This window comes from Eulemur rufifrons, chromosome 19 (genome assembly GCF_041146395.1).
Source record: "Eulemur rufifrons isolate Redbay chromosome 19, OSU_ERuf_1, whole genome shotgun sequence".
In the NCBI taxonomy this organism is placed as follows: Eukaryota; Metazoa; Chordata; class Mammalia; order Primates; family Lemuridae; genus Eulemur; species Eulemur rufifrons.
The window spans coordinates 72,690,193-72,978,550 of NC_091001.1; the positions used below are offsets into that span (position 1 = coordinate 72,690,193).

The 288,358-nt window shown below is 37.9% G+C and overlaps 5 protein-coding genes, 1 non-coding gene and 3 pseudogenes across 11 annotated transcripts; 5 read left to right on the forward strand and 4 right to left on the reverse strand.

The window, feature by feature from the left end:
- Positions 1-337: 337 nt before the first annotated feature.
- Positions 338-438, forward strand: LOC138400410 (U6 spliceosomal RNA; annotated as a pseudogene).
- Positions 439-16,516: 16,078 nt separating this feature from the next.
- LOC138399781 (tubulin alpha-1B chain pseudogene) lies at positions 16,517-17,733 on the reverse strand (annotated as a pseudogene).
- Positions 17,734-23,751: 6,018 nt separating this feature from the next.
- On the forward strand, positions 23,752-147,041 carry CCDC88A (coiled-coil domain containing 88A). Its single transcript, XM_069494280.1, has 33 exons — positions 23,752-24,196; positions 24,289-24,389; positions 52,697-52,805; positions 58,570-58,639; positions 60,593-60,651; positions 70,136-70,219; positions 71,718-71,858; positions 77,285-77,457; positions 84,204-84,285; positions 85,925-86,083; positions 87,605-87,751; positions 88,327-88,471; positions 94,751-94,935; positions 98,463-98,600; positions 100,149-101,219; positions 102,591-102,718; positions 106,107-106,248; positions 112,070-112,234; positions 116,858-117,019; positions 117,912-118,189; positions 118,417-118,560; positions 126,395-126,581; positions 128,811-128,956; positions 132,934-133,026; positions 133,161-133,375; positions 136,709-136,792; positions 137,795-137,995; positions 138,577-138,648; positions 139,613-139,693; positions 141,791-142,059; positions 142,248-142,707; positions 146,353-146,453; positions 146,978-147,041. The coding sequence occupies exons 1-32, from the start codon at positions 24,134-24,136 to the stop codon at positions 146,415-146,417; spliced, it is 5,619 nt and encodes a 1,872-aa protein (XP_069350381.1). The 5' UTR covers positions 23,752-24,133; the 3' UTR covers positions 146,418-146,453; positions 146,978-147,041.
- LOC138400340 (U4 spliceosomal RNA) lies at positions 86,868-87,012 on the forward strand. The gene has a single exon (XR_011236242.1). It is a non-coding gene; the product is annotated as a U4 spliceosomal RNA (small nuclear RNA).
- LOC138400349 (U4 spliceosomal RNA) lies at positions 124,821-124,980 on the reverse strand (annotated as a pseudogene).
- Positions 147,042-152,506: 5,465 nt separating the features above from the next.
- Positions 152,507-154,693, reverse strand: LOC138399485 (putative prolyl-tRNA synthetase associated domain-containing protein 1). The gene is made up of 2 exons (XM_069493877.1): positions 154,535-154,693; positions 152,507-152,941 (listed from the first exon to the last, which is right to left on the reverse strand). The coding sequence occupies exons 1-2, from the start codon at positions 154,616-154,618 to the stop codon at positions 152,507-152,509; spliced, it is 519 nt and encodes a 172-aa protein (XP_069349978.1). The 5' UTR covers positions 154,619-154,693.
- Positions 154,694-160,366: 5,673 nt separating this feature from the next.
- MTIF2 (mitochondrial translational initiation factor 2) lies at positions 160,367-181,614 on the forward strand. 5 transcript variants are annotated; one of them, XM_069494145.1, is made up of 16 exons: positions 160,367-160,443; positions 160,865-160,953; positions 161,937-162,010; positions 164,051-164,276; positions 164,644-164,755; positions 165,471-165,642; positions 166,419-166,579; positions 167,521-167,697; positions 170,326-170,465; positions 172,874-172,998; positions 174,481-174,685; positions 175,058-175,310; positions 175,653-175,793; positions 177,642-177,806; positions 180,678-180,818; positions 181,422-181,614. In XM_069494145.1, exons 4-16 carry the CDS (start codon positions 164,058-164,060, stop codon positions 181,592-181,594), a joined length of 2,184 nt encoding a protein of 727 aa, XP_069350246.1. In that variant the 5' UTR covers positions 160,367-160,443; positions 160,865-160,953; positions 161,937-162,010; positions 164,051-164,057; the 3' UTR covers positions 181,595-181,614. The 5 variants fall into 5 exon arrangements, with proteins under 5 accessions (XP_069350246.1, XP_069350241.1, XP_069350242.1 ...); XM_069494140.1 differs by having other exon boundaries at positions 160,397-160,454; positions 160,790-160,953; positions 161,937-162,048; XM_069494141.1 differs by having other exon boundaries at positions 160,397-160,454; positions 160,790-160,953.
- Positions 181,615-182,492: 878 nt separating this feature from the next.
- Positions 182,493-184,885, reverse strand: RPS27A (ribosomal protein S27a). Its single transcript, XM_069494278.1, has 5 exons — positions 184,744-184,885; positions 184,239-184,293; positions 183,707-183,792; positions 183,228-183,359; positions 182,493-182,676 (listed from the first exon to the last, which is right to left on the reverse strand). The coding sequence occupies exons 1-5, from the start codon at positions 184,789-184,791 to the stop codon at positions 182,527-182,529; spliced, it is 471 nt and encodes a 156-aa protein (XP_069350379.1). The 5' UTR covers positions 184,792-184,885; the 3' UTR covers positions 182,493-182,526.
- Positions 184,886-190,067: 5,182 nt separating this feature from the next.
- CLHC1 (clathrin heavy chain linker domain containing 1) lies at positions 190,068-217,177 on the forward strand. Of its 2 annotated transcripts, XM_069494718.1 has the most exons (11): positions 190,068-190,244; positions 194,467-194,654; positions 199,583-199,713; positions 201,269-201,470; positions 201,587-201,699; positions 202,084-202,174; positions 203,873-203,979; positions 207,712-207,886; positions 210,285-210,487; positions 215,439-215,618; positions 216,981-217,177. In XM_069494718.1, the coding sequence occupies exons 1-11, from the start codon at positions 190,068-190,070 to the stop codon at positions 217,175-217,177; spliced, it is 1,764 nt and encodes a 587-aa protein (XP_069350819.1). The 2 variants fall into 2 exon arrangements, with proteins under 2 accessions (XP_069350819.1, XP_069350820.1); XM_069494719.1 differs by lacking the exons at positions 201,587-201,699; positions 202,084-202,174.
- The last annotated feature ends 71,181 nt before the right edge of the window (positions 217,178-288,358 follow it).

Sequence of the window (288,358 nt, forward strand, 5' to 3'; positions counted from 1 at the left end):
ACTCAAGGACATGGGAAGCTCGTCTCATTCTCTCTTTCTTTTTTTCTGGCCTTTTGCTTTCTGAGTATGTCTTCCTCACAGGTCTATTTCTGCTAGGAAGGCATGCAAGCCCCTCTAGCTCACTTCCTTCTAGCTCTATGACCTCAGAGCAAAGGGCCTGCCCACCTCCACCCCAGGACATGCTGGGGAAGGACTTGGATTATCTTAATTTGTTTCACCTGCTCTAGTAATAATCCCTGGGTAATCCTTATAGCCAGGAAGTTGGGGTACACTCTAAGTCTGGGTTACTTGCCTTATGCTTTGTGGGTCTGGGAGGACTGTTATCAGAAGGAGTAGGTTGCTTTAGCAGCACATAATACGAAAATTGGAACAATACAGAGATTAGTGTGGTCTCTGCAGAAGGAAGACATGCAAATTGGAGAAGCATTCCATATTATTATTATTTTTTTTTTTTTGAGACAGGGTCTTGCTCTTTTGCCCCAGCTGGAGTGCAGTGGTATCATCATAGCTCACCGCAGCCTCAAACTCCTGGGCTCAAGCGATTCTCCTGCCTCAGCCTCCACAGTAGCTGGACCTACAGGTACACACTACTGCGCCGAGCTAATTTTGTAATTTTTTGTAGAGGTGGGGTCTCCCTGTTGACCAGGCTGTTCTCAAACTCCTGGCCTTGGCCTCCCAAAGTGCTAAAATTACAGACGTGAGCCACCATGCCTGGCCGCATTCCATACATTTTATCTGAAGTGGTCTTAGCACACACAAAAATGTAACTATGTGAGGTGATGGTTAATTAGCTTGATTGTGGTGATTATTCCACAATGTGTACATATATCAAAACATCAAGTTGTACACCTTAAATATATACAATTTTTATTTGTCAATTATACCTCAATAAAGCAGAAAGAGAAGGAGAAAGAAGAAAACTGTAGTTGCCACAGCCTCTCTCACCCTTTGTGTTTTCCTTGCTATGCCTTTCCATATGTGGGATCTTTGGCTTGTTTATGTTAAATTGGATGTTATGAAAAATGAGAAATATTAAAGCTTTCTATGTGTTAAGATTTTGTAGCACATAAACTTGATCTATTTCATATTTTTCAGTCAATGGAACCACGTAGAACAGCTGGCATAAGCGCTTTCTGGGGTTTTTTCCTCAAGTGATACCACTGACATGGAAATCTGAAGGTTTTATAAGCAGATGTAGGCTAACATTGATTCAAAAAAAGGCACCAATATGCTATAGAAGTGAATATTACAACCAAAATAAATTACCTTAATTAGTACAATGAGTTGAATCTGGGACTAGGTAAAACAGCTGGTTTACACATTTAATCACCATCTATAGGTAAGAAGCTCAGAGATTTTCCAGGTGAATGATGCCCCTGATAAATATATCTCTGTCTTGTGGACAGTAAAATGATTCAACAAATGCCATATGTAGTATTTAGCTCTGGAGGAGACCTATGGCCTAGTTGGAACATATCCTAGTTGCTGTGCCTACTGGAGGGTAGAATGAATGAACAGATTGCTGGTAATAGCTCACTCCACATAGTGTCTGTCAGATATAAAGTGCCAGGTCAAGTACTGACCACATGCAATGTGGACACCATGATTCTTCCACTTCTTGCAGTTACTAAAAAGCTTTAAAGAGGAACAAGGAGACCAAGTTGCAAGAACACTATCAGACAACAATAAATTATGGTATGATAGCTGACCATTATATTATGATGATTAGTTGATAGTGGCATTTATTTAAAAATGCACAAATGATATAAGTTGCAATTTTAAGTGTTCATACCAGAAACACTTTGATGCAATTGTTAGCAATTTTCTGGAATGAAATTCTATTATTGAATATATTCTGAAGAGGAGTGCCATTGTAGCAAAAAAATATATTACTATTCTTACATGAAAGATAGTGGCCTTGTGTAGGTGGATAAGACCCAAATAAAGGTGGAACAGTGTGTGATATAGTCAAAGTTTCACTGTGGCCTAGGTGATTGCTGAGAATTGTACTCAGAGTACTGAAAATAAATACTGTTGGGTACATGTGAGTGATATATTAGTACCTTGCTACTCGAAGTATCGTATGTGGGCCAGCAGAATCAGCATCACCTGGGAGCTTGTTAAAAATGCAAATTATTTGGCCCTACCCTAGACCTACTGAATCAGAAATCCTGGGAGCTGGACCAGAAATCTGGGTTCTACAAGCCCTCCAAGTGTTTCCCAGTGCATGCTACAGTTTGAGAGGCACCACCCTAACTAGTTACAAGAACTGTCCTAATGGCTTATGGAATTGCCCAAGCAATAGAACCTGAGGATGTAGAAGTGTGCGATGTATGGGTTTCTCTTGCAGCAACAAACCAACTTAGTAGGCCTCCACTGTTGCAGTGACTTCTTTCACCGAATTGTCAAACCTACACATTAGCTGGCTTGAAGCAGTCTCATCATATTAGCTGGGTTGAAACAGTCTCATTTTCCTCATCAGTTTTTTTTCAGTCATCAACAGGAACCTCTCAAGTTTTACTTCTAAAGTTTTGTACTCTTATATTTAAGCAATATCACATGAAATACACAATACTAAGGCATATCTTTTGTTTGTTTGCTTGTCTTAGGGACAGGATCTCGCTCTGTCACTCAAGCTGGAGGTCAGTGGCATGAACATAGCTCACTGCAATCTTGAATGCCTGGGCTCAAGTGATCCTCCTGCCTCAGCCTCCTTAGTAGCTGGTACTACCAGTACATGCCACCATGCCCAGCTAATTTTTAAAAACTGTTTTGTAGAGACAGGGTCTTGCTCTGTTGTTGCCCAGGCTGGTCTCAAACTCCTGGGCTCAAGCAATCCTCCTGCCTAGGCCTCCCAAAGTGCCAGGATTATAGGTGTGACCCATCACACCCAGTCTTACTAAGGCATTTCTGCTCTATAACATACTCTCCTTTAAAAATTCATTTTTCTTTTGACTATTTTTTCACAGGATTGGAAGGCTTGAATTTACTTATGTCACTTAGTAGGGTGAGTTCCTTTCAGCATGTGAGACAGTCAAAGCTGCATAATTGATTCTTTATTATTTATATATTAATTAAAAATTAAGTTGTAGGAAGGTAGTTTTTGAACCAGTTATCAATCAGCATCAACAAATATTTATTAAGTGTATATTATCATCAATGTCTTGTTCTAGGAGTAGTAGAATATATATAAAGTGATCTAAAAGATGATTATCATTTAGCATCTCGTTGAGGAGAAAATATAATCTTGAAAAATTAGATGACAGTAACAGATAATAAAACAAGAAATATTCCTAAGCATCATATGATTAATTACAAAATAAGTGAAAAATTCAGTGAAAATGAGGAGATAACAGGATTGAATAGGTGTGGGAAGATTTCACTCAAGGTTCCTTCACTGAGTAACTATTTAGGAAGTACCTGCTATAGGAAGGGCCCTGTGCAGGTGCTGGAGAGAATGTGGAACTTCAGCAGGAACATAACAAGCAAAGGTATGGTATGAGAAGTTTACACAGCAGGTCTGGTTATTACTCTTTCCTTTCATGTCTCCAAGGAAACCTGGACCCATGATTGATCATTGGCCAACTACCGGGGTATGTGGCCCTTGGAAGGTTCTTTATGTTAATATTGATGATTTTGTTGTACACACCTGGAGCAATGAGCCATGCCTCACCAGCTTGTCAGAATAAATGCTTTGTACATACATCAAGATTGATGATGTGTGCCTGGTTTCATTGTTAGTGTTCCGAGTTTCAGTTGCTGTGGATGGTTATGTAACAGAATGTGCCTACATGACCAGACCTCCATAAAAAAATAGAAAAATTAGCCAGTCATGGTGGTATGCACGTATAGGCCCAGCTACTTGGGAGGCAGAAACAGGAGGTTGGCTTGAGCCCAGGAATTTGAGGCTGCAGTGAGCTATGATCACACCACTGCACACCAGCCTGGGTGACAGAGCAAGACCCTATTTCTATTATAAAAAAAAAAGAAAAGGATACACATAGTGGTCAAGAACATGAATTCTGGAGTCAGACTGCTTAGTTCCAAATCTTGGTCCTAGCATCTAATAAATAGCCACATTAACACTCAATACCTCCCTATTTCCTTCTATGAAATGCAGATAAAATGTTACCTACCTCTAGCTACTGGAATATCAGAGGCAATTAATGTAGCTGGTGCCCAGATCTTGTTTCCTAAATGCAATTTTCAAAAAAAAGAAAGAAAGAAAAGAAAAGATACAATGAAAGAGAAAGAAACCAGGGATCCTTGAAGAAATGGCTGGTTCCAGGTCCAAGGCTGGAACATCTTGTAATGCCAAAAAGTAAGCGGTAAGCACTCAAATAATGACGGGGGCATGTTGAAAGAACACAGGAGCCAACTTGAAGGGGGTCCCCCCAAAATCTGGGACAATATAAACAACAAAATAAATAATGATGGTACTAGACTATAACCCACAGATTACAAGGAATAATTTTATTCCATAGATTATATGGAACAAAACAAATATCCTTAAGTCCACAGTGATAAAAAAATGAATACATAAATAATTGGGGGAGTAGGAAAAGTTCTTTCTTATAGCATAATTCCAAGTAATAAATGATGAAGAAGTGATGGAAATAGAAAAATCGCCATTTGCCAGATATCACAGTAAATATTGTTTCAGGCAAGAATCATTAATGGATGGTATAATTGGTATAAAATATGGAGAAATGGGATTTTTTTACCTAGTGTCAAAGTATCTCCCCAGAAGACACTTATTAGACAGCAAAGAGAAAACTAATGTTACAGTACAGAAACCTGGCAAATACCACCTTAAATCAAGTGATCCAAGTTAATATCACCAATCATGAGGCTAAAATATATAACCTGATTTTAATCGTGAAGAAACATCAGATAAATTTAAAATAAGGGACATCCTACAAAATTATTGGCGCATTCTTTCAGAAGGTCATGAAAGACAAAGATTAAGAAACAATCTCAGATTCAAGAGACTAAGGAGACAAGATAAATAAATGCATTGTAGATTTTGGATAGCATCCTGGTCCAGAAAAAGGACCACATATTGGGACAATTGACAAAATTTAAATATGATCCATAGGTTAGTGGTATTTATTGGTGTTATTTTCTCATTTGATCGTTTTACCGTGGTTATATAAGATTAAGCATTTGGGGAAGTTAGGCGAAGAGTATACAGGAATTCTTTTTACTATTTTCGCAACTCCTTTGTAAGTATGAAATTATTGCATAATGAAAAATTAAAAAATATGTTTATTCCTGTACAGAAAAGTCTTTCTAGACTCTTTTAGTATTTGAATTATCAATAGACATATATTTGTATATATATAGGGCTTTTTGTTGTTTTGTTTTATAGAAATGGGATTGTATTATGCATGGCTCTTTTTATTTTTTTACACTCAACAATCTTATTAGCTTCTTTTTGGGTGTTCACTTGTCTCACAGTGACCTAGCTTGCTTCCTCTTCCTTCAAGATGGTCCCCAGACAACCATATCTCTACTACAGAACTTCATTCCTGGGTCACAGATAATCAGACCGTGTGAGGACATCTGACCCAAATTGGGTCTATCAGATTCTTTCTACCAGGAATTTGAAATTGGGGCCATAATATTCTTATTCAGACTGAGCTACTCTCCTGAGTGAAAGAAATTTAAAAACTTCAAAGCTAGGGTACAGTTGTAACTTGATGTGTGAACTGAATGGCAGAGACAGTTGTTAGGCAGAGAGATGAGAGAAAATTAAACAGCGATTTTTTTTAATGTTATACCACCCTTGCATAATTACAATAAATTCCTCTTATGATATATTTCCTTTTTGTATGTTGCCTGATTAGATTTGTTAGTATTCTATAATTTTTAATATGTTGCTAGATTTGATCTGTTGAGAATTTTTGCATCTATGTTCACAGGAGAGATTGGCCTATAATTTTCGTTTATTGTAATGTCCTTTTCAGATTTTGAAAATCAAGGTTATATTAAATTCACATAAAGAGAAAATGTTTCTTCTTTTTTGTTACTTTGAAAAAGTATGTTGTAGGCCGGGCATGGTGGCTGTAATCCTAGCACTCTGGGAGGCCTAGGTGGGAGGATCGCTCAAGGTCAGGAGTTCAAGACCAGCCTGAGCAAGAGCGAGACCCCATCTCTACTAAAAATAGAAAAATAGCCAGGCATCATGGAGAACACCTGTAGTACCAGCTATCTGAGAGGCTGAGGCAGGAGGATCGCTTGAGCCCAGGAGTTTGAGGTTGCTGTAAGCTAGGCCGACACCATGACATTCTACTCAGGGCAACACAGTGAGATTGTCTCAAAAGAAAAAAAAAAAAGAAAAGAAAAATATGTTATATTAATTTCCTATTGCTACTGTAACAAATTACCACAAATTTAATAGCTTGAAATGTCACAAATAGGGGGCGTGGGGGGCAAGGGCATATACGTAACCTAAACTTTTGTACCCCCACAATATGCTAAAATAATAATTAAAAAAGTCACAAATGTATTATCTTATAGTTCTGGAAATGAGAAGTCCAAAATGGGTTAGCAGGCTACATTCCTTCTGGAGGTTCTAGGAAAGAATCTGTTTCCCTGTCTTTTCCACCTTCTAGAAGCTGTTTGCATTCCCATGCTCATGATCCCTTCCTCCATTTTCAAAGCCAGCAGTGTAGCATCTTTAAATTTCTCTTACTCTGACAAACACATCTGTCTCTCTTTTATAAGGGACCTTGTGATTGCATTGGGCCTACTAGATATTCTATAATAGAATACTCTTCCCATCTTAAGATCTTTAACTTAATTACATCTGCAAAGTCCTTTTCACCTTGGAAGGTAACATATTCACAGTTTCCAGGGATTGGGAGACGTACATATTTGGGGTACCATTATTCTTTCTACAACATATGTGTAACCTTGGTGTTATTTCTTCCTTAAATGCTTGGAAGAACTTACCAGTGAAGCCATCTGGGACTGAGGTTTTCTTTGCGGGAAGGTTTATAATAATCAATTTAATTTCTTTAGTACATAATAGACTTCAGATTTTCTATTTCTTCTGTTAGCTTTGCTAAGTTGCATTGGAATGTGTCCAATTCAAACAAATTGGAGGTTGGTTTGTTCATAAGACTCTGGGGGTTGTTCATAATAGACTCTTATTCCACCCTCTCCTCATGTCTGTACAATCTGTTGTGATGTTTTCCTTTTCATTCCTAATATTGATAAATTTTAATTTTGTTAATTTTCTGTGTTATACTTCTGTTTTGTATCTCACTGATTTCTCTTTTTTGTTACTCATTCCCTTCTACATTCCTCAGGTTTTATTTGGGGTTTTATTTTTAGCTTCTTGAAATGGAAACTTAAATCATTGTTTTTCAGCTTTTCTTATTTTCTAATGTATACATTTAAAACTATAAATATCCTTCTAGACACAAAATTTGCTTCTACAAATTTTGTTGAGATAGTAATTTTAAAAAATGTTTTCCCCTACATGATCTTTCATATTCTGATTTTTAAAAATATAGCAAACATGTATTATTCATTATGACAGAGGCCACCACCCAAAATCCATTTATTTCTTCTGTTATGATAATAGGAGTATAGCTGGAGACATGGCAGGACTAATAATCCTATGGGATATAAGTTCTCTCCTGTGCAATTTGAACAGAAGTTAGTGTGCCATCGCTCTTTATCCTGGGTACAGGGACAAAACCCATGGGGAAGACAGATTCTGAGAAAGGAAGGAGCCTGTAGCGCTGAATTGCCTATGGAGAAACGGTGCCAAATAGAGCCTTGACTGTTCCATGAATTAGAAATAAATGTATGCTACGCTAAGCCATTACATTTTGGTGGACTATTTTTTGCCATAGCTTAATGTACCCAAATTTACACACTTGCAAACAAAAAAATCCCATGAAATACTATTTTTAAATGTCCATGACATTTGCTTCAGTAAATTCACTTCCAAGAATTTATTCTATGAAAATAAGCAATGATGAGAGTATTGAGCTACACAGATATTTATTCTAGTACTGTTTGTAATGGAAAAAAATGTAGGAAACAATCTATATGGCCAATTATATAGGATTTTACTTAAAAATTGGTTCCCATGTAATTCAAATTATATTTTAAAAGCTTAGTTAGTGACATGTGTATATGGTCCTGGTATATTGTTAAGTGGGAAAAAAGAGTAATATACATACATTGTCTATGAAATGATCACAAGTTAGCCAGTTAGCTAAGTTGTGAATGCACAGGAAAAGTTCTTGAAGGAAATTAAAAGTGCTACTCCAGTGAACACAAGAATGATAGGAAAGTGAAACAGACTTATTGCTGATATGGAGAAAGTTTTAGTGGTCTGGATACAAGATCAAACCAGCCACAACATTCCCTTAAGCCAAAACCTAATCCAGAGCAAGGCCCTAACTCTTCAATTCTCTGAAATCTAAGAGAGGTGAGGAAGCTGCAGAAGAAAAGTTGGAAGCTAGCAGGGATTGGTTCATGAGGTTTAAGAAAAGAAGCTTTCTCTATAACACAAAAGGCAAGGTGAAGCAGCAAGTGTTAATGTAGAAGCTGCAGCAAGTTATCCAGAAGATAACTAATATCCTGAGATAATTGTTGAGGGTGGCCACACTAAACTACAGATTCTCAACGTAGATGAGACAACCTTCTATTGAAAGAAAACACCATCTAGGACTTTCATTGCTGGAGAGAAGTCAATACCTAGCTTGAAAGGACAGGCTGACTGTCTTGTTAGGGGCTATCTAATGCAGCTGGTGACTTGAAGTTGAAGCCAATGTTCATTTGCCATTCTGAAAATCCTAGAACCCTTAAGAATTATGTTAAATCTACTCTGCCTTTTTTCTATAAATGGATCAACAAAGCCCACATGACAGCATATCTGTTTACAGCATGGTTTACTGAATATTTTAAGCCCACTGTAGGGATCTCCTCAAAAAAAAAAAACAAAAAAACAGAGTTCTTTCAAAATATTGCTGTTCATTGACAATGTACTGGATCTGATGGAGATGTACAAAGAGATTGATACTGTTTTCACACCTGCTAACACGACATTCGTTGAGCAGCCTATGGATCTAGGAGTAACTTCAACTTTAAAGTCTTTTTTTTTTTTTTTTTTTTAAGAAATACATTTTGTAAGGCTATAGCTGCTGTGGGTAATCCTTTCTTGGATGGATTTGGGCAAAATAAGCTGAAAATCTTCTGGAAAGGATTAACTATTCTAGATGCCATTAAGAACATTCGTGATTCATGGGAGGAGGTTAAAATATTAACATTAAGAATTTGGAAGAAGTTGATTCCAACCCTCATGGATGGCTTTGAGGGGTTTAAGACTTCAGTGGAGAAACTAACTGCAGATGTGGTGGAAATAGCAAGAGAACTAGAATTAGAAGTGGAGCCTGAAGATGTGACTGAATTGCTGCAATCTTGTGATAAAATTTTAACAGATGAGGAGTTGCTACGTGTGGATAAGCAAAACGAGTGATTTCTTGAGATGGAATCTATTCCTGGTGAAGATGCTGTGACCATTGTTGAAATGACAACAAAGGATTTAGAATATTCCGTAAACTTAATTAACTAAGCAGTGGCAGAGTTTGAGAGTATTGACTCCAATTACGAAAGAAATTCTACTGTAGGCAAAATGCTGTCAAACAGTATCGCATGCTACAGAGAAATGTTTTCTAAAAGGAAGAGTCAATTGATGTGGCAAACTTCACTGTTATCTTATTTTAAGGAATTGCCACAGCCACCCCAGCCTTCAGCAACCACCACCCTGATCAGTCAGCTGCCATCAACATTGAGGCAAGAGCCTCCACCAGCAAAAAGATTACATCTCAATGAAGGTTCAGATGATTGTTAGCATTTTTTAGCAATAAGATCTTTTTAATTAAGGTACTCACACTTAATAGACTTCAGTATGCTGTAAACATAACTTTATATGCACTGGAAACAAAAAAAATTGTGTAATTCACTTTATTGCAATATTCACTTTATTGCAGTGATCTGGAACCAAACCTGCAATATCTCTGAGGTATGCCTGTATATAAAATCATGATGCCTTAATTTGTTTGCTTAAGATACACATGTGTGGGTATCCTAAGCTGATAAATGAAGACATGATTATTTATATTACTAGAGGTTAAGAGAGGGTTACAAAGAGGTCTCTGTGCCAGAACATACTCATTTCCCTCTTTGAACTCCTGTGGTTGTTACTGTCTACACTAGCCCCTTGCTACTCAAAGCTGGTCTCTGAGGTATCCCTGTAACTGTAACATAATGCTGGTATATTTTTTGTTTTTTTATGAGGCATTTGGCTAACTTAGGCTGGCATGTGTTTTTATGTTACCAAATATAACAAATATTATTTCAGGGAAATTGAAATACCATCAGCAAATGAAATGTGAAATAATGCCCTTGACAGTAATTTCTTTTCCTTTCTGCCAATAGATGGCAACGTGAACAAGTTGCTGGATTGATGGCAGTGTTCACAACCTCCTGTCTCAACTAAAGTTCAAAAAAGTCGGTATTAAATTTTGGACAAACAAAAGCAGTACAAGTTGAAACCATAAAACTTGAGCAGGAGGGACTCTTGTCTGGTTTCTCTGCCTGCAGTCTCACCTCTTTCCAATGCCTCTACTACAGTGCTGCTAGAATTTCTTTTTCTAAAAGAGAAATCTGATACCATTCCCCTGATTTAAAAAAAAAAAAAAAAAAAAGGCTTCAATTGTACCCTATTGCCCATAGAATAAAAGTCAAGTTCTTTAGTGTGATATTTGGGTTTCTTCTCAATATAACTTCAACTTTCATTTCTCACCATTGTCCACCTTTGGAAACTTCTTCAGCCCCGTAAAGCTACTCATGGCTCCCCAAACACCCTATACTCTTCTATACCTGATGCTTTGCTTCTGTTCTTCTTCCTGAGATGCCCTGTACTTCCTCATTGAACACCTATTTTTCATTCAAGGCCTGCCTCAATAATTATTTTTCTGTGAAGCCCTTCATTACTTTCCATTAAAACTGAATCTTGTTTCTCCCTCAAATAGCATATATCCTGCATTGCACTGTTTTAGAATAATGAGTTTGTTTTCCTTAGCAGACTCTAAGGTCCCTGAGGGTTCATGTGTCACAAGGAAATATCTTACTCATCTTCATATGTCCACTGCCTGGCATGTAGCAAATACTCAAAATGTGTGTTCATTGAACGAACAAAGAAAAGGAACTAAACAGGAAGTTCTCATATTGGACAAAACACTTGGCATAAAATTTTAGACTGACATTGCAGCTGAGACATGAGAATGGTGTTTCTTACAAGTTCGGGGAGCATTAGATGTTATTGAAAGATTATTTTTGAAATATATAGAAGTTTTTTGGTTAATTTCTTTACTGCCTCTTAGCAGCCAGGTTTTTTTAGTATTAGTTAAGACAGAGGTCCCTTAGTGCAGAAATACAGAGGCATTATGTTACCTACAGTTCAGAGAAATCCCAGTAGCTCCAGGTCACTTCATTTCTAAGCCAAGTGGAATTCTACTTTCCTGCTTCTCTGGAGGCAAGGGATGATCTACAATCTGTGTGTACGTGGCATACTCAATAACCAGTAACAGTCTCATGTATGCCTGTATGCTGAGATTAGCATTCAAGAGTACAATGAGGGGAGAGGGAAACATTCCTTTTATGATCCTACCTCAGACTGGAGCACCGCTGTGTGTTTAAAAACACATAACGTATAAACCAGTAAGTAGCCACAGATGATGTTTTGTAGAGGTGATCATTGCAATTCCATCTGCCAGGTTTTGCAGTTGGATGAAAAAAAAAAAACTAAATTAGTTCAGCAGGATTTGCTATTCACAAAATCACATTGATTTTTGCCAACTTTTTGTAATGTGATATGTGCTTGCTAATTGAGTAAGAGAAAAATGCTTTCACATTGCAGTGCAGGAAAAATATGGCCTTTGTCCTTATGACCTTTGTTGAAAAAAAAATATATATATATATTCAAGAATCAGTTAGGGACATAGTAAACAAGGAAGAAAATAAACAAGATTGAGACAGCTGGGTAACTAATTTAGAATTACCAAATCTCAAAAACTGTAGCCACCATAATATAATTATTATACTACTGCCACGTCTTAAACTAGAAAGAAGGAGGGGTTGAGATCCAAAGCTAAGAGTAGGCTGCCTTCTGGAATCAAAATAGACCCAGTCTAGCGCTTGGAAGCCTGTCTACTAGTAAATTTCCACGAAAGTTGTGTGTGAATTTCTGAAGGGTAAAAATTACAAATAAATATTTTCTTCCTAATTTAGAACCAAAATCTTCACAAGATTAATGTATTGCAAAATATAGGCAATATATCTGGTGATTAGAAAAAATAAATAAATTTGTTGGGAGGTATTATCTGCTAATACTGTTTCAGTCAGTACCATAGCTGTCTACTGTGTTGATTTCATAATTATTTTGGAAAAGGCTCACCAAATTTTATCAAATATAAGTGAAGGGCATAAACTCTTATTTGTTATCCATTTTGCTTTTGTTAAACAAAATGACGAGTGAGTTCAAACGGGTATACATTCTAAATAAATGTTTATTGAATGGGTTTTAGTGAACATTGGTTTTTGTGTAGAGCTTCTAGTTTCAGTTTCTACTGTGAATGGGGGACACAGGTAAGCGAATCATAGGTAACTTGTGTCCCACAATCACTCTCACCTTATTTTGTTATTTTCTTTTAAAATAATGTCTTTTAATAAATTACATTTCCTGCTACTTAGAAATCAAGTTCTTTTTTAATGTCAAGCTATTCCACAGGAAAAAAATCAAATTCTTTAAATGAAGCTATGAAGAATTAATTATTTCTTTCTTTTTTTTTTTTTTTTTTTTTTTATTTGAGACAGAGTCTCACTCTGTTGCCCAGGCTAGAGTGAGTGCCGTGGCTTCAGCCTAGCTCACAGCAACCTCAAACTCCTGAGCTCAAGCGATCCTCCTGTCTCAGCCTCCCGAGTAGCTGGGACTACAGGCATGCACCACCATGCCCGGCTATTTTTTTTCTATATATATTTTTAGCTGTCCATATAATTTCTTTCTATTTTTAGTAGAGATGGGGTCTCGCTCTTGCTCAGGCTGGTCTCGAACTCCTGAGCTCAAATGATCCGCCCACCTCGGCCTCCCAGAGTGCTAGGATTACAGGCGTGAGCCACCGCGCCCGGCCAAGAATTAATTATTTCAACAAATTAATTCATTCAGCTAATATAGAGCATATACTATTTGCAAGATACTGCAAGGCACTAATACCATATATTTGTCAGTAAAAAAAATATTGGTTAATACCTTCCATTAACAGATTATAGATGTGCCGCAAAGTTTATGGCAGGTTGTTAACATCCTTGTCAGCTCCGTCTGTTTCTTTATGACATGCTACCAAAAATTTAAGCTTCTGTTAATTTGAACATAATTGCCATCTTTTCTGGCTACCAGAAAATCTATAGAATTGGTTCTAGGTGTTATCTGCACTTTTCACATGCAGTTGTGTGCTACAGAGTCTTCTTTTGGGGCCTCTGGTCCACTGTCATGCTCTGTTCTTCTCTGTGCCCGGAGGTAGACTGCATCATTTGGGGTCTCTTGTTCTCCACTTTCAGTGGGGTCCAGCCAGTGGGGAGGCACTGGCCCAAAATATAAGTGAGGAGGGCAGAGAGATTGGGATATTTATTTGCTTTCTTTTGCATCATGATTATGGTGATGTCTCCATCCTCTGTGGACATAGCTCCTGTCTAGTGGCTTCTCTTCCAAGATTCCAGGTCTTTCAGAGTTCAGGCAACACCCCTCTTCTTGCCCCTTCAGGCCTAGGGGTGAGAACAGCTCCTTGCTATTGCTCCTCCCCAAGTCCTTCACCACCCCATGTTGGTTCACTTAACTCCCCACACTTCTCTAAATCATTTCACCATTTAAAATGGTAACATAATGAGAGACTGAAAGCAATTTGAAGTATATCTGATATACTAGAATAATGAAATTCAGCTTCCTAGCAACTTGTAGACCACTTCCACAATTGCAGAAGAGAACTATACCATATAGTTGGATGGTTTATTTAATTGTTTGTAAAGTTAATTAATTCACTGGGGGAAAAAGTCAATCTCATTTTTTGTTTTGTTTGGATCCAATGCGTTCAACTAGTTTAGAGGTCAACTATGGCCTAGGGCGCCAAACCTGTTCTACAATCTCTTCTTGTAGATAGAGTTTTACTACAACACAGTCACACCTATTTCCTTACATACAGTCTATGGCTGTTTCATGCTCAATGGCAGAGTTGAGTAGTTGCAACAGAGACCTCACAGACCACAGAACCTAAAATATTTATTATCTGGCCTTTTACAGAAAAAGTTTGCCAATTTCTGAACTAATTGATTGGATGACATACAGTATTTGCAGTTTTATTTCTTTTGTCTTCATTTAGATACAATCTTCTTTGTGTTTTGCATGCTTAACATACTTATCTTACACATAAGTAGTTCAATAAATATTGATTAATAAAGTGAGAATATACTGTCACATTTAGAAATCATAACCTCAGTTTTATGCTAAACCCAGAGAATATATTTTTATTCTTTTGTAATATTTATTAGTCACATTTCACATATGATTATGGGAATTTGGGGTCTGATGTTTAAAAATTGTTAACCTGCGTTACACACTTAACGCATGATAAATATTATTAGTAAAACTGCATTTAATTCAAACTGAGAGACATGTTCAACCTTTGATCATTGCCATATTTTCTGGTGGTCTTTTAAGAGTGGTACAATTCTTTTAAATATGATAAAACAAATACAGCAATATATTAACCTCTGAGCAGTAGAATTATATGTTGTTCTAAGTTTCTTCTTTATGTGTTGTTGATGTTTTTCCAAATATGACAATGACATATATTGTTTTTATAATGAAAAAATAAAATAATTTAAAAAACATTGTTAGCTTAATGTAACTGAGTATTTTCTATTGTTATTTTAGCATGAGAAACCAATGGTAGATCTTTAGTTTATGAAATTTATGGAATAAAATTGAGTCTGAGGACTCTTCTCAAGCTAATACTTTAAGAAAATAATTAATTGGCACATAATGATTGAAAATTAAGAAATAAAAACATTTAATTTTAAATTTTTAAATAAGTTTCATGTAAATTTTAACTTTTCAACAGCAAAACATCAAATACATAGTCATGTATCAGTATATACATTTTTATATATTTCCCTACTACCATTCAACAGAAGGAAATAATGTCTTCAGATAATGTTTGTAATGTTTATTATGACTGTAATATTTGTCATCTGTAATTTGTATTTTTTAATATTGAAGCAGATCTACATTTTTTTCCTATGATTAGATGCTTTTAATTGTTTTATCTCACACATTTTCAGTAGCATAAAAGTACCAATGGGTCTTTATGTAGAAATCTTCTTGCTTATTTATCTTAAAGAGGGGAATGCTGTGTGACAAATTCAAGTCATGCCCTGAAGATGGTATTGTTATACTCAAGAATACCCAGTTTATATCTCTTTTATTAGAAGATCTTAAGCTTTTGTGTCATGCTGTATAGTTTATCAGTTATACTTCTGTAATCTTCACCATGAGGCGGGTGCCTACCACATGGGATGTGATCTATTTTATTAATGATCCATCATCTGTTCTGTCATAGTCTAGGTTCTGTTTCAACTGGGTATTGCCAATGTCTGTCTGTAGGATATAAATGGGTAAATAGTGGAGGTTGGGAATAGGCTTACAATCAGAATAGGAGAGTTATTTTTTCACCTTCTAAAAGTCTGTTTTACCAGGAGTTGGAGACCAGCCTAAGCAACAGTGAGACACCATCTCTACCAAAAATAGAAAAAATTAGCCAGGCGTGGTGGTGCATGCCTGTAGTCCCAGCTACTCAGAAGGTTGAGCCCAGGAGTTTGAGGTTGCAGTTAGCTAGGATGATGCCACTGTACTCTAGCTGGAGCAACAGAGCCAGACTGTGCCTCCAAAAAAAAAAAAATGGAAACTGAAAGTAAGCAAAACAGTACATGAAGAGACACTTTAGGCCTATCACAAATCCATAGATTTTACTCATATTAGGAAAGCTCACCAGGTCTTCACTCAGAGGTTAATTCTTTCAAACAGTTTTAACAATCTGTGTATTCCTAGCACACAGAAAATTAGAAGCAGTAAATTTTAATGAAGACTACAGATAGGTAGAGATATTGTTAGCCACAAAAGAAGATAGGAAAACTATTTAAAGTAAAATAAAACTCAAAACTTGTTTGTCTGAAGCCTGTGAGAACACCCTTGCACTTTTTTTTTTAAAGCCTTTACTTTAAGACATGATGGAAAAAGTCCTACAGATACACATGGAAAAGTGAGACATGATTCCCACTGTGAAAACAATCTAACCAGAAAGCTTTAATACCTGTCAGCTAATGTTAAAGCTAAAATTCTGGGAGTATGACATACTACAGGGCAGAAAGGAATGGATAATTAGTATTCCTCTCCTTCCTCACCCTCTCTTTCAACAGAATCCACACCAGCCTTTTCATAATCCTTCTCAAGGGCAGCCATGTTCTCATGGGCCTCAGAAAACTCTCCTTCCTCCATCCGCCCACCCACGGACCAGTGAACAAAGGCATGCTTGGCATAAATCAGGTCAAACTTGTGGTCCAGATGAGCCCAGGCCTCGGCAATGGCTGTGGTGTTACTCAGCGTGCACACAGCTTTCTCTACCTTGGCCGGGTCACCACCAGTGGGAGGCTGGTAATTGATGCCAACCTTGAAGCCAGTGGGACACCAATCCACAAACTGGATGCTGCGTTTGGTCTTGATGGTGGTTATGGTAGCATTGACATCTTTCAGAACCACATCACCATGGTATGACAGGCAGCAAGTCATGTATTTACCATGGCGAGGGTCACATTTCACCATCTGGTTGGCTGGCTCAAAGCAAGCATTGGTGATCTCTGCTACAGGAAGCTGTTCACGGTAGGCTTTCTCAGCAGAGATCACAGGGGCATATGTGGTCAGAGGGAAGTGGATGTGGGGATAGGGCACCAGGTTGGTCTGGAATTCTGTCAGGTCAACATTCAGGGCTCCATCAAATCTGAGGGAAGCAGTGATGGAGGATATAATCTGACTAAAAAGGCAGTTCAGGTTAGTGTAGATCAGGCGCTCAATATCGAGGTTTCTTTGACAGATATCATAGATGGCCTCCTCATTGTCTACCATGAAGGCACAATCAGAGTGTTCCAAGGTGGTGTGGGTGGTGAGGATGGAGTTGTAGGGCTCAACTACAGCTGTGGAAAAATCAAGAAGCCCTGAAGAGCTGTACTCTGGTCAGCCAGCTTGTGAATTCAGTCCAAGACAAGGTCAACGATCTCCTTGCCAATGGTGTAGTGACCACAGGCATAGTTATTGGCAGCATCTTCCTTGCCTGTGATGAGCTGCTCAGGGTGGAAGAGCTGGTGGTAGGTACCAGTGCGACCTTTGTCAATGACTGTGGGTTCTCGGTCTATAAACACTGCCCTGGGCACAGGCTTGCCAGTACCCAACTCACTGAATAAGGTGTTGAAGGAATCATCTCCTCCAATCATCTCCAATGGTCTTGTCACTTGGCATTTGGCCATCAGGCAGTAGAGCTCCCAGCAGGCATTACCAGTCTGGACACCAGCCTGGCCAACATGGATGGAGATGCACTCATGCATGGTGGCTACAGGTTAGGAAGCAAAGGCGAAAGGAGCAGACACGGCATCCTGGTTACCGTCCTTGACAAGCTAAGAGTCAAGGTAAGTTACGCACTCCCTTGCTCTTTTTAAAGCCTCTGAATTTACGACTATATTAAAAGTACAACACAATTAATTAGATCAATTGTGATGATGTCATTTCTTTAAGAAAAGGTCAATTTATGTTCAGAATATGCTGTTATATGTATTTAAATATATTTAAAAATGCAACAGGCTGGGCGCAGTGGCTCATGCCTATAATCCCAGCATTCTGGGAGGCCAAGGGGGTAGGATTGGTTGAGGTCAGGAGTATGAGACCAGCCTGAGCAAGAGCAAGACCCTGTCTCTACTAAAAATAGAAACATTATCCTGGCATGATGGTGCATGCCTGTAGTCCCAGCTACTTGGGAGGCTGAGGCAGGAGGATCACTTGAGCCCAGGAGTTTGAGATTGCAGTGAGCTATGATGACATCACTTCACTCTAGCCTGGGCAACAGAGACCCTGTCTCACAAAAACAAAAACAAAAACAAAATGATGTTACTTCAGTGACCACACTCATGATAAGAAAGCTATTTAAAAATAAATAAATAAAAATATAACACATTTTTAGAAAATTTCCATCAAAATGATAAAAAATGAAACACTGGGTGTTGAGAAGGATAAATGTCATTATATGCTGATTGAGAAATAAAAGATTATATGATGTTTAGTATTCTTCTAAGCTTTTCTCTGAAAAAATTTTTTTTAATTTTAATTTTTTTGAGACAGCCTGAAATGTAGGGATACAAAGATGAATAAAATGATGTCACTCAGGAGAAGAGATTATAGGCAAATACATGCCTTTCAAAGCTAGTTGCAGAAATAAAGGGGAGATTTGATACTCGGCAGGGACCAAAGTGGAAGTGGTCAACTCATCCCGAGGTGGCGGAATGCTTCCTAGAGAAGTAATATTAATACTTGAATCCTGGGGGATGAGTGAGAGTTGGCTTGGCTAGGAAGCAGGAAAGACCATTCTGGATAGGGATGGTATCATGTGTATTTCACAGGCACGTGGAATATTATGGTAAATCTGAGATAGTTCACTTTGTGTTGAACACAGCAATAGGGCATTTGAGAAAAATATTTGATAGTGGCTTGAAAGGAGGACCCCTCTCCGTTCCCTGTCAGGTCTTTCCAACTTTCCTTTTCTCTCCAGTTGAGATACAGGACAGATCAACAAGTCCATTGGTCTAAGCAGATGTCCAGTAATGTGCCCATTTTACAACTGAGGAAACTGATGCTCAGTGAAGTTAATTAACCTGCCCAATTTCCTCTCTCTCTTATTTCTCTTAAAACTGAGCTGGATAATTAAAACATATGCCTTCTATATTCTTAGGTGATTTAAAAATCTTATTTATTAGATCAAGAATGATCTTACTCATTAGATCAATAGGGCCCTTTTGAAATGTCTGTGAGATTGGATTTATTGGTGACATTAAAAAATCTTTATGAGGCAATGATGCCATTCTTTCTTTTTTCTTTTTTTTTTTAAGACAGGCATAGAAACTGAGTTTTTTTTAATTCAATTTTATTTTATTTCAGAGTATTACAGGGGTACAAACATTTTGGTTACATAAATTGCTTTTAGACAGTATGAGTCAAAGTTATAATTGTGTCCATCACCCAGATAGTGTGCATTGTACCTGTTAGGTGTGAATTTACTCATCCCCTCCTCCCCCCTCCAACCTGTTGATTTCTGATGAATTTTATTTCCATATGTGCAAATAAGTGTTGTTTGATTAGGTCCAATTTAATGGTGAGTACCTGTGGTGTTTGTTTTTCCATTCTTATGATACTTCGCTTAGAAGAATGGGCTCCAGTTCCGTTCAGGTTGTTACAAAAGGTATTAATTCACCATTTTTTTATGGCTGAGTATACTCCATAGTATACATATACCACATTTCGTTAATCTACTCATGTATTGATGGGCATTTGGATTGTAGCCACATCTTTGCAATTGTGAATTGTCCTGCTATAAACATTCGAGTGCAGCTGTCTTTTTGTGAGGTTTTTTTTTTTTTTTTTTTTTTTTTAAAGCTTTATTGAGGCCAAGTGTGGTGGCTCACACCTGTAATCCTAGCACTTTGGGAGACTGAGGTGGGAAGAACTCTTGGTCATGAGTTCTAGACCAGCCTGAGCAACATAGTGAGACTCTGTTTCTATAATAAAATAGAACAATTATCTGGGTGTAGTCTTGGTTACTCAGGAAACTGAGACAGGAGGATCTCTTGAGCCCAGGAGTTTGAGGTTGCAGTGAGCTATGATCTCGCCACTGCCCTCATACCTCGGCAACAAAGTGAGGCCCTATCTCCAAAAAAAAAAAAAGAGCTTTATTAAGATATAAATTCACATTCCATACCATTCAGCCATTTAAGGTGTACAATTCAAAGGCTTTTAGGATATTCACAGAGTTGTGCATCTATCACCACAATCATTTTAGAATATTTTCATTTTCTTAAAATATGAAGGCTTCACCCCCATTTCCCAGCCTTAGGCAACCACTAATCTACTTTTTGTCTCTATAGATCTCTTTCTTCTGGACTTTTCACATAAATGGAATCATACAATATGGTGTCCTTTGTGATTAACTTTCACTTATCATATGCTTTCAAGGTTCATCTATGTTGTATCATGTGTCAGTACTTCATAATATCTTATTGCCAAATGATATTCCATTGTATGGCTATATACCACATTTTATTTATTCATCATCAGTCCATGGACATTGGGTTTTTTCCACTTTTTGGCTACTATAAACAATGGTGCCATTCTGCTGCTGTACTGGGTTATTTTTTATTGTACTGGCTTATGAATGTGATTAGTTTTGCAAATCTGTACTTAAAAAATATTTGTCACCAAGATGCTTGATTCTAGGTGAGTCTATCATCTCCTACAGTGTAGATCAAGACAGACATGGGTAGAGGTAGATATGGGTGCCTTTGGTATATGGGTAATATTATGTATGTGTAACCTGGAGAGGAGAGCCTCAATGATGATAGCAGGGGAAAATCATTCTCTAGTGATTTCTAAATGGGACCATGATCCATTCCAACTACATAGTTTTGAATAAGAAGAGAGCTGAGGAAAGAACTTATACCCTAGCCAGCTGGGTATGATTTTTCCGAAGTCTTTTCCTGCTGGATTTAACATTCTAAGAAAGGATGCAATCAGGACAAATAAATGACTACAAAGTACAATACAAAAGTACTTTGAAGAAATCTTGAGAAATCTCTTCCTCAGTGAAAGGAGGACAGGAAACTTTTCGATTTAATCTTGCAGGACATTGCAATTCAAAGACCATTAAACTGTGTATAACGTACAATCCCTCTTTAGCCAGACAGAGAAGTTTCCTGATTGTACTCTTGAGATATTATAAAGTGTTTTTAAGGCTGCTGTTAAACTAAAGAATTGTGAATTGGTAGGTTTTCAAATAAGTTCCTCCAGACCTCAGTCTGGTCTAAAGTTTCCTGTTTTTACAATTAACTCCTCATGTTTCTTTGTTGAATATGTGTGTGTGTATGTGTATGTGTGTGTGTATGTGTATGTGTATGTGTAAAACCTAAAGATAGACCAGGAAGCATCTGGGACCATCTGGCTCTAAAGGGGAATCCAGATTTCTGTGAGGGCGGAGTACTAAATGTAAATTGGATAAACAATGCTATCTTAATGTACGACTCCTGTGATAACCCGTCAGTCAGCACTGCAAAATGCCCTTAACCTGCCATACTTGGTGTTAATACTTTATGGGTTTTTCATCTGTGAATGTAGCAGGTTGGTCTGTTTTAGGACAAACCCAAGAATAGGCATAAATACTTCCATGTTGTTTTGTCAACCTTCTAAGGGATTACAAAGACAAGTGGACACGTAAGGCATTGTGCTGCTCCTAAAAGCAATGCTTTCTTCTTGGTACCCATTCTCCTTTGTCTGCATTTCATTCACCAAATAAAGGATTGCAGTTAACAAAGAGTCATCAAGAGCAGAAGGAAAAGATTGTTAGCTACCAGGATGACTAAAGGCTGTGTACTGGCTTGTATACAGGGGAATGCAAGGTTCTACTCTGTATGTCATCTAGCGAAGTGCCACAAGAATGTATCCTAATTTTACTTAAGGTGATTTTAGAAAGGCATTTATTTCTCTACTTTCCAAACCAAAATCCTTTTTCCTGTAACTGAAGTAAAGTAGGAGAGGTTACATCTCAAATTTTTCCTAAAGATTCTTCATTTAGAGGGAATAATCATAAAAACATCAATAACGTTTCTAGAACACCTACTGTAAACTGTCAGTTTAACCTTATTATTATCCCTGCTTTACATGTGAAAAAACTGAAGCACAGAGAGGCTCAGTAACTTGCCTAGGCTCACACAGCTGGTAAGAATTGGAACCAAGCAGGAAGACTCCAGAGCCAGGGCTCCCAACTACCTAATTAAGAAATTGTGCTGTTTTTTAATTCAGTGTTATAACAAAAACATTTTTACTGCTAATTTAAAATATATAAGTACTCAAAGTAGGTGTTTATGCAAATGTAAACAGCACATTGTAAAATCATAATACCATATTTTCTCAAAAAAAGATTGCATTTTACATGCCCATTTTATCGCGGGAACAAGGTCTTGATTTTTCCTTTGAAATGAGGAGGAGTAACATTTGATTTTGTTAGGGAACTGTTAAAATTATTTTGAGGTTCCAGTCGTGCATAGCATAGAGATTTATGACAAATATGTAATCTGTTTATTTGTCACCCAACTTGGATAACTTCCAAATGTTTCCTCTTTGTAGCTCTTGATTTTGTTTGGATTGTTTTCAATGGCCAAATAGTCAAAAAACAATGTCTGAATCACGTTCGCTCCAGTCAGGGAATATCAACATGTTGAAAGACAGCTTTGGTTATTTAGAATCCCACTATATGTCACTTGCGACTCTGAAGAACATTCATGCTTTAGTGGACTGGATTTAAAAAAAAAAAAAAGAAGGAGGAGGAGAAGGAGAAGAAGAAAAAAAATCAAGTTGTGGCTCAAGTCTCTCTGCCATTTGCTGCAGTGAGTTTTCCTATTCCATTTTGCTGGGGAGAAAGCATGCTTAACAGATCAAATCAAACTGTCCGAAAAAGGCTGTCTGCATCCCTCATGTTTAAACGAGAAGGATTTCGTTCCCCTTCCTTCACACATCAAAGAAGGCACTCCGGGAGGAAATAAACCATAATTAGGCCTGAGCGAGCAGACAGACCCCCTTCCTCTGCCCTCCCCATCCCCGCCCCCCAGGCCCTGGCAACCGTCCTGGGCGCGAGAGAGGAGCGGGTCACCGCAGCAGCTGCAGCGAGCGCGCGTTCACGGTCGCGCCCGCCGCCAGGATCTGGGCGGCGGCGGGGCTAGCCCAGGGGCGCGCTCGCTCGGGAGCGCGCTCATGCAGCGGTTTTCTTCTCCTACAATCCAGAGGCAGGGGCGCGGGAGGGGCGGGGAGCCGGCGGAAGGATATCGGCGCGGAGGGAGCAGCGCGCTCCCTTTGACGGCGGGCTGGCGGCGCCGGTGGGCGGTGAGCGGTGGGGTGTGATGCGGCACTGCGGTTCTGAGGCCGTTACTCCGGCTCCTCCAGATAGGGCGGAGGAGGAGGCTGGAGCTCGTCGGTGACTTTTGTGCCAGGGCTTCCCAGAGGCGCGCTGAAAAGGCTGGCGGAGCTCAAGAAGCTGGGGGGTTAGGGACACACATTCAGGCCCCCACCCCCTGGGAGGGGAAGGGGGCTGGAGCAAGACTTGGGGGCTGCGGAGGGATGGTGCCTCGTCGGGGGACAGGGGCGATCCCTGCCTGTCGGTGGTGAGGGGCTGCGGGCAGGGGAGGCTCCGCGGGTCGTAGGGGCTCCATGCCCATTGGTGGGTGGAACGTGTAGAGCGGAACGCAAGGTCGAGCCTGGCGGCCCCTCGGAATCCTAAACGTGGTATCTAACGTGGTGTTTCATTTAGTCCACGTTGGGATTAATTCATTGGGGGCAGTTTCTCTGGTCTGGCTCCTCCAGGAGCTGGGCAACCTTGACGGGCTTTTTGTCTTGTGCTCCAGCCCCTTTTCCCTTCCTCCTCCAGATGCCTTTTCTCTGCCACTCCTCTCCCGGTACAGACATTTCCAGTGAAGGCTGCCGCTCGTGGTGGCCGTCGAAGCCACTTCTCGGGATTTTGGCTGGTTTCCCTCTGGGGTGTTTTTTGAGGAGAGAGAGTTTTCCCCTCCTCCACGATGGGTTTTTCCTCCCTTGCCAAAATAGACTTTCATTGATTTCTACTTACTTCTTCAGCGTTTAGTGACCAATTCCCTAGGCGTATTTTTGTGGTAGTTCCTTTTTTCAAACATAGTCTGTAAAATGGAGAACGAGGTTTTTACTCCCCTTCTGGAGCAGTTCATGACCAGCCCCTTGGTCACTTGGGTAAGTGGGTGTCCTTTATTGTATATTTTGCTGCATTATTTGTGGCTGCAGAGATGGAGGTGGGCGTTCATGTGATGATTCTTCTGTTCTAGGTTAAAACGTTTGGACCTCTGGCTGCAGGAAATGGGACCAACCTGGATGAATATGTGGCTTTGGTGGATGGGGTATTCTTGAACCAGGTCATGCTCCAAATGTAAGTTCTGTCTTTTCTAGGTAACTTGTTTTCTTTTAAAAATAGCATGCGGTGAACTTTGAGACATTACGTTTTAAGCCCCTAATTTGGTTTTTTGGCTAGAAAAATTCAGGTGGCTTAAGAATTGGATCTTGAAAGGAATGCCCAGCCCATATATCACAGCCCAGTAATTTTACCTGTTAAAATCGTGGAACTTTAATTTTTCATTCTGCCAACTATGTATTGTCACTTATTGTCTACAGTGCTAAAATCCAAACCACATTGTGTCTTCTTTGATAATTTGGTAAAATAAGAGAGAATGACAAATCTGGTTTCCTAAGAGGGGAAAAAAGACTTGTCTGTGAAGTTACCTGCATTTGATGCAGAATTTTTTTTTTTATTAACCTTTGTATCTGAAAATAAATGGCTCAAATTTTGAAACATTTCAGGAGAGTATTTCAAACAACAGTTCTGATTGGTGAGGACTCTTGCTGTAGCAAGTAATTTAAATGCCTATAATAACTGAAGTCTAATTAGTTGATCTATTGTATCAATTATTAGATTGCTTAATGTTGTAGGCATCATTTTAAGGTATTCATAGAAGTTTTAAAATGCAAGTAAGTGAAGTCTTGGTGACAGCTAGGTGATTTAGTAGGCAAATCTTTGTCTTTTATGTTTATAATACTGGGTTTGTATTAAGTTGGAAAGTATGTTTTTGAGATGGGAATTGAATATTAAAGGCATATTGGTAGCTGGATTAGTAAAAAACTCCATTTTTATCATTACAGGTATTACAGCATGCTTGTATTCTAAGTACTTATATTAAAGTTATCAAACTGAATATTTCAGTGGTGCTTAATATAATGTGTATTTAGCCTTATTTCTCTTGAATAGACTCTGATTGCAAAAGTGGTTTGGAACTTTTGATTTGAAGACCTTCTTATCTTTTATATATGTGGGAAATTAGTACATTATTCATAAGTAGTTGTTACTAGAGAATAAGTCTATTCTGCTCTGATAATCTTACATATAAAATATCATTTTTGTATTTTATTGGAAATTATTTTTCTCTGTAAAAGAGGGTAGAAGTCGATCCTTAAATAACTATTCTAGTGTTAACTTCTCTGTATGCTCAAAGACATCTGTAGTCTCTATGCTCAAAGAGATTTGTGTGCTGTTTTTCATGTGTGTGTTGATCCTACAGGGAAATATTATTATACTACTGTACATTTTTAAACTGTTTTATTTGCATAGGCACCCAAAGAAATGTATGTTATTTAAATGCATATATATTTTTTCCTTAAGAAAGAGAAAAAAGAGTGTAGACATTAATTTTTCCAGGGTTAGTAAATGTATTTTTGACAGCTGTACCATGGAATTGTTTTTTATCTTTGAAATATCCCACTATTTCCTAAGCAAAAAGGTACAATAATTAAACTGATTTCTATTTTAGGGAACGCACATGACAGGAAGTGTAGCCATTAGAGTAGATACTCAGAACTTGTTCTCTTATATCTTTTCAGCTGCTTGTTTTTAGACAGAAAATTTTGAATTTCTGTGCTAAAAAATAGGTGTATTCACAAAAATAGGAAAATATATTACTTTAGTTTTCTACTTTAATGGTTTTTACTTGAATGATTATTTTTCCAAAAAAATTTAGATTTTTTTTGGAGTTCTAAGTAGTTCGTTGAGGTGCTAAAAACACGTTAGTTTGTTTCCACTTTGAATATGGTTTTATATTTAAAATATATATAAAAACATATTTTGAAAATGATGGTGTTTCAAAATAGTGGTTGCCAGGTTGTTGTTTTTTTGGGGGAGGACTTACTCCTTTCTAAACCTCAAGTCTGCTTCTGTATTTTCAGTTCCACCTCCCAGTTTCTTTAGAAGTTTTTTCAGTGTCCCAATTCTGTTCTGAATGACCTATATAAATTAAAGGGAAAAAAGAAATATGTCTTTGCCTTTTTTTAAAAATAATTTGCCAAAATAAGATCAACACAAATTTATTTTAATAAATTATCTGATAGAGCAACAGAATGTACATTGTTTTAAAAGTTATATTTTGCTAATTTTGAAATCATTAGGATTTATTTTAAGTGCTTTACTCAGGTTAATGTGTGATTTAGTGTACTCTATTAAAGTGTCAGTTGTAACTCTGTACCCAGTAAGTTAACCTAAAGGTTAGCCTTAGTCTAAATTCTAGATTACATTTAGTTATAGAATTTGTGAGCAAGAACCCTTTGAAACTGTTTATATATTTTTCTTCATGTTTCTTGTGCTTGGAGTTTCATGAGCTTCTTGCATCTGTGGGTTTATAATTGTTACCCAATTTGGAAAATTTTCAGCCATTATTTCTACAAATGTGCATGTATGTATATGTATTTGTCTTCTTTCCTCCTTTTGGAAGTCCAATCGCATGTATGTTAGGCTGCTTGACATCTGAAAACTTTCTGATGTTCAAATCAATTTTTTTCGTCTTTTTCTTTGTTTCATTTTGGATAGTCTATTTCGATGTCTCCAAATTCATTAATCTTTTGTTCTGTACTGTTTAATCTGCTCTTAATCCTATCCAGCACATTTTTCATTTCAGACATTATAGATTTATCTCTGGAAATTGTCTTTTATATCTTCCGTGTCTGTATTTTTCATGCTCTGTCTTTTCTGTAGATTCCTGGACATATACAATACAGTTATGATTGGCTTAATATTCATATCTACTAATTCTATCTGTGTCATTTTTGGGTTGATTTTGAGTGATTGATATTTCTCCCCATTAGTAGATTGTGTTTTCTTGCTTCTGAATTCCTGGTAAATTTTTATTTGATGCCAGACATTTGAAATTTTACCTTGTTGGCTGCTGGATATTTTTGTATTCCATCAAATACAAAAATCTTGAGCTTTGCTCTGGGATGCATTAAGTTACTTGAAAACTGTTTGATCTTTTGGGGACTTGGTTTTAAGTTCTGTTAGACAGTACCACTTTGTCTCAATATTGAGGCAAAACCCTTCTTTCTGAATACTCTGCCTGGTGAGAACAGGAGCTCTTTGGTGTTTCCTCTAATCCTTTTTGGTGGTTCTTTTCATTGTTTTTGGGTAGTTTCCTCACACTGTGAACTGATGAATACTCAGCTGAAGACTTGAAGGATACCCGCTGCAGATCTTTCTGTGTAGCTCTCTCCTCTCAGGTACTCTGCTCTGTGTACTTTAGCCACCTTGCTGTCTTCAGACGCAGTTCTGTCTCCTTAACTTCAGGAGACCACTGTGCTCCGCCTGGGTTCCCCCCTCCCTGTTCTGTGGCTTGGAAGCTTTTTCAAGGCAGTAAGCTGGAACAGTTGTTGGACTCATGCTTGTTTCCCATCTATCAGGGATTCATTGTCCTTTGTTGCCTGATGTCCCAGTGTCTTGCAAAATGTTTTATATTTTGTCTTTTTCTCCCCCCTCCATTGTTTCAGTCAGGAGGGTAATTTGGTCTCTGTTATTCTATCTTGGCTGGCAGTGGAAATCTGTTTATATACTTTCTTTGTTGTTTTAGAGATGGAGGCCTCACTATGTTGCCCAGGCTGAAGTGCAGTGGCTGTTCACAGGTGTGATCATAGTGTGCTGCAGCCTCAAACACTTGGCCTCAAGTGATCCTTCTACCTCTGCCTCCAGAGCAGCTGGGCCAGTGGGCACTTGCCACTGCACCTGGCTGTTTGTATACTTGTAATTACATTTTTTGCTCTGTTAGTTTAATATTACTGCTTTTAGATATGACATAGACTTTTCTTACAGAAGCCTTATTATAGAATTTTTTCACCCGAAGTGTTTCTTAAGAATAAGGAAATTGATTAATTTAGTAACTCTGGTGTTGCCTTTTTGAACCCAAACTCCTTGAAAGTGAAGAGTTGACTTCGCGACACTGTTTACTGACTGATTCTGCCTTATAATTTTGGACTCTGTTCACTGACTTGAGATTCACTGTATGCATACATGAACCGTGGATTTCATTGAGTAGTTCCTTGAATCAAAGAGTCTCTGTAAGAACTTGTAACATGGCATCAGTCATCTTTAACTGATGGGAAGAGGGAAGCTATTTAGAGATCTAGAATGATGGGCTAACTCGTCTGCATGCTGCAGGGCATTTTCCTACTTCAACAGAATGAAATATTTTTCTTCCTTGTTAGTTATCAGGCTTGGGGTTTTGTGGCAGTGAAGTAGAAATAATTATTTTCCTGTTTGACATGTCATTCAGTTCTGTAGCCCATTTTGAATATTCCTACAATTCTTTAAGGAATTTATGACATTGTAGTTAATTTCATAATCATAAAATTTTAAAGTGTGCTATTCATATTACCTAAACAGTTGAAAATATGGATATGTTAGGGTTTTAAGTACTGAGAAAATTTTAATAATATCAGAACAATATTTAGAATTATTCTCTAGGATTCAGTCGCATTAGATAGCTATAGAAATCTATACTTGGGACACTTGATAATTATGAAATACTTGTTACAGCTTTTCTTCTCCTTTTAGAATCTTGAGTTTGAAGGGACTTCAAAAGTCATCTGTGAAAATCCTTTTTAATTAAAGTCCTAACACATGATCATCCAACTTTTGCTTAAGTATTTCTTAAGAATCAGCTTCAAAAAGTGTACCTAAAGAAGCCATTTATTTTATAGAGGCAGTTAACTGAGAAATGTCCCTTTGTCCTGTCAACGCTTAAGATTTCAAAAATAGCTTGTGTTAATGTTATGACTATAATAACCCTAAAATGAGGCCTGGTACGGTTGCTCACGCCTATAATACTAGCACTCTGGGAGGCCAAGGTGGGAGATTGCTTGAGCTTGGGAGTTTGAGACCAGCCTGAGCAAGAGTGAGACCCCATCTCTACCAAATATAGAAAAATTAGCCAGGTGTCCTGGGGTGTGCCTGTAATCCCAGCTACTTGGGAGGCTGAGGCAGGAGGATTGCTTGAGCCCAGGAGTTTGAGATTGCAGTGAGCTACGATGACACCATTGCACTCTACCTAAAGTGACAGAGCAAGACTGTCTCAAAAAACAAACAAACCAAAAAACCCCTAAAATGATATAAAATATATAGGCTTTCTTGCTAAGTACGGCATTGACTCTTTTGATAGATTACTCTCAACTTTTCTCCCTGGGCCTCACAATATCTGTTGAATTTTGTTTGTGTTGCTTCTTTAAAAACACACTCTTTATGTAGTCAGCATTGCTATCTTATTACCAGTTCTGTGATACACCTCCTATATTTTTCAGGTATGTCCCAACTCTTTGATTAATGCAATAGCCCCTGATGGGTCTTCTTACCTTTGGGCTTGTCCCCCTTCAGGTTTTCTTTCCATCTATGATCATATGAAACTTTCTGATGTAGTGTGGATGTTTGTCCCCTCCCGCTCTCATGTTGAAATTTGATCCCTGGTGTTGGAGGTGGGACCTGGCTAGAGGTGCTTACAGGGAGGTGCTTGGGTGGAGGGAACAGATCCCACATGAATGGCTTGCTGACCTCCCCAAGGTAATGAGTGCCTACTCTGTTTGTCTCTGTGAAAGCTAGTTGTTTAAAAGAGCCTGGCACCTCTTCCTTTCTTTCTTGCTCCCTTTCTCACCATGTGACATACCTGCTCCCCCTTTCAGCATGAGTGTAAGCTTCCTGAGGCCCTCACCAGAAACAGATGCTGGCACCATGCTTATTGGGCAAAATGGACTAAGATATTTGGAAATCACAGTTTTTATCATGTCACTCCTCTCTTTAAAATGGTTCAATAGCTTTCTATTGCCTTCAGGGTAAACACATTGCTTACATATCCACACTCCTTTGTGATCTGACTGCTGCCAGCTTCTCTAGTTTAACTAAACTAGTGAAGATTGAGCAAATTTGTAGTTCCCAAGACAGGCTACGTTCTCATGTCTCTGTGCCTTTCCATACACTCTTCCCTTCCCTAGAATACTTTTCCACCTCCTCACGGTTGCTTTCTTTAACTGACTCCTACTTACCTTCATTCCTCCTCTGCCATTACCTGGCTCATCCTAGGATACATAGTCCTTCTTTTGCTTCTACAGGACCCTGTATATACTTTGATGATAGCCTTTATCTCACTTTATTGCAGTTCTTGGTTTGCTTGACTCTACTGATTAGCCTGTGAGTTTCCTGAAGCTAGGGACTGTATCTTTTATCTCTTTATTCCTAACACAGTGCTTGACATACAGTGGGTTCTTGATATATTTTTGTTGAATGAAGGAATAGTAAGGAGGTATGTAGTAAAGTGGAATGAATTTGGGCTTTGAGTCAGACAGACTTGAGTTAGCTGTGCTATTTATTAGTGCTACTTACTAGCTACCATCTCCAAATCTCAGTGTGTATATTTATAAGATGGGAGATAATGTTTCCTGGTTAAGGTGGAAGGATTAGACATAATCTCTACTAAGGCAGGGACAGATGTGTCTATTTTCTGTTCTGTTAACCACTATGTCCCCACTGCTGGTTGCTGTCATTGTCCTGTGCTATACCATACCTACTTATTTGTGGTTCCTCAAATAAGTCATGATTGTTCACAGCTTAGTTTTGTATGATCTCTGTTGGTGTCAACTCTGTATAGCTGTTTGATCTTTTAGCAAGTTACTTCTCAGTTTCTTTATAAACTGGGGATAGAAAGAATCACAGTTATTATGAGAATCAAATAGAATAATTTATGCACAGTGCTTAGCATATAGTAAATACTCAATACATATTAGCTCTTAATATCTTTATTGTTGTATTTCTATAATTATAATCATTTCCCCAGGACTGTCCTTCTCCCTTTGTTTGCCTAGCAAATGTCTGTTCATCTTTTAACACGCTGTGAAGGCCTCTGGTGGAGTTAATTGCTTTCTTTCCTATGATCCTGTGGTACCTTTACCAAAGTAGCTGCCGCTCTAGATTCTGAGCATTTAGAGGCTAGATGTTCTGTCTTACATATTACCAGCACCTAGCATAGTACCTAGCATGTATCACCAGCACCTAGCATAGGAGTTGGCATGTCATAACTTTTCAGTAAATGTTGAAGGAATGAAGATATTGTAAAATCTGATTAATTTTCAAAAATTTTGAGAACACCCTCCATTTATTTATTCATTTATTTTCTTTAGAGACAGGGTCATTCTCTTGCCTAGGCTGGAGTACAGTAGTGCTATCCCAGCTCACTGCAGCCTTGATTAAACGATCCTCCCACCTCAGCTTCCTGAGTAGCTAGGATTACAGGCTTGCACCACCATGCCTGGCTGATTTTTCGAAGTTTTTTTTTTTTTAAAAGCAGGGTCTGGCTATATTGTTCAGGTTTGTCTTGTCTTGAATTCCTGACGTCAAGTGATCCTTCCACCTCGGCCTCCCAAAGTACTGGGAATATAGGCATGAGCCACTGCACCTGGCCCCAGCCACCGTGGCCGGCCTTCACTCTAATTTTAATACTGTGAAATTTAGTTTGTTTTACTTTTTAGTTTGTCTTCTATTTCTCCTTTTCTTTTGTTCTCTCTTTCCCCTTATTTTAATCGTCTTTACTGGATATTTTTCCTACGTACCTATGTTACATCTCCCCTGCAGTGAGGTGGTAAGAACATGTCCATGGTTTTGTATAGTATTAGTACAGTATTTTTTATACCATATAGTATATAATATATAGTAATACATAGCATGTATATAGTATGCAATATAGTATATACAATACTATATTAATATACATCATCAGGAAAGTTGCTTCTCGTAACTTTCCTGATGACGTCCAACATATTGAGATTTTTGTCTACAGCTTCACATTGGACTGATGCCTTCAAGAGCAGTCCATGATTGCCTGATTCTCAGTATGACTCATATTTAAACTATAGAAATGATGAGAGCCTAGAGAAGAACAGGTGAACTAGTTGTTACAGATGAAAGTATTTTTAAAATTTTTTGGAAATTTTCTCTTAATATGAGTTAATTTTTTTTTTTAATATGAAGGGGTAGGAGGTTGTGAGGAGGGGTGTTCAGTTACCTTGTTTGTTTTTATTGAGACAGAGTCTCACTCTGCCGCCTTGAGTAGAGTACAGTGATGTCATTGTAGCTCACTGCAGCCTCCAGCTCCTGGGCTCTAAGTGCTCCTTCTGCCTCAGCCTCCCAAGTAGGTAGGACTACAAGTGCCACCGCAATGCCGGGCTGGGGTTTTTTTTTTTTTCCTTTCTTTTTGGTAAAGACAGGGTCTCACTCTTGCTCAGGCTGGTCTTGAACTTCTGAGCTCGAAAAGTCCTCCTGCCTTGGCCTCCCAGAGTGCTAGGATTATAGGCGTGAGCCACCACACCCGGCCTTAATATAGGTTAGTTGTGGGAAACTAGTTCTCACAGGATAGATGGAAAGGAAGACCAATTCTTAACTATACTCTTTCAGAAAGACACCAATTGACTTTCTTTTAGGATCCGTGAAGCAGTTAGGCATAAAGTTATAATATTTAGAAATAATATTTGAGATTTTAGTTGATATTGAGACATCTGTCTAATTTGTAAACTAGTTCTTTTAGTTATTTTTCTTTTTTTTCCCTTTTTATGACCCCCTCTAACATGGTATAAACTAGCTGTTTTTAAATCCAGTATGGTATAGAGACAAAAAGCATGGGCTTGAGATATATAAGTTTAAATCCTGGATTAGTCATTTAATGTTATAAGTCACGAGTTATTGAAATTGGAAAATAATCTTAAATGTCCTCTTAATTCCTGATTTTATTCCTATCCTCTCTTAGCCCTATTTTACTAATTTAATAATAAAACTAGATTGATAAAACCTCATTAGCTTTACTCTGAGTGAGAGACAGGAGGTCTTCCTCTTCCTAACATTTGTGGTACCTAGGGCAAGCATTCATTTAATATAATAGGCCTTAATATTTAAAGGTTATAAACTAGGCTAGCAAATCATTAAACATGTTCTAGTCTTTTTATCCTGAAAAATATACCTTTGTAATAACTTGAAAGGTTCAAATTTAGAATTTATGGATAAATAATGACAGCAACCAGCACTAGGTGTATAGTGGTCAACAAAACAGAAAATAGTCACAGTTTCACAGCAGAATGTGATGGAGCCCAACCTCCTCCCTCCATCCCTGGCTCTTTCTGGCTTGACAAAGAGGTTTATACGTATGCCTGTGAACACCCTGCATTGCGTGCCACAAGTCCAAGCTCTTGTACTTCCTTCCTCAAACAACTGTTCCTTGCCCCAAGAGTGTACATATCTGTGGCATAGTCCATCCTAAGGACAGACCTGGGAAGAGGCCTGTGCAGACCCTGAAATTGGGTGAGAAGTGTTTGGGCAAGAAGTTTCAGAGTTCCAGGTACCTGGAGTGTCATCTAGAAGCGGGGAGGTGTATAGGCACATCCCCTTGTTTACATAGACCTCCCTTCCTGTGGAAGCGTGTGGCCCGAGGAGGGCCAGAGTGGAACTCAGAGCAGAGGCCTCTCTTTACAGGATATAAATACAGTACTCAGAGAGAGGGATGAAGGGATGGTTCATCAAAGACCAATTCATACAGTGAATAGTTTGAGTGTTTACTATATAACAGTTTGTCTGCCAGGTGCTAGAGATATGATTCTTTGTCCACTAGTAATGGAGAGGAGCATTTAAGCAAATTGCAATGTGGTATCTGTGCTATGATGTGGAATTACGTTCTTGATACTGTTTTGGCACAAAGAGGTTAGTGATGATTTACATGGAGGAAAGGCTTCTTGGAGGAGGTAACATTTGAGCTGGACACGAAAAAGTTTACTAGGAGTAATTGGAGTGAACAAGAATCATAAACAGCGAAGGAGTGGAAGGAAGGATATTTTAAGCAAAGAAAACAGTAAGAAAAGAGACATGAAGATGTGAATAATAGTGGAGGAATCAGGACATTTGAGGAAAGTAGAAAAATTTTGCAAGGCTGCTGGAAGGAAATCACAAAAGGAGTCAGTTAAAGATGAATACAAGTATTGTTATACAGGACTGATGGCTTATTTGAGATTTGGAAACCACACATTTGTAGTGAAGCCAGTCCACAAGGTTGAGTAACCAGGAATGCTTAGCTGCTCAGAAACTGACAAAAATATCTGTAGAATTTATTTAGAATTGGAGATTCTGAATAAGTAGATATGGGATGGGAGAAAAAACATACTAGAGATTCTTAGCAGAATAGTTGAAATGAATAGTGTATGAGCATTAAAGAAAGAAGAAAACTAATATCATCAGGAGGCAGCTGATAGACTAGAGGTTGTAATAAGAATGAAGGAAGATGAGGTTTAGAAAGAAGTAAAGGAGTGAGAGAGGATAGAAAGGAGGATGAGGTCAGAGGGGACTTTCAGAATTTGAGATTTTGGATGCTGCAATTCTGAATGGTGATTAGGATCAAGGTTACACCATACTAATAGGTGAGTAAAAGAATAGAGTGAATATAACTAAAGTTGAGAAGGAACTTCATTCCTTACTCTTTTTTTTTTGTTTTTATTTTTGGATACAGAGTCTCGCTCTGTTGCCCAGGCTAGAATGCTGTGGCATTAGCCTAGCTCACAGCAACCTCAAACTCCTGGGCTTACACAATCCTCTTGCCTCAGCCTCCCAAGTAGCTGGGAATACAGGCGTGCACCACCATGCCCGGCTAATTTTTTTTCTATATATTTTTAGTTATCCAGCTAATTTCTTCCTATTTTTTTAGTAGAGACAGAGCCTCGCTCTGGCTCAGGCATTCCTTACTCTTTATAAAGCTATAAATAAATAGCAATAAATAGCTTAATTTCGATAGTCTTAAAATTAAGAAATAATGTAATGGGAAAGGAATAAAACTGGTAATTTTTTCTATTAACATAATCCTTATATTAAAATAAAATTTTGTTAAATATCTCAGTAGTTCTTCAGGAAAAAATTTAAAATGGTGTATTCTTTTTTTTTTTTTCAAGACACAGTCTCACTCTGTCCTCAGGCTAGAATGAAACAGCGTCATCATAGCTCACTGCAGCCTCAAATTCTTGGGCTCAAGCGAGCTTATCCTGCTGCCTCAGCCTCTCTAGTAGCTGGGACTATATAGGTGTGTGCGACCACACCTGGCTGATTTTTCTACTTTTTGTAGAGACAGGGTCTTGCTCTTGCTCATGCTGGTCTCGAAATTCTGACCTCAAGCAATCCTCCCTCCTTGGCCTCCCAAAGTGCTAGGATTACAGCCATGAGCTACTGTACCTGGCCTAAATGGTGTATTCTTAATGTGACTTACTTTCTTAGTGAAGGCTAGGAAGAAAAAAGTGAACTTCACATTGTCATTGACAGCATTACTATCTCCTTTCCCTGGGTGGTAAACCACCATGAAAGATGGTTTAGTTTTAGGTGTTGGGTCTTAGTTCTTGATTAAGAGCTGGCTTACAGAAGTTATGGAGAAAGACCAATGGAGACAATACCACAATCCATTTTTACTAAGACTGATTGAAAAAAGGTGAACTACAGTAAAATCCCAGTTAACTTGAAGTTCAGGGAAAATGGGGTATTGAGTGTTCCCAATATTTGAAGGTTAACTTAATTTTTTTAACTCTTTTTTAAAATCTTTGCAAATGAATTAGATTGTATTTTCACCTTTGTAAATAGCATATACATGTAATGTTTCAGAATCTTGTAGTATCTCATTTTTTTTAAAACTTAAGTATTTGTATTGTGGAAACAACCCAAATGCCCATCAATACATGATTGGATTAGTAAGCTGTGGTATATGTATACCATGGAATATTACTCAGCTATAAGGAATGATGAAGATACGACATCTCTATGGTTCTCCTGGAGAGAGTTGGAACCCATTATATTAAGTGAAGTATCCCAAGAATGGAAAAACAAGCATCACATGTACTCACCAGAAAATTGGTTTCCCTGATCATCACCTAAATACAAATCTGGGAACGACACCAATTGGACATCAGACTGAGGTGGGGGGTGGGGGAGGGGATGGGGGTATGCCTACACAATGAGTGCATTGCGCACCGTTTGGGGAGTGGTAACACTTGAAGGTGCTGACTCGGGAAAGGGGGGGTGGGGAAAAAAATATGAAACTGTTGTTTTTAACTTGCATTGTTCACTTAATAATTTATCATGAATATTTCCCATATTATTTCATATCATTGTACAAGAAATAATGTATACATTATGAGGACATACTGTATCTAACAAGATATACTGTTAGACTCTTTGATTCTGTAAAATTAAATTGTTATCAATGATAAAAAAAAAAGTATTTGTATTAAGTACAGTATTGAATGGACATACTGACCAAGGCAAATCTATAGTGAATGATGCCAAGCATGTATTTGAAAACCAATCTCTGGTATTAGCTTGCTTTTTTTTTTTTCTTTTCTTTCTTTAATTTGTATGTATTTCATATGTTTCTTTTGAGAGAGAGAGTGTGTGTGTGTGTTAATATTAGTGGGAGTGGATTAGGGAGCCCTGATGTTTAGAAGTTAGGTTTGACCTAACTATAGTCAGGGAAACCTGACTATATGTGGAGGAAGTTAGAGTTGATTCAAACTTGGAAGGGTGATTGGACCTATTGATGAGGAGAGGAGGGTATTTTAGGGTAGAGAAGGTGCTTGAGGAAAAAGGAGTGTATATATGATTTGGGAGATGGTGAGGAAACTAGCCTTAGTAGAGGATCCAAGTTGGGGAATAGTTGAATACAGTATTCTGAAATCTTAAGTCATTTATTCCTTCATCTTTTAAAAATTAATAACCCATTTTGTTAAATTGGAAGTCCCCAAACAGTTTCTTTTTCTTGGGCCGTTTGTAGAACATGCGTTTCTTTCCTTTTTGTCTGTCTTTAGCAGTGCTTTTGTAATAGGTACCTATTATTTTGCCTTTAATTGGTGGGCTTATAATGGAGTTAGTGTCGATACTTTTGGAGTACTTTTCTGGTACACTGAAAAAGACAAATTAAAACAATATTGTGGCAATCTTATTCTACTCTTACTTAATAGGAATTCATATTCTTAGAGTTGTTCCTACATGAGAATTTTTTTTTTAATATTGGAGAAATTGATGATGAAAAAAGATGTTCTTATTAAATTTAAAAACTTCTTACTTGAGGTAAGTTTCTATGACTATATATTTTAGTTCATTAGTTAGAAGAGACTGTACTTTGGAAAATATTTTTTAAAGTTTGCCCTCATTTTAGGGGGCCGCCTTCTCCAAAATGAAAGTGATACCTGCTACCTGTAATTAATCAAGTGAACTATTTAAATTACCCTAGGTGGGGAGTTCAGGTTAAGAATCCTTACTCTGTTGAATTAATATTAATAGTATGGGAGTGAAAGCCATAGGAGTGAAATCTGTCACTGATCAAGGGAAATACGTAACTATGTATTAGTTCACTTTGGAATTTCTTGAGTGTCTAGGATTGACTAGATCTAGAGCAAATACTGTCCTAGAATACTGATTGAAGCACATTAAAACTGGCTGGGCACAGTGTCTCATGCCTGTAATCCTAGCACTCTGGGAGGCCGAGGTGGGAGGATCACTCAAGGTCAGGAGTTCGAGACCAGCCTGAGCAAGAGCGAGACCCCGTCTCCACTAAAAATAGAAATAAATTAGCTGGACAACTACAAATATATAGAAAAAAATTAGCCAGGCATGGTGGCACATGCCTGTACTCCCAGCTACTCAGGAGGCTGAGGCAGGATTGCTTAAGCCCAGGAGTTTGAGGTTGCTGTGAGCTAGGCTGACACCACTCTAGCCCGGGCAACAGGGCGAGACTCTGTCTCCAAAAACAACAACAACAACAACAAAAACACACATTAAAACCAACTTCTGTGAACCCATCTTAAAGTTTAAGGACAATGGGTAAATGTTCCATCACAGATGAGTGCTGTCCATTGATTCTATAGACAGTCTTCTTTTATTTGAGTCACTTGTCATGGGGTTGGCCACCATATAAATAAATGTTCTATTTCTTTATGAAGGTGCTGATTAGCATAATATTAAGCCCCCAGATCTTTATACCAAAACAAGAACTGGTTTACCTAATACAGTATTTGTCAAAGTGTGATCAACAGAACCCTGCCACCCTAGAGACTCTTTCAAGGTTGTCTGTCAAATCAGAATTATTTTCATAATAATACTAAGATGTCATTTGCCTTTTTTGCCTGTGTTGCAAAAACAATGCCAGTGCCAAAGCAAAGGTGGGTAAAACTGCTGGCACCTTCGCATGAATCAAGGAGTTGTACCAAATTGTACTAGGAGTCATTGTATTTTTCACACTATGCACTTGCAGTAAAAATAAATAATTCCAGTTTCACTTAAAAATGTCCTTGATGAAACAGTAAAAGTTGCTTTATTGAGTCTTGACCTTTGAGTACATGTCTTTTTAAAATTCTGTGGGACAAAGTGGGAAGTATGCATAAAATATTTGTTGCATAATGAAGTGTGATGATTATCTCAAGGAAAAGTACTCATGATTTTTTGAGTTGCAAGCTGAACAAGTTCCTATTTTATGGAACACCATTGTTACTTGAAAGAATGACAGATAAACTGTGTTTGTTCAGGCTTGAGTATTGGGCAGATATTTTCTCAAAAATAAATGAAGCTAATCTATCACTTCAGGGAAAACAACTTAACTATATTTATCATCAGTGATAAAATTTGAATTATAGAAAACATGAACTTGGCAGTTTCTCAATATTTAAAGACTTTTCTGATGAGATTGGAGGTGATATTAATGTGGGGTTTTTTTATATTGAATAATAAAATGTGCCAACATTTGGAAGATTTCTATAACTCAGAGAACCAATATTTTCAAAATGACCACTGCATGATGTTAAATTATGCATATGTAATTAAAATATCTACTCAACATGCCAGATAAACCAATGGATTTTAATGTGAAACAAAGTAAGGAAAGTTTATTGATAATTCCTCATTGTAGTGAACCTTTAAGAAATACGTTTTACTGAATTTTGATGGTATCAAAGAAAAATATTGATAATTATATGAAAAGGCTCTTAAAAAACTCAAATCAGCAAGAAAAAAACAACCCCATTAAAAAGTGGGCAAAAGACATGAACAGTTTTTCAAAAGAAAATAGACAAAGGGCCAAGAAATGTATGAAAAAATGTTCAACATCACTAATCATCAGGGAAATGCAAACTAAAACCACAATGAGATATCACCTTACTCCTATTAGAATGGATTTTATTAAAAATTCCAAAAATAATAGATGCTGGCACAGATGCAGAGAGAAAAGAATGCTTATACACTGTTGGTGGGACTGCAAATTAGTACAACCCCTACGAAAAACAGTCTTGAGATTTCTCAAAGAACTAAAAGTAGACATACATTTGATCCAGCAATCCTACTACTGGGTATCTACCCAAAGGAAAAGAAGCCATTTTATCAAAAAGACACCTGTACTCGAATTTTTGTTGCAGCACAGTTCACAATGGCAAAGATCTGAAATCAACCCACGTGCCCATCAGTTCATGAGTGGATTAACAAAATATGGTGTGTGTTTACCACAGAGTACTACTCAGCCTTAAGAAAGGACGAATTAATGCCTTTTGCAGCAATTTGGAAGGATTGGAGACCCTTATTCTAAGCGAAGTATCTCAAGAATGGAAAAACAAACACCACATGTACTCTCTGGTAAATTGGAACTAACTGATAGGCACACATGTTCACAGAGGGAAGTAAAAGTCATTGAAAATCAGGCCGGGGGGGGGGGGGGAGCGGGGGAGGGAGGGCGCTGGGGAGGAGCAAAAACCCACCGAAGAGGTACAGTGAACACTATTCTGGTGATGGGCACATTTATAGCCTTGACTCAAGCCGTGTGAGAAAAACATTTGTACCTCCTTAATATTTTGAAATAATTTTTAAAAAGGGGGGGCTTGGAGACCTCAGGCTTGAATTCCAGAAATGACACTGGGTCTGTCTTCAGAGACGTGTGCTTCCTTTCCTTGCTGCTTTCAAGAGTCCTGGTTTGCTGCCCTTTTCCAGCACGGAAAGGTCTTGGAGTCACAGCCTGCCTTCCTCTCAACCTGCAGGAGTTATGCGATAACCCAAGTCTTCTCCTCTGGAGAACTGGAAAAACCTTCCACTCTTTCATATTCAACGTTTATACTCCTGGGTTAGTGCATTTTACTGCACTTGAATAATGTATATAACCTTCAAACTACAGATGAAAATAATGTACACTGGCAGATCTATTTGGTCATCCAATGTAAAGTTTCCCCGGGCTGTGAAAATCAGGTGTATATGTGGTTTATTTTGTTTGAATAGGTTGTAGTTTGTTTCTGAAACTTAGCTTTTTTAAAAACCTGAGCTTCATCTTCCATCACATTTATATAGGTATAAGTTTAATAAAAACTGTGGTAGTATAAATAAATATTTTCTTAAAACAGTATATTTTCTCAAAATTTATGTTTTCTTTGATGAAATTTCTGTTGTATTTGACAAAAAAGAGTTTCTGGAATAAATTATGTCTGATCTTTAAAAAAAAAAAAAACTCTTCCTTTTTCTAATTGCATATTTGTGTGAAGTCAGATTTTCTTCTTATACTTTAAGCAAAACAATGTATCACAACATACTGAATGCAGAAGCCGGTTTAAGAATCCAACTGTATTCTATTAAGCCAAACACTAAAGAGATTTACAAAGATATAAAAGAATGTCACTCCCCACTAACATTTTTTTCTGTTTTGGAAAAGGTAGTTATTTATCATGAAAATGCTCTTTATGTTAATCTATCAGTTATTTTTAGGTGAATTAATAAATATTTTTTAAAAGTATCCATTTTAATGTAGTAAATATAGATATAATCCACATAAACAAAAGCTCTTGGGGAGGGGTCCACAATCATTTTTAAGAGTAAAAAGTGGTTCTTAAACCAAAAAAGTAGAAAACTGCTAGTTTAATATTTGAAGGGCTGATGTTGGCTCATTTTAAGAAATAAAGGGTAGGTCTTCAGCCTTTTATTTGGTTTAGATAAAACTGAAGTATAATACCGGATTTTGATTTTTGTGTCCATTTGCAATTTTTAAATTAAAGCATTACTTCTGTTGATATCATGAATATCATGATGCACTGCTGGCTTAATCTTGGACTAACTAGAAATTATCACAGATATTTCAGCTTTTGAAGAGGCAACTTAATGTGGCTAGAATTATGAGAATAAAAACAAGGGGGCTGTGTCTGTCATCTCTCCCTATGTGTTAATTATACGTCACATATCTCTTTAAGAATGACTGTTCAGTCATTGTAAAGATCGAATTAGTTAATATATGTGAAAATATTCTGTAGCTATATAATACATATTATAATAATATAATATTAATGTAATATGTGTATAATATATGTATAATATCACTATATGTAATATATTAATATTAGGTTGTATTGTTGGCTGTCATGCACAGTGGTTGAGTTTGTTAGAAGGGGAGAAATTAAGTTGAAGGGATACTTTTTATTTTTTTTGAGAAGTTTATTTAACATCAAGCAAGTGGAGACTTTGCTTAACACTATAGACATTTCAACACTTGAGTTACAAAAAGGATACCACATTATTTGCACTTTTAATTGGCTTCCCTTTTAATGCATGTTGTCAAGAGGAAAAAAAAACTAGCATATGGCTGAAAGATAAAATAACTAAACTCTTTGGAATTCTTTAAAATGAAAGGTGAAGCTTAAGTTATAAAAGAATAGATTAATATATTTAGTAAAATCAAAGTTATTTTTTTCCTTTTGGTGATTCTGTTTTTTGGGATACTTTTTCTTTTTTTTTAAAAAAAGACACTCATTTCCCTGATTATACTCAAGGCTAAAAGACGTTAATTATTTTTCATAAGGCAAATATTCTGGTTTATGCAAATTTAAAGCTAGGTACATAAATTAGTTAGTTATTGCAAATGTTCATGCAAATGTTATGTAGTTATATTTACCACATAAAATTTCTCAAAAATTTTAAAAACCTCCATACAAGTATAGTTTTAAATTACAACGGCATGATCAAAAATAGGAACACATGTAGCAAAAGCACTGATAGTGCTTAACCACCATCAGTTAGGCATCAACACAGAACAGATGGTCCAGGAAGACACACAACAGGTTTGCAGTCTGGGTAGAAAAGCATAAAGCCATTAAAACTATCAGATTTCTGTTTCTTGTAGATATTAGTCAATGAATAAGTAAAGACATAATCCTTGGTTGTAGAAGGACCAAATCTTAGAGTATTAGTGTTGCAAAATTGCTAACTGTAACTTCATTTTTTCCCCTAATTTAAAAGTTTTTATATATAGTGGTAGATAATACTATTCCCTGTTTATTATTGTAATTGAAATTAATGCAGCTCGTCATAAGTAGGTCATTTATAAATGTGAAATTGCTTGAGGCCCTGTTTTACTGCCATGTTGCCTTTAACTTCTGGTTGGACAGATTTGAGCTATATTGCTAGGTTATTTGCCACTAAAGCATTTTTCATCTTATGAAAGGAGATGGTTAATTTGAGATTGTGTTGTCTTGGAAATAGCTATGTATGATTAGAAAGGTACTTACATTTCACATGTATATCATTCAATAGTCCATCTTTTATTTTAGAAAAAGGTCTTTCCAAAGATATATTCTTTTAAAAAAGTGGTATGCTTTCAAAAAGAGCCTAATGAAAACTTATTTATTATGATTGTCTATTCCAAATGAATGTTTGTTTAGCATTTTAAGTATTAAACAAAAGTGAAAGGCAGAATATTTAGAAGATTTAATACTACCTTTTAGAGAATTGTGGAGTCATACTATACCCAGTTTGTCTAAACGACTGTATTGTGATTTTCGTTATATTTAAAAAAAAAAAATCTTAAAATACACACAGGAATGGGAGTGTTTTCTGTCTTTATATTGGATGCATTCTTTTTACAGAAGAAATTTGTAATATTCTTTTATTTTCTTATGGTTTATTGTTAGTCTCACAAATGTCTTATGATTCTGAATCCCTAGCATTGAATTCTACATATATGTTGTCATTAAATGTGTTTCAGCTAAGTAACAATCTGACATAATTAATATTTTCCCCTATAAATAAATAAAACAGGCTTCATAAAGCAACAGATTTTTGTGGATGTCTTTTAAAATCTCTTTAAAAAATGTTTTACAGGGTTAGAAGGATTAGTTAATACCAAAAGATTCGTAGTGAAAAACAGCAATCCTCTGCTCTCTCTCTCTCCTCACATCTCAGTTCAGTTCTCCAGAGTAAAAACTCTTTAAACTTTTTTTTTTTAAGCAATGTCTTCTGTTATTTAACCTCATATATAGTGATAATATGCCTACTCTGGTATTTCTTGATTTATCCCTTTTAGACATTCTCTACTGACTTCCTGATAGTGGTAGATGAGATTTTATCTTTTTTATGCCCCTATTTGTTTTTCTTCTTCCATATCCTTCTAATATAGTTACCACAAGTTTAGTTAAATTGGTAATCAATATTTACATTATTACAACTATATAGAGTTTACTGCAAAGCCAGGTATTATTTTTCCTGAATTTACTAATTGTCTTGGTTTGCATACTTTTCTGTACATTTTCCCTTAAGTAGTCAACTGTTTTTTATAAGGGTAGAGCTTAGGACTTTTCTGGCAGTTTCACCTGAGGGCGGTCCCTTTCACATAAAGAGATTATATTCTTGGGATGAAAGAGCCTGTTTTCTATGATCCTAACATATGTCAGTGTGACCCTTACTCAAATTAGGCATGCATCAAATTGGAAACCTGATCCTTGTAATTGAAAGTTTATTGCTCTCTAGATCCATGCCTAGAGTGCTTATTGGTTATCCTGGCCTGCAAATATAGAAAGTTTATGATAATAGACTATGATATAATATCTAATGATTATATTAATAAAGAAATTGGAACCTTTCAGTTCTGTTTGCATACTAAAATAGCTCAAATAGGTACACGATAGATTAGAAACTGAAACTGGAGGCTTGGAGTGCCTAGGTATTTAGCCTGTTCAATGAAAGCACTCCTCTATTCTGTTGGCTTTCCTAATGAGTCTACTAGAGCATAGAAATCCCCTCAAATCCCATGTACTCATTTCAAAGATTTGTAGGCACTAAGAAGCATAGATTTATAAAGGATGTAGAAAATTTTCATTCCCCTCTCTAAGATTTCTGTTGAATGTGAGACTAATTTTAGGCGTTGAAGTACTTTTCTCTCAATTTTTTGAAATACTTTCTCTAGATTATTTAAATTGTGCTTTTCCTTTTTCCTCAGATTTCTAAAATAATTTCATCTTATGTTGTTTGTATATAAAAACTAAACATTTCCCTCTGTGTATACGCAGAATTGTCTTATTGTTAAAAGCAGTCTTTCTCAAAGGCTAAAAATATAAAACATACTAATAATTTTTTATGAAAAATTCTGAAAAGATTTTGAGCAAACCAAAATTCTAAATTCTGAAAACTTGCTGCTACTTAGAGGAGCTTTATACAAAAGAGACTATAGAACTTCCTGACAAATGAATAAATTTTGAGATATCATTGGGAATGTTGGACATAAAATTAAAAAAATAAACTTTAAAACTTTATTTGAAAAAAACTTCTTTAAAGAAAACAGAAAAATTTCGCAGAACTCTGTGTCAGGGACAAAGATAGTATTTACTTTATAAACTTTGTTAAAGGGAACATGAAATCACCACATCTTTATTAGAGTATTATGCATTCCAAAGTAAAATCCAAATGATATGTTGTCATGTAGTGATTGTCTTGCACTATAAATATATATAGTTTTTTTAGTTTATGTACAGTTTCAGTAGTGATATTGAATCTTTTAAAAATACTTATTGTCAGATTTAAGTACTCAGGTTTATAATAATATATCACTGTAATGAACTGGGGGAGACAAGGAAATGAATCATCTTTAGTTTGATTACTCACTGTGAAAACAATTGGGAATATGCTCAAACAATTCAATAAAACAGTGGTATATTGTACACATGGGTTTTATAGATAACATTGCTGAAACGTTTTCTTTTATTAGCCTTTTCTTTGTTTTCCTGAGTGATCCTATAAGAGAAAACACTAAAAGAGAGTAAAGGAAAAGAGCTTTAGGAATCTAGGCAAATTTCTAGTTTGGACTTCGATTTTCTGATTTGTGGTGAAACCTGGTATCTCTACAGTATTTTCTAGGTCTAAATGTGGTCAGTGTATGCATAGGAGGCAGTCATGGGTGAGAGGTATGTAAGGGGCCTCAAATATAGAATAAAGAAAATAGAAATAAGAAGATAGAAGGAGGCCAGAGAGGAAAGATATTTATTCAGTGTCTGTGATTGTAAATGACTGATGTAACTGTAGGTATGCCTAACATTTTTGTTGCTAGGGTTGTTTCTACAATGTTCTCCCAATTACAAGTACACTTTTCTCCACAATGATGGCTTGACTAAACCAAGTTTTTATATATTAAATACTATGGCCAGTATAGTAAGTACTCCGTGATTATTTCTTTAACTTACTAGAAAGTACCAGCATTGATTACATGAAACAAGGTTTTCCCTTCCGTTCTCTGGGTTTTTAACCTTGACTTCTTGACTGTGCTTGCCGTTGTCTTTGTCTGCCGTGACACATGATCTGACTTCTGCAATAGATTCTCCTTGTTTTTGTAAGTAACTAGTTCTGGTTGATGCTTTTACTTGAGTGACTCGCTTTTCCATTTAAACTCTCTTGCCTGGGGCTGTTCTGATTTTATTGTTATCTTGCACTAAGTATAAATCAGTCACAGGTCAGATTTAACCTGCTTTACTAATATTCTCCCTTGTTCTGCAGATCTCAAATTATAATTTAGGACTCTGTTATGGGAGTGTGGGGGTTGGAGGGACAAAAAAAATAAAAGTAAAATAAGGACTCTTACTCAACTTGAGACATACATCTTAGTGGGTAGTACCTATTCCGGGTGAGTCAGGGACTCTTGTCCTACCAGACTTCAAGATATACAGGACTATAGCAGCTAAGGTGGTGCTGTTGACATAGAAATATACACATAGGCCAGTGAAACATACAGGAGAGCACAGAAACAAGCCAGGCCTATGCATAAATAGGTACTTTGAATGGTGAAAGTCTTATCAATTAGAGAAATGTGAGATTACAATGAATTGTATAAATTGTTCATCTGGAAAAAAATACCTGTTTCATTTATAAAATTAAATTCCAGATGGACTAAAGACCTGAATTTCTGTTTACAACTCACTCTTTTAAATTATTACAATATTATAATATGTATTATAATATGTACATCATCTAGGGAAAGCTTTCTTAAAACAGAAAGTGGGCTCACACCTGTAATCCTAGCACTTTGGGAGGCAGAGGCAGAAGGATCACTTGAGGTTAGGAGTTCAAGACTGGACTGAGCAAGAGCAAGACCCTGTCTCTACAAAAAATAGAAAAATTAGCCAGGCATGGTGCCATGTACCCATAGTCCCACCTACTTGGGAGGCTGAGGCAGGAGGATCACTTTGAGCCCTGGAGTTGGAGACTGCAGTGAGCTATGATGATGACACTGCACTTTAGCTTGCAAAACATAATGAGGCCCTGTCTCAAAAACAAACAAATGAACAAATAAAACACAGGAAGCAAAAAAATTTAAAAGGAAACAAATAAATAATAGGAAACAAACTGGAAAAAAATATCAACAAGAATTTGTAGCCTAAAAATCATATAACTAATTAATAAGAAAAACCTAACATCTCAGTAGAAAAATAGGTAAAGTTCAAGGCAAATGAATATAGACAGTTGATAGAAGAGGAAATTAAAATGGTCAATAAACTGGAGAGAGTCTCATGATTACTGTTGTTATCAGGGAGTTCTCAGTTACAACAGAGAAATACAATTATTTGATACCAGTAACAATGTAAGTGTTAAAGGGATGTGAGAAAATGGGCTGTTGATGGGAGTGTAAATTTGTGCAGCCATTGTGAAGATCTGTTTGGCAGTGTTTATTAAAAATGAAAATGTATGTACGTTATGTTCTAGCAATTCTTTTCTTCAGAAAAAATAAATATGATATTTGTGCAGGGAAACACAAAGATGTCCATTGCAGTATTATGTGTAATAGTGAAATTTAAGAACAGTCTAAATATCTATCAGCAAGTAGGTGAGTAGAAAACAAGTAGCACACTTGATAGCAATTAAAAGCAATGAATTGGATCTATATGAATTAATATGGATAGATCTCAAGAAATGTGATGAGTGAAAAAGCATGTAAAACTTTATACTATTTATGCATATTATAAGCAGATATTTTCTGTAGACACTGTATATGGAAGAGAAGAGGGCATTATGTAGGAAGAAGGTGGTGGTAAAGGGAAATTTTGGTTTTATCTGTAATTATTTTAAAAGGAAAGCATATTCAAATATTACTGAAATAATTAATTTTTAAGTTCAAAGGGAAAAGTACTAGAAGGAAACATGGTAAAATGTTAACAGTGGTTAATTATGGGTGATAATATAGGTGATTGTTACTTCATTGTACATTTCTGTGTGGTATTTTGCTATTTTTTTGTTTGTTTGTTTTTAAGCTAAGAAATGCTCTTTTCTCTTTCCTTTTCCTTCCCCTCTGTTTCCTGAATAGTTTGTCCTTTTAAACCCATAGAGTAGTGCAGAACAAAGTAGGCTTTTGTGCCGAGCGGAGGTGGGGCATGGACCAGAGTGGGATATTGGAGGATGTCCACATGGAGCTGTACAGCACAGGGTGTTGGAGCCCAAGCGGGGTGAAGAGAGGGTGACATGCAAAAGGGGAGTGTACCATGACTAGTCTGCGGCATTAGCCTCCGCTGGTGTGCAGACCATCCATTTATAGGGTATTGAAGCCTGACTGGATGGAGGGCATCCATAAGGAGAGGCAGCCTGGTGTGGGTTGTGGAAATCCAAATTGGTTTAGAAGAGCATCCAGGTGGATAGGCCCAGTGTGGGGGATCAGAGCCCAGGATATTCATGTGGGGATGTGCGGTGGTCAGATAAAGAGTATCAGAACCTGAGCTAGGTTAAGGGAATGTCATGAATGAGGGGCTCCCCAGTGTACAAAGTCAGGGCATGAGTGGGGTGAGGAGGGTATCTTGGACAGGGATGGCCTGGTGTGGGGTGTCAGAGATGAAAGAGGAGGGCTTCCACATGGAGCGAAAGATTGGTTAGGGTGTAACAGTGATATTAAATTGGTTACACATAGGTGATTGATCAAATAAATATATTAGAGGTAATAGGAGCAAGGTTTCTCAATGTCAGAGAAAAGAGTTACAGATTCAGAAGGGAAGAAAACGAACATGAATACTGTGGTTAGATTGGAATTAGAAGTATTGATGTGAATTCATAGTTTCAATAGGATATATAAATACTTCCCTAGATACTCACTAAAAGGGCCTGGGAACACCAACACCTCAATAACAGCACACCTGTGGTCTTGATCTTGGCTTCAAAATACCATTCTCTACTAAAATGGAAAAAATGGCTTATTCAGGGTTGGAGTAAGGAAAGTAAAAGATGAGCCTGGAACATTTTTTTTCAGAAAGCAAGAAAATACTTAAAGAATTACAGGTCAGATCAAAAGGACACGAAACCAGCTTGAGGGAGCTCCCAGTGGCCATGTCTAGGACACATCGAATATCAAAATAATTATAAAAATAGATTATAACCCATTGAATATAATTGGGAAGCATGAGTCCATACTAATATAAGTAGATAAATAAATAAATTGAAGACTTGATGAAGAACAAATTATTAACATAGTTTCAAAGTACCTCCTCACAAAATAATAATTACAAAAGGGAATTAGCAACTATCATGGCAAACACTGGCAGATACCACTTAATTCAAGTGATAAAAGCAAATATCATCAGTAATGGTACAGATTGCAACCACATACTATCTCTTAGGATGCAATGAGAAGAACACAGCATCTCTTCTGTGTATTTCCTATCAAAGATGCATAACCTGAACCTAATTATGAGTGAGACACAGTCTAATCAGACAAACCTAATCAAAAGGCATTCTATGAAATAAATGTCCTATAGCCTTCTAAAGTGTCTTCTAGTTCATGTGCTTCAAGGAAAGACTAGGAAACTGTTCCAGGCTGAAAGAGACTAAAAAGTGCATTTCAGACTACTGAATGCCAAGTGTGATTCTGAACTATGTAATAACAGTAATGTATCATCGTTAATTTCCTGATTTTAGTAGTAATATGTGTTTGTAGAAAGTGAACACTAAAATATTCGGGATTATTGGGTATCAGGTCAGCAATTCTCAAGTGTTTCAGAAAAAGACTACTGTTGATGCAACATTTCTGTAAGTTTAATATTGCCCCATTTGTTCATTCATTTCAACTTTTCTCTCTTTTTCTCTCCCTGCCCCCCTGCTTCTTTGGATTTTTATTATTGTGTCTTAAGGTTCACTAATCTTTTGCTACACAGTTTCTAATCTGCTGTTAAGCTCATGCAGTGAGTTTTTCATTTCAGACATTGTATTTTGTAGCTTTGGAAGTTTCATTTGGGTTTTTTTTTTTTTTAATAGTTTCCATTTCTCTCCACTTAATGTTCATGTTTTTCTTTAAATCCTTTAGTATGTTTATAATAGCTGTTTTAAAGCCCTTGTCTGCTATTTCCATGATCTCTTTCATTTCTGGGTCTGTTTCTATTGACTGTTTCCATTTTCCTTCTTGGTTATGGATCACATTTTTCTGATCTTTTGTATGTCCGTTAGTTTTTTTATTGTATGCTGGCCATTGTAATTATTACATTTTGGAGTGTTTGGATCTTGTCCTTTAAAGAGTGAAGAATTTTGTTTTGGTAGATTGTCAAGTTACTTGGAATCAGCTTGATCCTTTCAAGGCTTGTGTTTAAGTGTTGTTAGGGAGATTCTTTTTTTTTTTTTTTTTTGAGACAGAGTCTCACTCTGTTGCCCAGGCTAGAGTGAGTGCCGTGGCGTCAGCCTAGCTCACAGCAACCTCAAACTCCTGAGCTCAAGCGATCCTCCTGTCTCAGCCTCCCGAGTAGCTGGGACTACAGGCATGCGCCACCATGCCCGGCTAATTTTTTCTATATATATTTTTAGCTGTCCATATAATTTCTTTCTATTTTTAGTAGAGGTGGGGTCTCGCTCTTGCTCAGGCTGGTCTCGAACTCCTGAGCTCAAACGATCCGCCCACCTCGGCCTCCCAGAGTGCTAGGATTACAGGCGTGAGCCACCGCGCCCGGCCATAGGGAGATTCTTGAATAGCTCTTTGCTCAACTGCTAATTTAGTCCTGTTTCTAACACTTGACTCTCCTGAGGCTTCTTCTGAATGCTCTGGATGTTCATTGAGGTCTCTTCTTCACTCTGGCTAGTCAGAAGTCAAATTTCTCTCTGCACCTTGTGAGCTTTAAGAATTGTTTAACTTATAGCTTTCCTGTATTGTTCTCTGCTTAGCCTTGTGAAGTTTTAGGGTCTATATGCACAACTCAGTATTTAGCCAAAATCTTCCAGGCAGATTTTGGAGTTCTTTGTTAGTGTAGCTCCTTTCTCTCTGCTATTCCTCTGGCAGTGTCAGTCAATTCATTGTCCTTGAACTGAACTCCTGCTTTGTTTGCTAAAGTTCATTGAGACTTGGGCTCCCCTCTCCCCTATACTTCATTCTGGATAACGTCTCACTAGAGAGAGCCTAGTTAGGGATTATAGCCTTGCATTACCTGCCGTCTAAAGTCTGAAAACAATTTTTTTATGTTTTATCTAGTTTTCTAGTTCTTTATGGCAAGAGGGCAATTTTGCCCACCTTCTTCCTTCTTGTAATAGCTAGCTATTCCCTCCTATTTTAGCTAGTTTGGTTGTATTATTTTCTCACCTAGTACATTGAGCAATCTAGATGGTTGAACTCATCCAAGGTCAGATACTGGCAGTGTGGGTGTGGTCAGAGGACAAAAGGATCAAGAAGTTGGGAGTGCTGGGAAGGGAATGGTTGAAGTAAAGAGTGGTTCTCGGTGTGGTCTGAGGATCCTTTTGGAGCTCCATAGTATCTTGCCACTGCTGACTACATGTGTGAGGCTGAAATTTCTTCATAAACTTGAACCAAAATAATAAAAACATTAGATCAAATGCAGAAGCAAAGATGAGAATTAGTCTGTTTTTTAAAAATTAAACTAGACATTAAAGAGATTTGTTACAAAAATAGTAAAACAGTACCACCCACGCTTCTTACTAAATTTTTTTGTTTGGCACTTGATAGCATGTAATGAGTTTGTTATTTTTTAAGTGAGTTAAATAAATAAATAAATAACTTTGAAATTTTCTGTCTTAATTGCTAATATTGAACAATATAGGCCACAAAACCTAAAATTGTGTGGAGTCATCAGTTAAGATTATGTAGGGATCTCAAGACCTAAAAGTTTGAGAATTGCTGAAATAAAGCACCCTAGAGTCTACACAGTCTAGGGAAGGATCTTAAGGCAATGGACTGCATAAAAAGGGGGCATATTAAGGAATGAGAGATCTATTCAGTTAATATTTTCTATTGGATAGGTGTCAATTTCTTGACTTCTCTGCATCCTTGTGTGGAGGGAGATGGTGCCTGTATCTAAATTCTGTAATCACAGGGTAATACTCTGTCCCAGCAACTGCTTAGGTTTCTGCTTTTTCTGATATTTTGGACTCAGCTGTTGCACAGGGTATCCTGATTTACATCTGCCATTGCACTTGGCAGCGTCTTTCTCCAGCCTGGCCTCTTTGCCCTAATGAGGAACTAGCCTATACCTGCTTGTGTTCTGGCCTCAACTTAACCTTCTGTTCTGGTGCAACCACTTTTATTTGATTTTCCCATTCTTAACCATGGCTTGACTATTTTTCTTTCGTTTTTGCTACTGCAGAATCATTCAGCCATTGCTTTCGTTGAATCTATAGAGTTTACCCACGATAAAAGTATTAACCTGTGTCATCCACTTTTTTCTTTAATTTCTCTGGGACATTGCCTGCTCACATATAATCCCCATTACCAACTGAGGAAAAATAACATTTATTGGTTACTAGCCCTATTTTAAATGGATTTATTTTGGGTGATGGAACTATATATTCAAAGGAAATAACAGGTTATTCATCCTAGGAATGTAAAGTGGTAAAATGAGAATGAAGGGCAACATTTGATTTAGATTTCAAATTTATTTTGCTACTGCTTTAGGAATATCAGATGCATTTATATTAATTAGAAATCATTTGTCCCTTTAGATCGTCTCTATTAATGATAAATACACAATTTATTTAAATGAAAAAATGTATTATATGATTAGTTTTAGTCATCCATAGGTTTTTAGTTGTGTTTCAATGTAATTTTACTTTAAATTTTTTTAATTTTTTTGCAGTAATCCTAAAACGGAGAGTCAGAGAGTAAATAAAAAAGTAAACAATGATGCTTCACTGAGAATTCATAATCTATCCATTTTGGTGAAACAGATAAAATTTTATTACCAGGTAAGTGATCTTTTTTTAATTTGATATTTTAATAACTACTTACATTTTTGTGTAACTTGTATCAATCATCTAACAAATATGAAATAGTATATGCCAGGTCCCGGTCTATTTGCTGGAGATAGAGTAGTAAATAAAATATCTCTTATGAATATTAAAGATATAAGCAAGCACATCATAATTATCTGATATTACAAATGATTACTGTATTTTACCTGTTTTTAAAAACAATTGCCAGTTTCTTGAGAATTTGCGTAGTGTAATAGTTTGTTGTTAGCCTACTTGAGTTATGCCTTTGAAAAGTATACTTTTATTGCCTTTTTAAAAAAACCCAAGTTGGATGCATATTTCAATTTTTATTTTATTTATTTATTTATTTATTTATTTTTTGAGACAGAGTCTCGCTTTGTTGCCCAGGCTAGAGTGAGTGCCATGGCATCAGCCTAGCTCATAGCAACCTCCAACTCCTGGGCTCAAGCAATCCTCCTGCCTCAGCCTCCCAAGTAGCTGGGACTACCGGCATGCACCACCATGCCTGGCTAATTTTTTCTATGTATATTTTTAGTTGGCCAGATAATTTCTTTCTATTTTTAGTAGAGACGGAGTCTCGCTCTTGCTCGGGCCAGTCTCGAACTCCTGAGCTCGAGCGATCCACCTGCCTTGGCCTTCCAGCGTACTGGGATTGCAGGCGTGAGCCACCGCGCCCGGCCTCATATTTCAGTTTTTAAACATGAACATTCTTAAGGCTATCAGTGTACCTCTAAGAATTGCTGTAGCTATACTGCACAAATTTTGGTATGATATATTTTTAAATACGTTTATTTCTATGCACTTTCTAATTTCTACTATGATTTATTTCTTAGTTATTCAGAAGTATGCTATTAAATTTCCAAACATAATTTTGAAGTAATATTTTTTGGTTTTCATTTTTGGTCAAAGAATGTGGTTTATATAATACTGATACTTTGATATTTGTTAATAATTACTTAGCTTGGCCTAACACATTGTTAGTTTTCATTAAAGTTCCATGTACACTTGAAAAAGATATGTATTCTCCAATTATTTGGGTGCAGAGTTAGAGCAGTCTTGTTTGTTAATTGTACTGTTCAAATCTTTTGCAGCTTTATTAATTTGTCTCTTGAGCTGTCAGTTATTGAGAAAGATGAGTTGAAATATCCCATTATGATAATGGATTTATCAGATGTTCCTTTATACACTTTGAAGCTATGGATGTAAATAAATTTAGAATTGTTAAATCTTTCTGAAGAATTTGATCATTTATCAGCAATTGTTTATACATTTTTTTCTTTGCACTGGTTTAATATTTTTTCACTATTTCTGTTTTCTTGGAGGCCACTGTCAAAATTATGCTTTTCATATTTAATGTAGTAAAGGCTGAAATTAATCAGCATCTTTACTGTTTTATGGAATAGTACTATGACCTGAGAATGCTTTTAATTTTTTCCAATGTATTTTAGAATTCTTTGAACCCATATTTAGTATAAAGAAATGTGCAGTTTTAGTAACAGCACATTTGCTCAATGTGGTTATTTAGGAAATGGAAATGAAGTCTGACCTTTGCCAGAAATGTTAAGCTTCTTACTGTGAAGAAAGAATTATTGATAATTTATAGGAAGAAGGAGAGCCTAGTTTAAATTATCTTTGTATAGTAACTAAATAATATTTAATCTGGTTTATAGTTGAAATAGTCCTTCTTATGATACATTAGCACCATGAACTTTAATTCACAGAAACTTGTAACATACAGTCATACATAGATAGCCTAATGATGAGGTTACATTCTGAGAAATGCATCAGTAGGTGATTTCGTCATTTGAACATCGTAAGAGTGTACTTACACAAACCTAGATGATGTAGCCTATCACACACCTAGGCTATATGGTATAGCCTATTGCTTCTAGGCTACAAACCTGTACAGCGTGTTACTGTACTGAATACTATAGGCAGTGTAACACAATGGTAAGTATTTGTGTATCTAAACATATTTAAACGTAGAAAAGATACAGTAAAAATATTATAATCTTTTGTGACAACTGTTGTATATGCAGTTCGTCATTGAGTGTAATGTCATTACTGTAGTGCATGACTATGTATCAATAAAAAAGAGTTTTAGTTGGTGATCTAAAGTAAACAATATGGTTAATTACCATTTTTTAATAGAAAAGTTACACAAAGCCAACTAAAGGTACATAGTGGTAATGAAATTCCTTGTAATACCTTTTAGGGCACCTCTGCTTATTATTTTCCTGTTAACATATTTTCTACTAGTTCTTTCTTTTTTCTTTTTCTAGTGATTATACTTCTCCAAATCTTTCTGGACTATCTTCATGCCAGAAGAGAATTTCCACATATTCTGTGAACCTTTGCTTTAATGGCCTTAAAAACACTTAAATTGTCTATATTTGAATATTTGACATATCTTTAAAAAATATCAGTATTCTCCTCATCTCCATCTCTCATTTTGTGCTTTATTTTTACCCTTAGCAATTACCAGCAAAAACATTTATTTATTGTCTTTCTCCTCCTCCTAAAATATAAATTCAATGAGAGCAAGGATTTTTGTTTGTTTATTGCTGTATTTCCAGTGTCTAAACTAGAACAATGTCTGAGAGATAACAGATCCTCAATAAATATTTGTAGAATGAATGACCCAATTTTCTCAAAATTTTTTCGTATTTCATTTGTATTGCTAAAATTCTTTCTTTCTCCTGCGTTTTTATTTTTTTATTTTTTTTTATTTATTTATTTATTTTTTTTTTGTTGAGACAGAGTCTCACTTTATTGCCCAGGCTAGAGTGAGTGCCGTGGCGTCAGCTTAGCTCACAGCAACCTCAGACTCCTCGGCTTAAGCGATCCTACTGCCTCAGCCTCCCGAGTAGCTGGGACTACAGGCATGCGCCACTATGCCCGGCTAATTTTTTCTATATAGATTTTTAGTTGTCCATATAATGTCTTTCTATTTTTAGTAGAGACGGGGTCTCGCTCAGGCTGGTCTCGAACTCCTGACCTTGAGCAATCCACCCGCCTCGGCCTCCCAGAGTGCTAGGATTACAGGCGTGAACCACCGCGCCCGGCCCTCCTGCGTTTTTAAAATAGGTTTCTTATGGCTTGAGTAAGAAACTGGTGTCTTTACTAGTTCGTGTACATATATGATCACACTTGACCTATCAATTAATCTGTTACTCCTACTTAGTAAAGTTATATTTATCTTGGGCTCATTTATATATTCTTTTTCCATTTCCTTAATACCTTAATCATGAGTATCTGTAGAGCTAGGTGAAGTCTGGGGCATCTGTGGATGATATAATAAAGCATTAACAATAGTATATGAGCCTCTGCTCTTTTTTATGTCTTGTATATTTTTAAGTATTACTTGTAAGATTGGAATAGGGAAATAAAAGGAATTTTCACAAAAATATAGGTAGAATCCTCAGAAGAACCCATAGGGGAACTATATAGAGATTTTAGAATAATTTGCTTTTTAAAGATTTGTATAATTTTTAGCTGCATTATTACGTAATATTAGTACTTTCATTTATAACTTAAAATTAATACTTGATAATAAAGTAAATTTTTCCCATTAACTCTAACGTTTAATAGCCATCATCATTTTTTAAATTTTATACTTTTTTTTTACTTCCTACTCTCCCCCAAAAAAGGCACACATATAGTAAGTTATGGAGCTGAAATTTAAGCCTGGGGTATTCTGACTCCACTCTACCAGAGTACACTCTACTGGGCGTTAGAGTCTATTAGACTAGAGTAAGTTTTTAGATGACATGGAGGTAAGTTTGAGTTTAGCAATTTGCATCATCCAAATATAATCAAACATCATAGTGTAAAGGTCAAGTTGTTGATGTTACCATATGGTGAAAGGGTGTATGAGATTGCTTTCATCTTTATGGGAAAACTGAGTTAATAAGAGAGCATGGGGAAACAGATTAGGTAGGACGTGTAGAACTAGCTGAGGAAGAGGGTGCAGGAAAAAGGTAGTGGATCACATTGAAGATTACTATCCACTTGTACAGTTTTGCTTACAACATGTACCAACAAATGATGCAAATGAGTTTTATCTTTTATCTGTGAAGTTTTTAAATTGAGATAAAGCTTATTTCTAATAATTGAGAGTATCTGTTAACATTTAAAACTGCTTTTTATGAAGGTGAATGTCAAAGGTTTTTTTGTTCTGACTTAGGTTATTGCCACGAAGTAGATACAGATAAAACAGTGGTTATTTTTTAATACATCTCTCTTATTTATGATTTCTTTTAAATATCTACAATGATAGTCCTCATAATTTTGCTTCAAGGCAAAGAAACTAAAAATTAGAATGAATTAGAAATTTATTCCTGTAAATCCATTTAGCTGTTACATATATAGCTATAGCAATTCTCTCTTGAAATAACTTTCTTTTAACTGGAAAATTTAGTAAATACCCAAACTCAATTACCATTCCTTACAGTAAGTGATTTTAGCAATTTTGACACATATTCTTAATATCCTTAATTCTATTTATCTAACATGATACACATATTGAGTATGGACTTTAAATGCATTCATATTTTTCGCAAGAGTTTTTTCTTTTAAAGGCTAAGAAATACAATGCTGAGGAAAATTTTTTTGAAACTCTATAATATATATCTATAGGGAATTATAGATAAAAGATTATTTCTAATTAGCATTTGGTGTCATGCCACCCACTGACCATGGGCAAATGCTTTAGTGGATCCAGAATTACACATCTTTCAAAAGCAGTACAAGTTAACTTTTTATAGTATTTTTCATGGTTATTTGCTTCCTCATTATAGTATTAAGTTAAATAAAGGATTCAAAAAGACTTGAATTCTTTTCAAAAACTTATTCCTTAGTAATGAGTTATATCTGAACATGTAGTCAAAGCCAATTTGTAAGGAGACTATCATAGTTATTTCTATAATCTTGGAAAGATTCAGTAGTATCACATGGCACCATCAGTGTTGTAGTCTTAATTCATCCCAGACCCTTTGCATATCATCAGTGTCAGTGGGTTATGATGGCAGACATGATGTGTTCCTTCATTTCTTCAAGGAAAAGGCGAAGTTGCACACTTGATGTATTACCTAAAATGAATAACTTGAAAGCATTCAATTCTTTCTGAATGATCTTGTACTGTCAGCATATACATTTATTCTTGTCACTAAAGTTTAACAGAAGTCAAAGGAAGTTAAACATCTGTTGTACATACAGGAGAGGAATAATATACTGAGAAAGAACCCACTTTCATGAAATGATTTATAAGATAGGATTTTTAATAAAGTAATTAGCTTTCTTTTTTAAATTTTTGTTTTTTGCTTTATCCATGTTGAGGAAGCTTTCTTAATTTTTAATATCAGTTGACATTTTTAGTACCCTCAGAGAAATAACAAAAAGATACACATGCTCAATCTTTTATTGAGGAATGTTGCTTAACTTTTTCTCACCTAAAACCTCAGATTTCCAAATGATAAAACATTAGACCAATTGAGTTGTACACTTTTATTTTGTAGACTTTTGATATATTAACTTAAATCTATCTGGTATTATTATTTTAGTTGTTTAAGTCATTAATTTAAAGTTAGAAACAATTTAAGCCCTTATATATCTTTCATTTTTTTTAGTTGTAGTATAGCATGCCAGCAGAAAAGTGTACAAATCATAAGTTATAGTTTGATGAGTAATTACCTAGTCAGCATTACCCTTATAACAATTATTGGATATCTTTTCATAGGAGACTTTGCAGCAATTGATCATGATGTCACTGCCAAATGTCTTAATCATTGGCAAAAATCCCTTCTCTGGTAAGTATTAAAATTAACATAATGTGATAAAATGTCTTATCTTTGTGCAGTACCATAGTGCTTACCAAGAACTTGCTTGTTTATATTAACTCACTAGGTTTTTCACAACTCTGTAGAAGTTGGAAGCGATGTTCCATTTTATAGAGAGAAAACAAGCTTAAATATTTATAAGTTGTGGGTGAAAACAGACATAAATTTTACATTAAGTCCAGTGTTTTTCCTACTATATCAAACTGATACTTTTCTGAGATGATTTTTAGTGTCTCATTATAAACAAGTAAAGTAGATGATGGTAGTTATAAGTTTGAAGAAATATAACCTTAGAAAAAATACAATTTTGAAATAATTTTCAGGTTTCTATTTATATATCTACTATCTACCATTGCCAGAGTTGTTTGAATCTTAGCTTTTACTGATACGTTTTAATTTATGCTAAACTACTTCTGATCTTTTAAATTATTTTCTTCAAAATTTTCTGCCCTTTATTGCATTTTAAGTGTGATATTTCAGAGTTTTAATTTTTAAACAGTTGGGGAAATTAGCAGCTACCTACTAGTTTCAACAGTGGACTTATCCTTACAGCCATATGTTAACCAAATTAAATATATCTTCTCAGTCAAAACAAACAAAAATAAAACCAAAATCAAAACTAAAATCAAACAACTAGTTTTATAAAGGAAACTAATAATTAAAATGGGTGAATTAGGAGTTTGGATAGTCTTTAGAGATACCCTGGAATGTTTGATTATACAGATAAAAAAATGAAAAAAATTTTGCATGGAGGATGGAATTATTTTCAGTTCTACATGTAGTTAGTAAGTACCTACCAAGTTAGGGACCAGGAATATAAAGAGATGGTCCATGTTCTAGAGAATCTTGTGGTTTGGTAAGAGATGCACAGATTACTAGGAAATTATTCATTAGTAATAATTAGTATGAAACAGAGCTGTACAGAATGTTAAGCCATATAAAATATTGAGCAATTATTCTTAAAATTAACATATTAGTGAAGTTTGGGGACCATTGGTGATTGGCTCAGGAAAGACTACACAGAGATGTTAAGAGCTGTGCCTAGGATTGTGATTAATAAGTAGTTCTCTAGGGAATGAGGAGATAGGAGAAGAAAAGACAGGCATAGAGAATAGCAGAAGTGAAGTCAGAGGAGTGTGTATGTATGTATATTTGGGAAGAATGGTGATTAACATGGCTCAGTATAGCTAGAAAGTAGGCTGTTTCTAGGAGGAAATGTCTGAAAAGATTTGGACTTTTTCATAGACAGGCTTGCCTGATGCTGAAAATCTGGCCCAAAGAAGTAATTTTTTTTTTTTTTTTACCAGCTGAATATTTTAAGAAAATCTTAATTGAATGCTGTTAGGGAATATTCTCTTCAGTTCTGTTACAGATCGTTAACTTCTATCTAGCTTGTTATGTACATTTATTTTAACAACCTCACGGTAACACATTTAAGATTCTGATTCTCATGAACTTACACAGTGGAAAACCATTTAAATTTTATAGGTAAAGGAATCATAAGATCTGTATTTTAGTAAGAAAACACTAATAGGCCTAAGAGGAGCCAGACCTATTAGGAGCCATTTTGGCTGCCTTTGTGGCATGCCCCTGTATCAGCATAATTTGGTAGGTTCTTGATTTGGCAAGCTGGTGTAGTATAAGCATTTATGGAAAAGGAATGGATTCATAGTTAGCATTCTTATTGCACAGAGCCTTGAAGCCTATTTATGTATCCTGCAGCCCTTCAAAATTGCAGTTCTTGCCCACTTCTTCTTCTGTTACCATGTCGTACACACAGAGCTTTTTAAAATTCTCCACTGTATTTGCTTATAGACTAAATCAAATTATTGTGAACATTACCTCTAGAAGTGATTCTTCCAATATAAGAAAAAGAATTGAAATAGAATAAAAAGTTGTGCTTAGTAATTGTTTTTATTTCAGAACAAGGCACAGAAGAAGTTAAAAAGCTGCTTTTACTTTTACTGGGTTGTGCAGTTCAAGTAAGTTAAAATATTTCTTCATATTTTCATTTTAACAACCTCTTTTGTTTTTTTCAGATTCTAGTTCTGAAAGACTTAAGGCTGGACCATTGGTTTTTGAAATTTGTGTTAGACAATTTTAAATAACTGTATAACCTCCTAAGGAGATTATCTTGAAGATTATCTTGAGATTACCTTTTCTGTTTCAAACTTTGGATATATTATAGTTATATCATTTCTAATTTTTAATTATTCTTATTCTGAGGCTTCTAATGACCCCAGGTTTTTCATGTTGCCTCAGAAGTACCCTTAAAAACTCCTCCCAAAATATCCTTATGATTTATGTTTGCATATGTGTTATGTTTTAGAAGAAGGGAAGGGGGATTAACACTAAAAAAACCCTGCCTCCTTTTTAATGTTGTATGTTTTAATGTTATATGTACACCGTGGAATACTAGTCAGCCATAAAAAGAGGAATTAATAATACCTTGGCAACAATCTGGATGGAACTGCAGACCATTCTCCTAAGTGAAGTATCGTAAGAATGGAAAAAAAAAACACCACATGTACTCACTATTAAATAGGAACTAACCAATGAGCACACAAGTGCACAGAGGGAAGTAAAACTCAGTGGAAAGAAACAGGGCTGGGGGAGGGAGGGGAAGAAACCAACCTAATGGGCACTGTCCAAGACTATCTGGGTGACAGGCACACCTATAGCAGCACTCAAAACATTACAAAAATAAGTCATGTAACCTAAAACATTTGTACTCCCTTAATATTCTGAAATTAAAAAAAAAAAAAAAAAAGGCAGGGCTAGGCATAGTGTGGCTCACGCCTATAATCCCAGCACTTTGGGAGGTCAAGGCAGGGAATTGCTTGAGGCCAGGAGTTCAAGACCAGCCTGGCCAACGTAGCAACATAGGACAACATAGCAAGCCCGTCTCTACAAAAAAATTTAAAAAATTAGCCAGTGTGGTGGTGTGCACTTGTAGTAGTCCCAGCTACCTGGGACGCTGAGGCAAGAGGATTGCTTGAGCCCAGGAGTTCCAGGTTATAGTGAGCTATGATCATGCCACTACACTCTAGTCTGGGCGACAGAGCGAGACTCTGTCTCTGAAAAAAAAGGGGGGTGAGGTAGAATTTATGAAAAATGTTGTAGGAGTGTGGGTTATTATTATATTGCTCTTTGATCAATGACTATAATTAGTAATAATAGGAGCTATGATTTATTAAATGCTTACTTTGTGTCAGATATTATACCTTATGTAGGTTTTCTCATAATATCTTTTTTCAGGTAAGGAGATTGGTGTTTAGATAGGGTGATAGTTAAGTTATTTTCCAAATTAGGGACTTGGGAAAGTCAAAGAAGGTGCTGTTAATAATTATAGTGGAACTGCATGTATAAACTGGGATAGTCCCAGGCAAACCAGGATGGTCACTCTAAATGTAGGTCATATTGCTACTAGAGCAAAGAACTGAAATTCAACTCTGGTTTTTTTATTTTTTTATTTTTGTTTTTTATTTTTTAAGACTAGTCAAGTGCAGTAGTGAGAAGGGGGCAAAGAGTAGGGCAAGGATTTCCATCTGTAACTGACTGAGCAATCAGTTGAGATAACTCAGTACCTTCCGACCAACTTCAACTATGGTTTGAGTTCAAAACCTATTGTATACTATGTTGATTTTTCATTGAATCAACCATTGTTCCAATGAGTGATTACAATGCTGCTTTTTTTTAATTTTATTTTATTTTATTTTTTTTGAGACAGAGTCTCGCTCTGTTGCCCGGGCTAGAGTGCCGTGGCATCAGCCCAGCTCAGAGCAACCTCAAACTCCTGGGTTCAAGCTATCCTTCTGCCTCAGCCTCCCGCGTAGCTGGGACTACAGGCATGTGCCACCATGCCCAGCTAATTTTTTTCTCTATATATTTTTAGCTGTCCAAATCATTTCTTTCTATGTTTTAGTAGAGATGGGGTCTTGGTCTTGCTCAGGCTGGTCTCGAACTGACCTCGAGTAATCCTCCCGCCTCCGCCTCCCAGAGTGCTAGGATTACAGGCGTGAGCCACTGCGCCTGGCCTACAATGCTGCTTTAAACTGTCTGTCTTCTTTGTGAAAGTTTATTTGTAAACAAATAAATAATGTGACCACTGGTAATTTTTTGCATATATATATATCAGAAATTATATATCCAAGAGAGCATTGGCTTTTAGAGCGGACTGCTTGGGAGCTATATTCTTAAACAAAGTATGTTATTACTGTTTCATGCTATATAATGTGCAGGTGTTTACTTCACAGTTGATTAAATATTAAGTTAAATATGGTGTTTATAGTCATTCCTGTTCTAATTTGGTCATCAGATCCTGAGTTAGAAACAGATCCTTAATTATTTACAGACTTTATGTACTGTATTTGCTTTTAAAAATACCCTTTGTTGGTGAGTGTTACGTGTATTTAGATAACATAGTGACAGTATAAATTTGGTTGTTACTGCTGGTTATTTCTTAGTTGTTATTGCTGGTTACTAAAATTGACAGTGGGAATGGAGCAGAACCAAGGACCTTTTTTTAATGAGCAGTTTAGGGAAAAGCCTCAAGATACTAAAGAACCGATCATTAGTTAATATTATCTGTAAGAAGAATAAAAAAGACTAAAAAATCTGAGCCACTTATCCCCACCTATTTTCTTTTTTTTCTTTTTTTAAATTTTTTTTGGAGACAAGAGTCTTGATCTGTCGCCCTGAGTAGAGTGCAGTGGTGCCATTGTAGCTCATTGCAAGCTCAAACTCCTGGGCTAGAGGAATCCTCTTGCCTCAGCCTCCCGAGTAGCTGGGACTATAGGCCCGCGCCACAATGCCCAGCTAATTTTTCTATATTTAGTAGAGATGGGGTCTCGCTCTTGCTCAGGCTGGTCTCAAACTCCTGAGCTCAAGCAGTCCTCCTGCCTTGGCCTCCCAGAATGTTAGGATTACAGGCGTGAGCCACCGCACCCGGCCTCCCCACCTATTTTCTATAACTTACATAATAGTATTCCCATATGCTAGAAAATGGATGTCCTGAAACAATGTTCTTTTTTCTAACTAAAGCTTTAATAGGTTAACCAACTGCTACTTTTCTAGTTCTGCCGATGGGTGTTTCCTAAAGAAATTTAGCAAGAATATTTTATACTTGGATGACTGTTGATGTTCATGTTTTAAAACAACTTACAACATTTTACTTTACTAGTGAAATAAAGCAGAGCTATGAAATGGACTTTTTTTTTTTTTTTTTAAGAGATAGGGTCTCCCTCTGTCACCCAGGCTAGAGTTTAGTGTCTCAATCACAGTTCACTGCAGCCTTGAACTCCTGGGCTCAAGTAGTCCTCCCACCTCAGCCTCAGCCTTCACCTCCCGAGTAGCTAGGACTACAGGCTCATCTCACCACACATGGCTAATTTTAAAATTTTTTGTAGAGATGGGGTCTCACTATGTTGCCCAGGCTGGTCTTAAACTCCTGGCCTCAGGCGATCCTCCTGCCTCACAAAGCCATGGGATTATAGGCATGAGCCACCACAAAATTTTTCCTAAAACTATTTAATGAAGCATTGCTCAGAAATCAACTATCATCAGATATGTACAGTCCTTCTTATTGATACACAGAACTAAATGCTGCATAAAGCAAAATGATGTATAAATAGTCCTGGCCTTGTAAGGAGCCTACCTTCTAAAATAGTTTATATTAATATCTGTAATTTTGGCATGTAATTAAAACAAGGTTTTTCTATCATGTTAAATATTCTTAATTTTTCCTATGGACATATTAGCTTGTTATATTTACCTGTACTTTAGATTCATATAATCTGGAAAAGGTTTGTAAGGTAGATATTTCAAATGGTTATTAGAAAAGGGAGGGAAAATGTTTGGGTAGACTAACGTGTAAGAGAAGGTACAGAATGGGAAAATTATGTAAGAAGATAATTACATAAATATGCATGGGTATGACATTATAAAGTAACCTGGAAAATAAAGATGGTTTTGAGATGTTTAGAGAGAACAGGGCATTGTGGAGGTAAGCTTTAAGGTTGGGTTCTTTAACTGTATCATTTATTTTAACTTGAGAATAGTTCAAAGAGCCAATAAACAAAATATATTATTAATGTTAGAGAGTGACTTTAGGAAACTGTGGCTAGAGCCAGTGAAGAATAATCTATAATATTTATACTATATTTGGAGGATGTCTAGAATCCAAAGTAGTATAACACCTGTTATATTAATAGATGGATTTGGATTTGGAGGACTGGATTTGGATCCTGGACATCCTCCAAACATAGTATTATAGATTACTGTATACACCTTCACTATAGCACCTGTTATATTGTAAGCATTAAAAAAAAATAAGGTCATCAATACTTTTAAAACACAGAATGAACCAATATTTTTTAGATCAGATTTTAGAAAAAAGATACGAAGCTCAAGGAATTTAAATTTTAGAGGCAGCCCAAGCACTAACAGTACAAGGTGATAATAACCGTAATGCAAAACACATTGATGTGAATAGAGGTATTAATATTTTCTTAAGTCTGTTTGAAGTATTAGAGAAGGCCTCTGATGAGGTAATATTTTGAAGTGAGAGCAAAGATGTTGGGAAAACAACGTACTCAGGGAACATCAAGTATAGCTGGAATGTATTAATAACATGGGGAAGAATGGCAAGAGATTTTAGACTGGAGAGTTTACATGGATTGGGTTATGAAGGACTGGATTTGCTACTTGAAGATAAGGTTTAGAATTCATCTTTGGGTGCATTTTGGAGACACTAGTGGTAATAAATCATATGCATAACAATCAAAATCTCCTTTTGGCCTTCAGCTGTGACTATATAAACAATTAGAAATCTTTATTGATACTAATGTGCTTCAGAACAAGAAACCAAGGTGTATCATCAATTCTAGGAGCTATTAATTTCATCACAACAATTATTAGCATAAAACTTCAGCCAACATATATTGTTGGAACACTTTTTAGAATGTCCTTTCTTATAGAATATGTGTTCATCTAGTAGTTGAACAGGTTAAAATTCTAGTATAATATAAAAGTGGCACAAATGTTTTCCCATATCTGGGTCAATTTTATCTGTTATAACTGTAGGTAGAAATAGCAAGATAAAGCTTGCTGATATGATATTACTGTTCAGGAATTCAGGGTGCCACAGGTTACAAAAGATATATTTATAAAAAGAAATTTTAGAAAAGCAAGCATTAGGAAATAGAAAAAATTTTTCCTCTTTTGAAGAAAGAATTACAAAATTCTTAAGAGGAAGCAGCATTCAAAAACAGTAATGTTAACTGCTATCCAAAGATTTTATCTCACAGAATAAATTAGAATTAAGACTTTTTAATCCTTGATCATACATAAATAAAGGCAATAGAAATAACTTTGAATATGAAGAAAACCGTCTAAGGCCAGGATTTGGGCATTTTTATTATTGGCTGGGTAACCCAGTCAAGTTCTTCTAGATTCTTTTTAGGATTTTCACAGATGTATGGCGCTTCATTATAGCCCTGAGATGTGAGATTCCCAAGCAAAGTCATTCTGAACAGAAGGAAAAAATTTTTGCAGTGTTTGTTGTTTGGAAATTTCTTTGTTCTAAGACCATGTAAAATTCACCCTTTTTCAGCAAAACTTATGTTTTATATCAGTGCTGGCTATTTCGTATCCAGAAATATTACTTATTTTGGACTTTGGTCAGGTTGGGTAGTGTTTACAGTAACTGAGTGTCAAGTGTGGTTGGAATTAAAATTTTGACCTTTATTTGTACACTCAGAAGCCATTCTAATGTTAGTATTTGACTCTGAAAACCAGTTTTGAACTTGGTCAGTTTGAGGGCTATGGTCTATTGTTTACCTATCAGTGATCCGTAAAGCATCTTAAAAATTAGTGTTTTAGAACTTTAATTATCATATTACTTTTTTAGGAAATAAAATAATTTCTAGCTGAGACATTTCTTTTTCTGAGACTGTATAAAAATAGCAAATGTGGCATGGTGACTTGTGCCTGCAGTACCAGCTACTCCAGAGGCTGAGGCAGGAGGAGCACTTGAGGTCAAGAGTTCAAGACCAACCTGGGCAACATAGTGAGAACCTCATCTCTTAAAAAATTAAAAAAAAATAGGGAATTTCTTTTGCTATTACAGATATTGTTTTGATTTTAAATTTTATTTTTAAATTGTAAAATACACATAATATGAATTTTACCATTTTAACCATTTTTAAGTATACAGTTTAGTGGTATTCACATCGTTTTACATTCACATTGTTGTATAACCGGTATTGCCTTCCATCTCCAGAACTTTTCTTGTCTTTTAAAACTAAAACTCGGCCGGGCACGGTGGCTCACACCTGTAATCCTAGCACTCTGGGAGGCCGAGGCAGGTGGATCGCTCGAGGTCAGGAGTTCAAGACCAGCCTGAACAAAAGCGAGACCCCGTCTCTACTAAAAATAGAAAGAAATTATCTGGCCAACTAAAATATATATATAGAAAAAATTAGCTGGGCATGGTGGTGCATGCTGGTAGTCCCAGCTACTTGGGAGGCTGAGGCAGTAGGATCGCTTGAGCCCAGGAGTTTGAGGTTGCTGTGAGCTAGGCTGATGCCACGGCACTCACTCTAGCCCAGGCAACAGAGTGAGACTCTGTCTCAAAAAAAAAAAAAACAAAACAACTAAAACTCTATGCCCTTTAAATAATAAATCCCCATCTGCTTTGCCACTGGCCCTTAGCAATCACCATATTACTTTCTGCCTCTGTGAATTTGATTACGCTAGGTACCTCATGTATTAATAAATGGAATTGTACAGTATTTGTCCTTTTGACTGGCGTATTTCACTTAGCATGTCTTCAGCGTTCATCCATGTTATAGTGTGTCAGAATTTCCTTCCTTATTAAGGCTGAATAATAGTCCGTGGTGTGTATATACACCACATTTTGTTTACAAATATTTGTTTGAGTCCCTGCTTTCAATTCTTTTGGGCATCTACTCAGAAGTGGAATTGCTGGACCATATATGGTAATTGTACTTTTAATTTTTTTAGTAATTGCCATACTGTTTTCCATAGTGGCTATAGCATTTTACATTCTCATTAACAATACACAAAGGTTTCAGTTTTGCCATATCCGGTTTGCACCAACATTTGTTATTTTCTGGGTTTTTTGGATAATCTTCTAAAGAGAGAATTTTAATTTTTCTATTTTTATTTCTTTTATATGGCTTATTTTGGTCTTTGGTAGAACTGTGATTTGTTAAGAACTATGATGTGATTACTTTTCTTATTCTTAATTAAAATGCTATAAGGTGTTTCTTATTTTATTATTTTTTTGTTCGATAGCTTGTTCTGGGTGCCCTTTCCTTTTTAGTATAGTTTTTCCACATAAACCTATCTTCTTTTTTCAAGATGAGAGAGCACTGAAAGTACTAGGTGAAAATACGAGGAATTTGAGGAATAATGTATTAAGAGCTTAAACTCTTAAACTCTTTCTTATGCTCTGGAGCTAAGTTGTTACAATAGCCCCCTGGCCACCCGTGGCTATTTGGATTAAAATTAATTACAATTAAATAAAATTAAAATTTCAATTTCTTGGTTGCATTAGCTACATTTCAAGTACTCAGGAGACACATGTAGCTAGTGATTACTGTATTATCCAGTGCTGATATGGAACATTTGGTCTGATTATTCAACTTTAGAGTTTGAATCTTTTTCTGTCTTTTTCCTCTTGACAGTCTTTTTCTTTTCTATCCTCTAAGATCCTGTGGAATTAATTCATCATTCTTTAAGAAAGCCTATTTATAAAACATTTTCAGAATTCTTAAAACTCTTAGAGTTTAAAATAAGATGAGAATTAGTAGAAACTCTGTGCAATTTAAGGGTAAAGGAAAAATTCTCATTGATTTATATTGAGACTATGCTCATGGGTGAGCTCCTAAATATAGTTTTAAATAAAGAAACAGTTCTGGGGCTTAGAAGAGGGAAGTTTAGTTTAAACTGAAAGCAGAGAAAGATATGGCAGTTAAATTGGGGGACTCTTTGGTGAGTCATAATCATTGCCTTTTATAATAACTGCCATTTTATATTCTGATTGACTCAGAAACTATGTATAGGTCAACAATTTTAAAGGCACTAAAAAATTGAGGTTACTATACCTGAAAAGTCAGTTATTTTATGTATGCTATTTTATGTATGCTACAAATGTACAACTAATAGTAATTCTTAATTGTTCTCACAAGGCCTGTCAAATACTATTTGCTAGACAAATTTTTATTTTTAAACCTACTAATTTTTATCCCATCCACCCAAAACTCTGACTTCGTAATCACAACTAGGAAGTGTACATTCCGGGTAATTTAGTTTTAGCCATATAATCATAATAATTTTGTTTTTTACAAGATATAGAACTTTCTGCACTGATGATAGTGTGCTTAGTTAAATTGTATGGCAATAGAAATAGAGTGTTACAATACTCTATAAATATATAGAGTATAAATCAGAGCCTTGTAAGTTTCATGATCAAAGAACCAGTTTTTCCTTTTGTGAATATATTGTCTTCACTAGTATTTCAGTGATTGGCCCAGGAGATGGATCTAAGTTAGACAAGGCAGTGCTTTCTATTTTGTATGCACTTCTCATTTAGTAGCTACAACAATACAGTTATACTAGCATTTGGATTTGCAACATACAAGATGTAGATAGAGGCAGAGATTAAGGTGCATGTTAAACTGTTGATACTGACTGGAAGGAAAAAAGATTAGGTTCACATTTAAATAATTTTAATTTACATAAAGCTTTTTAAAAAAGTTACACAATAAAGAATTGCTGCCTTTATTCTATTTGGTTACATGTGTACTTGTATATACCTTCTTAAATTTTACCCCTGGTAAATTTTTGTTATGTTAGGAACAAGTCAGATATTTATTGTATTACCCTATAAATGTTGATCCGGGCTACAAAAGTGGGTTTCTTTTATTAAGATTGATGGGATGAAGATGTGAGAATGAATTGTAAGCTTGAAATAAAAATTGCTTAAAAATTTTTTTTCCAAGAAGAAAGGCTGTGTTGTTTGGTGATAGCCAGGGACTGACTGAGCATTTTGGCTGTATTCCGAATTCTGCCACTGACTCACTGTGTTTTTTGGCAAGTAACTTATCCTCCCTGAAACAAGTTCTTGATTCTTTACTTCTCTGTTTGTAAAGTTAGCATAATAATATTGTACTGACCTCAGATGGGTTGTGTAATGGTTTCCCACTGTAGAACTTTCCAGCATAAAAATAGTATAGATTTTCATTGCTTTGCTTTTTAAAATATGTATTTCTAAATTGCTATCTGTTTATTAGGTAAGCATATTGGACAATTTAAATGCAAAACAAAACCCTTACTGTACTGTTCAAAACATAGGTAAGCCTGATGAAGTTTAGTTGTATGTAACATATTAAGGACTATACCCTACAAAGTATGAATGCTTATTTTATTCATTTATTTTAGTGTCAGAAAAAAGAAGAATTCATTGAAAGAATTCAAGGTTTAGATTTTGATACAAAAGCAGCAGTTGCCGCACATATTCAAGAGGTAATGACCTGTATATAATTTTTATGTTCTGTTTATGAAACTGTGGTATGTTTATTTGTATATATCCGAAAATACTTAAAGTCATAAGGTTAAGCAAGAACAAATCAAGATGAAATACAAATACATCCTGCTTTTATACAAATTATCTTCTCTTTAGAGATAGTTCTTTAAATGAATCATCTTATACATGGCACAGTGCTAACTACAAATGTACTGTTGCCTTTATCTATAGGGACATAGGCAGAAAGTGTTATTTGAGGAATGAAGTATATATGTCTTTGTTAGACAGACAGAATGAATAGTTTAGTGAATGGAAATAGCTGAAAGTGGAACGCTGCTTGTAATTTAAAGCAATAATGAGGGAAGATGATAGGCTTAGTCATTCTAGTGATTTTCTTTTGAATGAATGGACATAGTATAATTTTTATTGAAGATAGTACTTGAATTATCAACACAATGATTTGTAGCAATCATATAAAACTTAAATCTAGGGTATATTGTGTAGTGTCAAATAATTGAAGTTAATAAAATTTGTTAAGATTGACTTTAAAAGCTGCTATTTCTGCTTCTATCCTTGGGTTTTTAGTCTCATAACGACTTTTTAGAATTACAATATATTGAATTTTACATGTTGATAAGAAAAGGGAAAGGAGAAAATTTTTAAATAGTGAAAATTTATAGTACTTAAAATATTCTTTATTTAGATGACTTTGTGTTCCACAGATTATCTTTTCGCTTAGTTAACATTCATAGAGCCCAGATTTCTTGTAACATAATTGTCAACAGTAAGCATATTTGTACTTTACAAGATATAGTTTTATTGGTAGTCTCCCTTTATACATGTTTGTTTGTGCTAGCTATGTGGTTTTATTTAATTTTGAATAAATGCTAAGTATTCCAAGTTACTGAATTTGCCATCATCCTTGAAAGTTAATTTTTGCTATTTGTTGTAAAAGTTAAAGCAACATATCAAAATCACAGCGAGAAATAGAAAATAACCAATAAATATTCACTTATATAACTTTTCCATTCTTGTAATATAATGAGAATCCTTTCTCCTAAGATTCACAACAGTGTGATCTTCAGAATCTATGAAGACTTAGCTATTCCAAATATAAAAGTGCAATAATATGTACCCTACAAGATTAAAAACCTCTTGCTTTTGAATTCAAGTAAAATAAATTAAAAGTCTTACCTAAAGAAAAGTTAATTGATTTTGTTAAAAAAGTTGTCAGATGTATCAATTTAATTTCCCTTAGGAATGCCTTGAATTAATTTTTTGTTGCTGTTGACTAGAAAATGAATGTTAAATTAATTTAAAGATTATATTTAATAATTTTTAGTTACAATGTTTTATCATTAATTTCAAATATTCTTTTGATATATTGGCTTTTCATATTTTTATTGTATGAGTTACATAATATTTTAGCTAATACTGTACTATAATGAAATAGATTTTTCAATATTAGCCTTTTTTTTTGTTGTTGCTTTTCTAAAGGTAACCCATAATCAGGAAAATGTGTTTGATCTGCAGTGGATGGAAGTGACTGATATGTCTCAGGAGGACATAGAACCGCTCTTGAAAAATATGGCATTGCATCTAAAAAGACTTATAGATGAGAGAGATGAACATTCAGAGGTTTGTAAATTTCTTTCAGTATATTGTGAAAATTTGCTTTCCAAAAAAGAAAATAGTAGCCTTAGAAGTTTTTCAGAATTAACACTCTGTTTCTTAGGGACAGGTAATAAGGCACTATGTCTTTTTTGTTGTGAAACACACTTAAACCAGAAGGATGTATAAGAACCCTAAATTGCTAGTAAATGAATTGCAATTAAGTTTTCTTTTCTCCTTTCATTTTAAATTAGTATTATTTTGATTTTGCTTCTGTGTGTTTTTCAAGTCACCCTCACATCTCTGGCAACAATACAGAAGTGTGAAACTGAAAATATGGTTGATGTAAGTGGAAAAATCATTGCCTTGAAGCATAAGAATTTGCTTAGGGTTAACTTCTTAGTTTTATTGCCACATTTTGAAGTTGGAAAAATAAATATTAATAAAAGGAGAATAACAGGTGTTCTGAATAAAATGTCTCACAAAAGATCTCAAATTTTTGTAGTTAGTATGATGAAGTGTGAGTTTAAAAAGAATTATTATAAGTTCCTTGAAGATAGAACTTTGCTTTTTAAAGAGAGTAAAATTGCACCACATTTTCTGTCTGCACTCTGTGAAAGCAGTTTATAATTTTAGGGAAGTCTAGACTGTAGTGCATGTGGTGGTGAGTAATATTTTCTTAATAGCAGAGCAAAGTACTCTGACATTCAGGAGAACGTATAACTTTTATCATTTGTTCCATTTACATGCGAGAGACAGTTTTGAGTTCATTTATAGAGAATTTGTATGATTACTCCTGAGACCAATAAAAGACTACATAGAGAAAATTCCTAAAGATTTTTTTTTTTTTTTCCCCCAGAACAAAGCTTTCACATCTCTATGAGGGTATTCAGTTTGGATGAGAATTTTCGATTTTTCTTCAGGCATTAAAAGAGAAGGAAATATAAGAAATAAATAAGAGTGGCTGTGGTGGCTCACACCTGTAATCCCAGCACTCTGGGAGGCCAGGGCAGGAGGATTGCTGGAGGCCAGAATTTCGAGACCAGCCTAAGCAACATAATGAGACCCCTGTCTCTACAAAACAAAACAAAACAAAAAATTAGCTGAGCTCAGTGGCATGCACCCATAGTCCTAGCTAGTCAGGAGGATCACTTGAGCCTAGGAGTTTGAGCCTACAGTGAGCTATGATCACACCACTGCTCTCCAGTCTAAGTATCCAAGCAAGAGCCTGTCTCTTAAAAATAAATAAATAAATAAATAAACAAACCTTTTTAGAGGAACAATTTGTTTTTAAAAAGTGAGGGCAGTGAGACCAAAGACAGGAAAGAGTAAATTGAAAAACATCCCTACTATGTATAAAACTTATCCTGAGATACTTAGATCATTCCATTTCAGTCTAATTTTGAACCATATGCTGTGTCGTCTTTTTGTTTTAGTGTCTTTTTACTGCTTTATTCATTTTCTAGAACATTCCTCTGTATTTGAAGTTATTCAGGTATTACAATAAGGTATCCTCTAGTTTCTGAGAAATTACTTCTAAAAATCTGTACTTTGGTTTTATATGACTGATGGGCATGTATAAAATGTTTGCTCTCATTTAAATGAAGTGATTAATATGGAGTGAACAAAATATCTGTCATTACATGACTCTGACAAAACTAAAAGGAATATGAAACACTGTATAGATTGATTGTTCGAAAAACCTCTATATTAATTCTGCCTGATTAAGTAGTTTTGTTAAATTTTTTTTTAAACAAGGAATAAAAAAAGTGGTCATATTCTCCTGTATCAGATATTTGGGAAACAAGTTGTTAGCTGGTTTAAATCCAATTCTCTGGAGAAGTTTTTTTCCCCAATTTGCGTCACCAGTAGATGCATTAGAAAGGTCATTAAAAATAATGACCAGATATTAGACAAATGTAAAGATAGTATATAAATCTAATGATTTTGTATCATTCAGTTGGATTGAAACGAGATTTTCCCTTTAACTTTTTTTCTATTTTGATTGATCTTTTGTTATTTTTCACTTCAGTATAAATATATTTCTCTTTACTTTTTTATTCTTAGTGCTATAGAACAGTGACTTCAGTCCTCTCCTTTTACTAAAAGCCAAATAGTAGGTTTTAATGAGTTTAAGATCTCTTCATTAACACTGTTTATTCTGTGGCAGACTTTGTGCTGTAAGTTTAGCACTTACTGTCTTATTAAACTACACAATAACCCCATTTTAGAAAGGAAGATACTCGAGCTCAGAAAAGTTAAGTAACTTGACAGATCTGTCTTAACTCCACTGCTTGTGTTCCTAACCATTATATTTTAATACCTTTGCCTAAATCCATGATTGTGCTGAGTACATCTCTAATTCCTTTCCTTAATAATTTTTATAAGTAGAATTAATAAGTCATCTAGTAGGTCATCTGATTTTTTTTCTTAGCATTGATGTATCTTTTTATGTTCATTCCTTAATATATATTAAGAAACACCTGTTTGGAAGATTTTATGCTAGAATACTTGGGAGCAACAAACTGACACAGTGTTTCAAAAAAGATCATTACAGGCTAGTAAAGAAGTTATTTTAATAAAATAATTAACTGTAGTAAAATTTTTAAAGTGATAAGTACCAAAAATGATATATCTTTAAATACTATAGGAATTTAAAGAAGGAAGATTTACTTGTAACTTCTAGTTGGAAGGATCCGGGAAGGCTTATGAAATTAGAGTTCTGCTTTAATAACATTTCCTGTCAGATTATTCTGAAAATGTACGAAAGCCTTTTCCGTACGGTACCGTACGGTAACTCAAGAAGTTACCACCATTAGAAAAAAGTCACAATGTCTAAATAATCCTTAATGGAAAATACCTCTGGACACTTACACTGGGTTTTGTTCTCCCTCCTTCCCTTCTTTCCTTCCCTCCCTCTTCTGTGTTCTTTTCATTGGCATCTGGAAGCTCTTGATATCTCCATTTCATCACCTACTGAGTTCAAATGTAGTATCTGTCTTCTGTAGTTTTCTTCTGTTCTCCATTTTGTGAATTGCTTAGTTGAGTGTTTTCGAGCACCTCTTTCTGCACTGAACTTTACTAGATAAGAGATCAAGAGATACAAAGAAGGTATGAGAAAGACTATATCTCGTTTATTAAGAAAAACTGCATTATTTGTAAGTGAAAAAATATGAGTTAGCGTATAATTAAGTGCTCATTTGTTTGTGCATGGAACAAATATTTATTAAATACTCACTATCTACCAGGTTCTATAGTGTCAATAGACATACAAAGAACGCTTCAAAAAGTGGCAAGAGAGAACATGGTTTTATTTTTCCTAGATGGAAGAAAATTGTATATCTTTGAAGGACAAGGAGAAAAAAGCCAGTAGAAAGAAAGAAATTGAAAATGTTTAAGTCAGGAATGTAGGTTGGGAGCAAAAAAAAAAAAAATGCATAATAGGGAGGAGTTAATCCCAGGTGGTTTTCTTCTTTGGCAAATTGGAGGAGAGGTTATTTGTTGGAAGTAAATGATGGCTGTTTGCAATTGGCTTAAGTAGAGAAAAGGGAATATATTTACAACAGTCATCATGGAGAAATTTGCCAGGAAATCAGCAAGATTTCGGTAAAAGAATAGATGGGTAGTAGAGATTAATTGAAAATGGATGGCAAAGTCTGTAGTGGGGCTGTGTGACTTTTGTTTTTCTTTTGGAGCTTTATCATCTTGGAGCAGGAATAGAGAAAACTGATGGTAGGTAAGGAAGATAACATAGTGTTATAGTCAAACTTGAATTTGAATTCATGGTATCCCTATCATTGCTTGTGTGACTTTGGTTAAGTCATTTAATCAATAATAGCCTCGGTTTCCTCATGTCACAAATAAACATAATTCCTTTATTTCCACTTATGGTACTGAATTAGATCTTGGAAAGTCCCCTAGCTAGGAGTTGAATAAAAAAATTCCTCTTTTCCCCAAAGAGTGAGCCATCATCAGACAACAGTCTGGTAGTAGTAAATTCAAAAGTAAGGGTGACATTTAAGAGTCTAATTGTAGTTCCAGGCTGAGTGGGAACTCTAGAGTTGCTAGGAATAATCTGTTTGGCTGAGCAAAAGGGGGGAGGAGTTGAGGTTAAGGCGTAGGTATGGTGATGTGGGGTAATGATAGTAAAGGAGGCGTGCCACAAAGGACGAAGCCTGTATGCATTGGATAGGGAATGGATATAGAGTGTAGAGAGAAAAGGAACTGAGAAATCATGTTGTGTGGTTTATCAGCAGGCACACTGGAATCTGAAAGTGATAGTTGCAGGAAGATAGGATAGACCTTGATGCAGGTGCTGAAACGTATCCCAAGGATAAAGAAATGAATTCTGGTAGATGGTTATAAAAAGAAACAAAAACCACAATGATTCAGTGAGGGTGGATAAGACTTGATGATGAGAAATAAATCAAGGGTGGTGATTTTGTGGTCCCATTGTGGTAACTGGACCCATTCTGGAGTAGTAGGACAGTTGAAATTGCCATAGAAGACAATTTCTGTTTGCCTGAGAAATTTGAAAGAAAAGCCTGAGATAATTTACCAATAAAGAAAAGGGAAATTAATGGAATGGAGGAACATGATTGTGTGAGGTACATGTGGATTAAATACCTCTTAAAGTTTAGGTTTAGAGATGGAGAAGGTTTGTGCCCTATGGAATGTCTCTGGAGGAAGGAGTAAGAGACGCTTTGAGATAAGAAGCAGATTGGAGCTACTATGTAGGAGAGAGTGCATAGGATGTAGAGCATATAGGATGTGGGAGTCTTGGCATAGCTATTAGCTAGTTGTGTGATCATGGGCAAATCAATAACTGTGCCTCAGTTACCTTACTGCAGAATAAAGAGATTGAACTAAACCTCTGAGGTTTGTTAGGTCCCTCTGAGATCCCTGTTTTTAATTTTAGAGCACAGCAGTCAAAGTCAGCAGCGATGGCAAGTTTGTATTTCTGGGCTGTCCATTAGCCACATATAGACATAAAGCTGTTGTGCACTTGAAATATGGCTAGTGTGACTAAGGAACTGACTTTTAACTTTAAAAAGTTTTTAATTAAATAGCCACCTGTACTACTGGCTGTCATATTGGACAGCACATTTCTAAACAAATCACTCTTTCCTTTGTCAACAAATCATTTGTGTCATTCTAACATTTGCTATCTAATCTAGTTATTTTATTATAATTGATTTCTTTTGTTAAAAAACTAGGAAAGGAAAATATTAAGTCTTACTCTAGGGTTACCTACTAAATAGCTCATGCAGAACTGTTGAATGAAACTTTTAAAAATGGCAGCTAAATATTACAAAGTTAAAACGTTTTTGGCCAATGAATTTTTTTGATATTGTAGTATAATACTTAGACTCAGTGAATAGTATTGATGTGTTTATTTTGCTGATATGTAGAGTACTAAAATTGAGTCTGTGTTTATTTCTGTAATTTCTTAGACTATCATAGAGCTCTCTGAAGAGCGCGATGGTCTTCATTTCCTACCCCATGCCTCTTCATCTGCACAATCACCCTGTGGTTCTCCAGGCATGAAGCGAACAGAAAGTCGACAACATCTGTCAGTGGAACTGGCAGATGCTAAAGCCAAGATAAGAAGGCTTAGGCAGGAACTGTAAGTTGCTGATTTTCAAGGTTCATTGCATTTATATGGTCCCAAAGGTGACCTAAACAACATTTTTAAGCTTATGGAATATAAATTAGTGGCTTTCCATTTTTAGTTTGTGTCAATGTTTTCACTAGTGTGTGTCAAAATGAGAAAAATAAGGAGACTGGCATAATGGTTTCCTAATGTTAAATTTATCAATTTAAAGGATGCCCTTTATTCTGGATTTATGTCCTTCCTATCTTTCTAATGTCTTTTCTTTTATAAAATTAGTGTCCTTCCTTGGCAAATTGGGAATCTCCTTAATTATTTTTTATTTTTATATTCCTTGAAATCCAGATTACTGGAAACCACTTATGTAGATCAGTGTTTAGGTTTTTAAAATTAATGTCTTAAAAGACAAAATTGTTGCCATATACTATTACAAAAAAATAAATTTTTCTGTGTATCTTCTGCATTGACTGATTGAAGTGCCTGAGTCATGTACTTAGTAAAGGTAAATATAGTCACATGCTGCATAATGATGTTTCAGTCAACAATGGACTGCATATACAACGGTGGTCCCACGAGGTTATAAATGAGCTGAAAAATTCCTGTCACCTAGTGACATCTCGATGTTCTTGACCCTGTGTAGGCCTAGGCTAATGTGTGTGCTCATGTCTTAGTTTTTTAAAAAAAATTTTTAAAAGTAAAAAAAAAAATTAAAAATTTTAAAAACAGAGAAAAGCTGATAGAATAAAGATATAAAGAAAGAAAATATTTTTGTGCAGCTGTACAATGTGTTTATGTTTTAAGCTAAGTGTTAATACAAAAGAGTTTAAAAAAATTAAGTTTATAAAGTAACAGTTACAGTAAACTAAGGTTAATTTATTATGGAAAAAAATTTTTTTAAGTTTAGTGTAGCCTAAGTGTATAGTGTTTAGAAAGTCTACAGTAGTGTACAGTAATGTTCTAGGCCTTCATTCGCTCACTGACTCATGCAGAGCAACCTCCAGTCTTGCATGCTCTATTCATGGTAAGCACCCTATACAAGTGTACCATTTTTTACCCTTTATACCGTATTTTTTACTGTACTTTTTCTGTGTTTAGATATGTTTAGATATGCAAATACTTATATTGTGTTCCATACAGTAACATGCTGTATGGGTTTGTAGCCTAGGAGCAATAGGCTACACCATAGCCTACGTGTATAATAGGATATACCATCTAGGTTTGTGTAAGTACTGTACATGATGTTCGCACAATGAGGAAATTGCCTAATGACACATTTCTTAGAGTGTATTCTCGTTGTTAAATGATGCTTGACTGTATTTAGGTTAATTTTCAAAGATTGTTGTAAAAAAGTAAGTATAAATGACATAAGCATTCCTTGTAAAGATGTGACCAATCTCTGCTGGAGCTTTTTGATTTTGTACTTTAAAAAAAAGAAAGGATTTTTGTATGGGGGGCTTCTTTGTTTCTTTTAAAATTTTTTTAGATGGTTTTCCTGGAACTTGAGCTTCAGAGTATAGATTTTAAATTTAAAACCACAATATAGCAATTGAATTTATTTACTGATTATTTAAAGCAGTTATATGAAGTGATTGAATATGCAAGGTAGAAAGAAACATTACAGTCTACAGGAAAATTTGAAAACAAAAAAAATACAGCTTTCGCTTGTGGATGTCTGCATTATTATGTATCTATTGAAATGAATACGCCCAGGATATTCTATAAACAGCTGCACCAGGAAAATTAGGGAAGAGATTGCTGTTATTAGTTTGACTGGCAGTTAATGGATAGCCTAAACAGTGAACACTAGTTCGTTCCATATAATTTAGCACAATCTTCTCCAGTCTTCAGATAAAGCATGCAATTAGAACTGTAATGATGGCTATGAATTCATTTAAGATTTTGTACTATATTAGAATTAATTTTTAAATAAAATTTAGTTGGCCATGGAGTATGTTAAAATTCCAAAAACTTGAAGAGATTGATAAAAATTTGGTTTTATGTATACTGATTGGAAAATGTAAATGGATATTTTTAATGGACAAATAACTATGCCATAATATAGCAAGTATTTCCAGTAATTAGCATTTCATCAGATACCATTTAATATCTTTGTTGTCCTTTGAAAATGTGTTTCTTCATGGATTTCTTCTGTTAACATTTGTTTTACATCTTTTTATTGGGACAGGTCTTTACTAAAGTAAATGAAGTACAGAAATTATGGTGGACAAAAATAGTCCAGGTCTCTTTATATAGCTAATGGAGACTATACAGTAAATAATTGTGATGAGATCATGCAAATTAACTAATGCCATCCTCATTTATGGGCAGTACATTATAATATTATTGCTTTTGATTTATAAACATGCAGAGTAAAAGTATAATTTGCACTTTGGCTGGAAAAAGTAATTTCTTATAAATTTCACTTTTATTGGAGTAGTTAACACTATTAAATACTCCCTTTAATAATTCTCTCTGCGTCTGTGGATCCGGTGTTTTGAAAGAGTTTTTCTCTATTATAAACTATTAATACAGTGGCTCACACCTGTAATCCTGGCACTTTGGGAGGCTGAGGCGGGAGGATCACTTGAGGCCAGGAGTTCGAGACCAGCCTTAACAACACAGCAAGACTCCATCTCTACAAAAAATTTAAAAAATTAGCCAGGCATGCTGGCATGTTCCTGTAGTCCCAGCTACTCAGGAAGCTAAAGCGGGAGGATCCCTTGAGCCCGGGAGTTTGAGGTTGCAGTGAGCTATGAAGACACCACTGCGTTCTAGCCTGGGCAGCGGAGCAAGACCCTGTCTCAAAAAAAGAAAGAAAGAAAGAAAACACCCCCAAAATGATTTTCTTTTCTTTTCTTTTTTTTTTTTTTTTTTTTTTTTTTTGTTGAGACACAGTCTCACTTTGTTGCCCAGGCTAGAGTGAGTGCCGTGGCGTCAGCTTAGCTCACAGCAACCTCAGACTCCTCGGCTTAAGCGATCCTACTGCCTCAGCCTCCCGAGTAGCTGGGACTACAGGCATGCGCCACTATGCCCGGCTAATTTTTTCTATATAGATTTTTAGTTGTCCATATAATGTCTTTCTATTTTTAGTAGAGACGGGGTCTCGCTCAGGCTGGTCTCGAACTCCTGACCTTGAGCAATCCACCCGCCTCGGCCTCCCAGAGTGCTAGGATTACAGGCGTGAGCCACCGCGCCCGGCCTCTTTTCTTTTTTTTTTTAAAAAGAGCCTTATTGAGATATAATTCATGTATCAGAAAATTCATCCCTTTAAAGTGTACAATTCAGGAAGGAAGGGTGTATTCATAAAATTCATAAACAGTGTACAATTAAATGGTTTTTAGTTTATTCATAGAGTGGTGCAGTTATCACACTGTTCTAATTTCAAGACATTTTCATCACCCCCAAAAGAAACCCCATACCTATTAGTAGTCACTCCCTGTCTCTCTTTGCCCTCAGCTCCTGGCAATCACTGATCTACTTTAGGTTTCCATGTATTTGCCTATTCTGGATATTACATATAAATGGAGTCATACAATAAATGGCCTTTTGTGACTGGCTTCTTTCTCTTAGCATAATGTTTTCCAGTTTCATCCATGTTGTAGCATCTATCAGTACTTTATTCCTTTTTATGGTTGAATACTATTCCATTTTATGGATATGCCACATTTTGATCAGCCATTCATCAGTTGATGGGCATTTGAATTGTTTTTGCTTTTTATTTTATCTTTTTTAGAGACAGGGTCTCACTCTGTCACCCAGGCTGGAGTGCAATGGTGCAATCATAGATCATGGTAATGTCCAACTCCTGGGCTCAAGTGATCCTCCTGTCTCAGCCTCCCAAGTAGCCAGGACTAGAGGCATGTGCCACCACACCCAGCTAATTTAAAAAAATTTTTTATTTGTAGTGTTCTTGTTACGTTTCCCATACTGGTCTCGAACTCTTAGCCTCAAGCGATCCTCCTACCTTAGCCTCCCAAAGTGCTGGGATTACAGGTGTAAGTTACCACTCCTGGCCAGCAAATTTTATATATGTTACCACCAAAAAAGACATCTGCACCCGAATGTTTATAGCAGCACAATTCACAATTGCAAAGATGTGGAAGCAACCCAAATGCCCATCAATTCATGAGTGGATTAGTAAAATGTGGTATATGTATACCATGGAGTATTACTCAGCTGTAAGAAATAATGGTGATATAGAATCTCTTATGTTCTCCTGGATAGAGTTGGAACCCATTCTACTAAGTGAAGTATCCCAAGAATGGAAAAATAAGCACCACATGTACTCACTAGCAAATTGGTTTCCCTGATCATCACCTAAGTGCACATTTGGGAATAACACCAAAGGCTAATTTTTTAAAAAAGCATTCCACAGCCCAAAAAGAAATATTTGTAAGAAATATAAATCACAAAAGGTAATAGCTTTTTATCAGGAAGAAAAAGACTAACTGTTCACTAGAAAGTTAGAAATATGACATGAGCTAATAATTCACAAAAGAAAAAAATTTAATGGCACAGCCATGGGAAAAAAAAACACAGCATTTTTTAATTGTTCAGTTGTTTCACATATAGCCACCTTTATCCTTTGCTGGTTGCATTATAAATTGGTAATGGCCTTTCTGGGGGGTAGTTTGACACAAAGTATGTATAGGTTGAGTATCCTTGTTCCAAACACCCGAAATCTGAAATGCTCCAAAATACAAATGTTTTGGAGCAGTGACATGATGCTCAAAGGAAACGTTCATTGGAGCATGTTTAGATTAGGGTTGCTCAACCAGACAAGTATATAATACAAATATATATCAGATTTTTATATTTTTTAATATATTTCAAAATCAAAAAAAATTCAAAATCCAAAATACGTCTTATCCCAAACATTTTGGATAAGGGATACTCAGCCTGTATCAAGTACCTTTTAACCTGTATTGCACTTTTAGAGATAAGTCCTGAAAGCCAGGCATGGTGGTGCACACCCGTATTCCCAGTTACTCTGGAGGCTAAGATAGGAAAATTGCTCTGTTGCCCTGGAGTTCGATGCCAGCCTGGGCAACATAGTGAGACCTCTGTTTCTTACAATAAAAAAGAAAGAAAGAAAGCTGTCCTGAAATACATAGGATTTTAGGTATACTAATGAGTTCGTTAGCCAAAACAGTATGTATTACAGTAAAAAATGGAATCTGCTTAGTAAATTATGGTTTCTCTAGCAAAGGAAATATTTCTTCAACATTATAAATTATGGTTTTGAAATCCCAGCACTTCAGGAACTGAGTCAGGAAAATTGCTTGTGGCTGGCCAGAAGTTCGAGACCAGCCTAGGTAACATAGTGAGACCCTGTCTCTACAAAAGAAAAAAATATATATATTAGCCAGGCATGGTGGCATGCACCTGTAGTTTCAGCTACTTAGGAGGTTGAGCTAGGAGGATCACTTGAGCCCAGGAGTTCAAGGCTGTAGTGAACTCTGATCATGCCACTGCATTCTAGCCTGGGTGACAGAACAAGACTTTGTCTCTTAAAAACAAAAAAAATATAGTCGAGGAGCTTGGCTCTGACGGAAAGATAGAAAACGGGAGTTTAGAGGTAAAGCAGTATCTCACACCTTTTATCCTAGCACTCTAGGAGGCCAAGGCGGCAGGATCACTTGAATTCAGGAGTTGGAGACCAGCCTGACCAAGAGCAAGACCCCATCTCTACCAAAAATAGAAAAAATTAGCTGGGGGTGGTGGTGCATGCCTGTAGTCCCAGCTACTTGGCAGGCTAAGGCAGGAGGATCGCTTGAGCCCAGGAGTTTGAGGTTGCATTGAGCTTTGATGACACCACTGCAGTCTACCCAGTAAGACTCTGTCTCAAAAAAAAGATGAAATTTGATGGTATTTATATGCTATAGGGCAGAAACCAGTAGAGATGTAAAGATTTTAGGTTATCTGTATGACAGTAGGAAGTGGATTATTAACTTAAGGCCACTGTAAATGTTGAAAATAGTTTAGAGGGCCAGGCGTGGTGGCTCATGCCTGTAATCCTAGCACTCTGGGAGGCCAACGCAGGAGGATTGCTTGAGGTCACGAGTTCGAGACCAGCCTGAGCAAGAGCAAGACCCCGTCTCTACTAAAAATAGAAAGAAATTATATGGACAACTAAAAATATATAGAAAAAATTAGCCGGGCATGGTGGTGCATGCCTGTAGTCCCAGCTACTCGGGAGGCTGATGCAGAAGGATTGCTTGAGCCCAGGAGTTTGAGGTTTCTGTGAGCTAAGCTGATGCCATGGCACTCTAGCCCCAGCAACAGAGTGAGACTCTGTCTCAAAAATAAAATAAAATAAAATAAAATAGTTTAGAGATCTCAGACCCAGGTCATATTTCCTTGTATAACAACTTGTCCAACTCATCTGTGACTATGCAAAGAGGGAGGGAGAAAGAGAGAAAGGAGAGTGGCGTCAAAGGGGACAAGGCTGGTGGTGGGGAGCCTAGCAGGAAAGATGAAAAGAGAGAGAGAAAACACATTATGAACTATGAAGACAGTAGTCATTGAGGTTAGCCTTTGGAAAACATTAAGAGGAGCGTTGGAATGATAACATGTGATCATATAAATTCCTAATATCCATTTATTTCTTTGTGGTTTTTTTTCTCCCCTGGGTTGAGGTTGTGGTTAATACTGTGTTCGACTAGTTACTTAAAAGTGATAATACATTTGTATTAATGCAGATGATCATAGTTTTTAAAAGTCGTATGTTATTCTTTAATAAATATATTTTTGCCTTTAAGAGAGGAAAAGACTGAACAGTTACTAGACTGTAAACAAGAACTTGAGCAAATGGAAATGGAACTAAAAAGGCTGCAACAAGAGGTTTGTACCCGGAACTTCTATTATATAAGACCACCAAGTAATTGGAAATTGATTTTTTCTGCTGGTAATTTGTTACCTTTACCTCAGTGCTTGATAAATAAATGAGATCACTGAGGCTGGAAGAGATTGGACGACTTTTTCAGTATCTCTCTCTTCAAAAATATCAGAGTCAAAACTAGAACTCAAGATCTTTCAACTTTTCTTTGTTCTGTATTAGTGCTATGTAAACTTTCCTAAGATTCAAAAAAATCCTTTAAAACCAGGGTAGTTCCAAGTTTTTCTTCTTTATATATTTGGCTTCTGTGGCCTTGGAAGCTAGAACACCTCTACTGTAAACTGTGCTGTTTATGTATATTTCCCTGTATTTCTCTCTGATGGTGTTTTATGTTAACATATATATGGTATAATTTCCTATTAAATAAGAGCAAAACTTTTTATTTTAAAAAATGATTGTTTTTTTTATTTTATGAAAGCTTTGTGTTTTTTCATCTTGAACCAAGAGAGTTTAAAAATTCACTTTTTAAATCACTCTAATGTTTCATTTTTATTTGGGGGTGGTGTGTATGAGCTCTTTAATCCATACGGAATAAGAATTGGAGTAAAGCTGGACATTGTTTCTTCCCTTAACCTGCCATTTTAAATGCAGGGAATACCCTATTTGCAAGATCATAAACTGGGAACTTCTAGACAGTTGAGAGTAAGAATCATAATCTTTAGTTCTAGATATGCTGAGGCTGCTATTCTGCTTCTTGATAGCAGGGTTTTTTGTAGGTGTGTTCATTCTTCTATTAGTATTTACCATATTAGAAATTAAAGCTAAGACTTTTTTAAAATATTAATTCAGTTAAAAAATACTTCAACTCATTCCATGTTAATATAAAAATGAAGGCCAGGAGTGGTGGCTCATGCCTGTTATCCTAGCACTATGGGAGGCCAAGTCGGGAGGATCGCTTGAGGTCAGGAGTTTGGTCAGGACTAGCCTGGGCGAGAGCAAGACCCTGTCTCTACTAAAAATAGCAAGAAATTAGCCAGGCAACTAAAAATAGAAAAAAAAAATCACACTTTGAGAACTGCTTTTAAAAGGTTCAATTTTATTATTTTTCTCAAATGGCATTAAGATATGCATTAATCATTTTACTTGGAAGGATTTAAAAAAATGTCAACAAGATTTTGGTATGTTATACCATATCTGGATAGGAATCTTGTTTCTCTTAAGTAACTAATAATTAACCTTAGGAATATAGTTGCCTTTTGGTGTTTTTACTATCCTGTATTTTAAAGTTAACTCTTTCACTTTAAATTAATTGCAAATGATTGTAAGTAGAAGTTATCTTATTTGAAAATGTCCTGAATATTTTTTATATTCCTGACAGAGAACTTTATATAAATTGTGTATAAACCTAAATATATATGTGTTTAAAATACTTTTTGTTCTTGGTTTTTAAAAAAAGACTTTGTATCTCCCCATTTTAAAGAACAAATTAATTGAGGTATAATTTACATACTTTATAAAATTCACCCTTTTAAATTATATAATTTATTGATTGTTTTAAAGTAAATTTATCAAGTCTTACAGCTAAAGAATAACAAGTTGAAACTGAAAGTAATATTTAAAATATTATTATTTGTTTATATTTAGAACATGAATTTGCTTTCGGATGCTCGTTCTGCCAGAATGTACCGAGATGAATTAGATGCACTTCGAGAGAAGGCAGTCAGAGTTGATAAGCTTGAAAGTGAAGTCAGCAGATATAAAGAGAGACTGCATGATATTGAATTTTATAAGGCAAGAGTTGAGGTATGTTGCATAATTAACCATTCATGATATTTTTTAAATGTGTTATGATTTTTAAAATGCATTTAAAATGCACTTAATAAACATGAGAAACTCTTGAAATGTTGAAGAAATAATAAATACCTCTGAGTGTTTATTTTATGATAAACCAGCATATTAGGCTTTTACAAAGGAATCCTTAATTTTGTTGAATTTATTTGGGCTCTTCTTTCATTCCATTACTTAGCATCATATGTAGAGCAGACTTTTGCAGTTCTTCCCTCATAGTCAAAGTATTTATCTCTGCTAATCTCAAACTTGTTCCCAGAAATGAAAGTAAAACATATTTCTGATTGCTCTTTAACTAAGAATACTAAATTAAGATTAATAAAGCTATATACATACAAACAAATTAGGAAAAAAGCCAACTTGATGTTTGAGTCTGACAGCAAGAATTTGATACTTCTTGTATCTTTTTCTCCTTTCTCAGTTAATTTCCTCATTGTCTGTAAACAGCAGATTTTGGTCAGTTTCAATATGAGTATTACTAAGAACAAGGGAATATACAAAATCAAGAAATGAAGACATAAGAGAAAGTAGTTAGAACATTTTAGTGTGCAGGTTACCAATAAATAGACCCAACAGGACTGCAAAGATAAAGTACATATTAATTCTTTACTAGTTATTTAGATGTGCATATGCATGGCACTGTTAAGAGATTTTCAGGAATGCCACTGTCTTAATATACTTTCTCTAGACTTTATAAACCACAGGCATATAACTTAGCAAGATAGAATTGTGAACACTTAGCTTTGCGCAGTGTTAGTATTGTAGCCAATGAGGTTTATCTGAAGTGCGATTATTGCTAATTGAAAACTTTTCCCAATACCCCCCACCATGACCAGACTTGCAATATAGTCAGCATTGGCAATTTTTGACGGTCCCTACGGGGACTGAATTAAAAAAAAAAGAATTGTGAACACATATGTTTAAAACTTATGTAGGGATTTTTAAGAATTCCCTTAAGGTGTTTATGTAAAGTATGTATTAATAGAGCCTTGGTTTTCGATTTATGTGAGTCTCAGTTCAAGTCTTAAAAACCTCAAACCTTTCACTTTCAAATTATAGCTCTAAGTACAGAGAAATCTTTAAATGCATTTCAGTCAATAAATTAAGCCCTGATTCTATGGAGATTTGTGTTTTAAATGTCTGGAAGACTACTTGTACTTAGTTCCTTATCCTTGTGACTAAGAAATTTAAATATACCCTAACAATTTCATGTGAAATTACAGTAGTATTACTCATCCTAATATAAGTATTGAGTATATTTTGTTTGCATAATAGTTTAAATTCTGGGGGAAAAATGAATCCAAGAAAATTTCAACTGTATGTTTATTACTCAGTAGCTTTACTCTTGCATAGAACTGTTGATAAAGATGGATTAATGTTCTTCTTTTACAATAACTTTTATGTTCCAGAGCTTTAAAAAAATTAACAGATATTAACACATTTGTGACAAATAAAGCCTGTTTGAAATGTTTATAGGAATTAAAAGAAGACAATCAAGTTTTATTAGAGACAAAAACCATGTTGGAAGACCAACTAGAAGGAACTCGAGCTCGTTCTGATAAATTACATGAATTAGAAAAAGAGAACTTACAACTGAAGGCTAAACTTCATGATATGGAAATGGTAAGCTTTAACGGGTAGATCAGTTCTATGGCCTCTAAGGAAAAATTTTAAGATTCTGCTTATTTCCTTATAATGACAAGATGGCTTGTGTCCTTGAGGCTTTAACAGAGAAGAGATAACTATATAAGTTAGATACCTCCAACTTTATATAAATACAGAAGTAGTAGAAATTTCTGCTTTTGTTGCAGAAGGCATTAATTTTGTCTTCTATTTTTCAAGGCCACAATAAATAAACTATTGTTTAAAAATATCTTTAAAAATACAGAAATAAAGCTATTGCTAAAATTTAGCATAATTCTTCATAATTATTTTGTTATATCACTAAAACAAAATATTGACTATGAAGAAGAGTTTTCATTGTGTCTCCAAAGATTGCTTTAAAAGGATGTCAGACACCTACTCAGTATAGTGACTAGTAATAATTATAATTGCCTTCAAAATGTGAAAATTTTAAGGAACTCAAAGTTTTTATATCATTTTCTAATAAATGAAAGTTATGAGTAAAAAAATATTAGCTTGAAATGATATTGTTTCTTAGCTTTCTTTTCTCTCCCTACTCCCTGCCAATAAAAAAGGAACGAGATATGGATAGAAAAAAGATCGAAGAATTAATGGAAGAAAATATGACTTTGGAAATGGCACAGAAACAAAGTATGGATGAGTCATTACATCTTGGCTGGGAGCTGGAACAGATATCCAAAACTAGTGAACTTTCTGAAGGTATTCCCAATTTTATTTTATTTAAATAGATAAATGAATAAAGTTGTATTTATGTTTACATTTCTGGTTATTTTATTGTAGTTCTTTATGTTCCCTAACAGGAGATATCTCAAAAGGCCAGCTGTATCCCTAGATATGATTTCACACAGTAATATATTGTTGCCACTTTCTTGGGTCTGGTACTTAGATTTGCATGTCTTACAACTCAATTTTAAGAATACAGTAACAAATTTTATTGGTTGTTTAGGCACTATTTCATGTTAATATCAGAAGAGGCTGGAATTCTAGTTTACTAGTTTATTTGGAGAACTATAACCATCTAGTAAATAGAACATGAAAGTTGTATTAGCGGGTTAGCATGTTCTTTAGCTATAGGCAAACCCAAATGGGAAGTCAAAACATAATAGAAAGATCTTAGATGAAATATAGTCAGAATAAATTAAGTTAGAAATCTTCATAGCTACTTTCATAATATATATAATAATCTCCAGTTTAAAAGATTATACCTGCCAACTAGTCCAGTCCAGTTATACCCTGTAGATAATCAAAAGACCCCCAGGTAAATTTTTAACTTTTGACTTTTGTTTCCTAGGCTCCACGTTGACTTGTCCTCTTTCTTAAAGCTGGGCATAATTATATGCAATATAGTTGTTTCGGTTATAGCTTCCAATATGCTAATACAGATATCTTTTTCTGAAGTTATAGTCATGTCACATTTATTCAAATTAGATAGTTCCATAATTCCTCAGTTGCCTAGTGTTAGATTATCTACCCTCATTTCTTCCCCAAATATTTTTTAAGCACCTACCATGTGTAATATACTATATCAGACCCTAAGAATATAGTGGTGTAGTAGATACAACCTCTGAGAGAGTTTATAATCTGGTGCTTATAGAATAATCACTTCTACAGATGACTCATCCTATTCACTACTTATTAGGTTTTTCCTATTTTTACACTTGAGAATCTAATTTCAAATTCTAGGGCCCCATATACTGACTACATAATAAATGATGATATTCAGTTAGTGAATTTGCTGAAATGTGTTACTTAAAATATTTTGTGGAACTTTGTAAAATCATATTCCTTGTGAATTGAATTACAAAGAAAGTAATTCAAATTTAAATGTTTTCTACTACTAAAGTAATTAAAATTACACTCTTATTTAAGAGTTTCCTTACCCTATTAAGTGGGGACAAAATAGTAAGTACCTTCCAGGGTTGTTGTGAGGATTACATTTGTTGATACTTGTGAAGGCCTTAGAATAATGCCTGCTAAATAAGCATTCAAATGTTAACTATTATTATTATCATTATATCATGGTTGTTTTATAATTGATCTTAGCTGGGGTTGTAGAACTGAATATTCATTTAATGTGTTGTAGTTTTCGGCTTTTTTAAGTTTACAGGAGTGAGGAGGGGCAGAAAAAAATAAAGTTTACAATAGATTTTCTTTCTAGAAAATGCACAAAATGCGGAAAAATACAAAAGAAGAAATAAAAGTGACTAATAATTTCCTAAATCCCTTTTCCATTTCAGAAAATCTGCTTCAGAACTTTTCTACACACTCATATGTGTTTTAAACATCACAAGGCCAATCTGTGTGTATAATTCAGATTTCTTTTTTCACCTAAGATTATAACATGCACTCTTCCATGTTATTAAGAATGTATTGTAAGCATCTTTTTTAATACTTCATAATCTGACCTGAAGCTTCATGGAAGCATTATTAGTATATATCATGTTGGAACATAATCTTGTTTATTTGAAATGCATGACTACAAATCATGAATGGGACTTGGGCAGACAGAATCATGAAGAAATAGAAAATCTGAACAGACCAATAATGAATAAGGAGATTGAATCCATAATAAAAAGGGCCTAGAACCTGATGGTTTCACTGCTGAATAAAACTTTTTTTTTTTTTAAAGAGACAGCATCTCTCTGTGTCACCCAGGCTGAAGTGCAGTGGTGTAATCATAGCTCCCTTTAGCCTTGGACTCCTAGGCTCAAGCAATCCTCCTGTCTCAGCCTTCTGAGTAGCTAGGAATATAGGCAAGTGTCATCATGCCCGACTAAGTTTTTTAATTTTTTGTAGAGACTGGGTCTTGCTCTTTTGCTCAGGCTGATCTTGAACTCCTGGCCTCAAGTGATCCTCCTACCCTGGCCTCCCAAAGCACTGGGATTATAGGCATGAGACACTGTACCCAGCCTGAATTAAACATTTAAAGAAGAACTAATACCAATCCTTCTCAAACTCTTAAAAAATTGAAGAGGAAGGAATGCTTCAAACTCATTTCACATGGCCAGCATTACCCTGATAATTTAAATCTAGACAAGGAACACTGCAAGAAAAGAAAATTACAGGCCAATATACCTGATGAACATAGATACAAAAATCTTCAACAAAATACTAGCAAACTGTATTTAACAGCACATTAAAAGGATTGTTTCACTGTGGACAAGTGGGCTTTATCCCTGGGGTACAAGGATGCTTCAACATATGCTAATCAATAAATGTGATAAACCATTTAACAGAATAAAGAAGGAAAACCATATGATCATTTCAGTAGATGCAGGAAAAGCATTTAACAAAATCCAACATCCTTTCATGATAAAAACTCTCAAACAATTAGATACAGAAGGAATGTACCTCAAAACAATAAAGGCCGTAAATGAGAAGTCCACAGCTAACGTCATGCTCATCGGAGAAAAGTTGAGAGTTTTTCTGTAGGATTGGAAATAAGACAAGGATGCCCACTCTTGTCACTTCTCTTCAGCATAGTGCTGGAAGCCCTAGTGAGAGTGGTAGGCAAGAGGAGGAAATAAAAAACATCAAAATTAGAAGAGAACAAGTTACATTGTATGTTGTTTACAGACAATTTGATCTTATATCTAGAAAACCCTAAAGATTCCACCAAAAAACTGTTAGAACTAATAAACGAATTCAGTAAAGTTGCAGGATATAAAATCAGCGTTAAAAAAACCAGTAGCATTTCTATACACTAACAGCAAACCATCCAAAAAAAGAAAACATTCCCATTTACAATAGGTACAAAAAAATGTAAAATACTTAGGAATAAATTTAACCAAGGAGGTAAAAGATAGCTACACTGAAAACTACAGAACGTTGATAAAAGAAATCAAAGAAGACACAAATAGATATCCCATGATCATGGATTGGAAGAATTAATATCATTAAAATGTCCATATTACCCAAAGTGATCTACAGATTCAGTATAACTCCTATCAAAATCCCAATAACATTTTTCACAGAAACAGGAAAAAACGGTCCTAAAATGCATGTGGAACCACAGAAAACCCTGAATAGCCAAAACAATCTCGAGCAAAAAGTACATAGCGGAGGTACCACATTTCCTGATTTCAAAATCTACAACAAAGCTATAATAACCAAAACAGCATGATACTGCCACAATAGACACATAGACCAGTGGAACAGAATAGAAAGCCCAGAAATAAATGCATACCTTTATGGTCGGTTGATTTTTAACAGACATGCCAGTAATAAACAATGGAGAAAGGGTAGGTCTTTTTAAGGGTGCTGGAAAGACTGGATGTTCACATGCAGAAGAGTGAAATTAGATCCTCATCTTACACCATACACAAAAAATGAAGTCAAAATAAATTGAAGGCTTAAACATGAGACCTGAAACTGTAAACCTACTAAAAGGAAACAGGAAAAGCTTCATGATATTAGTCAAGGTGATGACTTTTTGGCTGTAACTTCAAAAGCATAGGTAATAAAAGCAAAAATAGATAAATACCAAACTAAAAAGCTTCTGCACAGCAAAGGAAACACAGAGTGAACAAACAAAGAATGGGAGAATATATTTGTAAAACATACATCTGATAAGCAGTTAATATCCAAAATATATAAGGAACTCAGACAACTCAATAGTAAGAAAACAAATAACCTTATGTAAAAATGGGCAAAGGACGTGAATAGACATTTATTAAAAGAAGACATACAAATGGCCCAACAGGTGTATGAAAAAATCCTCAACATCAGTAATCATCAGGAAAATGCAAATTAAAACCACATTAAGGCTGGGTGCAGTGGCTCATACCTGTAATCCTAGCACTTGGGAGGCCAAGGCGGGCGGATCGTTTGAGCTCAGGAGTTCGAGACCAGCCTGAGCAAGAGCGAGACCCTGTCTCTGCTAAAAAAAAAAAAAAAAAGAAAGAAATTAGCTGGACAACTAAAAATATAAAAAATAAATTAAAAATAAATAAAACCGCATTAAGATATCACCTCACATCTGTTAGAGTAGCAATTATCAAAAAGATGAAAGATTCCCTTGAGCCCTGGAGTTCAAGACTAATCTGAGCAAACATAATGAGACACCATCCCTAAGAACATTAAAAAATTAGCCAGGCATGGTGGCACATGCCTGTAGTCCCAGCTACTCTAGAGGTTGAGGTGGGAGGATCGCTTGAGCCCAGCAGTTGCAGTGAGCTATGATTATGCAACTGTACTCCAGCGTGGGTGACTAAGTGAGACCTTGTCTCTTAAAAAAAAAAAAAGAAAAGAAAAGAAAAAGACTTGGGCATCTATGGAATTTGAAAAGTTAACAACTATCCAATATGCTGGCTTTTAATAAAAGATTTAATAACATGACTAGAACAAAAGCTGAAAATAAAAATTGAGGCTTTCTTTAAAATATGAGGATCATTTGCTATATCTAATTTTGAAGAAAATATATGCATATAGGGGTATATATTGTATGTATGCATATTTCTTTGCTTTTTATGAAGAATTTCAAATATACAAAACAATGGATTAGAAATGTCCTCCAATACCTTCACCCATTTCCTTTCTTGAGAGCTAGGATTTCAAAATAAATCCTAGGTCTCTTATTTTATTATTTTTATTTTTATTTATTTTTTGAGACAGAGTCTCACTGTTTCCCAGGCTAGAGTGCCCTGGCATCAGCCTAATTCACAGCAACCTCAAACTTCTGGGCTTAAGTAATCCTCCTGCCTCAGCCTCCTGAGTAGCTGGGACTACAGGCATGCACCACCATGCCGGGCTAAATTTTTTTTTTTTGCCTATCTGGCTAATTTTTTCTATTTTTAGTAGAGACGCGTTCTCACTCTTGCTTAGGCTGGTCTTGAGTTCCTGACCTTGAGCAATCCTCCCGCCTCGGCCTCCCAAAGTGCTACTATAGGCGTGAGCCACAACACCTGGCCAAGATCTCATATTTTATTTGCAAATCTTAATATTTTTATATCAGTAAAATATTTAATAAATCTGTTATTAAAGGTGACTAAACCTGTAGTTATAGAATTATTAAAAAATAATTACTTTTGGCATAATGCGGAGCATTTAAAGAGGTAGACACCAAGTTTTCTTATTTAAAAAAAAACTGTAATGCTGCATTCTACTTATAAAGATGATTTCCCTTGGCAAAATGGAGTGGATGTTGCTCTTTACATTTAAATTTAGCATGAATTCTTCATTTAGAAGACTTTTTCAATATAACTAGTATATACTGTCTTGACTTTCTCTGAATCATATTAGGATTTCTTCCCTCAAATTACCTTCCTGGCTGGGTGTGGTGGCTCACCCTTATAATCCTAGCACTTTAGGAGACTGAGGTAGGAGGATCACTTAGGCCAGGAGTTCAAGATCAGCCTGAGCAACATAGTGAGACCCCATCTTTACAAAAAAATTTTTTTAAGTTATCAGGGCATGGTGGGGATGCCTGTAGTCCTAGCTTCTTGGGAGGCTGAGACAAGAGGAAAGCTTGAGCCCAGGCATTTGAGGTTGCAGTGAGCTATGATGTCACTGCACTCTAGCCCAGGCAACAGAGTGAGACCCTGTCTCAAAAACAAAAACAACAAAATAATTGCTTTCCTTTAAATTTTGAAGGTGTGGCCTGTACTTTATATTGGAGTCAAAAAAGGACCCTGTGAGATACACAGGGCAGTAACTATGTTTATAAAAGTAACATAAGATTCATTGAGTTTCAGGTGGCTTGGAAATTGTCAAGTTGTTAATTTCTTACAGAAATAGAACTGGAACACTAGTCTCTTCAGTCTGAATTTAGTGCTTTTTTTTTTTTTTCAATAGAAAGCTGTGGATACATTAAAAGTTAAAAGATTTACCTATTTTTTTATTGTGTATATCTTATATAAGCTTTTTGATTTTTTAAAATAAAGTCAAGCACCACGTGACCTCTACTACATTTGCACTCAATATTTTAAATAGTAACAAATAAACATAGTTTTACCAGTGGTATATTTTTTAATATTATAGCACCACAGAAATCCTTGGGCCATGAGGTGAATGAGTTGACATCAAGTAGATTATTGAAGTTGGAGATGGAAAACCAGAGTTTGACAAAAACTGTAGAAGAGCTTCGGAGTACTATGGATTCTGTAGAAGGCAATACTTCCAAAATCCTGAAAATTGAAAAAGAAAATCAAAGACTAAGTAAAAAGGTAAATAAAAATGTAATGTTTATTGGTATGTTTAAAAATATATGTAAAGGTATAAATAAATAGCACATTTATTTTCCATTTTTTAAATGTACCTTCAATATTACTTTAATTTATTATGTAAAATTTCAAAGATACATAAATGTGGTGTGAATGAACCCTATACTCATTATTCAGCTTCAATAATTAACTTATAGCTGATCTTATTTCATTTCTATGCCTGCCTGTTCTCCCACCGCCTCTAGATCTGCGGCCCCCAATCCCTGGGCGGCTGCCCAGTACTGGTCTGTGACCTGTTAGGAAACAGGCCTCATATCATCTCCTGAGCTGCACCCCATCTTCCCTACCCATGACACCCCCACCCTACCCTCAGTCCGTGGAAAAATCTTCCATGAAACCGGTCCCTGGTGCCAAAAAGGTTGGGGACCACTGCTCTAGATGATTTTAAAGCAAATCCTAGACATTGTATCATTTTACCAATAAATATATATATCAAAAAAGTAAGGAATTTTTAAAAACAAACTTTTAGCACCTAAAAAGTTAATTTTTAATAACATCAAGGTTTTGGTCATTGTTCCAGTTTCTCCATTCTATAATGATACTTACTTTTTACATTTTGTTTCAATCTGAATTCAAATACGAGCAATACATTCAATTGATTGCTGTGTCCCTTAAGTCTTTTATATTTTAGTTTATGAGTTCCCTCTTTTTTCCTAGCAACTTTTCTGTTGAAGAAACCAGGTTGTTTGTCTAACAGAGTTTGCCCACAATCTAGCTTTTGCTGATTGCATCCTTTTTGTGTCACTTAACAAGTTCTTTTGTCCCCTATATTTCCTGTTTTATGTAGAGGCTTAATCAGATTCAAATTGAGTTTTTAGTAAGAATATTCATAACAAGTTTGTGTATTTCAGTCAGGAGACCCATGTCTGCTTGCCTTTTTCTTGTGATGTCAGTTGTCTTGTCCATTGATTAAGGAGAGGTTAAAAATCCAAATATTCTAATTATATCATCCCTTCATAATTTGGTAGCTGGATTAATTTCTATAAGGAAAAACTTGAAAAACCAAAAACTATTGGTTTAAAAAAACTGTTACTCACCAAAACAGCTCTTATGGGAAAAGCAAGATGAATATTTCTTTCCCTTTATTTACTACTTTCCAGATAATGAATTGGTTCTCTCATATCCTCCTGAGATAACTAGTGAATAAGTTTGTTGTTTTAGTGTCATTATGAACTCATGAATTTGAAAATATTTGAAGCATTTCAACCTATTGCATTTATTTTTTTCACTGTCCCAACTTGGGCTAGTGGGAGCTCCTTTAAAAGCTGCTTCCTAAATCTTTATGGCAGGACCGTGGCACTCCTTGAGAGCTTCCTTGCTTTCTGCCATGACAAAATATCCTCGGCTCATCTTGAACATTTCCTATCCCAGATGTAGAAACAGCCATTTCTTCAAAAAGCCCTTGTTCCTTTTGGTGGGAAGTGATATTTAGAAGCCACACTTTAGGCATTATAAAACTTGAATTTTAATTAGGCTTTGGTGTAACAGAAATATTCCAACTGTGGAATAGTTAGAACAAGTAATTTATTTTTGCATATCTTTCTGCACGCATACAGGTGGACACACACATAATTTTACATAAACAGAATCCTATCATAAAAACATACATGACCAAGAATTCTTGCTTCTAAGAAGTTCCTAGATGATGCTTATCCTGCTGTCCTGGAGGCATGCTTTGAGAACCACTGCCTTAGATTATTGAAATAGAATCCTTGATTTTCTTGCAAAATTTTTAATATTTTAAAACATTTTTGCATTGTCTTTAATCCATTAGCCAAATAATCTTAATAAGCATTTGATGATCAATATAGTGTTAAAGTAGGAGTGGCCCTTTAGAATTTATAACCAAGTCTGTAGGGCAGTGGTCCCCAACCTTTTTGGCACCAGGGACCAGTTTCATGGAAGACAGTTTTTCCATGGACTGAGGGGGTGGAGGTAGGGGATGGTTTCTAGATGATTGAAGCACATTACATTTATTGTGCAGTCAGACCTCTCTGCTAATGATATTCTGCATTTGCAGTCGCTCCCCAGTGCTAGTATCACTGCCTCAGCTCCACCTCGGATGATCAGGCATTAGATTTTCAGAAGAAGCGTGCAACCTGGGTCCCTCGAATGTGCAGTTTATAGTAGGGTTCACACTGCTATGAGAATCTTAAAGTGCCACTGATCTGACAGGAGGTGAAGCTTATGCAGCGATGCAAGTGATGGGGAGTGGCTGTAAATACAGATGAAGCTTCACTCACCTCCTGCTGTGTGGCCTGGTTCCTAAAAGGCCAAGGAGTTGTATGTGGCCTGGGGGTTGGGGGATGCAGCTGTAGAGTAGGGTACCATTTCATTTTGAAATTAGCTTTGAAGTTTAATTTGTAAATTCTTAGTGATTCAAACAATTTTTGATCAATTCATTGTATGGAAGATGTTTTTTGTAAACTGAATGTCTCAGTTGAATCCCATTGATGTAAAACAACAAATGAATTTAATTATATGACTTATTCATATATTTCCATCTGTAATGGGAAAACCATATTAATTAGTTAATAGCTAAAAGCTTCTTGAACATGTAAGTTAATGTTGAATTGAGTTATTGGATAAGATTTTTGACTCGATGCTTTTGAGATGATATTAGAAGATTATTTTCCATGTGTAATTGTCCTTCCTTGATGTTAAAATAGAAAAATCAAACTTGCTTTAGAGTTCTTTGCTATTGACATGTTAAGTAATGTAATTTAAGAAACATTTAAACTTGAAGTAGAATATTTTATAAAGTCTTCCTTTCTTGTTTTTTATTAGTTTGAATATGTGATATAATAATGGGAAAATCAATAGTTTGGCATATTGTTAATTTGAATTTGCTATTTCATACTTCTTAAGCACCAATATTATTATATCTCTAAAATATGTAATTTAAAATAAATTTAAACCTAAATATGAATATTTGCTGAATTTTTGTTTAGCCCTTTTTAATCTAGTAGTATTCTCCTTTTTTCTTCTTCTTTTCTTTTTATTTTAAACCAAGTCCCTTCTTGCTTCCTCATTAAACTTATACTACACCGCCATTTCTCATCTTTTCCTTCATATTTTTTTATGTTTGCTTCTTCCTTCTTGCTCATTGACGTTCCTTGATTATAATTAAAATTGTACTTTACAAATTCATTTAAGAGAATCTTTCAATAAGATTTGTGCAGTTCTTATATAGCACATCATTACCATTTATTCAGTTGGATTTCTTTGTGTTTAGAAATCAAAATTTGCCCTAATAATGCAGAGGATAAGAAAGATAGTCATATCTGCATATTTTGTACAGCTACTAAAATTAGAATGGAGTGCTACTTGAATTTCTATACTAAATTCTTAAATTTTACCATTTGGGTATTAAAACTGTATTTTATCCTTTGTTCAATGATTATCTTTTGACATGTTTCCACTGTTGTAAAATATTTAATATATTGTTTTTGTTATTTAATTTTCTCTAGGTTGAAATTCTTGAAAATGAAATTGTTCAAGAAAAGCAAAGTCTTCAGAATTGTCAGAATTTAAGCAAGGATCTAATGAAGGAGAAAGCTCAGCTTGAAAAAACAATTGAAACACTTAGAGAAAATTCAGAGAGACAGGTTGATAAATTTCTTACTAAGCAAACAATGTATTTTAAAATTTATTAACAAAAGTTATTTTAAAGTGTATGTAAACAAGGTGTTCATATAACATTAAAGGGAAATGTTTTAGAATTTTTTAGATCTTAAAGTAACAATAATTTTACCTCATTTTCTATCCCATGTATCTTAGGAAAATCAACGAGAAAGCTTAGAATTTTTTAAATTGCTAGTGTGTTTAATATAATCATCTAGTATAAAATTCTGCAATACTTGTGCTTTCAGGTGCTTTCAAGTGTCTAGAATAGGGCTGTAGATTCTTTTAAAGTCCCTGAGTGGAACTGGAGAGAAATGCAGCAGTACTGTGACCTACTAAAGAGGGAGAAGTATGGTGGCCCCAACCATCTAGGATGTTACCAAATTTGCTTTCAAGTGTTTATTGTTTGTTCTTATTTTATTAAAAGCATTTTTTTGTTCCGTTTTTGGAGCTAGGGTCTTTTTTTTTTTTTTGAGACGGAGTCTTGCTCTGTCACCCTGGGTAGAGTGTAGTGGCGTCATTGTAGCTCACTGGAACTCCAGACTGCTGGACTCAAGCAATCCTCCTGCCTCAGCCTCCCAAGTAGCTGGAACTACAGGCACGTGCCATGACACCTGGCTAATTTTTCCATTTTTAGTAGAGACAGGGTCTCATTCTTGCTCGGGCTGGTGTTGAACTCCTGAGCTCAAGCAATTCTCCTGCCTTGGCCTCCCAGAGTACTAGGATTACAAATGTGAACCTTGTTCTCATTTTATTAATATGTCTGAGAAAACTGAGAACTGGATAGATTAAACAACTTGCCATTTTGAAATTTTTATTTAAATGGAAAGGGAGGAGGATGTCTATGGAAAGAAAAATAAATTTTTTTAGAAGTAAAATTATTTATTTGTTTTATATAGTCATATATAGTCCTCAGACCATGTGTAAAAATGCAGATTTCTCTAGAGCTACAGAACAAAAATTCTAGAGCTAAGCCTGAATCCACACTTCTTTTTTAAGAACTGTTAAATTAGGCCATGCTATAAATTGGATGAATTAGTTATCAAATGTACCAAGTGATTTTGTTATTTTTATATTTCCTAATTAGAATACTTTTGGGGAATGAATACACACACATCATACACAACATATTTACTTGGGACCCACTGTGTATAGACATTGTAAAAATTATTTAATGGAAGTAAAACCTTCCACATACAAGGAGATATATGCTGGTGTTTCATCTATATTTGTATTTTAATTTAAAGCGTGTAACTATAAATCTAAAGACCATTTTGATTAATAGAAAATATATCTCTCTTAGCCATTCCTGTAGAATGTGAATTCCTTAAAGATATGAATTTTAATGACCTGGCAGTACATGTACACAGTGTCTTCAATAAATATTTGTCAGAATTAAAAGTAAGATGTACTCTAGCATCTTTTTATGTTCTCCTGTCTCTGTATTTGGAAGAGAAAAACTATGTAATTCAGAATACTTAGCTTTTGCTCAATTATAATTTTTAATTTTCTTCTTTCTTTTTTTGAATTAGATTAAAATATTGGAACAGGAAAATGAGCATCTGAATCAAACAGTATCTTCCTTAAGGCAGCGTTCTCAGATAAGTGCTGAAGCAAGAGTGAAAGACATTGAAAAAGAAAATAAAATTCTCCATGAGTCTATCAAAGAAACAAGTAGCAAACTAAACAAGATTGAATTTGAAAAAAGACAAATTAGAAAAGAATTGGAACATTATAAAGAAAAAGGAGAACGAGCAGAAGAACTTGAAAATGAGTTGCATCATCTTGAAAAAGAAAATGAATTGTTACAGAAAAAGATAACTAATTTAAAAATTACTTGTGAAAAAATTGAAGCCTTAGAACAAGAAAATTCAGAATTAGAAAGAGAAAATAGAAAATTAAAAAAAACATTGGATAGCTTTAAAAACCTTACTTTTCAGCTAGAATCCCTAGAAAAAGAGAATTCCCAACTTGATGAGGAAAATTTAGAACTGCGAAGGAATGTGGAATCTTTGAAGTGTGCAAGCATGAAAATGGCTCAGCTACAACTAGAAAACAAAGAACTGGAAAGTGAAAAAGAGCAACTTAAGAAAGGTTTAGAGCTCATGAAAGCATCTTTCAAGAAAACAGAACGCTTAGAAGTTAGCTACCAGGGTTTAGATACAGAAAATCAAAGGCTACAGAAAGCTCTAGAGAACAGCAATAAAAAAATCCAGCAATTAGAATGTGAACTGCAAGACTTAGAGATGGAAAATCAAACATTGCAAAAAAACCTAGAAGAATTAAAAATATCTAGCAAAAGACTAGAACAGCTGGAAAAAGAAAATAAATCATTAGAACAAGAGACTTCTCAACTGGAAAAGGATAAGAAACAATTGGAGAAGGAAAATAAAAGACTCCGACAACAAGCAGAAATTAAAGATACCACATTAGAAGAAAACAATGTGAAGATTGGAAATTTGGAAAAAGAAAACAAAACCCTACTCAAAGAAATTGGTATATATAAAGAATCTTGTATTCGTCTGAAAGAATTAGAGAAAGAGAATAAAGAGCTTGTGAAAAGAGCAACTATTGATATAAAAACTTTGGTTACGTTGCGTGAGGTAATATATTTCCTAAATTTAACCAAGTAATTTTTATATTTTTAACTCAAAGTTTCTTTAAGTTTTATTAGAATCCATCAGTAATTCGCATTATCTTTTTTATGGTTTAGAATTTTGGAATTAGAACTAGAAACAGCTTCCAAATTTCCTACTTTTTTAAACTAAGAAGTATATATAAATTGTATTTTTCGAGAATTTATAGAAATAAAATTTCCATGTGGTTTCTGACTTATTGTAATTTTAAACTGTTATTTCAAAATAATATTAAAATATTTGATCAGGACTCTTAATGTTAAATATAATAAAGAAGCATGATTGCTACTATTTATTGTTATGTACCAAGTACTGGGCTAAGAATTTCATATAAATTGTATTTATATATATTTATAGAATTTTTACAACCAATTCTTTATTGATATATCTATTTTTTCAGATTAGAAAACTGAGGTTCAGAAACATTACATAATTTACTCAGGATCAGATAGCTAATAAAGGGATTACTAGATTCAAACCCAGATCTTTTAGACTCCAAAGCCCCATGAATTTTGACCTCTAAACCAGAGAATACAAATCAGGTTAAACTTAAAGGTCAACACTAAACAACTAGTAGTTAATTGAATCTGTGTTGGGAAGAATTCTGAAATTTGCAAGAGTAGATTGGCAGTATGTCCTGTGAAACATTGTTAGTGCAGATAAGGTTCTTTTTTGCCATCCCTATGCAATATGATATGTGATAATCCTTTTTACATTCAATTAAAAAGTGTCTTAGCATTCTGGTAGAATGTCACATTGGGAAGTCTGCATTTTTGCTAAAGAGGCATTGAGAGAGACCTTTTTATTTTTTTCTTCTGTTCTACAGTCTTATAGACATGAACAGTAGGCTCCTTGTGCCTGAACATCTGAGAATGACCCCTAGTTCTTCAGACCAATACCTTAGGTCTCTTTCACACAGAATAGGGAGGCTTGTGGTAAGAGAGAGGAGTGTTGTATCCAGCATATATTCATAGGAAGAAATACGCACTAAAGTTCTACCTCATTATTAAAGAGTAAATAGATATATGTTTTTTCCTCCACAGTTTTCAAACCTAAGGTGTGTATGAACAAGTAAAGAGTTTCTCTTTTATTTTTTCATTAGAGTTAAAAAACAGTATTAGCAAAAGGAAAGAAGGAAAAAAATTGTTTCAATTAGGTTATAACTTTGTTGTTTAACTCCTTTTCAGTGATCAAGGAAAGGTTCAATGACAACATTTCTGTCTTTCCTGGTTCAAATTAAATGTATTCCTAGATGATGCTAATTAGAATCTTAGCTGACTTTATTAGATGTTTATGCTGTTGGCACTTACATGGATTGTGTATTCCTTTTACAATAAGGATTTGGTGAGTGAAAAATTGAAGACTCAACAGATGAACAATGATCTCGAAAAATTAACTCATGAGCTTGAGAAGATAGGGTTAAATAAAGAGCGACTATTACATGATGAGCAAAGTACTGATGACAGGTGAGTATTAAGTCTATTTGGCAAATAGTTTTTTTTTTTTCCTCAAATATTAATTATTTCCTGTACTAGCTACAGAAAACATTTATGTATTTTACCCTGTTTCTGGTTCCTTTCTTCCCTTAGAGAACGTTGTGTAAGAAAAAAAAGTACCAAAGACAATCTAATATTAATACAAGAAAACAAAAAGCTAAAATGTTATTATATAAATACAATTACAAAATAGTAAAACAGGATGCCACCCAGGTAGCAGAAGATCAAAGACTATAATTGCCTCTGAAAGTAGAATAAGACATGAACAACAAACAAACCTACCCCTCATCAAATACATAGTCAGTTAAGCAAGTTATTTTTTATTTGAACCATGTGCATAAATGTCACAAGTTTCATTTATTTATTTGCCAAAATATGGACTCAAATAGAAATGAAGGAAAGGTATACGACAAAGGAAAATACTGAGAAACAATTAAGGTATAAAAATAATGTGGAAAACTGAGGCCTGACAAGCAGGATAAAAAATTAAGTCATATACCCTTTAATTTTAAAAATGATCAATATAGGTTTAAAGAAAATTTCTATTTTCTTATGGTAATTATAGTCTGTCAAACAGAGTTAATCTGATTTTCAAGTCTATGATTTAGTGCATCTAGTCAGCTGCATGGTTCCAACTAGATTAGAAGTTGTATATAGTTAAGAAAATTGTTTTATGTAGACTAGATTTTAATCCAATGGAATTTTTATAATTATATAATTTATATTTTAGCATCTACTTCTTACTCCTCTAGAATTTATAGTCTATGTTAAATGTATATGGGAAAAATTAATGCAGATTTGTTAATGTAATTAATGGGATTTGTTAATATAATTTTGAGAATATTCAAAGTAAATAGAATAGATTGATACTTTACAAGGTTAGTTCTATAATAAAGAGAAGTAATTTGAGGCATTTATTCTAGCAGTCAGTTCAAGTCAAGCAAGCATTGTTGAATTAATTACACAGATATTTTATGAAGAAATATTTTTGTCTGAATTAATTGATAGTTAAGAACCAATTTAGTTGACTGTCTTTTAATATAGATAGCGAATATGCATTCCCTCTTTATTTAAACAGATTTATTATTTTCTGTGTGTAAAACACTGCACTGCATATTCTTGGCAAAAGAGAAAGTAAACTATGTAGCTGCCCAAATTCACCTTACTGTAAATTTATGAACCCAGCTCTAGGTGGGCCCTTTATAGTGTTTGGCACCTCTTCCCAAACCTTAATTCATACAGTTAGTTAATCTTAATTGAGCTCTTATCTGCTGATCATCAGGCATCAAAGTGATAACACTTCAACTGAACCTTGAAGAATGATAGAGGTTTGCAAGGTGGACACGGTGGGGAAGGGCATTCCATGCAGACAAAGGCATTTGTATTAATATAAAAGCACAAAAGTGTGTTGAGCAATTCTTAGAATGATATGAAAGATTGGATTAGAAAAGGGGTGAATTTGGAGGCACAGAGACCATTTAGGAAGCTCTTGTAATAGTCTAGGCAAGATGTAATAGATTCATTATTCCACACATATTTATTTATATAATGAAAGCATTAGACATGGAGATAAGGTTATATGTTGAACTAAAGCTTTTAGGAAATGGAATTGAGAGCAGTTGATAACTATAATTGAATTTTTGAGAATCAGGAAAGAAGTGTTTTATGCCACTAAACCAACTTCTTTCTCTGCCATTAAGTTAGCCTTCATGCAAAGAAAATGGAAGCTCACAGACATAAATTCCTTTTAACATTCATGTCCTCCATCTTGGAATTTATGTATATCAATCTCAGATGATGTCCCTAATCTCTTTATTAGTCTAATTTTTCTGTCTTTCTAATTATGTTATTTCCTCTGACCTCCTTTGAAGGTACAACTATTGAAGAATTGAGTGTATAGATAAATTAAACTGCAACAAAGTAAATGTATTGGTAGAATTGTAAACAGCTGTAATCATTCCTGTCTTTCTTTTTTAATAACCCTTTTTCCTCTGTCATCTCTTTCAATATAGTTGTCAGTGGGGTTATGTTTTCAGGCCTCTTATCCATTTATTCTGTATGTTGAGCATTCTCATCCATCATCTCACCTGCAGTCCTCATTTTTTCTTTACTTACTGTACATCTCCATCAGGAAGGTCCAGAAGGAACTCAGATGTCCCAAATTTAATTTCAGACTCAGTAAACGCTTTTTTTTTTTTTTTTTGAGACATTCTCTCACTCTGTTGCCCAGGTTAGAGTGCTGTGGCATCAGCCTAGCTCACAGCAACCTCAATCTCCTGGGCTCAATCAATCCTACTGCCTCAGCCTCCCTAGTAGCTGGGACTACAAGCATGCGCCACCATGCCCAGCTAATTATTTCTATATATTTTTAGTTGTCCAGGTAATTTCTTTCTATTTTTAGTAGAGACAGGGTCTTGGTCTTGCTCAGGCTTGTCTCGAACTCCTGAGCTCAAACGATCTGCCCGCCTCGGCCTCTCAGAGTGCTAGGATTACAGGCGTCAGAGTAAACGCTTTAAAAAAAAAAAAGGTGGTTGACTAGCCAATACCAAAATGAGTGAGATTTGTTCTCTGCATTCAATGAACTTAAAATCTGATTCTGCAGAAAATATATACATATAAATTAATTATAATAAAAGGCAGCATGTGCTGAAATTTCTCATATATACACTTTAGGTTTTTATTTGTTTTTTTTCTTCAGGGTCCTTAGGTGTAAGAAATGGATCATAAATTTTGGTTTATGATACACTCTCAAATTGTGTTCATGCACTGTCCTTTTTGTGAAAAAATTGACTTAATAATATAATTATTCATGTATCCACCATTCAAAAAGATAACTAGAATATTGACAGTCACATCTATCTGCCTCTTGCCACTCTGTGACCAGTATCCTGTGTACCTTTTTTACTCTAACTTCTCTGTACCTTGAAGACAAAGTCGTCAGTAAGTTTTAAGTCTTAACTGTTCATGGGTCCTTGTATAAATTAATATTGTAGGCAAGTGCTTGTTGATGTAATGAATCCATCCACTTCCTCTCTATATACATTCTATTATAATACTATAAGGAATATTTTGGGACTTAGATCTTCCAGATTCCATTTTTGAGCATTAATTGTTGCTTTTGACAATCTAGGCTGTATTCTGGAGCTCTGTTCACTCAGTGTTTTTATTGCTTTGTGACAAGGAATAGTTTTAAAGGGGGAGCGGGGCAGTAAGAAGAGGGTAATTTAATTTACCTCTTTTTAAAAAAAGACTTTTTATAAGACCCACTTACGGCATCAATATTTGTGGTCATAAATTATCTTTTAAAATAATTTTCTGACCTCCGGTGATGAACTATATTATTTTTGTACTTGGATAGTAGGTATAAACTTCTGGAATCAAAGTTAGAATCCACTCTTAAGAAGTCCCTTGAAATAAAAGAAGAAAAAATTGCTGCGTTAGAGGCTCGATTAGAAGAATCCACAAATTATAACCAGCAATTACGGCAAGAACTTAAAACAGTAAGTGATTTTTCTTGGAAAGAGTTTTAATTATCATTTATTTTATAAATATTTGGACTGAAAAATGTAAAGAAAAAAATTAAACATTTTATTAATATTTAGCCTATTTCTTTGTTTTCCATAATTTTGAGATTATTCCTAATCAGATCTTTGTCATATGGATATGGTAAAATTTATTCAGTCCTATTTCATGTGTGTAATGTCCCTCATGCAGTTAGGGACATAGAATTGTAAGGGTGGGATAAGGAAGAGGCAGGCTTATTTTATTAGGAAAAGCTTTCAATGAGATACTGACACTTTATTCTGGCACTCTTTTCCTATTCAGAATCCAGGTAAAATTTTGATAGGCAAAGATAGGGGTGTAAGGATACCAAATAGAGGAAAATCTTATGTGTGGTATAAGAAAGCATCCGATCTCATAAATTGGGGGTCTCTTCTAGATCTGTTTTCTTAAGATACTTGGAATTATTCAATGAAGTAAGCAAAGCAGAGGCAACTGTTTTCCCTAGTGAGTAAATTGAAATTTAAGGGACTTGCCCATTCCGTAGGGTTAGTAGATGGTAGATTGGTAGAGTCATATTCTGGTTCATTCTTCCTTTTATTGTCTCTGCAGTGCTATCAGGAATGATCTTAAAGTCAACTACTAAACATTCAGACTGACAAAATGACTGGAGGCTACATTCAGAATCATTCTATTTAGATTATAGGATATACAAGTAGATAGCCAGGGTGTGTCAGGCATCCCTCTTCACATAGTTGTCTGATAGTCATCTTCCCACCAGATGACAGTTTGGTTGCAAGATAAGATTCACATTGGTTGTGTGTGAGCTGCCCTGGCTTTGAGACCTCATGTTCCATAGCAGTAATTACCTCTTGCAACAACTCCAAAGGCATAGATTTAAGATCCCCGTGATGAACATACCAATTACAGAAGTTGCTGCATGCAGAGAAGTTTAGAGATACGGCTTCCTATTAGCTATTTACACTTTTCCCAGTCCAAATATAATTTACCAGTCAGGGGTCATTTTCCCCATAAGCAATGTTGCCTAGTAACAGAATTTTCTGGTTATGTCAGATTTCCAGAGAAACAACTAACTAAAGTTGAATTTCTCATGCAGAAAAGGAAGAGTTTGTTCACCATTAGCCCATGCCATCATTGCTGGTATTTGTCACAGACATTGCCATGGAACATATGTTGTTACAAAATAAATTGTATTTATTTATGTATTTTTCAGCCATATATTCTCAGAACCAGAGAATAAATTTTAGAACTGTTTAGTTAAATAAAGAATTATCCAAAAAATAAAGTAAAACTTGGTGCCAGATTTGATTAATCTGCTTTATGCCCTGAATTTTTTACCTTATTAAGCAGTATCAGTGGGTTACAAATAAAATCAACTTCATAAAGCTACTCCACCGGAAAATAAGTGAGTTTTGGTGTGGAGTGGTATATGTTTTCCAAGTCTGAAAGATAGAAATTTAAAACTCTATCATTGTCTTCTACTTTCAGCTATCTTGGCATAACTATTATGGACTAGCTTCCTGCCATACACTTGTATTCAACTGGAATTATACTGTTCTAAGCTTTTTGTTTTCCCCCTACGAGATGGGGTCTTGCTCTACTGCCCAAGCTGGAGTGCAGTGGCGCAATCATAGTTCACTGCAGCCTCCAACTCCTGGGTTCAAGCAATCCTCCCACCTCAGCCTCCTAAGTAGCTGGGATTACAGGAAAGTGCCACCATGCCCAGCTCATTTTTTAAATTTTTTATAGAGACAGGGTTTTGCTATGTTCCCCAGGGTGATTTCAAACTCCTGGCCTCAAGCAGTCCTCCCACCTCAGCCTCCCAAAGTGCTGGGATTACAGGAATGAGCCACTGCACCCAGCTTTTAGTACTGTATACTTCATATACAGTGATATGCCTCTTCAGGCATATCACTTCAAGATAGACTGTGAAAGTTAAATGTGAATAGTATAAGACCTAAAGTAACCACTAAATTAGTATGAGAAAGAGTTATAGCTAATATGATCAAAAAAGGGAGATAAAATGGAATCATAAAACATAAATCCAAAAGAAGGCAGAAAAAGAAGAAACAGAGAACAAAGTACAGATTGTACAAATAAAAACAAACAGTTAAGATGGTAGTTTTAAACCAAAGCATGCCAATAATCACATTAGATGTAAAAGGTATAAACACCCTAGTTAAAAGGCAGAGATTAATAAACAAAAAGGCAACACCCATATATATGCTGCCTACAAGAAACCTTGATGAAAAATGATATATCACTCTAAAACTAATCAGAAGAATGCTAGATTGGCTATATTAATATTAAACAAAGTAAATTTTAGAGTAACAAATAATACCAAAGCTAAAGAAGTTAATTTCACAATTATAAAGAGGTCATTCCAGCACAAAGACATAACAATGTTAAATGTGCACCTAAATAATAGCTTCAAAATATGTCAAGCAAATGTTTATAGAACTGCATGGAGGAAGATAAATCCACAATTATAATTAGAGGCTTTAATACCAATCTCAATAATTGGTAGAACAAGTAGAAAGAACTTCATCTGCCAGATAATGACCTACAGCTAACTCCATCCCTAATTATGAAAGATTAATCACTTTTCCCCTTTGATCAGGAACAAAGCAAAGATAAATGCTCTATTTCCATTACACACCGTACTAATCAGTGAACTAAGAGGAAGAAAAGGCATACAGATTTGAAAGGAAGAAGTGAAAACATCTTTATTCACCTATGACATGATTATATTTACAGAAAATCCTGAGGATTTCTCAGAAAAATCTCTACAGCTAGTGTGAACTTACTATCATAGGATAGGGTCAATATATGAAAATGTGTTGTATTTTTATATATTAGCAATGAAATCTAAAAGAAATACACCATTTACAATACCATAAAATAACATGAGATACTGAGGGATGACTTTAAGGAAATGTATGTAAGAACTCCACACTAGAAACACCTAAGGAATGCTTTTTATTTTTTTTAATGAAATGGAATTAAGCTGCTACCTTAGTAAATTAAGTACCATATTCATGAATTGAAAGACTCAATATTGTTAAAATGGCAGATCTCCCCAGATTGGTCTGTCAGTTCAACATAATCCCAGTCAAAATCCCAACAAGGTTTATATATAGATTAGTAAATTGATTTTAAAATTTATATGAAAATATTAATCATATATTGGTGAGAATTTGCAGCAACTGCAACTATCACACATATTGGTGGGAATATGAGATGTTATAACTAATTTAGAAAGCAGTATGGTAGTTTCTCATAAAAGCAAACATACCTATCCTATCAGCTGACAATACTCAAGGAAAATGAAAACATAAGTAAATGGATTTTTGTATCAGCTTAGTTCATCACATTAATAATAAAAAACTGGAAATAATCCAGTGACCATCCCAATTGAAAATAACTGGAAATAACCCAATGATCAACCCAGTTGAATAAGCAAATGTTGGTATATACATATAATGGAATATAGCACAGAGATAGAAAAGAAATTGATACAGTCAACACATGGATAAAGCTTAGAAACATGCTTAGAAAAACACACACAAAAAGAGATTATATACTCTGCGATTTTATTTTTAGAATAAGCAAAACTAAATTTTGATGCAAGAAATCAAAATGTGATTGCCTGGTGAGTGTTTCTAGAGTAACAGAAATGTAAATGTTCTGTCATGTTGATATTTAGGTTCCATGGGTGTATGCCATTCTCAAAGTCACCTAATTACACTTAAAATCTGTGCATTAGAAACTATGTAAATTATACCTTAATTTTAAAGATTACATTATCTTTGGGAACCATTGAAAATTTATATATATGTATATATGTAATTTTTTTTGGTGATATAGGGTCTTGTTTTGTCACCCTAGGCTGGAATACAGTACGGTGGCAACATCATAGCTTACAGCAGCCTCGAACCCCTGGGCTCAAGCGAGCCTCCTGCCTCAGCCTCCCATGTAGCTAGGGCAATAGGCATGTGCCACCACACCCAGCAAAATTTTTTTTTTTTAGAGACAGGGTCTCGCTCTGTTGCCCAGGCGAGTCTGGAACACCTTGCCTCAAGCAGTCCTCCCACCTCTGTCTCCAAAAGTGCTGGGATTACAGGCGTGATAATTTACAATATTTTTAATTTTAGTTAAATTAAACTTTGACAATTTTTAATTAGCTCTAAATTACTTTGTTACAGTGTTTTATCTTGATTCAGTTTATTCATTTTCTGTGTGTACATAAAGATTTTTTAAAATTTTTATTTACTTATTTTTTTGCTCCCTACCTACATAAAGATTTTAATTAATGATACATAAAATAGAGAAACCATAAAAAAAGGAACGATTTTTAACACTTAGTTGAAAGAACAATGGGCTAAAAATGAGACGCCATGAGTTTATTCTCAGCTCCCCTTCTGTTAATAATGGCATATGTTTATAACCTTTGTAAGCCTAGAAAAAAAGACCATGTGGGAAATCTATGTAAACTAAGATACTGGAAATGCTGTCACTCATCTATTGTTACTAGGTTGTTAAAAGTAAAAAAAAAAAAAAACTTGGAAAATCAGGATCCCAGAACCCCTATTAGATCACTTGCCAAACTTTACATTACATCCTATCTTCGTGTCTTCGCATGTTTTTCTTTAGTCTCACCTCATTATTTTCTAACTCAGTGGTAGCAATATTAGTTTATTGTTGAGTCAGAAGCTTTCCTAAGTTTTGCATTAAACATTAAACTATTAAACATTTCTATCCTTGCTTCAATATAAAGGTTGGGGTTAATTTAGAGATTTATGGTAAAGCTCTCCTAGGATAAACTAGTGATTCAAGATACTAATAAATTGAAATTGAAGAGAGTTATTAAATTAAATCTGGCAATTTTGGTCATGTAAGATGAACAAGTTGTTAGTAGTTAGTAATCCAAAGATATATTTTATCCAGGATTCTCTGATGTGATTACAACCTAATTTAAGAGAGATAACACAAAGTTAAAAAATTCTGAATAAGGCTAGGCACAGTGGCTCATGCCTTTAATCCCAGCACTTTGGGAGGCCAAGGCAGGAGGATTGCTTGAGGCAAGGAGTTCTAGACCAGCCCGGGCAACATAGCGAGACCCCATCTCTACTTAATGTGAAAAAAAGAAAAAAGAAAACTGAATAAGCTATATCTTTGGATTGTTCACTCCTTATAAGATAAATTATAGTAATTTATATGTGGATTAAGATCTGAATAAAGAAGTCATTTATTTATTAACATTGTTCATTCTAGGTAATATATCTTTCTTAAAAGGGTAGACATACATAGATAATTCCTCAACTTTAATTTAGGTATCTTTTAAAGATTATTAACATATGTCAAGTCTTTACTTATTCTTTATATAGAGATCTCTAAAATTTCTAAATTCATGATAGCTCTAAAAAGAATCATTAGTATTTAGCAACATTATCCACTAATTCAGGGCCATTTTCATCACAAACAATAGGATTTGAAATTCCAGAACATATTGTAGGAGCATGGCACATAAGCATAGTATACTTAATATTTCTAGGAGGAAAGGGCTTGCATTTTTAAAAGCACAAATTGTGATCATGATAATAATTTTCATACATAATATTTAACACAAAATTTTCACTGTTTTTTTTTTCCTTACTCTCGAGTGATACGAGTTTATCACATTTTTAAATAAAGTGTCTCTCACATTCACGAGACCAGTGTAGAGTCAAATTCATTATGAGTAATATAACTTGGTGATTTTTTTTTCTCCCCATTAAAATATTTTAAATGAAATTTTAGGTGAAGAAAAATTATGAAGCTCTCAAACAGAGACAAGATGAGGAAAGGATGGTACAGAGCTCTCCTCCAGTATCTGGTGAAGATAACAAATGGGAGCGAGAAAGTCAAGAAACGACGAGAGAGCTCCTGAAAGTTAAAGACAGATTAATTGAAGTAGAAAGAAATGTAAGTATTTTTAAAATTTTGGTAAGAATGGTTTTTTAGAAATAAAGGATCATTGGATATATTTATCTTAAATTAGAAAATTTTTCTAATCTGGTTTTGTAGTTTTGTACTTTCATGACTGATTTATTTTATAAAAAAGACTGAAGAATTAATTAATGTGCACTTTTTCATCACCCTGATATAAGTCCATCAGCAAGCTTTGTCAACTCTATCTTGGAAAGATAACCCCCACCCACCTACTGCTCCAGCACTGTTGCTACCATTCCAGTCAAGATACCGTCATCTCCATGAATAGAAACTTCTCGAAAGAAGATATAAGAATGGCTAACAAACATATGAAAAAATGCTCAACATCCCTAATCATCAGAGAAATGCAAATCAAAACCACAATGAGATATCACTTAACCCCAATGAGAATGGCCTTTATCAAAAAAACCCAAAACAACAAATGTTGGTGTGAGTGTGGAGAGACAGGAACACTAATACACTGCTGGTGGGACTGCAAACTAGTGCAACCCCTGTGGAAAGCATTATGGAGGTATCTTAAACAGATTCAAGTAGACCTGCCATTTGACCCAGCAATCCCATTACTGGGCATATACCCAAAGGAAAAAAGGTCATTCTGTAACAAAGACACATGTACCCGAATGTTTATAGCAGCACAATTCACAATTGCAAAGATGTGGAAACAACCCAAATGCCCATCAATACATGATTGGATTAGTAAGCTGTGGTATATGTATACCATGGAATATTACTCAGCTATAAGGAATGATGAAGATACGACATCTCTATGGTTCTCCTGGAGAGAGTTGGAACCCATTATATTAAGTGAAGTATCCCAAGAATGGAAAAACAAGCATCACATATACTCACCAGAAAATTGGTTTCCCTGAACATCACCTAAATACACATCTGGGAACGACACCAATCGGATATCAGACTGAGGTGGGGGGTGGGGGAGGGGATGGGTGTATGCCTACACAATGAGTGCATTGCGCACCGTTTGGGGAATGGTAACACTTGAAGGTGCTGACTCGGGAAGGGGGGGTGGGGGGGAGGGACATATACCTACATGATGGGTGCAACACACACTACCTGGGGAACGGACACGCCTGGAGCTCTGACTTGGGGGGAAAGGCGGTACATGGGCAATGTATGTAACCTGCAATTCTGTATCCCCCATAACAATAAGATGAAATTAAAAAAAAAAAAAATTAAATAAAACAAAACAAACAAACAAAAAAAAACAAAAAGATACCGTCATCTCTCACCTAGACTATAGAATATCCTCCTAAATGCCTCCCCCTTCCACTCCTAGCCCACAAAAACCTATTTTCCTTTTTTTGTTTTTCCAGCTCCTATTGAAGCAGGAAAAAAACCCTATTTTCAATGCAGTAGCCAGAATGATCTTTTCAAACATAATCCAGATCTTGTCACTTCACCGCTTAAAATCTTCTGTGGCTTCCCATTTCACTTAGGATAAAATCCAAATTCTTTTGTGTCCTTCCTGACACTGCTCTGCCTACACCTCTAACTTTACAGATACCACTCCCCTACCCACCCGTTTTTTAAATCTGGAGATAGTATTATTATGTATTAATATCTGAAAAATACTTAATTCCTTGAACATAGTAAGCAAATAAATTCTGGTCATATTGGCCTTTTTTTTATGTTTGTTCCTACCTCAGGGTCTTTTTGTTTGCTTCACCTGCCTGGTACACATGGCTGCCTCCCTCAGCATTTGGGTGTCATGCCGCATATATCCTACGAGAGGTCTTCCCTGACTCCTTCCCCTAGTAAAGTAGCTGTCCCCAACCTAAACCATTCACTGTCACACCACTGCCTTAGTTTCTTCTTAGCACTTTTCACTAAGTGAAATTATTTTTTAGATTCATTTATTTGTTGTTTGTCTAGTGAAAAAAAGCTTCCATGAAAGCAGGTAGTTTGTCTTTTTTACCACTGTGCCTTTAGTATCTAGAATAGTACTTGGTAGGTAGTAGACACATAATAAATATTTGCTGAATGAGTTCAGTAAGTACCTGATAGTAAACAATAAGTAAACTCAACAACAAATATTTACTCTTCAGAGATGAATTAACTTAAGGAACTTACATGATAACAAATAAATTAGTTGTGGTGATTGTTATTGTGTTTTAATTTAACAGAAAATTAATATCCTTTATTAAAAATTTGAAGCCCTAAAACCAAAAATTAATCCCCACACCATTGATTTCTCCTTTCTCATTAAAAAATAATCACTGTTAACATTTATCTTTCTAGAAAAATGTGGTTTATCTATATATAGAAGTATATTTCTTTTATAAATTTTTACCTGTGGAATCATGCTACATAAAGTTCTCATTTGCATTTTTCTGCTGTTATCTTGGATATCTCTCTGTTTGAGCAGATATGGATGTTTCTCATTTTGTTTAATGATTAGTCTATAGTGTGAATGTTACCATAATTTATTTAAATAAATCTCACATTTCTGGACAGTGAGGTTATTTTTAAGTTTTTCTGCAATGAAAATCCATGTATGACCATGTTCATAGGGTACGAAATTCCTGACAGTGGAATTGCTAAACCAAAGGAGAGATATATATATACACATATATATATGCATACTTGTGTGTCTGTGTATGTGTGTGTTTGTGTAATTTTAATTGGTATTTTTGTATTAGCCTTTAAAACAATCATATCAATTTTCAGTCCCACTATAGAATATACATATCTTTCTAGGTTAACATTTGGTATTACCCACAATTTTAATTTTTGTTAAAGTGATAAGAGAAAGTGTTTTAATTTGCATGTTTTAAATTATGAGTGAGGCGTTATACATCTTTTCATATATTTATTGGCTATTTATAAATACTTTTTAAAATGATTTAGTGATATATATACCTCTATCACTTAGAGTCATAATTACATTTTAGAAAATTGAACTGTCATGTAAAGTTCTATAAGGTGAATCTCTTTTTCCCATTGTCTTCCTTTATAAATTTCCATTGGGGAAAAAAATGACTTGGCTGTCATGTTAGTCATTTTAAATAAAAGGGTTATAAAAATGGTTAGTCCTATAATACACTGGCAATTTTTGTTTATTAGCCAGTATTATATTTGTTCACTTTTTTTTCCATTGTAAATTTTTTCCTGGTCTCAGATACCTTTTCAGCTAATTCTTCTATTCATTATCTATTATAGGAATTTTTCTTATTCCTAGAGATATCTGGACTAATCATATAATTTAGTTTCTAAAGTGCTAAACTACAATAGTATTTCACATGTGTAAGTGAAAAATGGTTGACTTCTTTGTGTCAAGAGGGTATATAAATACATGAGTATTCCGTAGTATTTTTTCCAGCATAAATTTTTTCATCCTTTTTATTTGAACAAATCAACAAAAGGGAAGTAAAATATCCAGACCCATTTTAAAGAATTTTGCTTCATCAGCTTTGATTTTATGGTATAATATGTGGATCAAAGGATCACCTGCCTTTAACACAGTGGCATGTAGTATATATAACATGAAAGCTAATAAAATGAATGTTATCTTTATATAGAGATACAATAAGAATGTTCTTATATATATTGCAGTGATAGACCAATTATTGCCTTTTTGTATATTAAAGTTTTATTTCTGTTTTCTGGAGGGTTCTTTGTTTATACTTGATGCTAATTTATTTTTCATGAAATTTTATTTAGAAATAATCCTGAAATTATAATATACATGACAAGCATTTTAAAATCTGTCACATTAAATATAATGATCTGCATAGTAATTTACCTGTTTAACTATAAAAATTGAAATATGGCCATATGTACTGCAAAAATTGAAAATGGTGTGTTTTGTTTGGATATGCTCCAGAAGTCCTTAGTTGAAATAGAGTGTTAGTGAGTATTTTATACCACTAAAATAGTAAAGAATTTTATACCATTAAAATACTAAAGAATAGATAAAACTAAAATAACTGAAGAAAATATGTTAACATCTGTTAAGACTATTATGGACTAAATTTTTTAAACAGATGGGTAAGATGGTTCCCGTAAACCTTCTCTTTCAAATATTTATTTTGCTGCTATCCCTGGAACCACCACTCACCTAGGTGTACATTTACCTTTGGCACACCTCCTTGCCTGGACATAGCCCCACTTATTCTGAGCACTCTGGCACTTTTTTTTTTTTTAATATTTTTGAAAATTATAAATATTTTAATTTTTTTCATATTTTATTTTTTTTTTTTTTTGCCAAAAGGCCAAGAAGCAGTACTTTGGCACTTTTGAGCAGTATTAAAACCATACAACTCCATCCTAGTTCTTGGGTTAATAAATACATTTCGAATAGAATATTTTATTTTGAGGATACTATAAGGCAGATGGGACACAGGCACAATAGTATATTAAGCCTTATTAAGAAGTATTATTGCCTTCTTAGATTAAATGTCTGTTTACAATTTAGGATAGTGGGGGAATGTTTTGGGTTTTTTCTCTTTTAAGATTATTGGATTTTTTTGGATCATGATGGTAGTAAGTGCTCATTGTACAAAATTACAGTATGTTACAGAAATATATTGATGTTGCTTTTAATTTTAATATATTTTTAATATTTTTTCTTTTATTAAGAATGCTACACTGCAAGCAGAGAAGCAAGCATTGAAAACTCAACTGAAGCAACTTGAGACACAGAACAATAATTTGCAGGCTCAGATTCTTGCACTTCAGAGACAGACCGTGTCATTACAGGAACAGAATACCACTCTTCAAACACAGAATGCCAAGCTTCAGGTTGTAATGTAATATTCTGGGGATGTGCAACCAATTTCTTGAATTATGCTATTAAAATAAGGGAGACTAAACATGGGAAACATTATGTCTTAGTGAATTTAATAATTAATTGAAGATACATTACAATTTTTTAATTTAGTGCCATGCCAAACTTTCACATATCAGCATTTTTTAAAATGTCAGAGCCTCTAAATACTAATTAATAAATTCACTCAATAAATATAAATGAGCAAAGATAATTTATATTTACTTTATGGTCTTTCTTAACAGTTTAGTTATTAGAAAACAAGACAGCATAGGAATGTTGTCTTTAGACTTATCCTTCGTTCAAAGGATCTATCTTTCACTTAACACTACCTACCAGAGCAATCAGATGGTGAACAATGCAACTGTCTGAAACTTCTTAAAGAGCAGAAACAAGTTCCCTCTCTGAATCAAAAAGTTCTTCTTTCTGTAACCCTTTTCCAAGTGATAAATCAAATACTAATCTAATTTGGACTTGAGAAATTTCCAAAAGTAATTTTTCAGGTCTGTCAACTCCTAAATTCTAGAAATGATAAGTTAGCATTTCAAATTCTATACTTTTTCAAAAGTAGAATACAAGTAGTTGCTAATCACCTTCATTTAAAATAAATTCAGCCCAAAACATATATATGTAAAGTATATATACACACATACATCATATATCATATATATCATGACACCTCCAAAAATCAAAATTAAATGGTAGCCTTATTCTTTGAAAAGCTAAAATCCAAATTTTCCCAGTGTAATGTAAATGTATCTACGGTAATGTATTTAGAGTGTCCTTAAGTTAACAATATAAATCTTTCATTTTTAAAAAAGAACATGAACTATTTTTCTTGTCTGATAACAATATTCATTTTTATAGGTTGAAAATTCCACCCTTAATTCCCAAAGTACCTCCCTTATGAACCAGAATGCACAACTCCTAATACAGCAGTCTTCCTTAGAAAATGAAAATGAGTCTGTAATCAAAGAGCGAGAAGAACTAAAATCTCTCTATGATTCTCTGATCAAAGATCATGAAAAGCTGGAACTTCTTCATGAACGGCAGGCTTCAGAGTATGAATCTCTTATCTCTAAACATGGAACTCTAAAGTCTGCCCACAAAAATCTTGAGGTGGAACATAAAGATCTTGAAGACCGGTAATTTATTATATTTTGTTGTATTGTGAATTTAAACTCAGTTTTCTTCAAGTTATATAATAAATTCTATATATTAAATACCTTTATAGGTAATTTATGTAGGAAATTTGTATAAATTTACATGTGTTTTGTGTGATACTTAATAAATTACTCTGATTTCCCTCATTTCTAAAATGTTTTCTTTTTTTGAAATGTTATAAACCAAATACTTAACTTTTTTTTTCCAGTTACAATCAGTTACTAAAACAGAAAGGACAGTTGGAAGATTTGGAAAAAATGCTCAAAGTAGAACAGGAAAAAATGCTGCTTGAAAATAAAAACCATGAGATGGTAGCTGCAGAGTACAAGAAACTTTGTATTGACAATGATAGGTAATATTTATATATTTTAATTCTGTGTTATGCCTTACATTCAAAGTGTATACTGCCCTGTTGTAGTACCAACCCATAATTGGGACTTAGAATTTTAAAAAATAGAATAGACTATTTGGTACAGTTATTTTTATAGTAAAAATGTATATACATATCCCACAGCAGTAAGTACATTACCCAGCAAAATCATGCAGTTAGTTATGGAATCAGTCACTCAAATGCCTGTTTCTCCTATTTTCTCTCATTGCCCTCTCTTGTTTTCAACTATTTAAGGTTTTTTTTTATTGATATATAATAGTTGTACATATTTGAGTAGTACATATGTTTTGATAACTGCATACAATGTGTAATGATCAAATCAAGGTATTTAGGATATCCATCACCTCAAACATTTATCATTTCTTTGTGTTAGGAACATTTCAAACCTTCTGGCTATTTTCAAATATACATACAATAAATTACTGTTAACTATAGTCACCCTACTGTGCTGTGGAACACTAGAACTTACTCTTTCTATCTAGCTGTGTGTTTGTACCCATTAATCAGTCTCTCTTCACCCCGTCCCCCAGCCTCTGGTAACCACCATTCCACTCTCTACCTCTATGACATTGACTTTTTTTAGCTCCCACATATGAGTGAGAATATGTGATATTTGTCTTTCTCTGTCTGGCTTATTTTTCTTAATGTAATGAAGTGCACTTCCATTCATATTGCTGCAAATGACAGGATTTCATTCTTTTTCAAGGCTGAATAGTATTCCACTGTCTCTATATACCATATTTTCTTTATTCATTCATCCATTGTCAGCTAATTAAGTTTTTAAGTCAAATTATATAACAAGATTTCTGTACCTTGATAACATTTATGTACTTTATTGAAGCTGAATGTAATTAAACCTGATTGTTTATCTCTGTCTCTTTTTACTAGTCTACTTTCCCAAGTCTTGTCTTTTGAAATTGCTACAAGTGGCCAGCTCCATAGTTTCCTGGCTGATTGATTTGTACTTACATTTTTAACTGTCTTATGTATTAATGATCCTATATTGCCATAGGATTATTATTTTTTAACTGAAAGCCTTAGGAAATCAAAACTTGCCAACTGTAACCCGTCTGCTTCATAGGGGTACATTTTTGGAAGTTTTTCAGAAACCTCTAAAAAGTTAAAAATCATTTGCACTATACTTAAAGTGCCATAGCTGAAGAGAGCTGAAAGGTAGCACGCAAAATGCAAGGAGGGATCATTGAGTATTTGTCCTATTGTGAATTTAATACAATCCATTTTTAGATTTAAACTTCTCTTTTCCTTTAAAAAAAAAAATTCCTAAATTTCTAAAGTCATTTTCATTTTCATGTTCAACAGTTTTGAATTTAGTTTCCTATAGTTACAACTAGAAATTCTGGGGGATTTCAACTTCCCATAGGCTCAGCACAAAGCTAAATTCAAAGGTTATAGGATATACATGTACAGTATATATAGTAGAAGATTAAATTGTGACAAGTTATACAAGGACAGGGTCATTTTTATTATATACCAAATATTGGGGAATACCTTTACTGTGGAGGTCCCATCTTTTACCTAACCTTTTTCTGTTGCTGGGATTTGAAATTAACTGGGGATAGTTCATGAATTTAGGTAGGCCTTCCAGGAATCTAATTGTGTATATTACCGAGGCACCTCGGAGAAAGAACTCAGCCAAAATGAAGAAGAAATTGAGAATGATGAGATTGACCTAGAAATTCTCCAGGCTTAGAGGGAATAGTGGTTCTGAATAGAATATTTGCTCTCAAATCTATTCTTGCCCAACTTTTATGGACTTGTGTCTGTGTTCTAAGGAGAGAAAAGGCTTTAAGTGGAATATGAAAGAGTTGTTTCTTTTTTTTTTTTTTTTTTTTTTGAGACAGAGTCTCACTCTGTTGCCCGGGCTAGAGTGAGTGCCGTGGCGTCAGTCTAGCTCACAGCAACCTCAAACTCCTGGGCTTAAGCGATCCTACTGCCTCAGCCTCCCGAGTAGCTGGGACTACAGGCATGCGCCACCATGCCCGGCTAATTTTTTTTTGTATATATATATTTTAGTTGTCCATATAATTTCTTTCTATTTTTAGTAGAGACGGGGTCTCGCTCTTGCTCAGGCTGGTCTCGAACTCCTGACCTCGAGCGATCCACCCGCCTCGGCCTCCCAGAGTGCTAGGATTACAGGCGTGAGCCACCACGCCCGGCCTGAAAGAGTTGTTTCACCAAAAGTATTTCTGAAGACTTTGTTGAGGGATAATAATTCATTCATTCCTCTAAATAGCCTAAGTTTAATCTTAGATAATGCCAAATCAAGAAAGTTTCTTACATGAAATAGGTTGTCTTGGCCATTTTAGAATTGTGTTTGCTGAATTGCATTTGCATTTTGGTAATAATATCCTAAGCTTTGAAGGACAGTATAAAAAACTCAAAAAGTATTTGCCAAAGAGATATCTAGGACCTCACATATTATCTTTTTATATTATCACCACCCTCCTGCCATGAAGCATCAGTAGGAAAAACTTTGATCACCATAGGTACTGATAAACTACATAGCTGTCTGTATGTCTCAGTAAGGTTTAACCAGTTGTTATACTCATGGTATGCATTCGTTCATTAATTCAACCTTATTATTTACTGTATGTTTCTGGTCTTGCCATTTATTTTACTAAGTCTTGATTTATTTATTAATTGTTCAGAATATTTTAGGGGTACAAACATTTTGGTTACATGTAATGCATTTGCCTTGCCCAAGCCAGGGCTACAAGTGTGTCCTTCCCCCATACAGTGTGCTCCACTTCCATTAGCTGTGGGTTTGCCCCCACCAACCCCCCCCCACCTGACCATCACCCCAAGAGTATTACTACCATGTGAACACCTTATGTTGATCAGTTAGTACCAATTTGATGGTGAGTACATGTGGTGCATGTTTTTCCATCCTTATGATACCTCACTTTAAAGGATGGGCTCAATCTCTATCCAGGAAAATATAAGAGGTGCTAGTTCACCATTCTTTTTTGTAGTTGAGTAGTATTCCATGGTATACATATACCACATTTTATTAATCCACTCGTGTATTGATGGACACTTGGGTAGTTTCCAGATCTTTGCAATTGTGAATTGTGCTGCTATAAACATTCAAGTGCAGATGTCTTTATTATAGAATGTCTTTTTTTCCTTTGGATAGATGCCTAATAGTGGGATTGTTGTATCAAATGATATTTCTATTTTTAGCTCTTTGAGGTATCTCCAAACTACTTTCCATAGGGGTTGTACTAATTTGCAGTCCTACCAGCAATGTAAGAGTGTTCCAATCTCTCCACATCTATGCCAGCATTTGTTGTTTTGGGACTTTTTGATAAGGGCCATTCTCAATGGAGTTAGGTGATATCTCATTGTAGTTTTGATTTGCATTTCCCTAATGATTAGAGATGTTGAGCACTTTTTTATATGTTTGCTGGCCATTAGTCTGTCTTCTTTTGAAAAGTTTCTGTTCATGTCCTTTGCCCATTTATTGATGGGGTTGTTTGATTATTTCTTATTGATTTTCTTAAGTTCTATATAGATTCTCGTTATCAGCCCTTTATCAAATATGTAGAAAGCAAATATATTCTCCCATTCTGTAGGTTGTCTATTTGCTCTAACGATAGTTTCCTTGGCTGTGCAGAAGCTTTTTAATTTGATTTTTAAAAATATTATTCAATATTGGAGAATAGTTTATGTAGGATGGGCACCAGTTCTTCTTTGTATGTATGGTAAAATTCAGGTGTGAACCCATCTGGACCAGGGCTTTTCTTTTTGGGAAGGTTTTTTATTGCTGTTTCGATTTCAGTTCTTGATATTGGTCTGTTCAGGTACTCTATTTCTTCCTGGTTGAGCCTGGGAAGACTATGTGTTTCTAAAAATCTGTCCATTTCCTCCACATTCTCCAGTTTGTGTGCATAAAGATTTTTGTAGAATTCATAGATGATATCTTGTATCTCTGTAGCATCGGTTGTGATTTCTCCTTTCATGTTCCTAATGGAGGTTATTAGAGATTTTACTTTTGTGCTCTTGGTTAGTCTAGCCAGAGGTGTGTCTATTTTGTTTATCTTTTCAAAGAACCAACTTTTTGTTTTATTAATTTCCCTTATAGTTTCTTTGTTGTCCTTTTCATTTAGTTCTGATTTGATCTTAGTAATTTCTCGCCTTCTGCTGGGTTTGGGATCGTTCTGTTCTTCTTTCTCCAGCTCTTTGAGTCTATTCGTTAGGTTGTCTATTTGCATGTTTTCTGTCTTTTGGATATAGGCATTTATGGATATGAATTTTCCTCTCAGGACTGCTTTAGCTGCATCCCATAGATTTTGATAAGTTGTATCTCCATTGTCATTTAATTCAAAGAAATTTTTGATTTCCATCTTGATTTCTTCTTTTATAGAATAATTATTCAGGAGAAGGTTATTTAGCTTCCATGACTTTGAGTAAGGGTGAGGGTTTCTGTTTGTGATCATTGTTACTTTTATTCCGCTGTGATCTGAGAAGATGCATGGTATAATTTCTATTTTTTTGAATTTTTGAAGACATGATTTATGTCCTAGGACATGGTCAATCTTAGAGAATGTCCCGTGAGCTGATGAGAAGAATGTATATTCTGTGGACTTTGGGTAGAATGTCCTATAGATGTCAGCCATGCCCATTTGTTCTAGCATTCTATTGAGGTCCATTATGTCTTTGTTTATTTTCTGTTTAGAGGATCTGTCCTGTACTGTCAGTGGGGTGTTAAAGTCTCCAGCTATTACAGTATTGTTATCTATCATTTGGTTGAGATCTAGTAGGGTTTGCTTTATGAATCTAGGTGCACCTAGGTTGGGTGCATATATATGGAGGTATCTTAAACAGATTCAAGTAGACCTGCCATTTGACCCAGCAATCCCATTACTGGGCATATACCCAAAGGAAAAAAGGTCATTCTGTAACAAAGGCACGTGTACCCAAATGTTTATAGCAGCACAATTCACAATAGCAAAGATGTGGAAACAACCCAAATGCCCATCAATACATGATTGGATTAGTAAACTGTGGTATATGTATACCATGGAATACTACTCAGCTATAAGGAATGATGAAGATACAACATCTCTATGGTTCTCCTGGAGAGAGTTGGAACCCATTATATTAAGTGAAGTATCCCAAGAATGGAAAAACAAGCATCACATGTACTCACCAGAAAATTGGTTTCCTTGATCATCACCTAAATACAAATCTGGGAACGACACCAATTGGACATCAGACTGAGGTGGGGGGTGGGGGAGGGGATGGGGGTATGCCTACACAATGAGTGCATTGCGCACCGTTTGGGGAGTGGTAACACTTGAAGGTGCTGACTCGGGAAAGGGGGGGTGGGGAAAAAAATATGAAACTATTGTTTTTAACTTGCACTGTTCACTTAATAATTTATCATGAATATTTCCCAAAAAAAAAAAAATATTATTCATAATTTTTGTAAGCTGACTCAAATTCTTTCAGGAATGAGTTGGGTAGAACTATTAGATGTTCTGAACAAGGACCACTGTGAACAAAAGTTTGTTTTGTTTGGCTGCCTCCCTCTTTTGTGGGTTCCTGATCTTAATACCATAAAATAGAGGTTGGCAAACTACAGCCAGCTCATCAGGCCAAATACAGCCTGCAGTCTGTATCTGTACAGCCCACAAACTAAGAAAAGTGTTTATGTTTTTGTTTTTTGTTTTTTTTGTTTTTTTTGTTTTTGAGACAGAGTCTCGCTTTGTTGCCCAGGCTAGAGTGAGTGCCGTGGCGTCAGCCTAGCTCACAGCAACCTCAAACTCCTGAGCTCAAGCCATCCTCTTGCCTCAGCCTCCCGAGTAGCTGGGACTACAGGCATGCGCCACCATGCCCGGCTAATTTTTTCTATACATATTTTTAGTTGGCCAGATAATTTCTTTCTATTTTTAGTAGAGACGGGGTCTCGCTCTTGCTCAGGCTGGTCTCAAACTCCTGAGCTCAAACAATCCACCCACCTCGGCCTCCCAGAGTGCTCGGATTACAGGCATGAGCCACCGCGCCCGGCCAGTGTTCATGTTTTAAAGGGTTGGGAAGGAGCATGCTCCGGAGACTGCATGTGGCCCACAAAGTCTAAATGTTTATCCTCTGGTCTATTACAGCAAAAGTTTGTCAATCCCTGCCCTTAGACATCAGTGAACTTTGTTTTGAAAGTGAACTGTGGGATGAAAAAGAAAATGCTATAGGATTGCATGATAATTAATAATTTGCCACAAGTCCAGAAATCTCAACTAAAGTTTGGTTTAAACCTATATATCTCAGTTAGCAACTAACATATTGACATAGTATTGCAATTAGCAATAATTGGGCCTTGGATAAACCTCATTGGCTATGACACTGCCACTGCGCAAAGCTGACATAGTATTTCATTCTGAATTGATTCTTTCTTTTGATCTTATCTTTGTTTTATGATGAATTTTAGAATCTTTGAATTCTTTATGAAATCAAAACTGAATTGGTCATTTTCTCTTTTGTCATTTATTTTTATATATGTATATGTATTAGGTCATTAAATATGAAATGTCCAATTTTGAATCTAAAGTGTAGTTTATTATATCTCCAACAAGAAGCAGTACAATTAATCAAAGTATGCACTTAAACTATCAACACAGTTTTGCCACAGTTAACAGTAGCTTGTTTATGCCAGCTGCAAAGAAGCCTGGAGAGCAAACGGCAATGAAATCGCCAAAGGTGTTTTCCACAGCTTGTTGAGAATTGAATATTTGTCCTTGCAAGAAGTGGTCCAAAGCCTGGAAGAAGTAGTAGTCAGTTGGTGCAAGAGCTGATGAATACAGTGATGACAGTTTCCAAGTCCAGCTTCTATAGTTTGAGCAGCATTGTTTATGTGACATGTAGTCGAGTGTTGTCTTATAACAGCATTGGCCTGTCTCTACTGACCAGTCTTGGCTGCTTAATTGCAAGCATCCTCATCATTTCATCCAGCTGGTTGCAGTAGACATCTGTTGTAATTGATTGACCAGGTTTCATGAAGCTGTAGTGGATAATACCAGTGCTGGACTACCTGACACCATTAGCTTTTTTTGATAAATATTCAGTTTTGGACTATGTTTCGGCACTTCATCTTTATCCAACAATTGTGCTGAATGCTTGTGATTGTCAGAAAGAATCCATTTTTCATCACACTTCATAGTAGGGTACCCAGCCTGTTTTGTCCTTTAAATGTTTTCTTATTGGTGGACATGGTGGCTTACACCTATTAATCCGAGCACTTTGGGAAGCTGAGGGGGAGGATCGCTTGAGGCCAGGAATTTGAGACCAGCCTGGACAACACAATGAGACCCCTTTGCTTAAAAAAAAAAAAGTTAAAAAATTAACCAGGCATGATGGCATGCGCCTGTAGTCCTAGCTACTTGGGAGGCTGAAGAGGGAGGATCACTTGAGTGCCCAGGAATTGGATATTACAGTGAGCTATGATCACTCCACTGCACTCCAGTCCAGGGAACAGAGCGACACCCAGTCTCTAAAAAAAATAAATATTTTCTTATTAGTCTTGAAGTTTTGGGTACCTTTACTTCAGCATACTTAAAGGCTGAAAGATTGTTTTCAAGAGAAAGATACTTGGGGTTTTTTTTAATCTAGTTTCAAAAAATAGAAACTGATTCTTGATCAGTTTAATAACTGGCAAAACAATTTTTTATTTTCTGTAAGTATGTCTAAATGTTATTTACAGCATCTTCACATTATTTAAATTACAGTGCAAGCTATTAAGAGAATCTAATTCTATTTCTACTATGATTTCTAATTATAGGTTGAATCATACATATGGTCAACTTTTAAAAGAGACTGAAGTTTTACAAACTGACCATAAAAATTTGAAAAGTCTTCTAAATAATTCCAAACTGGAACAAACAAGATTAGAAGCTGAATTTTCAAAGCTAAAGGAACAATACCAACAGTTGGATATTACATCCACCAAGCTGAATAACCAGTGTGAGGTGAGCTTTAACATATTTAATCACTGTTTCCTTCTTTTAGGCACCAAGACATGACTAATAAGTAAATGATCGTATTATGACAATAGCAGTATATATTTAGTGGAGTATTTCTAAAATAATTTGGTCAGGGATAATTGAAACTCACAAGTAATGCAGGAAAACTTTCTGTATCATTAATTTCAATCGTTTTTTTTTTTTTGCTATTAGTTTAGATGCAAATGTCCAGATACTTTGAAAATTATAAAATTATGTTGTATTTGTTTAATGAAAAAATATTTACACCTGGCATGAAATTATAAACCAATAGAAAAATTAATTTGAAAGCACATGTAATAATTATCCAGTAAAGCTCAGAAAGTACAGAACATTCATTCTACCTATGACTTATAAAAATCTAAATAAATTATAATTAGGAATAGATACTTCCAGAATGGTAGAGGGAGGAACATGGCCAGTCAACTCTCTAAGAAACAACAAAATTGGACAGATCTGTCAAAAACAACCATTTTAGGACTCTGGAACTCAACCAAGGCATACAGCAAATTGAGAGGCACTTAGTAAAGAAAAACTACTCAACTTTGGGGAGGAACTATGTTTTTCTGAGGCATTTTATCATGTGGCTTCTCCCATTCCCCTCCCCCTTTCCTCCTCCTTACACCTTGTAGTCCTGACAAGGCACCGGGCAAGCTGTGAAAACCAGCAGTTTGGCTATTAGAGGAGACTGACTTGATTTGGAACAGAACACAGAAAAGTCCCATGCCTGGGAGAGTTGTCAAAGGTCAACTGTTAAATAGCCTGGGGTTGAAATATTGGTTGGGGATTGGACCAGTGAACTAGTCAGAAATTTATCTAGGAGTTCCAAGAAATGAGACAGACACGGTGGTTCTTGATTAGGTCCCATATTTCACTGGTGGTCTGGAAAGCTGCTCTGAAGAGACCAGAGAGGGCCCCAGCTATCTACTCATCCCTGACTGTTACAACTTGAGTCAAATGTTAACCTTTGGCTGGGGCTAAGTCATATAATGGCATGATTTGGAGGGGGTGGAAAAATTAATCTGTAGTGAAAGAGGTTGGGATAGTAGTTAACCTTGGTGGGAAGGTAGCATACAAGTATTTCTAAAATACAATTAATGTTCTGTTTCTTGATCTGGGTGCTGGTTTAACATATTTACTCACTTTGTGATAATTCATTGAGCTCTATGACCATTGAAAAATTTGTTCTCTTTTCTGTATATGTGTTTTATCAGTTGTCAATTGACACAATAATGCTGTTTAACAATTATACAACCTGAGCAGTAACGGACAGTAAACTTTTTTTTTCCTCACGAGTCTGTGAATTAGTTGAGCAGCACTCATGATATATGGGCCAAGGATTTGCTCCTGCATCTGTAGTTAGCTGTGGCAGGTACGAGGGTAATAGATTCCACTTCTTGATGGGAAGAGTGAGAAGTCACATTGCAAGAGGGTATAAATACAGAGAAGAGAATAAATGCACTTAGTTTTTCAATGAATCTACATATATGTTACATTTCAGTTTAATAGCATATGATAAATAGGACAAACATGGTACAATATTGACTGTTGTTGGATCTAGTTGTTTATGGTTATTTATAATATCATTCTCCCTGATTTTCTATACCTTTTGAAAATTTTCAGAATGTTTGTTGTCTTTCTTTTTCCTTTTTTGGGAGGTAGAAGAGATATGTATTGTTTGCTTTTGTTTTTTCAATACAGAATTCTGGGCTCTACTCCAGACCTACTGAATTCAAATGCTGGAGTCCAGAAATCTACTCTATACATGATGCTGGATTTTAGTCCTTGCAGCAGCCTTGGGGGTGGGAGCTGTCTGCATTTTATACATCTGAGAACTAATTTGTGCAACATTTCATAGCTACTTAAATAGAAGACTAGATATTTGAATCTAGCTTTTGGACTATAAGTTAAACAATTTTGAAGACAGCAATATTTTTGGAACTACATAATTTATTATATATTAGCCTCAGTGTTTTTGAGAATTAAGAAAATACATAGGTACAGCATGTAACCCAGTGCTGTAGCCATCATTATCACTGAAATAATCACGTTCTGATCAAACTGCAATCATCTAATTGTTCAAATAGTGGAAGACTTAAGTCTTTATGAAGTACTTTATGTTTTTCAGATGTTTTGGGTGATTTCTGTTAAATGTTAATGTTGGATTTTTAAAAATAAATGTTTGTGTTTAAACAGTTGCTAAGCCAACTTAAAGGAAATTTAGAAGAAGAAAATCGACATCTACTAGATCAAATTCAGACATTAATGCTGCAGAACAGAACACTATTGGAACAGAACATGGAAAGTAAAGATCTTTTTCATGTTGAACAAAGACAGTACATGTAGGTACCAGATAATTTTGTACTCTGAAATATTACTTATGATTTTATCATTACCATACTCAATGGCAGAGAAAACTCATGCTAATTTTTCTTGATTTTCAACATATATTTTTTAAGTGCTTATATTCCAGGCACTATGTTAATAACCAGATATACTAACATGAAAACATTAGTGTTGCCCTTAAGAAATTAGTAATATAAAGTGAGAAATACAAATAAACATGTAAATACAATAATTCTATAATGGAGGTATATGTAGGAGGCCATAGAAATATAGCAAATACAGGAGAAGAAGGAGTACCTTAGTCTGAGAGAGGCAAGGTGGACTTTCCAAACATGAAACTTGAGCTGAGACTTAAAGGTTCAGCAGGAGTTTGCTTGAGGAGGCATGCCATGCCGAGAGAGCAGCAAGGCAAAAACTTGGAGGTCTGATAAAATTATTTTGTGGTGTGGTATAGGACCTAAAAATTAATTGTTCTTGCTGGAGCAAAATTGAGGAAGAAGGGCCAGTATAGAAGTGGCTAAACAGTCAGGAGCCAATTCACAAAGGTTTTTTTTTTTTTTTGCCAAACAAAGCTACAAGAGATATGAGAGAGAAAGAGAAAGTTAACAGGGCTTAATTATTGATAATTTGTGTCTCCATTGAGAGTAAAAGAATCTGGTAAGACTCAGGGATTTGGGCCTGGGCAGCTCAGTGGGTATCCTTTGTATTACACAGTGATTCACCTTTATTAAATTTACCTTTCTTCCTCAGGCCTCATAAATGAGAAGCACCACAGTATAATAGAAATAGCACAGGTGTTGAAATCAGACAACTAATTCATATCCCAGCTCTTCCATTCACTAGCCATGTGACCAGAGTTGAGTCACTTCATTTCTTTGATCATTAGTTTATTCTTCTCTAAAATAGAGATAACAATATCTACTTCCTAGATTATCCTAAGGAAATACCTTTCAAACTTAATGTACATGTTGGTAAGTCAGGGCACATATGAGACTAGGATACATCATACATTTTTCTGAAGCATTAATTTTATTACAGAATTTTGGGGCAGAGAACATTATTTCTATAGTAACACATAGGTATATTATGGAGCAAAAAGCAGAGTTTGCATAAACTTCTAAGATAAATGGAAAACCTCAAAGAAATTTCACATTTGTGGCTGGCCACTTTGGACTATACCTTCAGTCCTTTCAGGGATATGTATTCCTTTACTCTCTGCTATAAGAGGTATTTTAGGTTAAGAAGCACTGAGTGTGCATAAAGCTCTGGGCATTTGAGTCTCTTGTTCCTTCAGCAAAGGCATTATCCAAAGCTTTGTTGTCTTGATATTCTGACCCCTGGTGACTAATGCATTTCTAGGTGTCAGTGTTTATGTCTATATAATTGACTTCCAAAGATTATTTTAATCTATTCTGATTTATTGAATTTAAATCACAAATATCCATCTTACATGTCAGACATTTCTAGCCAAATGCCTCTATCACATGCTCCCAGCAGGAGTGACAGGTAGTTCTGAGAATTTGGAGGCTCCTAATGACATTTCATTGGGTAAAAGGAGAAAAGAATTGGGCCTATGGCCTTCTGTTCTACAGTCATCAACTTTTCAACTGTCAACTCTTCCATAGGTTTCAGATCCAACCAGGTGGTTAATAATAAAGGTATCGGTTAGGCGGGGTGGCTCACGCCTGTAATCCCAGCACTTTGGGAGGCTGAGGTGGGTGGATCGATGGAGGCCAGGAGTTTGAGACGCCTAGGCAACATAGCAAGACCTCATCTCTACAAAAAATTTAAAAATGAGCCGGTTGTAGTGGCACGCGCCTGTAGTTCCAGGCTGAAGCAAGAGGATGGCTTGAGCCCAGGAGTTCAAGGCTGCTGTGAGCTACAATCACACCCTGCACTCAAGCCTGGGCAACAGAGCAATATTCCATTTCTAGAAAAAGAATAATAAAAACAACAACAATGGTATAGGCCACCTGCTAATAATAATGGTATAGGCTGCCTGCTATTTGTGCTGTGGTATAACTGTTGGCAACATTTGTTCACAAAGCATCTTCCACAGAATCTCTCAAATCAGCTCCTCCCAGTTCCCACCACTGTAATTCAGCCTTCTTCTCAACTGGACTACCCCATTAGCCTACTACTGAATGCTTTCTTTATTGCCAACCTTTCTGATACATCCTATTCCATCATTGGGTTAATATACCTTAAGCAAAGATTTCATAATACCACCTTTTTTTTTTTTTTGCGACAGAGTCTGGGCTCTGTTTCCCAGGCTAGAGTGCCGTGGCATCAGCCTACCTCACAGCAACCTCCAACTCCTGGGCTCAAGAAACCCTTCTGCCTCAGCCTCCCAAGTAGCTGGGACTACAGGCATGCACCACCACACCCAGCTAATTTTTTCCCTATATATTTTTAGTTGTTTGGCTAATTTCTTCCTATTTTTAGTAGAGACAGGGTCTTGCTCTTGCTCAGGTTGGTCTCAAACTTCTAACCTCGAGCGATCTACCCACCTCAGCCTCCCAGAGTGCTAGGATTACAGGCATGAGCCACCGTGCCTGGCCGATAATATCACTTTGTAGTGAATCTTTCAATATGTCTGATTTCCTACTGGGCAAAATCTAAACCCAAGACTCGCTCATGGCTTGGCCCCAGCCTACATCCAGGCTAAACTACTTAAATTAGCATTGTTATCTTTTGAGCCTATCTAATGTGGCCTTTTTCTTCATGAGGATTTCTTTGGTCATCCAAGATGGAAATATTTTCCCTGTTATAATTTCCTGTTGTACTTCCACAGTGCTTTATTTTGGTATCGCCACTGCCTTGGATTAAAATATGTATATATCTTCTCTCTCCTACTATATTATAAGCAGAACTACTTATTATTCATCTTTATATATACTTTATACCTTCCTCATTGTAAGTGATCACTGATATTTCTTGAGTAAATAGTATTCTGTGGCATTATGGGTTTATTTTTTTTTTAAAGAAATTAGTTTGGTCTGTGATTTTTGATATTTCTCTATAATAAATACTACCAAGAACATAAAAATGGGACTATGATGTGGTGAAACTAGTATACTTGTGCATTGCTGGGGTCAGGAAATAATTCTCTACAAGTAAATTAAGCCTAAATAATTCTGCCAAAAAGGAAAAAAAAATGCATTTGCATAAAGATATGGTTGCAAGATTATTTATTATATCTATATAATTGTAAGCAAACTAAATACCCAACATTTTTATTTTTTGTTTATATAAATTGTAATAAATCACCTTCCTTCATTCCAAAAATGATTTTTGAGGTACTAAAGATCCAAAAATAGGGAAATAGCCAATGTTGATATAATGTTTGTTTAATAGCTGTAAAAACATGTTGAAAGAGTTCCTGTATAGGACAAGATTATATGGAAAATAAATAAAATAAATCCTATTGAAGAATTAAAACTTTAAATCTTACATTCCTTTAAGTAATTTGTAAATTTAAAGAAAAAGAGAAACATGGAAAATACTCCCTTTTTTTTTTTTTTTTTTATTAAAGCAGGGTCTCACTTACTCTGTTGCCCGGGCTAGAGTGCAGTGGCGCCATAACTCACTGTAACCTCTAATTCCTGGGCTCAAGCAATCCTCCTTCCTCAGCCTCCTGAGTAGCTGGGACTACAGGCATGCGCCACCATGCCCGGCTAATTTTTCTGTTTTTTATAGAGACAGGGTCTCACTCTTGCTCATGCTGGTCTCGATCTCCTGGCCTCAAGTGATCCTCCCACCTCGGCCTCCCAAAGTGCTGGGATTACAGGTGTGAACCACTGCGCCCGGCTATTGCATTCTTAATAAATAATAAACTCTTAGTTGTCAATCATGATAGCTGTATTTTTTTTATGTTTTGGAAAAAGTTAGATCATAGTCACAAAATAATTTAATATGATTCACACCTGTGTAAAATATGCATGTCCTAAAATATAATTTTTTATTTTTATAGTGATAAGTTAAATGAATTAAGGCGGCAGAAGGAGAAATTAGAAGAGAAAATTATGGATCAGTACAAATTTTATGACCCATCTCCTCCTAGAAGGTACCATTAACCAAATTTTATGAATTTTTATTTTGAAAAAGCTATGCTATTTTTAATACTGTGAAGACTTCTAATTTTTTGAAGGATTTAAATATTGAATTTTAGACTGATAAGAATTTTTTTAATTCTATTAGGAGAGGTAACTGGATTACTCTAAAAATGAGAAAACTGATAAAATCTAAGAAGGATATTAATCGGGAACGTCAGAAATCTCTAACATTAACACCTACCCGCTCAGACTCCAGTGAAGGATTTCTTCAGCTTCCCCATCAAGATAGTCAAGATAGTTCTTCAGTGGGTTCAAACTCTTTGGAAGATGGCCAAACCTTGGGGACCAAGAAAAGCAGCAGTGAGTGCTTAAACCCTTTAAACATAGTATTGATTTAGAGTCCTTTCTAAAGATTTCTTTCTAAAAAATTACAGCAGTCCTTTGGGGCAATAGTCTGGTAAATGGAGTTTCTTTTTAATTTCATATGATTATAAAATTAGTTGCATACTGTAATAGTGCACAACCACATGATTTTTCTGAGATATACCATATACAGGGATACCATCATTTGGCCAAGGGGGTAAAATACTGCATAAAGAACATTGAAGTAGGAGCCAGAATACCTCTGCTACTTGCTAGTTCTGTTAATATGGGCAAGTCCTTCATAGGGTGATTATGACAGCAAGCGAGACAAATGTATAAGATTTCATTTTCATAATTATCTAGAACTTAAACAGAATAAGGCATTTTATTATGAAGATTTTGCTCATATGCTTTGGTATCAAATTGAATTATCTAGAGATTGGTTTTTAAAGGATCAATTATAAAATAAGTGGGGAGATAAAAGTTTGTGTGTAAGCTTATAATTTAATTTTTTATTACAAATTTAGAACTATCACATTATAATGTTCCCTATATAATTCATGACCTTTTTATTTTGTTACTAGTTACAGTAAGAGCAAAGTAAAAGCCTAAAGAAGTGTATTTCAAGAGAAAGAGAAAATAATTTAATACTAAGCCCTTTGAAGATGTCTAAGAAGTTGACTGCTATCAGTGTTCTTACAAAATATGTAAACAGGATACTTTGCATCCTCAATAACCAGTGCCACTAAATTAAAACACATACACACACACACACACACACACACTTTTTTTTTTTTTAAATAGAAGATAAATGCAGGTGATTCCTCTCCCAGGAGTTGACTTTCCATATGGGCAACTCTCAGAGCACTCAAACTATACACAAGGTTTTAGCCTCAGGTGAATTATCTCTGAAAAGACAATATTTTAGGATATAGAATATTAGACATTATAGAGTGTATTTCAGAAGGCAACTACAGCAGCCAAAAAACTAGAACCCATAGGTAAGCAACAAAAAAAACATCGTACACATGCACATATATATATAGGTTAGTCTCAAGAAAGCATTTAATTTTATATCCCCACATAAGATTCTTGTTACACTGGGTCTTTTGCTATCTGGACTTGTCTACCAAATAAATCAACATAAAACCTCTGGGTATAGTTATTGTTGTAGAGAAATCATTAACTTTTCCTTAAAAGGTAGCTGATAAGTTAATCTTATCTGTTAACTTTAGATATAAAATATCTGTCATCTTATTAACTGAGAAATGGTAATGGGTATACTTAATTTTTTTAAATTAAAGGAAGATATTTCAATTCAGATACAAGAGCATACACAAGAAAAGTACAATAGTCTTTTTGAAGACATCTTCTCTGATTAAGTATAAATCTGTCATTCTTTCATATTCTCTGCTGAAACATCCAAAATAAGAATCAGAAGGAAGTAATATTCTCCTTTTCTGCAATTGTTCACTTTTAGAATTTTAAAAATCTAAAATCCAGTGATACTAAAGCTCCCGTAAGTTCAGTATGCTTTGGGAAATGAACGTTATATATCTACAAACTATTTGCCATAAGAAGAATCATTCCAACCTGGCAAATGTATAACTCCTTTTATCCAGTCCATTTAGGAAAAGTACCTGTCAGTCAACTAGTCTTTGGCAAACAGTTGAAAACAGAAACAAAAAAAAGTATCTAAATAAGACAATGTGTTCATGCTGCAACCACTCAGCTTTATTTTAGCTAAGTGTCCATTTTTATATTGCTTTCAGTTCATTTCTTTTTAATCATTGAAAACGGCTGTGTTTACCAAGTTTGAAAAGAAACAGGTCAACTTAAAAGCTTAAATGAATCATGACTCTTCCTAATAGTGATCAAACAAGTTAAAAAGCTATATGTCCATTGCACTCTCTTTAATGAATGGCACTTGTCAGCTTGACAAAAGAGTCTTGATTATTTTTAAGATGATAGCAAACCCTGAGAAAGAGCATAGGCTGTGTATAATAGGAGGGCTGTCGGAAAGTACCCAGCCATTGTATTCATGTATCCATTGTATCCGTGGCTGGATACTTTCCGGGCAGGCCTTACATGTTTTAAGTCTTTATGCAAGTTGTTTTCTTAAGTCCTAAATTACATTTCTAAAAGTTATAATAATTTTTATATTTCAATCTTCCTAAAATGTAGCTTTAGAATTGTTAGTGATTCTAGTGAATGTTTTAATTTTTGTCCTAATGATTCCCATATTTGAGTGATAATCCCAACTTTTATTCACAAAATTAAACTCACCCAAGAAGCCCTTGAAAATAGCTAAAAATGTTATACATAGTTTTCTCTCATTTTTGCTTGCTTTGGGGTGCCTTCTTATCTTTTAGCTTTATCAGAGCTTAGTGCTAACATTTATTACTACTGTCAAAATACTTTTTTCTCTTTCCCCCAGCCAACCTTCTGTAAAATGAGCTTAATATAATTGCTTTTTCATCTTTAGAAAGACTTTGGTTGAAAGAATGTATATTTCCCTGGTGCTGCTGAAAATGCACCAGAATCCAGTTTAAAACTAGAAGTAATTTCTTATTTTCTTTATTAAAGCCTAAGAAAATAATGAAAGTTTTTAATGTGTTTGGTTTTTTTTTTTTTTTTTGTAGAGACAGGGTCTCACTGTTGCTCAGGCTGGTCTCGAACGCCTGAGCTCAAGTGATCCTCCTGCCTCTGCCTCCCAGAGTGCTGGGATTACAGGCGTGAGCCGCCACGCTTGGCCTTTTAATGTGATATTTTAAAAGTTTCTTTAGATTGTTTTAAACATCCCTTGGGCACCCTAATTTTTGTTGATGTATATTGCTAAAATACTCTAGTAGAATATGCATTTTCCTAGATTATTTTTGTTTTCTAAAATAAAACCTTATGATTTGAAAGATTAAAGAAAATAGAGGCTTGAAGAGCTTTGTACATTTTCATCATGTACACTCTGTGACCCACCAATAACCTTAATTTTAAAGGTTTACGTTGACAACTTAACTAGGAAAATTGATCCCTCCATAAGTAATTCTAATCAGGTCGTGTTTTTATAGGACTGTAGCCAATCCAATCTTTCAAAGTATATGTTCCTCATCATTGTCTTCAGTGCTTTTCCAAGTATTTTAAAGTATCAAAGTACATATTTCATATTTCATTATCACTCAGCAGCATGAGAATAATAACTTTAATATAGCATACATAGCTGAAACTCAAACATTCATTTCTGTCCTTAATTTCAACATTTAACTCCCATCTGTTCTTCTCCCTTTTTTCTTTCATTTCCCTGTTTCTGTTTTTCCTCATGCTCTGACATTAAAGTGGTTGCACTGAAAAGACTGCCCTTTTTGAGGAACAGACCGAAGGATAAAGACAAAATGAAGGCCTGCTACCGTCGTTCCATGTGTAAGACTTTATGACAGTTCAGCTTCTTTCAAATGACTACACTGGCTTTCATTACTAATTTTTCACTAACCTTTCTCTGGACTGTACCAATTTCCTTATTTTGCAAAGTGCAGTCTTCCTCTAATACAAGGAGCTGGAAGAAAATTTTTTCCAAACTGGCACTGATTTGCATTATATGTATGTCCACTGATACATATACATGCATATGTTTAGTAATACATGTAATATATTTGTAAATTTTCAGTGCTTTCTAAAAGTTGGCAAAAAAAAAAAAAAAAAAACCCTTAATTTTATATGCCATAGAGATTTTTTCCCAAAGAAATTTACTTAAGGAAAATACAACAAAACCTTTAGCATTAGGAATTTATTTTTTTAATGAACCAGATTAAATAAATAAATAAAATGGCCTGTAACCCTTCAAAATGTTTGTCATTCTTTATATAATAAGATTCTGGGTTTTCTTTTTCTAAGTGGAATGGGTAGTTACATAATCACATTAAATGTCTGTCACTTTGGATATCATCTCTTTCAGGTTTTTATTGAATGGTTTACTTATTTGATTCATAAAATGAATAATTTCTTCAGTAACCTGCTCTGACCAAGGACTCTTTCATTTTCAATAATGATGCTGTATAAGAACTGCTCTCCATCTTACCTTTATTCATTCCATTTTTGTCATCACAAAACCACCTTGTGAAGGCTTCTAATTATATTGCACATCACTGCGCAAAAGCATGGCAGTTGTACATAGTAAAATTCCTTTCTCTGTCTTTTAAAGGGGGTGGAGGTGGGATAAAAGTATTTACTGAAATTTATCAGCCTTTGGCCTACTCATTTCATTCAGCTGAATGCATGTCATAATTCAGATGACCTTGTGATTATAGTTTTTGATGTCCATTTGCATTAATTCATGGACAAAACCCAGATCATTTATACTATAAAATAGATTAAAGAGCAAATACATTAACCATGCTGATTCATTTGCTTTCATTTGCATCCCAGCCATGAATGACCTGGTGCAGTCCATGGTCCTAGCAGGACAGTGGACAGGTAGTACTGAGAATTTGGAGGTTCCTGATGATATTGCAACGGGTAAAAGGAGAAAAGAATTGGGAGCTATGGCCTTCTCTACTACAGCCATCAACTTTTCAACTGTCAACTCTTCTGCAGGCTTCAGATCCAAGCAATTGGTTAATAATAAAGGTATAGGCCGTCTGCTATTTGCACTGTGGTGTAACTGTTGGCAACAGGAATTTTAATTTGACTTTCCCCTGTGTACTTTTTTAAAAGCAACAATCTGAAATAATTATGAAAGTTTGATCTGTATTTGATTTGGGAGAATTTTCAAGTCATATCAAAAATTTAAAACATTGTACAAATAATTAAAATCTTTCCTAGGCTTCCTTTCATAATAAACAGCTAATGAACTAACAAGAAAAGGAGAAGTAAACCAGGTAAAGGGTGAAAAAAGGAGGGAGTGATAGAAGTTTTTTATAAAAACCTAAAAGCACTGCAACTTCAGAGAACCACACAGAACCCAGGCTCTTGCTTTGCTCTGCAGGGTCACAGGGGAGATTGTTTCATTGCTTCTGGTGTTTTCCCTAAGCAAGTCAACTCTCATTAGAGCTACTGTTTCTTACTCCTAGTTTCTGGTTGAGTCTATGTTAAATCAAGATGTTTTATACATGATTGAAAAAGAATTTCCATATTCTGCATAAATAAAATTTTATTATGGAATTTTTTAAACAAAAATATTTTTATATCCATTTTGCTATTTTATGTAGATACTACATCCTTTGAAGACATAAGTCCACAAGGTATTAGTGATGATTCTAGTACGGGATCAAGAGTTCATGGTAAGATATGAACTTTATTTAGAGAGTACATATTAAATACAGAATGCGAATGCTAAAACTCTTGCATTGACTAGGTGAATGTGGCATTGCCAGCAAGCATGTTTTCTCTATCCTGCATCTCATAGTTACCTCTACCATTTCTTCAAACCTAATATTCCCTTTTGCCTCTTTTAAGATTATTGCTTCATCTAAATGTTCTCTATTTTAGTCAAGGTCATTTATAAAGTATGCCTGCACAATCCTCAAAGGTAATTTCGTTACCATTTTCTTATGAGGTTAAAGTTATAAAAGTTATATTTTATCATTGGTTTAAAATATTAAAAACATTTATTTTAAAGGATGAACTTTAAGAAACCCAATTTTCTGCAGTGTTATTTCAGATTTTTTCTGAAAAATCGTATCTTACCAAACTAAATTATTAACAGTAACTGGATAACATGTTAAAGAATTTCTCATATATAAACAGCATTTTAAGAAGTAACATAGACAGTGTTAACTGTACAGTTGTTTCCCTTGTGTGGATAGGAATGCAGGACATTAACTGTGCAGATGCTCACATCCATCCTCTTCATGGCATCTCTGCAATGTGCAGGGTTCCTTGTCTGATCTGTTGTAAGTGACCTAATCACTAGCATTTTGGGAGGACTGGGGGGACATGTCATTCTATTCAACTAAAATAGTCCTGGTATCCATCTCGAATTCATTTTCAAATCTAAATATGCACTTTATCCTCTTTTTTTTGAATCTTAACTGTTGTTTTCAGGAGTGTCCTGTTCTAAAATGTCTTACTGAACTACCCTGGAAATACCTTTGCTTTCTAATCTGTAAGATTCAGCTCTCTGTGGGCATGCTCAGCCTGTGAAAGTATGCATGATTGCTTCCTCAGAGCATTCTGTGATCAGAATGTAGCCCATCAGTGTCATCAGCTAGTTTTATCACACTGTCTCCTGATTTTTTCATTTAGCTTCAAGACCAGCCAGCCTTGATAGTGGCAGAACATCCACTAGCAATAGCAATAATAATGCTTCACTCCATGAAGTCAAAGGTATGCTGTAGGTAAATTTATTAATGTACTCCATCCATTTCCAGTATTACAAAGTGGGAGATGGGATGAAGTTTCCGGGGTAAAGTATGAAATCCAAATCATCTATGTTTGGAACATAGTTCTTTGGAACATTTTATACTTTTCACATTGTAATACAAATGTATTTCAATGTATACAAATGTAAAAACAGGAGCAGTTATTTTGGTTTCAGTTTTTCATCTTCACAGATAAAAGTCTTATGTCATCTTTATACTTCTAAATTATCTGTAGGTCCTTATTTTATTTACATTTTGTCTTTGACATAAAAATGGTTGTCCTTAATTTTCTCATGATGCAGGTACATTAAACTCACTCATATTTTAGAAATACTTTTAGCTTAATTTATCCACAAAAAGGGAGAAGCATTTTGCTTTTAATTTGAGAAGCTATTGTGTGTGTGTGTGTGTGTGTGTGTGTTGAACAAGAGCTATATGAATGTGTATAGCTCATATAAAGAATTATTTCAAGGCTCACACCTGTAATCCTAACACTCTGGGAGGCTGAGATGGAAGGATCCTTTGAACTCAGGTGTTCGAGACCAGCCTGAGCAATAGTGAGACCCCATCTCTACTAAAAATAGAAAAATTAGCCGGGCATCGTGGTGTGTGCCTGTAGTCCCAGTTACTTGGGAGGCTGAGGCAGGAGGATCTCACTGTAGCCCAGGCTATAGAACGAGACTCTGTCTCAAAAAAAAAAAAAAAATTTGTTTTTCAAATTTTTTTTCCCTTAATTTTTTAAAATGCATTCCAAGGTGAGATTTTTATGTAAATGTCTGGAAACCTTGACTGAAACCTTTTTCCTTAAAGATATAATGCCTCTCAGATTCTGGAATTGTTTAACCAGTATATTATAGTTATTCTCTATAGTCCAAATTGTCAAATTATAATGAATGCATTTGTTCTATTGCTTTCTAGATTATGAAATTAGTTTGTCTCAGCTGTAATTTTATTTTATCATTAATGCTATGACTTTGTTGCAGTGATATGAAACATCTGATTTTGGGGAGGGGATTTTTAAAATTTTAATAATTGTGTTCTCACATCCAATAGAAAAATATATTCTAAATATAGGAAGATTTTTTCTGATTTGAAAATTTAAGACAATCTTATTTCTGTAAAATGTTAGATAACTTGAGCCAAATTCTTCCGTGGCCCACTTTACTCTCTGTGATTAGGAAACCATGAAAAGCTGCATTTTCTGTCCTGATGTGCTATATAGTTTGCTACTGATCAAAATGAATCAATACTCTTGAATAATAGCATAGATTTTAGGGACTTTTATTCTAGAACTAGTTAATTGGCATTGTATATAGTTGCTCAAGCTCAAATGAGTCTTTTAAGGCTATATAGGCACCATACCAACAATGGCCATCAGGAACAATCAGATGATTCAGACATTAAAAAAAAGAATACAAATTAAATTTTTTACTTTTACCGGAATTCTCTAAGTAATTGCATTATGTTTTTATTTGTCTTTCCTTATATGTGTGGTATTAAATTTTTAAAAAATTTTAAGATTATTCATTTAGGATGAACAGAGAAGCCCTCAAGTAAGTAATGAGGACTTCGTAGGCAAAAAATCAGAATAGAATTTTTTGCATTTAGAACAGTTTGGTTTCAACATTCTGAAATAATTTAAAATTCATATAATCGTGTTTTGTTCTGAATTGTGAAGTGTTTTACAATTATTTGAACCTGAATTTTTAAAAATGTATATTCAGTCATTTATTTAATTCATTCATTTACTCATCAAGTCTATTGAGTGCCTGCTTTATATGAGGCTCTGTTTAGGCTCTGGATAGTGTGGTAAAAGCAAGTCTTTGCCCTTGTGGAGCTTACAGTATTTGTCAATTTGACAAAATAAGGAAGCAGACTATGGCAGACAACTGTTAGAGGGATGAAGGAATAACATGGTTTACTAAGCATTTCTAAATAAATAAAGTGTGAAAGTAAGTTGCCCTATTCATGTAATTAAAACCTAGTCAACAAACATTATTATTTATGTAGTATTTACCTCATTTCTATTATTGAAACCTCAACACATCATTTACTCCAAAAGCAGGTGCAGTTAGTAGCCAAAGTAGGCCACAAAGCCACAGCAGTGGAGAATTTAGCCTGCTTCATGATCATGAGGCTTGGTCCAGCAGTGGTAGCAGTCCAATCCAGTACTGGAAAAGACAGACCAGATCAAGTCCAATGCTCCAGCACAAAATGCCTGAAACATCAGAGAGTCGAGCACATCACAAGATCAAAACTGGTTCCCCCGGAAGTGAAATTGTTACTCTGCAACAGTTTTTGGAAGAAAGCAACAAGCTTACCTCAATACAGGTTAGTTTTATCTATGGTGACCTTAATTTAGATGAACACCTTAAGTTAAATTTCCGTGATTGAACTTTAGAGCTTTTTTCAGTTAAGGAGTGTTAAGAAGTACCAGCAATTTTATATCGTCTACTGTATCAGAAAAGTAAACATGACTGTATTCACTAATGGACTTTGATTTTTTTTTTTTTTAACAGATAAAGTCATCAAGTCAAGAGAATCTTTTAGATGAAGTAATGAAAAGTTTGTCTGTCTCTTCTGACTTTTTGGGAAAAGACAAACCAGTTAGCTGTGGTCTGGCCAGGTCAGTAAGTGGAAAAACCCCAAGGGACTTCTATGATAGACGGACAACTAAGCCTGAGTTTGTGAGACCTGGTCCTCTAAAGACTGAAGAAAGCTACTTCACTAGTTCTGCAGGAAAACCTACACCAGGCACTCAAGGAAAGATAAAATTGGTAAAAGAAACTTCTCTGTCACGACAATCAAAAGATAGTAACCCTTATGCCACTTTACCTCGTGCAAGCAGTGTGATCTCTACTGCCGAAGGAACGACACGAAGGACAAGCATCCATGATTTTTTGACCAAGGACAGTAGACTGCCCGTATCAGTTGATTCACCACCAGCTGCTGCTGATAGCAACACCACTGCAGCATCTAGTGAGTACCGTTTATACCAGTGGTCCTCTCACACACTTCACAGTTCAACATATGCTGTAGGTTCTTGTGCCCAAGATGAGTTAGCTACAGGTGTGCCTGAGTCTCTATATACACAGGCTAGAAACTCAAGAACAGAAAGGTCACATTTTCTAAACCAAACTGTTGCCACTATTAATGTGCCTAGAGATGCATTTGGAATATCAGCAAAGAATAGCATAGGGTCATTTACTGTGGCTCATTCATCTCAGCCATTTTTATCCCTGAATACAGAATTAGTTAGTAATATAAGTGGGTTACCTCCCAGGCCAGTCACCAGAGTAACTGACCAGGCTTCTGCCTCTTTGGATAAAGCTGCACAGGAAGATAATGAACAGTTTTCTGATAATCAGAACTCCAGTAACAGTAAGCCACAGTCTTCTGTAAATAGCAATAATCTTGTCACTCCTGCATGCCTCTATCCTGATAACACAGAAGCTGCATTGTTGGTTTCTGAGGATAATCAAACTGTTTGGTATGAATATGGTTGTGTATGATCAAAACTGCACAATATATTGATGTTATTTGATATACACTGTGCTTCTCTAATCTGATTTGAAGAGCTGCTGTTGAAAAGTATCATTTGGCTAGGTTTATATTTTTTATTTTAAATTGTTGCATAGTGTTCACCTGTACATGATAGCATGTATATAAATGTGAATGTGTAACCACATCAAAGCCTGCATGAAATATTAATTGCATTGTACATTTTCTGCATGCCTTGAAAAACCTTAACCATACATGCTTTCTTCTTTCATATTTTTTGTTGACTGATAAAAGATTGTTACTTTGATATCCAGAAGCATGTTAAAACAGTTGCATGCTACCTTGCCAAGAAGGCATTTCCAAGTCATCTGTTTGCTTTGTTGCTTCCAAGAAAGAATGTTCATATTCTCTTTTCCTCCTTCTTCTTCCCCTTCCTCTCTCTTGTTCTTCCTTTCCTTTCTTTTTTTTCAGAATGTGTACTTTATATTGCACATGTACAGTATTAGTAAGGAAAATATGTAAAAAGATGTCATTTTCTTTTGCCATTTATGTCATCTGTCCTGTTTTATTTTCAAAGAAATAGTTAATAATTCAGTTTAACACTATATAGTAAATATTAACTAATGCTCATATTTATAAAACATTGTTCAGATTTAAATCATTGTTAATACTCATAAATTTAGTGTTATTCCTAGAAAACCCCATCAAATTTAAATGTGATTTACACAGTACCCTAGGAGCATTTGTATTAATTTTATTTCTTTGCACTTTTCTTCATCTGATAAATACAAGAGCTCTTTCCTTCAAGATGACTTATTTACTTGGAAGCAGTTAACAATAGTTTTTCTAGTTCTTTTTTTATATAAAGTCAAAAAGAAATAAACCGAATCATATTCATTGTGTTGAAAATTTGTATTTTTACTTCTATTCCAAAATGGTAGCAATGGTAGCAAGTCTATGGAGTGGTGAAAATTGTTACTTCTATAATTAATTATTAGATTATATATGTATTTCCTTAAAACAGAATTTTTAAAAATACATTCTGCTAAAATGCAAAAGGACTTGTAAACCATTTAAACAAATAAGTATGTTTTTAGTAGAACAAATTTTAGATGATAAATATAAACTTTTTACCTTGTCATAATAAATACAGTTTCTCTTTAGCTAAAAGAAGAAACCCATATAAGATAGAGAAATTATTGCTGATTCCAGTGTCTTAAAATTTTAAATGACCTGTGTTCATAACATGTTTAAATCTAACCAGCGAAATTTGAATCTTTAACTCCCAGAATATTAAAAAAAAAAAAATTTGTAACCCTGATTCACTTACTCCTAGAGGAGGGTATCTTAGCTCTGTCTCTGGAATGTTTTTGCCACTTTGATTCAGCCTAAATATTACTGATAACTCAACCTGGCACTTGGAAGGAATGTCTTGAAATGTAACTTTCTAAGTGGGGAGGAAACTATTATTTTATAACTATTATTGTATTAAGCTGTTATTAATTGAACCAAAGGAAAAAAGTCTCTAGAGAATCTTTGCATAATGAAATATGTGTCCTTGTAAATTAAGATACCCTCTTGTACTTACATAAGATCATTTTGGGGACTATGCCCCTTCCATTTATATTTTTGACCACACTTTTTTCCCATAGCTGTTACTAAAAATGGTTCTAATGCAGGTAATCAAATGAACGGAATCAGAAATTTTTCATAGTTTTTACTACCTTCTGCATGAATACATCATTCTATTTTATTGTCAATTGTTGCCCAGTCCTAACATTTTAAATATTTTTGGTGCTAATATTCTCCCTTTTCTTTTTCCATAATCTAGTATTAAAATGTAATGATAGATAAAGCTGAGATTAGATCGGGGCCATATATGACACAAATGTCAATTAGTGTTATTTGTTTTCTACATTGAGTCAAAGATTATTTCACAGCTGTTTCAACCTTTTAGATATTATAAATCTGGCCATAACACTTTACATTTAAAATACTGACTGTATTCATTCAAAATACATTGAAAAATCACACTACTATATTAAAAACTGAGTGATTATTTTACAATATTAGACTTACAGGAAAGAAGTATTTTCTACCCAAATGGCTACAGGTACATATACAGCATGTTTTCAAAAAGAACATATATACTGTGCATGTAAGACAGATATATACCGTGTCCCCGTGTGCTGAGGACTGATCAAGAATAGAGTCTAGACTTCCTCCAGAAACTACCATCTGTTGTGGAGTCAAAGTTCCCCCAAAACAACAATAGTTTAACCTACATTTTTTTCATAGCACCTGGAATCAAATTTTTATCAGTAGCAAAAACCTTAGAAATCATGGAACGAGTATTTCACAAACATTAAAAAAGTCACCATAATACTTTCTGTAAATGAAATCTTACACAGATGCCCAAAATTTAAAAAGAAAAAAAATCTTTAATATAAAATTGAAGCCACTCTGACTCAGTTGAGCCACTGCACTTATTTCTTCTACGACACGTCCATAAATATCCTACAGCGTCACAAAATGATTTGAAAAACTATCTGAAGATTTAGTACCCTAATTTTAAATACGATGAAACTGAATAGCTTTCAGTATTCCTGGCCTAAGTTCTAGAAATTATACCCAATATGATTTGTGTAACATTGTAAACATATTCTTATGCATTGAGTCCCCGTGACTAAACCAATTTTAGCTGTATAAGTAAGTATATTATTTTCCTACAAAACATGCCTCAGCCGTGGTTTTCTTAGTAAATAATACAGATATTCATACTAGATGTTCCTGGTGCTGCATGCAAGATTGTTTTTACTTTAAAACTGTATGGTGACCATTGAGTAAATAAACATAGTAAGTAAGCCTGTCTGATGGTAAGAGAGGAAAAAATATTAGTGTTATAGGTTTTTTTTTTAAGTTACAGCTTACCTAAGAATATTATTTATAGCTTTAAAATGTAAAGATCAGTCTTTAAGTATTGAGATGTCTGTCAGATTAATAAATTTCCCAGTTACAGATTTCCTTCTCCTTGCCCTACTCAGTGAGAGCTCTTTAGTTTCTTCATGAATTGTATTATATTTAACCTTTGATTAAGTAACATGAAATACTTTTTTCCTGCAGATGTGGACAAAGTACAAGAAAGCAGAAATTCAAAAAACAGGTCAAGGGAGCAACAAAGCTCCTAATTCTATTACCCCACTACATGACATGTGGGCCAAGTGGTGAGTTTCCTGCTTAAAATGCAAATGAGATTAGTCTCATTTATACAAACTAACCAAATTAAGTATGAGAACAAGTGCACATTGCATTAACAGATGTAAATATTGCTTGCTTAATTCATTGACTTTCTGTCCTATTTAACTAGTACAAGATTAGCTGGTTGCCATGAGTTTTAACCTGTCAGTGCAGGGAACAAACCTTTTAAAATTCTTTTTTTCTCAATTTAAATTTAATTTTACTAGTGAATAACGTTCGAGGAATTCCCTTTTTTAGTTTGAAGTTTTTCTATGGTAGGAATACAACTTCCCCACAATTTTCTTGATAATTGATAAGAATAAACTAAATGCCTGTGTTTGAAGAGCCACTCAAAGAAAAATTGTCTCTGATTTCTGTCACTGTCTCATTCCCATAGAAATATCTGGTGCATGCTGTTCTTAGAGTGGCTGTCCTATATTTTATCTCTCTCTTATCTTTAAACTTTTTTCTTATATTTTCTTTCTTCTTTCTGCCTTCCAACTAAATACAGAGAGAAAAGTGTCCTTCAGTTTCTCAATGTGAAGCCTTTATTTCTGAAGTAACAAGACACCTAGCAACTATAGGAATCATTTTAAAAAATCTTTAAGGAGACTTTTAACAATGCTTCGTGAATAGAGCAGGCAAGAAATACAAACCTTCATTTCTTCCTTGAATCAAGGAGCACTACTGGATTCAACTGCCAAAATTTTTAGAAAGTTTTAGGACTTACTATACATTGTACTGTTAAGATCTACTGAATAAAGGACTTTCTCTCGCTAAGGACCAACTGTTTTAAGGTCAAGTGTTTCAAGAAGTACTCCAAGAACAATCTACTTCTTTCATCATTTGTTTCACGAATTTATCTGTGTTTGCTTAATGCTTCTGCTAAAGTATTAGCCAAAATCTAGCCATTTATATTTAGTTGTATAAATCTAAATTAAATGCTGTAGTATTTTGTGGAATGTACTATATAGCAAGATACAAAGAAAATTGTTTTGGCATGTCAGAGCCTTATTTGGTTAGCAGACTGCATGTGTTGGTACTTTTTTTCCTTAAAACCAATTATTTTGATGCACTTCAAAAGAAATTCAGTTTATAAGATAAATCTAAGAGATCCATAATTAAATAGGAGTTATAAAATTACAGTGATATTAATCTTTCCATATCCCCCATTAAGCAACACTAAGCATTCTTACATGAATCCAAGGTAATTAAAGTGTTTTTCTGAAACTTTTTTAGTAAGATGGTTTTCCAGCAAATGATATTCCTAAGATAAAGCTCTTCTGTTTTAGCTCATTTCCCTTTTTTGGTATTGGGTTATGTATGTGTGTTAGTTTTTTTAACTTGAGAGCTGACTGTTGCTTAAGAAGTTTTCTTATGGCAAAATTGATGTAAATAATTTACTATAATCTGCATTTTGCCAGGAGCTCATTTATTATTAAGGTTATCATTTATTAATAAGAATTTTTCTGTTCTTATCCTTTATAATACATTAAAGTTGATAACTGTTTATTGGTACTTTTGAAATATTTGTATGCATTTGTTACCTTTAAACATTTGGAAGAAGCACAAAAAAGTAGATTTAGTTAGTCCAGGGAAACATCAATTTTTTTAGTAGTTCCAATTTTATATCACAGTTTTATTTTCTTATGAAATCCAGAAAAATGCATTGATACTCATTAATGCAAATTCATTATTAACATAAATATCAGAGTAATCTTTAAGGTCTAAAGTGAAAAAGATATTGACTATTTTTTATTTTAACAGTACACTTCTTAGGCTTTCATTACCAGCTCAAAAGAACTTTTTGGAATAATTAATTCCATATTCCATAGTGTGTGGTTTATGAATTGTGTGTTTCATCAGTAACCCAGTAGCTGTGGGAAAAGTCAGTGTCTGTCTCCCCCCACCCCTCAGTAGGCGAGTATCAATGTTGTGTTCATAGTCTGCTTTCCAAAAAGACCATCAGTAAAAAAGAGAGATAGCATGTTTAGTTGACCAGAAATCGTTGAAGTGGAAGTTAGAGAACTTGAACTTATTTAATTCAATGCCCCCATTAACTGAGGTTTCACCACCAAATGCTACATAAAGTTAAATCATTTCAAAGCTCTTGGATGAAAGGTGCTATGTAAATGTAAATACAAAGGATTCTTACTAAAATACAAATATTGCACACAGAAACATTTAAAACCTATTCTCTAGACTTTGAAACATCTTTCTTTCCATTGTGACTCCCTGGATTCAAGTATCAAATTGGTAATGGGTATCAGGGCAGTCGAGACACACTTGCATGTAAAAATGTAAATTCATTTTTAGTTGGATAAATTGAAAGTAAATGTAGAAATTATGTATTAGCTAAAAACAGTAAGTAGGTAACTTAGATTTATATTAGCTAGCATCTAATTTGCACAACTAGGATACATCCAGAACAATTACTGAAAGTTGAAATTTAATGAGTGTCAGGTGGCCCGATGAGGGTGGTGATAACACAGCTTACCTCTCCAGGACACTAATATCCTAAAATGGAGAACCTGCTGAGTTAAGCACATTAATGCTTGAAGTAGAAAATGCTGAAGGACAGCCTGTAAAGTACTAAATCTGAGTAGGTTGACTCTGAGAAATACAGTTAAAGAGACAACCAAGGGAACACGTTGAGACTGCAAAAATATGAATATTCTGAATTATATTCATCACTTTTTTCCGACCATTTCAAGAAAGGACTGGATAATAACCACATGAATATTTTATTTTCTCCAAGATACCTTCAGAAGTAAACTTTGTAGGAAGCCACTCATTTCCTTTATTTAAACTGCTGCTGCTGCCAAACAAAATAGTAAAGCCAACTGGAAACTAACTGGAGCCTGACATGCTTTTAATTATCCAGCTCTATTCTAAATCAACACCTACCTAAACCCCCAAGAAAACTAAAGAATTCAGTATACAGGGTAATAGCTTTGGCCCAGAGCTACAATAATGTGCTTCAGATCTGGCCATGTGGAAATGTTTTGGTCCAAGTTTTTGAATCGGTGGTTACCAAAGAGTTCATAAAACAGGTTTGTATGTAGCACCTTTCATGCAAGGCATGGTAAAAGCCTATTTAAAAATCACTGTGCATATTACAGAATTGCAGCCACCTCAAAAATGAAGTACTGCAGCCTGTGCTGTCTTAAGGGTTTATGTCAGGAAGAGAAAAAGATACTGTACCTAATCTGGAATTACAATGGGGAGTAATAATGTATACTAAATAACTTTTGTATCTTAAGTTACATTTTATGAGAAAAGTGGTGAATTTTTCTGTTATTCTTTTCAGCTTCACTTAATCCTGAGATGTATTTTTTTTCCTTAAGCCTTGAATGAGTAATACAAAAGGAGCCCATTTTATAATATAAACCTTGATGTACATGTTGAGATATTTGGACAATGAAAATGCCTTAAAAGGAATGCTTATGGATAAAGTTGCACTTATAACACCCTTCAACAAAACCTGACTTTAAATGGTCTTTTTCTTTTCTACTAAGGGTTTTCTTTTTCAATGTTTGCCATTGTACTTGTAACTGTTATTAAATACCAAATCAAATAATATAAAATCTGTAACATTTCCTTTAAAACTAATGCTAATGAGGGATTCATAGTTGAATGGCAAAATGTTTATTACTTGGCAATACCTGATGTCAGCCACAGGCATCCAACTCATAACAAAAGAGACATCATTGTTTGATTTGTCTTTTAAAAAAAACATTTTTCATTTTAATTTTTAACTTTGTTTCTCCTTAAAAAATTAAGTTGGATTAACATTCACTTATCAAACTGATATAAAAATAAAACCAAGAGGTGATTTTTATAACAAGTGGTTAGTAATCATTTAAAAATAACATCCTTTTAGCCAAGTGTTATTCTTTTATTCCTATCCCTTTGCCCTGGAGAACTTGTCAGACATAACCTTTAACCTTGTTTAGCTAATTCTGTCCTAATCTTGGGATGAGTATTAGAGGTTTGGGGAGAAAGAGAAGAGACACCGTCGATACTGTCAATCCCAAAATAAGTTTAAAAATAACCTAATAGCCTGCACAAACTAATCTTTTATTTTCACTTTTAGACTTTGGGAGGCAGAATATTAAAGATAGCAACTGGTCTGTGTCCTTGGGCAAATCAGTCTTTCCGGGGCTGTTTTCACCATAAGGTGGGGAGGGCAGTGAGACCAGATATCTAAGATGCTTAATTTCTATGATTCTATTCAGTACCTTCATTTTATATGCAGAGCAACCTAAGATTGTCTCTTTGTCTTAGAGATACAATACAGAGTAGGTTAAAAACATGGAATCTTTAAAATGAGGTAATAGTAGCTTTTGCCTTTTAGTAACACATGCTGGTACAAATTAAGTATGGTATCTCTACCAGATGGAAATTATTTATTGAGTGATCAACTTAGGAAAATGTGGTTCTTTTAAGAATATCCCATTGATTGTACAAGAGGAAAATATGAGAATTGAAGGATTTTGTTTAAGTGAGGTGAAAAAATATGTCAATTACCTCTAGTAGTTTTTCTAGACTAAAATTTTGTAATATTTTTAGACAGTTAATTAGCTTATTCTTCACTGAAAAAAAAAAATCACTGGTTTAAAAACAAACACCCAATAATGAACAGTTTTTACCTTACCCTTGCCCCCATGTTTAAGTATCTTAGGGGGCGGGGGGTGGGGGTGGGGGACTGGGCTCAGTCACTCACAACCGTAATTCCAGTAGTTGTGGAGGATGAGGCGGGAGGATCACTTGAGGCCAGGTGTTTGAGAACCAGCCTAGGCAAGACCGTCTCTACAAAAAATAAGTGGGATGTGGTGGCACCGGAGTATATTCCCAGCTACTCAGGAGGCTGAGGCAGGACAATCACTTGAGCCCAGGAATTGAAGGTTACAGTGAACTATGATGATACCACTGCACTCTAGCCTAGGCAACAGTTATGTCTCAAAAAAAAAAAAAAAATCTTGCTGGGAATTCTTAATCTCTACTTCCTCAAAATAACCACTATCAACAATTTAATATATTCCTTTTGATTATTTTCCTGTTTTATGTACACTATCAAAATTTTATACATACTATTTTACAACTTGTTCTTTTCAAGTACAATAAGCACCCTAAAGATGATAATAGAAGCATTAATTGTTGAAGGCATTCTTATAATGAGCAATTGACATAAAAGATAGGGAGCTGAATCTCTGAGCTAAAACTACCTCGATACTTTTTTTTTTGAGATAGAGTCTCGCTCTGTTGCCTGGGCTAGAGTGCTGTGGCGTCAGCCTAGCTCACAGCCACTCAAACTTCTGGGCTCAAGCAATCCTCCTGCCTCAGCCTCCCGAGTAGCTGGGACTACAGGCATGTGCCACCATGCCAGCTAATTTTTATTTTCTATATATATTTTTAGCTGTGCAAATCATTTCTATTTTTAGTAGTGATGAGGTCTCGCTCTTGCTCAGGCTGGTCTCGAACTCCTGACCTCGAGCGATCCTCCCGCCTTGGCCTCTCAGAGTGCTAGGATTACAGGCGTGAGCCACCACATCCGGCCTCGATACGTTTTTAAAAAGAGCTCTTTTTGGCCAGGTGTGGTGGCTCATGCCTTTAATCCTAGCACTGTAGGAGGCTGAGGCAGGAGGACAGCTTGAGCTCCGGAGTTGAGACCAGCCTGAGCAACAACGAGACCTCATCTCTATTAAAAACAGAAAAGTTAGCCAGGTGTTGGGCATTGTGGCATGAGCCTGTAGTCCCAGCTACTAGGGAGGCTGAGGCAAGAGGATCAGTTGAGAGTTTGAGATTATAGTAAGCGACGATGACCCTACTGCACTCTAGCCAGGTGACAGAGCAAGACCCTGTCTCAAAAACAAAAAATAAAAAGAACTCTTCTAAGATGAAATAATGTATTCCTCCTAGAGTGATTTAGATAGTCACCAAACCAAGAGTACTAAATATTCTTAACACTTTAAATGCCTTTTATAAATTACAAGAAAAACAGCTTTTAGAAATAAATTTATTCTAAACATTAGCCCATTTAGTTGTTTTTATCAAAGTTTAGTATTATGGGATCATGTCCTGTCTTCTTCACAAATGTGAGAAAGTCTTCAGGGCTCAATCCCATGGTGGCAGCATTGGTCATTGGATGAAAGTATACCTTTTCATGTCCACCTTCCAGAAAAGCAGAATCCAGAACAAATTTCACATCTCCATCATCACAGAAGAGTGCCAAGGGTGTGGCACAGCCTTGACCAACTTTTAGTTTTTCTAGCATGGATGTTTCATCAGCAAACCGAAGATTTCCACTCCCGACACCTAACTGCTTTGCAAGCTCGTTTAAATTAATTTGTCTATCATGAAGAACTGTCACCAGCCAATAGCTTTTTTTCTTTTTATCTTTAAGAAATAAGTTCTTACTGTGTGCTCCTTTCAAATGTTGGATATGTGGCATCATTTCTTCAACTGTAAATACCTATAAAATATCACATAATGAGAAGTGTAAGAATAAACATGCATGTACATACGTGCACACAGAAACACACACTCTTACATGTATTTTGCTTGCTGGGTTTAAAAGGTTAGGGAGTAAGTAAGTACTCATTACCCTGAATTTTACTGGTAGAAACCTATCTCTAGCCCATGACCAAATAATTATTTTTTAGTTTGTTTTTTTGAGACACAGTCTTGCTCTATCACCCAGGCTGGAGTGCAGTGGCTCGATCATAGCTCATTGCAACCTTAAACTCCAGGGTCCATCCTCCTGCCTCAGCCTCCCGAGTAGCTGGGACTACAAGTGTTAGCCACCATGCCCAGCTAATTTTTTTAAATTATTTTTTGTAGGTACAGGGTCTTGCTGTGTTGCCCTGGCTGGTCTTGAACTCCTGGTCTCAAGTGATCCTCTTGCCTCGGCCTCCCAAAGTGCTGGGGTTACAGGTGTGAGCCATCATACCTGGCCCAAATAATTATTTATAAGCTCTTGCCATCTCAGTTTCTCAGCTAAGAACCTCAGACGGTTTCTGTTAGGCCAGTCTTCTATTCCAATGTGCTGGCCAAGCCCTCACATTCCTAAGAAACTTTTGTTTATTTTTAACCTTAAAATTTTGGTACTGAATGTTTACAGCAGCCCTAGACTCCTATTCCTTAGCATTCCATTACATTTAGACCACGTGACAACCACTAGTCTACAAATATGTAACCTTGGGGAGGGTGAGAGGGCAGGGAATAAGACCCTGGACAAACAGACACGGAACATCAGAAAAACTGGCAATATGCACCGGTAGAGAAGGTGGAGAGTATATGACTATATGGGAGGGAGGAAAGTAAAAGAAAATGATATAGTTTTGATATTATGTTTGTAAAGTGAAGAATACTAAACTTTTCCTGTATTTCTCTATTCTTAAGATCACCATAATTTAGCCATTATCAACTGTCACTGAACCTTTAGGTAAACTTTATGTCCCTGCACCACTCAAATTACACATTGGTTCTGTGAAATATTTGCAGTACACTAAACCATGTTGAAATTTATGAAAATACAGGAGTGAACACTTTTGTTACTTTTTGGGGGGTTGGTGACTTGTACCACGCCACAAAAGGTCAGTTTTGACTCCTGATCAAACTGACAAAGATAGTAAAAGATCAAATCTGAACCTTGGTGTCCTGCTGTACGTAAGGTGCCTGATACATCGTAGCCACTGAAAAGATGGCTTACTGTTGGGTAACTTGTGTACCCATAAAGTGGACAACCTGACCACCCCAGACTCATTTAAGATGCACAAGTTCTCCATATGTTGCACTAGTTCTCAACATGAGATGTGATCAAATCACTCCCAGGAGTTAAGGTTTCCTTGCAATAACCTCAGAGTCCCAACACGGGAGGCCTGGGCTGTCCTGTCGGGTCCCTTTTGCACTCTGGGACCCGGGAAGTGCTCTTGTAGCTTCGTTTCTACGGTACGTTACCCCTGAAACACCTGGTCTTAGCTGCCTCGCCTGATGGACGCTGTAACGCAGACCACCACTCCGACCTGGGCTGTCCCGGTGGTCACTCTTAGAGCGGGAACCTCACCTCGGGGTGCTCCACGACCTCCGTGTGAATGTCCAGGGCGCCGAGCCGCTGCTCGAGCGCCGCCCGCAATTCCGCTCCAGCCATGGTGTTGCCGTCGTGGCAGGCAGCGTATGAGTGGGCGCGGCCTCCCGCTGCCGCCCGGTCCCGCCCCAGCCTGAAGCGGAAGTGCCTGCCCAGTCCTCCGCCGGCGCCGGAAGTTCAGTGCGCCGCAAGCCAAAGGCACCGCCTGCCGGTGGCGGGACGCGCCGTTCTTTCTCCTTACCCGGCGCGTCTTTTGACGTCATTCGCTGGGGGGTTTGGGGTTGGGGTCCTTGTCCGGCGCTCCACCAGAGCGAGGCGCCTACGTTCTCACGGTCCTCTCTGACCCCACTTTAAGTTTCCTAGATTATCATGTCTTCCGTGCAAACAATCAAACCCACGTAGCAGCGTACCGGCTTAGTGTGGAGGAGGCCAAGATCCCTATCGTTCTGAAGCTTTTCGACTTTAATCTGTAAATTATGATTTTACATTTTACCTTTTCTGACAGTTTTTGTTATGAATCCAGGAGTAATTGGCTGTCCCAACCACGATTCGCCTTTTCCGAGGTAGTTGACTACTTCTTGGTAGTTTTCAGCTATCCTAGGAAAAAACACTCCCCACTTGAGTGAGACTTGGAATTCAAAGGTTATAAGGTTTCACTTCTATCCGAGATAAAACATCGACATACCTAGGGACGTTTAACGTCAGTGTGGATGACTTTGGGTCATTTTTGGAGTAAAGATTGAAGGCCTGGAGAAGGAAGCCTCTTAGGAAGGCAAGGCGAAGTTTCTGAGTCATTACCAGCAGGCAGCCTTGGAGGCAGCTGCAGGAGAGGAATTCCTAGTCAACAGTTTCACTCAGAATTGGCCCTGGATATCGCAATTTTAAAACCTCAGTTTAGCCCACCTCTTAAACTATTAAACCATGTTTCCCTTCAAAGATTCCATTCAATTCTTTGATCTCTGATTTTAGAACCAATAACAGGCCACTTCTCATGGCCTCCTAAATTGAGATCAACAACAAAAGCAACATACCACATTACAGAGTGTTTAGAATAAACAGGGAGAGTATCACTCAGAATCTCATAGTGTTCATGCAAAATTGCAATTTTTGTGTATCTTTCCAGTCTTTTTTTTTTATTCTTGATATTTTGGCTGTACATAGTTTTTCAGATGGTTGAAGGGCTCCTACACATACAATTTTGTACCCTGCAGTTTTGTGTTTTTTTTTTAACTTTACAAGCATTTTCCTCTGTTGCTACAATGTCTTTCTATTTTAATAAAGATATATCATGTAGCTGGATCATAATTTTCTTAACTATTTACATATTGGTGGACATCCTCGTCGTTAATGAATCATGATATTTTAAGTTACTTTCCAAAATAATTATTCTAATTTATAATTTATTACTAATATATGAATTAATCCATTTTACTATATTTTTGCCAAAATTTGCAGAACACATATTTTTTAATTTGCAAATTTAACAGACAAATTTAATGTACCTTGTTTAATGTGTATTTCTCTGATTCCCAGGGCCTGGACATTTTTCCATGTTTATTATTTTATTTCCTCATTTGTGAATTAGCTTTGTTCATGTCTTAGCCCATTTACCACTGACTGAATATCAATGGCTTTCACATTTATATACATGAGTTCTTCATATAATGAAGTTATGTGCCTTTATTGTCATAAATCCTCTAAATAGTTTTTCTTTTTTTTAGTTTGGTTTTATCTACAAAAGTTACCCATTTTTATGCAACCAAATGTCATTTTTTCTTTTTTAAGTTATTCTGATCTATGCTAACCTCCAGCAATAGAGTATTCAATCTATTTTTTTCCTTGGGAAATTTAATTCATTGATTTATTTACTATTTACTTTGACATATAAGTTATGGTAGACTCAAGTTTTACAGTAAATTTTCCTCTAAAAATGAAATTAAAATATCAAAGATGATCCATTTGAAGAAATGGAATATCCCAAGTGATTATTCTTAAATGTTGGAATCTTTCAAGAATACCCAAATTCAGTTATGGTGACCCAAGAGTAAACAGGGGAAAGAAGAATTGGAATTTAATTGTAACTAAGAAAATGTAAATTATGCCTAAAAGTACAAAACCATTAACCAAGGATAGGGTCTCCATGACAGCAACCAAAGAACATAAAAAGTAAAAACTGGCACTGATATTCACTACATCGTCCAGGCAATAGGGTGTTCTGACCTAGAAATCTCTTTGGAAATGAACTGCCATCATCAGTTACATAAGCCATGAATCCCTCTTCCCTCCACCCCCATAGCTAATCCATCACAGTTCAGATTCTCAAATTTTCCATGTCTTATCACCTTCATCACCCTACCCTAAACTACTATCATTTTCCCCCATGGTCTACACTAAGGGTCTCTTAATTTTAGCCTACCTGTGATCAAATGAACAAGTACCCTGTACTGAAAGTTTTACAGCCAAAGGTTTTTATTATGAAACGGCTAAGTCTGTCTATCATGAAAAAACTTTATATCACTGTTCAAAAACTACTGTCCTAACTCAGGTTTAATGTAATATTTATTTATCAAACATATGTGAACATTGTATTAAAAACAAAAATGCTGTCCTTGGCATTTTGTGGGTCCTTTGTCCTCAAATACAATCTCAGATGTACATGGAAAACAACATGAAACAGGTTAAATTCAAAATTATGAAGAGTGAACTTGAGGTAATAGTTACCGAATCACAGGTCTTGAGTGTAAAATCTCATGATTCTAGGAGAGGGGTAGCATCTGATAAATGCAGTTTGCCAAATTATTTAACCGACAAGAAAAAGCTTAAATTAATGAGAAGTCTTGTGGCATTTCCACAAGAACACATTGAGGGAAAGACTGTTGTTATTGTTAGAAAGAGTGTGGAACTTGTCAGATAAGGACAGAATCTGGAAAGGAGAATTGAAAGATGGAGTTATGCTTGGGTTCATGACAAGGGACCCTCATCTTATGTCTGCTAAAAGTGAGGAAACAGGTACAATTGTACCCTACCTGCCAAAGGAAATAAAAAGGCAAAAATTGTAAGACATTTATCAACACCAAGGGGAGTGGGCATCATTGCATTTATTAGGTAAGGAATGTTAGAAATCGCCACTATTGGATGAAACAAAGGGCAATTCTAGAACAGGTAAGTTGAAAGCCATGCTAAGAAGCTATATGCCTACCAAAAACAGCAAGAGAGATAATAGAAAACAAAATGCTTGCTGCAACCTGTGTCTCTTCACCAGATCTTTTGGAGCATCTCTATGTATCAGGTATGCTATATGGTACATCTGTGTGTGCCATGCTTTAAAAGTATGGTTCTGGCCAGGCAAGGTGGCAATATAAAACATATTTGTGGGTAAACTGACTCCTCCTGTGTTCAAACATAGTATGTCCCATGGTTAATATGATCAGACTTTTAAAAGGTCAACAAAGGACATGATTTGAAGTGGGACTAGGAACCTTTCCTTACCCCACCCCTTCCTTAATAATTCAGTCCTAAAGCCACTGGGGGGAGAGCAATGCTGGTGTCCACAGATGTAGGGATGAGAATGGGGGCTCCAGTGGCTCTACATGGGGTATAATTTTAGATTACAAGAGTTGCAAAGATAGTGGAGAGAGGTCCTCACTTTCTCCTTCTGTTAACATCTTACATCCAACCACAGTGAGGAGGATATTCACTTGAAGGGGTGGACTGGCCTTGGAGTCCAAGCTGGAGAGAGAAGGCCATGAGCACAGGGGAGGGAGACATGGCCAGATTGGAGATTGATACAGAGGACTTGATAAAATAAATATATTAAGCCTGATGGGAGTCAAGTTTCTTATTGTCAGAAATGATAGTTATGAGGCTGGGCACAGTGACTCATGCCTGTAATCCCAGCACTTTGGGAGGACAAAGGGGGAGGATCACTTGAGTCCAAGAGTTTGAAACCAGCCTGGGCAACATAACGAGACCCCGTCTCTACAAAAAAAATTAAAAAAGAAAAATTAGCTGAGCATGGTGGTGCACACCTATTGTCCTAGCTACTGGGGAAGCTGAGGCAGAAGGATCGCTTTAGCCCAGAAGTTTGAGGTTGCAATTAGCTATGATGATGCCACTGCACTCCAGCCCGGGGAACAGAGTGAGCCACCATGTCCAGCCAAGAATTTATTCTAGAGAAAGAACTGGACAGGCATGCAAAAGTGTATGGCCAAGGATGTTCACTACAACATTGTTCATAATTTACATACTGGAAACAATCTATGTCTGTCTTTGAGATAAGGCAATTATAGACAATGGAATCTTTTGCAGTCATTAGAAAGAACGACATGGATCTATGTTTATTAGCAGGGACAGTTTCCATTATATATTTTTGAAAAGACAAAATGCATTGTATGAATCCATTTACATAAAATTGTATGTGTATGTGTATTTATGCATAGAGATTAATGGAATGATGTTCACCAAAATAATAAAAGTGTTTACCTCTAAAGAGGTGGGATTTAAGATTTGATTCATTTTTTTTAAATCAACTTTTAATTTTGGAATAATTTTAGATTACAGAAAAGTTGCAGAAATAGTGGAGAGTCCCCAAATACCCTTCTCCCAATTTCCTATGTTAACTTCTTACATTAACCATGACACACTTGTGAAAATTAAGCAATTAACATTGGGATATTACTATTAACTAAACTATAGACTTTATTCAAGTTTCACCATTTTTTCCAATTTTCTGTTCCAGGATGCTCTCAAGGACACCACATTGCATTTAGTTGTGGTGTCTCCTAAGTCTCTTCTGATCTGTAACAGTCTCTCAGTCTTGTCTTGCTTTTCATGACCTTGACAGCTTTTGAAGAGTACCAGTCAGGTATTTTGTAGAATACTCTTCAATTTGGGTTTGTCTGACGTTTTCCCCAAAATTAGAATAGGGTTGTGGGTTTTTTGGTTTCTTTTTTTTTTTAAGAGACAGGGTCTCACTCTCTTACCCAGGCTTGAGGGCAGTGGCTCAATCATAGCTCACTGCAGCCTGCAACTCCTGGCCTCAAGTGATCCTCCCGCCTCAGCTGCTTATACTGTCCAGAAGTGGTGATGGTTCTGGTGAAGAGGACCAGCCAAAAGACATAAAGGCCAATCAAAGTGAGGAAAAGCTCCCGGGGGAAGCTCTAGTAATTTAAGAGCAAACACTGTGAACCAGGCGCTATCATCAACACTTTATTAACTCATTAAAACTTTACTATGAACCTGTGAGGTAGCTACTGTCATGACCATATTGTAGATGAGGAAACTGAGGCACAGAGAGTTGACGAAACGTCCCCAACCACACACTAGGAATGAGCTGGGATAGGAACCCAAGCAATCTGGCTGTACTACTCCAAATACCATCCAAACGAGGCGACTTCTGAAAGAAAAAACTGCGGTTACTCCTCGCACAGTACTAAGTGGCTCGTCCTATCGCCAGGGTCCCTTGCATTTTTTCCCTCTTGCTCGGTACACGTGTCTTTGAAGGACATACCTACCATTTCACCCACAATTCCCTGTTTAAATTTTCCTCGAGTGTAGGCACCGAGGCTGCTCATCTCCCCAGAGAAGTATTAATCATTTGCTTCCTAGAAATGGAAGGTACCTGTAGAAGCGATTAACCACGCGCGGCAAACCAGGTAGGAGGCCACGGAGTGAAGTAGCACCTACCCACGGCTCGCAGGTGGGTACACCTAAGAGATCCCCACCACTGGCGGCGACTACAGCTAAGCTGAATTCGGGGAAGAACCTCTTCCGGTGGGACCGGAAGCCCGGCGGGAGCCATTTAGGGGATGCACTGACCCACAGACAGTTCTCCCGGTCCGGAAGGTGATTTCCACCCGGGTTCAGAATCCAGGGGCACGGGGCGTTATGTGTGAGCTAAGTGAGTGGGGTCCCTTAGCAAGGGTCGTCCGGGTGGCGAGTATTGTTTGGCCTAAAGTGTCAGTGGCACAAATGACGCGAATTCCTAAATATTGCGTATTTGGAAGCCCTTCTAAGGTGCATTTAGTCCCAGCGTAACCCCACATTAGGCATTCACGAAAGCATGTGCATTGTCCTCCCAGTCGCGGCGGGCTTGCTTCCTCTCCCTGCGCGCGGCCGCGGGTGCGGGGGCCCCCGCGTCCAGCCTCCTCTGGTCCCACGGCTTTCTGGACTGATTTGAGGCGAAGCCACCCCAGATCCGTAATTTTTCTACAATGACTTATTTTTACCTTTCAGATAATTTCCAAAGCTTCCAACTCTTCAGACGTTTCCACTAATGGCAACTACGTATTTCCAATATCCTCTCTTCAGATTCCTTGATAAGAATATCCTGGCGGCGAGACAACACCGAATTGGGAGCCAGAAATCTCGGTTCTTGTCCTGACTGCCATTAATTAGTGGTATGACATTGGAGAGTTCTTTTTAACCCTTCTGGATTCCAGATTCCTTTTCTGTAAAATGAGAGGTTTGGAATAAGTAACAACTAAGGTTCCTTCTAGTTTTGACATTTGGGTTGTTGCCCCCGATGTGTCTAAGGTTTGGTGTGTATGTTTCTGCCTCAGTTGCATGTCTGTGCTTTGGGTAACCTGTAGGGTCCTTTCTCCCACTCCATTAATCTGTGTCCTTGTCAAATCTGGTTTCCGATTCATTTAAAAATAATTTCCTAATGAATCTTCTGTTTTCTGAGCACTCTTTACTCCTTAGTCCAGGGGCACACACCTAAATAAGATTTTTTTACATGTGCCGTTCTGAATGAATTTTTTTTTTTTTTTTGATACTGGGTCAGGTTGTCACCCAGGCTTGAGTGCAGTGACGCAATCAGAGCTTACTGCAGCCCCAAACTCCTGGCTCAAGCGATCCTTCTGCGTCAGTCTCCCAAATAGCTGGGACTACAGGTGTGTGCCATAGCTCCTGGCTAATTTTTAAATTTTTTGTAGAGCCGAGGGCATGTTGCCCAGGATGGTCTCGAACTGCTGGGCTCAAATGATCCTCCGCCTTGGCCTCCCAAGTGCTAAGATTAGAAGCATGAGCCATTGTGATCAGCCTTGAATGAATTTTTAAATCTTAATGTGTTTATTTCTTTGGAATTAAGCCAGATGTTTCTTTGGATCTTTACTTGAATAAATCTTTTAAGGTAAAATGCTTGCTATGTTAAACACGCACACAAAACCTCAGAATTATCCATTAACAAATAATGTAGTGACTTGTGAATATTTTAAACTTAGAAGCAGTGAATCCTCAAAGTAGATAAGCCATCACTAAAGAGCATGTAATATGGTTTTAAAATAGCTAATGATAACGTATATACATCGTCCCATTTTCTCATCATAGCCTTGGCAGTAGAAAGGACAGATATTCAAACACTTCTGCTTTCTTTTTATAGAGATCAGAGAAATGAGACCCATAGGAAACAAGTAACTTGCTCAATCAAGATAACACTTGCTGGGGTGTGTCAGAGTGGGTGTCCAACCAGCGGTCTTTTGTTGCCTGGTCAGGTACTGTCTTCACAATACTGTGCCTATTTCAGTTATTGTTTCTTTTCTTTCTTTTAAAAAATATTCAGTATACTAGGTCAGGACTGTAAAATATATTTGGGGAAAATTGGTTGAAATATAACATTTGATATTTAATGTCCAGTTATCTAGCAAAGCTCGCCTGTCCAGAGTCTCAATTTCTTTGGTCACATTAAATAACTATTATCATTTGTGAATAATTTTAAAGAATATCTAGTAGAAAATAAAATATATTTATATATACATAATATAATATATGCAAATATATTCATACATGTTATAGATATAAATATGAAATGAAAGCATATTGTAGAAATGCCATATTGTGAGAGAAATAGTTAAAAAAATTTAAGGTTTTGTAAAAGTTTAGAATTTTGTTCAAGGTAGTTTTATATGGTTAAGGTAAACACATTGAGGCTGGGCACGATGGCTCATGCCTGTAATCCTAGCACTCTGGGAGGCCGAGGCGGGCAGATCGTTTGAGCTCAGGAGTTCGAGACCAGCCTGAGCAAGAGCGAGACCCCATCTCTACTAAAAAATAGAAATTAGCTGGACAACTAAAAAAAAAAAAAAAAAGCCGAGCATGGTGGAGCATGTTTGAATCCATGGATGAGGAGGCCACAGATGTGAAGGGCCAACTGTAATATTTAATGACATAAAACAATACTCACAATATATTCTTTAATGGAAAAAGTTATAAAACAAAATTTAATATGATTTTATTTTTGTAAGTAAAATAGATACAAGCACAAAGAAAAGGGTTGAAAAGATACATATTAAAATGTTAACTAAAATTATTTCTGAGTAGTGAGTAAAAGTTTATACTGAAGAATCTAAAAGGCCATATTCACTACTTGGAAATTTACTCTCCATTTATTAAAAAAAACTTTAAAATGACTTTACAATTTACAGAAAGAATTATGCATATTGTTACAGTGAAAATACTACCCTAGGTTGTAATCAATCACTGTGTCTGATGTACCTGAGAATCATTTTATTGGAAAGCTTTAAAGACAGTGAACTCTTTGTGGAAGGAACTCTGACTTATTAAACTGTGAATGAACAACATCAAGCACAATGCCTAGCATGTGGTACTTAGGAAGTGTTTCCTAGGGAGAAAGTATGTATTTCTTACATTATGTTAATTGTTCCTGTCCTTAAAAACTGAACAGCAAAGCTATAGAAATGCAGTCTTGAGAGCAGAGGAGGTTGAGGACTCTGGGAGGAAAATAACTATATTACTAATGAGTTCTGTTACAGTTTTCTTCAGTAAACTCTTCTTTCATTGCAGGAATAATATTCAAAAGGCATTATTCAATAAATATTGGGTGGCTTCTTCCTACTATAAAGCATCTTGTTTTAGGGGATGAGGTGGGGAGACAGGAAAGTGCCAAGAGTTGAAAGACAATTCCAGCTAGAGAAAGCATGTGCAAAGATTCAGAAGGGAGATGACAAACCACTGGAGATTATATGTGGATCAGAATAACAAAAGCTTGGGAGGTAGGTGTGGGGAGAGTGCAAGAGTGTCAGAAATGAAGTGAGATGTTAGAAGAGGTCAGATAATGAGTCCTTATATAGCATGTTATGAAGCTGTACATTAAACTGAGGATAATGGAGAGCCATTGGAGGGTGTTTAACAGGGGTTGATAAGTTCAAATGTGTACTTTAAAATTTCAATGTAGCTGTGATTTGGTTAGTTGATGTTTCAAGGGTGAAAAAAGAGCATTTTATAATGTTATTGTATTTCAGTTCTATCATGGTAGTAACATTAACAATAATGATAGCTAGTATCTAGGGAGACCTTGATATGGAATTCCATCTCTTTGACTAAACTGTGAGCTTTTTCAGGGCAGGAACCCAGTTTTCCTCATTGTTGTAACTCTAGTACCTAGCACAGTGCTTTGCATGTAGTAAATATCCAATTATTAATATTTGCTAACTTGATTTGAATATTAACCAAAGTATTTTAAAACCTTTTTTCTAGGAGGAACATGAACCAGAAGCTACTGAAGTTAGAGAACTTGCTACGATTTCACACTATTTGTAGACAGCTGCATAGCCTGGGTCAGAGAAGAGCATTGGCACAATGGAGGCATGGATTTTCATCTGCCTACCCAGTGTGGGCGGCTCCGCTGTACGCCCGGCCCTTAAAGATAGACATGCTCATCGGGGCTGCTTTATCTCAGTATAGGCTTCTAGTAACAAAGAAGGTAGTTACAGATTTCATCAGTTACTGTATTATTTGGTCTGAGATGAAAGTGCAAAGAACCATGAGTAGAAATCCATTTTGAGTATTTTATCATTTATATAATATTTATTATTACTTAATGCTATACTCCAGGCAATAGATCTTTGTGAGGAAGGGAAGTTCTGGTTAGTTGTGTGGTAATGCTGATGGATTTGATTACTTGGAATTTAGTGAGGAACAGCGAATTATGGATGCAGGATTTTTTATTTTAGTCTAAGTGTTAACTACTTATGAGAGTGTTTGTAGATTATGGTTGTGGTAGATATTCACGGTGTAAATTGTCACTTAAATTTTTTTCTTCTTGTGTATATGTTCTGACTTTTTAATAGGAAGAAAGACCACGGAAATCTCAGTTATCTTCAAGAAAATCAAAAAAGGAGATAGAAGCATGGATTGGAATGACTGTTGAGGAGCTGGCCAACGCAATGGAAAAAAACACTGGTGAGTCAGATAATTTTACAAAGAAAAATATGGGAACGTAGAATACCTGGAATTTTATTTGCAGTGAGATTAAGGCATTCGAGGGTAAGCACAAGATGGCTGTGATGTGCCTTACGCAGAAAGTACGTGTCTTAGATAAACTCATTCAGGCATGAATTATAGTACTATTGGCCATGAGTTCAACATTAATAAATCAACGATATGTATTTTTAAAAATGCCTTTAAAGAGAAACACATAAAATAAGATTAGGTATTGATCACTTGAAAAATGTGGCTAGAGGCTTGCAGGAACTCAACCTTGTATTTCTCCTCAAAGAACATAACTGTTGTAAATAACGAGAATGGACTGTATATACATGCACACGTTTGTATATGCATGACATGTGACTACAAGTTTTTGAAGAAATATACTGTAATTACTTAATACTAAATTTATACAATATGCAATTTGATGTTTTATTAATGATTCAGATGGTTTAGAAGGTATATAAATATTTTAATATTTATGAATATGCAGAAATGTCAGTTAATATACATGCATATTTTAAAGAATTAAAATTTTTTAGCATCGTCATGATTTGTTAACATAAGAGAAACAGTTTACATAGTTATTCCTTTTATTGAGTGTGCTGTTTATATAGACATTTGTTAATAAAGATCACTTTTTTGAGCATTTAATTCATCATCCTAAAAGTTTTTGTTTTATTCCAACCAGATTTTGTATATGAAGCTTTATTGAACACTGCTATTGACATAGATTCACTAGAAGCAGACTCACGTTTAGATGAAGTCTGGATCAAAGAAGTGATAAAGAAGGCAGGGATGAAGTTAAAATGGAGCAAATTAAAAAAGGACAAAGTCAGAGAAAATAAAGATGCTGTAAGAAGGTAAAACTTAACCATATATATTGGGGGAGGGAGACTACATAGTTTTATTTACACTTTTTAATGGAAGATTGGCTTAAAATTTCTTTCATAATTAAAATGATATGTTAGTATAGAATAAACTTTTCTTTGAAGTGCTTAAAGCATCAGAAAATATAATCAGGTTATTATAAAACTCTAAGAGTCATTTCTCTTAGTTTGTTGAGTGTATACACTGGTCTGAATTTTAAAATTTGATTCAATTCTGATCATTGTAATGAAGATGCCAACTGTATGTAGGCAGTCATTAAATATTCTGTCATAGCCAGGCATGGTAGCTTACACCTGTAATCTTAGCACTCTGGGAGGCTGAGGCGGGAGGATTGCTTGAGCTCAGAAGTTCAAGACCAGCCTGAGCAAAGCAAGACCCTGTCTCTTCTAAAAATAGAAAGATTAGCCGGGCATAATGGTATGTGCCTGTAGCCACAGCTACTCGGGAGGCTGAGGCAGGAGGATTGCTTGAGCCCAGGAGTTTGAGGTTGCTGTGAGCCAGGCTGATGCCACGGTACTCGCCCGGGCAACAGAGTGAAACTCTGTCCCAAACAAAAAAAAAAGAAAAAAAAAAGAAATATTCTGTCATAAGTCATATGCATAAGAGGGCAATATAGTTATTTGTAATCAAAGCTGAATGTTGGGTTTTATTGTTAATGGTAGCTCACAGAGATAACTGTGAACCAATTCACAGGCTATAAAGTGTTTCTGATATTTAAGAAATGAAACTCCTTTGCTATTAATTGTAGGCCCCAGGCAGATCCAGCTTTATTAACCCCAAGGTCCCCAGTTGTTACTATAATGGGCCATGTTGATCATGGGAAAACGACGTTACTTGACAAACTTCGAAAAACTCAAGTGGCAGCAATGGAAGTTGGAGGCATCACTCAGCACATTGGTGCCTTTCTTGGTATGAACACAGATTACCTTACAATGTGCTAGGGAACCTCACTTATATTTTCTTAAACCAAATGTCATAATATGAAATATACAAATTCAAAGTAAAAGGAAAGGCTAAAACTTACAGCCATTGGTCTGATGAATTATAGAACAAGTGGTTAATGAAGGTTACTTTGTACTTTCTATAAGAAGAAAATTATGTTACCTTTTTTATTCTAGCTCATTCTTTGATCTTATCAACCTAAAATTTTTTTTTTTGCTGCTTAATTGATTATGTTTATATAGCCTCCAATGCCAGGTTGTGATAATGTTGCTAATAATAATTAAATAATAGTACCATTTACTGAGCACTTAGCATATGCCCAGCACTGTGCTGAACACCTCATATGCTTTATTATTTTTATCTTCAAAACAACCTCATGAGGCAGGTATTAATATTCCTACTTTTACAGATAAGGAGGCTGAAACTTTTTCAGGTTAAGTAACTTGCCCAAAGTACATAACTAGTAAGAGGCTAAGCCAGGATTTAAACCCAGGGTTGTTGGATTCAAATCCTGAGTTACTAACTGTATACTAAATTGCCTTTCTGTGACTCATAGCAGTTGTGCAGCTGTGGTTTGTTAATGTCAGGGTGGCTGCCTGTACAGCTATTGGTCTGTTCTCTCTCCAGAATATATATCAGTTGGTACGTTTATGAAAGTAGTTATATTCTAGAAATATGAAGAGTCTTAGTTTGAAATTATTACATGAAAAGAAAACCTTAACGGTCTAACTGGTATTTTACCGCTTTTCATTGTGAAATGATTCTTTGGGTGGTTCTGATTGAGATTAATAGAAGGGATAAAATTATTTCAAAGAATTATTGATATGTTTGATAATGTCACATATGTTCCTTCATATTAAGGAAGTACTTATTTGAGTCCTTGGTTTTCTTGGATTTTGTTTCTACAGTCTCTTTGCCTTCGGGGGAAAAGATAACTTTTCTTGATACTCCAGGACATGCTGCTTTCTCAGCAATGAGAGCCAGAGGTGCTCAGGTCACTGACATTATCATATTGGTTGTAGCTGCAGATGATGGGGTGATGAAACAGACTATAGAATCTATTCAGCATGCGAAAGAAGCTCAAGGTACTGTGTGGCTGACTTACATGGATCAGGAAGGAAGTTGCTGTTTTTTTTTTAAGGATCTGCTATATAAAGTCACAGTTCTGGAGCCATTTACATGTAGCTCATTTAATCTTCATAGCAATCCCAGGATTATTTTACCTGTTTTACAGATAAACCTCAAAGATAGTTAAATTGTTTTCCCACGGACTTATAACTTAATTAATAGGAAGAGTGTAGCAGAATTCAGCTTGGGACTTGTGACTACGAGTACAATCTTTCTTCTACTATGACCGTTTTTAAAAACTTTTTCATGGAAAATGTAAACAGATAGGAAACAAAGAATAGAATAATGAACTCCTATGTACCTATCACCGAAATTCATTAGGAGTTGCATAGTGGTGATATTCAGTTATTCCTTGTTCATTTATTATTTGGAATTCTTCTCTAAAGAGAAACTTTCCCTTCATCTGTTTTAAATGAGTTCTTATTTTATCTAAGGTATAAAATTGAAACTTTTGGAAAATCACTTGACCATCATCTCCCTTATTTCTTCATTTAAATATTGTAATAGTAAACACCACACATACATATATTGTGAACATTCATTCTTATTCTGCTATGACCCTATATCTATCCACACAAAGAAAATATACCAATGGAGTGTTCCCCCTAGGTTTGTTAGCAAGAAAAAAAAAAGGCTAAGAATTATTGAACTAGTCCAATTCTTTCATCTTACAACATAAAAACTAAGACCCAGAGTGGCCAGAACTCTCCCCAGTTATGTACGATTATACAGCTAATTTGCAACATGTATAATCTGCATGTATAATCTGGATTGTCTAGATTCTGGTGTTACTTTGCTTTTTAATTTCTCAAAACTGCGTTTATGTGATGTACTATGTTCTTAATGATTCCAGGGAATACATGGCGGATAGGGGAATGCTTCTATGCAATACATGGCAAAAGGAAGAGGGATAAATTTGCTGGGGATCCCATAACAAAGCAGTTGGCTGAGATAGGATAAATTCATTATATTGTGCTTTGTACACCTATTCTTTTGGTCCCCAATTAAATTCCAACTTATCAACATGGACTGTACTTTTTCACAATAATAGGCTGTGAATTATAAAACTGTTTTGTGTCTTGTTCAATTTCTGTTCCTTTGATACCTGAGAAAATTGCAGAGATGGTAAAATGCAACCAGAGAATTCTTTCCTAGAATTTTCTGTGATTTCTCTAAAGAGAGGGTATGTCTAGTAATGACAAGTAGATTATAAGATTATTTGGTCCATTCATTAAGTAAACATTTATTGAGGCCTGGTGCAGTGGCTCACGACTGTAATCCCAGCACTTTGGGACACTGAGGTGGGTGGATTGAGGAGTTTGAGACTAGCCTGGGCAACATAGTGAGACCCTGTCTCTACAAAAAATTTTTAAAAATTAGCCAGGCATTGTAGTGCCTGTGGTCCCAGCTACTTGGGAGGCTGAGGTGGGAGGATCACCTGAGCCCAGGAGTTGGAGGTTACAATGAGCTATGATAGTACCACTACACTCCAGCCTGGGCAACAGAGTGAAAGCCTATCTCAAAAAACAAAACAAAACAAAACAAAAACAAAAAGCATTTATTGAGAGCCTGTTTTGTGTTGGGTCAGTGAGCTAGGTGTATGAATAAAGAGTTGCTGTAAATCCTAAAAGACAATTTGCAATAGTGATACTTAGTTTCAACCGAGGATGATATGTTGAGTTTTAACAATGACTTAATAAAGCCTAGAAAGAAGAGGCAAATGATATAGTAGTATTGAATTAGAATCTTCTCATGATTTTTTTTTCTGGAGATTATCTCCGATGTAAATTACTGATCTTGCTTTTATGTTTATGGATAGATATTTTTCTCTCAGGTGCCTTTTCTTAATTCAGAATCTGCTTATAATTACAGGGTTTTAAAAAAATTTTTTGTATTTGTTTTTGTTTTTTAGGGAAAGAGTCTTGCTCTGTTGCCCAGGCTGGAATGCAGTGGCACTATCATAGCTCAACTGCAGCCTCAAACTTCTGGGCTTAAGGAATTCTCCTGGCTCAGCCTCCCAAGTAGCTAAGTGCACAGCCCCATGCCTGGCTAATTTTTTAAATTTTTTTTTTTTTTTTTTTTTGTGGAGACGGTGTCTCCCTATGTTGCCCAGGCTGGTCTCAAACTCCAGGCCTCAAGTGACCCTCCTGCCTTGGCTTCTCAAAGTGCTGGGATTACAGGCATGAGCCACTGTGCCCAGCCTAATTTTAGTCTTAACATCTCACATCTGGATTTCTTCTTTACATGTAGAGAGGAGAGTAAGGTGCTGTGACTCTAAAGTGGGTCTGTTAGGTCTTTTTGTTTTTTTCTTAAGAGTCAGGATCTTGCTGTGTTGCCCAGGCTGGACTTGAATTTCTGAGCTCAAGCAATTCCCCACCACCACCCCCAGCCCCCCAATCCTGCCCAGCCTCCCCATAGCTGGGACTACAGGTGAGCACCACCACACCTGGCTTTGTTAGGCCTTTTGTTAGATAAGTACATCCACTGAGTAAAGAGAAAGCCAGAATAGGTTGGTGTTTTTCACTGTGAATACCTGGAATTGAAGGTGTCATGATTTGCACTCTTCTTAACTCTGTGTCTTTCAGTTCCTATTGTTCTTGCCATAAACAAATGTGACAAAGCTGAGGCTGATCCTGAAAAAGTGAAAAAAGAGCTGCTGGCTTACGATGTGGTGTGTGAAGATCATGGAGGTGATGTTCAAGCAGTGCATGTCTCTGCACTTACGGTAAATGTGGGCACCTCAGAGATGAATGTGCTCTGATGGAACGCTATACATAATGCACACACTGCGTTATACCTAAAGAACATTTTGACATACATATTTTGTGGTGTTTTAAAAAAAATTCTGTGGGAGCTAGGCCAAGCAAGATGTTACCATTATCCTGGTGTGGCATATTAGGAATTGGGCTCAGAGAGGTTAGTCACCAGTTCACAGTTATATAGCTGAGCAGTGGGGAGTTGGAGCTAAACCTAATGTTTTTATTATGAGATACTTAGAATGAGGAGAATAAATGCTGAATGATGTGGGGATAGAGTAACAGTAGGCTAAAGACTGTTTTAAGGAGAAATGAAATCCAGTTGGTAATGAAAAGTCCTTGTATTTCATGCCTTTTATAAGCAAAAAACAATGGAAATAGGACTTAGGGCATTTAAGAGAGATTTAAATAAGAATTTCACTGAGACAAAGATTAAATTTAGCTTGATTTTGTTAATTGATTAACTGAATGTTTCTATGGGTGAAATTGCTATAAGTTTTATGTTATTTATGATGAATTCCATTTTCTTTAAAATTACCAATTATTCTTTCCTGGATTAAAAAATACCAAGGAGGCTCAGTACTTGACTCAGCATTTTCCAATTCCCTTATCCTACAAAGTAGGATATCCTTTTTTATCCATCTGTATCATATTTCACAGTTTAGTTATTAATATAATACAGATCTTTTTTTGCTGATCATTCACTGAAGGGATGGTGCTGTACTTTAACCACGTTCCTCTAATTAAATGTCATTTCATCTTTACTTTTCCTAAATATATTACCTTAAAGATGCTTAGAAATTGTGCTTCTATTAATAGTAGAACTATGCTGCTTTTCCTCTGAAATTCATAAAATACTACCTTACTTTGTTATCTTTTCATAATAGCTCAATTGTTATTATACTCTGAAAGCCAGTTGGCAAACTTACTACAATAAGATTCAAACATTTGAAGGTTTGACCATCTTTTCTGCCCAGATACCATCAGAGGAGTAGATAGATGTAAAGCTGCTTAGGCATATTTGGAAGCATGGCAGAGATGATTCCTAGGGAATGGAGGGAAGTGGAAGAGAGTGGCAGGAAAGTAAGATGAGGCTTCTTTTCCAAGATATAGAGGATTACTCATGCAAAGAAACAACTCCAGCTCTACTTTTTGGAACAGCATTTTGTAAACTGGAATAAATACTAGCAATAAGAGGGTGGATAAGCAGAATATTTAATCAATTTTTTTTTTTTACAGTTGCCTATTGCTTTATACACTGTAACAACTGTGAGCAATCCCTTAGCTGACACGGAGAGTGGAAAAATCCCTTGCCCATCAGTTCTAGTTCTATCACCAGTCAATCAGCTGTGCGATCTTGGAGCCCTAGAGAGCATAGCAAGCATAGATCATGAAAGGTGAAAGAATCATCTACTCTAGCTCCTCATTTTATGGTTGAAGAAAGGAGATCCAGGAAGGTGAAGTGATTTTTCAAGGCTGCATAGCTGGGTGGTTGCAGGAATGGCTTAGAGCCTGGGTCTAGTCAGTGCTTTTTCTCTCATTTTTTTAATAAGGGTAAGTAATGTTTGATTTGCTTACTTTACAGGATTCTTGAGTGGATCAAATGAAATAATGGATGTAACTGCTTGTTCAGTTGGATAGAATTTCAAATGTAAAGTAGCATCATTAAGAAAGTTTGTGAGAGCTATTATATATTAATTGTTTTTAAAAAAGCAGATAGCAAGAATCTGAAAGAGATAGATTGGTTTGGATTCACAGATTGAATTACTAACCTCTGGCCATCTGAGAGTTGCAAGTTTGGCTTTCTAAAGACATCCCTTTTACAATATTGTGTAAAGTCTCCTTTGGATTCACTTGTTTTAGTTCTGATGGGCTCCATGCAATAAAAGCATTAGAATTCTAGGGGAGAAAAAAGAAAGTAAGTTAGTGCAAGGAAGAAAACACAATTGTAAAGACAGATAGAGGAGAAAGAAAATGAATGGAGCATGTGTTTATGAAAGGGTATTAACAAGCCTGACCGATAGCCATCCTTTTAAAAAAAAATAGCCACTTGTTCCTTGCAAGATCTGTCCCTGGGTTAGGTTTTCTTGATGATTGATCTCTCTCTGCCTTCCTCCCTTCCCTCCTTCCTTCCCTCCCTCCTTCTTACCGTCCTTCCTTCTTTTCTTCCATCCTTCCGTCCTTCCTTCCCCTTCTTTTCTTTTCCCCTCCTTCTTATCCTTCCTTCATTTCTTTGTTCAACTGGGTAATTCATGCCTTTAATGGTTAAAGAGAAAAGTATAATATAACTGTCAAGGATAATTTGACTTTCTGACCCTGGTATTTACATTTACAGATAATATTTATTACTGTATATTAACAACCTTTGTTATTAAAGGGTGACAATCTGATGGCTTTGGCAGAAGCAACAATTGCTCTCGCAGAAATGTTAGAATTGAAAGCAGATCCCACTGGTCCAGTGGAAGGAACAGTAATAGAGTCTTTCACAGACAAAGGAAGAGGGTAGGACTGTTAAAATGCTTGCTTTTTAATAATTTTGTTGTATGGTTTTTGTGAACTGATTACATAATAACATTTTTATTGCATGTTATTGTTAGTCCGTGAACAATATTTTCAAAGTATTTATTTTTGAAAAGTATTTTATTGTACTAACACACAGGACACAAAAATTTACTTATTATCAGTAGACTGTAGCAACTATCTATATACATCTAGTAGTCTTATTTGGATGACTTAAGTAGTTTGTTCAATTTGTTTGATTTTTTTCCCCCACTGACTTGACTGAGTTGGTAAAGCCTCAAGGATAACATAAATTGGAATGAAATACCAATAGTTGCATTTTAGGGTTTGTAAATTTTTTATGACCTCAATCATTAATACACTATTTAGGAAGGTCTTTGAAATGGTGTTCTCTTCTTGAACTTTCCTACCTATCAGCAAGAGAGGTTTTCTCATTGCTTTATACTCTGTAACAAATGTGGGCAATTTCTTAGCTGACATGGAGAGTAGGATAGAAAGTGGATTAGGATTCTCTAAGAACATTCTGTTCCCTGCTCCTTCTCTTAGCATAACTTTACAAGAACTGTTTTTTGGTTTTTGCCTTTTTTTTTTATTGTGGTGAGAAACACGTAACATTAAATTCACCATGTTAAGGGCACAGTGAACTGAGCCTGTAATCCCAGCTACTTGGGAGGCTGAGGTAGGAGGATTGCTTCAGTCCAAGAGTTTGAAACCAGCCTGGGCAACATAGTGAGACCCATCTCTAAAAAAAAAACCAAAAATTACTATGTTAACCACATTTAAGTATGCCGATCAGTAGTGTTAAATATATTCACATTAGTGTGCAACAGATCTCTAGAAATTTTTTATCTTGTAAAACTGAAACTTCATACCTATTAAACACTAATTCCCTTTACCCCTCTCCCTAGCCCTTGGCAACTCCCTATTTTCTATTTTTATGACTTTGACTACTTTAGATACTTCATATAATATTTGTCCTTTTCTGACTGGCTTATTTCACTTAGCATAATGTCCTAGAATTTTATCCATGTTGTAGCATATGATAGGATTTCCTTCTTTTTTAAGGCTGCATAATATGCCCTTATATGTTTATACCACATTTTCTTTGGATGAAAGGTCCATTCATCTGATTATGGACATTTGGGTTGCTACTACCTCTTGGCTGTTGTGAAGAAATTTTCTTTTTTTAGAGATAGGGGCCTTGCTATATTATCCAGGCTGGCCTTCAACTCCTGGGCACAAGTGATCGTCCTGAGTAGGTGGGACTACAGATGCGCACCACTGTGCTGGCTTTGAAATGTTTTTATAACATGTTTAAGACGTTAAGAAGTGGTAGAATTAACCCTGTGTATAAATATGTTTATATGTATTTAAACCTCATAAAGATATCTTAGCTCTACTTAAGAAAGTACAACTGTATCCTGATAATGGCATTAAAAATATATACTTTTTTTTTCATTCTAGTCCTGTTACTACAGCTATAATTCAAAGAGGAACTTTGAGAAAAGGCTCAGTTCTGGTTGCTGGAAAGAGTTGGGCAAAAGTACGGTTAATATTTGATGAAAATGGAAAAACAATCAATGAGGCCTATCCCAGCATGCCAGTGGGAATTATAGGCTGGAGAGACCTTCCTTCTGCAGGGGATGAAATTCTTGAAGTAGAATCTGAGGTACATCAAGCTTAATACCTATATATTAGATATAAAATAATGATTTTAAATGTCAATTTGTAATGTTGTCCACAGAAATCTGTTAATGTTAACAATTCTAGATTATAAGCGGCTGTGAGGGGGCCAGTTGTATCATTTTAGAATGAAACTACAGAATTATTTTTTAAAATTTGAGCTAAGATTTTTAAATTAAATCAATTCAATTATATACAAAGTCCCAAATTAAAATTCTACACATTTCTTAAAACTTACAAAATTAATGGTTTCATACATGAGTTAAGCTAATTTCATAAGAGGGGGAAACACAAAGCCTTTGCCTAGCAGTTATTGCTGTCTGTTTCATTAAATAATGCCAGTTTTTCCCCTATAAAGCCAAGGGCACGTGAAGTTGTTGACTGGAGGAAATATGAGCAAGAACAGGAGAAAAATAAAGAGGATCTCAAAGTAATAGAAGAAAAGCGAAAGGAACACCAAGAAGCACATCGGAAAGCCCGTGAGAAGTATGGCTCTTTGCACTGGAAGGAGAGATCATTTAAAGAGTATCTAGAAAGAAAAGAACAAAAACCCTTAAAGCCAAAAGAGAAACTAGAAAGAGATTCAAATATACTTCCTGTAATAATTAAAGGTGCCTTTTAAAAGATTTTACTTTACAACTCATTCTTTGAATATATATATTTCTTTATTCTCATAATTGGTTTGGGCCCTTAAATTTAAGTGAAAATTATTTCAGTATTTTGGGACAGATTTTCTTAGTCAACATATTTCTTGCTGATTTTGTTGTAAATGTATATTGGGCTCATTATACTTTATTAAGTCAAGGAGATATTTATAATGCTAAACCTAAAGAAAAGTAGATTTAGTAGTAAATGCTTTTCCTGTCGTGGTTTTTAAATAGATTATTGTCTTTTTTGTGTCTGCTGATGCCTGACTCTTAAAACCAACAATTTTAAACGTTTGCTGTATTTAGGTGATGTCGATGGCTCGGTGGAGACCCTTTTAAACATTATGGATACCTATGATGCTTCACACGAGTGTGAACTGGAATTAGTACATTTTGGAGTGGGTGATATTAGTGAAAATGATGTTAATCTTGCTGAAACATTTAACGGTAAGGATTCATTTCTTATTTGTTAAACTGTGTTCTGGATCACCCAGTGAACCATTTGCTTCTATCTTTTATTGCTTGGTTTGTCACACCCGACATTTACTCGCATCACCATCACTCTTCCTGCTATAGTTCACGCCCAGCTAGCAACTGAGATCAACAGGATGTGCAGTATTGCCCCCATAACTCCACTTGTCGTGCTGTACTGCAACCTTGGGGAACTATTTCAAGATCTGCTAGTGTTTCTTGATCTTTTTTTTAAGCAGCGTTACTGCCCCCTCTCCCCTTCCTCTCAATTCCCTACCCAAACCAAGCTTGGTTCTTTGTAACTTTCATTATTTTAGACTTCTGAATGCTCCTAACACTGTAATCAACCTCTTCAGTACTTTTCTTCATCTTTTAGTTTTGGCTACCTATTTTAGTTAATTGATAACTTTATAAATCATATCTTTTTAGATCAAAAGCTCCTTTTAGCTTTAAATGCTTAGAAGGCAGGGCACTATGTTTATTAGTCAAACTTATGATACACAAAAAGGGGACTCATGACTGTCACTTTAACTAGCTCTTACACTTGGTAAAGTGCCAACATTATTGAGGGATTCATGAATCATTTAGAAAGGAGACACTTAATAATCTGACTTGATTAGAATTAGATGTCACCTCTATCACTGAAAAGGTATTTTCAGTAATGCTGATTAATTCAAAGTATTTGTTAGGCACTGACTGGCCTAACACTGTGCTATGTGATTTAGTCAGAGTATTGAATGATTTCCTTTTTTTTTTTTTTTTACTTTTTATTTATTTATTTATTTTTATTTCAGCATATTATGGAGGTACAAAAGTTTAGGTTATGTATATTGCCCTTGCCCACCTTCTCCTCCCCGAATGATTTCTTAATGATAAGACTTTCAAGGTGGTTGTGTTTAATTAAACTGAGTTAATTTTTTTCATTCATTTTGTTTAAGGCAAGAGTGTTTTGCTTTTGCTTTTTTTTTCCTCCCAAAGTATTTGCAGTTAAATACATTATTTGTTCTTTGGTAAAGTGATCAGCTCCATGAAACTTCTTTTACTTCTTAAAATAACTCTTGAACTTTACTAATTAAGTCACTATATCCTCCCACACCACTTTAAGTCACTATTTTTGAGCATCTTTTGGCCGACTGCCTAAGTGTAAATTGCAAAAATTGTAGGCAGTAAGATTATGATTTCTTAATAGAATTGCTATGAAAATAAATAATACTTCAGCCCTTATCAGTCTTTGTTTTCTCTCTCTTTTTTTTTTTTTTTTTAGAGACAGGGTTTTACTCTGTTGCGATCCTCCTACCTTAGCCTCCCAAGTAGCTAGGACTACAGGCATGAGCCACCATGCTCAACTAATGTTTTTTTGGTTTTGGTATAGACAGGGTCTCACTATGTTGCTCAGGCCAGTCTCAAATGATCCTACTTCCTTGGCCTCCCAAAGTACTGGGATTACAGGTGTGAGCCACTGTGCCTGGCCAGTTTTCCTAGTCCTCTGGTATAAAAATCAAAGTTTTGTTTAGCATATGGCCTTGTACTTTATGGGCACTTAAAAATAATGTTTTTTAATAATGATTTAAAAATCATAAAGAAATTTTCCTTGTTAAACAAGCCACAATACTATATATACATAAAATTCTCTTTCTTTAATTTGAAAATTTATTAGTTTTGATGAGGAAAAAATCATAGAATTTCTTATCTCCCCTAATTGCTATTCCTATTTAATTTACATTGAAATAAAACCATTTAGATTTGAGTGTCTGCTTGAAAGACAAATAAATGATTATAATACAATCTTTGTGTTACTTTATTGATTGTATTTTTCCTTGCCAGGTGTTATATATGGCTTTAATGTGAATGCAAGCAACGTTATCCAGCAGTCTGCTGCAAAAAAAGAAGTAAAAATTAAACTTCACAAAATCATTTACCGTCTTATTGAAGACTTGCAGGAGGAGCTGAGCAGCAGATTGCCCTGCACTGTGGAAGAACACCCAATAGGTGAGTGGTCACTAATTGTTACTTTTAAACATTCGTATCTTAGGTGCTATAAACAGCACTTGAAAGCAAAGTTTAGGGGAAATATGTTTTCCACTGGAAATTCAGTGAAATATGTATTTCACTATTGAAATACATGTTCTGTGTTCTAGAAAAAAAATGACTACCATAAGATGAGAATTCAATGTAACTTTATATACATTATAAACACCTGCTCTGTGCAACACATTGTGCTTAGGCCTTGAGGATACAAAGGCAATTAAGGCAATAAGAACTTGCCCTCAAATTAAGATATGAACAAATAATTGAATACAAATTAGGATGGGAGGCATAAAGATTATTAACAGGGTCATGGAAGGAGTCATTGATTTTGTCCTGGACTGGCAGAGAAATCCACCATGAGAAGAAAATTTATTTCACATTTAAATGTTAAATATTTTAAAATATTCTTTCTATCCAAATTGCCCAGAGGAATCACAAAAGGAAAAAAAAAAATTCTTTCTAGCATATCACACTTAGCTAGATTAAAGGCTGAATTTATTCAAAATTGATTGAATTGCCTTATCTGTCCTTTTCTCCTCCCCACCTGCAGATTGTTTGGGTTAACTTCCCCCCCCCCCCCGCCCCCCCAAAACAGTGTCTTGATCTGTTGTCCTGGCTAGAGTGCCGTGGCATCAGCCTAGCTCACTGCAACCTTAAACTCCTGGGCTCAAGCGATCCTCCTGCCGCAGACTCCGGAGTAGCTGAGACTACAGGTGTACACCACCACGCCCGGCTACTTTTTTCTGTTTTTAGTAGAGATGGGGTCTCGCTCTTGTTCAGGCTGTTTTGAAATGCTTTTTCCTTACACATCAAAATACATTCTTAGTTTTATAGTGAATTGCAGTCAAGTTTCCTGCAATTATCCAATATAAAGTTTTATTTTCTACACTGGAGCTATCATCTATATCTCTATGCAAAATAGTAATGTATCCAACAGTACTAGATGATGGGTATGATGAATTTCTTAAAGTCGCAGGCAAGGTACAGTTTTAAACAAATCCATCGGAAAAGCTTTCAGCAAAGCCTTAAGTTTAAGAACAGAGAACTCATGTAATAGCTAGTTGGCTTCATCCCTCAGCCAGGGTTCACAGACTTATGGGATGTGAGTATAAAAGCTTTACAGTGCAAGTAAACTGAATAATGCCTTAGATTTATGCACTTTTCTTCATAGAACCTGTATTCTCTGGGCACAGTGACCAGCCCAACTCAGAATCTTGCTCAGCCATAGTGAAAACTGTGGAAGTATTACAGGGAGCAAAAAACCAAAATACTAGGGAGAGAAGTCAATAGTTCCCCAGGCATCTCCCCGGGCAGCCTCACACCTAGGCAGGAGGAGCATGACTAGGATCTAGGGCATGCCTGGCCAACTTTTTTTTTAAAGAGACAAGGTCTTATTCTGTTGCTCAGGCTGAAGTGCAGTGGCATGATCATAGCTCACTGCAACCTCAAGCTTCTGTGCTCAAGTGATCCTCCCAGCTCAGTCTCCCGAGTAGCTGAGACTGTTGTAGGCATGAACTACCATACCTGGCTAATTTTCTTTTATTTCTTTAGAGACAGGGTCTCACTATGTTGTCCAGGCTCATCTCTAAATCATTGACCTCAAGGGATCCTCTTACCTCAGATTCCTGAGCTGATGGGACTAGCTACCTTGCCTGGCTAATTTTTAATATTGTTAATGGTTTTAAATTGCAAAAAAAAAAAAAAAAAAGCCAGAAAAATATAAGGAACTCCTATATACCTTTTTCCCATTTTACCAATTGTTTACATTTTGCTCTATTTGCGTTATTCTTCCCCCCTCCATATACACACATTGTTTTCCCTGGATCATTTGAGAGTATGTTTCAGATTTTATGCCCATTTACCCCTAAGTATCTGCTAAGCACAAAGATGTTTTCTTATAAAACCACAGAACAATGAACAAACTCAGGAAATTGAATATTTATTTATTAGTACTATTATCTAATATATAGTCCATATTCAAATTTTATCCATTGTCCCAACAATGTACTTTCTAGTATATATTTTTCCCCTACTCCAAGATGATGGATTATATTTAGTTTTTCTCTCTCTCTCTTTCTCTCTCTCTCTCTCTCTCTCTCGTCTCATTTAATCTGGGACAGTCCTTCAATTGTTGTCTACTTTGACCTTGACATTTTTGAAGCAAACAGGCCAGTGATGTTGTAGAATGTGCCTTAATTTGGATTTGTCTGATGTTTCCTTATGATGAGATTTAGTTTTGCATTTTGGGTCCACATACAGGCTTATGTTAGGCTTTTCTGACCTCAACATGATCATAAAGATCTGTGTTCTAGTAAGAGCAATTTGGAAAACTATGAGTCACACAGGGACTTCTAGGAGTGAGCAAGCACACCAAATAACACTAACAAATAATACCAGTCAAGTAACACCCTAGAAAATTGGTTCATTCTAGTGTTACCATTTTGTTATTGGAATTTAAAAAAATGTTTAGTCAGTGAGAAAGATAGGACTCTCAGAATTAGCACTCCTAATGTAGATATAAATTACTAGTGGTGAGATTAAAAATAAATCAGGTAATGATAGATGATCTACTCTAGAAAATATATTGAAGGAAAGCTGAAAACTAGGTTTTCATGAAGCAGACAGGAATAGGTACGGATTTTCATGCATTTTTACGTTAATATCGATCAAGAAAATTAAGTTGGTGGAGTCAAAGAAACCAGGACATCTTTCTATGCATGAGTTCACATTTTCCTCATACCTTCAATTCTTGTACTGCAGAATGTCAGAAATTATGTATTTCTCAGAATATTTAGGTTTCTGCACATTAATTAAGTTCTCTTCTTTTTAAAGGTGAGGCTTCTATACTAGCTACCTTCTCTATAACGGAAGGGAAGAAAAAACTTCCTGTGGCTGGCTGCAGAGTCCAAAAGGGACAGTTAGAAAAACAAAAAAAATTTAAATTAATCCGTAATGGACATGTTATTTGGAAGGGTAAGCAATGTCAAAATCTATTTCTGTAATATAATCACCAAAACCTGTTGATTGTATAACCATCTCAAATCTGCTCATCTTTCACTCCCATGATCCCACTTCATGCCATTTCTTATTGCTATTATAATTCATAACCAGTCTGTAGTTGGTGGGCTTCCTCCCTACTGGTTCTGATGACTCCTCCAGATTAGTAGTTCCCTGGTTGGATTTTCAAAGCTTTAAAAAATTGGCCCCAAACTGCCTTTCCAGCCTTACCTCCTACACTTAATCTCTACCGTGTATTTCCTTACTCCCATCCTTTTGTAACTGGACCTTTTGCCTATGTTTATATTGGCTTTTCCCATTCAAGTCCTGAATACAATACCATCCTCTGCAAAAAGTCTTAGCCTACCTTTGAAGTGGGAGATTTAGGATCTTTGGTTACAAGTCAAATGTTGTTTACAGCAAACTTTATACTTTTGGGGTTCCCTAGTATTTAGTCCCATCATTAACATGACCGTAAAATTCTTAAGAACTTACTGTAAATTTCCTTAACACCATACTTAGCATTTAGTAGATACTCATTTGCTGACTATATTAACTTCACTTTTTCTTTTTTTTAAGGCTTGTTAACCTCACTGAAACACCATAAAGATGACGTTTCAGTCATCAAAACTGGAATGGATTGTGGTCTCAGTTTAGATGAAGAAAAGATAGAATTTAAAGTGGGAGATCAAATTGTTTGTTATGAAGAAAAGCACGTTCCAGCTAAGACTTCTTGGGATCCAGGATTTTAAGATACATTAAAAATGTCAATGATGTTTTGCTTTATGGAAGGCAGGGATTGCCACTACTGGTCCAAAGGTACCTAAGTTGTCTTACCAAGTGTTAATATGTATTAGAACAAACTGACAAAGTGCTACAGAAATAGGAATCCTTATTTAAGGATGCCTCGAACTAGAAATCCCCGAGTATAAAGCCTAGCAATATGGTTGGTAAAAGGGAATTGCTAATTATTAACATATCACTGAATGTAATAATCAGAGTTTAATAAACTTCCTTCAAGTGTATGCTTAAGAGTGGTATCAAGTGAACCAAATCCTCTCTGAATTGAGCTCCATGGGAAGACATGGTACCAATCAAGTACCACTTGAAACTCTTTGTCATTTTCCAGTGTTAACAGTGGTAAGTAGTCCTTCCTTTACAGGGACTCATCCTGAATAGAACATTAAAGTTTAAATTCCCATGAATTCATACTCAACATTGAACAGTAAAGCGTGTTCCCTTATACTGCAGAGTAAACATTCCACTGAAATATCCCAGGGACTAAGGATGCATTTTTTGAATTGGCAGCTTGAAACCAGCCTTTAAATTTCCCCTGTATGAAACAGAAGTATGCTATAGCCTTTTTAAAGCCAAGGTCTTAACACTTTCACACAAATCACTGGTTCTCAATGGGGCATGGTGAGAGGACAGGGATGCTGTTCATTATCCTATGGCAGCCCCTACAACAAAGAATTTTCTGGCCCAAAATGTCTATAGTACTCAGGTCAAGAAACTGACAGAAATATAAACTAGCTTATATTATGAAGTGAAAATATCAAGACCTTCCCTTATGGTTGGCACTTGGCAGGTATACAGAACCACAGTATCACATTATCAATTTGAAGCTTAAAAAAAAACCCAACAATTAAATGTTAGTTCATGACTTTTATTAACTCATATACAATTACTTGTCTTCTGGTTTATTGAAGCAGTAAGTTAGACAACATTTGCCACAATAATGTCTATCAAAGTGGCTGGCCATAAAAACTCCAGCGCCACATTCATCTGAAGGACACTCCCGACGAAGGCGACTAATTTTGCCATTCTCATCCACCTGGAAAGTACAAATCTGGTGTAAGGTAATTTTTACAAATTCTGAAGTCTAATGTAAGTGACTCAAAATATTTAAGCTTTTAACCACAAAATGCTGGTAGTTTTTGCTGCTTGTAAACCAAAGCACCCCAAATTCTCATATTAATTATCACTGCAACATGAAAGTTGAGAAGTATTGGGGCTTTCATACATTGAAGGCCAGCTTTTTGAGCTGGTAAATGAAGCAAATACCTGAACCCAGATCTGACTTTAACTCAGAACCCTAGTTTAGAATAAGCAGCTAAAGGTGAACCTCTTTATATAAGCTCCTTCAAATACCACACAGGAAAAAACCTAGAAACTTTGAAATTCTCATTTCTGGAATACCTCATTTAAACCAGAAGTATTGAATCTCTTCAATGATGAAAAAATAAATAAACCAAAAGTAGGTAATACCAGATATTCTAGTCAGATTACTCCATAAGAAAATGTCAATAAGTTACTATAAGGATCAAGTTTGCAAATAAACCATAACTTTGCTGATATTCTGCCCATCACCCTCAAATGGCTCACCTTATAGTATTTCAGGACAGCCAATTTAACCTTCTTTCTCTTATGCTTATTCTTCTTGGGAGTGGTGTAAGACTTCTTCTTCCTTTTCTTAGCACCACCACGAAGTCTCAACACAAGATGAAGAGTGGACTCCTGTTAATGGATCAGAGGATGAAAGAGGCTTTCATGCTGCATTAATGCTGGACAAACATCATGCATCTTCTAATACAACAGCAGTACACAATACCACCTACGAAGGAGCCTTGACCCCTGCCCCAAAAGAAGTATCTGATTCTTTTAACTATTAGTTTATATGGAGATTAAAGAACACATTAAATTATGTCATGGAATGCAACCTGCAAAATCTAGAGCTTATAGCAGTGCTTCTTAAATATTAGTGTAGCGGTTACCTAGGAATCTATTGCTAATCTCCTCACTTTTGTGTGTCAAAATTTTCAAAATGAGACTTATTTTTTAGCTATGCTTTCCCGTAAACAGACCTTTTGAATGTTGTAGTCAGACAAAGTACGTCCATCTTCCAGTTGCTTGCCAGCAAAAATCAGTCTTTGCTGATCAGGAGGAATTCCTAATTAAAAAACAGACAAACAAACAAACAAAAAAAAAACGGTCACAGCAGAACAAGCCTATGTGCTCCAGACTCACAAAGTAACCCTGAATCAAATGGTACTAACAGCTGCTACTGAGGTCTTACTACAGGCTAGGCATGGTTCTAAATGTCTGCAGACTTTACTACATTTAATCTTAAAAACGTGTTAATACGTTAATCTTTATTTTACAGATGAGGTACAGAGAATTTAAAAACTTGTCCACATTCACCTAAGTGAAACGTACCGCAGGGATCCAATCTAGGCAGCTTGGATCTATGCACATAAGCACTCACTGTGTTATTAAAATAGTATTTCACTTTGTCAATCTGACCTCTTTTTCTTTCCAGCCCACCAACAGCAGATATGCCTTGGTAGGCTGGCAGCCCTACAGGTTAATTTTCCTAAACTACAGAATATTACTTGCCTTCCTTATCCTGGATCTTGGCCTTTACATTTTCTATTGTATCCGAGGGTTCGACCTATTAGTTTTAAAATACAAGCACATTGGTTAGACAATACGGAACTACCATTAACTCACTAAATTCGACAGTTACCACAGAACCGACTGGGCGGTGGGGCTGAAGCCTACTCAATCAAGCTTATCACCCACCCAGTGTGCCCAGGACTGCTATCACGTCCCCTTCTCCACCCTAGGTCAGGCGCCGCTGCTGGACCACACGTGCTCGCGCCCGCCGGCCGGGAGCGACCTCTTCCGCGCCGCAGGTCCCCTGCTTTGACTACTTGGCCAGAACCACTCTAGGCGTGGAAAAGCAGCCCTTACTCAGCAAACTACCCTCAATTCTGGGCCAGGCTTCAGTACTCAAATTCGGAATCACGTTCTAACGCTTGGAAAACAGCGCCGGTCCCCAAATCCACCTCGGGACCTTATTCAGTCAGGCCTTGGCTTCCCCACACCACCTGGCCCGTACCTCGAGAGTGATAGTCTTCCCCGTAAGGGTTTTTACGAAAATCTGCATCTTGGTGGCGGTTCCACCTGAAATTGAGGGAAAGGAAGAGATGGATTAGACCTGGGGACACATAAGAAAGCGACGCTTATGGGTCGCTGGCCGGGGATCGGCCCAGGAGCAAACACTCACCGCAGATGGCGGATCCGAAAGGAAGAGCGCCGCGCCGACCCACGGGGTTTCCCGGAGCCGCCGCCGAAGGTCCCACCCTTAGGCGACCACACAAATGCCTGACTGTTGTCAGAGCGACTGTCTAACCCAGTGCCAGACTAGGTTGTGAAACTCACCTCTCTCTAGCCCTTGGCTTATTTCTCACTTTAGCCTTCAGAATGCTCTCGAAATGGTAGGTTTAAACAACTTTAAAATTTTTTTTTTTTTTAAAGTTTTTCCCATACAGTCGACGTGGCTAAGAGGGTCTTTAAAAAGTGGTGGGTTGAGAGGGGCACACTGGGAAAAAGGGAGGAAATGGAATTGTATTCTGGGAATTGTAGTTTTGCATTGCTTTCTTCTAGCTAGGACTACTTGTCCCAAGATGCAGTTCCACACCCCCAGAGTCCCTAGTTACTATCTCTAAGCACTGCGTGCAGAAAAGGGATTCAGGTGAGGACGGGAGGAAGGACGCACCAGAACAATGGTTTCAGGGAGGGTGGGAACGGCGGAAATGACTAGGAAGAAGAGTTAAGGGGCGAGAAAGGGGTGTGGGAAACGAGAGCGTCGCTTGCCGATTTACAGAGCTGGTGAGGGGCGGAGAATCAGCGATCTACCGGACACTCCCCGGGCCTCCCGGGGAAGGGAATCCTCCAGGCAAACTGAGAAATAGGTGAAATCTTTAGAAGCGGGGATTCGGTCTTTTCTTGCTTGTAGCCCCTCCCCGCCTTCGACCCCCCCAAAGTCTCTCCTAGCCTAAGGAAGGTTCTGGGTCTGGTGTGTCACTCCTTAGTGTGAAACCGTTTAACATATCGAAAATCTCAGGGGTTTTCAAATTTTAAAATGAAGCCATAGGGAAAAGAAATCTGCAAAATGGTTATTTAGTAGTAGAATTTCTAAGTTTGGACATTGGGAGTGTTGGTGAAGGTCCTGAGAGAAAGTTTTTGGAGTATGTTTAGGGTGCTCTCCTGGCAGGGCAGGCCGATTAAAAGCAAGTTACACTCTTTCCCTGTCCTTTCTCCATGCCGCAAACCAAAGTCCTTTCTAATGTACCCTCTTAATGTCTTCTGTACGTATCTATCCATCCTCTGCATCCCCAACCCCAAATTCAGACCCTGATTTCCTCCTGGAGGGATTCAGAATCTAACATCCTTACCTGTCTCCAGTCTTTCCCCCTTTCTAACCCACTTTTACTATTGCCTCCAAAATATTCATTCTAAAATGTAAAAATGATTGTGTCATTATTCTACTTCAAATATTTCACCTTCAGGATTAAATACAAATTCCTTAGAATGACATTCAGTCTCTGCCATCCTTACAGCCTAATCTGCTAAACCCAATACTCACTTTACATTTTAATAACATTGAGCTAATTGAAGTTCCTGACTTATGCCCTCTAATGCTTTGGCACTTTTGGGGAATCCATTTGTTCCCTCTTCCTGGAATATTCTTCATCCCATAGTCTGCCAACTAGTGCCCACTTTTACAACAAAACTTCTTAAAGAGTTGTTTGTACTTACTGTCTTCAATCTTTACCTTCCATTGACTAAACCTGCCCTTATCAGGCTTTTGTCCCCACCGTTGAAATAGAGTAGCTCTTGAAATGGTCGCTAATGACCTCCATGTTGCTAAATTCAATAGTCATTTCATCTTATTTGTTCTGTCAGCAGCGTTTGACACAGCTGATAATTCCCTCCCTCTTTGAAACACTTCACCTCACCTCCTGGTTACCTATTTCACTTCTACTAGCCCAGATACTCTTTTCTAGGCTCTTTTGCTGCTTCATCTTGATCTGCCAGACTTCTAAACTTTGAGTGCCCCTAAGGCCCAATCTCTGCTTTGTTTACATTCCCCCAACCACATTTTGTCTAATTTTTACATACCACTTATATGCAGATGATTCATAAACTTCCCTGTCTCTCAGGCCACTTACCTGAACTTCAGCTTCACATATCTAGCTGTCTACTCAACATCTCTAATGGGCCGGGCTTGGTGGCTCATGCCTGTATCCTAGCACTCTGGGAGGCTGAGGCAGGAGGATCGCTTCAGTCCAGGAGTTTGAGATCAACCTGAACAAGAGTGAGACCCCGTCTCTACAAAATTATAAAAAATTAGCTGGGTGACTAAAAATAGAAAAAAATTAACTGGGCATGGTGGTCCATGCCTGTAGTCCCAGCTGCTTGGGAGGCTGTGGCAGAAGGATCCCTTGAGCCCAGGAGTTTGAGGTTGCTGTGAGCTAGGCTGACTCCATGGCACTCTACTCTGAGCAACAGAGTGAGACTCTGTCTCAAAAACAAAAGAAAACAAAAATCTCTAATGGGCAAGTCTCAAACTCCTGATTTCATGAAAATGTTCTTCTCATTTCCATATAATGCAGTTCCCATTTGTCCAGCCACTAAGGCTAAAAACTTTACTGTCATCCTTAACTACTCTTTTATATCCCACATCTAATCCCTCAGCAAATCTTGGCTTTATTTTTAACATATGTGCAAAACACTTCTCACTACCTCCACTGTTACCACCGTGATTCAAGCCACCGTCATCTTTTGCCCAGTTTATTGAAGTAGCTTCCTGACAGTACTTTCAGCTTTGACCCTTGTCTCCTAAAATATATTCTCCACAGAACAGCACGAGCAATTCTTTAACATGTAAGTCAGCTGTCACTCTCCTGCACACAGCCCTGCAGTGGCTTCCCACTTCACTCAGAGTAAAGCCTAGATTCCTATAGGGGAGGCTGTTGCTCCAGCACTGAAGCAAGGGAAGGCCACAATCCAGCTCGTTGCTCCTCTTGCCAAGTCTGCCCAGGGAAAGGGACATCCTCAAGGCCCTACATCCTACGCAATCTGGCAGTAACTTCTCTGACTTCATTTCTTCTCTCCCTTTCTCATTCTCTTCTAGCCCTATGCGCCTTCTTGCTGTCCCTCAAACATGCTGTCCCACCTCAAGGCCTTTGGACTTGCTGTTCCCTTCACCTCAACCATTCTTCCAGGAATCTACATGACCTACTTTTTTCAGGTTTCATCACTCTTTCCTGACTTAACTGCTTTATATAAAATAGCACTCTCCCACCTTCCTTACTCTTTCCTCCATACCCTGTTTTATTTTTCTCCCCACAACGTACTGCCATCTGCCATATTATATTTTTTACTGATCTGTTATCTGCCTGTCTATATTTGAATGTAACCTTTGTAAAGTTAGGGACTTTGTTTTGTTTTATTTTTTTAAGACAGGGTCTCACTCTGTTGCCCAGGATAGAGTGCAGTGGCATCATCATAGCTCACTGCAACCTCAAACTCCTGGACTCAAGTGATCCTCCTTTCTCACCTTCCCGAGTAATTGGGACTACAGGCACGTGCTACCATGTCCGGCTAATTTTTTCTATGTTTCTGTAAAGATGGGGCCTTAATCTTTCTCAGGCTGGTCTTGAACTCCTGGCCTCAAGTGATCCTCCAAGAACTTGGATTTTATCCTATAGTTACTAGGAAGCCACTGGTGTTTAGAAGTGACCACCCACTCCCCAATGATTACACTCATTCCTTCCTTCTTTGACTTTTATCTTTTACTATTTGAAATTAGGTTATTTATTTATTTATAATCTGTCTCCTCTACTAGATTGTAAACCCAAGGAGTCAGGGATTTTTATCTTAGTTGTTGCTGATTTCCTAGGTGTGAAACACTGCATAGTACTTCGTAGACACTCAATAAATACTGGTTGAATGAATGAATAAACAAATTGATTTCTCATTTAGGAAAACTGTTGATCCATTTATGGGTTATTACCTTGTTGGACCTACTTTATGTTCATATATAAATTGACTTTTATGTTATCTAATTGAACATGAAGATAAATTTAGTCTTTTAAACTTCAAAATTATTTGGGTGTTTCCTCTTCTATATATGACCTATGGGCAGTATCTACAGGCTGTACATGTTATTTTAGATAACCAAGTATTAATTTTGTTGCCAAAATATAGGAAATTTGATTTAGACATTTATAATAGTGAAATGTCCAACATTGGGGGAAGAGTTAAATAAAATTATGGAATATCATACCATGAAATACTATGCAATCTTTTAGAAGTGATGTCTTTGAAACTACTTAACAACATGGTAAAATGCTTTTAATATTAAGTGAAAAAAATTAGGATACACAACTGAATATAGAGTCTGATCCCAATTTTTATAATTATAAAGACTGGAAGGAAATATTCCAAAATATTAAATAGTGATTATCTTTGAGTAGTGGGATTCTGGATGATTTTTGGGTTTTGTCCCTTAATTTTCTTTGGTTTATAGTTTCCAAATTTTATACAATGACTATATGCTTCTGTAACTGGGAGAAAAGTTAAAACGTTTTGCCTTGACAGTCATTTTTAAGCAAAGCCAGAGGTTCTCTTTGCTGTTAATGTGAATAGATCTTAGGAACCAACTTCTATATCCTGTATCCAACTTGGTTGGATAATGATTCTTTACTAAAAGCAGTGTAATGTAGCTGCTTGAAAACTATACTCTGAGAGATACTATTTGACATCATTGATGGAGGGACTTTAGCAGAAGTCCTGACCTCTTACTCTGTGGTTATCTTTCATAATAAAGATGAGAATTTTAATAGAAGTTATTATAAAAATAATTATTTATAGCTATTGCGTGCCAGATGACTATGACTGGGCCAGGTAGGCACTGGAGTAGAGAAATATTTGACCTTGTTTGTATCATCAGAAGGCTTACAAACTAGCTATCTCACATGAAACAAATGAAATACTAAACCTTTTATTAGAAAGTATTGAGTTAAACATAAGAAACCATCATATGATACATATGAGAGGATTTGTGGTTGGTTAGGAAGAGAAGAGCTCTTAATTGCCTGGTGTTTGGTATGTCTATCCCATAGGTGCTATAGCACATGCAGTAGAATACCATAGACCTTTAATTCATAGGTTGAAATATTTATCTGAGACAAATCCATGGGAATTTTTTTTTTCTGAAACATTTTTTAGATCGATATTTGACTTAATTTTTTTAAACCTTTGGATTAATTGACGGTCTTTTTTTCTTTCAGGCTTACTGAAGTTTTGGCTTTGTTGCAAAAGCAGGTCAAGATTTAACTTTTCTCTGGTGAACAAGTGTGTAGAGTGTGACATATGTCAGTCCAAGAAATAAATAAACATGCAGTTCTCCCTCCTATCATTAGTAGAAGTGACAAGGAATTTTTGGAAAGTATGCAAAGATACATTATTACAGAAACTGAAAGAGTGGGCTGTAATGAGGAAGGACCTGCTGATGAATATTACATCATATACCGAAATGTTTTTGATAAGGTATCACAATGCTTTTAAGACAATGAAGTTTTCATGAAAGTGGAAATGATCTATCTTGCCAACTAATATTCCTGCCTTAGTAACACCACTGCTTGGTTGACCACATTCCATTTGTCAGTTTTGAGAAGTTCATCCAATTTGTCAGAAAGAGATGAATGGGGAAATGCAGTACTGCCTTTATAGTACCTGACTGTTATTGAATGTTTCAGTTATTTTAGCTTAAGAGCAGGCCTTTAGTTTTTGACCACCTGGCTGTGCCCTCTGATAATAATTTTAACCCTTCCATTTGAAGGTATCTCCTGATTTGTTAGGAACTGGGCTGCAAGCAAGAAGCCAGTAGTTCCTTGTTGTTTTGGATTGTTTTGTGATGCTATGATTATAATCTTGATTTAGGCTGGGCGCAGTGGCTTGCACTTGTCATCTCAGCACTCTGGGAGGCCGAGGCAAGAGGATCACTTGAAGCCAGCCTGGGAAACATAGCGAGACCCTGTCTCTATAAAAAAATTTTTAAAAAATTAGCCAGGCGTGGTGGTGTGCACCTGTAGTCCCAGGTACTCGGGAGGCTGAATCAGGGGATGATTGCTTGAGCTTAGGAGTTCGAGGCTGCAATGAGCTATGATAGAGGCTTTACACTCCATGGTGGGCCACAGAGTCAGACCCTGTCTCTAAAAATATTTTTTTAAAAAATCTTGGCTTAGATTTGACCTAGCATGTTAAATTGAGACCCTTTGTAGATTAGAGGTCTTAGGCATGGTGAACAAGGGGTTTGACTGGACTTAACATTGGAAATATGGAGATGAGCTTAGAAAATGCTATGACTTTATATATTTGATTTTGCTCCTAAAGGTTTTAGAATACCTGTTTTCCTTATAAATAATTGCAATTTGCCTACAAATCCTAATTTTTTTTTACACCCCCCCCCACCCCCGCCTTTGGAAGATACCGTGACAGTAAAATAAGTCAATTCAGCATCCTTTCCTCTTTGCTTGGAGGTAGTACTTACCTGAAGATTTCAGTAAACTATTGGTTTCTTAAGTAAAACATCCACAGGCAAAAGAGGAATACAGTCTTGTGTTTAATTTTTACATAGTACATGCCATAAGTCTTACTCTAAATAAAAACCTAGTGCCTCATTCAAAGGGAAAGTGAGCTCAAAATAATGATATGTACCAGTGGAATTAAGAAAATTGATACATATCCATAAGTGTATAAAATAGAGAAACAGAGTCTTTTTTTCCTTTTAAGTTATCCAGAAAATTTATCTTTTAGAATCGATACATTGGCATGTTAGCTTCATTTTATATGTTGTTACAATGAATGATATTGTTCTCGGTGTTTTAGTTATTGAGGAATGTATTAGATGAATGTTTAAATAATGGTGGTATCTTGAATAGATTTCACAAATATCAAGAGTCACGCTGAGACTCTACCTGTGTGAAATCAGCAAAAAGTTATCATAACTGTGACCTGCAATTCTTTGCATGCCCCAGTACTAACACTTGTCAGAATTTTTCTGTTTTTCTTTTTTTTCCTCACCTGCAGTTCCATGAAAGAATTTTTCTTACATGAAGAACTGTCTGCTTTAAATTAGTATATAGTGAAGTCATTTTGGAGGTAGCATTGGTAAATTTAATTCTTAGAGAAAACACATGGGATTAAATAAAAAAACATACCTATTAATACATCTATGGTCCATGCTCCTTTTCTCCCCACCCTTCAAGATTTCCATTTGCACATTGTGTAATTGTAAATTGTACCTTTGCACTTTGTTAAGAATCCTATTCTTCAGGATTGAGAGGGGATCGGAAATGGAAATCATTTGATACTTAGACAAAATTTTCTTTTAGCTTTTCAATAACAGATAATCTGCCTCTTTCAATTTCGTATTATTTTAGAGCATTTGATTATTAATGAACTTCTTTTTTTTTTTTTTTTGAGGCAGAGTCTTGCTCTGTCACCTGGGCTAGAGTGCTGTGGCGTCAGCCTAGCTCACAGCAACCTCAAACTCCTGGGCTTAAGCGATCCTTCTGCCTCAGCCTCCTGAGTAGCTGGGACTACAGGCATGTGCCACCATGCCCGGCTAATTTTTTTCTGTATGTATTTTTAGCTGTCCAAATCATTTCTTTCTAGTTTTAGTAGAGACAGGGTCTCGCTCTTGCTCAGACTGGGTTAGTGAACTATTAATGATTGTCTTTTCTGATCTTCCTACTCTCTTGAAAGGATGTAGTTGGGCAGAAAATAAAAGTGTCAACTTGCAACTCTGGATACTTGGAACCAAAGAACAAATAGCAAATTGTGTTTAAAGTCAAACATAGATGGTTTGACCTGGAGAATCATGTCCAAATCAAAACAAGGAGAGCCTGAGACTCATACAAAGAGTTGGGGGTAAATTGTAGAGCAAGCCAGGAACCTAGTAAGCAAACAAGAACAAAGCTAGGAAGAGTGAGCCTTTATAGAAATGGGTGACGTGTGGAGACAACTGGACTCTGGAAAGTGGCTGGCCTTTTGTATCACTGTAGCATGTTGTACAAATAGTTCAGATCCATATTTAGGAGCTTAGGTAGAATGAATACCATTCCTCTTCTTTCTCAGACTCCTGTACCAGGTAATTATAGCTATGGTCTTCTTGGGTTTAATGGCAGCCTTTATATAGGAGTCTCAACCTCAAATGACTGCAGAGGCCAGGCAAGTGGTATAAAAGAGTTAAGTGGGCTGGCTATAAGAGAATAAGGAATGGTAGGGGATTTTGCTAAAATGAAACACGTAATCTAATGCTTCTGTTATTGTCATTAAGGAATGGAGGTTCCACGTTGCTAGATTTTTCAGAGTTTTAAGAGAAGCTGAAAATACCTTTTTGGAAATTTCCTAAGTTTAAAGTATTTTGTGGGTCAAGCAAAAGTGCCAGCTGTTTTATGCCGGTTTGTGGCGTGCTGGTTTGTAGCATGCTTGTTTGTATCTTCTAATGCATTTTCTGTGCATTGTTAAAGATTCCCATGAGTGCTTTTCTGAAATCTGTTTCTTCTAGCAAATAGACGTGAGATCTGATCATGATATCACCGTAAGTCTATTATCTACCCATTAATGTATCTGAGTTATCTTGGATTGTTGGAGTACATCACAGGGGTGCATGAAGTGGAGGATGGCCAGGAGCAGCAGGGTGCTTAATTTAGAAGTCCACAGATTCATGACCTCTATTTTATTAAAGGTTCCTGAGATGGATAGGTAGTATGGTCATGTCAAAAAGACAACCATATCTCCCGCTCAAATTTCCTCTCTTGTTACTTTGCCACTGATCAATAATCTCCTTATATCATTTCTTGATAAGCCAGTTGTCTTCCTGGATAACTTTTTGTAGATATTGTCTAGGTAAAGCAAACCAGTGGAGGATACCAGAGGCTAGAGAGATATAGCAAGAATATAAAGCAGCTTTTAGAGAACATTATGGATTGATCCTATTTCAACTTATTTAAAAATGTAATGATTTATTTTTGCATGGGTAAGGCATACACAAGATTAACAAAATGATAAATGAATAAATAAATAAACCAATAAAGGAGGGTATGATGGAAAGTCAGGCCCTTCTCATCTCAGACCCTAATAACCCCTTCTCGGCAGGCACTTACTGTTTTTGTTTTCTTCTGTTATCCTTCCAGAAATAGTCTGTGCTTAAACACCATTGGAAACCATGAATATATAGTGATAAAGTTTTTGTTTTTTTCAATGGTTGCACTTGACATCTTGGGAATAGAAATGAAGTTAGGAATTATTGATCAGCCAGTAGGAGCTGATAGGTTAGAAAAATAAGGAAGTGAAGGGAGTCTAGGATTTTAAGATTTAAATGAAGTCAGAGACTAGATTTGGAGGGAGTAAGAGAAGATATATAATTATATTTAAAAGATCCAGAATTGGGAAAATTAAAAATAGTATTAGTTTTAACTGACATAATGTATGTGTTCATACCAAGTAGAACAAGAATATGGTCTTTTTCTCTCTCTCATATTTAAGCTCACAGTATCTACTGTAATGATCCACAAAGAGTACGTATTTGGTAAATACTGTCTTTAGTGTCCAGGTATGTTTGAGCTTGCTGTAAAATTTTTAGATTTCTAATTGCTAATCATGTTTCTTTTAAAAATAATCTATAATGCTATTTGTAAGGGTTTTGATCCATGGTCTTCTAGAAAAAAAATTCAGTACCACAGGCAGAAAAATCATATTTCAGGTAATAGAGTATGTCACTGCATACAAATCCATTCTTACTTCAATCAAAAAAGAATATGATGCCTTTATTGAGACATTAAAGAAAGACCAAAGAGATGCATTTTATCTTCATGGAAAGCTTAAAGTTTTGGCAGCAGAGCCTACAGCTTTAGTATATCACAGGAAAAGAATAATCCAACTTGAAGCGAAGTAAGTATATTAGTGACTAGTCCAAAAGGTGATGATTGTTGCTTGATTATAATACCAGCCAGTGTAACTCTAGCCGGTGGCTCTTAATCTTTTTCAATTTCAATTTTATTTTAAAGCCATGTTTTTATGTTGCTCTCTCCTGCTAACTTGAAATTACTGTATTTGTCACTTATATCAAGTAAAAAATACTAATTTTGTTTGAGAATTTTATGATACCTAAATACAGTGGTCCCCAACCTTTTTGACACCAGGGATCGGTTTCATGGAAGACAATTTTTCCACGGAAGGGGGCAGGAAGATGGTTTTTGGATAATTCAAGTGCATTACATTTATTGTGCACTGTATTTCTATTATTATTACATTGTGATACATACTGGAATAATTATACAACTCACCATAATGCAGAATCTCCCATCCAAGTACTAACCAGGCCCAACCCTGTTTAGCTTCCGAGATCAGATGAGATCCGGCGCATGTTCAGAGTAGTATGACTGTAGACCATAATGCAGAATCTAATGTTGCTGCTGATCTGACAGGAAGTGGAGCTTATGTGGTGATGCGAGCAATGGGGAGCAGCTGTAAATACAGCTGAAGCTTTGCTTGCTCACTCACCAACCACTGCTCACCTCCTGCTCTGCGGCTGGTTACTAAACAGGTCACAGATCCATTGGGGAGTGCAGTTTTAGTATAATTGAAGGCACATTGTATCATAAAATGAGGGATGCAGGTAATTGCTCCAAGTAATTTCTTGCATGGAAAATTTATTAATACAATTTCATGATTACTATCTAAATTAGAGCACCTGAATCCTCTGATGCACAAAGGTAAGTAACCTACTGGGATTGGATAAAATGCTCACTCTTGGAGACTAGTCTTACATTTTCAGTGTACATTTGGTAAATGATAGATAAATTATTTTTACAGATAATTTTAAATCAACTTGGAAAATTATGCAAGATTTGACTCCATTTGTGGTAATACGACTGGCTAGATGTTGGGATAGACTTTCCTCTTGGGGAAAAGTACTACATAAAATATTTTTAAAAAAATCTTTCCAAAAGCATCAGAAAGCCAATGAGATAATAAGAGATTATCAGGGCAAAATCTAACAGAATACAAAAGATAAGCAGAGCAATAACTCTGCTTTGGGCCTGAGAACATTTATTAAAACTAGTGACCATAAGTTTCAGTTTTTACTATGGCGTAGGGGATAGAAGACAAAGCCCAGGATTTGCCCACGTGGTGTAGTCCATTGGGAAACTCTGACCATATATATCTAGGATGATAAAGGGCTACACCCTAGTAGGGTGAACTGAAGGTAAACTTTTCCACCCCTGGGGAATGCATGGAAAATTGCCTTCTGCTTAGCAGACTGCTGATGGGTACAAGGCTTATTTGGGGGGTGATGAAATGTTGTGGAATTAAATAGTAGTTGTGGTTGTGTAACTGTGAATATACTGAAATTTACTGAATTACATATTTTACAAGGGTGAATTTTAAGATATGTGAACTATGTCAATAAAGCTATTATAAAAAATGTGAAGGATAGAGTAAGACAGTCATATGTCTAATTACAACTCTAAAAGAGAAGAGAATATGGGACAGAGACAATATTTGAAGAGATAATGGCTGAGAATTTTCTAGAACTGGTGAAAGATACTAATTCACAGAGTCAAGAAATCCAAAGATTCTCAAGCATGATCGATGCTAGGAAATATCAACTAGATTCATCAGAGTAAAGTTGTCAAAAATAGAGATCATAAAAATAGCATAGAAAGAGGCAACAATTAGACCCTCTCTCATTCTTGTCATAGCTTGTATTGGAACTTCATTCCTTTTTATGGCCACACGATCCATTGTATGTATATACTATGTTTTGTTTATATATTCATCTGTTGATGGACACTTGAATGGCTTCCACTTTTGGCTGTTGTGAATAATGCCACTCTGAACATTCATGTACAAGTATCTGTTTGAGTCCCTACTTTCAATTGTTTTGACAGTCTGTTTACTTTTAACATACTTTTTTTCTACAAGCACAAATTTATTTGGAATAAAGCCAAAGGATATTTTATTTCCACAGTCCCTCTTTTATAAATGCTGCAGGCTCTTACTGTGAGCCATTTGTAGTTACCAAGAACCCTATATAATATGTAGAAGCAGGCAGCAGTTAATCTGATAAACTGGTTTTTAATTTGCCAAAAAGCCTGTGACATTTACATGTTGACGGAGATTCTCTCCCTGATCAAACTCAGGTTCACTTGAACCTTTTTCTTTTGAGACAGACTCTCACTCTGTCACCCTGGGTAGAGTGTAGTGGCATCATGGTAGTGTAGAACAGGAAGGAGAGCAGGAGTGACTCCTGAACCTCCCGGAATAGGCCTAAGTTTCGGTTTCCCCACACGGGTCCTCCCCTTCCCCGAAATACCGCTGATAACAATTAAAAGGTCCCAGGACTTGGAACCAACCAATCAGAAGCCAACACAACCTTGGAGCCAACCAATCAGGAGCCAACACGATCAGCCACTTTTGAAGGAGCAAATGAACTAAGGGAGGGAGGGGGATGGTGTGCCCAGTGCATGTAACCTACTGAAAAGTATAAAAGCTTAGTTTTTACCCCAGGGCGGGGTCCTGGTTCGTGGAGAGGCCACTGCGTTGGTGCTCTGGGACTTGGACCCTAGCTCGAGCTAGCCAATAAACTTCTTTGCCTTTTGCAGCCTCGGTGACTCTGCCTCTCTGTTCTGACAGTAGCTCACTGTTGTAAGGTTTTTTTGGATTGGCCGGTGCCAGAGAAAGAAAGATGAGCAGAATTGAAAGGGATAAGTAAAGAGACTTTATTGGAGTGCTCCTGGGTGAGGGTAATGGGTCCCAAGAGAGAGGGGCCCGGGCGAGGTTCTCAGGTCCTGGGGCAGAGGGGCCTGAGAAGTCGCATCACCCAGAAGTTTTGAGTGGACTTACATATGTTTTTAGGGCTGGGGGATGGGGGTCTCTTCGGCGGGAAGATTTTGGCACGAAGAGTGAGGAATTTCTTTGTTGCAGTTTTAGGGCGGGTATTGAGAAATAGGAGGGGCTGGTGGTATGTGTGGACTCCAGGAACCATTGACTCTTATCAGGGTAACCATCTAGGTGTGGTCATCCTTTAACTTAGCTGGGCCTTTCAGGCATTGTTCTCGACAGGTTTCCTGGGCTGCTTCTTTTTCCATTAGGGAGGGGAGGGGTACCCACCACCAGCCTTACAACTGTAACCTCAAACTCCTGGGCCCAAGCAATCCTCCTGCCTCAGCCTCCCGAGTAGCTGAGACTAGAGGCCTGTGCCATGATGCCTGGCTAATTTTTCTGTTTTTAGTAGAGATGGGGTCTTGCTCTTTCTCAGGCTGGTCTTGAACTCCTGGCCACAGAGATCCTCCCAACTCAGCCTCCCAAAGTGCTAGGAGGCATGAGCCACTGCACCTGGCCCTTTGAAGTATTATTTGAAGTTCACTTCCTAGTTATGTTGGCCTAGGGGAGAAATAACAGATTAAAATAGATACTCTTACAGAAAAATTATTTATGACACTTTAACTTAAAGCATGGTAAGGAAGACTTTATTCAAGAGGGGCCATGGCGATACGTGTAGGGACCACTGCAATGGGGTTTTGCAGTGGGGGAGAAAGACCTGCCTCAGCTCTGCATACAGCATGGGCAATTGGGAATTTATAGCCAAGAAACAGGGTAGTGGGTTGGTGGATACAAAACTACAAAGAAGGGGTGGGCACAGTGGCTCACACCTGTAATCCTAGCACTTTGGGAGGCTGAGGCAGGAGGATTGCTTGAGGTCAGGAGTTCAAGACCAGCCTGAGCAAGACCAGGACCCCTTCTCTACAAAAACAAAAGTTAGCCAGACATGGTGGTGCATGCCTGTAGTCCCAGCTATTTGGGAAGCTGAGGCAGGAGGATGGTTTGAGCCCAGGAATTTGAGGTTGTAGTGAGCTGGGATGATGCCACTGCACTGTAGCCGGGGTGACAGAGTGAGACCCTGTCTCAAACAATAATAATAATAGTGCTTAAAAGAAGTTTATACTAATTTTTGGTCTTTAAGTTCCCCATTTCTGGATGAACTCAGTTTTATCTCTGAAGTGCTATCCTTCCTTTAGTTATAGCATCAAAATTATTATAATAGACTAAACAATGGCCCTCAAAGATGTCAGGTTCTAATCCCTGGAATCTGTAAATGTTAACCTTATTTGGAAAAAAGATTTTTGCTTACGTGGTTAGATTAAGGATTTTGAGATAGATTATCGAGGTGAGACCCAAATACAACCACAAGTATCCTTATAAGAGAGGCAGACGGAACTTTGACACAGGCAGAGGGGAAGGCAGTGTGACCATGGAGGCAGAGGTTGATGACGCAGCCATAGAATGCCCTGCAGTCCCGAGAGGCTGGAAGACACGGGACAGATTCTTCCCTGGGGCTTCTGGAGGAAACATGGCTTTGACAACACTGATTTTGGTCCAGTGATACTGATTTTTAATAAATTTCTTTTGTTTTAAGTCACCAAATTTGTGATAATTTGTTACAACAGCCACAGGAAGTGAATATGATTACTCACAAAGATAATTTGTGTTAAATTGCAGAAGTAATTTTCTACAAAAGGGAATAGACAGTATTCTGTGACCAGATAATTATGTTTGACACTTAGGAATTTCCAATAGGGCTAAGACTCGTAGTCAGTATGAGATTTTATTGATTCTCTGAAAGAAAATTGTTCTTCATTTGTGAGGTTAGTTAACTTTTCAGGGCATTGTTTTTTAAAGTTCCACCTAGTCTATACTAGTTCAAAATGATGATTGGCCAAAATAAAGTCATGATTTAACGGGTTTTATTTTAAATCTTATGATTCAAGAATTAACTTAGTTAAAAGAAATAACAAAGCCTTTCTGTTTTTCAGAATGAGGATTATTGAAAATAATTCCTCAAAGATTCAATCACAGATAGATAAAGTGAAACAGCTTAGGGCAGAGTATGACACAAAAGAAGTAAAATATACTTTCTCCAAAGATCCTTCAAAACCTATTCCAGGTACAGTATTTTGTTTAAAATATTTGAGAGAAGTCCCAACTGTTTCCAGTTATTACCTATTACACAAATTAATATAAATGTGCTGATATGTGTGCATCTTCAAGTGTATGTTGTATAAACAACTTTAGTCAGGACTCTAGTTAGATACAAGGGAATGAAAAAACTTTAAATAACCCTAACAGATTAAAAGAGTTCTAGTCTGGCTGGGTTATATAAAGCGTAATGCAGTGACTCTTAAAGTGTGATCCTGTATCAACATCAGCATCACTGGGAATCTGTTAGAAATGCAGATTTTGGGCTGCATCATAGACTTACTGTGTCAGAAACTCCATTGGTGGAGTCCAGCAGTGAGTGTTTTAACAAGTCCTTCGGGTTATTCTGATGTTCTCTAACATTTGAGAACCAGTGGTGTAATACATGGAAAAACTGTAGTGTATTAAGTTCTGGTGAATATTGTTGATTCATGCTGATGTCAGCGTTCACTGGCTCTACATCTTCAATATGATATTATTGCCACATTTTAAGAAATTGGAGTATTTCCTGGAATGCATTGAGGATGTTGAGAGGTTTGTATGATAAATGGATATAAGAATTGCAAATATTCAACCTGGGGAAACAAAAGACTTTGAGGATAGATAACAGTATTCAAAACTTTTAAAGATTTTGGCCAGTGTTTATTCAGATGCAAGATTAATAGGTAGAAATTTTAGGAAGCCAGATTTGGTTTCAATAGAAGTATCTCTGTCTTGAGATAATGAGCTACTCCATACTGGAGGATTTCAACTAAGATTGAATGATCATTTTGCATTTGGCCAAAGTAGGGACTAGAATCACTTTCACATATAAAACTGTGACTAGCAAATAACAAATAAGGTACATAGATTAATGAGTACAAAATAACTGACAAGTTGACTAAATGCTGAGAAGTTTCAGGGTAAGAGAATGATTAAAACTGAGTAGAAATAATGCAGGGAAGTTTTTGGAGGTTGGGTATTTTGAGGTATGCTTTAAAGTCAATAATTGGCCTGAGTAAGAAAAAAAGGCATTTGAAGTGTGGTGCGTGTGTGTATGTGTGTTATGAATAATGAATAGAGGGGACAGTGAGAGGGAGAGAGGACGGAAGATTTTTGGCAGGCATTTATGTTTGATGTCAGAAAGAATAAACTGATTACCCTGCAGTTAGCTCTAGTAAAGTAATGGGAGATTTGGTTAGAAAGAAATCTAACAAATCCTGAATTGTTAGGCAGAGGCTCTTGGTTTTATTGAGTAACAGTAATATATAGGGGTGTTCAGGGTGTGGTGATGAGGTCATTAAAAATATATTTTTTCAGATGCTAAGGTGTGTGTCCTCAGAACAATCTTCACTGATGATGTTTAAAACTGCTAGCCATTTACAATTTTATACTGATTCTACTTATGTTCAGTAAGCTACAAGTACATACTACCATTTCTGAATTATTTCTTAACACAGTGAACTATCTAACCTATGTTGCTAAGACTTGCTGTTTGAGCACAAGAGTCTGTGGCCTGTTTGATTTGTTCTCTTTTCCCTTAGGCATGACTCTTCAACAATCCATCAATCTAGATGCTCTCACTAAATACATGAAACATCTTGAAGATAAATATGCAGAAATTAAACAAGCTATGAGGATAAAATATGTACCAGCTCAGAAGAAGACTGATTTAGATGAGGAGATGATGGTGTTATTAAAACGGCGAGATGTAGCTGAAAATCTGAACGAAGAATTACAGTTTCGGTGTGAAAGTTGATTACATGTTTTTAAAGTTTGAAGCTTTTATTTGTGTTTATTCTAATATTCCACCATTTGATTTTAGGCTAAGTATGTTATTGATTTTTTTTTTATCTTTATAGTCATCAAAGACTGCAGATAATCTCATATGCACTTACTTCATGGGTAAAATCTGACATGAGCAGCTCATTTCAAGACTTTGTGGAGAAAATTCAGAAAACCAAAGTTTTAAATGGTAACTTATCTGTATTTGTTAATTAGCACAAATAATGGAAGACATTTTTTCCCAGAAAGTTAAAGAACAGGGTTTTCTTAGGCTGAGTTTAAAGAAAGCAAAAATACGCTTACGTCTGCTAGTTCTCTGTTACCCTATGGGTTTTTTCCTTCAACAGCAACAGATAATTGGTAAAGAATAGATTTGATGAGCCAGAGAGAGAATGCCTGGAAATGTACCTAAAAATAAAGAGAAAAGGGACAGGGAAGCCACTCAGTTTAGGAAGAGGTTGGTGCTTTTAGAAACCGCAGCAATAAATTGTTGGTATTAAACACATGTATATTTATTATTTTCTGTTGATAAATAACCTTAAATGTCTTCCAGTAGTACTTTCAATATTTACAGGTGACCAAGAACAAGGCATTGTTGAGGAAGTACTAGAAGATGATCCAAGCAAAGCAAAAGAAGCTGAAATTGCAGTTTACTACATTGACAGGCAAATATTTTAAAAGCTTTGATTTTCCATGTTAAAATGACCGTATTTACCACTTATTTAGTATCATGATGAGCCATAGTCTCTAACTTTTATATCTTTACAAATCTGAGTATGAACTAGAATTTTGTTTTTTTTCCATAGATTCTTTGTGGAAAAAATACCAGATTGAGAATCTAGGAGATTTTTCAGAAGAGATAAAAGGATTGTAGTGTTGATATAAGTTTTATTTATACAGGTTGAACATCCCTAATCCAAAAATCCAAAATCTGAAATGCCTCAAAATCCAAAACTTTTTGAGTGCTGACATGAGATAGTGACATCTTTGCTTTCTGATGTACAGAAACTTTGTTTCATGCACAAAATTATTAAAAGTATTGTATAAAATTACCTTTAGGCCATGTGTATAATGTGTAACGAAACGTAAATGAATGTCGTGCTTAGACTTGGGTCTCATCCCCAAGATATCTCATTATGTATGTGCAAATATTCCAGAATCTGAAAAAATCCGAAATTCAAAACACCTCTGCTTGCAAGCATTTTGGATAAGGGAGACTCAACCTGTAATTTTTCTACATTCCCTAGCCATCAACTTGATGTTACAAAATGTTTTTGAAAATGTCTTCTTGATTCAGATTATCCTAGCTAATTCAGTCCCTTCTTATTTTTTCTATCCTGTAACTTATTAAAAAGGCACATTTCTCTCTAACAATTAGGTTATTATATATAGTATATACAAGGCTTAAAAAGATCTACGACTATATTCTTTAAGAGGTTAATTCATAGGCTCTGAGGCCAATATGTAATGAGCATATTTAATATTCCTAGTCTTATATGTTAAACAATTTTCAACTGTTGATTTGCTTGTTGATATGGTACAAAGAGGAAGGTAAAGATAATTTGGGAGAGGGGCACAAAAGCCTGTATTATTTCCTTACTCTGTGTGCTTCTCTAAATCTACTGGTTTTGATATGAGAGAATGCTTGTTGAGATTGAAAGTTTTATGTATTGTGCTTAATATTAGTTTAGTGGCCTTTCCCCTGGAGTTCCACATTCATTTGTAACACTATGTAAATCCTGTTTGCCATAGTTTTATTGATTGTGAGATAAGGGCTGATTTGAAGACCTTTTGCCATAGGAAGAGGAATAGAGGCTTAAGTTATGCTATTATCTTTCCTTCTTGTGTTAGTCTGATATTTAATTGAGAGTCTGATGCGTGGCAGAGCAAGATAGGCAAGAGAATACCAAGGAGACCTCTCGATCTTCAATTTGGCAGCTTCTGTGTTCAATTAATATTTCCTGTAGGCTGAATTGCTAGGCACATTGCCCTTCTTTCCCAATACTGGTACTTTTTTATATGGCCATGATATGAGAGAATGAAATCTGAGGTCATTGTAATTTCACTTCAAGTTCTTTTTTTCCATTATGGCTTGCTGTAAGTACTATAGGAATAAAGTATAGGATCAGGTTTAAAGTCAGCTGGCAGGTGCGAGTTTTATTCTGAGACTAAAAGAAACAATAGAATATTAGAATTTAAAGAATATCTTACAGGGTGAATGAATCTAGTTATTGTTTATTAGAATTGCTTTTTGTTTTTCACATTATTATGCCACTATATTTAGTCTGTAGTAGATATTTTAATCATTTTTCTCTCTTTTTCTGTTTATCATTATGATGCATTATAAAATGCAATGGCTACAGGTTTAACGAATTAATCTCACTTCGTGAATATGAAAAGGCAGCTTATTTTGCAGCCAACAGTCCTAGAAGAATTCTTCGAAATGTTGGTACAATGAATAAATTGAAGGGTAAGCATCTCTCTCTAAACCTTGTATATGTAGGCAAATTATACTGTTTCTCTGTTAGAAGGGAAAGAGTATTAAACTGGGAGACTAAAGATCTAGTCTGAAGCTCTATTTACTTACGGTCCTTAGCTGTAACACTAAGGGGTTTGATTAGGTTTTCTAGATTGAATTATGAAATATTTTAAGTATATAGAAAAGTATGGAGAAAAACATTAACACTTATATACTTACTTTCAAGATTTAAGTATTATAACCTAGCTGCTGAGATCCAAAGATTAGTAAGACCAAATCCTCACTGTCAATGAGATAAAAGACTAATTGGGAAGAAGAGATAAAGAGACAGACAAATGTGAAACTAGCTCATTTGTTCATTCAACAAAATTGATTGTCTGATATATGCCAGACATTGTTCTAGGTGCTGAAGATATAGCAGAAAATAAAACCTATGAAAACTCTTGCCATCATGGAGCTTACGTGTAGTGTGATTCTGGTGATATGAACAAAGTTCTCTGGAAAGTTAGAAAAGAATTAATAATAGTTTGATCTCCTGTCCTCAATTGTACCTGTTGTCTTCATGTATACACCCTTTGTTTTATCTTTCTTAGAGAAGCCTTAGTCTTTTCTAGGTACTAGAAGGGAGTGTCATCTGACAGGGTGAGGGATGGCTTTTTAAACATCATTTCAGCCAAAATTGCTAGTTTTAGCCCTATCTCATTCCAGAGGTTCCTGGTGCTGGCAATTCCTGAGACTTGCGGAGTCCAGTGGTGTGAATTGGATTGCTTCTTGGTTTTCCTTGTTAGTCGTTCAGAAATCAAACTTTTAAGGATATGTTATGCTGATTTCCATTCTCTACCCATTTCCTAGCTTCCAAAATTATATATCCCCTTTTAAATTTGTTCTTGTGAAATCCCTTTAGTCAATTTAATGATTTTAATGAACTAAAAATGAGTATGTGTGTTCAATCTACCATCCTTACCTGAAAGTCTAATTGAATTATCCTCAAACTATATGTTAATCTGCACTAAGTGTAAGAAATCTTTTCTCTTTTGCCATTGCATGTATATATATATTTCATTTATCACAGAGGGATAAATGAAGGAGATAAAATGGTATAAAATGTTAGATAGGAGTCATGATACCTGTGTTTCAATTTTGTCTTTATCATACACTTGCATTGTGTTCTTTGGGCAAGCTACTTTATCTCCTTGAACCTCTGTTTTATTATCTGAAAACTAAGAATGTTAATGATACCCATATTATCAGGTCATTGGATAAGACCATTTGATAATCACAAAGCACTATACAAGCTTTAGGGGTTTCAGCAACATGCCACTTATTTGGAATTAATTTTATTTATAACATATTATATCTGAGAATTGAGAAGTAAGATTAAAAAGTCTGTGAACAATCAAAAGTTTGTATTACATATTATCTGTGTAAAAATCCATACATTTCATTAATAGACCCTCAATCAGAATCAATTTTTTTAGGATTAATTTTTTATTTCATACCTGGTTTTACCAAGCTTTGGTATCTGTAAAACTGGATCATCAAACAACCTAGACTTGATAGAGTACAAAACAAGAAATAACCTCATTGTTTCTCACCATTGCCCTTTAAAAGGGCTATGTTGACTTTCCCATCTCTTTTACTGGACAATATCTTCGTAATAACACATAGCTTTTTTCTGTCACTTTTAGATATTAACGGTTTTTTTAGGTACCAAAAATCCTAGTCTAAACTAAATAGAAACTATAATCTCTTAATTCAAAAATTCTCCCCACTTTCCTGATTTGGTTCTAATCTGACTCTAGAACATATTGGGGCTCAGGAGACATATTTGCTTCTTCTGTAGTCTTCTACTCCCCCTCTTCTAATCACTAGGCAGCTTTAGGGTGGGGTTATATAAGGTCAGGAAAGGCCTTCCTCAACTAGGACAATGGTAATCTGGCCTTGGTGCTTCCTAGGTGTAGCAGATGCCCAGTGTTGGCTCTTGTTGGCTGCTTTAGTCTTTGCTTTTTAGAGACTCTCCTTACTGGGGACTTCCCACTGTACCTTTTATTGATTCGGGAAGTATTGCTTTAGCTGACTGCTTATTACTCCCCTTCAGCTGAATTAGCAGTGTGTCCCACACACCTTCTGATGGTATGTACCCACTAAGACCATCTCGGGTGGGGTCATCTGGTCTTGTATGCAGACCTCTCTGAGAGGGCCTATTCAAGGTAACTCCATGTCACCCAAATAGTGGACATTGAAAAATAAAACAAAATAAAATAAAGAAAGAAAAACAAGGTAACTCCAGCCTGCCTACTTTCCAAGGGTACCTTCGTTTACCCTTAAGGAACGTGCAGTCTTGTGGAAGTAGAATTTGCTCCCACTTTAACTCTCTTTCCTCACTCTGGCTTTTCACCTTTAAACTTTCCAGGCAAGTACCAGACATTGGTCTCTTTGTTCTCTAAATTCTAAGACACCCATGTCCAGCTGTTCTCTTAAAATTTTTGTCACTGGACTTTGAGGAGAGGAGTTAAATAAAAATCTGGAAAATAAGATACAGTGGTAAATTTATTTTCTGCCCACAAAAGGAAAATAAATAATCTGGTGGATTAATTAAGAACTCAAATTGACTGTCTTCTTTCCCTGGAAGTTCAAGTATTGAGTGTATATACAGTTTAAATAAAAAATGAATTGTAGTCATGCTAATTTGGGATTGAGATACCCTATCTGGTCGTTGGCTGAGCCTACAGGTAAACTTCAAGATCCAAATTTGTCATTCTTTTTTTTTTTTTTTTTTTTTTTTTTTGAGACAGAGTCTCGCTCTGTTGCCCAGGCTAGAGTGAGTGCCGTGGCGTCAGCCTAGCTCACAGCAACCTCAAACTCCTGGGCTCAAGCAATCCTCCTGCCTTAGCCTCCCGAGTAGCTGGGACTACAGGCATGCGCCACCATGCCCAGCTAATTTTTTCTATATGTATTTTTAGTTGGCCAGATAATTTCTTTCTATTTGTAGTAGAGACAGGGTCTCACTCTTGCTCAGGCTGGTCTCGAACTCCTGACCTCGAGCGATCCACCGGCCTCGGCCTCCCAGAGTGCTAGGATTACAGGCGTGAGCCACCACGCCCGGCCTAATTTGTCATTCTTATTGAATTATTTTCAAAGTTAGAATATGTCAGACTAAATATGTAGTCTGACATGTCTCTAAATGTCCAGTTTTATATTTGTCTCATTTGATTGGTCATAGAGCAGTATAGTTTTCATTAGGAATTTTATCCTGTATGTATATGCAACTGCCTGTTTTGTTTTCTCTGTTCATGTCATAGTTTTCTTTGGTCATGGCAAATTTGCACCATTAACAGGAGAATCCTGTGGATTAAAAGAAATTCATTCTCTCACAGTTCTGGAGGCCAGAGTCTGAAGGGATCAATGAGGTCATTTCTTTTGGAGGCTCTAAGGGAGATTCCATTCCATTGCCTCTTTCTTTGCTTCTGATGGTTGTCAGCAATTTTGGCACCCCTTGGCTTGTAGACAAGTCACTCCAATCTCTGCCTCCGTCTTCACATGGCATGTGATGTTTAGTCATTATCCAAAATATAAAGTTTAATCTATAACCATGAGTTAAAAATTATAAATGTATAATTTTAGATTGTTAAACTTTTAGAAAATCAGAGATGAAAATAGTAATATGACATAAGAAAAAATGACATTTTAAAGTATTTGACTCAAAATTTCTTTTTTCTGTAGCTGTTGGAAAAATTAGAGGAAAGCCTCTTCCATTACTCCTATTTTTTGAGGCCCTCTTTAGCACAAGTCATGCTTTTAGACATCCTGTTGAGGCAGATCTAACCCTGGAAGGAATCAAATGTGGATTATCTGAAAAACGGTTAGATTTAGTTATCAATTGGCTTACCCAGGAGAGGTAAGCAAAGTTAAGCTTTTAACTTAATTTTGAAATTTGGTTATGAAGTTGCTTATTCTCAAAATTTTAAGTTTTCTTTTCTGTATGTTATTTGAACATTTATTTCAGGCCCTTATCACAATTAATCAGTTTTTGTTTTAGGAAATATCTTCTTTATGTGAATATCATTCTTTTCTCCTTGCCTCTTCTTTCTCTGCCTGGTCACATTTCTACATCCTCCACGAAAAGTACTTGTCAGGGAGCACTGGAGATGGTTCGGACTGTACAGCATCAGAAAGTGCATGTTCTTTATCAACACCTGTTATCTACTACAAAAATACTTCAGATAAGATTAATTTCTATATACACATTGTGATGATTCTTGACCCAATCTACTTGTTAGTTGTAAGGATTTAAATTCTTATGCAGTTCTTTGACTGTATAAATTGAGAAAATGCCACCACTTTTAAGCATCCTCAGGTCATATTACAGGGAATACTTGAGGCAGTTCACATCCTTTATTCTTAGCCACTGTCTCCTGATTTCTGCCTCTGATGACCTGGGCTCTACCACATGGTGACCTTAAAAAGTTTTCCAATTCTTTCCCCAAAAGCTCAGCATAGAGACAGCCCTAAAGCAGCCTGGGTTATAGACTAACCTTGGCTCTCTTAGTTATTCTTACCTAAGAAATGTCTAATCACTTGGCCCACAAAGCCTACATTTAAGAAGCCATGCTTTACTGGTATTACCTCTCTACATTGCAGACATTGCTCCTAGAATAGTATAAATATCCTCTGAAATGTTAACTTTGCAAACCCAGCCCTATAAAATAACAGTAAATAAATACTATGCATGGAGGTAATGATTGTATATTATTACCTTTCTTTTGACATTAAAAACTAAAATCTGATTTATAATCAAATATGCCTTAGTTTACCATGGGGTTAAGCATATTTTCTTTTATTTAGTAGTTATTCATATGCTCCAGAGCTAGCCTGCTCTCAGATCCACTTTCAGAAGTTACTGAAAGAGTCCTCTTGGAGTTGGACATGAGGATGGGAAGAGCCAAGGGGACTTTAGGAAAACAGAAAGAGGGTATGATTAGGTGACTGGAGGAGAGAAGGGGGAGGGAGGCTCTTTGGCCCATCTCCCAGCCCTAGCCTTCTCTCAGATGGAATGGCATCATGGTGATGATCCTCAAAAAAAATAAACTATTGGTATGACTAAGAGAAATAAATACTAAAATATGTATTGTCATTTTCCTCTGGTATTGCAGTCACTACATAGACTAAAACATAATTACTCGTTGAACCTCAGAACGTGTTATAACTGTAGCTACTAAAACCTATATTTTAGTACTAAAGTGTGGAAGTCAGGGAATTGCTTAACTAAATAATTGATTTGTACTCAAGCTGCCTTCTGATTTTAGACCCACCTGTCTCCTGCCCAACCCAATAAGCACAGAGGGCTTTAGTTACTGAATTTTTAGTAAAGAGACATTTTGTAGGAGTTTCAGGGTTTCATTTTAATGTTATCAGCATTTTTTAGATGTACACAGACACCAGTATTATATGATTGCTGTTATTTTGTACCTGTCAATTGAAAATATAATTAAAGTACAATTTTCATACAACCAGTAATTAGAAGTGCTATATTTAAATGCTATATCATACCTAAGTGCTATATAAGTGCTATATCATACCTAAGTGTTCTTTTGGCTTATGCTGATAGTTTCTAGGTAGACTTACAGTACATCAGGTGGATGATTTCAGTTGTGTATGAAGGTGGTGCATTAAAATGTGATGACAAGTGAAATCTATTCAGTTGAGCCATCTCAAAAGAATGGCTTCTTCAGTCTCTCCTAATAGACACAATTATGTCCACTTTCCCCCTGTTGCTTCTTACAAATCTATAACAAATTTTAAAAATAACAGTGCTGTCACACTTTCCTGTTTTCCTGTTAGTACAAATGTTTGCAAGATGTCACTAATTATGAGCTGAAATTGTCATTATATTTAACCAACATTTAATAAGTTTTTACATTCTACAGGGTTTAGAATCTAGATAATTGCTGAAAACATTGAGATCCCCAATTACAAAAGGATTTTTGTTTACCTTATAATTTTAAATCCTATCAGTCTTTTTAGGAGAATTTTAATCTTGTTTGTAGATTTTTTTGAAAACTTGAGCTCAGTTTTGCCAAATATTTTCGTCCAAAAGAATATGTGCTGATTGTTTTTTTTTTCTTGTTGTTATTAAATCTCAGACATGTTTAATTTCTCCTACATCATCAATTGCCTATTTACTTGCAACTCTTATAGACCATAGAAAATCCAGTTCTACTGGGCTAAATTTTCAAATATTTCAGCCACTCATCAAGAATTTTCTAACTAGTGCCATATTGATCTGCTCGCTCTAGGCTGACATTTTCTGAGGAGGCTGGGGATGTGATTTGTGATTATGGGGAGCAGGATACTTTTAACAGGGCCAAGTGCCTGGCTTTAGCTCAAATTATCTACAGTGAATGTGGCCTGCACAAAAAAGCTCTTCTTTGCCTGTGTAAACAGGGTCAGATTCATGGGGCTATGGAATACATACAGCAATTCAAGGACTTTACTTTTGGTAAGTAGAAAAGCCTAATTATTTGTATACATTCAAATTCTGGAGTTTAATTCTAAGATGACCAATAATAGCAGGCAATATTTTAAACATGTTATAAAATCCAATTTCTTTTGTAATTTTTTATGAAAATAGTTAAGCTGGAGTTGATTGGCTTTCATGCTAGGCATTCAAATACATTATGTATTTCCTTAAAATATAAACATTTGGTAAACTGGAAAGTCCTGGAAATATATAGTTTTAAGCTAAATGTATCAGATATACTGGACCATGCTACATAAAGGATTTTTAAAAAATAACTGAACTTGTCATCTATAAAGTTCTGAACTGTAACATAAGCATTGGAAATGAAGAATTAGTGAAGTAATGTTCATTTCAAAATTTTGAAACACCTAGGTTACAATTGGGCAGTGATCTGAGAGAACTAGTGGACCTTAGAGTGACCCTAATTACATGAGCAGATCTCTTAGTGTGAATCTAGTCTGGCCGTAGCCTTCATGTGCAGGCATTCCTGACATCTCCCCATCTCCCAGGCCATTGCCAATTCCGATATGCAGGCTATGTATCCCAGTTCTAAGAAGATGCAAAATGGAACCAAACATAGCAATTTTAGGTCACATTTTTTCAGGAGAAAGGATCTTTTATGGCTGTTGAATCTGATCATTTTCAAACACTACATTGACTTTTTCTTAGAATCTGTGTATTTTTAAAAGTTACTAATTTCTTCATTCATTAATAACAGCATGCTTGATACTATTTTTGTAATACTAGCTAATAACTAGGCTTTTTACGTGTACTATATCACTTAATCCTTATGTTGACTCTGTGTAGTAGGTTGTGTTATCCTTATTTTATAGATTTAAAAAACTGTGTTTCTACAGAGAGGCTAAGGCACAGAGAGGTGATTTGCCTTTGGTTACACAGCAACAGAACAGAATTTGGTATAGTAGGTACTGCTCAATATTTGAGTGAGTTATATATTGTATTAAGTGTACAGATTCAGTTTCTGTGTTAAGAATTATTTTTCTATATGTAAGAATGATATTAGTTAGTGTTTAGACATGGAATATAGGTTTTAATTACCCTTGGAATTTTTTTTTTTAAATGGAGTCTCACTATGTTGGCCAAGCTGGAGCGCAGTGGCTATTCATAGATGCTGCCCTTGTGGACTACAGTCTCAAACTCTAGGCTCAAGTCATCCTCCCACCTCAGTCTCCCAAGTAGCTAGGATTACAGGCACGTGTGCCAAACATACCCGGCTTACTCTTGGAATTTTTATTGAATGAAATGTGACATTTCCTTTTTTTATTGTGAAATTTACCTCACATAAGTGCATAGAAACATAATTGACTCACTATCATATTATTCTGTTCCTCTCATTGTGTTTTATACTTTAAAATAATTAAACATATATTGTAATAATTTAAGAAGTAACCTATATATTTAGAACCTTGATATTTATCCTCAGAATTTATTTAGCACAATGTCATAAAGTGAAAATGAAAGTAACCTGAGAAAAATTAATCTTTAAAAGGTAGAAATGATGCTTGAAAAATCACTTTGCTTATTTTACTTTATTTTTATTTATTTTTTTATTTTTTGAACTTTTTTTTTTTTTAGACAGAGTCTCACTCTGTTGCCCAGGCTAGAGTGCCATGGCGTCAGCCTAGCTCACAGCAACCTCAAACTCCTGGACTCAAGGGATCCTTCTGCCTCAGCCTCCTGAGTAGCTGGGACTACAGGCATGCACTACCACACCCGGCTAATTTTTTCTATATATTTTAGTTGTCCGGCTAATTTCTTTCTATATTTTTAGTTGAGACGGGATCTCACCCTGCTCAGGCTGGTCTTGAACTCCTGACCTTGAGTGATCCTCCAGCCTCGGCCTCCCAGAGTGCTAGGATTACAGGCGTGAGCCACCGCGCCTGGCCTATTTTACTTTTTAATGAGAAACAACTGCCGCTTCCTAAGGTATCATCTTTCCCCTTAAGAAACAGATTCAGTTTGTTAATACTTTCTGGTTTCAGAAAGAAATGTTCTCTCTTAGATTTAGACTATCAGTTTTACATTTACAAATTTAAAAAGTAAAAAACAAACAAAACAAAACAAAGAATAGTCCTAAACAAGTTGTTTGTTCCAAAACCATAAATCTAAAACAACAATCTTGTTTTAGAATGATTGTTTTTGCTTCCCCTTCTAATAATTTCTAGAATAAAGCTTGAGATGACTTGCTTCCTCATCTTCCCCATTATCATTAAGCAAGTGAATATGTAATACCAAATACCTATCCGGAAACCAGGTTATTCTAGGTCGGAGGCTCTCAAATTTTTATGGTCTCAGGTCCCCCTTACACTCTTTAAAAAGCACTGAGGATCCCAAAGGGCATTTATTTATTTATGTGGGTTATATCTATTGATATTTATCCTATTAGAAATTAAAACAAAATTCAAAAATGTTTATTAATTTATCTTACATAATAAACCCATTAAATGTTATTATAAATAAAATATTTTATAAAAATAACTGTTTTCTAAAACTAAACAATTTTTGTTTCCTGAAGTGTGAATCAAAAAAAAAATTTAAAAATAAAAATAAATAAAAATAAACAATTTGATGAAAAGAGTGCTTTTTTTATATTTTTACAAATCTCTGGTAATGCCTGGCTTAATTGAAGATAAATGGCTTCTCATATGTGCTTCTATATTCAGTGTGTTGTAATATACATATTATGTAGCCTCTAGAAAATACCACTTATATTTGAGAGTGAAAAAGGCAAATAACTTAGTATTTTTATGAAAATAGTTTTGACTTTATAGACCCTAGACTATATTTTAAGAACCACTGTTCTAGATATTTGTGAGTTAAACAGATACCATACTTGGTATATAGGCCCTTACAATCTTATTAAAAGAGAACACATGAGAGAAAATAATGATTAATAACCTTCAATGCAAGGAATAAGAAAAGGGATTCTGAAGTGTGGTAAGGAGAGGGGAAGAGTCGCATAATATTTGAATTTGTGTCCTTTCTAATTAGTCAGAGACCATATCTTGTACATAATTGAGTTAATATTGGTTAATTCATCAATTTATGGAGAAGGGAGTTTGAATACATGATTGAATGAAATAGAGATGGGTGAGTTACGAAATGTTAGAGGCTTGGTGGTGGGGAGGTACTGTATAAATGAGTTTCACCTTAGTGGAGGCCAGTTTGAGTGAACCAAATCATAAACTTCTACCTTTTTTCTAGGGAAATACTTTGTTGTTTGTTTGTTTTTTAATATGACTTCATTGATATGAAATTATATTTCTCTATTCCTAGTTTCTTCTCTTACCATTTTCCTCTGTCTGTATGTGTGTGTGTGCATGAGTATATATATTAAGTACATACACATGCAAACATATACACATCATATTTGTGCTATATATACACATATAATACATACATCATATATATATAATTTTGGAGAAGCAGCACTGTAGACTGGGAAGGGTGTGGGCTTTGGGGGTCAGATAGACTGTTCTGCTTTATACCATGTATGTAATTCAGGGAAAATTAGCTTCTCTAAGCCTGTTTCTTCACTTGTAATATGAGAATAATAATATCTCACTAACTCTGAATGTTAAATTCAGTGAATTAATATATGTAAGTTCCCAGCATAATACATACATATTTAATAAGTAAACATTCCATTACCTTTTATTGCCTCTCAGAGTTCAAATCATGTTTATGGTAGTTCTTGAAAGGCTCTCAGAAATTATTCTGAAAATTACCTCTATCATGGCCCAAGAATAGTGTTTTTACTTTAAAAAATTTAGGAAGCTAGCTGGGCATAGTAGCACATGCCTGTAGTCCCAGCTACTGGGGAGGCTGAGGCAGCAGGATCACTTGAGGCAGGAATTCAAGGCTGTGGTGCGTTATGATTGGTCCTGTGAATATCCACTGCACTCCAGCCTGGGCATCATAGTGAGACTCTGTCTCTAAAAAATTTAAGAATACAAATCATAACTGTAGCTTTAAATGACCTCAATGGTTAACTAGTAGATTAAATTATAGATAAAATTGCCCCTTTGGGGGTCAAATGTAGGCAATTTCATATGGTTCAATCTCAAGTTACTTGAAATAACTAATGACTTCTTAAAATCTTCATTTTTGGACCGGGCGCGGTGGCTCAACGCCTGTAATCCTAGCACTCTGGGAGGTGGAGGTGGGAGGATCACTCAAGGTCAGGAGTTGAAGACCAGCCTGAACAAGAGCGAGACCCTATCTCTACTAAAAAATAGAAAGAAATTAGCTGGAAAACTAAAAATATATAGAAAAAATTAGCCGGGCGTGGTGGAGCATGCCTGGTAGTCCCAGCGACTTGGGAGGCCAAGGCAGAAGGATTGCTTAAGCCGAGGAGTTTGAGGTTGCTATGAGCTAGGCTAACACCATGGCACTTTAGCCAGGGCAAAAGAGCGAGACTCTGTCCCCGCCCCCCCCCCCCCAAAAATCTTCATTTTTGAATTTCTAAATACTTGATATTTTTAGGAAAAAAATTATTGAACTCCTTTTTCTGTACAAGGGAGAGAACGAAAGACATTTTCCTCACTAGAATTTGGTCCAAATATGAGCAATAAGACACAGACAAACGTATGCAGTATTAGATGGAACCTTAGAAATTATCTCCAATTCTAGCACTTTTCAGATGTGAAAACTGAATTCCAAAAGATTTTTTTTTTATGCTCTTTGTTATAGGTTGGTTTCCTTTGTCTTTTGCTATGCTGAGTGTGATTTTTTTTTTTTTTTACTGGAGATAGTACTCTTGAGTTTGGTTTGGAGTGGGCCATTGAGGGCTTCAGAAGGAATGGAAAAAGAAGTGTTAATTGGCAGGTATAGATATTAGCTAGTCCCAATTTCAAGTTGATTTATCATATTAGGATGTTGAGATATAGTTTTTCATTTTTGCTTTCAGATGATCTGATGCAACTAATAACATTGTGTCCCCAAACTGAATTAATTCAATGTCTCACTAAAGAATGGAATGAAAAACCACCATCTTTATCTTTTGGTCTGGCCATACTTCATCTGTTTTCTATAGATATGAAAAAAGTTGGCATTAAGCTACTTCAAGAAATAAATAAAGATGGGAAAGGTAAGTAAAATGTTGTGGAAGAAATAGTGGATTATTTAGAGAAAGGCTCAAGATGATTATGTATGGGTTATATCAAATTTCCCTTAGAGTTCCTTCTTAGCAGAAGTTAATTTTAGGAGTTTATAAATGTAAATATTATCATGTCATTAGTAGTCTGTTGGCAATAATACATATTTCTTGAGGAAATTAGAATGAAGAGAAAATCTTTGTGAAGCCTGAAGAGAATGTCATAATAATTGTAATAGCCAACACTATTCTAAAAACTTTATATATATTGACATATATTTATATTTAGCAATCTTTTAATATGTATTTTAAATGTTATTTAGATATAAACTTTATATATTTTAATTCCTAACCCAAATATATGCCTATTTACATATGATATTCACTCTGAACTTAACTACATTAGAGTTGAGAATAACTAATTAAATCTTTTTGTTTTCTTTTAATTAATTTAATATACAAACTTGAGCAGGTAACTTGATTTTAAATTATTGTCTGAGGTCAAGGAAAGAATGGTAAATTACCTGAAAACATATTTGGGCAGATAATTTTATATTTTGAAATTATCATTACAGATATCAACATAAATATTTTATAGGAAAATAATAATTATAGTAGAAATAAAATAATAGTGATGACAGTATGCTAAAAAGAGATCCTTCTTCATGAAGTACTATACATATTACAGGTGATAGATAAGAAATGATTTCTATAAATTCATAGATCCCAAAAGGAATCACTATAATGATTTTCAAAAGTAAATATTATTAGATTTATTTAATAAACAAAATGATTTCATTTCTTTTAGAAAAATTATCATAGAAGCCCTGTCATTAGGATGAAGGGTTTGTCAAAGATTTTCCTAAACCCTTGGGTTAGCACTGCTAAGCATTTATAAAAGTGTTTGAGGGACCATGAAAACTTGATCTATAGGTCCTCAGTTATTTGATAGTTTCTAGTGATACCTTATAGACTCTGTGAATGAGGATGAGCCCACATTCTTCATTTTTTGAGCTCCCTGCCTTGTAGCGTTCAACATCTGCTACCTTAACAAGGAGGAGATGAGTGGAGGAGTGTGGAATAAGTGCAGAATGTGAGAACTAGGAGAGGGTTCAGTTGAGACACAAAGAAGTTAATGATGAAGGAGGAGGAGAAGGAACTAATAACACTTGAGTACCAACCAGGAGCTGGACTGAGCACTCCACATGTTATATCATTAAATTTATGGGAATCAGGTAGAGTTTTAACACTAAATGAGTTGAAATTATGTCCTTTTCTATTTTTGAAGAATTACTAAGTGTAGATTATCAAATAAGAATAAGTACCACAATATAATACTGTATTTTTTCCCCTCAGATGCAGTAAAACATCTTGTGCTAAATGATCCATTTTGCTCCCTAGAAAAGTGGCAAGAAATGGCAGATATATGTTTACAGAATGGCTTTGACAAATTATCTAATGACATTATGTCCATTCTTCGATCTCAGGCTGGAGTTATAGAAATTTCTGAAGAAGATGACACAACCAACTTAATGGAACATGTTTTTTGGTAGTTCTATGTCTTAACCAGCTGAGGGAGCTTGTACAACATTTTACATATGTTGGTTGGGCAAACTGGTTTTGGCATAACTAACAAATCTAGAGTATGAAGCTCTCAGAAATAAACTACACTTCTTTTGTTATGATGACATTTAGATTTGTCCTTGAAACATTTATACCATTGCTTCCTTTTCCCCATTTGGTCATTTCTTATATTGAATCTTGATAAAATCCAAGATTATAACTTTGTGCCAAACGGTATAGGCATTTTTATCTAAGGGCATAAGCTTATGTCCAGATACATTCCCTGGTGATCCAATTTGAAAGCAAGAACTGAGGAAGGTGTGGGTAGTGTCCTGTTTGTTAGACTATCTTCCCAAACATCAAATGCTACAAGCCTGACTTGACAAGAAAAGCAGGATGTCATTTCAAGGTTGTACTCTCTGGCAAAAACCTAGAGTATAGTAATTTTGTACTAATTTAAAAGAATTTAAAGATGTGCCCCATGCTTGCTATATATAAATATAGCAAAGGTTAGGCTTCTATTATACAAGTTGGGAATCTTGGCATGTTCTTACTTAGAGAGAGGACTAGGCAAATTTTGCACGGAAGTAGACCTGAGATACCTGTAGGCATGGGAAATGTGTCAAAAGTGGTTTTGGATGATTTCAAGTATTTGGATAAGTATTTGATTGAAAACTCAAGAGTTCTGTGCCATGGACAGGTGTAATATTCAAAATATTTAATGATCAGTATGGCATGGGCACCAATCAAGCAGAACAGATACCCAACTAATCAAAACAGCCTTCAGGCCAGGTGTGGTGGCTCATGCCTGTAATCCTAGCACTCTGGGAGGCCGAGGCGGGAGGATCGCTCAAGGTCAGTAGTTCAAGAACAGCCTGAGCAAGAGCGATACCCCGTGTCTACTAAAAAATAGAAAGAAATTAACCGGACAACTGAAAATATATAGAAAAAATTAGCCGAGCATGGTGGTGCATGCCTGTAGTCCCAGCTACTTGGGAGGCTGAGGCAGAAGGATTGCTTGAGCCCAGGAGTTTGAGGTTGCTGTGAGCTAGGCTGACACCAGGGCACTCTAGACCGGGCAACAGAGTAAGACTCTGTCTCATAAAAAATAAAATAAAATAAAATGCTTAGAGATGGAAAATGGAGTTGGAAGGAAGAGCAAGAATATAAAGTCAAATGGGGAAGGAAAAAGAACTGAATTGTGAGCTCCATAGTGCTTGGAAGCTCTAAGAACCTCTGTGTAAGCTACACTGAAAGAAGCATAACATGGGCCTCATAACACAGAAGCCTGCATTGTAGACGAGCTCTGCCACTATCTAGCTTTGTGTCCTTTTCCTCATGCTTAAGATAAATTTATTTGATTATATAATTCCTTTTGTCATTTTCAACTCTGAAATCAGTAATTTTGAAAAGGTATAAATTATTTCCTAGGGTTTCTTGACCTTCTGCTTAAATTTGAAATACTAAGATATAACATCAGCATCAACAGCACATACTGAATACCTATTTCGTACACAGTTTCTACTATCAAGATTATAACTTCAATGGAAAGACGTAGCATATTTTTTGAAATTATTATACTAACAATAATTCCTTAGTATTATCTAATATCCAGTCCATATTCAAATTTCACCAGCTGCTTAAAAATGCCATTTACATTTGAGTTGTTTTAGTCAAGATCTAACCAATGTTTATGTGTTCTATTTGGTCTTGTCTAGAATATGCCTTTCCTTCCCTCTTTTTTTCTCTTGCCCTTGACTGCTCCATGTGGCAGTCACATAGCAAGGGCCATGATGAACTAAGGTTCTCTGACTTCAAATTAGGTGTTTTTTCTACCATACCAGTGGAAGAAAGGAAAATGTTTCTTCCAGGGTCTGAAAGATTTCATTGTACTAGTTACATTTTTGTTTAAATTATTATAGTCAAGCATTTATCAAAATGAATTTCCATTAATTTTGTTTATTTGGAAATGCTTAGAGATTTTCTGAAACAGAAATTTAATCTAATGAAAAAATTGCTTAACATTTAGGTCTTTTCCTAAATCCTGGAGTAACTAAGAAATGAGCATTAAATCAACCACTTTTTAAACTTTAAAAAATAAAAAATTGTTACTTTTTAGGTGCCTCAAATTCTGTAGGATTGCTAAAGCATAGGTTAAGTTAAAAATCAACATGGAGGACTGGTTATTTTTTTTTTTGAACTTTGAACTTTGTCCATTTCATAGAAGGCTCATAAATTTCTTCCATTCCTTCTCAGAAAAAAACAGCATAGCACTACTGAACATATTAAGCTGTCAATTTGTTAGTTATAGTTTGTTGTGTTCTTGAGTAAAAAATATATTAGATACATAACAAAGATATTAGTTATGTAGATATTTTCTTTATTTTTTATTGTCAATTATCTACAGGAATCCTCCCTACCTTGGGGATCTGTGTCAATCTCTCTTTGATGTTCTTTTCTTAGACTCCAAAGAAAAGCTCACTCTCAGGTACCTATAGAAGTTTGATAATACTGTAAATGAGTGAAATGTATCACAGGGATAAGGGATCTGGGGGCTTTTTGAAAGGGATGATTGTGGTAAATTCCAGGCAGTTTTTATCATGCAGGATTATGGACTTGGTGTTTCCCTATTGGAAGCTGGAAATGTAGATTTGACATAAGTAGTCATGATTTTCAGAGTGCTGTGTGGGCCAAACAAAACACATCTACAGACTGAACTTGACCTACAGGCCACCAATTTGAAACCTCTGCCCTAAACTCAGGAGGCCAGATTTAATTCCTTGTTGCCATCAACTTTAAATGAAGTATTTTGAGTGGATAAAGAAAGTAAAGAACTACCACGCTTTCTCATTCAGAAAAAGCTGCTGCACTTGGATGGAACTGGAGACCACTATCCTAAGTGAAGTATCTCAGGAATGGAAAACAAACACCACATGTTCTCACTAATAAGTGAGAGCTAAACGGTGGGTACACATGAGCACAAAGAGATGTAAAGGACATTGGAAACCAAGAAGAGGGGAAGATGGGACAGGGGTGAAGGATAAAAACTTACCTGTTGGGTACAATGAACACTACTCTGGTGACAGGCACACTGAAAGCCCTGACTTCAGCATTATACAATGCATCCATGTAATAAAAATATTTGTACTCCCTTAATATTTTCAAATTTTTTAAAAAAAAGCTGCTACAGAGTACCCAGTTTACTGAAGTGCTGGTAATAGAAGAGAGGATAAAAGGCAGAGCTTTTACATGTATTACCAATCTGGTACAGAGGCCATTTTGATTTCTAATGTAGAGGAACATGGAAAGTAGCACAGATGTAATTTGTTTGTAGAAAGAGGAAAAGATAACTTTGACATCTTTTTTTCCCATTCTAAAGAATTAATCCATGAGTGTCCTTCCCCAACTGTATTGCCATAAGGATGGTTAAGAAGCAGTATTATAGAGGTTACTAAGATACATTTTGAAGATTTCCTACACGAATCCTTGTCTCTATCCAGTTAGCTCTTTAGGGGAAATTCCACCGTGGCTGTGGGGGTAGCCATTATCAGACTGTCTGCAGCAATAATCACCACCAAGCGTTTTCAGTCCTCCATTGGGTGTAAACTCTACCTTCAAGTTCCCACGTGTATTAATGTGTTAAGGCCACGAGAAGGATCCACCTTTTTCACCCAAGGAACAGTTGTGTGGATTTATTCTGTTATCTTATTTTCTTGGGTCAGCTTTTTTTTTTTTTTTTTTTGAGACAGAGTCTTGCTCTGTTGCCAGGGCTAGAGTCCTATGGTGTCAGTCTAGCTCATAGCAACCTCAAACTTCTGGCTCAAGGGATCCTCCTGCCACAGCCTCCCAAGTAGCTGGGACTATAGGCATGTGCCACCATGCCTGGCTAATTTTTCTATTTTTAATAAAGATGGAGTCTCGCTTTTGCTCAGGCTGCTGTTGAACTCTTGACCTCAAGCAATCCTCCCTCCTCAGCCTCTCAGAGTGCTAGGATTACAGGCATGAGCCACCATGCCCAGCCTAGAGCAAGCTTTAATTGGATTTGTGCTTAACATGAAGTGCATGTCACCCTCCAACTTTTCAGTTGTACACAGATCGGGATGTCTAACAACAAATCCCCGTGCATCTTCTCCTGGAACTCTTTCCTCACCTTACACTCCTCATACATTTTGAAAGCACAGAATCAGCATAAGAATGAACATCTGGAAGCAACCAATAGGACTGAATTATCAAAGATTTTTCCAAGTTCCTTAAAGAGCTAGGCATTTATGGATTAATAACCATGGATTTTGAATTGCAGGCCTTGACCTATCCAAAGAACAATTTATAAAGTCAGCTTGAAATGTCTGCATGCTATTTTTGCCCAGCCTCCCTGGGGTGAGCACTTACATTGATCAGTTACTGCACACAACATTCAGAAACAGGTTTGTGCTGGTACTAAAATCAATAGTTGGAAAAACATTGGCAGAGAGATTCTGGATTGCAGTACAGTGACTCTGCTTGTTAACAATCCAAAGACAGGATGACCTACCTGGGCATCAGGGAATGTGGCTCTCTCTGTTTCCTGTGGGTGCAGGGAGGGGGGACTGAGTCCTCAGACTATTCCTTCTGTTCCTTTGCCCAGGTTCATCCCCCCGGAGATGGGGAAAACTCCTTTATGTTATTCGTGGGTATTAACAGTTTCCGGTTTCTTCTGTCCTCTGGGTGTGTTTTTCCAGGTCTCAAATGAACATGATGTTATTTTCTAATCTCAGAGACGATCTCCATGCTACCATTTCTGTAAGGAACAAGAGATCTTAAGGAAGTCATATCACCAGCAGCAAATACCAGAAAAAGGCCCATGTCTTAAACCCAAGTGACATATAAATTAGGTATCAGTAAGATTACAGCTACTCTCATTTTGTGATTTGTATAAGAATTCATGAAAAATTGCTCATAAAATGAATATTTTGTAAACAAAATTTTATAAATCAAATTATAATAGCATTGAAATTGTCATTTTGAAGAAATCTTCCTGGGAATGCTCTGTGAAATGAACCAACAACTCTTAATTTATTTGCCTGGTAAATGTTAGGTTTGCCTAATGCAAAGTATCCTCATATTTCCAAGGTAAGAGCAGGCACCGCAAATACTTATACTTACCTCTCCCTAAATGCTAATTAGAGCATTGGAGCTAGTTTTGAGGCTTCACATTAAGAAAACTATTATAATTTTAAGAATGATAATAAAGACATAGAAGGAAAAGTTGGAGGAATACGGTCATTCAATTTGGGAAGAAAAGAACAAAAGCAGAGGTGGGGAACCCTTTCATGTTGGAAGGCCGCATTAATTTAGGTGTAATCAAATAAGGCTGCATTCAAGAAACTTCAATTAGATATACTTAAAATGTACATTATTTTGTAAAATCTACTATTACTTAATTTCAAAAAATGAAAATATTTGTTAATTTTAATGTTAACTAACATTTTAATGACTTTTTTAGGTCTCCTTTTTGTTGGAAAGCTCTTGAATATTTGGTTGCAGCATGGAGGTCCACAGTTTCAGTTGATCCTCTAGATGGATATCAGTCATTTGTGATCTTAAGGGTGTCTTGATTTGGGTTAGGTAGGAGAATGTAGATTTGCAGTAGTAAGTGGTTGAAAAGCAATAAAGCATTTTGGGGGCATGTTGCCGAAGGCATTTTTCCATACTTCAGTTGGATCTATCTTAGCATCAAACAATGACTTTAAAATGTCATCTACTGAGAGCTCAGTCAATTCTATATGTAGTTCTTTAGGTGCCTTGGTGATATCCACTAGATGAGGCTGAAATGCTAATTTGAGTGTGATGTCATGATTCTCAAAGTCAGTGAAACTTTCATTGTATTCTCCAATTAATAGGTCTCAAATAGCTATGTATTTTTCAAATGATTCTCATATATCATCCTGCTTATCAGTGACCTTTGCTAACTGGAGAAAATGTTCATCCAAAATTTCCTTTTGAAGAAGTGTTTTGAAAAAACATAGCTTTTTCTGAAATGCATGGACTTTTTGCCACATACATATATAGACTTAGTTTTACCTTGCAAAGAAATATTCAAGTTGATTTGACATGATATCCTGCAGAAATCCTGCATTCCTATAGAAATCTTGTTTCAATAATTCATATTGCTGATTCTGTTCTACATAAAATCTATTTGTTCTCACAGAGATAAAATCTTGGCCAATACCTGTCCCTGTGATAGCCAATGCACTTTAAATGATATGGCAAATCCACACTGAATACCTCGTTCAACTTTAACATGTTACAAAACTGATGATTCCATGTTGCATATGCATGAGTATAGTTAACAATATTTATAACTTGTTCACAGTATCACTTAAAATAATGACTTTAACACAGAGATTTTGCTTATGCAAGATACAATGAAGAGAAACTAGAGCATCTGGATCTGTTAATACTTTTTTTAATCTGTGCAATAATCCCTTCATGTTTTCCTGTTATGGAAGGTGCACTGTCTGTACATACACTCACTAAATTTCCAAATTCAGTCCAACTTCACAACATTTATCTTGAAAGCTGTTAAAGATATCTGTTCCCCGTGTTCTGTTCGCAAGAGTGCCCAAAGTAAGTAACTCTTCATAGCAAACAAAATCTTCTGTTATGACCCGAATGAAGTATAAAACCTGTACCGAGTCAGTACTATCAGTTGATTCATTCAAAGAGATTGAATAATATATATTTTCCTTTTTAAATATTGCATGAAGTTTTTCTGTTAAGTTGAAGGCTAATTCATGCTGCCAATCAGTTATGGTTCTCCTTGAAAGAGGCAGCTGTTTGTACTTTGAAACAGTATTGGGGTCTAAGCATCCTACAACTTTGACAATGCATTCTTTTACAACTTCTACATCACTGAATGGCTTCCCTTTTTTCCCCGATTATATAAGCTACTTAAGTTGTTTGATGGCATTATTTCCAGGTCTTATTGCTGCTTGAAAGAATTGTCTTTGGTTTTGCTTTTCGTCTTTTAATTTCTGCAATACAACCTTTCTCGCCTCTCCCTCTACTTTAAAATATCTGTGGTCCTTACTGAGTATTATAATGCTGATGAGCATTGAATTTCTTTAATTTTACTATTGCAGCATCACAAAGCAAGCAAATTAGCTTTAGCAGAAACAAGATAATATTGCAATTCCCAATACTCATTTAAAAAATCTGTTTTCTTTCTTCAGTGTTCTCTTGGTCTTCTCTGACATCATGGGCTGTTAAACAAACAGAATTAAAAAATACTATAGAGCTGTGCAACTATTCACAAATTCCACTTCAAACAGAAACACAGTGTACCATTGTCAAAAGCTGATAACAGACTGGTGTACTCGACTCCCATAAACTCTCGCCAACCAGCCTCATGTGGTAGTGGTGCCAGTCAGGTGGGGGAAGTTAGAACTAAATCATGAGCGTAGCAGCCGTCAATTTAGCCCTTAGGGCTTACTGATGTTCTAATTATGCCAGTCAATCTGGGAGGATTATTTCATTGAAACTTATTTTATTCTTTGGTATTTTAAATACGTTCATTTTAAAAATAAAATAGAAATATTAAAGACAAACAAAAATGTATTAAAAAAATAAAAGGATTTGTTCTGTAAAATTTGGATTCAGTCAAAAGGCCACACTTAAGGACCTAGAAGGCCACAGGTGGCCTTAAGGCTGCAGGTTCCCCACCCCTGAACAAAAGTATGATGCTGCCTTTGAGTGTGCAAAAGACTTCACAGTAAGAATGCAATCAATTTTATATGAGCCAAAGAACTAAATAAAAAAATTTTTTTATTCGAGACAGAATAATTTGCTGATGGTGGAGATTGAGAAGGCTGATACTGGGTGATTAAGCAAAGTTGTAGAAGTAGTTACTCTAAAGGCCTTAAAAAATAAACTAGTTGCCCTCTTCTGTTTGATATAATTATGGTAGTTTCTGGATGTTGGAAGAGGAGTCTTTGAGATGGTCTTTTTGGTCAAGGCCCATGGAACAATTACTTAATTCAACAACCATTTCCTGATTATTAAAAGATGAATAAAAAATGAATAAGACATCTTGTAGGTACTTGAAAATCTAGAAGTAAAGTTAAACACAAACAGTTGTAATACAACATACAAAGACCTTTCTTGGTTAGGATTTACTAGAATATAGTGCCAATTTGACTCAGTAGATGGCGGCAGAGATGCCAGCCAGACCTTCAGTGATTTGAATTGTTTTTGTGGGGAAGAAGTGAGGTTGGTTCTATTGTTTCTAGTCATATTTTTTAAATACAGCGTTCTGGTTGGAAAGCTTGGACAGCTGGAGCACCATTCTTGGGTGATTTGTATTCTTAAGAATATGGTCCCTTAACGAAAAAAATTATTCTACATTAAAATATTTTAAAAAATCCTTGCACTTTCTCTTTTTGAGCTTTTAGTCAAAGCAGGGAGGAGGGTGGGGTGAGTGGGGTGAGACCGGCCTGGGGAGGAGGGTTTTGTTTTCTAGACATAGGATTTCTTTTCAGGGCACTTCAAAGGCCCCATTGTAGTAGGCTCCTGCTGGTTCTGCACTGATCCCACACTGTCAGACGCCGGAGCAGGCCCTCCTGGCTTGGCTGACTTTCTGTCTGTGCTGCTTTGGGGTGAAGCACAGGCTGGCTGAAAAATTGTTGCTGATGCCCTAACTGTAGCTTTGAAAAATGTTGGCATGCCCAGTCTATTCTTCAGGAAAGTAAGAAATGTAGACTTAAAAAATATCCCAAGGTGGTCAACTTATTGCCAGGTTGTGGGGAGTCCGTTTTCCCAAAATCCCTGACATGGTTTCAGAACTAATTGAAGAGGGTACCTGGTTACTCTGCTTACACAGTGTTCAACCCTTGATTCAAAGTGGAAAAATGAGATTATTACAGAATTGAAAGGAAGAGGCATCTCTTTATACCTCTAAATATGACCCTGATTTAGGAAGCAATTCTAAGAATTCCTCATTATTTTCTGACCAGGCCTGTGGGCTCACAGATTCCCACATCACATATAACTTTTGAAGGGAAGCCTATGAGTCAAGATTAAGCTTGCTCTCACCTCACAGTTGGGGTTTCACTTGTCCTCTTTGTTCCTTAGCTCTGATTCTATCAAAAACAAGATAGGTTTGTGATCCTAGCACTTTGGTGGTGTGGGGGGATGGTTTGCAGATTGCTTGACCCCAGGAGTTTGAGACCATCCTGGGCAACATAGTTAGACCCTGTCTATACAAAAAAAAAAAAAATTTTTTTTAATTAGCTAGGCATGGTGGCTCATGCCTGTAGTCCTAGCTACTCAGGAGGCTGAGGCAGGAGGATTGCTTGATCCCAAGAGGTCAAGGTTGCAGTGACCTATGGTTAAGCTATTGCACTTCAGCCTGAGGGACAGAGTGAGACACTGTCTCAAAAAGAAACAAACAAAAAAAAAGATAGTGAGCTTATAGTCAAGCAGCTCGTAATTTCTCCAGGCCAGTTGAGTGTCTAGAGGAGGAGAAACAACAATGCTTGAAGATTCCTGGAGAGGTAAATTCATTTGGGAGGACATAGAATTATTTGTAAGTCAGGGTTTCGCAACCTCAGCACTACTGACATTTTCAACTGGATAATTCTTTGTTGTTTGAGGCTGTCCTGTGTCCTGAAGGATGTTTAGTAGCATTCTGGCCTCTATCCACTAGGTGCCACTTACTGCCCCCTTCCCAAGAAAAAAACACACTCTTCTGTCATCACTATCAGAAATATCTCCAAACCATGCCAAATGGTTTAGATCCACTGGTCAGGTGTGGTGGCTCGTGCCTGTAATCCTAGCACTTTGGGAAGCTGAGGAGGGAGGATTGCTTGAGCCCGGCAGTTTGAGACCAGCCTGGGCAACATAGCAAGATGTTGTCTCTACAAAAAATTAAAAAATTAGCTGGGCATGGTGGCACATGCCTGTCATCCCAGCTACTCAGGAGGCTGAGGTGGGAGGATCACTTGAGCTCAGGAGTTTGAGGTTGCAGTGAGCTATGATGATGCCATTGCACTTTAGCCTGGGCAACCAAGTGAGACATTGTATCCAAAAGAAAAGATTCTGCCAATCCACAGTTAAACATAATAACTACTGGGTGGTTCTTCGGCAAAGAAGGTAAAAGATAGCTAAATAAGTAAATGTATAAATTATTACTTGCCATGCAGATCCAGAAAGCATCCTGAGCTAAGTTCAGGGAAACAAACAGATAAGACAGGGCTTATCTTACTTTGAACTCATAACTCAGAAATCTATCTCAGGGATTCTTGGCAAGAAAGACATAACCAATATGCTCAGATATCTGTCATAGGCAGAGGCATATCACCCCCAAGCATGAGCTGCCTGCCTTCGAGCTCTGCAGTCCCCATGCTCCCTTCCACCACCTTGTTCTCTGGGGCACATTGGCTTCTTTGTTCCTAGGTTTAACCTGTCTTCTTCGCACCTTTCCATCCCTTCCTGTCTCTTCAGTTAGAAGTGCAGTCAGAGTCTCCAGGCTGTGAGAATGCCTACTTTGAAGAGTGGGAACCAAGGAAAGTGCCCTCGGTGGCTTGTAGATGGTGACTTGTTATTGCACTGGAGTGCCATTTGCCACAGAGGATGATAAAGGTAGCTCTGTTTAACAGTGAGAAACTGGCATAGCCAACTGACCAAAATTCAAACCAAGGTTTTGTCTTGTGCCCTTTACGGAAAGCTACAGAGATGATGATAGGATTGAGAGCATGATCTTTTGCCAAAAAGCTAGTGGGAAATGGGATTATTCACCCTGAAGAAATATTAAAGATAAACCATAAAGGGTCATTTAACAGAAAACCTCATAAATGTTTTCTACCTCTACTTAAGATAACAAAAAGCAATTAACATGGGATGTGAGAACTGTAAATTATCGCAGTGGGCTGGCACGGTGGCTCATGCCTGTAATCCTAGCACTTTGGGAGGCCAAGGCAGGAGGATCTCGTGAGGTCAGCAGTTTAAGACCAGCCTCAGCAAGAGCGAGACCCCACCTCTACTAAAAATAGAAGGAAATTAGCCAGGTGTGGTGGCGCACACCTAGTTCCAGCTACTCAGGAGGCTGAGGCAGGAGGATCACTTGAACCCGGGAGTTTGAGGTTGCTGTGAGCTGGGCTGACACCACAGCACTCTAGCCTAGGCAACAGAGTGAGACTCTGTCTCAAAAAAAAAAAAAAAAAATTATTGCAGAGGAACATTTTTTTTTTTTTTTTTTTTTTTGAGACAGAGTCTCACTCTGTTGCCCGGGCTAGAGTGAGTGCCATGGCGTCAGTCTAGCTCACAGCAACCTCAAACTCCTGGGCTTAAGCGATCCTACTGCCTCAGCCTCCCGAGTAGCTGGGACTACAGGCATGCGCCACCATGCCCGGCTAATTTTTTGTATATATATATTTTAGTTGTCCATATAATTTCTTTCTATTTTTAGTAGAGACGGGGTCTCACTCTTGCTCAGGCTGGTCTCGAACTCCTGACCTCGAGCGATCCACCCGCCTCAGCCTCCCAGAGTGCTAGAGTTACAGGCGTGAGCCACCGCGCCCGGCCAAGAGGAACATTTTTGATAGTTAAGCTTTATCAGCTTTCTAAGGAGTGCCAGTACCAAGGGTGGTTTTGGAGTCTTCTTTACAGGATTTTTTTTTTTTTTTTTTGAGACAGAGTCTCACTCTGTTGCCCGGGCTAGAGTGAGTGCCATGGCGTCAGCCTAGCTCACAGCAACCTCAAACTCCTGGGCTCAAGCAATCCTCGTGCCTCAGCCTCCCGAGTAGCTGGGACTACAGGCATGTGACAAAGCCTGGCTAAATTATTTTATATATATTTTTAGTTGTCCAAATCATTTCTTTCTATTTTTAGTAGAGACGGGGGGTGGGGGGAGGTCTCGCTCTTGCTCAGGCTGGTCTCGAACTTCTGAACTCAAGCAATCCACCCGCCTCGGCCTCCCAGAGTGCTAGGATTACAGGCGTGAGCCACCACGCCTGGCCTTTACAGGTCTTTAAGAGTTGCCTGTGCCTATATTTGGCTGACTGGTTGAGGCAGGGTGTGGTCCTGCAAGGGAAGAGATGACCGTTTCCGTCCCTGCTGTGGTGCTTGGATGGCCCAGTGCATATGTTGTGGTCGACAGTGAGGAGACACCTAACTTTATTCTCTGAGTAAGGATTTGGGCAATGTTCTTTCACAGATGGGAGTTACCTGACCAGATTCAACAGGTGGAGGTCTTCTCTCTGCCTTCAAGGGGCTCCACACATATACTTAATAAGTAGTGCTGTGGATTGGGCTCCCCCCACAGCTGACTCAAATCTCCCGAAGACGAGATGGAGATTTGTGCTCAGGCTGTTTATTAGTCAGTGCTCTTGGTATCAACACTGTGGAAAGGAAGGGAAGAGAACAGGACTGGGCAGAGGGAGAAGCTAAGCTCTGAAGCAGTCCCAACAGAGACATCAGCTGACCACATGGAGTGCTCTGGAAGGTCCTCCTGAGGTGCCCTCAGCTGGGGCAATGGGGCAGAGCCTTTACACTCTGTGGGTGAGTCGCTGGATGGCGGCTGCCACCAGAAGAAGGCAGGGAAGTTTCCTTTAAAAGGTTTTTTTGGGGGGGGCATCCCCCAAAGAGGGCTGATGGCTGAGGGCCTTCTTCTGGCAGCTCTTCCACCATGTGGGGGAATAAACCACTCGTGGAAGAGGATCCGGGAGTATCATAGCATCCACCACAAGCAGCTTCCCCTGGGTTCTCCTCGACTCTGAGTCTTGCCTTCCTCCCTTACTTATTTGCGCAGGGAGCATTTTTCCTCCTCCAGGAACATAGTTCCCTCACCCTCATTCCCATCCAACCCTTGGCCACCCCAGTACATGGAGTAAATGCAGAGTCACAGATTCTGTTTTCTTCTTTCCTCCCTCCCTCCCTCCTTCCTCGTCTTCCTCATTTCCCTCCTTCAACTCTCCTCAGGCAGATTCACGGCCTCGTGACAGCCAGCCTAGATGGCAAGCTAAATGTCAAGCTGATTTCTTCCTCTTTGGAGAGTTTCCACTATCCCCTTAGCGGCTGCACACCCCTGCTCTGTCCTCCGCAGATGCCTTGTGGATGAATTCCCAGGCAGTAGTGCAGCCGACAGACGCCGGACTAGAGCCGGCCGAGCTGAGGCACGAGCTCCTGGGACTTTGATCAAGGCCTGTTTCCTCGATTAGCTCCCTAAAACAGAGAGGCCGTCGAACCGAGTGATCTCCAACACCCCTTCTCAATCCAGCGTTCAATAACGTTCTGATTTGAAGAATTTTCACAAAGGGAAATGGCAACAAAAGGGATGCCCGGTTCCCTGTGTAGTCTTTGCGCTTATCTCACCCACACAGAATACTGGAATCTCCTTTCCCACACAAGTGCAGGACGTGGGATTAGTAATGGCGGAGTCTGGAGTGTTTGGGGAGTGAAGTTTTAAATTCCCTAGAACATGTTGGAAACCAGTCTGAATTGAAATCAGAAAGTCCTTAGCAGCCTGTCTTGTAGCTGCTCCTAGGCTGTCTTCAGGGCTCCAGCGTGAGGGTAAGTGGAGGTGAGTCAGGACTGGTGTCGGGTTGCACAGGGGAGCACACTGCGGCAAGAGACGATTCCTGCTGGTGTCATTCTCCTGGCCGCCTTCCCCCTTTCTCAGTCTACATGGATTTAGCTATCACTGTTGGCATTTTCTGTAGCAAATTTTTTTTTTTTTTTGCATGAGGCTTAACCAGGGTAAACATTGGCCTCTTTGAAGGAACTCAGGCTCAGAGAGACCAGGTAAGGACCCCTCAGATTGTCCTTTCTTCTCCGGGCTGGTTGTCTCATTCAGTAATGACAGACTGTGATAAATGAGTGGCATAGAGTAAAGCTAGCACAGAGGGTGGAAGCTGGAGAGAAAAGACCAGTGGAAAAGTGCACTTGGCTGTTCAGAGAGCAGAACTGAGCTTATTTGCTTAGTAACTCAGGTGTGGTTACTTATTTATGAAGCCGACTTCCTCTGAGGTGTGGAAAATAGGCTAGGTGTGAACCTGATCCCTGCCCTGGAATGCTCAAGGTCAGCAGGCAGAGCCCAGCAGGGACCACCTGCCCCCTCCAGCCCTCCCATTTCACCTCTGTAATTTCCTGTGGAAGCAGCAGAATTGCAAATGTCTGTCTCCTTGTCTCCCCCTCCCCATGAGACTGTGAGATCCTGAGAGCAGGGACAGTGCGTGGCCACCATTGTTTCCCCTGGCATATGGCAGGCCTTCAATAAATACATGGGTAACGAATGAGCATCAAAGCAACCTGCTGGGTGACTTGGCAGGGGAGGTTGCAGCAACCTGGAAGTTGGAAGAAGGTAAACATAAGAGAGGAGGAAAGCTTTCAGATCTCCCAAACTAGACACTCACCCAGGAGTGAGAGGAGGAAGTCATGTCTGAGCCTGAGGGACAGAAACAGCACCATTTGGAGAATGGATCAGCTGTGGACATATCGCAGGAGAAAATCCTAAACAAACTTGATCTTCTTCCAAGCGTGTGGGGCCTGATTTCTCCAGAACAAGGCACAAGACAAAAACAAAACCTAAAAAAATGCCTACCCCAAACAGCAATTCCCCCAGACTCACAGTGGTGCCCTAGTTACACAGCAGAAAGAACAAAGAAGTGATTTAAGCATCTTGAAATTGAAATAGCTACTGCCAAACACTAAAGGATCAGCAGAATCATTAGATTCCAGAAAATGCAGAACCTCTGAGGCCTTTGTATTCTTCCATCGTGTTGTCAGATTGCTGGCAGCCCACGCTGAGCTGCTTTATAAGAATGTGCAGCTAGGCCACTGCCTCTGGAAGGGTGGGGGTGGGGGAGGAAGGGCAAGCTCGCCTTGCTTGGAGTTTGGAAGCTCTGTGTTGCAGATAAGTTAACCAGCACTGGACACTGTTGTTTCTCTGCTTCCGGTGACGAACGAGGTTAAGGCTGGCCCTTTCAGCGGATTAGACACAGACGTGGGTGTCTCTGAGTATATATCAGTCAGAGGCCTGACAAGAAAACAGAATTGATCCCAAATAGTTTCTATAAACAGGCTTTAATAAGGGGATTATTAACAGGGACGTGGGCAAGATTAAAGGAACAAATAAGGAATGTTGAGGTACCCAGAGGCTTGCATCAGTGGGGAGAGCGACAGGAGGAAGGAAATCTCAGTACACGAACCCTGAGAGCTGGCACTGTGGGGTGGGCCCCCGTGGGAGCCGTCCTCACGCAGGGACACGGGGACATGGCTCTCGGCTGCTGTCAGAGAGAGGGCACAAAAGCAAAGAGGGAGTAGGGAAGAAATACCCTGCCCATCTTTCCTGCTGGGTGCCCCCCACCGTCCAAGGGTGCCCGTGACGCGTTCCTCAGGGGCAGCCTCCGGCCGAGAAGGCATGAAGGGGGGCCAGGTGGACAGCGGCCAGTAATACACTGGCAACTGACACAATTACCACATACCATATATATTTTTAAATATTTCATATAGCTTCTTACATGCTACTACCTCACTTAATCTTTGAAATTAGTCTGTAAGGCAGGCTGAGCCAGGGGCTCTTGGGAACACCAAGGGCTCACGGGCACAGTGACACTCATGACAGCAGGCGTGTTCCAGCTGCTGAGCTGAGAAGAGGGGGCTTGAGCTGGACCCATCGTCAGGAGCTTCAGGCCAGAGGGGCTCTAAACACCAACTGGCTTGGGAGTCTCTGAGGCAGTGACTGTGGGTGCTTTGTCCACTGTCGTCAGCCTGTGTGATTCCCTCACGTTGGCGCTTTCTAGCCTGAGTGTAGGGAGGCTGTCATCTGCTCACCAGGCCATCCCGTGTGGGGAAAAGTCCTGTGGGATGCAGCGGGAAGTGACCGCACTCGGTGGAGGGAAGAGCAGGCTGATCCCCTGGTGCCATCTCTGAGGAAGGAAAGGGAAGCAAGAAGGTCCTGGCAGGGCGTGTGGGCCAGCGGTGAAGGGTGCGTGGCCTACACTTTGTGTCTCTAGGTCCTTGCAGGTGTGAGTCTCTGACAAGGGGTTAGCACGGCGCATGTGCAAGCTGGAGTGAGTGACCCACCAGTGACTTGGGGGCAGCAGGCAGCAGACACTGACATCAGGTCTACTTTGCTGTAAGGTAATCCAGGCAGGAGAAAACATTTGATCTGAAGTGCAAGTCCTTATCACCAAATAAATATTTCATCATTCAAGTCCCCACTGAGCCGATGCAGGGACAGGGCTTCTGTGCATGCCTGAGTCCTCTGCCTCCTCCCAGAAGTCAGAGACTGCTGCCCAGGGAAGGGGGAGGGGGCTGGCCTGGGGCTGAGCCCTTGGCGGAGGTGAGAGACGGTGGGTCAGGAGATGGGCCAGGGGCTAGGGTTCCCCTTCCATGACCTCCACTGGCGTGCTGAGTCACTCGGCTAAGTCACCTTTCTTCGCCTTAGTTTTCTTAACTGCAAAATGGAGATGATTTTCCAGCCCAGCTCTAGTGCTCCTTTCTTGTTGCAAAGACCAAGTGCCACCACACGTGAAAACATCTGGGAAGGCAGAAAATGACTTAGCAAATACACCAATTATTAATACTGACTATGTCTTGTCAGAAAATGTCCCTCAGGGGTCTAAACCATAGCTGAGCTGCTTGCATTCATTCATTTAACAGATATTTATTGAGCACCCGCCGGATGCCGGGGCTTGTTTTCTGCCTTATGGATTGGCAGAGTTCTTTGTACATTCTTCTTCACTCACCAGGCCTGACCTTTAGAGATTTTATTTTAACCTCTGCTCTCTAGGTCGACAGGGAGTGTAAAAGGAAGTCGAATGCTTGTCAACACCTGTGGGGAATATATTGGCTGCAGTGAGATGTCAACGCCTCCTGCTCATTCTTTCCAGCCTTATTGGTTCTGCCTTTTTGCCTAAGGAGCTGCAGACTGGGCCCGAAGTCTGCAGGGCACCATGGCAACCGCACAGGTCTGCCACCAGGGAGTTCATGTCAGGTTGTGCCTCACAGCTCATCAGCTGTGGGCTCCCTTTCTGTGAGGTGGGGGAGAGGGGAAGAGAGGCGGGTGTGATGGAAACAGCTCGGGCAGGTGCTGTCCGGAGGGATGCATTTTCACTTTCAATGGCCGCTCTGGAGGCCAGGCCTCAGGATGGACAAAGGCACAAATGCCTGGCTTGGGTTATTAAGCACTGGGACGTCCTGCCAGGATGTTAGTCTCAGAGCAAGAATCAGAGAAGCAGAGCGCTTTCACATGGTGAGGCCGTCCAGGATTCCCTGCCTGTCCTGAAGGGGACCTTCCTGAGCGGGTCCTAGATGAACCACACACTGCCTCCGTGTCCCAGCCCCATTGCTTCTGGGTGGGTAATATTTCATCGTTCCCTTCTTTAGTTAATAGATCAACCCTCCTACAGCATTCGTCTCCTGCTGGGACAGGGTGGGCACCCAGCAGAGGCCTGGGTTATCTGATGAAACCAGCCCTGATCCAGAAGAAAACTGTTTGCAAAGTATCGCTAAATAAGCATAGAATAGTGTTCTTAGTGTAACAGAAAAGGCAAAGAAATGGAGGGCAGGGACTTGGGAACTTGGTGTCCCTTGGTACTTTCAAAATATGCCTCAACTCAAGGATCCTGAGTGCTGGTGCGGGAGACAGAAGCCAGGTCCTTGCTGTGGACCCTCCCACCATCTCACTCTCCCAGTGGAAGGGATTCAGTAGAATCTCAAATACTTGGCAGCAGGCCCTTGTCTGCTAGGAATTTGTGCTTCTGCATCTCTCACCTTCTATCCTGTTTTCGTCTCATCTCCAAACCAACATCTTTAAATAAATCTAACCTCCTTATTTGCCCCATCCACCCACAGGCAGGCCAGGAGGCTGAGTAGGAGCTGCATCTGTTGGTTATGGTGGGCCAGTGTTAGAGCAGCGGTCCCCAACCTTTTTGGCACCAGAGACCTGTTTCATGGAAGACAATTTTTCCATGGACCCGGGGGCGGGGGCAGGGGGCTTGGGGACGATTCAAGTTCATTACATTTATTGTGCAGTCAAATCTCTCTGCTAATGATGATCTGTATTTGCAGCCACTCCCCAGCGCTAGCATCACTGCCTCAGCTCCACCTCATCAGGCATTAGATTCTCATAAGGAGCCCACAGCCTAGATCCCTCGCATGTGCAGTTTACAGCAGGGTTCGTGCTCCTATGAGAATGTAATGCCGCTGATCTGACAGGAGGCGGAGCTTCTGTGGCGATGTGAGTGCTGGGGAGCAGCTGTGAATACAGATGAAGCTTCGCTCACTCGCCTCCTGCTGTGTGACCACCGGGTTCCTAACACACCACAGACTGGTACCGGTCTGCGGGCCCGGCCTTGGGGACTGCAGTGTCAGAGGATGAGGATGATACAGTAACCTCCTCCTCATCATCGCTGTCATTTGTTAATAGGGACTGCAATGATGGCCATGACTCACAGCCCTTCAGGGGATTTATCTTATTTTAGCTTCTCCCTGCAGAGGTGCTTTAGGACTTTATGCTAGACCTTCCCAGAGCTGTGGTGATTTGTCTTTCATTGTTTCTCAGATCCGGGATATTATTTTGGTTTCGAAAGCTTGTTGGTGCTGCAGTGGGTGGTGGCTGCCAGATTCTCAGAGGAGACGGCCCATTGGCTGGCTATTTCCATAGGTGCTGTGTTGGCTGCCCGTTCAATATTGATTTCTAGATTGCTCCCTGGAATCCCACTGCATTATGCTGCGCTGGCCCAGGGCCGGTGTGGAGACTTTAACTTGAAATGTTTGTTTTCCGAAAGCTGCTGACCCTCTCTCCTTTGGCTGCCCCTGTCACCTCTGCTGGGGCCCCCCACTTGTCACTGACATTCTTCCTTCTGCCAAGTTTATAAAGGTCTGAGAAGGGCATCCACACTGGTAATTTGCTAGGCACAGCAGTTTGGCTTTAGCTCTTAAAGTTGTTTCAGTCTTGGAATTCGTGGTGAGAGGGGCCGAGCCAAAGAAAGTTCTCCAAAAAAGATAATGCATTAACATCAGAAACCTGCAGAGTGAGACTCTGAAAACACCCTGGGAAGGAGAGATATACTGTATTTGGAAACAGAAATAAGGGTTAGCAGCCAAGTTTTTCTTTGCAAAGTTAGCACCTCCTGCATACTGTTGGGAGCTTTTGGTGGAGCTGTGATGATTAAGTGAAAGGAGTTGTACTGTTGAGAAACAGAGATGCAGAGGTCTTGGGAGAGCGCTGGGCGCGCGTTATAGTAAATACCGGGGAAGTGCAGAACGAGGGCCGAGCCGGAAACCGGGCTGGAGGCGCCACAGATGGGGGCATGGGCTGGTGCAGAGAACGCCGCCTGTGGGGTCCAGGGGAAGTTGTCGCTGATGGTACAGAACAAGATCTACCAGGGCCCAGGCCACGTCAGAATCATGAACTGGTGCTGGCAGGAAGGGACGACCCTCTTAGAGCTGAGTGCGCTTTGTTAGCAGCTTCTCATGCTTCGCCTCATCTAATCACTACCATATTTTATAATATGAAGTAGGTGTTGCTGTCACTTTTTTACAGGTGAGGAAACTGCTGAGTGTCACACAGCTACAGCGTGGAGTCACCTCTTCCTCTCTGAGGAGGAAATAGGAGAAGAGGACGGATTTGGGCCATTTCTCCCTTGACCCTGTGTTGGGGGAGGGGCAGCACACCCACGACCCCCTTCCCCAGTGTGCTCAAGGCCACTCTGTAGAAAGCGGGTCCTGCCCAGTGGAGGTAGAGGGAGCCCAGGCCACAGGGGCCTTGCTCGGGGGGCTGAGGCTTCCCCCTCTCAGGAGCCCTAGGGTTCTCTAAAACTGCCCTGACTCCTCACTCTTCCTCTCTCCACGGACTTGGTGGCCAGAGGCCCAGGCTCTGCGGATAGAGAACTGACCGATTCTTCTAAAATAGGAAGCCTTGTCACCCCGCCCGTTCTCTCCCTTTGGCTGAGCTGGGTGGGGCCTCCTTAGTATAAATCTCTCTCTTCTTCTTCCCAGAGGGAACTTTGGCATTACAGGGTGAGGCCAGCTTGCAGCCTTGGAATTTACAGCCCTTGAGCCTGGGGGTTACTTGGAATAAGAAGGTGGGTGGAGGGTTGGACCCCAGTCTGTGCTCTCACTTCCAGATTACAGGGGAGGAAAGAGGCCTGAGGGACTTCACTGACTGCTTGGTGGAGTCCCTCGCCTTCCTGCAGCGGCCCGAGGCATGGAGCTCTAAGCTTCATATTAGAAGAGCCAAATTCAAGTCCAGTATATGTCGTTTTTCTCGTCAGAGGGCCTGGAGCAAACCTTACTGAGACTTGGTTTTCTCATCTGTGTAATGGCTGTAACAGGCCCTGTCCTGTGGCCCGGAGGGGTAGCCTGTGTGCAGGAGTGCTGTGAGGTGTGGCCGTTGTACTTCTCAAGCTGATAAGAGATAAGCTTTTGTTTGCTCACGGATAACACGTGTTTACAGGGCCTAGAACAGGAAAGGTGAGCCCAGCCGGGCCTGTCTACCCAGAGAGCTTCTTTTTTTGTGGCTGTGACTGGGTCAACCTGTCTTCCCCACAGTTCTGCCCGTCTTTCGTGCTGGTTATAAGAATGACCAGGCACTTCCTCCGTTTGCTGTTTGGACTTAGCTCACCATTCTGTTCCATGTGTTTTTTTCTCTCTGTCTTTCTACAATCAGTTGATCTGTAATCAAATTTCACCTAATGGAAGAGTGTCCCACTCTTTTGTTTATGAGGGATGTGGGTGTTGTTTTGTCTTTACTGTTCAGAATTCACCTGATGTACTGAGCTTCCAGCTCTGCCTGTGATTAGAGGAGAAGCCATTAGTAAGAACAACAATATGGTGGTAACTTTCCCTTCCCCTGTGTGTGATTCTGCCTTGAAAAACAGTAAGGTGTGGGCAGGCGCAGACCTAGTCTCACAGGCAAAGTCGTGCTTACACCATGTGCTCTCTTTGTTGCACTCTACAGTGGGGAGTTTGGCAGGACTCAGACAGGACCGTGAACACGAGCCCTGATCCTTCTGCTGGTGGCTACTGGAATGATCTCAAGAACACAGTTGCCATCCCATCCTGACTAGAAAAGGAAGGGGCTTGGGGAAGGCTTATCAGAGAGGACTCTGCTCCCCTCTTGGCATGGTTGGCTTTGGCTGTTTGGGGTGGGGGTGGAGAAAGAGATAACCATGGGAAACAAAAAACAAAGGCAGAATGGCTAAACCCAGAGGGGTGTTCCAGCCACCCTTGCTACATTGGAAGCAGAGTCTTGCCCAGAGCCCCTTGTGAGCAGCGCAAGGAGACCCTCCATGCCCGGCTTGGAGGCTGGAACCAGCTCCCATTCCTCAGTGGCAGATACAAAAAAGGAGCAGATCAAGTCCCTGTGCTTGAGCAACTCAAGATCTACCAGAGATTAAAATAATCCCCAAAGTATGAAAGATGTGGCAATTCTTACAAAACAACCGGCTGTGTGGGTGGCTGTGAGGATGACATTTTACCTGGGTTCCCTTTGGCCTTCTGAACTGGCACAGGAAGTACGTTAACAATCTGTTTGTCTCCCTTCTTCCCTACTTGCTTCCCTTCCTTCTAGTAGAAAACCTACTGTTTGTATAACGTTGTGCTAAGCTCTGGGTGGGGATTGATGTGTTCCAATAACGGATGCAACAGTTTCTACACAGGCGTGGCAGTGCCGGAGTTGGGGAGTAGTATCTTCAGGCCAAGCTAGGCTGCCTGAAAGGGTGAGGACCTGCACTTCCAATATCAGCATGGGGCAAACAAGCCTCGTCCAAGGAAATCATGCTGCGCTGACCACATCCTAACCTCAGCTCTGTGCCTGCTCTGTTCCTTTGCTCCTTCCTTTGAATCTAACCCATTTGCATAGATCCTGCCTCCACATGGGCACCTTTCATTTGTTACCTCAGTGTCCAATGTGGAAAGGCCCCAACGTCACCCCTGAGGCAAGGCTTTGGTCCTGGAGCCCTTTCTTACCCTGGCCAGCCTCCTCTCCTGGTTTTGGTGCCGGCAAATTGCTTCGGCCCAGATGAGCATACAGGGGCCTCGGTCTAATTAAGTAGACAGGGTCTAGACACAGACTAATGTTTTGTTTTTTAAAATAGTATATTAATTGCCAAGAGAGCCGGGTTCTGTAAGTTCTCAGACGGCTTGATTTTGGTTCGGAGGGACAGCCAGGATTTGCATAAATGGAAAAGAGCAGAGAGTGAGTGCATTCTTGGCAGCAGGAGAGGCTTTGGGGAGGGCTTAATGAATTCAGGGAGCAATGAGTAGACTGGTTTGCTAAAAATATTTATCGAGCACCTTGCATGTGTGAGGCATGCAGCAGATAGAAAGAAAGGGTAACGAGGAATCTTTGTCCTCCAGAATTCCGTAGGTCTCTGACTCCGAAATGCTCCATCAGAGCTGAAAAGCCTGGGAGAAACCAAAGGAATAAAGCCGCAGGCAAGAATTGAGGGTGCGGGAAAGTGTCAGCTCTTCCAGCGCAGAGATTCAGATGACTAAAAAATGTGTGCTCAGGACATAATCTTAGTAAAGCTGCAGATTATGTTTAAAGCAAACATTTACAAAGAGGATTGGCATGAGGAATGTGCAGAGAGAGTGAGCAGTTCTGTGTTGCAGAGCTTCTGAATTGCAGCAGTAGAATTAGCCAGCAAAAGTGGAAAGAAAAGAAATCAGGGGTCAAGCTCGAATGTATTTTAACAGCAATTGCTGCAGCCCAGGGCTGATGCTCCTGATATTGGTTATGTTGTTATTGGGTTAGTGACCGTGGCAGCAAAGTCTTATAGCCCCGGGAAACGTTTCCAGGCTGGTAGATTCTTTGGCTTTTTGAACTTGTCCCAAAAAGTTGCTTGGTTTCCTCTCCCCGAATATAGAGAAATGCCTGCGGTCTCTGAAATAGAATAATAGTTGACAGGGCTCTGTGTTATTTTAGCAGGAAAAATTACTAATGAGTTGGATAATTTTAGTCCTTGCATTCGCTCTCCTGAGCATGTCTTAAACATGGCTAAATTCTAATGGCTTCTCTAAAGGAACTTAATTGGAATTTGTATTTATAAAAGCTGGTACACTTAAGGTACAATTTAACAAACACTCAGACATGAAATAAGAGCATAGGAGTGCCAGTAAAATGAATCTTCATTCATTCATTCATTCATTCAACAGATATTTTTGTCCCTACTATGTTCAAGTCAGTCTGTTAGGCACAAAATCAAGTGCCTGTTTATAAAAGCCGCACTTGTACCATCCTCCGAAATGCTCAAGATGAGAGCACTATCCAGCTAAATGAACAAGGAATTCCAGACTCTAGTTCTTCAATTGGGAACACGGAGACGAGGGAATTCTTCAGTGGTTTCTGGTAGCCTCATCCCCTTGGGACTTTGTGAGGCTACCAAGTTTCAGAAGAAAAGTTTCAGAGCGGGGTGCGCAGGGTGCATTAGACCAGGAGAGGTGGGAGAACAGCCTACAAAGTGGGGAACAAAACTCAATGTGAAAGTGTGGGGGGAAGTGGAGGTAGGGAAAGAAAAAAAGAGAAAAAAAACAAGCAAAAAGAAAAAGAAGAAAATAAAGTCAATGTGAAGTCCTGCAAGGTGGGAGAAATTTGCTCACCTCTGACGAAGCTGGGCCCTTTTACCCAACAAGCAGGGCCACTCTGCCTGTTCTGGACCCAGGCGCAGTGAACCTCATCCGAATTGGCCGGCTGGGTGGAAAGGGAACATACCTTTCCCAAGAACTAGTGAGGGTGATACAAGAGCCAGGATTTGAGGGGAAGACAGATGCCTGGAGTGGATACAGTTCCCTGCGGGGCAGGGTGAGTCACTGTTGGTTGAGTTCAGCAGGCCCTATGGAGGAAGGCGTGCTGTAGGATTCAGGCCTGTTGTGCTCCTGCTGGCTCCCGTGAGAACCAGACACAACCAAGAGAGGAGAGACTGACACAGGATGGTGTCAGAGCGTGTGCTGCGGGAGACAAGCCAGGGCCATGGCACACTGGATTCCAGGGTACAGCCAGCCCAGCTAACGCATGGTAGAGCCAGATTGTAATTAGGTCCACCCGGCTCCAAAGCCGTTCCCTTTCCACTCAACTCCACTGGCTGCTGGCTGCTGCTCTTCTTTGATTTCTGAGGGCAAATGAGTGGAGTCTGCTCAGAGAACATGGTTCCTTGGAGAAAAGGTGACTGCAGAGCGCTTGGTGTTGAGACAGTTGCCAACACTCAACCCAAGGTGTGGTTAGGCTGGTTGTGGGGGGCACACACAGTGCCCCTTCTTCCTCTGCCCTTGGCTGAAACGCTGTCTGAAACTGCACCCACCCCTTTTCACATGGAAGCCAGCGTTCCCAGCAGTGTGGAAGACAGCAAAGCTCGGGAAAGGAAAGAATTTGTCTGGGGCAAAGTCACTGCATACCAGGTCCCTCTGCCTTCTTGCACTGTGAGGATGCGGCAAGTCTCCTGGATCCCCATCTGACCACTTGTTCAGAAGAATAAGGGCAGGTGGTCTCTTGGGGCACTGAGGATGGGGCCTCTGCCCTGCTCCTTCCAGAAGCCCCAATTTTCTGGCACATCGCTTACCTGGAAGCTGTTACCTTTGCCCTAGTTCATTTTATTGCATGCATACTTATCCTTTTTGAGATGCTTTCACACACAATGGGTGTGGTGGCTGATGAGTTGAAACCTGTCTTAATTATGTGCCGAAGCCGTGTTTAGGAGTGTTATTACTTGCTTAGTGGTAGCAGCTTGCAAAACAGTTTCCATGGCTCTCAGCACAGCCAGGCCTGCACTGCCATACATCTGCTCCTGAAAAGGGTTTGCCATGTGGAAATGCAGCATTTGGCTCTGGCAAATGGCTCCCTGACACAATTATCCTACTGTTCAATGTCTTTTAAATGTCATTGTCTAGTGATCAGTATTGGTTTTGGTAGCTGTTTCAGCTGCTGAGCTGTCAGTAACCTCTTAGGGGAATCTCAGCCTTTGATACCTGGGGAATAGCTGCTGGTTTTTTACTGATGCATTGCCCAGACCATAGTTCCCCAGGGCCTAACATTAGCTCTTCAGAGGAGTTTTGTGTACAACATCCAGAATACTTGTGAAATTTCTGTATTATGTAATCATCAATACTGCACACGTAAGACTTCTCCCCGCTCCATTTGTGGTAATCTCCACCTTGATATTTACTAATTTATGTGAAGACGCATCATAAGGCAGAAATTTAAAGCCAGTTCTAGTATATGGTAGCCTTCTATTTTTCCAACTTTCTAGCCTTCTCAGGAAATCAGGTATGCCATATAGTATATTTTTCTAGTATCTAAAACTTGTACCCCTTGAAGTACAAAATTTAAAGATTCTGAACTATTGTGATATAGCCTTGGTTTCTTAAATATTACATATTTAATGTAATACAGTTTTTATTTTATTGACGTGGGGCAATCAATACCAGAGACTGTACAATAATGCTGTAGCTCAATGATACTGTCTCAAGGCAGTTGAGATACTTGGGGTTGCCTTTGTCCCTTTACTAACTGTCCCCAAACAGCTGTACTGTTGTGTACTTTTATTTCCCTGGGACTTTAGCGCTCTCATTTCTTCCTGCTGCCACATGTTGTATTGCTTCTAATCCACAGCCTTCTTTCTCACCCAGTGGGAGTAAGAACTTGGACATGGCTCTTCTTTCTTTGCGAAGGTAAGCATAGGGGTCCAGCTGCTCAGAGGTCCTCTTTGTTTGCTCCAGAATTCACAGCTTTGCCATAGACGCTGGAGGGCAGAGGAAGACGGTGCCTCCAGTTCCCCGGGGTGTTACTGGACTTGACGTTAGGCAGAACTGCCACTTGGGAAATCACATTGCAGCCTGTATGAGGACCTTACAGGTTATAGACTCATTGTACATATCATAAGGCTAGAGCCCTTTATTTCCTGGTCTGCCTTTTGCAGAAGCCACTGCTCTGATTTGTATTTTATAATGCCAAGTATTAACAGCTGGTTGGTTAGCAGAGCAAACTAAGCTTTTCCCCTCGGTCTCCAGACGGAAGTGTGACCTGTTTTGCCTTATCTACTGCCCCATGGATGGGCAGGAGATGCCAACATGATACTATAGCAAAGAATCAGCCACTCTGAAGTTAAGTCTCTGAACTTCTGAGCACTTCTAAGGACCTTTTGGCCACCCTCATCACACATGTAATTGCTTATTTAACACCTGTCTTCCATGACAGACTGTGCGCTTTAAGAAATCAGGGACCGTGCATCTTCTCACCAGAGCCCCAGCACCAGCAACGTGCCTGACACACAGGGGGCACTCAGGGAATAAGTTTGAAAGGGCACTTCATTGACTGTCATCTGAACAGCCCTGCAAGAATATTTAGTGAACAGACGTATTATTCAGAGCAGGTGTTTGAGCTTGAAAAAAGGTTTTCAGGGTGGCAAAATTTGTGCTCTCTCTTGCAAGGCTGATTGGAAAGTTTACACCATCCTTCCAGGTTCTGCCTGTGATTGCAGTCCAATCAGCACGTGTCTACCCTGTGCTCAGCACTCTTCTAGTGCTGGATGATGGCTGGAGACTCACTGTAAGGCGTTGCTCTTGCTGTGAACAAGTCTGTACTCCAGTTGAGGAGGCAGCGGCAACCCTGTGGGTGAAATATAGTAAATACTCATGAGTCTTGTGGGATTCATAGAGGATTAAGAGACAGACAGACACCAGAGCTAAGACTAGGACCTCCACAGTGGATTCTCAGATACTTGGGTGATGTAGCCTCTTACCTCCTGCCTGTCTTTAGAGAACAGAATGATTTGTGCAGAAATTCCACATCATTTTCTTGCTTACTTATACTGAAACTTCTCCATTGTGGTCTTCTCTGGTGAACTAGCTACAGGCTGGGCAAAATAGGTGTTTGGCATCTTCCTGCTTTGACTTCTTTTCCTATCTCTTTGTCCCATGTCATTGTCTTCTTCTTCCAGCCTTGATATATTAATTTTCTTCACACGCCCTTTTCCACCTACCCAGGTTCAGGCCTCCATCCTCCCTTTCCCCTACATGCCTGTTGCCCATCTGAACATGCAGCGCCCAGGCGGGAGCCTGTTCATCTTTCCTTCTACCCACTTTTTCCTGCAAACTAACTACCTCTATGGCCCTTCACTTCTCGGCTTTGCTTAGCATTTTTCAGGATGAGACAGAATTATTTGATAATGCATTTATTTGCTTGTCAAACATTTCCCTTCTATGGTGAAAGCACTGTGTGTGCTAGGTACCACAGAGAGCCAATATGATGAAGATTCGTCTCCCCAGGAACTCTAGGACGTGAGGACAGACCATCAGCACTTATCTTTTTCTGAGAATCTGCTAAGATTTTATGAGAAAAAAGATAAAAGAACTTTGAGACTCAAGTTGAGCCCTAGGATTGTAAAAATGCCACTTAAATTCGTAACTGTATATTAAGAGGGGAGACAATGGGTGATCCTAATACCCTAAGCAGAGGAGGAACTTAGCATGGGATAGAAACTAATGTACATTCCTATTTATCCTGACCTTGGACACCAGCTCATGGTTGGTGAGAGTCAGACCCACTGGAAGTTTTCATCCAATACCCTCTTATCTAGTTCTGGGAATGCCTCAGTCACCTGCACACAGGGCTGTAAATATCAGATTTCTTGGGAGATGGGGGGTGTCTCATAGGAACTGTTATCACTGGTGTGGAGAGATGCTTTCCCTTCTGTGATGTGAGACAGGAGCAAAAACTCCGGGAGAGACTTAGTGAGTGACAGGCCAGGGGCAGGCAGGGACAGCAGCAGTGGGCTCTGCTGGTCTCCTCTTTTCATCAGCAGTAGTGGAGAAGAGTAGCAGAAGAGGACCATGATTCTCCTGTGCAGCGGAGTCTCGCGGCATGTTTGGGAATAGCAGGGACCCAGTGGTGAGCTTGCATTTCCAATAAGATGCTGGGTGGAGAATCGGGAATCAAAGACCCTGCAGTTTTGCCCTTCATTGTGTTCCCAGGCGTGACATGTGTAGAAGACAAAGATTATGTAAAGGACAAACTATGGTCCTTTTGCTCTCGGAGAGAATCACAGTGTGGTGGGGTGGTTAGGGAAAGTGACCCATACACATGTAATACAGAGGCATGAACAGAGTTGGGGTGATGGGAAAGGAGAGAAAATGTTGAGTGTGAGCTGAGTATGAGATTGGATCCACACCTCAGTGATCCAAATGGGCAGAGTAGCATTATGGCCTCTTTGGAAATCTTTTAAAGCGGTTGATGGTGTTTGTTCCTCTTTGTGCCCTACATGCTCTCAATAATGCTGATGGGAGAATAGGACTGAACCTGGAATCCCTCGAAAGGCAAGCTCCAGAGGGTATCTGACGCTGTAGTCTAGTATTTGTCAAACTTAAATGTGCATCACGGCCAGGCGCTGTGGCTCACACTTGTAATCCTAGCACTGTGGGAGGCCGAGGTGGGATGAGTGCTTGAGGTTAGGAGTTCGAGACCAGCCTGAGCAACAGTAAGACCCCATCTCTACTGAAAATAGAAAAAATTAGCTGGATGTGGTGGCTTGTGCCTGTAGTCCCAGCTACCTGGGAGGCTGAGACAAGAGGATTGCTTAAGTCCAGGAGTTTGTGGTTGCTGTGAGCCAGGCTGACACCACGGCACTCTAGCCCAGGTGACAAAGCGAGACTCTGTCTCCAAAAAAAAATGTGCATCAGAATCACCTGGAGGGCTTGTGGAAGCACAGCTTGCTGGGCCCACCCGGAGAACTTCTGATTCCGTGGGTCTGGGCTGGGGCCCAGGAATCTGCATCTCTAACAAGTCCCAGGTGCTGCTGCTGCTCTAGTCATTCAGCAGCCTCAGCAGTTTGGAGTAAGGAAGTGAGAGCTGTGCGTTTTCCATCTTTTTTTTTTTTTTTTTTTTTTTTTTGAGACAGAGTTTCGCTTTGTTGCCCTGACTAGAGTGCCGTGGTGTCAGCCTAGCTCACAGCAACCTCAAACTCCTGAGCTTAAACAATCCTCCTGCCTCAGCCTTCCAAGTAGCTGGGACTACAGGCATGTGCCACCATGCCCGGCTAATTTTTTCTATATATATTTTTTTAGTTGTCCAGATAATTTCTTTCTATTTTTTAGTAGAGACAGGGTCTCTCTTTTGCTCAGGCTGGTCTCGAACTCCTGACCTCCAGCAATCCTCCCGCCTTGGCCTCCCAGAGTGCTAGGATTACAGGCATGAGCCACCGTACCCAGCCCGTTTTCCGTCTTTAATTGACAGATTCAAAGAGTCCATAATTATATGAGAAGATATATAGGGAAAGAGATTTGTGAGAGAAGGATTTAGCCCAGGCAGTGGCTGTATGTTCAGTGGTGAGATCGGATCAAAGCATTTCACTTTCCCCCCAGCTGCACTGGGAACTAAGGGGGGTGAGCCACATAACTAACCAGTGCTCGTTAAAGGAGAACATTGGAACACCAAAAGTTGTTAAAATTACCATGCCATTTATAAAGCTCAAGAACAGAGCTTTTTAACATACAAAAATGGATTTTCTTAGTGTCACTTTTTCTAAAGACATTTATCATTTTATGACCCCAACAGCTGGCAGAAGGAGTGTTTTGTGTTCTGTGTTCAGCCTCATGGTGTGTCCTTGTACACGCTCCGTGCTCCAGTTAAGCAGAAGGGCGCTTCCTTTCATGCCTCCCTGCCTTTACTCAAACAGCTCCTCTGCCTGAAATGACCTTTCCATCCCTACCCCAATTCTTTACTTCAAGGCTTTGACTGCCTTAAATGCGGACAGGCATGTTCTGATGAGGGATGTTTTTCAGTTTTAGAGGCAAAGATGGCATCTCCAGTTATTCACAGACTCAATAATCACCCTAATAGAACCCCAGCAAGACTAAAGGGTTTCTGCAGGTGACAGTTGGCAAACAGCCTCTAATCAGCACATAGGTTACCTGTCACTTGTTCATTGTTTCCCTTCTGGGAGTCTCCAAAGGCAGAAGGGGGATGTTGTCACAGAAGAGGAGATGATTCATTCTGTCCAGACCTGATGGGAAAACAGGATATAAAATCCAATACCACCGATGTGAGCAATGAACAATGAAGACAACCTATATTTAAATGGCATGAATCTTGATAATTATCTCTTGCAGTATCTAGCTGCTCAAGCTGAATGCATCCTCAGGATGAGAAACACATTCTAATATTTTAAGCACTGCAAAGCTCTGATAGGCTCATAAAAATGGCTTACTGTAATGTAAGCACATGATGTTCTGAGCAATGTTTTCACTTCTGCCAGGTTCCACGTGCCAAAATGACCACCTTCATTACAAAGACCAAAACCAAATTTGAGTAAAGATTCTAAACTTTCAGCTGATCTCTGTAGTGCAACGACCAAAATGGTGTCTACCAACATGACCCCTACTGTCTTCAGGGTGTCACTCATTAAGTCTGCAGCCATTTGGACTCAGATGCCCGGATTTGACTCACAGTGTCACAAATTATTAGTTTTGCTGTTGTGGGGAACCAGGCCACCTCTTACTGTACAAATGGATGACAATGACTAACATATCTCGCTTCCTTTGCAGGGCTGTAAGATCAGTTGGATCATAGGTCCCCTTGTCAATGACAAATCTTAGTGTAATTATTAGTTAAAATTATTATCTTGGCCACCCACTTCCTGCTGCCTACTCCAAAGTCAGAAACCTTACTATTTCACTTGACAAACTGAAAAGTCATTCTTCTGATGTCAAAAGTACTCAGTCCTTGATTGTGACCCTAGGTGACTGGGGTTTGGTTGGAAATGGGCACTGGCTTTTAGTTGTGATGTTTAATTGAGATGTTGCAATTAAAACATGGAAGGATTTGGGAAGAGCAAATTTGATTCAGGGCACTGATTTTCCCAGAGTAGTCCTCAGGCTAGTCTGTTTGTTTACAGAATTGTGGGCTCTTTGAATTGGAGGGAACCGGGGTTTTTGGATTAGAAGTGAGCTAAGTAGCCTTTAATACTTTTCAGAAATCCATGCCATAGCATTCCTGACAAATGTCACCTAGCTCTTGCTTGAATAGCCCTAGAGTTGTGTGGATTCATCATCTCAACATCTCATTCCTTGTTTGATATTTCCAGTTGTTGGAATACTCTTTCAGCTTTTTGTTTGCTTGTTTGTTTGTTTGTTTTATTTCAGCACATTATGGGGGTACAAAAGTTTAGGTTACGTATATTGCCCTTCCCCTGCACCCCCAATCAGAACATTCAAGCATGTCCATCCCCTAGACAGTGCGCATCTCACTCATTATGTATGTATACACCCATCCCCTCCCCCCTGCCCACATCTGCCCGACACCCGATTAATGTTATTCCTAAATGTGTTCTTAGGTGATGATCAGTGAAACCAATTTGATAGTGAGTACATGTGGTGCTTATTTTTCCATTCTTGGGATACTTGACTTAGTAGAATGGGTTCCAGCTCTATCCAGGAAAATACAAGAGGTGCCATATCATCATTGTTTCTTATAGCTGAGTAGTGCTCCATGGTATACATATACCACATTTTATCTCTTTCAGCTTTTGAGCCAAAATTGGCTTCCATTTTACTTCCAGCTACAGATGTTCCTTGACTTATGATGGGATTATGTCCTGATAAACCCATCATAAGTTGAAAATATCATGGTCAAAAATGCATTTAATACACCCAACCTACTGAACATCATCATTTAGCTTAACCTACCTTAAACCTGCTCAAAAGACTGATATTAGCTTACATTTGGGCAAAATCATTTAACACAAAGTCTATTTTGTAATAAAGTGTTGACTATCTCATGTAATTATTAAATGCTATACTGAAAGTGAAAAACAGAATGGTCATGTGGGTACTTGAAGTATGGTTTCTGTTGAATGCACGTCGCCTTTGCACCAGAGTAAAAAAATCATGAGTGAAAAGTCATAAGGCAAAACATGGTAAGTCGGGATGTCTGTGTAGGTCTTCATGCTCAATTCTTTTTTTTTTTTTTTTTTTTGAGACAGAGTCTCGCTCTGTTGCCCAGGCTAGAGTGAGTGCCGTGGCGTCAGCCTAGCTCACAGCAACCTCAAACTCCTGGACTTAAGGGATCCTACTGCCTCAGCCTCCCGAGTAGCTGGGACTACAGGCATGCACCACCATGCCCGCCTAATTTTTTTTTTTTGTATATATATTTTAGTTGGCCAGATAATTTCTTTCTATTTTTAGTAGAGATGGGGTCTCACTGTTGCTCAGGCTGGTCTCGAACTCCTGACCTCGAGCGATCCACCCACCTCGGCCTCCCAACGTGCTAGGATTACAGGCGTGAGCCACCGCGCCAGGCCCCTCATGCTCAATTCTGACAGAACACACTGAAGGTTACTTTCTTCTTGATATGGCAGGGCTTTCTGCGGAAATAATGCACAGTTAGCAGGTTTCCATCAGGTCCTCTCTTGCCTGAATTAAACGTATCCTGGCCTTGTAAGGTCCTTTGTTGATGTGGTTTCCAGAACTGCCTCACAGGCCCAGTTCTCCCCTCTGGATGAGAAGCAAGAATGTTTGTAATGTGATTTTTGGGGCAATAATAGACTGGTAGGTAGCAACTAGGTCTTTGATGGTCTTGTAATAAGGAAAACTGTTCTCTGAATAGTCCCCTTTCCCTGCCCCACACCCTTACTGCAGCGGGAAACTACAATAATTCAAAAAGAAACCCAACGGCAACTCAACCTCTAAGATTCCAAGGCTCCAAGAAATCAACACAGTGATGCTGGGCTACCAGGGCAGCCTGATGCTGTCTGATGTGCAGAATGAATTCACCTGGTATAGTTCCCACTGATCATCACCTTACTCAAAGAGATGGAATCCTTCCCGTTAATTCCATATGCATGTTGAAGCAGCAGACAGTGTGGGAAGTTGCATGCAGTGATAAAATGCACAGACAGATCTGAGTTCAAATCATGTTTGAATTTGAACTTTGGCAATTTATATCTCTGAGTCTCCATTTTCTTATCTGTGAAATGAGTATGCTCATTCTTACCTCACGAAGTTGATGTGGGGACTAAATGCAATGCTATTTTCAAAACAGAGTGGGCTTTACCGTAGGTACTTAGGAGTGGACTCTGATGTTCTCAGCACACGGCCTTTCTGTTAGGGTGTTTACCCTCCTCCATCCAGAGCAATCCAAATAAAGGTGTTTGAGACATTCTGGTGCACTAATAGAGACCTAGGGAATCTAAAGCAGTGGTTGACAAAGTTCTTTTTGTAAAGGGCCAGATATGATTACTTTAAATTTAAATAGTCACATGTGTCTGGCAACTACTGTATTGAACACAGCAACCTTGGAGCATGTGAATTAGAATTGTGGCGCCTAAGGCTAAGCCCAGTCTGTGGACCGAGTGACAGACTAATGGGCAATCGGGAAACAGTTGAAGCTTTCCAGTAGGAGAATACCAAGAACAGAAATGTGGCGAATAACCAAGATGACCAACGGCTGCCAGCCTTGTGAAGGGTAGACAGGAATTTCAGCTTTGTGGATCATACAGTCCCTGTCAGAGCTACTCAGCCTGCCATTGTAGGGCACAAGCAGCTGTGGAACAGACATAAATGAATGAGTGTGGCTGTGGTCCTGTAAAGCTTTATTTACAAAAATAGGCAGCAGGCTGGTCAAAGCCTGTAGGCCATAGTTTGTCAACCCCAGGTCTACAGTCTTATTTTATTTTTAATTTTTTTAATTGGGTAAGAATATTTAACATAAAATCTACCTTCTTAACAAACTTTGAAGTGTACACTACAGTATTGCTAACTATAGTCACAGTATTGCATGGCAGATCTCCAAGACTTACCTTATATAACAAATGCATAAAGTCCATTGAACAGCAACTCCATCCTCCTCCCCCCGCAACCCCTGGCAGCCACCGTTCTGTCTCCTTGTGTGAGACTGACTATTTTAGATACCTCACGTGAGTGGAATCATACAGTGTTTGTCCTTCTGCGTCTAGTCTGTTTCACTTAGCAAAATGTCCTCGAAGTTCATCCATGTTGCCACTTATGGAAGGATCTCCTGCTTTTTTAGGCTGAATAATATTCCCTCATATATACATTCCACATTTATTGATTCATCTGTTGATGATGGACATTTAGGTTGTTTTCCTCTCTTGGCTGTTGTGAATATGCTTCAATGAACATGGGAATGCTGATATCTTTTCCATATCCTTATTTCAATTCTTTTGGATAAATACCCAGGGGTGGGATTGCTGGATCATATGATAGTTTTATTTTTAATTTTTTGAGGTACCTCCATACTGTTTTCCATAGTGGCTACACCATTTTACAATCCCACCAACAGTGTACAAGGTTTCATTTTCTCCACATTGTTGCTAACTCTTATCTTTTATTGTTTTCATCATAGCCATCCTAATAGATATGAGGAAGTTGGAGTTTTGTTTTCTAATCTCAGCCCTGGGGGCCTGCTTCTGCTGCATTCCTCTTTCCAAGAGCATCTTTCTCCCACTGGAGGGGCACAGCCACCAAACCTATCTCAAGGTTTGCTTCCAATACTTGTGGCTTCTGGAGGAGCAGGGACCTCTACCCACCGTCTTTGAGAGAGAAGGAGAGAGAGAGTGTGTGCAAACCCTTCAGGGGAGACCCAGGGAGACTTCGTCATTGCTGGGAGCAAAGTACCTGTGTCCTGTGTGTTTCCACTCAAATCATCTGTTATGTGTGCAGAGTGCCCTGTTGTATGCCTACGTGACACTCCATACTCTTGCTTTGTAGTATTTAGATCAACTCTGATTATTTGTGTGATAATCAGCTTAATGTCTCCCTTCTCCCACCAAAAAAAGCTCCACGAAGACAGGGCCATGTTTGAGTTGCTGTCCGGGGCTGTATCCCTAGTACCTAGCAGAGGGACCAACATAAGGTACACACTCAGCAAATACCTGCTAAATGAATGAATGTGAAAGTTCATTCCCTCAATCCATCCACATAACTTTTTCAGATCACATTTGCCAGACTTCCTCTTTCTAGCACTGTGAGGGAAAAGTTTGATTTTCAACTGTTAGTGGACTCTAGGCCTGAAAAACAAGATGTATATTACAGGGTGGACCTTGACCAAAGGGTTACCATCTCTGGCCTTGGAAGTTTTCTTGGTAACTATCGCTGACAGCTGCTCTGTTTATTGGCACAATTGGCAGTGATTTCTTGGGAGGGAAGTGACATTAAGAACTTTAGGAACTTTCCTTTGAAACTTGAGAATGCTCATTCATTCAATCCTTTTTTTTCTTTCTTGGAGAGAGTAACTTTTTTTGTTTTAAAGACAGAGTCTTGCTCTGTCGCCGGGCTAGAGTGCAGTGCCATCATCATAGCTCACTGCAACCTGGAACTCCGGGGCTCAATCGATCCTCCCACCTCAGCCTCCAGAGTAGCTGGGACTACAGGCATGCACCACCACATCCAGATAATTTTTTTTTTTTTGTAGAAATAGGGTCTCACTCTTGTTCAGGCTGGTCTCAAACCCCTGGCCTCAAGCAATCCTCCCACCTCCGCTTCCCAGATTGGTAGGATTATAGGTGTGAGCCACTGCACCTGGCCGATGGAGAGAATATCTTTCAGAATTTTTGTACCTGGTGTTCCTTTTTCTGATCCTTTGATTGGATTTTGTTAATTAAGTAAGGACTTTTCCTTTTCCTTCTGTTTTCCTTTTGTAAACATTAACAGCAGCAGAGGAAAGTTAAGTGCTGAATCCTGTATTAACACACCGGTTGTGGAAGTGCAATCACTTGCGCAGTCTCAGAGTGGGCAGAGTTGGCTGACTGCCACAAAGCAGGCAGGCAAAGTCCTGGACAGAAAGGCCCTTGGGAGAGTTTCCCGGGGCTCAGCCCAGGCTGGGGCCCTCTTCACACCCCCAGGAGGGCGAAATGCTCTGGGCTATCCGTAGGTCACCCAGCAGGGGTAAGTGAGATGAGAGGAAGGGGTGGTGAGTGGGAGAGATATTGATGACACAGCTCATATCAGGGAACTTTGTCATTCCGGCCACCTTGTGTCCTCTGTGGGTCTCAGTGGAGGACAGATCCCAAGCAAATGCCCCTTTTCCCTACTGAGGCCATGCTGAAGGCACATTCAGCATCCCCATTGTCCTTGCTACCATAATCTGGCTGAATAACTCCAGTCCCTTCCTTGTCCCATGTAGATTTGAAGAGAGGTCCCATGTGGTTTCCTGGTCTTCTCCCTTCCCTCTGTTTGGGTGGTGCAGTGGATTGAATAGTGGCCCCTCCCCAAAAAAGATACATGTAAGTCCTCACTTCTGGACCTAAGGAGGTAACTGTATTTGGAATAAAAGGTCTTTGCAGATATAAGGATGTTGAGGTGAGATCGTCTTGGATTTAGGATGGGCCCTAGATATGACAACACATGCCCTTATGAGGACAGGACATACAGACACAGAGGACAAGGACATATGTGAAGATGGAGGCAGGAATTGCAGCAAGCCATAAGCCAAGGAATGCCAAAGGTTGCTAGCAGCCACCAGAAGCCAAGAGAGGGCCGTGGAACAGGTTCTCTGTCAGAGCCTCCGGAAGGAGCCAACCCTGACAACCTTGACTTTGGACTTCTGGCCTCTACCAAGTGTGAGGGAATGTTTCTGTTGTTTCAGGCCACTCAGTTTGCAATAATTTGTTATGGCAGCCCTAGGAAACTAATGCGATGGTGATGTGAGTATAATTTGGAAAAGACCTTTAAGACCTGAGACTACCAATGACCCACATTATGTTTTCAGAGATACTGAAACTGATGCCGCCAGGGCTTGGAAGTGGGGAGGGAAACAGTGCTGGGTTAACCCCCAGGCCCCAGGTTCTCCTCCCCTAAAGCCAGGGGCTGTTTATGGCAGATAACTCCTCTTTTATCCTTATCAGCTGAGAAAACAAGAGAACAACCACACAGCTTAGGGACCACTCAGCTGGGTGGGGAGGAGTGGAAGCTGCAGTCATTTGAGCAGGGTCACAGGACTTTCCTACGCTTTCCTCTCTCCACCCCTTCTTCGCTGCTTAGCACATAAGCAGGAAAAGAACAGTGTCCTTGTCCACAACAGCAGCTGCCAGTTAGATTACAAACACCATCCTCTTTCGAAATGATAGAGTCCTCTCTAACAAGGCAAAGCAATGCAACGTTCAAAATCAGAGAAAAGAAATCCTCCCACCCTTACTATTCTCCTTGGTCTTTCCCTCTCCCAGGCACCATCCCTTTCACCTGCAGTCAGAGAAGTAGAGCAGCGCGGCTGAAAGCAGGGGGAAGCGAGGGTGACTGCCAGGCACGTGCAGGTGAGAGTCTCCGGCAGCCACCAAACGGCTAAGGTGGGGCATGGCTCGTTTTGGCCGTTTTGGTTTCCATGATTTTAAAGTGTTAGAAGTTCATGTTGGTGTTGATATGCAAGAATCTTAATTTGTTCTATTAAAAAAATTGTTTTATTTAATGATAAAGAGGGAGATTTTTTGGCAGTCACTAAATGGGCCAGTGCTATAGCCGCAATTAAGACATTTCTGTTAATATATTTATGCCATTTATAGTTGCTTTCACGTCCGGCATGTCATTTGAGTCTCCCAATAGCCCGTGAGCTAAGTAGGGCGGGGATTGTCACCCCGTTTGAAAGTGAGCGGCTGCTGAGGCTGAGGAGTTGTGGATGGACAGTGGGGAAAGCAGGAGAGAATTCTGAGTTGGGGGATGAGTGTGAAGGAGCCTTAAGAGTGAAGAAATCTCTGTGGCCGGAGAGGGGAACGTGTGGGGTGAAAGATACAGTTGGAGAGCCCTGTTATTTGCAGAGCTTCCTGGAGAGGCAGGTGTGAGTGACTAGGAATACCAACCCGATGGTAAGAAAATGAGGGAAACCTGTGGTTTGTAAGCAACCATTCCCTCCTTGGAGCCTGAACGTTCAACAAGAGGTGAATTTTGGAGAAACTGTGTCTCCTTCATCCAATGACCACTCAGCATAATGATGCTTCATGATTATACAATGAATGAACTTTGTGCTCTACAATAAAGAGTAGAGGCTAGGCCTCCTTATTTCTCTTCATGGCAGTGTGTCATTGCATCATGGGGCTGGCTGTTAAATGGGTTCCTCCTATGCCAGGCAGCATTTCAGAAAGTTGGCTCTATAGGGCACCAGGAGGCCTGGGCTGGTGGATGTGACCACTGGGTTGTCAGGGGGGCCACGGTGAGCTTTGAGAGGAGGCACTGGGCACCTCAGCAGGAGGCCTGTCCTGCTGGTCTGACACATCGCATTTGCTTTTGGATTTGCACACATAAAATGAATCTCCCCTGTGACCCTATCCCCAGAGCCTCGTCAATTAGAACTGCTTTTGTCCTTAGCGTCCTTTTGTTGACCAGCTTGGAAATTAGTTAGGAGGGAGAAGAAAGCGGAGTTGTCTTTGCGGCCAGTGGCACTGGAGGGCTGGCTGCTAATGAAGGCGTCCTGAATGGTGCAATTGTGCTGCTGTTTATATAGTTTTTATTTTAATTTGCATCTGTACCAGGCTCGAATCCCAAGAGTCATTCAGCCGTGTTTGGAGCTTTTATCTCCTTCCATGGTGCCAGACCTGCCAGCTTATCATTTGCCTCGAGGAAATTAATGTGGGTACCCCCTCCCCATTTTTATCATGTGCTGTGGAATTATTTATACATCCATGGAGAGAGAGAGAAAGACTCCGTGGAACCGTAGGTTTCTCTCCTCACATTGCTGGATCATCTGAGACTTCGCTCTCTGGTTAAAAGGCTTCTAGAGCCAAGGACTCAGAGAGCAAGGCCTGGGATTGAGGCAGGGGGCAGAGGGGAGGGGAGGGGGACACATCATCAAAGAGCTGAACCGAATCTCTTACGGTAAGAAGTGAGACTGTATCCCCCTTCCCCTTCTCCCCTGCAGGAATGTGTATTCTTTACTCTTCTACTTTTACTGAACATGTTATCAAAACTCAAGAACCACCTCCAGCCCATTATTCCTTTTTAAAATAAACAACTCCTCAGCATGGCATTTAAGACTCCATATAACTTAGTCTTGTTTAGTTCTTGCAGGATTGCCAATGCAGTCCCAGTGTATCCACCTCCTGACCCTGTGGATCTTCCTGCCTCTGAGCTTAACTCTGCCCCATGTCACTGCTAAGGCCACGACCCCACCTCGAACATCTCCTCCTACCTTGTCCTGTCCACCCCAACTTTGGGTTCCGGCCATGGCCCTCCCTGTTTTTGGAGCCTTCCCTGACTGCTGCGGCTCACAGTGTTCTCACCATCCACTGAGGTCCTTGCTGCTCAGAATGGGGTCCCAGACCAGCAGCATCAGCCTCCTCAGGGAACACGTGAGAAATGCAGAATCTTGAGCTTTACTCCAGAGCTACTGGATCAGAATTCGCACTTGAACAAAACCCCTGGGTATTTCATGTGCATCCTAAAGTTTAGGAAGCCGTGTTCCAGCCACCAACAACATTTATCAACTGGTCTTCTCCACCTAGTGATGGATTTATTCCCAAATGTCATCATGCATGTGGATTTTACTTCCCCAGTAAAATTGTTAACACCTGAAGACAAGAACAGGCGACTTAAGGTTCACTTATGGTATCTTTTATCGCTGTAGGACAATGCTGAGTACATTTTAAGAACTCAATAAATTGTTAATTCTGTGCAGACTTGTTCTCTATTTTTTTGCTCTTTGCAAAGGTTTTGATATCCTTTTATGTATGCTTGTTCTGTCTTCTTCATCTTAATTATTAACATATTAAGGGCAGGGACCTCCCGCTCTTTTTCTCTTATCCCCATACAGCTTCCCCTGCCCCTTGACAAAATAAACAAGCCTTCCTCAGGACTTTTAGAGACTAATGCTTCTATCTGGAAAGATCACCTGTGACCCTCTTCTCGCATTGTGTGTTGGGTCAGAAAATCTAGTGCATGCGTGGGGCTTTGTCCTTGTGGCTCCGCCCTTAGTGAGAGCTTCTGGAGAAGCTTCTGGAGAAGGATTCTCCACACCATGTCTGGAAGGGAAGGAAGCTTTTGTGTTCAGTCTAGGCCGAGCCATATGACAAGACACATAGGCTGAGAGAAGGAGGGGGTGGAGGGCCATGCACTGTTGTCCTCTGTGTGCATGTGAGGTGGGGGTGAGGTGGGCAGGGGAAGGGGGAGATGCGGAGAGGGGCTGGAGAGTGCTGGGCTGGCAGGAACGGGCTGCACAGGCAGTGTGCCCAGCTTGCCCAGGGCTTGATGCCTACTCCAGGGAGGTGCCATTTCATTCTAGAGCTGGAGGGGAGCCCTAGGGGGAACTGAGCTGGCAGGATACAATTAGGGAGTTTAAATCTCCCTGTGCTTACAGCGAGGTGGGTGGTCTGGACAGGGTGAGAGGAGCCTGTGGGGAAACTGTCATCAGAGTCTAGACGAGAGAGGGTGGCGTCCACCCAGGAGCAGTGGCCATGGGACTCCAGAGTCGAGCTCTTCCACGTGCCTCCCATCCAGTCAGTCGCCATTTCCTGCCCAGTCTGCTTCCGAGCTCTCCAGAATTTAGAACCTGCTGCTCAATCCCACCTGCATCGTCCAGGCACTCATCGCTCCTGGGGTCTCCTAAAGTGCAGGTGTGGTCAGGCTCTTTCCTGGCCCCACAGTGTCAGCACCTAAGGACAGGGTCCCGCTCCTTCATCATGGCGTGGCAGGCCCTTCAGTGTGGCTCCAGCTGGCCCCCTCTCTAGCCATCCCTATCTCGTGCCTTCTTTGCTCCCAGCTCCTGGAACCTGCCTTGCCCTGGGGCATTTTAATGTTTTCTCTTGCACTTGAAAAGCCCTCCCTCCACTCTGCTTGGTGAATTCTCATCCTCTAAGACCTGATTCAAAGATGTCTCTCGAGGAAACCTTTCTCAGCTCCCCAGACAGTAGTAGGTTCTTCCTCTCTTCCTAGCTAGAGCCCTTTCTGCGTGTCTCCCTCGCTTCTCCTGTTGAATTCTAGCAGCTGTCTGCGCATCTGTCTGCTCCACCAGACTGCTAGCTCCCTGAGGCTGTACCTGGTAAAAGGCCAGTCTGGGGGGCAGAGGTACCCCATCTCCACCAACTCCCCAGGTCCTTCCCCTTTGGAACAACAGCTGAATTTGTTGACTTTAACTCAAGCAGGCAGTCAGCCTATCTCAGGAAAGTGGATGGCCTGGAAGAGAATCTGGATGTCCACTGTCCAGTAGACATTTAATGTGAGTCACACTTTAAATTTTCTAGTAGCCACGTTAAAAAAAAGTTAAAAGAACCAGGTAAACAAATGGTTAATAGCTACTTTATTTGTAATAGCCCCAAACTAGAACAACTCAATGCCCATCAACAGGTGAATGGATGAGCAAACTGTAATATATTCACATAATAGAATACTAGTCAGCAATAAAAATGAACATGTGACAATCCAAAATAAATGACTGAGACAAAGATCCCAATCAAAGGCTATTTAGTAAGCTAAAGTTTGAGAACACACCTGGGAAAAACAAACCACAGACAAATCGGTGGTGAATGTTAGAGAGAAAAAGGGAGTGAAGGAAGCATCAATTATGTAGATGTCCCCGGGTAGGTGGAAGAATGTTTGATCTTGTCTTATCTCTGTTCTGCACCTGGGAAGATAAGCCTGTATATTATTAGTGTGGAATAGAACAGACTTTAGTTTTAGGAGCTAGACTTGGCCTGCAGATCCCAAGTTACAATTTGCATGTGCTTGTTTATGGGAAGCCAGAAAAAAATTTCCTTATGAATGATCTGTAGGGGCAGTCCTTCACAGGTGCCCAAGGCCTTTGTCTTATTGTGGAGATCTGGCTAATGCCTAATGTCAGTAACAGCTGTTCATTTGGAAGGGATGCTACAAAGTGACTCAGCCTCCTTCCTTTTGCATAAGGAGTTGGGGTGGGGGGGTAGTCCTGAGATTTTTTATCTTCCTTTACACTTGCAACAACACGAATCAATCTCAAAGTATACTGAGTTAAAGCAGTAAAAGACATGTATTACTTTGATTCCATTAACATAAAATGCTAGAAAATGCAAACTATGTATGCAGATCAGTGATTATCTAGGGACTGGGGGTGGGTGGGTGGGTAGGCTGGGAGGAGTGGGCAGGAAGGACTATGAAGGGGTGTGAGAAAACTTTTTGGGAGTGATGGACATCTTCATTATCTTGATTGTGATAATGGCTTCATGGTGTATACACATGTCAAAACTTATCAAATTATATTCTTTAAATATGTGCAGTTTATTGTGTGTCAATTGTACTTTAGTAAAGTAAAAATGAAGCAGAATGATTTATTTTTAATAATATTTTAACACCATATAGCAAAAAATTTTATCATTTAAGCCTATCATCAATATAAAAATTACTGAGTTTTTATATTCTTATTTTTGTACTGTCTGCAAAATCTGGTGTGCATTTTACAGCATATCTTACTTTGGACCTCACATTTTAAGCACTCAGTAGCCACATGTAACCAGCGGTTGTGGTGTTGGATAGCACAGATCTAGTGAAATCCCCTCCCCTGATCTAGAATGGTTTTCTCCTCAGAACTGAGCAAACCCTTGGCAGTTGGCTCCTTGCACCTACCTCTGGAATGGTTTCTTTTTTTTTTTTAATTTCAGCTTATTATGGGGGTACAAAAATTCAGGTTATATATATTGCCCATGTCCCGTCCATCCCCCTGAGTCAGAACATTCAAGTGTGTCCATTCCCCAGACAGTGCATATCGCACTCATCATGTAGGTATGCACCCATCCCCTTCCCCACCCCCCACCTCAGTCCAATACCTAATTGGTGTTATTCCCAAATGTGCACTTAGGTGATGATCAGGGAAATCAATTTGCTGGTGAGTATATATGGTGCTTATTTTTCCATTCTTGGGATACTTCACTTAATAGAATGGGTTCTAACTCTCTCCAGGAGAACAAAAGGGATTCTATATCTCCGTTATTTCTTATGGCTGAGTAATACTCCATGGTATACATATACCACATTTTACTAATCCACTCATGAATTGATGGGCATTTGGGTTGCTTCCACGTCTTTGGAATTGTGAATTGAGCTGCTATAAACATTCAGGTATAGGTGCCTTTTTTATAGAATGACTTTTGTTCTTTTGGGTAGATGCCCAATCATGGGATTGCTGGATCGAATGGTAGGTCTACTTGAATCTGTTTAAGGTATCTCCACATTGCTTTCCACATGGGTTGCACTAGTTTGCAGTCCCACCAGCAGTGTATGAGTGTTCCTGTCTCTCCGCATCCACACCAACATGTGCTGTTTTGGGACTTTTTGGTAAAGGCCATTCTCACTGGAGTTAAGTGATATCTCATTATGGTTTTGATTTGCATTTCCCTGATGATTAGAGATATTGAGCTGGTTTTGCGCTGCCTGGAGAGCCCTTTTCTGTGGCCGGGAAAAGCTTGGGTGCTCAGGGCTGCAGGTCAGTGGCTGGCCCTGGAAAGTTACAATGTAAACTGGGAACTTTGTGTGAGTGCCCTCCCACCTCCTGCCCCACCCTCCCTTTCTTCTTCTGTTTAAACTTGAAAAGTAGCATTCTCTTTGCATATTTGTTTGCTTTCAAAGAACAGCTTCTTATTTTTGGCTTTTGCATAAGTCAGGAAGCAAACTCCACTTTATTGACTGCATGCGGTAGGAGGTTGGTGCTGCCGCAAGCTAAGGAGGTCATCCTTTGGGTGGGCATCAGCCTTTGAAAGATGGGGTGTGCCTGGGGGCTGCATCTGGCCTTTGGACCCGGGAGAGTCCAAAGTGCTGGCTGGCCTTGGACCTCACCCAGGCCTTCTCCAAGTCTGGGATCTGCCTTCCCATTCCTTCAGCGTCTGCCAACAATGGCACGGGAGCGGGTAGGGGCATGGGGTGGGGTGCTGGTGGTAGGATAAGCAGGGGCTTCCCCAGCCCTGTGGTTTCTGGGTCCCTTTAGGGGTTACCTGGCAAGGGCTGCATTACAGATAGTGAGAGCTATTTATAGCTCTGCTACTGGCCAGCTCAGGGACCTTCCCCCTCCATAGAATGAGGGATTTGGGACAGACAACCTCAAAGATCCCTTGCAGCCTTGTGAGAAACAGTGATTCTAACAAAATTAAATTGAGCACATACTGGTGCAGGCAGTGTCCTGCATAAGGAAGTAGTTGCAAGAAGACCCCAGCTCTAAAAAAAAACCAGACATATGACACACTCCTCCATTCCTCCCCTGTATTAATGAGTAGTGGATTGATAGTTCTTTGTATTGTTTGACATTTTTACAAGTATTTATTATTTCTTCCAGTGGGGGGAAAAAAAAAGGCAGGAAGAGGAAATAAATAAACTAAAAAACAAAAACCAAAAAAAAAAAGGGATAGAAGAAAAGGAGAACTAACTTCTAAACTGATCAGTATATTTATTTTTAATTTTTTTTACTGAAAAGTTTCAAACACACATAAACATGGAAGGCACAGCATAATAAACCCCACACCCTGCCACCCGGCTTCAACAGTTAAGGGACAGTCATTCTTGTTTCATCTGTTCTGCCCCAGTGACCTTTGATTTGTTGACCGTTTTTTATGTTTTTAAAACAAATTCCTGGCATCTTATCATTCCTCCCATAAATACTTGAGTAGGTATCTCTAACAGATATAGACTTTTTACGAAACATGATAGACCATTAGCACAACCCGCACAATTAACAGTAATTTGTAAAATATCATATAATCAATCATGTGTTTAATTTTCCTGATTGACTTCAAAGTATCTTTTTACTGTGGATTTGTTCAAACTAGTAAAAGAATATTTGTGGCTTTAGAAAGTATTTTAAAAAATACTTAAAAAAAATCTTGTTCTGGTTGTGCACCACCAGCCGTGCTGCCTGCAGGTCATTTCCCAGCCTGCCCCATCTTGTGTCCTGCTCCTGGGCCTTCAGGGGACGCATAGTGAAGGGTGGTTCCAGCCAGCGCCCTCCTGGGAGCAGCAGAACAGGATCCCTGAGGCCGCAGGAAGCCTAGGAGGGGGGAATTGGTATCCCTGATACTCAAGCTTCTTAAGGGAATGGACTGCTTCAGGAATCGGGCATTGCTGAGGTCTTCCTCCCTGGAAGCAGGGGGTGGTGTGCGCCTCACCTCTGGCTTCTGCATACCCTTCTCCTGCGCAGCTGGGTCACCCACAGTCCAGGGGAGCTAGGGATATCCTTAGGGACTAGCAGAGGCCCTGGGGGAGGTGGTGGGGCCAGGTGGAGCCTGTATATTTGGCAGTGAGAAGCCTACTGTAGGCTCCCCCCCCCCACCAAGGGGAAGGTTGTGCTAGAGCCAAGTGGCAGGGGATGGGGGTCGAGGGGAACAGGGGTGTGTGGGGGGAGAGCAGACCCAGGGCTGGCAAAGTGAAAACCTGCACAACCTAAGAACAACCTGAGCCAATAAACATACAGTCCTGTATGTGCCTGACGTATGTATTTATAATTTCTACCTATCCCCTTTCCGTAACAGATGGAAGTGGCTTATAATAAAGATAACTAAATACATCTGTCATTAGAGTAGGCTAAAGATTTGGCACATGGGCTGTCTTTTGCACACACTCTCTAGTCTTTCTTTAAGTCTTTGTTAAAGGACCTGCAGTTGTTAATGCATACTTTCTATTTTTAAGCCACATAATGCCTCAAATTAGAGTAAGGATCAAGATAGACATAAACACCAAGTACAAGTTTAAATAATGTGTTACTGCTTAGTTATTTTATGCTTCCTTATCTAAACGCTTTTGTTTTTAAAAAATTTATTATAAATATTTCAAAATACAAAAGGTATTATATTATTCGTTCTATTTTTTGTAGGGAGAATAATGTAATGAATACTGTTATTTCCATCACCCAACTTAAGAAGTATTATATTATAAATACAAATTAAAGTCTTTTTTTTAAAGCCAGTCAAATTTAGCAGTGGGGGGTTGAATACCAACTTTAAAGTCTCTTAAATGGCCCCTATCCACAACCCTGCCACAGCTGTTTATTTCTCTCCTGCATGTTTTCATACTTATACTAATTTGTTTGCATTAAAAATACAAGGCCAGGTGTGGTAGCTCATGCCTGTAATCCCAGCACTCTGGGAGGCAGAGGCAGGAGGACTGTTTGAGGCCAGGAGGTTGATACCAGCTTGAGCACCATAGCGAGAACTGCACGGCCCCATCCCCCACCCTTTAAAAATTAGCCAGGAGCTGGGTGTGGTGACACACCTGTAGTCCCAGCTACTCAGGAGGCTGAGTGAGGCAGGAGGATGGCTTGAGCCCAGGAGTTCAAGGTTGCAGAGAGCTGTGCTCACGTGACTATGCTCCAGCCTGGGCAACAGAGTGAGACCCTGTCTCTAAAAAAAGAAAAAAAAAAAAAAAAGCAATAGTAAATAATAGTGAATATTACTAAACATAGCAAATAGTAAATATTTGCATGGTTTAAAGCACCATAGAATATGTAGAAAATTAAATACTTGATTTTCTGTGTACATTGAAGACAAATAGGGGGCCCAGGACTTTTGTGTGGTCTTTGGTCATCTCTGTTCCAAGCTACTCAGTAGAATGGTATTAATTACCTCTTAATACCTCCCCGTTGTCGCTCTTATCTTTCTCTGTCCTGGCTAAACTTTTTGGGTCTTTGCAAGCCACTTCCTTTCGTGGTGGCTTTTGAATCAGCCAGACTTGGACTGAAACCTTTCTGTGTTACTCGGTAGCTTTGTGACTGCAGGCAAATTACCTCTCGGAGCCTCGATTATTGTAAAACAGATCATACTAGTATTTGTAAAACAGATATTAGTATTCACTTCAGAGTTGTGAGTTTTAAAGGAGGCAGTGTATATTAGGGGCTTAGCTCTGGACCTGACAGACAGTAAGAGTTCAGCAAATCAAAGATTTTTGGAATACTATATGCGTATGAATGATTCCTCCATTTTGCAACCTGGCATCTTTAAAGGTATTAGATTTTTTTTATCCCCCCCAAACACCCTACAGTGACTTGGGGTGCAAAATAAAAGCATAAGTTCAGCCAGGTGTGGTGGCTCATGCCTGTAATCCTAGCACTCTGGGAGGCTGAGGCTAGAGTATCCCTTGAGTCCTGGAGTTCAAGACCAGCCTGAGCAAGAGTGAGACCTCATCTCTACCAAAAATAGGAAAAATTAGCCAGGTGCGGTGGCATGTGCCTGTAGTCCCAGCTACTTGGGAGGCTGAGGCAGGAGGATGGCTTGAGCCCAGGAGTTTGAGGTTGCAGTGAGCTCTGATGATGCCACAGCACTCTACCAGGGGCGACAGAGTGAGACTGTGTCTCAAAAAAAAAAAAAAAAATAGTCATAAGGTCTAAACAAGGTGCATTAGTCAGGGTTCTTCAGAGAAATAGAACCAATAGGGGAAAAAAATATATAAAATGGCTCACAAAATCATGGAAGCTGAGAAGTTCCAAGATCTGCAAGCTGGAGACTCAGAAAAACTAGTGTTGTAATTCCAGTCTGAGTCCAAAGGCCTGGGCACCAGGGGAGCTGATGTTGTAAACCCCAGTCCTAGGGCAGGAGAAGACGGATGTTTCAGCTCCAGCAGGCAGGCAGCAAAAGGGACTAATTCCTCCTTCCTCTGCCTTTTTTCCTATTCAGGCCCTCAATGGGGTTGGATATTGCCCACCCCCACTGGGGAGGGGGGAGGGCAGTATACTTTACTGAGCCTACGTATTCAAATGCTAATCCCATCCAGAAACACTGTCACAGACACACCCAGAAATAATGTTTAATCTGGGTACCCTTTGGCCCAGTCAAGTTGACACGTAATGTTAACCATCACCCAAAGCTACGCAAGTTTCTACAGAGTTTGTGGGAAAAGGGTATTTCCTTTGTGAATAGGAATGACATATGAATAAACATTTCCATGCTGGTAATGTTGAGACCTTACCAGGCTCAGCTTTTCAAGATGATGGAAGCTGCTCTTTACAGAATGCAGACGTCATGCATAAGGGCCTAAACCAGATAGCACGACTGGGCAGGAACAGAAGAGAGCCATGGGGCGTCATTCCAGCCAGCTGAGATGTGATCTCCAGCACAAACGTGCTGTTCCCTTCTCATCTCTTTACTTTTCAAGCAGTGGACCTGATGTATTGTGTATTAAGTCTTTCTCCACAGGAAAGCGGAAATGAGATAATTTCTAGGGCATTTAAATATTAAAACACTGCTCCCTATTTCTGGTCAAAGCATTTTCCCCCTCAATAATTGAGATAATTATTTTTCTTCAAACCCTGCTTTAAGCTTTTAAGCGTCCTCAAGCTGAATGCCCAGGCATTCGGTTCTGTGCTGTCATTGTTGACTGACTTCCAGGACATACCAGAACTTTCAGTGTCCCCCCCCCCCCCCCCCCCCCCCGTAAAGTGGAGATTTCCTCCACTCTCAAGGTTAATGCTCACTTCCAGGTTCCCCTTGGGGCTGAGCTGCTCATTCCTCAGCTGGGGCCATATTGGCAATTGATGGCCCACAGCTGAGCCTTCCCCAGGACTGGCACTCAGCTGAAGCAAGTTCCCTGGGCCAAAGTGAAGTCCCGCCCTCTTCCCAGAGGCAGCCCACACCCAACGACTGGTCCATGTGGAGGTACAAACCCGGCTCCCTTTCCTCATTTTGGGGGCATCTCCAAAGGGCGCTCTCAGCTCCAGAGCTCCTTTTAGGATCCACTGACGCCTTCGCTGTGACAGCATCAAAGCCCAACTTCTCCTTCAGCTCAATCCTGTCTTCACTCCCCCAGAAGCTTTGCTCCTGAGAGCTCCTCCTGGTAAACTTCATTTTTTTCCCCTCTTTTTTCTTTAATTTCAGTGTATTACGGGGGTACAAATGTTTAGGTTACATATATTGCCTTTGCCCTGCCCAGGTCAAAGTTTCAAGCGTCTCCATCCCCAGACGGTGCACACGGCACCCATTAGGTGTGTATATACCCATCCCCTCCTCCCAGCTCCCATCTGCCCGACACCCGATGAATGTTTTTACTATATGTGCACTTAAGTGTTGATCAGTTAATACCAATTTGATGGTGAGTACATGTGGTGCTTGTTTTTCCATTCTTGTGATACTTCTCTTGGGAGAATGGGCTCCAGCTCCTGGTAAACTGCTTGTATACAAATCTCAGAGTCTGTCTCCCAGGGAACCTGACCTGCGTAACATTAGTCAGTTCTTAGGATTTATTGGAAATGAGAATCCTGGTATGTCATGTAACTGACGCAGTACTTTCCAAGTCTTAAGCAGAAGGGAGACTGACCTTATCCAAACAAACACAGTTGACTCAAATCGGGAGAGGAGAGACACATGAAAGCATTTCCAGCAGGGTCCAGGCTAAAAGGAGGAGACTTATTGGCACCTGGGTGGGGACTGACACTTTGGCAGGTGGTGGTTTCTTTATCCTGTCCCCTCCCCAGACCCCAGTCAGGGTACTTGGGCAGACCTAATAAATTTATGGGGCTGTACTTGAGCAGTCCTGAGCCTATAGTAGTTCTTTTTTTTTTCCTTTTAAAATTGCACAAGTAATATATAAATACATTCTTCTTGTAAAAATGTCAACCAACAGAACTTTGCTTTTGTCAAAGCAAAAGTCCCTCTATTCTGCGTCCCCAAGCCACTTCTCTCCGCAGAGAGAACCATTATTGTCAGTGATTTTGTTTTATTTTATTTCAGCTTTATTGAGGTCTAATTGACAAATAAGAACTTTCTGTATTCAAGGTGTATAATGTGATGTTTTGATGTATGTATATGTTGTGAAATGATTACCACCATCAGGCTAATTAACATGTCCGTCACCTCACATAGTTACGATTTTTGGTCAGTGTAGTATGTATTTTTCCAGATGTATTTCTATCCATTTACACATATTGGCCCTATAGAAATGTATGGTTTTGTGGGGGTGTGCATGTTTAAAATAGATTACACTGTGCATATGGTTAAACAATTCACTTTTTCCACTTGATACGTCTTGGAGATCTTTCCGTGTCAGTGCTCAGCGAACTGTTATTCTAACTGCTGTGTAATATTCCCTCCTATGACTGAGCCACGCCTTATTAAGCCGTGCCTGCACTAGGGGCCGTTAGGTGTTTGCAGTTTCATGCTTTCACAGTGTTGTCAATGGCATTTTTGCACGTGCTTCTTCGTGCATGTGTGCACGTGTTCCGCACGGTTAGCTGTCGCAAGTGGAATGCAGGGGCAGAGAGTAAGCGTGTTTTCAAACCTAGCTGCCCTCCTACTCTCAACACTGGATATTTCTAGTCTTTTTAATGTTTGCTAATCTGATGGGAAACAATGATATTTTGATATTTAATTGTATTTCTCTGTTTACATCGAGGTTTGGCATGTTTCCTTTGCTGCTGACCGCTTGCGTTTCTGTTACCATGGATTACCTCTTTATATCCTTTGCCCCTCCCTTTTTGCCTTTTTCTTATTGAACGGTAGGACTTGTTAATATACTGAATGTTAATTCTTTGCTTTTAATACAGATATTTTCACATGTTACTTGTCTTTTAACTTTGTTTATATCGTTTATTATTCTGGATTTTGGGTTAACTGGGTTTTTACTCTTTCTTTCCTTCATGCCGTCTGTGTTTTTGTGCCTTTCTTAAGAAGGCCTTTGTTAGCCCATGGTTATAAACATGTGAAAACCATTCTAAAGTTGCAATGAGTTGGGACTGTCCCAGGGGCCAGAATCTGGTTGGCCTTTGGGACTTAGGTGAGAAGCCCAAGTAGGTGGGTATGTTCTCAGGCCTAGAACTCCACGTTTTCCTCATCCTAGAGGGTGAGGAACAGAAGCCATGGCTGCGTGGATGGTCACTGCCACCGCAAAGCAAGGCTAGACAGAGTGCTTTAAGCTGCTGCAGTTGCCCACTCCACCCTACAAGGGTGCAAAAAAAGGTGAGGCCACCCTGATGGCCCAGTTTTTGGAGAGTTTCATCCCTTCCCCCCAAAAGTCCTTGACACAGCCGTCCCAGAACAACGCAGATGGGTATAGTAGGAGAGGTAATTTTGAGGATGTGCTCTGTAAAGGCAGCTGCATGTCGTAGAAAAAGCAGGCACAGAGATGTGGTTCTGATGCCAAACACGAAAACATTTATCATCACAAAGTCTCGCTGAAGTATCTGCATTTTTAACTCAACATGCCAGGTCGAGTGCAAAAGGAGTGAGCCTGGGGGAATGTCTGTCCTTGGAGAGATTGCGCCCTTCACAGAGGAGCAGTAGAACAGAATTAGAAATCTGTGATCAAGTCTTTGCTCTGCCCTTTAGCAGCTATGAAACTGTGAGTGTATCAGTGACCTTTCTGAGGTTTCAGCCTTCTCTGTTCAATGGGAATTCGCCTGGCTTGTTGGGGTATTGTGAGGATTGATGGCTTAATGGGAAAGTGCTCTAAGAACTACAGTGTCATTGTTACACTTAGTGTTTGGGGGACACGTGAGGAAGAGGATATGTCTCTGTCCTCAGAGAGCTTGTGATGTGTATGCTTAGAAACAGAAAACAGGGCAACACAGGAAATGATCAAGTTGTCAGATTGTACAGCAGTGGATGTCGGAGAAGGATTCAGGTGACCAGAGGGCAATCCTAGTTGTGGTTGTGTTTTTATGAAAACTGCCAAATGAAGCAATCGAAAGGTGACCATCTTGTCAGCCTCAGTCTGTTTGTCCTATCTTGTTCTGAAGAACAATGGAGCGCTCTTTGGGTTGGCTTCTGTCCCAGGCTGCTGGATCTAAGGCTGACTCTTCGGCTTTGATTTCGCCTTATGTGCCTGAGGGCTTCACCATTGCCGAGACTCTGGCGAAGTGACCCTGGGAGAGCCTCGGGGTATCTGACCAGGAATCGCCAAGCAGGATCCAGAGGGAAAGGCTGTTGGAGTCTCAATACACGCTATGCTGAGTTCCCTCCTTGGAAATTCAGTCTTGCTCCACGGTGTGTCCCCAAAGGCATGCAGACGTTCATTAGAAAGGGGAGAGATGTTGACAAAGGAGAGGCGGGTTGGGATGATGCTCTCAGCCAAAACTTGCTGCAGAGTCTGTGTGAGGGGCTGGCAGTTCCACTGTGGTCCATGGAGAATAGGCTTGTGACTGGCATCGGCATTATTTTTGCCTTTGCTCAGCTGTGGGCCAGTACAATGAGGATACAAAGTCCCTACTCCATCCCTGAATGGGCCATTTTACTTCCCAAGACCAGCTGCCTTACAGAGAGATGCCTGGCCTTCATTACAAAGGGAGGTGGTGGCTGGGCCACCTCGGGAAAGCAGTCCAGGGTAGGGCTGGCTATGTAATTTGCAGGCCCCAGTGCAAAATGAAAATGCGTGGCCCTTGTTCAAATTTCAGGAAAGAAAAGCACTGTTTAAGCTTTATGTAAGCTTTTTCTTTTGAAAAGATCTTGTTATAAACATAGGCATAATAGTATTGTTACATAAGTAACAACATAAATCTACAAATACAAAAAAAATACTTTGTGTCATGTAATATTATGTAATACAACGATAATTTTTAATGTGATAGCTTGGTCATAAGATTTTTCTGGCTTGCTTTTTGCAAATTCATTTATTTACTTGTAGCAACTTCATTTTCAATTGATACAATTGAAAGTGACATTAGTCATTCTTGGCAAATATAAAATCTCAAATAATTTTTGATAATTTTTCATTTTGAGAAGGATCTTTCTGCTGATGTAACTGTTACTGGAGCTGTTAAGTATATTTTATAGGCTGGGATGACATTGGGAAAAATTTCTGATAAATTATATAAAAATATAAATTTTAGTACATTTAGAGCTGATGATCGGCTTCATGTAAGTCTGCAATTAATTTTGAATATAAATTTATACAATGGCATTTTAATGTTTATTCTGGCATTTCCTGTAAATTGCTGAGCTTGTAAAAGAATTGAAAGTGGTTTCGTGGTTTGTAGGTAATTAAAAATGCCTGTTTATGAATTCTATTGTTTTATCTTCCATTATAAGAAAAATTAATTTTAGATTGTTTTTCTTGTTAATGATTGGCTTTTGTGAAGCTTCCTATGAAGATAGTGTTCTTTCTGTTGAATGCAATGGTCTTTCATTTCTATTTCTTAGCCTATGGATATTGGCTTCACGGTGCTGTAATAGTTTTTAAAACTAGAGATTCTAAACTATTTGGAGAATTCTAATGACTCTGATAGGTTTTATTGCAATGTCCATGTGTGCGTTTTATTTTGTAGTAATTTACTGACAAACTTTACCGCCTAAGCACTGGCAGTTCCTGTTCCAGCGCTCTGGCTGGAGCGTTCTTATTTGTGCAGGTGCTGCGGGGACGGGCTCTGGGGATGGGCACGTCGGCGTCCCCCACTGTCCTCGTGCATCCACATGGAGCTTCTCCCTTTTCTGGCTGTGGCCACAGCGGCTTCTGCTGCCGGCACCACCACTGTCACTAATGTGGGCCCAGGTCTGGTCCTGGCTGCCCTTTCATCGTGCTGCCTGCTGTGCCCACAGGGCTGACCCGCGTGTGTGCACCGCTGCCAGCTTGTCTCCCCTGCCCACACGCCTGCTCCATCATCTCATCACACTTCACTTATAAAACACAACTTCAGAGATAAAATTATTAAGAATTTCAAGACAGTGGCCACAGAACATTAAACCAATGGTGGAGCTCTTTCAGAGCTTTGAGCCTGTGTGACTGTGCAGGTTGCAGGCCCAAGGAGTGCAAACCTTGGTGGGGAAGAAATAGCTTATTCATGCTGCAGCCAAAAAGTACTCTAAGTCAGGGAACCCACAAAAATCGGGAACGTGTTGTAAAAATGGATACCCAGGGGCTGGGTGCAGTGGCTTATGCCTGTAATCCCAACACTTTGGGAGGCTGAGGTGGGAGGATTGCTTGAGCCCAGGAATTCGACACCAGCATGGACAACACAGCAAGACCCCAATCTCTACAAAAATTTAAACAAAATAGCTAGGCATGGTGGTACATGACCGTAGTCTCAGCTACTTGGGAGGCTGAAGCAGGAGGATCGCTTGAGCCCAAGAATTTGAGGCTGCAGTGAGCTATGATTGCACCACTGTACTCCAGCCTGGGCAACAGAGCAAGACCCTGTCTCTTAAAAGAAAAAAATAAAAATAAACAGAAACTCAGTACCTCCCAAGTTGTAAAGTAGGAGCACCATACCCACAGACAGTTTGAAAGACTTATTTTCCCAGGGTAGAGAGGAAACCATTACTAAGCAACTGTTAGTTACTGCCCCTACCCTCCACCCCAGATCTGGTGACCTTGGCCTAGTGAGCGGTCAGCCAAACACATGGGGTTATCATTGCCAAGTGCCAAGGTGGCTGATCTCCTACTGGTACTTAACCATCACCTTGGTGCTCATGTTGCCATGGAGAGCTAGGGAGCAGTGGGATGGGTCCTGAGCCCTGCCCAGCCAAAGAGATGAATGCATACAGGAGGGAGGAAAAGGAGACGGAGAAAACCAGACCTGGCCTTATGTCTAGGCAAGATGACTGACACTTGTTTTGATCCTAGTACAGGTGGTTTCTTCAGATGGAAGTGGGATTTATCTTTATTCAGGATTCTAAAAATAAGACATGTTCAGTAGTTAAGCTGGTGCCTTGGAAAGTTTTTATAACTTTTTTACATTACAAAATTAACTCACATTTTTAGAGATTAATGTTGATTTAGGAAATACAGATAAGTAAAAAATAAGAAATCCTGCCTAGCAGAAATAACCATGGTTAAAATTTTGGCATGTGCTCTAGCACATGTGCACACGTGAGAGGGTCTGGTCGGAACAAGTGGAATTGCTGAGATGCACGGCGTGTGCCCTTGCAGTTTCACTGCCAAATTCCCCTCCACACTTGCTGCACAAATTCACAGTCCAACTGGTGGTAAACAAGAGTTCTCATTTCTCTACAATTTCATCTACATTCAATTTGGCCAGATTTTCAAATATTGTCAATCTAAGGAAGGCGAGTGGCGCATTGCTTTTATGTCTCCCTATTTACTCGTGAGGTTAGGCAAATTTTCCTAAATTTACTGGCCGTTCAAGTTTCTTCCCTTATGAATTGTTTTTCTGTTTCCTTTACCCCTTCTTTCTAACGGGATTTACCTTTTGTTATTTTAGGAATTCTTTATAGAATTCTTTATAGATTCTGAATTATAACTCTTTTTGAGGTCCATATGTTGCATATCCCTGTCCCAGTGTGTTCTTATTTTTCAACTTTGTTTTATAGTATCATTACTTAAGAAATTTTTCCCTGTCTTGAAATCATAAAGGTAGTCTATACTATGATTTAAAATTTTTAAGGTTTTACTTTTTATATGTAAGTATGTAATTCGCCTAGAATTTGCTTTGTTGTATGGCGTGAGGTAGGAATTGAATTTTATTATTTTCTGTCTGGAGTGCCTCAAATCCCTTCATTATTTATTGGAGTTCTTTCTTTCTCAACTAGTTTATCATTTATTCATTCAATAGATATTTACTGAGGTTCTCCTATGTGCCACATACTATTCTAGACACTGGAGACAAAGCAATGGGGGCAAAAACAGAAAGAAAAAACCTCTGACTTCAAGGAACATACATGCTAGCGGGAGAGACAGATGATAAAGTGTATAGTGTGTCAGGTAGTGATACTGCCTATGAAGAAAAGTAAAGCAGAGAGAGGGGATGAGGATTGTGGAGGGAGTTTTACCATCTTAAGTAGGGTGGCTGGGGAAGGCGTCACTGTGACGTTGAGCAGAGACCTGAAGCAAGTGAGAGAGTGAGGGTGTGGATACGTGGAGGAAGAAAGTGCCAGGCAGAGGGAGTGGTAAGTGCAAAGGCCCTGAGGAAGGACGTACTTGTGCTCAAAGAGAACCATCGAGGAGACACGTATGGCTGACTCAGAGTGAGCCGGGAGAGATGAGCAGGAGGGGCGTCAGAGAGGTAATGAGAAGCTGGATCTTGGAGAGCCTTATGGGCCATTGTCCGACTTTGGCTTTTAGTCTGAATGAGTGGAAAACCATTGAATGGTTTCATTTATTTCTTATTTTTTCAAGTTCTCTCATGAGGTGGCACACAGAAGGGTTTTGAACAGAGGAGAACATCATCTGACTTACATTTTAAAAGACTTACCCAGGTTGCTATGCTGGTAGAAGTCAGTGAAACTTCTCATCACGTCACTTTTTCTGCCTCGATGTTGAGGGTACCTAACACGCCTTCTCCTCTTGGTTGGTATGAGGCTGCTTGTACAGTGCCAGGAAGGGCTGGACCTCCCTGAGGAAAGACTCCTGGTAATTGTCACTATCAGAGGAAGAGCAAGAATGATGGCGGATACACTAGCATGATGATTATGATGACCTCAATGGATAAAGGGGTCTGCCATGCTTCCTAGAGAATTCTGGACACTTTGATGAATGCTCCATGATTATAATTATCTTTTCCCAGAGCTTTCTGTTCAACAGTCTGGTAATGAACTAGAACACGAGCCAGATGGGTAGACGTTAGTTGAAATTTTAATTCGAAGAAGGAGAAAAAACAGTGATGGACTTAGGCTGACATCTCTCGAGACCCACAGTATCTCTTAGGGATGGTTTCTCTACCTAGTGGTGGGTTTAGGTTTCCCCGGTATGGTGCTCATGGCTCCCTGCACTTCCCCTAACACAACACTCATCCCATGAGAACCAGTTTAATTGCAGGTAGTTTCTACCAGACTGTAGGTGCTGTGAGAACAGGGATGGGGACTGTCTCATTTGCTGCTCCATCCCTAGTCCCACATACAGTGTCTGTCAGAGAAGGTGCACAATAAGTGTTTGGCAGATGACTGAAAAACAGTCTCAGGACATGAAGCTGTTGCTATTGTGTGGGATTCACGGTTGGTTCTGGGTTCTTGAGGTTAGTCTGCTGGGGGAGGCGTTGTGTACTGCCCTTTTTTATTGGGAGTGTTTGGGTGGCCCCCTGGGAATTTTTCCAGCTGTCCTGGTGGCCTCCTGGGTTTCCTTGCTGGTTGAGTCATCCCTGAGTGGAGACCCTGGGGACCCCCGCAGTTGGATGCTGTGTGTGGAGCAGCTGCTGCCTGCAGCTACGTGGGTGTGAGCTGGAGACCCAAGCTCGTCCTAATCTCCGCGCCAGGCTGCTGACAATAAACAAGCTTTCCTCCCAGCAGCTGCTGACAGTCGCCTCCCACACGGCCCACCAGAGCCCTGCCCGGAGATGGCATGACTCCCTCCCGGTTGCTCTAATAATAACAACACTATATTCTTAGCCAGAGTTTGACAGCTTCACTCAGATAGACATTTTTTCACTTGCTTTAGAGAGAGCATAGAAACACAGAAAACTCATTTGGACTTTTTTTTTTTTTTTTCCATAAGGCAGAGTCTCACTATGTCACCCAGGCTGGAGTGCAGTGGCCGTTCACAGCCCTACAGCCTGGGCTCAAGCGATCCTCTCGCCTCAGCCTCCCAAATAGCATGGGCTACTACAGGCATGCGCCACTGCTCTTGGCTCATTTGGGCATTTATTTAACCATCACCAAGTTTATTTGGTCAGGTTCAAGCTCTCTAATATCCCCTACTTGTCTTCTGGCTGCTGAGCGGTGGAAAGTGGACAAGCAGAGTGGAGGGAAGCCTGGGAGGAGGGAGGTGGGCAGGCCAGGGCCGGGGCCTGAACGCCAGTTTCTCTGAGCCTGCCAGGTGCCCTCCGGCAGTGTCTTCCTGTTTGTACACACCCCGGTTTTCCCCAGATGGGGGAACACCTGCTGGGAAAGTGGCCTCAGAGAGCAGAAGTAAGCGGCGCAGGAAGGGTTGCTTTCTTTCTAAGAACCTCTGCTTCCTTCTGCCTCTGTCTGGGGGCCGCACAGGGCTTCCTCTTCTGAGCCATGGCTGTGCGGCTCAGCCTCTCCTTAGGTGCTGCCGAGGCGAGGCCTGGGTGCCCAGAGTGGGTGTGGGAATCATTCGTCACCCCACCTCTCAGTGCCATGGGCCAGTCTGCACACAGCCCACACCGAGATGTGGGTTTGCGTTTCACGGTCACCTGCAATGACTGCACTTTTTTGCAGTTCATGAGAACAAATGGAGAGGTACTCAAAGAATCCCATCCTCATCTTCCTGCATTAAGGTTGGTGAGCAGCTGAGAGAAGGAAAAATGAGAAACCAAGTAGTCAGTGGCCCGACTCTTGCGTTTCTGTATAATTATGGGTTGCCCATACAGCTGATCTCATTTTCTCAACAGTCCTATGACACGAGGGAGGAGGAGGCAGTTGTTGAAACCTTATGCCCTAGATCCTAGTCGTGCTCCACCTGCCTAGGTGTGAGGCTGCCCGGGGAGATGCCTGGGGAACTATTGACTTCTCTCCCTAGTATTTTGGTTTTTTGCTCCCTGTAATACTTCCACAGTTTTCACTATGGCTGAGCAAGATTCCGAGTTGGGCTGGTCACTGTGCCCAGAGAATACAGGTTCTATGAAGAAAAGTGCATAAATCTAAGGCATTATTCAATTTACTTGCACTGTAAAGCTTTTATACTCACATCCCATAAGTCTGTGTACCCTGGCTGAGGGTTGAAGCCAACTAGCTATTACATGAGTTCTCTGTTCTTAAACTCAAGGCTTTGCTGAAAGCTTTTCCGATGGATTTGTTTAAAACTGTACCTTGCCTGCGATTTTAAGAAATTCATCATACCCATCATCTAGTACTGTTGGATACATTACTATTTTGCATAGAGATATAGATGATAGCTCCAGTGTAGAAAATAAAACTTTATATTGGATAATTGCAGGAAACTTGACTGCAATTCGCTATAAAACTAAGAATGTATTTTGATGTGTAAGGAAAAAGCATTTCAAAAAATAGGTCAGGGTGATTTTAGGGAACCCAGAAAGCCCACAGGGATTCTCTGCAGGTGTAATAATTGGGCAGTCCGTCCAGCCTCCTACCTCTGTCACCTGTGTTTCTTTCCCCCCGCTGCTGTCTGTGACAGCTCGGGAAGGGGCCCCAGGCAGCTCTCTTCTGAATCCTTCCCTGTGACATCTCCTCTTTGCCTTCTTCGCACAGAAATCAGCCTCACTAGCACCTCAGCTTCTAATTTTAGCTGCTGTTTTGCATTTTGTGTAGCATACGAGGAAATACAGTGCAGAATTTAGATGGGAAAGAAGGTAGGCATGTGCTTCCTGATAAATTATCAGGGACCCACATTGGATGGTTGAAGGCTGACAGCAGTCAGAACGTAGGGAACAGAATGGTTGTGCCCTCATCTGCATTAGAGGGCAGTCTCTTTGCACGGTTCCATGAGCTAGAGCCTTTCTGTTCTTTTCCCTCTCCACTGATGGCTGGTTGCATGGCTTCAGAAACCATTAAACATAACTCCTGGCTTGGTGAAAATTCAACTTGACACAGATCATTGGTAATGTTGAGAGGGAGTGTGTGTGTGTGTGTGTGTGTGTGTGTTTGGGGGGCAGAGAGGATTGTTTCACATAAGAATCCTGAACTATAATCAATAATCTGTTCAGATTAGGAGCTGGATAGATCTACATAAAAATAGGTAGAGGACCATATCCTATACTCTATATCATGTGGAATGTCTCCCTGGGTGTCTTTTAAAAGATAGAGCAAAACTTTGAGAGCAGACTAGATCAGTGCTACTCCAAATACGGCAGCATCAGCAACTCTTAGGGGCTTGTTGGAAATCCAGTCTTCTCAGGTGGGGTTGCTACAAAATTTCATTAGCGAAACAAAACAACAACAAAAAACCAATCTTTATTGTTGTGAAATATAACATACAGAAAAGGGCATAGATGAATTATATAAAGGGAATCTTACAAAACTAAATGAATTATGATAAAAGGAACTCTATGGCATTTCCACCCAGGTCAAGAAACAGAACATTACCTGTATCCCAAGTGCCCCTTGCCCAGTGAAATCCCAACTCCCTTCCCCACCCCGAAGGCAACCGTCTCCTGACTTCTGTGGCGATCAGTTCTGTTTTTTCCTTTCTATTTTTACCATCTAAGAATGCATCCTTACACAGCACAGGGTAGTTTTGCCTATTTTGACCTTTATCTAAATGGAATAACAAAGTGCATACTCCTTTGTGTCTAGTTTCTTTTGCACAACATTTTGTCTGAGCGACTTCATGAAGTTTTCTTTCTTTTTTTTTTGAGACAGAGTCTCACTCTGTTGCCCGGGCTAGAGTGAGTGCCGTGGCATCAGTCTAGCTCACAGCAACCTCAAACTCCTGGGCTTAAGCGATCCTACTGCCTCAGCCTCCCGAGTAGCTGGGACTACAGGCATGCGCCACCATGCCCGGCTAATTTTTTGTATATATATATATTTTAGTTGTCCATATAATTTCTTTCTATTTTTAGTAGAGATGGGGTCTCACTCTTGTTCAGGCTGGTCTTGAACTCCTGACCTCGAGCAATCCACCCGCCTCGGCCTCCCAGAGTGCTAGGATTACAGGCGTGAGCCACCTCGCCCGGCCTTTCATGAAGTTTTTAACACAGAAATTCTTGCTTTGTAGAACTGCCACCCTCTCATTGTTTATCAGTACCTCAGAGAAGCATAGCTTTTTCTTTACAGTTAGAGCAAATGAAAATTGATTTGGTTAATGAAGATTTCACTGTGCTCCTTCAGGCAGTCGTTGTTCCTGGGATGTTGCTGAGCTGGGACTGGGAATTAGGGCTCCAGGGCTCCAGCTGTATGCCCGGGTGGGACTGGGGCGGTGGTCAGGAGCCCTTCAGGAGGGAGCACTCGCTGGAGGAAATGCTCAGAGCTGTGAGCTCACAGGAGCCTCAAAACCCGACATTCAGCCAGTGTGTGGCATTGGATGAGGTCCAGAATGTCCCAGGGCTATTTCAAGGTAACACATGTCTGTCTTATGCTCATTTCATTGAGGTTTTCTTGATCCATCACACAAGCAACAGCTGTGCATAAGGCAGAGTGCCGAAAGGCGTAGATGAGATGGGGCATCTAAGGTGTAGTCACTGTCAGTCTTTTCCCCAGACTCGTGTTCCCCACAGAGGTTAAGAGCATGGCCTTTGAGTCAGACCCACCTGGGTTCTGGTCCTGGCTCTGTCATTTATCAGCTCTGTGACCATAAGCTCATCCTCATTTAAAAAATGGAGATTATAATAATAGTACATACCTCATGGGGTTATTTTGATGATTAATTAAGAAATGCTTGAAAAATGCTTAGCATCTGACTAATGATAATTCCAGCTAACAGCATGGAGCAAATGCTTCCAATGTGCCAGGTTCTTGAATCCTGTATGATTGATTCCATTGTTATCCTCGATTTCAGATGAGAAACTGAGGCTCAGACAGGTTGAGAAACTTCCCTGGATCCCATGGTTAGTGTGTGGCAGAGGCAGTTTAACACTCTTACCCACTCTGTTGGGTAGCTATTTTTACCATCATTTTATGCCTAGGCTTTGGTATTCTTGATGTGTTTCTCCCTTATCTGTTTCAAATTTCTCACATGGCTTCAAGCACAGCCAGGATCCTATCAGCTGCAGGGCCCAGATCAGCCTGATGACAGAGTTAGAAATGAGGACTGGCCTTTAGAATTTGAGGATAGTCCTACCTCTTTGTTATAGGATCCTCTTTTTGGGTTGTCTCTCACAATAGATACTATGGCCACAACGGTAGCCATGTTGGATGCACCCAGAGGGTCTTAGCTGTCACTTTACAAAGCAGTAGTTTACCCAGAAGCCTCATATCTCACCAAGCTGGGATTCTGTAGCAGTGAATAGTCAAAATGTTTCAAGGGTTAAAAAATGGTCCTGAGAGGATGGTATAAAGGCACTGGAGGTAGTTTGGTAGCAGCATGTTAGTGATTCTCACTTTGAACAAGATGGAAGTTGACTGTTTCCCCTGCCTACATGTGGTAAGGGAAGAAGCAACTTAAAAAAAGGGTGAGCTAGGCAGAATGTTTTTCTTCTATTGATGACATAGACTTAGTGCCCTGGAGTAGAATATCAAGGGTCTATTGGGAGCAGACTGTGCTTTCCTGGGCAGCAGCATTAGTATCTTGAGACAAAGGGGTAGGGCCCCTCCTTCTTTTCCCACCATTTTGTGATAAGGACACAATCTCTTTATTTTCAAATGTCTAAGGATCTTCCATAGTGTGTTGGACAGAGTCATGGCCCCCAAAGATGTCCATATCCTAATCCCTGGCACCTATGTATATAGGAGGGCCCAATGTAATCACAAAGGTTCTTAGGAGGAGTCAGAAGTTCTCAGAAGGAGGCAGGGGAGTGACAAAATGTGAGAAAGACTCAATCGGCCATTGCTGGCTTTGAAGGTGAAGGAAGACCAGGAGTAAAGGAATGGGGTAGCTTCCAGGAGGTGGAAAAGGCAAGGAAGTAGATTGTCCTTTAGTGCTTCCAGAAAGGAACACAGCCTTGCCAACGCCTTGATTTTAGCCCAGTAAGATCCACGTCAAACTTCTGACCTGCAGAGCTAAGATAATAAATGCATATTGTTTGAAGCCACCAATTTGTGGTAATTTTTATAGAAGCCATAGAAAATTAATATGCACAGTTTAACCCATATAGCAAGAGTATAATTTGGAAAATCAAATAGGCTGAAGGGAGAATTTTTTTATATTCTCTCTCAGTCTTGGCTTCCATGTCCCAAGTACACGAAGCTTGTAAGCACATGCATGCCCTAGTGCGGTGGAAACAGTGGCAACAGTAAATAAGCTACCTCTCAGCTGATACACCCTCGAGTGTCCCTGAGATGGACAAGGGGAGGTGAAGGGAGGTGGCTACTCTTCCTGCTGTCCCCATCCCTGAACCTTTGCCCCCAGGGAAGCTTCAGCGGAGGAACATAGTAGGGCGGCTTTCCAAAGGCAGCCTGAAGGGGTATGCTCACTTTCTGCTGTTCTCTGGAGTCACCTTACTCAGGAGACATCATCCACGACCTGGACTTTGGGGCCCGCTTGTCCCCTTCCAGTTCCGGCCCCAGCTTGGAGAAATGAGTTTCTCCTTTTGCTGACTCACCTCTCAAACTGCAAAGTCAAGCTGCCAACTAATTCACAGGAGAGGCAGGAGAAACAAAGCAATACCATCCTGTGTGCATGATGCACCAAGTTCCGGAATGAAAAAGTGACATCACAAAATGTTCTAAGTGTGCCTGTCTTATTATAGATCAATGTAAAGACAGATAATTCCGAACTGCTGACTTGAAAAAAATATAAAGCTAGCTATATTTTTCTATAAATTGTATATTTAGCATTTTAAGAGGAAAACAAAACTTTCAACAAGTACAAAGAAAATCAATGTTGGGAAAAAATATGGGTTCCTGAAGCAAATGTGTGAGACCACTTCAGGGGGCAATAGGCCCAACATAGGAGTTTCTTTTACAACCCAGCTAAGTCGCCCAGGGCCCAGGTCCAGAAGTAGCTGATGTTCTGTTTTGGCCTGGGAGAGAGGGGGGCCAAGAACATTCCTTGGAGCAGAGAGGGGCCTTCATTTGGCACCAGACTGTTAGACAGGAGGTTCCTTGGCCTTCTGATCCCAGACTGGTCAGTCATGCTCCCCGATCACTTTGGACTGGGGGTCACTTCTCCCTCACCTTCCTACAAGGGGAACAGGTACTCCTGGCAACTCTTGGGTAGGGCAGGGTTGGGGGCAGTACAGGTAGTGAAACCAGGCTGAAGAGCCAATTTACCTGCCTTGGGGTGCATGGGCCCCATAGGTCAGGGGTGAGAGGTCACCTGCTGAAGGGCAATCCATAATATTATTTAGCTGGAACAAGGGCCGCTGCAGGAACTTCTCCCCTCAGAGCAGCTGCCACCACCATCTTTGTCTCTTCTTCCCATGGTAGATAGACCGACAGAAGCTTTCCAGGGAGGAGTGAGCAGTCAGGGATGCTGAATGAGGGAGAAAGGGAGCTCTGGCCCAGCCTGAGATGCTAATCTGCTGCTCGTGAGTATTGATATGGCTTGAATTCAATTCCACACTGGCCTGAGCATGCCCCAGTCTGTAGAAACCAAGGTACTGGGGCTTGAGGGATCCTCTTGCACAGGTAAGCAAGGCTCCCCCTCCCCCCCTGTGAAGCAGAGAACACACCTCCTCCCACCCCAGGGAGCCTTGGGCCAAATTGCTTCCCCTCCTCCCAGAAGAAAGGAGAGGGCTCTTTTGGTGGTGGATCTTTTTATTTTTTTCCTATTGATAGCACAGGACATAGCCTTTCTCTTACTGTCGGGTCATAGTCTTCCTCCTTCTCACACCAGCCCTGGTGTTGTTCTTCTGAGCCCTGGAATGACAGTGTGGCTGGGGCCTGCTATCTGTGCACCATCCACTGAGCTTCTGGCTGGTCACAGCATTCTGGCCACGATTTTTCTATATACAGTTTGTTCTCATGTGTCCAGAGACCAATTTCCCCATCCTTGTAAATGTCATACTCTTGCTACTTCCTCTTTTTGCTGTTAGCTGTTTTATTGCTCTACAAACTCTAGTCGAGGGTTAGTGGAAGAAATAAAACAAGGAAGCCAGAGCCATGAGCTGCTCTGATGAATTCTCCAGCAGAGGAGAACTTCGATTGTGTCATCGAATGAGAGTTGGGGATTATCTGTTCCTTTAAGTATCCTTGTCACTTCGGCCTTTATTTATTCAGTTATAGAAGTGCAGGCCTATCCCTGAACCTCCAGGGTTTATCCATTTGGAAATCTGTTTCATAAGGACGGCTCAAGCTGCAAGGCTGGGCTGGGAGCCAGGAGCAGCGTGGACGCTGGGAGCTTCAGGGTCGGGTCCCCACAGTACTTCTGAGGGCTGCTGCAGACATGGCGGAGGCAGCCTGGGTCTGAGCTCACTGGAGAGGCAGAGTCTGGGGAGGTGCTACTCTATAAACATCTCAGAGGTCAATTTGGGGCTTCCTATTCCTTTCCCTGGCAGTGCTTAGGTTTAGAACAACATTGTTACAGAAAATTCCATTGCTCTAAAGCCAGCAGTATTGAAGTGGTTGGGAGCCTGGACCCCTAACCCCCAAGTTCAGGCTCAAATCTTGCTTAATCACTATTTGACTTTGGCTTTGTGACCTCCGGTCTCCTTATCTGTAAAACGAGGATTTTACTATATACTTTCTAGAATTGCTATGAGGGATAAATGAGGCTTAGCAAATAATAACCTTTATTATTAATATCATTTGTTGTCATCACCAGCATCATTAGCATCATCACAGCCTAACACAAGTGCATTGGTAAGGTGGGTCTGATACAGTCCTAAGCACACTTCCCCAACAGGGAGCCTCGCAGAGCCTCTGAGCTGCTCACAAGGCCACAGTTCAGTAGCATTTAATTGGAAGGGACTGCCCTAGAGGTCACTTCTTTTTGAACGTTGCCATTGGAGCAGGGTCCCCAGAGACCCGTTGCAATTAGCTGCTTCTGGTGGTTGAAGCAGTTTTGAGAGCAGTGTGTGCCCACAAGGCCAGATTGCAACACGCTGAGTCATACTGCAGGGTCTGTCAGCACAGCCAGCCACCAAGGCAAAAGGCAGGCAGCAGTTGGGAATACAAATGGCCATGGAGTGTCAAATATTTTTCAAGGGGATTTCGGTGAATATCTATTCAATGTGTCTGGATGAAAAAAGGGTGGGGTGGGTGTTAACATCTCTTCAACACTTACCCTTCACCTGGCCCCTCCAATCGGCTCTGATTTTGCTGAGCCCCATTCAAACTACCCAGTGGAGACCCCTCCTTTTATTATAGCCTCAGTTACCCTCCTGAGTAGGTCCTTGGCAGGGGTCTCCGACTCCCAGCAGAGGGTGGGAGGTGGCTATAGGAGGGGAAGCCACTTTTATAGGCCAGGATGGGGGAATAATCCTCTGTTCCCTACAAACACATTCTAGGTGGAGTTTTGGGAACAAGAGTGAGAGCATTTATTTGTGCCTAAGGATGAATGAGGTGTCACAAAAGGAAGTCACTTGCAATAAAGACTATGGGATAAGAGCTGTTTTCCACAGTTGCTATGGATATTTAGTTGTTACTGCTAATACCACCATCTACTTGGGCCTAGGATACGAGGATGCCTCTGCAAAAGGTTTCATCATTATTCCTGTACTCATTCTGTTTTAAAATCTTGGGAGGGTGAGTTTAAAGTGGTTTTTTTTCATGCAAATATTCCAATATTCTCTCAGAAATTATTGGAAAATAAAAAGCAATTTTGCAACTAGCAAATTTCCCGAGGTTAGTAGGCAAGTAAGCAAAAACAAAGATGATATATTTTTTTATCATCTGTATCTTTCCTGATTTGAGGTTGGCTTTCAATTTCATTTCTGGAATGAATACCTTTGACATTTATTTAAATAATGAGGCAAATAACAATAATAATAGTAAAGAGGATCCGAATGAACTCCTATGCCTCCTAAGATAGATTGACATTGGTCTGCATTATTGATAAGTAACCAGGAAATGTTGTTTGGGAACATTTGTTTTCTTCATCAGCAAGAATTTTTTGAGCCTTTCTTTGTTGGCTCTGATATGTCATGCGGTATTCCTGATTCTTCTGCTTCTTTTGATATTATTATAACCTTGGGCAAATGTCTACCCTCATAAGAAAATGCAAGGTGAGAAGGGATACTCAGGGGTCATTTGGCTTCAGCCTCTGCTTCTTTTATTGCCACAACTGTACTTTCCGTTGATAAGAGAGACCCTTTGAAATTAAGATCCCAGAATTTTTTTTTTTACTTGTTCCACTATTTAACATCCTTCCCTTACCCAAGGTTTTTCTTACCACTTATGAGTGTAATCTCAATGTCTACTCTTTCTTGTTGAGCAAACAGTTTTTCCCCAGCGAATAAATAATACCCCTCTATAGGTCCAAGATTTCCTTTGAGAGCTCCCTCACGCTCCTCTCCTTGGCTGAGTGATCTTCCTTTTCCAAATATTTAGAGGATATTGACTTCTTGCCTGGAGATCCTGTGTGCTGCGGGGCACTCAGGCCATTGTACACTCGGAGTCACTGGCTGTGTGTTGCTTTTTCCTGGACAAACTCCTAACACAGTGTGTATACATTAACACCCCCTTGCTCCAGAGCATACCAGCAAAATAATCCTCCTGCTCAAGTTCTTCCTTTTCTAGAAGGTGTTTCAGCAGAATGGTTGGGGAACAGCAAGAGAATATCTATAATAAATATTTTCAGAGGTCAGAAATTCCAGGGATGAACATTCTTATCAAAGCTGAGTTACCCTTTTGCTATTCAAGGTCTACCTAGCTACCTGATACTGCACCTGTTGGTTTTTCTATAGCGTGGAAGAAATGCGAGGTATTTGCTTTTGTAAGCACAGTTAATACCAGAAGTGATCAGCAGAGTAGAAGCTGCATTTGAGTCAACCTGAGCAATTTATCATCAGTGTTGACATTTCCTTTACTTTGCATTGAATATTGAAGGACTCAAGCTGTTCAGTGACTTTCTCCTGTATGTAGGTATCCATTTGCTAGGTTGTGTTTCTTTTATTATGGTTGTGATCTTAGACACTTAGTACATTTTTAAAAAGAATTTAGTATTCTTTCAGTATATAGCTGTTTTTTTAAATTTCAAGATTTCAGAAGCTTATAATTTATCAATCTTTTTAAAGAGTTGTGGCTAAGACATTTCACAGATGAGTGTATTTAAAAATGATAGTTCAACTCACAGATTTAAAGCAACCCCACTTCTCATAATTCACAAATCGTACTTGGACCAGTATCCAGCTGAGCCTGCTGGCACTAGAAAATGCTGTGGACTTAAAAAAGCTTCTGGCCTTGATCTTCTCTTTGCCACAGGGTTTTCTCAGGGACATGTTCAGCACAGAGCACCTGGAATTATCCTGTGAGGACTATGACTGTAAAGTGTTCCTGTAGATTCTCTTTTCTTACTATTTTCTGGGATTTTAGTCATAGATGTTGGTCCATTATTTATTGCTCTGTGGGAGTCACTTGTTCTTTATTTCTAAATCCAATATGGTCAACTTTTGTTAGCATCTCTTCCCCCTGTAACTGAACCAAACTGGGTTCGTTTGCCTGTGTGCACCAGAAAGCCAAACAGCAAAGCACTGGGTTTTTGCAATGAGAAAGGTTTATTGTCAGCCAAAACAAGGAGAACAGGAGTCAGACTCTAACCTGTCTCCCAGAGCTGGGGTTGGGGCAGGTTTTATAGTTAGAGGATAATGAGGTATGATCTAATTGGATCTTGTGATAGGGTGATGCCAGGAGACACACTCTGACTGGATCCTGCCATAGGGTGATGCCAGGGCTCAATCTGATTGGATCCTGGATCCTGCCATGCAGGGTCTGCTTCTTAATTCAGTCCCCATTCCTCCTCCTAGTACTCAGGTTCCACCCGTGATTGCATGGTTGATGTTCATCTGGGTATGCTCAGGTCATGTGACCTTCTACCTGGGGTCCATGGCCACTGAAAAACAACTCACAACTTTTTATTTTTGGTTCTGAATTATTTAATTTTTAAATTTTCTATTTGTATGTATTTATGGGGTACAAGTGCTATTTTGCTACATTGCTAGACTGCATTGTGGTGAAGTCAGGGCCTTCAGTGCATCCATCACTGGAGCAATACGCATAGTACCCACCAAATAACCTCCCATCATCCACTCTTCTCCTACCACCCCCACTTCACCCAAAGTCTCCATTGTCCATCATTCCACACTCTGCTTCCATGTGTACACATTATTTAGCTCCCACTTACAAGTGGGAACATGGGGTATTTGTCTTTCTGTGTCTGAGTTGTTTCACTTAAAATAATGGCCTCCAGTTCCATCCATGTTGCTGCAAAACTAGGTTTTCTTCTAGTATTTTTATATAATAGTTTCAGGTCTTACATTCAAGTCTTTAATCCAATTTGAGTTGATTTTTGTATATAGTGAGAGATGGGAGTCCAGTTTTATTTTTGTGTACATGGCAATCCAATTTTCCCAGCACCATTTATTGAGAAAGGTGTTCTTCCCCCACTATATGTTCTAGTTAACTTTGTCAAAGATCAGTTGGCTGTAAGTATGTAGCTTTATTTCTGGATTCTCTATTCTGTTCCATTGATCTCTATGTCTATTTTTATGCCAGTAGCATGCTGTTTTGATTACTGTAGACTTGTAGTATTAATATAATTTGAAGTCAGGTAATGTGATGACTCCAAATCTGTTCATTTTGCTCAAGATTGCTTTGGCTATTTGGGCTCTTTTTTGGTTCCATATGAATGTTAGAATTGTTTTTTCTAATTCTGTGACAAATTATGTTGGTATTTTGACAGGGATTGCATTGAACCTATAGATTGCTTTGGGCAGTATGGTCATTTTAGCACATTGACTACTGCACTAGAAATTTTTTTTTTTCATTGGTGCCACAGTGTTTTAGTATGTAAATAGAATAAAAGCTTCAAAAACAAAACAATTCTTTCTAATTTAATGAAAAATTTGTAATTTTTTTATTGTTTTCTGTGCATGAGTTATATGCAACTTGAAAAATAGTTCTTATGGCTCCCGAGGTGAAGAGGCGTGTGAGTTACATATGCTTTATAAGGCCTCAGGCTCAAAACTAGCATGAACTAAATACAACTCATATAGTAGTTAATGTGTTAAGAACATTAATTCTTCCAATCCATGAGTATGGGATGTCTTTCCATTTGTTTGTGTCATCTACAATTTCCTTCTTCAGTGTTTTATAGTTTTCCTTGTAGAGATTTTTCTACCTCCTTCATTAAATACATTCTAGGTATTTTATTTTTTGAAGCTATTGTAAATGGGATTGCCTTCTTGGTTCTTGGCTTGATTGTTATTGGTGTATAGAAATGTTATCTTGTATCCTTGAAACTTTACTGAATTCATGTATCAAATCTAAGAGTTTTTTTGTGGACTCTTTAGGGTTTTCTAGATATAAGATCATATCATCAATGAACAGGGATAATTTGACTTCATCTTTTCCAATTTGGATGCCTTTTTTTTTTTTTCTTCTCATGTCTGATTGCTCTGGCAAGGACTGCCAGTACTATGTTGAATAAGAGTGGTGAAAGTGGGCATCTTTGTCGTGTTCCAGTTTTTAGGGGGAATGCTTTCAACTTCTCCCTGTTAAGTATGATATTGGCTGTGGGTTTCTGATATGTGACCCTTATTATTTTGAAGTATGTTCCTTCTATGCCAAGTTTATTGAAGATTTTTATCATGAAGGGATGCTGAATTTTATCAAATGCTTTTTCTGCATCTATTGAGATGCTCATATGGTGTTTGTCCTTCATTCTGTTTATGTGTTGTATCACATTTATTGATTTGCATGTGTTGAACCATCCTTGCATTTTTGGGATAAAACCCATTGATCATGGTATTTTATCTTTTTGATATGCTGTTGGATTCAATTTACTAGTATTTTTTTGAGGATTTTTGCATCTATGTTCATTGGGGATATTGGTCTGTAGTTGTCTTTTTTTGTTGTGTCCTTGTCTAGTTTTGGTATTAGGGAAATACTGGCCAGGTAGAATGAGAACTCATAGCTGCTTTGTTACATAGAAGACCATATTGGTCTGGTGCAGTTACACCCCCATCTCTCCACTAGAGCTGTTCTTACTGGTTCTTCTCATCAAAATACTTTAGGTAAAAACCAAACCCTATCCACCCATGGTGAGCAAGGGGTTTTGCACCTAATAAATCCTCGATTCTCAATATATCATTCAACCGAGGTGCAATTCCAGGCCCATCTCCCATGCTGAAGTGTCCTCTACTCTGCTCCCTTCCAGGAGATAAGCACTCAAGTTACTAAGTGCTTTCTAGCTTAGAATTTGGGGACTACAATTAAAATGAGCTAATTTTTAAAAATGTTTAATCATACTTCCCTAAACCTATCTATCTATATCAAATTGAATTTAACATGGTAGGAAAAGTGTGTTTTATGTCTATAGCCAGTCTCTAAGATAGCTAAGGGCACAATGAGGTCATCCAGAATCTAGTATACATTTACCTACACCACATACAGAGTCATGCAGAAGAATTCCACAATCTCTGTTTTTGTAATTATAATTGACCAAGGGCGAGAAATCCTGTCTTGGGATCCCTGTTTGCCTGGGGAGTAGTGCGGACATTCCTAATGCTTATAGATATGAAGGTTCTGGATACCCAGAGCACCCTTTATCTACCCAGAGGCTGACTGGCATCTCTGCTCACTTTTGTATCAGCTTAGCCTGAAGTGCGTGACCTCATTCTATAAATACCACCCTTGTTGTTCAAATAAGAGCTGCCTTGGATTCCCAGCCACCACAAAATCCCCCAGATGCACCAGGCAGGCAGTCTCATCCTGGCTGTGAGGTTTGATTTGCTTCTGTGAGAGGGAGCAGGGATGTGGGGGGAG

What these genes read in the sequence shown, in the direction of transcription:
- MTIF2 (XM_069494145.1), top strand. Translation starts at nt 164,058, where the DNA reads ATGAACCAGAAGCTACTGAAGTTAGAGAACTTGCTACGATTTCACACT. An exon ending in AATAAAGATGCTGTAAGAAG is followed by an intron (nt 165,643 to 166,418) that starts GTAAAACTTAAC and finishes TATTAATTGTAG; the next exon opens with GCCCCAGGCAGATCCAGCTT. An exon ending in TGTGGAAGAACACCCAATAG is followed by an intron (nt 177,807 to 180,677) that starts GTGAGTGGTCAC and finishes TTCTTTTTAAAG; the next exon opens with GTGAGGCTTCTATACTAGCT.
- CLHC1 (XM_069494718.1), top strand. Translation starts at nt 190,068, where the DNA reads ATGTCAGTCCAAGAAATAAATAAACATGCAGTTCTCCCTCCTATCATT. An exon ending in ATAATCCAACTTGAAGCGAA is followed by an intron (nt 194,655 to 199,582) that starts GTAAGTATATTA and finishes TCTGTTTTTCAG; the next exon opens with AATGAGGATTATTGAAAATA. An exon ending in GCAGTTTACTACATTGACAG is followed by an intron (nt 202,175 to 203,872) that starts GCAAATATTTTA and finishes CAATGGCTACAG; the next exon opens with GTTTAACGAATTAATCTCAC.
- RPS27A (XM_069494278.1), bottom strand. Translation starts at nt 184,791, where the DNA reads ATGCAGATTTTCGTAAAAACCCTTACGGGGAAGACTATCACTCTCGAG. An exon ending in CAAGATCCAGGATAAGGAAG is followed by an intron (nt 183,793 to 184,238) that starts GCAAGTAATATT and finishes TTTTTTAATTAG; the next exon opens with GAATTCCTCCTGATCAGCAA. An exon ending in CTGACTACAACATTCAAAAG is followed by an intron (nt 183,360 to 183,706) that starts GTCTGTTTACGG and finishes ATCCATTAACAG; the next exon opens with GAGTCCACTCTTCATCTTGT.
- CCDC88A (XM_069494280.1), top strand. Translation starts at nt 24,134, where the DNA reads ATGGAGAACGAGGTTTTTACTCCCCTTCTGGAGCAGTTCATGACCAGC. An exon ending in GAGCAAAGTACTGATGACAG is followed by an intron (nt 102,719 to 106,106) that starts GTGAGTATTAAG and finishes GTACTTGGATAG; the next exon opens with TAGGTATAAACTTCTGGAAT. An exon ending in GCAATTGGTTAATAATAAAG is followed by an intron (nt 137,996 to 138,576) that starts GTATAGGCCGTC and finishes TATTTTATGTAG; the next exon opens with ATACTACATCCTTTGAAGAC.
- LOC138399485 (XM_069493877.1), bottom strand. Translation starts at nt 154,618, where the DNA reads ATGGCTGGAGCGGAATTGCGGGCGGCGCTCGAGCAGCGGCTCGGCGCC. An exon ending in AGGTCGTGGAGCACCCCGAG is followed by an intron (nt 152,942 to 154,534) that starts GTGAGGTTCCCG and finishes GATATTTTATAG; the next exon opens with GTATTTACAGTTGAAGAAAT.